The sequence below is a fragment of the Mauremys reevesii genome, linkage group 5 (genome assembly GCF_016161935.1).
Source record: "Mauremys reevesii isolate NIE-2019 linkage group 5, ASM1616193v1, whole genome shotgun sequence".
In the NCBI taxonomy this organism is placed as follows: Eukaryota; Metazoa; Chordata; order Testudines; family Geoemydidae; genus Mauremys; species Mauremys reevesii.
The window spans coordinates 69,172,659-69,388,947 of NC_052627.1; the positions used below are offsets into that span (position 1 = coordinate 69,172,659).

At 43.5% G+C, this 216,289-nt stretch overlaps 1 protein-coding gene across 6 annotated transcripts; it reads right to left on the bottom strand.

Annotated features, from left to right (window-relative positions):
- Window positions 1-1,459: 1,459 nt before the first annotated feature.
- SH3RF1 (SH3 domain containing ring finger 1) lies at window positions 1,460-164,521 on the bottom strand. 6 transcript variants are annotated; one of them, XR_005599389.1, is made up of 15 exons: window positions 160,636-160,833; window positions 157,661-158,147; window positions 87,514-87,789; window positions 85,941-86,036; window positions 72,218-72,520; window positions 70,317-70,427; window positions 53,556-53,710; window positions 50,524-50,694; window positions 50,076-50,335; window positions 31,232-31,590; window positions 28,007-28,347; window positions 6,645-6,751; window positions 5,513-5,561; window positions 3,705-3,928; window positions 1,460-1,509 (listed from the first exon to the last, which is right to left on the bottom strand). XR_005599389.1 is itself a non-coding variant. In XM_039541564.1 (13 exons), exons 3-13 carry the CDS (start codon window positions 158,045-158,047, stop codon window positions 6,583-6,585), a joined length of 2,628 nt encoding a protein of 875 aa, XP_039397498.1. In that variant the 5' UTR covers window positions 158,048-158,147; window positions 159,625-159,764; window positions 160,636-160,832; the 3' UTR covers window positions 3,994-6,582. The 6 variants fall into 6 exon arrangements, 5 of the variants coding, with proteins under 5 accessions (XP_039397498.1, XP_039397499.1, XP_039397501.1 ...); XM_039541564.1 differs by lacking the exons at window positions 1,460-1,509; window positions 3,705-3,928 and adding an exon at window positions 159,625-159,764 and having other exon boundaries at window positions 3,994-6,751; window positions 160,636-160,832; XM_039541566.1 differs by lacking the exons at window positions 1,460-1,509; window positions 3,705-3,928 and having other exon boundaries at window positions 3,995-5,561.
- Window positions 164,522-216,289: the final 51,768 nt, after the last annotated feature.

Sequence of the window (216,289 nt, forward strand, 5' to 3'; positions counted from 1 at the left end):
CTTAGCGGTTCCTCTAGTTTAAAGATGACACACAGTAGTGGAATAGGGCAGGGAAACCTGAACTGTCCCTGTGTATGCTGCCATTGCTCTACCAGCTCATGCAGACCAGTCAAACCCAGTTTAAAGCATTTGAGGTGCATCCATGCTTAATCATAGTTCAACAGACTTTTCTTAGACTTTTTTTTTTTTTACAGTCTGACAGCGGTGGTGTAAAGGAAGAGGTGCAGGCTGGTCATCTCACTCTCAATCCCAGTGAACAGTCAAGTCTCAGAGTTAATATTATTGCAGTTTGTTAGCATAGTTTGATGATTTAATGATTTTGAAGGCTGGACCAAGACAAAACATTTTTACAAAGTATTTATACAGCTCAAGGTGGCTAATGAGATTTTTGTTAATGTTTACTAAGCTCCAGTCTCAGAAAGCATTTATGGGCTTCTGAGCCACTCACACTACTAAAGTCCATGGATGTTAATGCTGTAGCAAGAGGAATGATGCTGAAGGAAGATCTTATGTAAGTGGACTCCCAGACTTCTATGCCATCATCTGTGAATTCCCATATGCAATGAACCGGCTGGGAAGAACCTTTGATTCTACTTTTCAGAGGTTGTTTTTAGAAATATATCCAATAAATAAAAGTAATAAAGAAGAGATGTGAGCAGATGGAGAGGTAGATTTGAGACTCATCAACAGAGAGGTACTAATGAACTATAAGAACAGATGAGGTCACCTGGTGAGAAAAGAGTACTCTTATGTGACCTTGGAACACATTGGGTTTGGCAAAATTTGGAAATGTGGCTCCTAGGTGGCTATGGAATCCTGCAGCAGATAGAGAAGAAAAGTTCCTCTATGTACACCGCTACCCCAATATAACGCAGTCATGGGGAGCCAAAAATCCCTACCGAGTTATAAGTGAAACGCCGTTATATCGGGGTAGCGGTGGCAGGGCTGCAGCGGTGATTTAAAGAGCCCAGGGCTCCGGCCGCGGGGAGCCCCAGGCCCTTTAAATTGCAGGTGGAGCCCTGCTGCTGCAGCCCCCGGGTAGCTGCAACAGGGCTCCAGCGGTAATTTAAAGAGCCCTGGGCTCCAGCCGCTGCGGGGAGCCTGGGCCCTTTAAATCGCCAGCCCAGCTGGAGCCCCGCTGCTACCGCGCTATATGCAAACCCATGTTATATCGGGTCATGTTATAGCAGGGTAGCAGTGTATGAGGAACAGTTGTGAGTGTTATTTATGTAGGTTGAGTCCAAAGATAGAGAGTCCATCATCCATAGCCCATGACTATGCCATAAATAACCACTATAGTCACCTATTTTAAAATCCCCATGAAAGTTGACAGGAAATTAACCATAAAAAAAATCACATTCACAAGTAACATAAAAGGTTAAACTAACCACAAAAGCTGGAAAACCAGTGCTGAGATTTTCATCCTCAATCTGACATGTGTCGAAGTAGTACAGGAAGTTCTCCAAACAGCATGTGATCTTCTCTTAATCAAGTGCTGCATTACCATGACTATGAAAGAAAGTTAGAGCAGCTACCTTATTTCTGACTTTCCTGACTTTAGGGAGATCATTGAATATAAGAAAACTAAATTCATCTGTAAAACTTGGTCTGTTCTACTAGGATAGTTATGTTAAGTTTCACCCTCGCATGACATCCTTAAATGCCATGTATAAAAGAAATAATTTTAAGGCTTGAATTTTTATCTGCACAAAAAATGACGTTAGAAATTTATTAAGCACTAATGAGCCAGATGTGTTCCTAATGCAATATTTCACAGCAAGGGCTTGCTTTTGCTTCAGCTGCAAGAAAAGAAAAACTTAACATGTATTGTACATCCACTGTAAAGCCTAATTCCATATTCTTTTTGGTGATATAAATTAAGCAGGACTTTTTTCTTTATTAAAAAAATAGAGGCCGTGGGCTGGAGTTGATTACAACACACAAGTCAAACACAAACCCTAGTCTGTGCCCACTTATTGCATGCCCCAATTAGTTTGGTTTATTTATTGCTTGAACTAACGTGGTATAATGTGCCTCTCGTGTTCAAATTATGCAAATATGGTGGGGATCCACAGTAATTTATCAAATGCACCTGGGAGAAGGGGAAGAAAATAACTTGTTTTTTCTAAGACTAAGCAATTTATAAGGAAAAAAAAGACAATATCTCAATTTGGTTGCAATGCAAAAAAATCAAACAGGAAGACTGTGCTGTATGTATGATCCATCTGGATCATGGTACAGTACTTAAATGGGAAGCAATATCTAAATATCTCAGAACAGCACTCTGAAACCCTCAAAGGTAAAAAGGAGCACTCATCATGAGTGAAGTCAAAGTGAACTGTTTGATATTGGGCAAGGCAATTTGGCCAACCTGAGATTACTCTGCATAAAAGAGAAGGAAAACAAAAAATGCTTATACAAAGCATCAGACCATTGTAGATTATGATACAGTTATTGCTGCAGTCAAAGGTAGTGCAGGCATATTGTTTAACTGTGGCATTGAGAGTAGACATCTCATGGTAAAGCTTAGTGCTACACTACAGCCAGACAGGGGGTTTGTATTGCATTTTGTTCAAGGAAATGCATACCATAAAATGCATATCATATGCCCTTCCCTTTACCCTCTCATCCTTCAAGCCATCCCTAAAACTGGGGTCCCCATCTCATGTTCTCTTCTAGCTCCTTCTCATTTGTCTCAACACGATTCCATCTTGCCTCTCTTCCCTCTTCTCTACTCATTCCCTCTCTCCCTTTTCTCAACCAGTCTCTTGCCATAGACAGTCCCTTTTACATTAAAACATACTCCTTTCCCCTCTCCCCTGAATATAAAACAGTCCCTCCCCACTGGCCTAAAGCATATACTACATTTTAAGATCTGTATGGCTATTGTTCTCTTCTAGCTCCTTCTCATTTGTCTCAACACGATTCCATCTTGCCTCTCTTCCCTCTTCTCTACTCATTCCCTCTCTCCCTTTTCTCAACCAGTCTCTTGCCATAGACAGTCCCTTTTACATTAAAACATACTCCTTTCCCCTCTCCCCTGAATATAAAACAGTCCCTCCCCACTGGCCTAAAGCATATACTACATTTTAAGATCTGTATGGCTATTGAGTCATGTAAACAGAATTAGCAGTAACTATTAAATATGGGTTGAAATTCCATCCCATGTTTGTAATTATCTGTACATTTTCAATGTCCAAAGGGCAGAACAGCATGCAAGGTAAACATTTGTCATGTTGCATGGAGGGATATTTACAGACCAAATTAGAAAGTGCATGCATACAGTCAGATTAAGACACTCAGAGCTGAACAGACTACTGATGAAGAGTGTGCATTGATTTCATTGAGTTGCACCTACTTACACCAGTGATTAATATTGCCCTGACTGTAAACAACATTCACTTCTCTGTAATAACATTGTGGTGATAAATTCATAACAAAGCAGACAAATCACATTATTTTTCAGTATGATTTGGGTACATAATTTCTTCAAATGCTTCTAAAAATGGAGAGAGATGCGCTGGTCTGACCTCCCTCATTCACACATACACAAAACAATGTTAACTTCCTCTTTTCTTGTGGTTTTAGACACTGAATTTTGCAATAAAGTCCAAAAGAATTCCTGCTGTTGTAATCTGAAAATGACTATCCAAATATACCAGACACATATCCTTCCAGGGAAACACTTTACTATTCATATGTACCTGATGATACTCTGCCAGTCTTAAACTGATGTAATTAGACATGTTCAGCTTGGCATGGAAATCTTTTTGTGGTGAGATTATTCACAGAATCATCGATATGGAAAAGATCAATCAGGTCATCTAGTCCTCTCTGCTGCTACTACATTATATTTTTCTGAACTTCCCCTTGAAATGCATCTTATGGTATATGAATATTTTTTTTCTTTATAAACACACATATCCACCTGTGAATTATGAAATTAAGTTTTGTTAGTTTTATTTGTAAACTTGTTATACGTAATTTCTATTTAATTTTAGCATACACTTTCTGCTTAAGCTGTTTGCTAAGAAAATATTTATTAGGAATAGGAGCTTAACACAGTAAATCAATACTTAACATTTCCTGGGCCACAATGATAGACACAAAATATTTTACAAAAATTGTTTATGGAATTACACAAAACAAATGCACAGAGTTTGTCAGTTTTTACGCTGACTTAATCCCGAAAAACAAAAACCAACCCTACAAAGATCACAAGAAAGGCATGATAAACTGCATTTTTAATCATTGTTGCACTGCTGTGTAACAAGCCCTTGTTACAAAACATTAATTTAGTGTCTTTAAAAAGTCAATAGAAAATGTATTTAATCTAACACAACTATTAACAGCTGATATTTTAACTGACTTTACACCTTGAAACCTTATGAATAGAGGTACTTTAGTCACAAAGTATGGAGAGTAGAGCGCTTGAAAAAGAAAAGTTTTTTTTAACCTTTAGTAGTCTTTTTTTAATATAAAATGCACTAATTTCCCAAAATAAGAATATTTTGACACATTAGTGTCAATTTATACTGATGAAAGCTGATGATAGCTTCTTCCTAACTAAAGTTCATTTCACAAAACCTTAATATATTACATGAATATTCAAGTAAATTATTTAAAAATATTTAAAAAGCACAAGAATTGGATTGTACAGTGTTTCATACATATGGTTAGCTTACGAATGTTGTCATTTCCAGCTATATATATTTATAGATATTCATTTTTAAGACCATCATGACACTACCTGATATTACAGGAAATCCTTATGGTTAATGTTTATTATTCTTCCATTTGTAATTCATAAAATTAAAATTTCAGTTGCATTTTAATCCAAAGTTATGCCAATGATTTAATTCATCACCAGCTAGTATATTCCTCTTTCTGTGTGCTGCACAACATTACATCACACTGCTGGTCCCACTTTGTGAGATGCTGAACATCCTCAACTTCCATTGACTTTTATGGGAATTGATGGTGCTTAGTACCTTGCAAGTGAGAGCAATGAAACCATTATAATAAAGCAACAGTAAAAAAGACAAGCTCGGCTGGATGCTGTCCCAGCTATATGCTGTGGGTTCACCAGCATCAAACCTCTCACAAAACCCGCAAAGAGTAAAAGTAGGGTTCTCCTTGCAGGGTTTCTTCTTTATACCTATCACCCTGGAGTGATGTAAAAATGTTTTATTATTGACTCAAACACTGAACACCTACTGTGTTGAGAGTGAGCCACTCACTAGTCTTGGTCAGTGGATTTTGGACTACAACAGAATTCTGGTTTTCTTAATATCCCCTGCAATGGGCAAATTCCAGAGCAAAATAACCCACAACAGGAAATTGGAATTAAAAATACAAATCATGCACAGTTTACATTACTGTGAGACTTCAGTAATACATGCAAGACAATGAAAAAGTCAGAACGTATCAAAGTAGCAACAGTTAAAAATTTAGCAAAGTTTTCACAGTGTCTCTTTACAGCCTTTTACTTTAACACAAGTGCATCACTTACCATCACTATTGCTCAAACATTTTAAAATGTCTCCTGGCCATGCAGATCACTTTGGGGGGAAAAAACCAAAGCAAATTACATTTCTTAGGCATTTTTAGACATTGAATACAACTTGAATTTTACAACCCTAGGAAATAAGTCACTGTTATCAAACTACAAGTGTTTCCCAAATATAATTTGTTCTACTGTTGTGCTTTAACATTCGTTTTATCTCAGTTACAGCCTGAGAGTACTAAATGCCCAAAGAACTAGCCAAATATGCAAAGTTAAACTTTCTTCAGCTATCCAAATTCTTGAACAGACAGAAGCTACAGGGAATTTCTTATTGGCATCCTCTTAATTTCTTCCTTCCCATCCTTCAGACTGTTGAGGTTTATTCAGTTGCCCTGTTATGCCTTTGCCTTCCAGAAATGTTACACTGCTTGGGCAGTTATTACGGAATAGAATTAGACTCAAGAACAACTGATATATTCTGTCCTAAGTAAAAACTCACACAATTCCATTTTTTTCCCAGTTTGCAATTTCAGTTTGACACCACAACTCAACATTAACCCATAAAACAAAGACTAATTCCACTGTCATACACAGTGGGGAAAAAAGTCAGGAGGAAAAATGGGAGGCTCTATGTCAAAGATAATCACTCGCTCATAAGGAGAGAATCCAGCTTCCCCTTAGCTACCATTTCATAAATTAATAATTTGTTAAAATCATAATCACAAGAATTTAGTTATTACACAAAATTCAAGTTTTAAAGAAAGAATAAATTAGTTACAGCCTTGTAAACAATTGTTCATTTGTGTAACATTTTTTGAAGGAAAAAGAGTTCCCCTGTATAATAAATGAGACAGTACAAGGCACACATTACACTTAAGAATCCAAAGTGATAAAAATAGCAGATGCCTTCATCATCTTTGTTTGCTTGCAATTGTGCTACAGAACACTGGAGAAGTATATATAATTTTGTTTATATTACAGTCATTTGAAAGTCTTCCATGACTGCACTGTTTCTGCTAATATATTTGTGCTATTTTATTGTGTAGTGTGATTTGCATCTGTTGAAAAGGATCTTCTCAGATGTTTTCTACAAAGCTGCCAGGGAAAAGGCCAGTTTTTCCATTTCGTTGCAGTGTACCTTTGAACCAGCCATCCTCACGTTTTTTGTGTACAAAAACAATGTCCCCTTCCTTAAGTTCAAGTTCTGCTTCACTCTGAGGAGGATAGGAGACCACAACCCTGTATCTGTACAATAAAAAGGCATTTTAGTTTAGGATTTTTACAAAATGTTGTACTATTTACAAAAAAGTTCCTATACATGTTACAACTTATCAGAACAGGAAGCTTCCTGGAACTAGTTACAGAGCTCATAAGAACTGAAAAATAAATGTATCCTGGACAGAAAATAACAGAATGTTAAAATAAGGAATCCAAGTCAAATGTACATAAAATACCTCTTGTGGTCTTTCATTAGATCCCTGTAAAAATATATAAAAGGGTTATGACAGGCAATGGGAAACAAATGTAAACACATTTTTGGATATATATGTGCTGTCTTCTTCCAGCTACAGTTACTTAACAATAATCAGACTTAAGGATTGCACAGCAGTAACTGTACTTCATTTCCCAATTGCATGATTATGTGATGACATATTTTAAAAGAGTAACTAACAAGACGTATTTGCTTGCATGTTTATTATTTGTATAGTCTTTCTAGATTATAAGATCTTCAGAGTAAGAAGCATGCTACCTTATTTGTTTAGACAGTGCCTAGCATGTTTTGGGGCTACTGTAACACAAATAATAAATAATTACTGTACATAACGTGTAGATCAGCATTTTCCTCTGGCATCTGGACTGTTGAAGGTAAACGTTTTCTTCAAATACCATAAGAAAAAGCTCTAATTATCTCACTGTAATATAAAAATAATACTCTTACACTCACAAGTTACATACCAAATTAAAAACATTTCCTAAAACTCACTTTTCCCCAAATCTGTTTTAAGCACATATAGGACCATTCAGTCATCTTGGGCTATGTCTATACTACACATCACTGATAGCGGCATGTAACATATGTAAGGTGACCATATTTCCTACAATAAAAATGGGACACCCCCCCTCCCCTGGGGCTGAGCATCCGAGCTCTGTGTTGCCTGCAGCTGGGGCTGCCCGCCCCCAGGCTCCATGCCACCCGTGGCTAGGGCTAGACGTATGGCCACCCTAAGCATACTTGTAGCTACATGCTGCAGTGAAAGTCAGGGTGCATCCACACTGCGGAGTATAGCTACTTAAGTCAGTGAAAGACTCTGGCAGAGAGCAGACAGCAGGGGAGGGCTCCCGCAGGGTAGCGGGGAGGCAGCAGGACACTCCACTGCTAAAAACAGCAGTGTAGACAAGGGCAAGTGGCGAATCATGTAGGGTATGTTATCAGGTACTTACCCACACCCTTCTTACTCTACTTGCCTAAGCTGTGCCTTGTGGTCTACATTGTTATTTATACCTGTCTCAAAGGGGACTATGTGTGTATGTACACTACACACTGCTGAAAGAAGTATGCAGTGTAGACATACCCTTACAGTAGTTCAGGTTCAAAAAGGCCTACAATTTAGATCTGTTACAACTTTGCAGACAGCTGTGCTTCTAATCTCTGTCAGTTTCACAGGACAATTTTGTACCCCAACCCTATCTATACAATTCATGTCTTCATGTTAAAGTCAGATACAACTATAGCCCATCACTGAATGCAGAACTCTCAATCTTCCAGTTTAAAAATAGCTAAGTGCACTATTAGGCCATATGTTTGGCAAAAAGTAATCTGGAATTTCCAGCAAAAATAAATAGAATTTGCAACCACAAAGACTATTAAACAGAAATACAATAATATGTTAAAGGTCTGACAAACAGAAAATGCCAAAATATTCAGAGTAAAGATGAAATGCCTGCAACAACCCACCTTGTTATGTTTAACAGCCACAGCATAAGGACTAATTTGACAAGCAATACACTATATGCTACATCACTGAAAGAGAGAGACTCATGTTACCTCTATGCTATTTGTTTGAGTATATTTTATTCTTTTTTAAAAAAAGCTAAACTAAAAAGAAAGACTACTGAAGGAGCTTTATTATATATAAATGAAATATATGGATACAGTCAAAATATTTAGGGACATGTACCAGCACAGTAGAAATTTTTTAAAGTCTTTTGGCAAAGTTTTACTGCTTTAAATAAAAACTTATATGTGGTAAAGATCATATTAGAAATTAATCACTTGTCACATTTTATTTATATACTGATTTAATAAATCAAAGCTATCTTTGAGTTATAGTAACCCAAAATGGTTCCGTTAGAACAATGCAGATTTATTGGATTAGTACTTGGATTATATAAAATTTGCCAAACCAATTTTGTGGTTCAGTTTGGAAAAACAATTGCTTTGGATGCGACCATACATGCCATATTTGTAACTGGAGCACATTTTCGTTGTTAAGTTATAACCCGCTGGCAAAACAGGCTTAAAATAGAAACGCTAATGAAGTTTTAACCGGAGCAAGATTACCAGGTGCAGCTAAGAGAAAGTTTCAGGGTGGATAAAAATCAATACTTTAAAAATAAAAAAAATAGGATTTTTTAAAATTTAAATTGGATTTTTTTTGATAAAATGCTTTTTGAGGAAAAAGCCTATCTAAAGATAGTTTTAATTAAGATACATTATAGCTCAAAGATATCTCATCATGGAATAGGGATTATAAATTCTAATTCTATGGTATGAGACAATATATTCATATTATGTGTAGGAAAAGTTTTGTAAATGAGTTCCAATAGTTCATGGATTAGAGACCCAATCTTATCTGGTTCCAAGGGCTTATAATTGGAGATATACCAATCTCCTAGAACTGGAAGGGACCTTGAAAGGTCATTGAGTCCAGCCCCCTGCCTTCACTAGCAGGACCAATTTTTTTTGCCCCAGATCCCCAAGTGGCCCCCTCAAGGATTAAACTCACAACCCTGGGTTTAGCAGGTCAATGCTCAAACCACTGAGCTAACCCTCCCCCCCAATAATCTTCTGTATAGATTATTTAGGTTAATCTTTCTATCTACCCAATGAGTCTCAGTGCTCAGTCTAGAAGATACCATCAGAGATACTTAGTTTTGCAGTTCTCAAACTGTGGATTTGTGTCTCCAGAGATAACAGCAAAAATGTTTTTAAATAAATAAATGAGGTGAGAAATAACAGACCTCAATGCTATCGTCCCTCTGCAAATTTGTGTACACAGAGTCAATCCCTTACCTCTCTCTAAAAGTGCAAAGTTTCAAAAAGTTCAATGAATAGAAGATTGTTGGGGGCGGAATAGATCTGGACAAGGAGACGAAATCTGGAGATAAATGTGAGAAGGGAGGGACAGGCAGTAGAAACAAAAGTGAAACTGTTTGAACAGCATATTCCAGAAGTCTTGAGGTCTTGCTGAGTGTAGCCTTCAAGTTTTAAAGATCCAGACTAACACGGCTATCCCTCAGATACTTGTTTTGAGTACTATAGCAAGAACTGGCCTAATCTGATGACAGTTTCTGAACAAAATTGTGAAAAAAATAGATGGCACTGTCACAGCCAAAGTTATCAACATTGGGTTTAAGAGAAATGTTGAACACATGCTGAGTACGCTGAAGCCTATTTCTGTAGTCTTGAACAAAATGCAGGGAAATAGATGTTTTATTGCTGACGCTGTTGAAATTTGGAAGGAATGAGTGAAAAGAGAAATATGCAATGACAGAATTAAATTACAAGCTTTAAAAAAACCCCAAAAACGAATAGGATAAGCACCATCTCCAGCTCATTTTCTTGCAAATATTCTCAATATTCGGTACCAAGGTCAAACCTTAACTGCTGAAGAGGAATTGGCTACAGGGTCAGCTTTAGGCTGATTCCCCCAATTCCCCAGAATCGGGCCCCACGCCTAAGAGGGCCCTGCGCCTTAGGCGCCTTTTCAATTTTTATTTTACATACCTGGTGGCGGTCCGGTTCTCCGGCGGCACTGGGGCCAGAGTGAGTGAAGGACCCCGTCAGCGCTGAAGTGCTGCTGAAGACTCGGACCACTGCCGGGTATTCGAATTGGGCCCCGCAGTTCCTAAAGCCGGCCCTGGTTGGCTATGACATGGACATCCAGCAATCATCCCTCCATAATCCCAACTATAATAAACTTCATAGCTAAGGGCGAACCATTCAAGAAATATTTGCTGATGATGTTTTAAAGAAAGGCCTGGTCTACACTGTGGGGAGGGAGGGAATCATTGATCTGAAATATGCAACTTCAGCTACGAGAATAGCGTGGCTGAAGTCGACGTATCTTAGATTGACTTAGAATCACTTACTTCGCATCCTCGCGGTGCGGGATCGATGGCCGCCGCTCCCCCGTCGACTTTGCTTCCACCTCTCGCCGAGCTAAGGTTCAGCAGTCGACGGGAGAGCGACTGGGGATCGATTTATTGCGTCTACACTACACACGAGAAATCGATCCCTGATAGATCGATCGCTACCCAACGATCCGGCGGGTAGTGTAGACGTACCCAAAGTCACACCAGTTAACTGGTGGAAGTCCCTTAAGCACTTGGATTCAGAGACAGTTGAAGTGATAATCTCACTTTTAACAGCAGTAGCTTGTTCTGCCGGTGTAGAAAGAATATTTAATTCCTTTTGACTAATTCATTCCAAATTGAGAAATTGTTTGGGACCTGAAAAAGCAGGAAAGCTTGTTTCTCTTTTCCAGATTATGAACAAACAGGAAAATGAAGGTGAAGACAACTGAGTTAGCTGCAGAAGCCAATATTTTAAGTTTCTCATATTGACCTGCCTGATACAGTCGATTTTTTTAAAATATTTAACTATTTTAGTTAAAAACAATTTTAACAAAAACAAACCTGATTTTAAAAACTTGAATATTTAACTAAATTCATATGCTTGTTTTGTTAAAATATTAAATGTTTGCTGTTGAAGAAAAAAAATCCAGAATACATAACGTTGTTGTTTTAGTTAAATAAAACAATTTAAATGTCTGTCTTGTGATGTTCTCCTCCTGATACAGCATGGCAAGAAAATCCTCCAAATATTAATGATTAACCTATTGAATTGGACATAGTTCACCTTCCAATGACTTCATAAATATCTGCTTCAATTACCTTTGGTAAATGAAATAACCAAACAATCATTCATTTTCTGATATAGCTGTAAAACTAATCTGAAAAGTTTTCAAAATAAATCACTTTAAAAATGTTTAGTGTGTACCTTCTAAAAATGAAACCTACATCTATCTCTAAGTTGTGAAGAATATGTATTAAGGTTATAACAACCAACAAGAATGCCCTTTTATGTAGAAATCCATGATTAAATTGAGTTTTCCTGATTAGTGATTTAAATCCACCCTAGAAAGTTTCATAAAGAAAAGTATTCAGTCTGGCTAAAAAGTGCCACAGGTTTATGCATTACCTTTCACTTCTGTCAACTTGGGTTCAAATCCTGGCTTATGACACTGTGACCCAGGAATCTCTTGCGGCCGATTGACAGAGAATACAGGGATGCATAGAGTTTTACTGGGATCCTCTGGTTTGGACATATGCATAATAATTCACTAAAGGGTGGCATGTGAGGTCTTTACTGAGAGCTAGTAGCCCACTAGTCATGATAATAATTGCAAAATGTATGTAGAGATAATATTAACGAATTATGTCTATATTGAAAATTATGTTCTTAAGGCAGTAATCAGATTATCTCCCTGTCTGGCCATTGTGTATTGTGTCCCCCAGTGCATGGCCCTACTTGCATTCTGAGACAGATGCTGATTAAGAGATTGCAAAATCTACAAGAAAGGAATATACAGGAAAAAACAACCTACAGGGGGCGTCCTGCTTCTGAACAACAACAATGGATTGTTTGGAAATATATGTGGTGCAAACAGGAACCCTGGATTAGGACTGTTGATTAATCACAGTTAATTCACGCGATTAAATAAAAAAAAATTAATCGCGATTACTCACCATTTTAATCACACTGTTAAACAATAGAATACCAAATAAAATTTATTAAATATTTTGGATGTTTTTTCTACATTTTCATATATATTGTATTCTGTGTTGTAATTGAAATCAAAGTATATATTATTCTTGATTACATATATTTGCACTGTAAAAGATAAACAAAAGAAATAGTATTTTTCAAGTCACCGCATACAAGTACTGTAGTGCAATCTCTGTGTGGTGAAAGTGCAATTTACAAATGTAGATTTTTTTTGTTACATTTACCGGAGATAATGCTGCCCTCTTCTTATTTACAATGTCACCAGAAAGTGAGAACAGGTATTTGCATGGCACTTTTGTAGTCGGCATTGCAAGGTATTTACATGCCACATATGCTAAACATTCGTATGCCCCTTCATGCTCAGCCACCATTCCGGAGAACATGCTTCCATGCTGATGATGCTTATTAAAAAAATTATGCATTAATTAAATTTGTGATTGAACAACTTGGGGGAGAATTGTATGTGCCCTGCTCTGTTTTACTCACATTCTACCATATATTGCATGTTATAGCAGTCTTGGATGATGACCCCACCACATGTTGTTCATTTTAAGAACACATTCACTGCAGATCTCACAAAATGCAATGAAGGTACTAATCTGAGATAGCCACAGCACTCAACCCAAGGTTTAAGAATCTGAAGTGCCTTCCAAAAATCTCAGAGTGATGAGGTGTGGAGCATGGTTTCAAAAGTATTAAAAGAACAACACTGTGATGAGGAAACTTCTGAACCCGAACCACCAAAAAAGAAAATCAACGTGTGAAAATACTTGTAATCGAAAATAAAGTGAGCACTGTATTCTGTGTTGTAATTGAAATGAATATATTTGAAAACGTAAAAAACATCCAAAAATATTTAAATAAATGGTATTCTATTATTAACAGTGCGATTAATCGTGATTAATTTTTTTAAATCGCTTGACAGACCTACCCTGGATCTTTCACCAAGGAAGCAAGCTGAGAGTGTGACTTGTCCCATGAACAGAAGATCACAGCCAAGCCTGGCTGTAAAATGCTGGGAAGACTTTGGGTGTGCATTGCTCTATAAGACAAGAAAGTACCTAGGTAAGTAACTCTAGGTTCTAGAATGTGTGTTATGATTCTATTTTATGTGTAATCATTTTTTCCAATACATCTATGTGTCATCACTTTAATCTCTATAGCTTGTTAAATAAACTTGTATTTGTTTTCACCATAAATGTATCTAAGTTTTAAACAGACTGTGATGTGAGGTGTAACTGGTATGCTGGGGTGGATTGCTTCTTGGAAGCAGCAAATCTGTAACTACTTATAGTCTACACCCCTCAGCAACACAGTTATACCAACCTAACTCCTGGTGTAGACAATGCTATGTTGATGGGAGGGTTTTTCTCATTCACTACAATCATACAATATCAGGGTTGGAATGGATCTCAGGAGGTTATCTAGGCCAATCCCCAGACATATTTTTGCCCCTGACCCATAAATGGCCCCCTCAAGGATTGAACTCACAACCCTGGGTTTAGCAGGCCAATGCTCAAACCACTGAGCTATCCCTCCCCGCATAAAAAGGTTATGTCAGGAGTGGGCTTTGACATAGCTACCACCTCTTGGGGGACGTGGAATTATCTATGCCAATAGGAGGGCTTCTCTTGTTCTTTTATGTAGCATCTACAACCTTTTAAGTGTAGATAAGCCATGAGTGTCAACAGGGGCAGGACACTCCGAGGAGACACTCAGAGGGCTCAGGGGTTGGAATGTGCCTTTCACTAATCTGTAGAGAGATAGCGGGGCCTGCGTAGGCCTAGAGGGGTGGGCTTATGTTGCTAGTGGCCAGTGAAGCTGGGGAGCTGACCCTCACCAGGCAGTCAAGGATTCCTCACGCTAAGGGCAGGTGGTAGTGAGGTACTTCACAACCCTGGGTACTCCTAGGAAGCATCACAGACATAACAAGAAAACATTTGTTTATGGACACATTTCCACTAGGGGAAATGATAACCTGTAAGCTACTTGGCACGAATAGCAGGCTCTGTTCAAGTTAAATATTTAATCGCCTATGAAATACTTGTTAACTTTTAAGACTTCTTGATGTCTGGTTCACCCCATCAGTTCATTGTCAATTCCTTGAAGAAATTAATTACATTTGTTAAGCGTGATCTCCCCTTTGGAAAAGTATGTCTACTTTAATGTGTTTGAACCCTTCCAAGTGTTGTCTTAATGCCTGTCCCTGTTCAATAACTCTAAAATCTTTCCCAATCTGAAAGCAGAGTTACAGATCTGTGGTACCCTGGGTCTCCATTGGTCCCTTTTTAAATTATGGCTGTTATATTAGTTTGCTTCCAGCCTGTGAATATCTCTTCTGTTGTGAATGAAGGGTCTGATGGGTTTTAATTCATTATCTACTATCATTAGAATTTTGGAATATGAGCAATCTGGTCCTGGGACCTGACTTAATTTGCCCTTTAAACACTGTCCCCTGCTTCCCTTCCCAACCCATTTCTTTGTCACATTTCCTTTCCTTCTTTTTTTTTTCTAACCCCCTTAGGGAAATTTCTCTGTTTCTGGAATGTCTTCATCATTCTCTTAATCAGTCAATGATGAAAAATGTTTTAAACTTCCCAGAAATATGCAACCTGTCACACATTTCCCCTCAATGTCCCTAAAAGAGCTTGTTCCATTTCACAGTCTTCATGGCACTTCGTATTTGTGAAATATTTTTGTCTTCACAGTTTTTTCTGTCCTCTTTTCATTTGCAATATTGACATTCCTGATCTTTTCTAAATCTCTACGGTCAGCATCATAAGAAAAAAAGAGACATCTCTTGTATCTTTTCTCTCTACCGCCCAATTTATTACTGTGTTTCATTAGCCATAAAACATGGGTCTACCTCCAAGCTAACTGTACCAGATTTTTTGGCAATATTATCTGTACCCCCGTTTTCTGAATCTTATATCAAAATAGATAAATGTTCCACGTTCTCACATGCAGGTGTGGCAAACCCAGGCCAAATGGCTACAAAGGGAGGGGTAGGAATTAGTCCCAGGGGGGGTTAAAAGGCCTCTCCCCTATCCATTGAGGAGAGATATCCATGGAGAAATTAGGTTCAGCTGGAACAGGGGTTACCAGGGAACTAATTAGGTTCAGCTGGCCCCAATTGCTGGTGACCTTTTTAAACCCTCCCTGGCAGGGAAACAGGGGGGGAGTGAGAGAAGCTGCCAGTGAGTAGGTGCAGCAAGACTCTGCCCTCTTCCAGCAAGGAACACTGCACTCTGTCCCCAGAAGGGGAGAAAAACAGCAAGGGACTGACTGAGAGGAGGATCAGCCAGACCCTGCGTGACTGGGAGGGACTTTGCTTTGCCCAAGCCTGTGTCTCCAAGGCAAAAAGGGACTGAGCCAGCTGAGGAGAAGCAGGTACTTTGCCACACAGGAAAACAGGACAAAGATGATATTGCTATTATAAGTTAACGTCAGACAAATTTATTAAGCTTTATTTTCAATTCCCATGAACTGAGGCCAAAATCTTGGTTCCAGGGGCAGCTCTATGTATTTTGCTGCCCCAGTCAGGCTGCTTTCAGTGGTGCGCCTGCGGGAGGTCCGCCGGTCCTGCGCCTTCGGTGTACCCGTCACCGAATTCTGATAAAACCGCAGGACCAGTGGACCTCCCGCAGGCATGCCACCAAAAGCAGCCTGACTGCCGCCCTCACGGTGACCAGCAGGCCGCCCCCCCGCGGCTTGCTGCCCCAGGCACATGCTTGGTGCGCTGGTGCCTGGAGCCACGCCTGCTTGGTTCTGTTAATAATTTGACACCACTTCATGGCTCACCACTGCCCCACTGTCTCGAATAACTTCCTCCCAATCAGTCCTCAAATGGGGTTTTTGACTCCCTCTATGGATATTAACTCCCCTCAGGAGCTGACTAATTCCTCAACAGTTTTCTACATAGTCAGACCTGCTCATACATCCTTAGTGAAAACTGTTGCCAGCTAAGGTCGCTTTGTATGTTCAGGAAGTTGATGTCACACCAGTCATTTTGTGGTGAATAAAATGACTGGAGCCACTTTAATCACAGAACAAAATTACTGCTGTCCTGTACTGTGTCTGGATGAAAGAGTTTGCCTGTATTATAATTTGGGATATGCAGTGACGTGTATTTGAGTTCAAAATCAGGCCTTTTTCACCACTGCAGGATCTGTGAGTTTGTAATTATAGTACTCTAAATCTTACTTAACCCATCCATCCCATAAAAAAATTGGACAAAGGCTTCCACTGAAATTCCGCTTTAACTTTTATAGAAAATATTGGCAAGTAATTAAAATGAAATTCTGCTGATTAAAGTACATTCTCTTTGTATTTGTACAAGGGTACACCATGGCTTCCCTTAAAATAGCATGGTTCTCTGAAATGAGCCTTGCTAAAACAGCAGGAAAACTATTTTGGGGATTCTGTTTTGTGGTGTTTTTTTTAATAAGCAGGAAAATGATGCACCTGCATGAACTGCGTTAGTCTGAGAGAAACAGCAGTGTACAGCATTGGTGAGGTACTTGTGCCTCAGTCCCCGCCTTGAAGTGCAGCGGAGTGGAAAAAGGAGATTTATTACCACAGTAAAGCCTGTGGACAGGGACACAGCACGGTCTAAAGCACTTCATTAGGAGACAAACTCCTGAATATCATTCCAAACTCTGTCACAAACTTGCAGCAAGGCTTGGCAAAGTCACTTAACCTCTCTGTGTCCCAGGGTTGCTCTACACTACAAAGTTAGGTCAGCTGAACTACATCACTCAGGGCTGTGAAAAATTTCACACCCTGGACAATGCAATTAAACTGACCTAAGCTGCAGAGAAGACAGTGCTAGGTTGACAGAAGAATTCTTCCGTTTACCTAGCTACTGCCTTCTGAGGGAGGTAGATTTACTACAGTGACTGAAGAACCCCTTCTGTCACTGTAGTGTCTACACTGCAGCGGCGCAGCTTTGCCATGGAAGTGTTTCTAGTATAGACATACCTTCAATTCCTTCCAGATTTAAATTAAAGATACATGAAGGTGCATGTACCACTGACCTAATTAAGTGGGACCAATATGTCTACCAAAGTAGACCAATTTGTTATTTTAAGGATTCATATGCGGAGCGTCTGCGAAAGCGTTGGAGGGAAAAAACGTTTACTCACTTTCTCATAACTGTTGTTCTTGGAGATGTGTTGTTCGTGTCCATTCCAATCAGGGGTGGGTGGGTACGTGCACAGTACCCAGACAATTTTTCCCTGGCAGCAACCATAGGGTCTGTCTGGGCACCCTCTGGAGTCGTGCCTTCATGGCGCTCAATATTGGACCAGGTTGAGGTCCCAGGATGGGGCAGGCTGTCGGACATGAGGGTACAGTCTGTCAAGTCCTTTTAAAAATCGGTTGACCATAAGGTTAGCAAACACCGAGAGGCCCCCACACACCCGGATGGAAGGCTGATATGGTGGCTAAGTGCACCCTTACTGAAGACAACGAAAGCCACTGCTGCTTCAGATGGAGGAGGTAGCCCAGAATGAGCAGCACTGAGGCTAGCGTCGGGGACGAATGGCGCTGCACCGACCAGACTGAAAATCTCTTCCGCTTAGCAAGGTAGGTGGCTCTCGTAGAGGGTTTCCTACTGCCAAGGAGGACTTGTCTAACTTGGTCTGAACAGGAAAGCTCCATCGGGTTCAACCATGGAGCTTCCACGCCATGAGGTGAAGCGAGTTGAGGTTCGGATGTTGAAGACGACCATGATCTTGTGTCAGAAGGTCTGGGAAGAGTAGAAGGGTAACCGGTGTCTAGGAGAGATGTGTACCAGTGCTGATGGGGCCATGATGGAGCTATCAATATAACCTGAGTTCATTCCCTCTGGATCTTGAGGAGCATCATGTGAACGAGTGGTATGGGTGAAAGGCATGTAGGAGACAACCTCCCCAGTGGAGGAGGAATGCATGCGCCCTGGAGCCCGGGCTATGGTTCTGAAAGGAACAACTTTCTGTTGTGTGGTGAATAGATCTATCTGGGGAAAGCCTCACATCTGGAACATTGAAATCGTGACGTCTGGGTGAAGGGACCACTTGTGGTCACGAAATGACCTGCTGAGGTGGTCTGCCAGCTCATTCTGTACCCCTCGGAGGTACGACGCCTGCAGGTGTATTTAATGTTATACAGAGAAGTCCCACAGCACAAGGGCTTCCTGGCACAGGGGAGAGGAGTGTGCACCCCCCATTTATTGATATAGAACATTGCAATGGTGTTGTCCATCATGACTGATACACATTGTCCCATTAAGCATCCTCTCAGTTCTCTGACGTTGATGTGGAGAGCCAGATCTGCCTGAGATCAAAGACCTTGAGTCCTGCGGTCTCCTTGATGTGCTTCCCCAGCCCACATCTGATGCATCCGTCCCTAGAGACAGGGACAACTGCGGACTGGTGAAGGGGATCCCTGAGCATACCTCCTGAGGGTTGAGCCACCACAGGAGGGAGTTGAGGACCGAGCGAGGTAGGGTCACTATCCTGTCCAGGCTGTCTCTGGCCTGGTGGTACACTGATGCCAGCCATGACTGAAGAGGTTGAAGTCTGAGTGGCATGCTGCACCACGTAGGTACAAGCCACCATGTGGCCCAGAAGCTTCAGGGAGTTTCTTGCGGTGGTGGTGGGAAACTGTCTGAGGCCTTGAATGGTATCGGTCAGGGCCTGAAACCTGGCTTGCAGCAGGTATGCCCTGGCCTAGGTCGAGTCCAATACTGACCCTATAAACTCTATCCTCTGAATGGGGAACAGAGTGGACTTTGCTTTGTTTAAAAGGAGACCCAGGTTTACGAAGGTGGCTCTGATAAACTTGACCTGAGCCTCCACTTGGGTCTTGGAGTAGCCATTAATCAGCCATTCTTCAAGGTAAGGAAACACCTGAACCTGGTGCCTGTGCAGAAATGCAGCAACAACTGACATACAGTTGGTGAAAACCTGAGGTGCTGCTGACAGGCCGAATGGGAGGACTGTGAATTGGTAGTGGGTGTTGTTCACCACGAACCTGAGGTACTTCCTCTTGGGCTGAGTGATCGCAATACTAAAGTATGCATCTTACAAGTTGAGGGCGGCATACCAGTCTGCTGGATCCAATGAGGGATGATGGAGGCCAGAGAGACCATGTGGAACTTGTTTCTTTATAAACTTGTTGAGTTCCTGCAGGTCCAGGATGGGCCTGAGTTCGCCTTTGGCTTTCGGTATTAGGAAATACCGGGAGTAAAAACCATCGCCCCTGTGCTCCTGAGGAAACTCTCTCTACTGCGACTGCACCTCCTGGATAAGGAGTTGCTAGTAAGAAGAGTCCCTGAAGAGGGATGGGGAAGGGGGGGTGGAAGGTGGTAGGCCACAGAATTGGATGGAGTATCCCCTCTCTACCATGCGGAACACCCATCGGTCTGAGGTAATAAGGGACCATGCACGGTAGAAAGGGAATAGTCAGAACAAGAAGGTAAGACGAAGTGGATCCATTTCCAGGTGTGGTACACCGTCCTTGACCACGCCTTCAAAAGGCAGGCTTAGGTCCCGAAGATGGCTTCGGTTGTCCGAAGCTCTGGCCAGAAGGTTGATGCGGCCTTCTCCTGCTACTTCTGTTCCACCTTCTGGAGCCATCTTGGTAGTTCTGCTGACCGAACCTCTGAGTTGGCTGTGGCCGGAAGTGTCTCTGCTGAGTGGAAGGCATGTAGAGTCCCAGGGACCTCAGGGTGGCTCTGGAGTCCTTCAGGCTGTTTAGCTTTTTGTCTGTCTTTTCCGAAAACAAAGTCTCACCTTCAAAAGGCAGGTCCTATATAGTTTGTTGGACCTCAAAGGGGAGGCCTGAGTCCTGGAGCCACAAGCCCCTTCTCATGGCTACACTCTGGCCATGACTCTAGTGGCAGCATCTGCCCCATCAAGCGCTGCTTGCAGAGATGCCCTGGAGATCAATCTCCCCTTCTCAGCCAAAGCTGGGAGTTCAGCCTGGGAGTCCAAGGGAAGTAACTCCATAAACGTAGCCATTGCCAAGCAGGTATTGTAGGCATACCTGCTGATGATGGCCTGTTGGTTGGAAATGCAGAGTTGCAGTCCCTGCATGGTGTGTACCTTCTGCTCGAATAGGTCCAGTTTTTTTTGCGTCCCTATTCTTGGGGTAAGGACCCTGGAAACGCTGCCTCTCTCACTGGTTAGCAGCGTCCACCTCCAGAGAGTCAGGTTGTGGGTGAGTGTATACATGTTCATAGCCCTTGGAGGACACAAAGTACTGCCGTTCATTGTGCTTGGTGGTAGGCGGCAAAGAGGTTGGGGTCTGCCACAGGGTCTAGGTCATGCCCGTGATAGTTTTGATTAGTGGTAAACCGATACGGGAAGGGCCCAAAGTGGCCATGATGTCCACCATAGGGTCTGCATCATCTACAACTTCCTTCGCCTGAATGCCCAGACCCTGTGCGACCTGATGCAGCAACTGCTGTAACACCCTGGAGTCTTCTAGAGCTGGGGCAATAGCAGGGTCTGCAAGTGCCTCATCTGGGGTTGATGATGAGGCCACCAAGGGAGGTGGTTGCTCTCTTCCATCCCTGCCCGAGGGATCACTTGAGCTAGTGGGGACAGTGGTGGGATAGTCTGGTCTCAGCGCCGTGAAAGGCACAGGCACAGCCATTGACACCAGCCCCCACACCGGTACCAGTGGTGCTGTCTGATGGTGTGTCTGCGCCATGGTGGTAATCAACATCAGTGCAGGCAGCATCGATGATGGCGCCGGCGGTGTAGTTGGTGCCAAAGGCATGGTTGGTGCCATAACCTGAGCCGTTAACACCTCCGGAGTTGAGGACATTATCAAAGGCGGTGCCGCGGTTGGCACCGATGTCAGCAACTGTGCCATGGTTGCTGGCATTGACATTGGAGATAACTGCTCAGTCGCTGGACTTAGTGGGACAAAGGTTGCAGACATGACTGAAGCAGCACCCAAGCGAGATCCTTGGCTCCGACCCTGAGCTTGGTGGAAAGCCCATGGAGTGCAGAAGAGCCACTGTTTAGGTTCTAGTATCAGAGGGGTAGCCGTGTTAGTCTGGTTCTGTAGAAGCAGCAAAGAATCCTGTGGCACCTTATAGACTAACAGACGTTTTGCAGCATGAGCTTTCGTGGGTGAATACCCACTTCTTCGGATGCAAGCAGTGGAAATTTCCAGGGGCAGGTGTATATATAAGCAAGCAAGAAGCAAGCTAGAGATAACGAGGTTAGATCAATCAGGGAGGATGAGGCCCTGTTCCAGCAGCTGAGGTGTGAAAACCAAGGGAGGAGAAACTGGTTCTGTAATTGGCAAGCCATTCACAGTCTTTGTTTAGTCCTGAGCTGATGGTGTTAAATTTGCAGATGAACTGGAGCTCAGCAGTTTCTTTTTGAAGTCTGGTCCTAAAGTTTTTTTGCTGTAGGATGGCCACCTTAAAATCTGCTATTGTGTGGCCAGGGAGGTTCTGTGTACCCAGAAGCCTCCTACTGCAAGACAAACCCAAGAAAGAAACCAACAGGACTCCACTGGCCATCACATACAGTCCCCAGCTCAAACCCCTCCAACGCATCATCAGGGATCTACAACCCATCCTGGACAATGATCCCACACTTTCACAGGCCTTGGGTGGCAGGCCAGTCCTCGCCCACAGGTAACCTGCCAACCTGAATCATATTCTCACCAGCAACTGCACACCGCACCATAGTAACTCTAGCTCAGGAACCAACCCATGCAACAAACCTCGATGCCAACTCTGCCCACATATCTACACCAGCAACACCATCACAGGACCTAACCAGATCAGCCACACCATCACCGGTTCATTCACCCGCACATCCACCAATGTAATATATGCCATCATATGCCAGCAATGCCCCTCTGCTATGTACATCGGCCAAACTGTACAGTCTCTAAGGAAAAGGATAAATGGACACAAATCAGACATTAGGAATGGCAATATACAAAAACCTGTAGGAGAACACTTCAACCTCCCTGGCCACACAATAGCAGATTTTAAGGTGGCCATCCTACAGCAAAAAAACTTTAGGACCAGACTTCAAAGAGAAACTGCTGAGCTCCAGTTCATCTGCAAATTTAACACCATCAGCTCAGGACTAAACAAAGACTGTGAATGGCTTGCCAATTACAGAACCAGTTTCTCCTCCCTTGGTTTTCACACCTCAGCTGCTGGAACAGGGCCTCATCCTCCCTGATTGATCTAACCTCGTTATCTCTAGCTTGCTTCTTGCTTGCTTATATATACACCTGCCCCTGGAAATTTCCACTGCTTGCATCCGAAGAAGTGGGTATTCACCCACGAAAGCTCATGCTGCAAAACGTCTGTTAGTCTATAAGGTGCCACAGGATTCTTTGCTGCTTGTTTAGGTTCTGCCATTGAGGGGCCCACTGCATCGGCTGGGACCTCCTGCAGTGCCCTGAGCTTGATCTTCTGCTCCTGCTGTAGTTGGAAGTCTCTGAATTTGGAAGTCTCTGAATTTGAGGACCAGGGTGGTGCTGCACATCTCAATGCACTGGGAGCCTGGGGACTGACTGCACTCCTTGGATGGAGACGCTGGCATCTGTGGCTGCTGAGGCGATGGGGGGTGGCACGACATGATAGCCAGCTTTCCCTTCGCCTGCACAGTGTGGGATGGAGCCTGCAGTGACGACGCCTTCTCCTGCCTTGGGGGCGAGAGTGGTGCCAAGAGTATGAGCAGGTCCTGTGCTGCCTCAAATGCTTCAGGAGTGGACAAAAGTGGCAGGCTCTCTGAGGGGTTTGGCAATTGGGATGGGTCTGGACTCGACTGCCTCGCTTGGGCAGAAGTCGATGTGGCTGCCCCCTGAGTCTTGGAGCTGTGGCCTGACTGTGGTGACTGATGGCTGGTCTCTGGATATAGGCAAATGGGATCAGCCCCTTTCAATCCTCTTCTTCTGCACTGGTGATTGGGACCGGTGCTAAAGGCTGGAGTGTCCCCAAGATGCTCCATGATGTTGCCTAGAATCCTTGGCCGCATCTTTCTTCGGCATCTGGTCTCTTGAAGAGGGCACTGGCATGCCAAAGAAGACATGCTGATGGTGGGATCCCCGGCACCAGGGTCTGACTGTGGTTGAAGAGCTGCCTCCAGGAGAAGGATTTTAAACCGCTGCTCTCTTTTTCAGCATTCTTGGTTGGAATTCACAACAGATTTTACAGCCATCTTTTTGGTGACCCTCACCCAGACACCATAAACAGGAGGTGTGTGGGGGGGTCATTTTTTGGCATGCACTTTGCGCTGTCCTTGCAGGTCTTGAAGCCCAGGAACTGCGGCATGCCCTGGTTGCAACAAATAAGTGGAAGAAATGGGGGGAAACTCCCAAATGAAACTTACAACTGACTAAGTATACTAAACTACACTATCTGAATAAACAAGGTGAGTACAACAGGAATCGAACTGCTAAGTCCCTTGCCAGAGCAAGAGCAAGGGATGTTCCAGCAACTGTCACTGGCAGTAGGAAGGAACTGAGGGGGTAGCGGGTCGGCAGAACTCTATATTGGGCACCATGAAGGCGTGACTCCAGGGGGTGCCCAGGCCAACCCTATCATTGCTGCTAGGGAAAAATCTTCGGGCTATTGTGCACATGTGCGTTCACACACCTGACTGGAATCAATGTGAACAAGCACTCAAAGTAGTAGTCTCATTTCTGTCACTTCCTTCCCAGGGACAGCTAGGGATGCCAAAGCAAGAAGGGTTGTCTGCAAACCTTCACCATGTAGGTTTGATTTGGTTTGATGCCAAGTGTGCCGATCCACTTACTTTTTATGAATGCAATATTTAATTTCTCTAATTGTACAGTCGGTTGTTATTTTTTTAAGCTATTTCTTTCTGTAGGGTAGATGGGAAAAGTTTTCTGGTGTAATTAAAGTGTATAGTCTTAGTGTATGTGAAAGCTATGGATTTACGGTGGGAGTTTATTACTGTGCCTTTAAGGAAGGCATGTATATTGGGAAATCTGATTAAAACATAAATAGTAACATTTTCAAAAAGGAGTCTAAGTACCATTTATCAAAAGTGACTATGGCTATGTTTCAGAGTAGCAGCCGTGTTAGTCTGTATCCGCAAAAAAAACAGGAGTACTTGTGGCACCTTAGAGACTAACAAATTTATTTCAGCATGAGCTTTCGTGAGCTAAAGCTCACTTCTTCGGATGCATAGAATGGAACACACAGACAGGAGATATTTATACATACAGAGAACATGAAAAGGTGGAAGTATGCATACCAACAGGCAGAGTGTAATCAATTGAGATGAGCTATCGTTAGCAGGAGGAAAAAAAACTTTTTGAAGTGATAATTAAGATGGCCCATAGAAGGTGTGAGGAGAACTTAACATAGGGAAATAGATTCAATTGGTGTAATGACCCAACCATTCCCAGTCTTTGTTTAAACCACAGTTAATTGTATCTAGTTTGCATATTAATTCAAGTTCAGCAGTCTCTCTTTGGAGTCTGTTTTTGAAGTTTTTTTGTTGCAAAATTGCCACCTTCAAGTCTGTCACTGAGTGGTTAGAAAGGTTGAAGTGTTCTCCCACTGGTTTTTGAATGTTATGATTCCTGATGTCAGATTTGTGTCCATTTATTCTTTTGCGTAGAGACTGTCCGGTTTGGCCAATGTACATGGCAGAGGGGCATTGCTGGCACATGATGGCATATATCACGTTGGTAGATGTGCAGGTGTACGAGCCCCTGATGGTGTGTCTGATGTGATTAGGTCCTGTGATGGTGTCACTTGAATGGATATGTGGACAGAGCTGGCATCGGGCTTTATTGCAAGGATAGGTTCCTGGGTTAGTGTTTATGTTGTATGGTGTGCGGTTGCTGGTGAGTATTTGCTTCAGGTTGGGAGGCTGTCTATAAGCGAGGACTGGCCTGTCTCCCAAGATCTGTGAGAGTGAGGGATCATCTTTAAGGATAGGTTGTAAATCTTTGATGATGCGCTGGAGAGGTTTTAGTTGGGGGCTGTAGGTGATGGCTAGTGGTGTTCTGTTATTTTACACTAGACATGTTAACACAGCACAACTATGTCGCTGCAGCTACGTCACTATAGACACTTGCTATAACCACGGAAGGGGTTTGTCCAGCCTTGTAGTTAATCCATCCTCTCAAGAGGCAGTAGCTAAATTGACAGAAACATTCTTCCATTGACCTAGAAGGGTCTACATTAGACTTTGCAATGGCTTAACTAGGTTTCTCAAGGGAGTGAATTTTTCATACTGAGCTATGTCGATATGTTGACCTACGTTTTAGGCATAGACTTGGTCTGAGGCACTTAGGAGCATAACTTTGTAATGTAGACCAGGCCTAAGTCTCACTGAAAGTCTTGGGCACTTCTGATAATTTTATCCCAAAGCCTGGGTCTTTTTAAAACAGCTTGGCACCTGGGATTGGAATTGTAAACCAGAAGAAAGTACGATCTTGCTGGATATTTCACTGTGTATTACATTTTGGTTTTGTTTGTTTTATCTTCAAGAATACATTTTCTTCCTTTTTTGTTAAACATGTTATTGTAGCAACAATTTAGTTCTTTCCAGTCATCCAGTTCTCCTCTCAAGGTAACAATTTACCTACTTCACGGAGGGTTTAGGAAGTTTAATTAAAGCTTGTCAAATACTCTGAAGACTTCAAATGCAATGTAAGCGATGTATTCTTATGAAATAGCGAACAAGTACCCTGGCCTAGAGCAATGGAAACATGTGACTAGAGCAGCCACAGAGAGGGAGGAATTAACCCTTCAAAAGAAGGGACAACGAGAAACCAGTGTAAAGGTTGAAACTTCATTTAAGGTACATTTGATGAAAGATAATAAATGTATGATTGGGAGGGGCATGGTTTTGGGATAGCAGTTTAGTCTGGTACCAGTTATAGAATGAGAGTACATAAGATTAGATAGGATCTTTCTAAAATGTGTTATTTAACGTAAATATTAATTTTAAAAAATGTTCAGCATTGTTTTCCACGAGTTAGCTTTGAGAACAGAGGACAATCATGTTTTTGGAAAACCTGCTTTTTTGTAGAACCACTTAGGCCCATGAAAAATATCCACTTGAGACATGGAATGTGTTTGGTGTGATTTTCAGATTAAGATACGTAGATTTAGGAGAAATTAAAATTAAAGGATGTGATTTTAAAACCATTTAAAATGTATTTATATTCTAACAGAAAAATGTAAAGCTACCCTTGAATTATGTATAAAATAGACATTTTTATGGATTCAAGTTACACAGAATAAATAATTACCTCTTCACAAATTTAACTGTGTGATTAATACAGAAGCCAGACAACAGGAGAAATCGGAACTTGTAGACCACCAGGTAATGTGTATTGTTTTTAGTAGCCTACAATCAATGGGGCTCTGTGTAGATACAGTGGCATGCCGCATGTAGTGAATTACATGATTAGGTCAAAGCTTAAAACTATACACAGACAGTGAAGCATCTACTACCAAACATCAATTATTTCCCCCAACACTGGCTAACACCATTGGAGTTTGCATTAAGACAAGTGTTCATTCCTAGAACTATTAATCAAATAGTGCAACTATATTATATTTTTTCTAGATGTTACAGAAATAGGTAGATACGGGTGTCTCAAAGGAGAAGATACCCTATGTCACTAGTGCAATATTAGCACAAAGTGTGGGGGAAATAAAAACGGACAGTATTCTAGCACTGGAAAAACCTCTACTCACTTCATAGCCATTGGGTAATACTGAGACCCCAGAAGTGTGAAGCTATGGGGGTATATTGTGGTAAAGTGGAGGGTGTGAATTTAGAATGACAGGGATTCAAAGTAACTAGCGAGGATTTTCAGAATCTAGATAGTTTTGTGCATTTTTGGAGCTACAACCCAGAGGAAGAGATTCAGAGTCAGGAACACAGTAGTAGGACATTAGAGCAATGATAATACCTTGCAACAGCTTATTAACAAGTTTCCAGTTTAAGTCTATTCACAAGCAAGGACCTGATCCCGCAAAGACTTATACTGAACTTTACGCACTATTAATAATGGGACTATTCATAGTGATAAAGTTAATCATATACATAAAGTTATCTGTCAAGGTTTTTATACTTTGCCCTCCACTATAGTATCTGAGTGCTTATAGGTCCCAGAATCTTTAAATGATATAAAGAAAGTAAATACATATAAGTATTAGAGCCAGTTGATAAACTGAGAAAAAATATCAATTTATTTTAAAACATCATTGGAATTTAAAAAAAAATCAAAACATTATGAATGGCTTTATAGTTTGTTAAAAATCCAGAAAAAAACCCCATGAAAACTGTCAAATTTTTTTGTTAAAATTTTCAAAATGTAATCAAAATTTTGAATAATTTCTGCCAGCTCTAATAAATATTGTTGAATGCTGCTGGTTTGTCTCAGTTTAGCCATATGCGATGATTTACCTTTCACAAACAACAGGCCTGGATTCATTCTGGACTGAGCCCAATGAGGAACATGGCTGCCGGGGGGGAGGTGCTATAGGAATATTGGAATCCAAAGAACTTGTTTTCCGATGCAGAGTCTCCTGTGATAGTGCTGGTGCAGAGATTTCATTGTCCACAGGACAGGATCCAGCTCTGCCATGGCTGACAGCTGATGGAACCTCAGGCCCTACTGCACCCTGTAGGGCCATCTCTACAGCTGCTTGCTCAACCTCCAGAGTTGGTGATGACGGAGGGGACACTCGGGGCTTGCGTTTGGTAGATGCTCCAGAAAGCAACTTCAGTAAACCTTTTTTTTCTTTCTGTTAAGCAAAAATAAAGAGTATAAATTAAAGTCATTTTAAAATACGAGATATTTGGCAGACAATGTCGAGCTGAAATACAGTTTTTTTAAAAGCAGCAAAGAGTCCTGTGGCACCTTAAGGTACTTGACAGTTTTTAAAAAATAAATTATTTCCTTTAAATAAATGCCTTTGGCTGCAAAAATTACTAGAGAAAGAAATGTCTTTTTCTAATTTCTGCTGTAAGAATACAGTAGTGGTTTTTTAGTAACCAAAAAGGAAAAACACTTCTGCTGCAAAGGAATGTATGCACCTTCACTCAAGCAAGACCACAAATGGGCTAAACTCCTTCACTTAGCTGAGAAAAAGAACCCAGTCAAGTGATTGCCTTAAGCACCAACCATTATGCCTTAAAAGGGAGTTTACAGAGTGGAGAAGTCAGCTGAGGGCTCTTTAAGAGAGAACCATTAGAGGCTGAGAGTTTTGGTTAGAGGGGAGGATCCTGGGAAAGAGGAGAGATTCCTCTGAAACTGAGCAGGGAGGATAATCTGCACCACAGCCTGTGGTTTGAATGAGTGCCTCCAATTTTTCCTCCCTTATTCCCCTCACAGGAGATCTTAAATAGTTAGCAAAATTTTACCAGGCGGGGAATTGTTTGCATTTTGTGTCCTTGTTTCAAGGAAGAATTGTAAACATTCTTTTTACTTGCTCAGACAGAAACCCCTGAAGACTACAGAATCATAGAAACGTAGAGACAGAAAGGACCTCAAGAAGTCATCAAGAGCAGCTTCTTGCTCTGAGGCAGGACCAAGTAAACCTAGACCATCCCTGACAGGTACTTGTCCAATTTGTTCTTATAGAATCTCCAGTTATGGGGATTCCACAATCTCCCTTGGCAGCCTATTCCAGATCTTAACTACCCTTATAGTTAGAAAGTTTTTCCTAAAATCTAACCTAAATCTCTCTTGCTGTAGATTAAGACCATTACTTCATGTCCTATGTTCAACAGACATGGAAAACAATTGATTACTATCCTATTTATAACAGCCCTCAATATATCTGAAGACTAACAGGTCTCCCCTCAGTCTTTTCTACAAAAATAAATATGCACTTTTTTTTTTAACCTTTCTTGATTAGTCAGGTTTTCTAAACCTTTTCTCATATTGTTGCTCTCCTCTGGACTCTCCAATTTGTGACATCTTTCCTAAGTGTGCCACTCAGAACTGGACACAGTACTCCAGCTGAGACTCCCCAGAGCCAAGGAACGCGAGACAATTACCTCCCATGTCTTAAATACGACACTCCCGTTACTGGACCAACTTCTGTTGGTGAGAGAGAGACAAGCTTTTGAGCTTACACAGCTTTTCTTCAGGTCTGGGAAACTAAGCCAAAACATCATTGCTAAATGCAAGGTCTGAACAGATTGTTTAGCATAAGAAATTAACACAACATAGCTACAACAACACTTTATAAGGCACTCTTGTTAATACACCCCAGAACAAAGTTAGCCTTTTTTGCATGGCATTGTAGACTTGTTCCATTTGTGATCCACTATAACCCCCAGAGCCTTTTCAGCACTGATTTGTTCAAAACACTTTTGTATTTCTTCCCTTTTTAAAGAGTCTGGCAGTGATCTTCTTACATAAACCCTTTGACCGAATAAGCTTAGATATGTATGAGAGAACCCCCAAAACAGTATATGCTCAATAAAACTTCAGCCTAAGACATTTCAGTCTAATCTCAGTTGGCTGCAAATGAAGTAATTACATGAATGCAGAGTACTGGGTATCTCAATTTAAAGGTGAACAACAAAAATGATTAAGGGCAGCAGAGATTAGCCTGTGGGGAAATATTAAAACTACTACTTATGTGTATTAGCTTGACAAAGCAGTGACTGTGAGGGAAAGTTACAAGAAAAATGTCTACAAGTGTTTAACCTAGGAGTTAAAGGAAGTGGTCAAAAGGGGTATAAACTACAAATAATATACTACAGTTAAAAGGAAAATTTAGTATATTTTGCCTCAAATGCAGCCTAATAGCAAGATCAATTAGGCAGGAATAACCACTCCCATGGAAAAAGGTGAAAGCTTGACTTTAAAATTGAAAGTGATACTGGAGAACACTGCAGGGAGTAATTCTGCATGGGGAAGAAAATGGATTAATTGAGAATCTACTAAACACAAAATCTGGAAGAGAGCTGTGTGCCCATGACTGACATTTTAGTTCACTTCCTTTTTCTTGTTCAACAGTAATGGCCTGAAATTAAAATTTTCATAAACGTCAGTTTTCTAATTTAAGGTATTAACATAATGAGGGAAATGACTAATATTTTACAGCAAAAAAAATTCTTTCTGACTTATTTTTGAAGGAAATTTCCCCCCCAAATACATATTGATTTTTATTAAATATTAACTTTATTTTATTAGACTGAATAATTTATGTTCCCATAAATTCGTGTTTACAGGCTCACCTATCAACTTACAGAGGCCCACTGATTAGAGTTGCTGACCATGCAAGAGTCCCCTGAAGCATCCAGGAATCAGATTACCGCTCCAGAAAGAAACACATGAAATATAAAGAATTCCAACAACAGAGCAATTGATCCCTCTGACCTGCAGCAATTCACTTTCCTAATCCTGCTGGACTCTGGACTCTACTCTTTATCCCATCGCACCTCTGCTCCAATATGCACCCACCATCCTAAATTATTTTCACATTCTCACAAGTATGGACTTGCTCTAACATACAGCCATTCAAACGAATGCCCAACTTGCTCAATTTTCCATAAAAACCCAGTGTATGTTACTCCTAAATCATATAAAGACATGAATATAAGTCTATTTTAAAAAGTTCATGTGATAGAAATGAGACACTGCTTGGGATGCAAATATAATGCCACGCCCACCTTGCTATCCTTGTCTGGTTTACTGACTGCAGTATTCCCACCAGCTGCTAAAGCATTTTCAGGAGAAGCAGGAGCCCCAGGGTGAACACTCACAGCTCTCCCACTCATGTCCCCATCCAAAGATGCAGAGGTGATGCTGGAAGAGTTTAAAGAAGCTGCTGCACAAGCCAGTGGAACATTGGATCGGTTGATATTCACAGCAGTGACGTAAGCAGCAGCATTCGAAAGCTGAGGCTGGAGCTGCTGGGAAGCAACAGAATGGTGGGGAATGATCACAGCTGCAGGGATAAGGCATGCTGAACTTTGAGCCTGTATCGGCATCACTGCTGCTGTAGGTCTTTCTTGGCTGTGTACTGCAACTAAGATAAGGGGAGGAAATATCATTATCAAAGACATATACACATTGAAACATTAGTCACTGTGATATAACAACTTATTAAAAAAAAGCTTCCCTCCCACCATCACCCCTCCAGCCATGAAAACTGTAATAGTATATGTGGGTGTTATGACACAGCATCTCAACATTAGATTTACCAAACCAGAACAGAGAAAAAAAAATTACCTGTACTGAGACTGTTGTTCTAAAAGACGTGGGAGCAGATATATATTCCACTCATATGTGCATGTGCCCAGCATATCAAAGCCTGAGAGCTTTGCCTAGAAGTAACCGTCGGGGCAGCACACATGCTTTCTGGTGCCTCGTAGTGCCTCCCATGGCTATTTAAGGGCAGCGCCACCCTGACCCCCTCAGTTCCTTTGCACCGACACAGAAGGGACAGAGGGTGGGTCATGGAATACGTTTGCACCCACATCTCAAAGAACAACAGTTATAGTACACGTAAGTAACTGCTTTTTCTTCTTCAAGTGGTCGCCGATGTATATTCCACTCAGATGACTCTCAAGTAGAAACACCAGCAGGTGGGGTTTGGAGTATACTTAAAAATTACTGCAGAACTGCCTTTCCAAACCTTGAACCTGATCTAGACGCAGTTATAATAGCACAGTGTGTGATGAAAGTATGCAGTGAACACCAGGTGGCAGCCCTGCAAATGTCCAATATAGATGTGTCATTGAGAAATGCAACTGAAGTTGCTTTGGCCCTGCTCAAATGAGCCACCGGTCTCTGTGGAGGTGTGGCCTGAGCTACCCCATATGCCACTGTAAATGCAAGAAGGAATTCATTGTGGATTGGATGGATCCATCTGTGCCGAAATCACCTAGCCCCCCGTCCAATCCACACAGGATACAAAAAGTTGAGGTGATGCACCGAATGGTTTAGTCCTCTACAGAAAGAACTCCAATGATCATCTCACATCCAGTGAATGAAGGTGCTGTTCATCTGCATTTGAATGAGGCTTAGGAAAAATATAGACAAGTATATTGTTTGCTTAAGGTAAAACAGTGAAACCACTTTAGACAAAATTTTGGGGTGTGGTCTTAAGGCCAACTTGTCTTTGAAAAACTGTGTATAGGGCAGCCCTGCCATTAGGGTCTGCAGTTCACTTACTCTCCTTGTGGATGTTATGGCAATAAGAAAGGCTGCCTTGACAGAGGAAGGAGAGAGAACAAGTTGCTAAAGGCTCCGATGGAGGTCCCTTGTAGCAAATAGGTCAACAGACAGAATGCCCCATTCTCTGAAGATGCAGCTCCAAATGCTGCTCTTCAGAGACTACTTATGATTCTGGGAGAAACTCCTGCTGAGGTGATCAGCCAACTGATTTTGGGCCCCCAGTAAGTGTGTGGCTGGATAAGTGATGCCTTCTTTGATGCAAAAGAGTCAAAACTATATTGCTTTCTGACAGTGCTAGCTGAAGCAGGCTCCTCCCTGCTTGTTCACATAATACATTGTGGTGGTATTGTCAAAAAGCAGGTGAACCACTGTGCCCTTGATCTGAGCTCAAAAGGTCCAGCATGCATTGTAAATTGCTTAAACTCCAGGATGTTTATATGAAGGGAGCTTCCTATTTTGTCCACAAACCCTAACCTTTCAAAGTCTCTAGATGTGCTCCCCAAACTATTGTGGAGTAGGGTGACCAGATGAGAGGAAGAAAATATCGGGACACATGGGGGGAGGTGTCACCAGCGGAGCAAAAAAAAACAAAAAAAAAACCAAAACAGAATGCCGCTGGTGGAGTAAAAAAAAAATTGGGACATCTAGTCACCCTATTGTTGAACCATCAGTAACTATAGTCCCTGGTCAGTGCAGGATGGGCAAATGAAACCCTTCACATGCATTGATATGATGTGCTCACCACTCTAGGGACTCAACGATCACCAGTGGTACTCAGTCAAGCTTGTCTAATGACTGACAACTTGGGAAACAGTCTAACTTCAGCAAGTATTGAAGAGAATGAAGACACAATCTCACATGCTGGACTACTGTGGCCATATGATCTAGTAACAACAGACAAACACAAACCGTAGTTCAAGCGTGAGACTGGAGGGACAGACATAGGTGACGAATTGTCTGAAAACAATAGTGTGGTAGAAAAGTCATCGAACTCAGAGTCCAGTAGGGCCCCAGTGAACTCAATTGTTTCTGCTGGAATTAATATTGACGTCCTTTTGTTCAAAATTAGCTCCAGTAAATCAAAGAGATGAAGTGTTAACTTGGCAGGAATGAGGAATAATGCAGTGTCTCAGGTCTCAGCTAGGCTACGCCTACTGTGAGGAGAGGCAGAGGCAAACCTTAAATTTTTAAACGTAACGAATTTCTAGGTTTTCCTTTGTAATGAACATAAATAATATGAAGTAACATCAAATACTTACTTACGAGAATAATAAACTGTAAATTACCATCACAATAAAATAAATTTGTCAACACCACACTGTGTCCCCCAAGAGGGAATCGGCTACTTCTCTCCCTGGCTGCAAAGTTTGAATTCACCTCTGGTGTCCTGACTTCACCTCTCTCCAGCCTGGCAATGTTTCTTCATTTGACACTACAAAGAGCCGGACCTCTTTCCAACAGGTTCACCTGTGAAAGAGAGCTCTTCAGCTGGAGAGCCACACCCACTGACCTACCGCACCCAAACTGCATTCCCTCTGTTAGAGTCCCAGTGGTCGATCTCACTGTTCATACACTCTAGGCCCCTTGTTGCCTGGCTCCTTGTTCTTGGCCCTTCTAGGTCCTGCTTCCTCTGACACAGCTTCCTCTGGCAAATCCCCTTTTTACCCAGCTCTGCTCTCTTTTAACCTCCTTCTTCAACTGCCTTTCAGCTGCCTCTATGGCACTTTCTGAACCTTCTCCCCATCTCGGGCTGCCATTTCATTGGCTATCTCACTTGCCAGGATAGCATTCTATGCTGCTGCATCATAGCTGCAGGCCCTAATAGTACCCATCTTGGTTGAAACTGGAGCAGGTGCTACTGCTAGGGCCAGGGTTACAACAGTTGTGCTTCAGACCTGTGCCTCAGTAACCAATCATCCAGGTAAGAAAATACATGAATTCCTATCCTTCTTACATAGGCTGCCACTACTATCATGCATTCAGTGAACACACGTGGGGCTGATGATAGTCCAAAGAGAAGAACTGTGTATTGATAATAAATATTGACATGCTACTACAAATCTCAGAAACTTCCTGTTGATTGGGAAAATTGCCACATGAAAGTAGGCATCCTAAAGATTGATGGCAGCAAACCAGTCATGTGCTAATGTGTGGACAATTATAGCTACGATTACCACATGGAATCTGATATTTGATGTATGGGTTGAGACCTTGAAGATCCAGAATGGGTCTCACCTCTCCCTTTGACTTGGGGATCAGGAAGTAATGAGAGTAGAAGGCCTGTCCCTGATTCTGAAGGGGATCTTCCTCTATAACTTGTGAAACCAGACCAAGAGACTGGATCAGCAGAAGGAGCAGTGATTTGTGAGCGTGGTCTCTGAAAAAAAGATGAGTCTGGATGGTGAGAAGCGGGGATAGGCAGAAATTGGATGGCATAACCCAATCCAAAGTGTTTAAGACCCACTTGTCCATGGTTATTGCTTCCCACGCACTGTAGAAGTGGGCGAGCCTGTCCCCAAATGAAGGAAATATCATGGGGATAATTACAACTGGAATACTGTCCTCAAGAGGAGAGTCAAGTTGATTGCATGCCCAAAGCTGATGAAGAATGGGCCAGTTGGTTGACATTTGAATCAGAAGACCTTCTTTGTGAGTTCTCTCTCTTCCTAGAGAAGTCCTGCTGTCTAGCCAGATAAGCTGACTGCCAGAAATACTGCTGCTATTGTTGCTGATCTCCATATTGGCATCTCTGAAACTGGGTATAAACTCCCACTGAACGTAAAGTAGCCTGAGAGTCTTTAAAATAATGTAATGTATGCAGGTTACTTACCTGTAACTGGAAGTTCTTCGAGATGTGTGGTCCTTATCTGTATTCCACATGTGGGTATGCATGTGGCACCATGTACCCAACTCCAGAAATTCTAACAAGCAGTGTCTGCTGGCCTGCAAATGCACAGTAGATTTTGTGTTCCCAGCCAAGGGCACAAGAGATAGTGTGAGCCAATGTCTCTCCAGTTCTTCTTCTGACCACAAATCCAATAGGATCCAAAACAGAGGGGATGGAGGGAGGGTAATGGAATACAGACAGGGACGATAAAGCTCAAAGTTCCAGCTACAGGTAAATAACCCCCATTTCTTCTTCGAGTGCTGGTGCCTATGTATATTCCACATATGGGTGATTGACAAGCACTGCTCAGACTGAAGGGCTATGTGAGGAAGTTTGCAGTACTGCAGTTCCCACTGGTGCATCCTCAATATGCACATAATTTCTAGTGAATGTGTGGCTGGCACTCCAAGCGGCTGCTGTGCATGTACCTCCTATGGGTACATCCTGCAGGGAAGCTATAGAGATGGCATGTGTCCTCCTGTGTTAGAAGAAGGTGTATGTCCTAATCTATATCACTTTATGATGCACCCACTTAGAGATTCTCTGAGAGGACATTGTTTGACTTTGCGGCCTTTCTGCTACAGTGAGAAAAAAATCTTGATTTTCTAATAGGTTTGGCCCATGGCAGATAGAACACCAGGGCATATCTGAGGTTGAGGGAGGGAAGTATTTTCTCTTCAGCAGAAATGTGGGGTTTTGGAAAAAGGACAGATTAGTGGATACTTTGGTTAGCATGGAATTCAGAAATAACTTTGGGGAAGAATTGAGGACAGAGATGAAGGGATACCTTTTCCTTGTGGAAAAAGTGTACCAGGAGGGTCTACCATGTGAGCTCCCAAATTACTCACTCTCCTGGACGAAGTGATAGCAACTAAAAATGCAACTTTCATGGACAGCTTGGAGATGGAGTATGTCACCTATTGTTCACATGGTGTTCTGGTGAGTGTTGACAGGATGAAATTGAGGTCCCATTGAGATGTAGGTTTGACCACTGGTGGAAAGGTCCCGATCCCTTCATGAATCTTACTGGTGTGTGTGTGTGTGAGTGTGTGAGAGAGAGAGAAGACCGAACATCCATCCACTGGAGGGAGGAAGGCACTAATCACTGTGAGATGGACCCACAGGGAGCTAATGGAAAAGCATGAGTTTTTAAGAGACAGGAGATCATCGAAAATGACCAGAATATTTTCAATGCCTGGAGAAGGCTCATTACGCAGCATCTAGATAGAGAAACATCTCCATTAAGTTAGATAGCAGGTCCACATTGAACCTTTCCTATTTTGGGAAAGGATAGCTTGAATGGGTGTCAAACAAGAGCATTCTACTTCCGATGCCCAACCAAACACCAGACCATGAGATACAGTGAGTCCGGATTGAGGTGTCTGATTTTAATCCCCGCCTCCCTGAGATCTGGAAAGGGGAGGTGGTGACATTTTCAGGAGCTCTGGGAAGCAAAATTGCCTAGGCCATTTGGGTTCTAGGAAAATGATAATGGCCCCGTCAAGAGAGATCTTTCTCAGGACCTGTGGTAGAAGGGGAATGGAAGGAAAGGCATATCTGAGATCATTTGTCCATGACAACAAGAGAGCGCCGTCTTGGGAGCCATTGCCCTTAGGGGAAGTTTTTGTTCATTTGGGACACAAAGAAATCCCATTGAGGTGTACCCCACTGAGTGAATATTTCACTTGGTGAATCTCCCACTTCTGGTCCGCAGCGACGTGCCTGCTCAGATGGTCTATTAAAGGGTTCTGAACACCTGGGAGGTATGTGGCTTAGGGCTTGTCTACACTGGCAAGTTTCTGTGCAGTAAAGCAGCTTTTTGTGCTCAAACCGCAGATATGTGCACACTGCCAAGCCACTTTGTGCGCAGAAACTCCTCGGTTGCAGCACTGCAAAAACCCCACCTCGACGAGAGTCATAAGGCTATTTGCACAGAGGCTCCAGTGCTCTATTGCCAGTGTAGCCACTTGATTGCTTTCTGCGCTGTAATTGGGTTCCAGAGCTGTCCCATAATGCCTCAAGTTACTGCTCTGCTCATTGTTTTGAACTCGGCTGCCCTGGAGACATGCGCCCCTCCCCTTTCAAAGCACCGTTTCTGACAACCATTGTGTGCTGTGCTGATCTGCTCAGGGACACAAAGCAAACCATTAATGTTGAACACAGAGGCAGAGGTGTGTGTGTGTGTGTGTGGAGAGTCCAGGGAGGGAGGCTGGGGCTGATGTCGGGGGTTCCCCCCTCCCCCTGCCTCAGGATTGGTTGCTTCCTCCTGCTGTCTGAACTTGCTGACACGCTCTCTGTTGCCCAGAACACACTGTCTCTCTCCCCCCTCCATACACACAAATACTCCCTGTCTCACACATTTCCTCCCCCCACACTTCAGTTGAAAAGCAGCTGGCAATGTAGTAGGATGCCCATGGAACAATGGGATTGGGAAACCTACATCATGTGATGCTGTGCCTGCCCCATGAGGCATTGCAAACTCTTCCCAAAGCACCCTGCGGCCAGTTGCACAGTGGGATAGCTACCACAATGCACTGCTGTCTTTGCTGTTCAAGAGCTGCTAATGTGAATGTGCTCCAGCACCACAAGCAGCACAGTATGGACATGCAACAGTGGTTTAATTCCAGCGTTTTAATAGAAGTGGTATAAATTGTGGCGTGGAAACTTGCCAGTGTAGACATACTTAGTGATATGGTTTCTCATGCCTAACTGCTTTCAGGCAAAGGGGAAGAGATCTTGCTCTACCCTGTTTGCTTATGGAGAAGACCATGTGGATGTTGTCAAACATCACTTGGCTATGATGTAAATGTATAAGTGGAAGAAAGGTTCTGCAAGGAAGGTGGACTGCTCTCAGTTATAGTATAATGATGTGCACTTTGGCCTCATCGAGGGTCCTTGTACCTTATGCAATGTGGTCGTTCAGAAGGGAAGTGTCTGTTATGATGGAGACACTGGGCTAGGAGTGTTTAAGGGAACATCCATTCTCACTCTCTCTGGGTTTGATTAACAGGTGAGGGAGGTGATGAATTTGGTGGGAATGGTCACTCTGGTGTTGATATGATCTTTGGTGATAGAGTGACCAGAGCCAGGGGTGTAGACATCATAGATGAAGGCTGGCGAACAGTGTCACATGAGCGCACAAGACCATATGGCTTAGAAGTGAGAGGCACATTCTGATCATAGTTTTTGGTCTGTGAGTAATCTGTGCTTGCTTTGTTTATGCAGGTGCCCAGGACTGCTAGAAGATGGAGCAGAAACTCTGTCGCCGACTTGACCTCTTGGCAGGAGAGACTTACCAAGAGCCAATCATCCAGATATGGGAAATTGTGACTCTGGTGTCTCATTTGGGTTACCACCACAGACAAAACTTTTGTGAACATTCTGGGTGCTGTTACTAACCCAAAGGGAAGGACTCTGAACTGGAAATGTTCTTGGCCCACCATAAATCATAGGAATTCTGGGGGAATGATGAATGTTTACATGAAAGTATGCATCCTTCATGTCAAGAGCCACAAAACACATCCCCTCCTGTAGTGAAGAGATTATTGATACTAACGTACCCATCTTGAATTTCAACTTTCTAATCAAGATGTTTAGTTGACAAAGGTCCAGTATGGGTCTCCTTGTGGGACTAGAAAATTTGGGGAATAGAATCCTCTTCCTTCATTCTAAGGAAAGATCCACTCTATTGCCCCTCGCTGTAGGAGGGTGTCTGCCTCTTGATGACCAATCATCTCATGAGAGTGGTCCCTGAAGGAGGATCAGGAAGAGGGGTTGTGAGGAGCGAGGGAGAGGAACTCGATGGAGTTTCCTTGATGGATAGTTTCCAAGACCCAAGTCTGTCATGATCAAGCCCCCATTGTGGGTGACGAATGTGAGATGGCCTCCTAAATAATGGGGGAAGAGGTGGCTAGCATCAGTGGTGGTTGGATGTCTCGGTTGAGACCCACCTAAGTAGCCCTTTGTAGGAGGCTTGGAATGGGTAGAGGTTGTGGTAGTCGAGGGAGCCAAAAAGCAAGGCCTCTGAACCTCTAATGTTTCACTGCAGGCTTGTCTTGAGGAGAGCGTGGCCTTGACCTATATGTTGGTCTCTAATGTTTTGTCTTCGAGGCCAGAGAATAAATCCCCAAGGAGCACAGAGTCTTTGAGAGGTGTAGGGACTCATCCGTTTTCTCATTGAAGAGATCTGAGTCGTCGAAGGGAAGATTCTGTATGGTATTCTGAAACTTTCTAGGGAAACCTGAAGACTGTAGCCAAGAATCCTTCCTTATGACTATACCAGAGGTCAGTCCTGTGGATGCCATATCTTACTACTAACTTACCCTCCTCTATGAAAGACTGAAATTGGGATTTGTCCTCAGTAGGAAGCTTGACCTTAAAGTCCACCAGCCTTGAATAGTTGTTAAAATCATATTTAGCTAACAGTCTGATAGCAAAATAGAATTGTAGGCCCATAGAGGAAAGACCTTTCTCTCCAGGAGATCCAACCTCTATGAGCCCTTGTCTGTCAGGGTAGTCCTTAGATGTTATGACCTAGCCCTCTCCGTTGCTGCCTGTACCACCAGAAAGTTGGGTGCAGGGTGGGAGAAAATAAATTCAGCTCCCTTTGTGGAAATGAAATAGCACTTCTCAGCTCTTTCAGGTGTGGGGGGTACAGGATGCTGGAGTGTGTCAGACCAATCTAGCTCACTCCAGGATGGCCTCGATAACTGGAAGATTACAAAATATCCAGGAGCCAGTGTTGTGGGCCCTGGACCACCTCCTGCTGTATTGGTAGGTCATTGGCAATCCTCTGCATTAGCTCTTGATACTGGTTATGATGTCCAGTAGAAATGAAGAGTAACGAGTGACCACTTTATTCAGAGACAAGGATGAGATTCCTGTTGATACCTGTGGATCCAGGTGAATATCCTCCTCCTCATACTCTGACAGATCCAGTCAGCGTGCCGAGAAGGAGAAGTGTGGTCAGATTCCTGGGTGGGTCCCTGTCAGCTGAGAGAGTCCCATGAGCCCCAATAAGGTCATAAAAAGAGATCAGCCATTTGTGGGGGAACCCAAGGCAACAGGTACCGGGGTCCCTAGGGAAGTCGCATCTGGAGGGGTAGCATCCAGATCTCATTGACTTCCTGTTAGAGCTCGGCTCTCTCCAAGGAGATGGAGGAGTGGCCAGAAATTCTGACTCATCCAAGCCTGAAAACTGCTCCCCTTCCAATGGTGGGGCCATCGGCACCAGGGCGTGCATGCCCAATAGTTACAGATGAGAGAGTTCCTGAGACATCGAAGTAGTAGTATCTTCTGGTGTTGTAATGTCCCTCAGGAGGGCTGGGCTGGGCTGGGCTGGAAAGGATGAGAGACTGAGCTGCAGATAAGGAAGGAAGATATCCTTTGGTGTAGTATATGTCTCTGTATGGCCCAGTGTCTGGGGTGGGGCTGGGGGTTTCCGATGGGTCAGAAAAGACGGTTACTCACCGTTGTAACTGTTGTTCTTCGAGATGTGTTGCTCCTATCCATTCCAGTTAGGTGTGCGTGCCGCGCGTGCACGGCTCTTCGGAAGATTTTTACCCTAGCAACACCGGCGGGCCGGCTGGGCGCCCCCTGGAGTGGCGCCGCTATAGCGCTAGATATATACCCCGTCCGGCCCGTCCGCTCCTCAGTTCCTTCTTGCCGGCTACTCCGACAGTGGGGAAGAGGGCGGGTCCGGAATGGATAGGAGCAACACATCTCGAAGAACAACAGTTACAACGGTGAGTAACCGTCTTTTCTTCTTCGAGTGATTGCTCCTATGCATTCCAGTTAGGTGATTCCCAAGCCTTACCTAGGCGGTGGGGTCGGAGTGAGACGTGGCAGAGTGTAAGACTGCTGAGACGAAGGCTGCATCGTCTCTGGACTGTTGCACCAACGCGTAGTGGGAAGCGAAGGTGTGGACAGAAGACCAGGTGGCCGCTCTACAGATGTCCTGGATGGGGACATGGGCCAGGAAGGCGGCAGACGAGGCTTGCGCTCTCATAGAGTGAGCAGTGAGGCGGCTAGCTGGCACTCGAGCAAGCTTGTAACATGTCGGGATACAAGACGTTACCCAGGAGGAAATCCTCTGAGAGGAGACCGGCTTGCCTTTCATACGCTCCGCAACTGCTATGAATAGTTGGGGCGAACGCCGGAAGGATTTCGTTCGCTCTATGTAGAAAGCGAGGGCCCTGCGGATGTCCAGGGTGTGAAGCTGTTGTTCCTGACTCGAGGCGTGAGGCTTCGGGAAAAAAACCGGAAGAAAAATGTCCTGGTTCAAATGGAAGGCCATCACCTTAGGGAGAAAGGCCGGGTGTGGCCGAAGTTGAACTTTGTCTGCATGAAAGATGGTATACGGTGGACCAGCCGTCAGTGCATGAAGCTCGGAAACTCGCCTCGCTGAGGTTATGGCAACTAGGAAAGCCGTTTTCCACAACAGGTGGAGTAGGGAACACGTGGCCAAGGGCTCGAAAGGGGCTCCCATGAGCCTGGCCAAAACTAGATTCAGATCCCAGGACGGGGTAGGACGTCGTACTGGCGGGAACAAGCGATCTAGGCCTTTTAGGAAGCGGGAAACCGTCGGATTGGAGAAGATAGACCGGTGACCGACCAGCGGTCGAAAGGCGGATATGGCCGCTAGGTGTACTTTCAACGATGAGACCACGAGACCCTGCTCCTTAAGCGACCAGAGGTAGTCCAGGATCGTTGGAATAGGGACGACGAACGGACTAAGGTCTCTCTGATCGCACCAGAGTGCGAAACACTTCCATTTCGCAAGGTAAGTCGAGTGAGTGGAAGGCTTCCTGCTCTCTAGCAGGACTCGCTGGACCGCCGCCGAACAGTCACGCTCCGCGTGAGTCAACCACTCAGGTACCAAGCTGTAAGATGGAGGGACTGCAGGTCCGGGTGGCGGAGCCTGCCGAAGTCCTGCGTTATCAGATCCGGCCACAACGGGAGGGGAATGGGATCCCGTACTGAGAGCTCGAGCAGTAGAGTGTACCAGTGCTGTCTCGGCCAGGCCGGAGCGACGAGTATGAGGCGGGCCCTGTCCCTCCGAAGTTTGAGCAGCACTCGATGTACGAGTGGGAACGGAGGGAAGGCGTAGAGGAGGTGATCCGTCCAGGAGCAGAGGAATGCGTCCGACAGGGAGCCTTGGGAGCGACCCTGGTAAGAACAGAACTGGTGGCATTTCCTGTTCTCTCTGGAGGCAAACAGGTCTATTTGGGGAAACCCCCACCTTCGGAAAATTGTGTGTGCCACATCTGGACGCAGGACCCACTCGTGAGAAAGGAACGACCTGCTGAGACGGTCGGCCAGCGTATTCTGCACCCCCAGAAGATAGGACGCTACCAGGTGAATCGAGTGGGTTATGCAGAAGTCCCACAGGAGCATCGCTTCCATGCAAAGCAGGGAGGATCGGGCCCCGCCCTGCTTGTTGACATAAAACATCGCCGTCGTGTTGTCCGTACACACCGCCACACAGCGCCCTTGGAGATGGGAGCGGAAGGCTTGACACGCAAGGCGAATCGCCCACAGTTCCCTGACATTGATATGTAGGGAGAGCTCTCGGGGCGACCAGAGACCTTGGGTGTGCAGGTCGGCCAGGTGCACCCCCCACCCCAGCTCCGAAGCATCCATGGTCAGGGTGACGGATGGGTGAGGAGGACGGAATGGGACTCCGGCACACACGACTTCCGAGTCCAGCCACCAGCTGAGTGAAGCAAGGGTCGGCTTCGTGGGCGTGACCACCATATCTATGGAGTCACGGTGTGGCCGGTACACCGATGCAAGCCAAGTTTGAAACGGGCGAAGGCGCAACCTCGCGTATGAAGATGCCATGTGCACGTGCACGATGCCATGTGGCCGAGGAGGCGGAGGCAGGATCGCACCGTTGTTGTGGGAAAGGATTGCAGGTCCCGAACTAAGGAGACCAGAGACTGATGCTGAGGTTGAGGGAGGCGGGCCCTGGCCAAATTGGAATCCAGGACCGCTCCGATGAACTCCACCCTCTGCGATGGAGTCAACGTGGACTTCTCGGCATTTACCATAAGTCCTAGGCGCTGAAATAGGGCCAGGGTCGTGGTCATGTGACTTGCTACCAGTTGGCAGGATGGTCCGCGGATCAGCCAATCGTTGAGATACGGGTATACGTGTATACGACGACGGCGGAGGGCTGCGGCAACCACTGCCATGCACTTGGTGAAGACCTTCGGCGCGGTGGAGAGGCCGAAGGGAAGCACCGTAAACTGGTAGCGTGTGCTGTTGACGACAAACCGCAGGTAGCGTCGATGAGGAGGGTAAATCGCGACGTGGAAATACGCGTCCTTCATGTCGAGGGCGGCAAACCAGTCTCCCGGATCCAGGGAGGGAATGATAGTCCCCAGGGTTACCATGCGAAACTTGAGCTTGAGCAGGTATCTGTTGAGCTCCCGGAGGTCTAGTATAGGTCTTAGACCTCCTTTCACTTTGGGGATCAGGAAATATCGGGAATAAAATCCCCTGCCTCGCATTTCGCTCGGCACCTCCTCTATGGCACCCAAACTCAGCAGAGTCTCGACCTCTTGGGAGAGGACTTGCTCGTGAGAGGGGTCCCTGAAGAGGGACGGGGTGGGTGGGAAGGAGGGAGGGGGCGAAACAAACTGAAGACGGTAACCGGACTCTATCGTGCGTAGCACCCAGGTGTCCGTTGTAATCTGGGCCCACGCCGGGAGGAAATGGGAAAGCCGGTTGAAAAATAACGGGGAAGGATCCGGTAACGAGACTGATGGGCCGTCCTCAGGCGTCCCATCAAAACCCCTGCTTCGGCCCTTGAGGAGCCTTGGGGGGCGCCTGGGACTGGGTGCGGCGGTTGCCGGATGGCCTACGCCGGTTCAGCCTGCCTCTACGCCCATTATCAGGCCGTGGCCTGGCCTGATTGAATGGCCGATACGGCTGCTGCCTGAAGGACCTCCGCTGGGTAGCTGGCGTGTGCATGCCCAGGGTGTGGATGGCGATACGGCCATCTTTCAGGGTCTGGATTCTGGAGTCTGTTTTCTCAGAGAATAGGCCCTTGGTATCGAAGGGCAGGTCCTGTAAGGTGTACTGGACTTCTGGCGGCAAGGTGGAAGACTGCAGCCAGGAGATCCTCCTCATGGTCACTCCTGATGCCAAAGTTCTGGCTCCGGAATCTGCCGAGTCCAGCGAGGCCTGGAGGGAGGACCTGGAGGCTTTCTTGCCCTCCTCAAGCAGGGCTGAGAATTCTTGCCTGGAGGATGATGGAATCAACTCCGTAAACTTAGAGAGGGCCGCGAAGTTGTCGTATGTGTAGCAGCCAAGGAGAGCCAGCTGGTTGGCTATCCGTAGCTGAAGGCCGCCCGCCGAATAGACCTTCCGGCCCAACAGGTCCATCCGCCGTGCGTCCTTGGACTTTGGCACCGGCGCGGGTTGCCCATTTCTCTCCCGGTCATTCACAGACTGCACAACAAGGGAGTCTGGGGTCGGGTGCGTATACAGGTACTCATACCCGATCGGGGGAACGGAGTACTTTCGCTCCACGACTCGAGCAGTGGGAGGGATGGATGCAGGCAACTGCCAGATTGTAGTGGCATTCTTCTGGATGGTGCGAATGAAGGGCAGGGCCACTCGCATCGGGGCCTCAGCTCCAAGCACCGTAGTAACTGGATCCTCATCTTCAGTGACCTCTGCGACCGGGAGGTCAATGGCTTGTGCCACCCGACGAAGGAGGTCCTGGTGGGCACGCAAGTCAATCGGAGGGGGATCCAATGATGAAGACCCCGCCACCGCCTCATCCGGTGAGGAAGACGAGGACAGGCCCTGGCCCATGGCTTGAAGCTGAGGCTCGTCCATGGGGTGCGAAGCCTCCGCCTCTACGGGATGCTCCGCCGGTACCGGCGGCGGTGGAGCCTCAGCCGGAGGTGATGGAGGGGGCCTGCTGACAGTGGCGTCCGGCACCCTGTGTTCGGAGGCCCTGGGTCGCTGCAGGGAGGGGACGCCTTGAGCCTCGTGATAGGCCCAGGGGGTCCAGAAGCCCCATTGCTGTGGACCGTGGTCCTGCCCTTGGGGGTCTGCCCGGTGCTCTCCAGCACTGCCCTCGTGCAAGGCGACCGACGGTTGGCGGGAAGGCCATGGGGGGGCAGAGGCGCTCAGAGACTGCGCCGTCGATGCCGCTAGTCTGCCCGTGGACGGTGCCGGGGACCGGTGCCGGTCAACGCGGTGCCGGGAGCAAGAGGGGGACCATCGACCGCGTGAGTATCGGGAGGTCGACCGCAATCTTGACCGTCGTCGACGGGAGCGGCTCTGTGAACGGTGACGGGAGCGGTGTCGGGATCCGGACCTTCTTCGGTGCCGACGGTCCGGAGACCGGGACCAGGATCGTCTCCGGGAGTGCGACCGGTACCGCGATGAGGAGCGGTACCGGGACTGCGACCGGTGCCGAGAAGGAGAGCAGTACCGGGATGGTGACCGGTGCCGGGACCTAGATCGGCGTGCAGGTGACCGTCTCCGGGATCGGGATCGGGTGCGGGACCTGGATCGCCTTCTATCCCGTCTGTCAGGGGAAGGAGGCCTCGTCATGGCCGGTTTACCCACTGACTGTACAGCCCGCACCGGCGGTGCCAGGGCCGGAGGCTCGGTGCCTCTGTGAGCTCTATGAGCTCCTTCGCCATCGAGAAAGTCTCGGGCGTGGACGGGAGAGGCAGCTCGACCACGGTTCGCACCGGGGAGCACGGAGGTACCGGACTCAACGGCCCTGACAGTGCCGGAGTCGACGGTACCGCGCATGGTCTATGCGCTGTCGAGGTAGGTGCCGAAGGGGCCGACACTGGCTGCTGGACAAGCGGTCCCGATGCCGACGTCTTCATAGACTTTTGCTGCGGCTTTCGTTTCCCCAATGGTGAGAGGGAATGGTGCCGGGGCTTCGGTGCCGGCTGCTTTTTCTTAAGAGTCTCGGTACTGGACCGGTCGGGGACTGCTGGAGCGCTCCGTGCCGAGGACGACGGCGGAGCTGAAGGTGTCGGCACCGCAGGGGTAAGCGCCGACTCCATTAGGAGCTGTCTCAATCTAATGTCCCGCTCCTTTTTCGTTCTAGGCTTGAACGATCTGCAAATTGGGCACTTATCTGGTCAATGGGCCTCACCCAGACAACGCAGGCAGGAGTTGTGAGGGTCCCCAATCGGCATGTGCCGCTGGCAAGCCGCACAGGGCTTGAACCCCGGTGTCTTGGGCATAAGCCCGCACCAGACGGGAAAAGAGGGCTAAGGCCCCTAATCCCCTTAATCTACCTAATAACTAACTTAACTAACTATTTAACTAACTATATACACTAAATACCAAATGAGAAACAGAGGTGAGCTAGGGATGTGGAGGTCAAAGGAGCACTCCACTGTTCCAACGGCCGTCACGGGCGGGAAGAAGGAACTGAGGAGCGGATGGGCCAGCCGGGGTATATATCTAGCGCTACAGCGGCGCCACTCCAGGGGGCGCCCAGCCGGCCCACCGGTGTTGCTAGGGTAAAAATCTTCCGAAGAGCCGTGCACGCGCAGCACGCACACCTAACTGGAATGCATAGGAGCAATCACTCGAAGAAGAACCAATGGTTCCAGCATGTCTTGAGAGCTAGTGTGTTCCTTAGATGAGCGAGCCAGTACCAACAATCCAGACCTGCACTCTTAAAATGAAATGGCAGATGATGGTCCTTGTATTATGGAGCTGGCGTCACCAACAGAATCAGAGGAGTTTTCTTTTTGCATGCTGTACCGTCCAACTTAGGTGTTTTCAGCATGCTGGTCCCTTAGGATCCACACACAAAGGCTCACCTGACTTTGACAGGCTCATGAAGTGATCGTGTTTCTTGTGGACAGTACAGGACGGGGTTCTGTCCTTGCGACCATGAGAGTGCACTGTACTCTTATGGGAAGCCTTGGAGAGAGTGTCCTTGGGCTTAGGAGATGCAGCACGTCTGTGGGGTCCTATGTACAGGTGTTTCCTTAGACAAAACTCACAAGCTTTGTGCGTTCTTGGTGGAAACAAGACACAAATACTGCACTTAGTAGAAACATGCATCTCATCCAAGCCACAGAAGCAATCCTGGTGATGGTTGCTTTCAGAGAAGAAGTGAGGGCAAGAGATACAATTCTTCAATCCCAGGACTCTGGGCATAGTCCCTGATTATGGGGAGGGAGTCCCCAGAATGGGGAAAAACAAGCCATACTAACGATAATACAGAGTTATATAGTAATTTAAATGCTATGAAGTATAAAACTGTTTACAAATCTATTTGCAGATTCTATCAAGAGAAAAAGCAGCAGAAATCTGTGGATACAGGGACTCTGACTCAGGCCATGTGGCAGTAAGAAGGAACCGGCAAGGCATAGGACTGCATTGCCTCTGATGTCCTTGGTCGGGAGCACGAGGAGATCTACTGCGCACGTGTGGGCCAATGGACACTGCTTGTTAGCATTTCTGGACTTGGGTGCACGGCACAGATGTGTATCCATGTGTGGAATACACACAGGGACCAGGACTCGGAGAACTCATCTGTTTTCTCATAGAACAAAAACCGATCTTCAAAAAGTAAGTCCTCTATGCTTTGTTAGACCTCAGGAACTTTGCCAGAGCTAGCTGAGGCCATAATCCTAGAAGTGGTGTACACCACATCCAGTGTTGACTGTAGTGACATCTTTGCCACTAGATGGCCTTCTGCAATGAAAGCTTAAAACAATTCCCTGGAGGATTTCTAGCAGCTTATCCATAAATTTGGATATAGCCTCCTAATTCACAAAATTATATTTTGATAAATAACACTTGCTGATTAGAAATGTGCATTTGTAAAGACACGGTTGAATGAATTTTCCATTCCATTAAATCTAACCTGTCTTTAGGCATGGACTTATACCTCACCTGTCACAGCCTCTCGCTTGATGCTGTAAAGACAAGAGAGTTAGGGGCTGGATGTGAGTGAAAGCACTTGAAACTCTGCAGAGGGACATAATACCTCTCATCAGTACACTTCACTGTGGGCAGCAAGGGAATTAGAGTATGCCACAAAGTCTTCATAGGTTCCAAAAGCACTTCATTTACAGAGAGCAAGAGCTACCCTTCCTGAAATTGACAGCTGGAGAAGGACCACCAACGTATGGATGTTCTCCTGAACAAACTCAGCCTGAATGCCCTAGGCTGTAACCACTGGCCTCAGGATATCTTGATACGACTTAAAATCTTCTGGTACAGGAGAAGATACTTGTGGAATCATTCAGTGAGGGGAAAAAGGAAGGAAGAGAAGATAATCAGATCTCCTGCAGCAACACCCGCCCCTGTAAAATTGGTTCAGGCTGAACTAGTTCAGAGGGAGCAGCCTCAGTCTGTCTGCAGTGTAGGTGGCTCAAGAGGGGAGAATACCAAAGGGACTGGTGACCTTGCCCTGGACTGAGCAGATGATCAGGACTTTGCAGATTGAGGAACGTCCCAAAGGTTCCAAAGAGGCTACTGAGGATAAGGATATGGCATTTAATGGGCAGTGTTTCAAATCTGCTAAGGGCATCAAACCAGGTTAAATCCTACTTAACTAAATTACTACTAACTAGCTAAATACTAACAGTACATTAAAACTAGCTAAATACACAAGCTCACAGCAAAGCACCATGACAGTAAAGCAGGCTACGAATGGCTAGAAGGCATGCATGCTGCCCTAAGTGTACCGCTAGCCAAAGTTCTCTGGCCCTGGCATGCTAGAGATTAGCACACCTGAGTGGAATACACATCTGCAACCACTTGAAGAAGAATTAATCCAAGCCTGATACTCTACCACTTGCATTGGCCAACATCTGCTCTAGTATTTCTGCTACTAGTGACATTTTCAGGCTGCTTATTGGGACCCCTTTGCAACACTATGTAACCACAGCATCTAGTACTTGATTCCCCTGTTCCCCGCTTCTTTCAATTTGGGCAAACTGAGTCAACACTGTAGCAATTCACTCTTATCTGGCTAAGACAGACATGATTCACAAATCTGATACAGCTCTCCAAACACAGAAGAGCACCTAGGGTAGGAGCCAGATGTCTTTTCTCTCACTTAGGAAAGGAACAGTCACTAAATGATATGTATACTTTAATAGCTCTACTTTAACAGACTGTCTTCGCCTCCCCACCCACCAACGTCTCCTGTAGTACTATGAAAGCTTCAACAGGGAAGTTTAGGAGAGACGGGGCCTGGCCTGGACTCTGCAGCACCAAAATTTTGTATTACGTTGGATTAGTTTTTCTGCCTTGCATTCATGAGCACAATGAATGACTTAGCAATTCCAGAAAAGTGTCATAGAATTTCAGAAATTATCTGCCTCTTAAAAAAAAATTAAAAAAAAAATCAATCCACATTATCTGACTGACCTCTTGCATCAGTGAATTTCACAGGCTGACTATGTTCGGTGTGAAGCACAAGTTCTTTTTACCTGTTCTAACAGCACTGCGAGCCTGGTTGACTGTCATTTGCCCCGACATATGCATAAGAACCTTGGTTTGTGGACTAGTTTGGATATGTGCCGCCGAAACCACAGCAGTTGGGACCACATTGGAATAGACTGTCATGCCGTTCCCCTGAAGTTTCTGTGATGTTCCACCAGCAGTGGAAGGACTGACCATGGTCATCACTCGTGCTGTCTGGCCAGCAGTAGACATGGGGACTTTTGCTTGCGAAGCACTTGTCACCGTCCTGCCAAAATTAAAAAGCCCTTTGATTCAATTATTTAAAAAAAAAAACCCAAACATAAGTAGTTACTAAAAGGCGATGCCCTTCATATCATTAGATGGTTTCAGATTTAAGTATAACATACAAATCAATGTGAACAACTAGAAACAAAGTAAACTATCCAGACACTTGCTTAAAAAAAAAAATCATACCTTGTGATTGGTGCCACATAATTGCCAGGGAAAACACCAATCTTGCTTGTATGCATGGAGGTTCCTTTGAACCAGCCATCTTGACAACGTTCAAACACTAAAAACATCTCCCCCTTTCGCAGTTCCAGTTCATCCTCTTTTCGAGGACTGTATGGATATATGGCAATATACCTAGAAGAAAAGAAAGCACATGAATCTCTCTTTATCTCATGTTTAAACTAAGGCTGTCAATCGCAGTTAACTCAAGCAATTAGCTCAAAAGAAATTAACTCAATTAAAAAAATTAATCGCGATTAATCGCAGTTTTAATCACACTGTTAAGCAATAATAGAATATCCATTGAAATTTATTATTAATATTTTGAATGTTTTTCTACATTTTCAAATTTATTGATTTCAGTTACAACAAACAATACAAAGTGTAGAGTGCTCACTTTTTTAAAATAAATATTTGCACTGTAAAAAACAAAAGAAATAATAGTTTTCAGTTCACCTCATAAAAGTACTGTAGTGCAATCTCTATCGTGAAAGTGCAACTTACAAATGTAGATTTTTTGTTGTTACATAACTGCACTCAAAAACAAAACAATGTAAAACTTTAGAGCCTACAAGTCCACTCAGTCCTACTTGTTCAGCCAATAGCTAAGACAAACAAGTTTGTTTACCTTTATAGGAGATAATTCTGCCCGCTTCTTATTTACTATATTATATATATATATATATATATATATATGTATCATATACATTATATATTATATTTATATATTATATACTATATCTTATCTTTTTTACAGTGCTAATATTTGTAATAAAAATAATAATATAAAGTGAGCACTGTACACTTTGTATTCTGTGTTGTACTTGAAATCAATATATTGGAAATTGTAGAAAATATTCATAAATATTTAAATACATGCTACTGTATTAACAACAGTGTGATTAAAACTGTGATTTCCAATTTTTTTTTAATCATGATTAATTGCAATTAATTTTTTTTAATTGTTTCACACCCCTAGCTTAAACATAAAAAGGTACAAAATCACTTTCTTCCACTTTCCTGACTGGGTAAGAGTTCAAAGTGAAGGGCAACAATTAAAGACTATAGCATGACAGGTGCTGGGATATCATAATCCCAAGAAATGCCAATGCCATCTAATGACACACCACCAATCATCTTGTGGCAACTATAAAAAGAACTGCTATTAAGGGAAAAGTATTATGTTAAATTTTTAATCAGTTGTTGTGTGTTCCTTGCTAGTGTATGTTATTAAAATTAATGTACATTAGAAATTAACTGAAAATATGAATTGTAAATTTTGTTATTTACTGTAGTTTCTTTTTCTGGGTTTCCTAGCCATTAGATTCTTCTCCATGCCTTCCCCCACCACTTCTTTTCCTTTCTGTGAGTATTTATACTTGGGAATGAAAGACTAGATTCAGAAATAAACAAAATACTTCTGAATCAACTTTTTCTTTTTAAATCAGAGAACTGGGTCCCTACAGTGCAATTGAAGTGCTGGAGGGAGATGTGCTATGTTGCTGGAAGCTTACGCCTACAGAGTGGCTGCTGTTTCACTTTTAAAACCCACTTGTTTTCTTCTGAAAAGCTACAGCTTAATGTAACAACTCTGGAATCATGACTTGGGGAGGAATGGGGGGAGAAGTGTCAGTTATGCCCTCTCTTTTTCTGCCCTTTTTTTTTTTAAGATGCATTTTACAACTTCCAAACTTAGCTTTTTGAAAATAAAAATAAAACAGATACTTCTACAATTCTGTGCTGGATATAATTAGGGACATTTCCCAGTACTGTAGGATTTCTTATTGCAATTTTAGAATGGGAGAAACTGTCCACTCGCCATCTTTCTTCTATGCTCTGCACCAGGGTAAAATGAAGAGCAAGCTTTTTTGTTTTTGTTTTTTACTTTAAAATATATGTGTTTATATCAGACCCATGGGAAATAATATCTACAAATAGGTTATAACATTTTTCAAAAATACAAAGGCCCTCTTTTGAAAAAGGGCCCATCACTGCATACACTGGCTGGGAAGTGAACAAATCTTTCCACTCTCATTCTCAGGGATAGACAAAAGAAGGGAAGGAGAAAAGGAGGCTTTACAAAATGTTCTCAGTGTGGGCAAAATTGGTCCTATGTGCCTGACTAAATGAAGCGGGTATTTTTGTCCCCTTCCTTCCTATATCAAACCTTTACTGCTTCCACCGGTCCAGCAATTTGTGCAGTCCCCCACCTGCATAATCTACTTTTCCAGATTGCTCATACAATGAAATTTTCAGGAAGAGAGATGTTGTCAGGACCACATGTTATATATAAAATATTTTTCACCTGGCAATATTACTCCTATTTTCTTGTATTACAAGAGTGAGGACATAACACCAGCTAGCAGCTTTCTGTCTTCGTTCCAATCTGCCACCCACTAATTAACTTAACTGTAGAATCTTCAGTCAAACTGCACTTGCAACCTGCACAGGCAGCCTGACAATGAGATGATAATATAACATGCAAAACAAGATACAACGCTTTCTGTGTTCTAGCATAAATTATTCTACATGGGGATGGTCTTTTGATTCCTTTTATAGTAGATGAGATTGAAGAAACACACTCAGGACATTGCCACTTGTGAACTAGGTAGTCCTCATCCCTAACTCAAGGAAAAGAAAAGTACATTCACTCTCTACATGATGAATATTCCATATATTTGTACTTTATCCACATAATACAATGCAGCAGCATGCTATTATATTTACCTATGCTATAAATAGCCTTCAGCACGAAGACTGTTAGAGGAGATCATGTATCAACTCCATTGTGTTGCTTTTGTTTCCTAATTATACACACCGCTTTCTGGGAATTTTAGCAGGAGTCAGGCCAGCTGGTGAGTCATGAACATGTTCCAATTTAGATCTGAAATGACTTGTCTTACTGTATTTTCTTCTCCTCTTTCCCCTTCCCTTCACACCTCCCTTCTGCCCACTCCCCAAACTCACAACTGGTAACACATTTCAATTTCACTTACACACTTGGTCGAGACTGTGGCCGTAAATGGGCTGTTTGGTCAGTTGATCCTGATGAAGGCCTTTGTACTACTCCCGAAGAAGGCAGACCTGAAGATGTTGAAGCAATGATTGTGGCAGACAAAAGAGGTGGTGGCGGAAGGGGGGGATTCATATTCTAGTATTAAAAGAATAAAAAGAGCAAGAGAAAATAGAGTGTGTTAAGATATTGAAAAAAGATCTTTAACAGTAAACTAGCTGAGCACAGCATTCTACCATCGGTTAGCAAGCCATAACTGGATAACTAGGTTTGTTTCTCTTTTTCCAGTTTAAGACCTTGAATTCACCATAGCCAGTTAAGGAAACAGGCAAGCAATTTCATAGGGGAAGCTGAATGTTATAATTAGAAACAATACTAACAACATTTTCATGAGAATTCTTAACAAGAATCCAGAAGCCTTCCAAGAGGTAGGTTTTATATCCTACTGCTGAATAGACTTCAATTCCTGGTTGTTTTTGTAGCCTGAAGCTGAAACACAATACACAATTCAGCTGCAGTTCACCCATAACCGCTCCTTCTAGTGGAAAATTCCCTTTGATGTGTGGGCTACAAAAAGCAAGACAATAGTAGACCACAGTCACTGTGCTATTGTTGCCACTTTCATTTATTCTTCCATTTAGAAGTGCCAGCTTTTGAAATTCAGTATTATCAAGACTGGTAATCTTTAACAAGCACACCAATGAAAAGCTGCAGTTCCTTTACAGGCAGATCCTAACGGGGGTTCTGCCTACAGGATTCCATTCCTTCTGAAAATCAATAGAGTAATTGTTACCTTCTGATTTATAAAACCTCAGATAATTCTTTAGGAGTCTGTGTATTGTCACTCTTGGGAAAACAGGCTCACAAAGAGGCACTGCCCCCCGAAACCCTCTTTGAACCATACCACGTGAGAACTCAATACAACCCTGCCTCCCTCCTCCCAGTATATGATACAGAAAGCAAACTATTTTCACCTATCAACTCTACTGTAAAACAATCCCTTAATTTCTAAACAAATTTCTGAACCATTCCATTGTTCATTCAGTTTTGAAGACCTCAAATTAAAAATATACATTGACAAAATGTATTGTATGCCTGTCTGCTCCAATGCATCAGCACATAAATATAAATTGCTACTATGACATTCAGAACTAAAATTACATTCGATCAGATTTTTTGGCTGAACACTGATTTGTTAAGTTTCTTCTTTCACATTTTTCTAAGAAAATATTCATACAAGATGCCATAGCACCACACACAGTGAGATTATCACCATACTGCATTCAATGTATTAATAAAAGACAGCTTCATAAAATGCAATCTTGCACTTTCAGTATTCAATAATGAACTATGTGTTCATAGTTTTCAAAACCAAGCAGAAATGGTCACATATCATCCAGCCTTATAAGCACAATATAATTAAAATGTATTCCTCAAAATGTTTAATAATGGTGTGATCCGTAAGGTAAGCTGTGAAACAGTTATATCTTATTTTCATTTAAATCTTCTTCTGATTATATATACAGCCTTGTGATTTCCAAATAAACCAACTGTACCCATGACAGAACATGCATGACCTCCCAGAAGAATGTAATATGTGCTATGCTAGCAACAGCTATTTACATTGGCCAGATAACATCCATTTAGGATTCTAGACCAGTGAAACAAAAAAAACCCCAAGGTTTTAAAAAATGTTTGGTACTGGATAACAGAACTACTTTATATTATTTTTGTTGACAAAGTTATTTATAGTCTAGTTATATAAAGGACAAGAGATCATTTGGAATGTACAAATTCAGTTACTTTCTTAACACTTGAACTGTAACATCCACAGATGTTACAATACCACTGGCATGGAAGTGTTATGGTGAGATATCTGTTGTACATTTTTTTGTTCTGCTAATACACTTAATTGTACACCAGTACCATAGTACAGAATCTCTGCTTTGTTTGTTTGTTTTTAAATAAAAACAGACCATGGAAAGTACTTTGCTGAAGAACGTTAATGAAATGAAACTAATGGAGTTCAACACCTTAAGTAACTATAATTATGTTTGCCTACCAAACATTTGACAACAGTTAGACTGCTGGCATATTGACACAACTGCATATCACGCTGACCAATATTGTCTCAGGCCTGGTCTATACTACAAAGTTACGCTGACATAGATACATGACAAGGATTGCAGGGGTGGCGGGCACATGCTACACTAAAAAAGTCCAGGTGTAGACACAACTATGCTGAAAGAAGAGTGCTTCTGTCAGCATAGCTAATGTTATTTGGGGAGATGGTATTACCATACTGATAGAAAAACATCTGTCAGCAAACACAGTATCTACAATAGAGGGCTACGCCAGCATAGGCTCTGGAGTGTGGACATGGCCTCATTGTTTCCTTGTATCCCCTTTGTCTCCATCTGTTGTTTCTTGCCTTAAACTGAAGGTAAATCTAGACTTCTGGTGGAGTGTAGAGTACAGATATTGCATGCCCAGCTTGCATGGGTGTAAATAACAGTGTTGATGCTGAGGCATGGCTCAGAATAGATAAGTAGAGTGCCCTATATGCTTGAACCTTAGGCAATATACCCTACATAGGTCTCTATGAGCCTAAGGAGTACATCAAACATCTACACATATTTTTAGCAATGTAATATCCCACCACCTTCCCACTGCTGGAGCCTTTCCCTGCCACACTGAAAGGCTCTGGCAGCAAGGAAAGGCTCTGGTAGTGGGGTGGCAGCGGAGAAAGGCTCCAGCAGCAGGGAAAGGTTCTGGCAATCCTGTACTCTCTACATGCTGCTGTAAGCGTAGACAGCCTATGGAGCTATGCTCACATTAGCTCTGGAGTGTATACCTGGCCTCTTTGTTTCCTTGTACTCCCCTTTCTGCCTCCATTTGTTGTTTCTTGTCTTATACTTAAGATGGCAAGCCCTGTGGTTTATGCAGTGCCTAGCCAATGGAGTCCTGGTCCAGGATTGGGGCCCCTAAGCACTATGGTAATACAAACATAATAATAATAGTAATAGTAACAATACTAATAATGTAAACTAGTATTCAAAACAGCCAACAAAAACAAAGGACCCTCTTATGTCTATCCTATATGAGAGAGGTCAACTATAAGTCCTTGGAAATTAATCCTGAAAATATGCAGCACATATTTACACATAATATGCAGGCACCACCAGTTTACACTTTAATTATCTTCTAAAACGTGTATCCTTCTTGGAGATGTACTTTACTTTTATGAATACACGTCATAAAGAGAGTTCTTATTTTTTTAAAGTACAATCCCCCACAACATTTTATTCTGTTCAATTCAGGTTCTTATGCTGTCCTTGCCATTGTCTAGTCCTATGGGGATAAAACCTGCAGAGGGCTGCAACCCAATTAAACTTCATAAGACTTGGCAAGTACTTGGAAATCTAAACAGAATACCTGATTGACTGTAGACAAAAAATGCTCCACAAATTGCTCTGCTCCAACTTAATAAACTAGATCCAAATGCTTTAGCCAAATTTTCAGAAATTTTGGCGTTCAGACATCTCTTGGAGATAGTAAGAGACAATCTGCCTCTAGTTCAAGCCAAGTCTGACAGTTCCTACATTCAATATTTCACACAAAAAAGCACAAAAATAAGTGAAGTAGTAAAACCTTTTATTCTGGTTAAAAAGTAATTTTTTGCCTAATGAAATTCAAAAAGGAAAAAAATAGAGCTCTCGGTGACTGCATTATCACTTTCCAGCCACGGAATGCACTTCTGACTGTAGAAAACAGCATTTTAAAATAGCCTTTACCATAAATTGAAGGGTTTTGAATTTTAAAAAGTACCCCCCACCTCATTCTGTTGCAAAATAGCTAAAATTATGTGCTATTTTATTTACTTCCGGTTAAAAATTCCATATAGGCATCTCTCCTATGTTCTAGGCTCTCATAAATAATGTTAAAATTCAGATGCAAGAAACCTGCTTCTCTACCTCTATCAACTAAAAAGATCAATAATCAGCTTAAACATACAAAAATTACAAAAGACGTAATAGGAAAGTAACAATAATATGTACAATTATCCCTCTGATCATCACCTGCCACAATGTCTGGAAAAACATGTGCTTTGCATCATGCCCATAAGGTTAATTAATTCAGGTTCAGGTCTAAGAGAATTCCTAAACTATGACCTGAACTACTAACAAAAGCCACACTGATATAATCCCTCATCACTTCTCATTGTTTTCCCCAGCCTACCGAAATTATCTTCTTTTTATAAAGACTAAACGTCAGACAGCTAGCATCTTATTTATGCCCCCTCCTGTAGAGTTATTTGTACCATTGAATTGGCAGGTTCGACATGAAGGAGATACAGAGCTAAATGTCATTAGCACACTAAAGCATGACAGTCCTTGCTTCCTTAACAGACAGCTTCATATTCAATCATACAAGCTGTGTGAGACTGGGATAGAATCCTGCAGTTCCCCCTTTGGGCTAACAAATATCCCTGATTTCCCTCAGAGTCCTCCAAAGTAAAACAATGTGCTACTATTTACTGCACACTTGTTAACACCACTTCATGTTCAGCAGTATCAAAAGGCAGCAGCATTGACACTGCTGGATAGGAAACACTGCTCTACAGCCAAAATGCTTCTGAAATAAATGTAGTCAAACTTTACTAATTCTGGGTCACTGAGAACGAAAATGATGCTTAAAATTGTTGACTGGCTCTAGTTTTCAAGTTATGCTATTGGGTCAGTATATACGACCCTTGACTTGGGAATAGCGGACGATAAGTGAGTTATAAAGGGAAGGGATCTCAATTTAAACCAGAAATGACTAAAATACATCTTTGACTGGATCTATGAATAAATCTATGACTGGGTTTGGACAGTACTTGCTTTTTAGGCAAAACAATGAATGATGCAATCTGAAGCTGGTATTGCCTCATACATGATATGAATTGCATCATGTTATTCCTAGAAGTCATGGATGATGCAATCATAACGAAGCTTACATCACTCTGCTGAACAAATTGCCCTATATCAGCTCTAGAAATCATACAGTGTCGTGCTCTCTTATTTGTCAGTGTTTGATTTTGCAAAGGGACACATTTCTGTTTAGCCAAAGTGAGCAGAGATGCCTCGTACTTGTGTGAACAGTGCAGATAACTTCTGCTATGTTTGTGGTGAAGTGACTTTTGCATCACAAAAGCGCAGTATCACCACTATGGTTAAGAAAGCCTATCACCTTTATTTTGGCTGCAAAATTGGAGATCAGGACAAGAGGTGGGCCCCAGACATATGCTGCAACACTTGTGCAACAAATCTTCGCCAGTGGTTGAACAGGAAAAGGAAATCTATGCCTTTTGCAGTGCCAATGATTTGGAAAGAGCCAACAGATCATACCAGCAATTGTTACTTCTGCATGGTGCCTCCAGTTGGGAAAGGTGTGTCAAAGAAGAAAAAGTGGACTGTGCATTACCCAAACATTCCATCAGCTATACGCCCAGTACCCCACGGAGAAGGACTGCCGGTTCCTGATGCACCAGAATCATTCTCACTTGAGTCAGATGAGGAAGAGGATGAAACTTCTGGTCCTGAACCATCAATGTCACAGGACCCACATTTTCTCCCATCCTCCTCCTCTGAACCACACCTCATAACACAAGGTGAACTAAATGACCTTGTCAGGGATTTGGAACTACCCAAGAGTAAGGCAGAGCTGTTGGGCTCCAGACTACAGCAGTGGAATCTCCTGGCAGGTGATGTTAGGGTTTCCATGTTCCATGACCGTCAAAAGGATCTTGTCCCATTCTTCTTCATGGAAAGTGATCTTGTAGCCTGCCAGAACGTCGATGGTGTGATGGCAGCCCTCAACATCGTTCACGATCCAGATGAGCGGAGACTGTTCATTGATTCATCGAAGACGAGTCTGAAAGCTGTTTTACTGCATAATGGCAATGTTTTGCCATCAATTCCAGTTGGTCATGCAGTCCATATGAAGGAAACCTATGACAACATGAAACAACTTTTGAGGTGCATAAGCTATGACCAACATCAGTGGCAGCTTTGTGGCGATTTGAAGGTTGTTGCTCTCTTGCTTGGTCTGCAGACTGGATACACAAAGTACTGCTGTTTTCTCTGCGAATGGGATAGTTGTGCAAGAGATTCCCACTACATCAAAAAAGATTGGCCACTCTGACAGTCATTGGAGCCTGGGAAGAAAAGTGTTCAGCATCCACCACTTGTTGAATCAAAGAAGATTTTGTTACCACCCTTACACATCAAGCTGGGTCTGATGAAGAACTTCGTCAAGGCCATTGACAAAACACAAGCAGCTTTCAAGTACCTCCGTGGAAAATGTCCAAGGTTAAGTGAAGCTAAGATAAAGGAAGGTGTCTTTGTTGGTCCTCAGATTCGTGAACTTCTTTGAGATGATGCATTTGACCATGCACTGTGTGGCAAGGAAAAGACGGCATGGAAAGCCTTCCAGTTAGTGGCAATCAATTTTCTCGGAAACAACAAGGCAGACAACTACAGGTTGTTGGTGGAAAACCTCCTCAAGGCATACAAAAGCCTTGGTTGCAACATGTCACTAAAGATACATTTTTTGCACTCTCATCTAGATTTTTTTCCACCGAACTGCGGAGCAGTGCGCGACGAGCACGGCAAGCGATTTCACCAGGACATTGCAACAATGGAGAAACGCTATCAGGGCAAATGGAGCCCATCAATGCTTGCAGACTATTGCTGGACAGTGACAAGAGATGCTCCATTTAATGAATACAAGAGACAAGCCAGGAAGCGCCGAGTAGACACTGAATAGGACTAAACTATGTACATAATAGTTTTTTGCCTTTTGTTTCATAATAAATTTTATTTATATAACCCTTTTGCTGATTTTTAAAGTGTTACATAAACAGGACAGGTGAAATATTATCATGTAAAGCAACCATAAACACATGAAAAGACCTAGGTTTACAATTTATGATTAAAACTCTACTATCTACACAATATACATAGACATAAAATGTAAAAACTTAAATATTTTAGAAACAGTAGCCAATCAGTTGTTTTAATTGTCATATTTGAATTCAGCACATCAAAATACATAATAAAAAGGACATTTTATCACTGAAGCAGACGACTTCTCAAAAATTGTAGACCAGTGAAATCATTGCCCAAACCCACCAATGTAGTTTCAGTCTTATACCAAAATCTAAATGCAGAATGATCATGAGGCAACCAATATGACGGTGTCACAGTACATTTCTCTTCCTCTGCTACTTCTGAATGGAATTCTCTCACTCTACTAGTGCAAATTAGCTCCTTCAAAACACCTGTTAACCATCTGCATTTTTCAGTGAAAACCATGGCAAGTATCTTTCTACTATTAGAAGTTATACCATACAAATTATACCTAAATTATTATTTTGTTGCTGTTAGTGTGGAAAGAGAGAACTCCTGTTGAATTCCAGGTACAACTTTTTAAAAACCATATTCTGAATTTCTTTCAGAAATAGTGAAATTATAGGTCTTGTAAATATAAAATTAAATTTTGCCCATGTAGTACAAGTAGTTTACAATGCATGTAGCTACTACTGCAATTTGAAAATGGTCTCATTCCTAATGCTTATCTCTAAGGATTTTAGCCCAAAGTCATAAATTTCACAATTCATTGAACTTTTGGCTTTGGTCAAAACAGCATCCACAACTGCAGTATTACAAAGGGAATAAGAATAGCAGCCTTGACATTCTTTGGACCATATGTGTGTATCACCTTCCAAGACAGGAGTGCAACCACTCAATCCTAGTAGGCCTTAAACATGAGCACAGCTACAAGATCCACAGGGTCCTTAGCTCCAGGACCTCTCTCAGATTTGTCCTGGAGCCATTGGCTCTCCAGTTCAACCAAGAGGGCTTGTCATACTCTCCCTAGAAAAAAACAGTGCCTCTTATCCTATAGGGGATGGAACAAGCCTATCTTTTTCTCCATTAGTCCCCAAAGATATATGATAGATACATTGTTTCAGAGATTCTTTAAAGACAGACACTCCTGTTACTTAGAGGAGTTGGTTGGGACTTCCTGTTCTGACTCTTCAGTTCCTCCTCCTTTGTCTTCTCAGCTCAGTTTGTTTTAACATAAAATGAGCTATATTAAGTGAACTAAACCTTGTGCCATCTTTGGGTTAGTCACAGCCAAACAATAGCCACCGCCTTTAAGTAACATATCAGAGGTAGAGAAACACAAGCCTGAAATTACTGGGCTGTTTCTGGTCATCACAGATGATAGCCAGAAACACCAATCAAAGTGTAGCAAAAGTTTTGGGATTAAAGACTCCCTGTTGCATTCAGATTCCCAAGCAATTTCCATAGTATTCAGAATCAAAGAGGAAAGTTAAAGGGAGAGCCTTAAAAATCAATAAATAAAAATCAGTGAGCTAGTTCCCACTTCTAAATACAAAAAAAGAAATTAAGCCAGCAATGGTTAACAGGCTATGAATGTCAAGAACCAACTGCACCTATCACTAATATTAATATTATCCAAGATAGCAGGGAGGGTACTTCCAGACTCATCAGTCCAGAGATACATAAACATCGTTTATAGATACAAAAATCTACCTTATGCAACTCCAAAACAGCCATCAGGAATTGTTAGGATTTGTCTAGCACACTATTACAAATAAGACAGGAGGTTAAGAAGCAGGAGAGAAAGGGGAATTTTAAAAGAACTACTGTGCACTCTGTGATCATAGGCTGCTTGATGTGAAGTGTCTATCATCATCTACAGTAAAAGAATACAAGGGCCACAAGACTGCAGCTTGTATACATAAAAAGAACAAAGCTGCCAGCTCACAGTTTCTTCTTACTGAAAATAAGGTAACAAGAAAAAGAACAGTAAGAGTCAACAGACTTCAGTACATAAAGCCCAGGACTTCGAAGCAGACAGCAGAGAATAAATTCAGATTCCCCATAGGAATTACATGCCTTGACTAATCAGGAACCTGGTACAAAAGAAAGCACCAGTAGAGGCTGTGAACCAGTAATGTCTCTCCCCATCTGGGCTACACTTACTGCTGTGGTTTAACTCTTATGGTATTGATGCCAAGGCCTTTGTCAGGCATTTTTGAAGAAACTCCAATATAACTAAAGAAACTGGGTAGTTTTAATGACTTTCACCAACAGCAAAATAAAGTGACTTGCATGTTTGGCAACAAACATGGAGCTACTGGATCTCATGGAATAAAGAAGAATACTGGTTATGAAAGAGGAAAAACCCTTAAGACAGAACTCTGACAAGTTTCTTGAAATCACAATGTTGAATCACACAGTTCTTTTTGAGATTGGGTACCTGAGCCAGAAACAAGACCTACCAGTGGACATCTGCAACGTCTCATCTTGTATGGTACAGATGATTATGGTACTGACTTTGTCTGTCAGTTCTTACAGGTACCCTTGTGAAAGAGAGACAGAGAAGAATAAAAAGCCCAAAAATTACAAAGGCATGTTCTGGAATAGCTCGCAGGGAGTGGCAGTAGGTGCAATAGTAGGGCAGCATGGAATTAAAAAAAGATACTGACAAATCTAAGAAGAGACACCTATATCTGGATCTGGATTTCTCTCCTGGAAGAACTGCTCTGCAGTAGTGACTGCACAGTTACTTAAATTCTCTGTGAAATGTTTTGTCTCAGAAGATAATTTTTTTTATGGTCGATAAGAGAAAGCTGGATCCAAACACAGAAAATGCACACTAAGTGCCCCTTATCTGAGCTAGACAACTACTGTTGTATTGTCTGTACTCACTAGCACTGTCTTCCATATCAAGATGTCTCTAACAGCTGAAAGAACCTTCCTCAGAGTACAGGGCATGGACTAGAGACAAAACTACTAATGTTAGACATATTTATATCAGCAGGACTAGATAACTTGCATCCAAGAGTTCTAAAAGAGCAGGCCAATAAGCTCTCTGGACTGTTATAGTTGCTTTTTAATAAGTCTTGGAACACTGGGGAAGTTCCAGAGGACTGGAACAAAGCTAATGTATCAATATTTTAAAAAGATAATCAGGATTATCCCACTTAATTATAGGCTTATCAGCCTGACTTCAATTCCAGGCAAACAATGCAACAGATGATATGGAACTTGGTTAATAAAGAATTAAAGGAGGGTAATATAACTCATGTCAACTAGTGTATGTTTAAGGAAAATAAATCTTGTCAAACTAAATTGGTATCATTTTAGATGAGACTATTTAATTGGTCGATAATAGTGTAGATGTAGTATACTAAAAACTTCGATCAGGCATTTAATTTGGTAAAAATATTTTTATTAAGAAACTGGAATGATACAAAATCAGCAAGGCACACATGAAATGGATTTAAAAACTGGCTGACAGCTCTCAAAATGTATTTCTAAATGGGGAGTCATTATTGAGTTGGTGTGTTTCTAGTAGGGTCCCACAGGGATCAGTAATGTTTTTATCAATGACCTGAGTCAACCTGTGCAAGACAGAGCTTATGCTTGTGGGCTGAGGGAAAAGTTCACAGCCATAGTGCAGTCTCCTTTGGTTGAGCCACAATCAAAAAATTCAGTCTGTAGTTTAGGAATGCTCTTGGATTAAAGTGAATTAATTCTAAGATCTCATCTAATAGCATTTCTACCATCTCCAGGTGCCTAGAAGACTCAATCCCATCCTTCCAAATGATGTGGCCTCAGTTATTTGCACCTTTGTTGCCTCTCAGCTGAACTGTGGGAATGGCGTCTTCACAACTCAGGAAACTCCAACTGCTACAGAATGCTGCAGTCTCTTCTCAGCAACACTAGCTACTGTGAACACATCAAATTTGTCTCCCACTCCGCACACTGGTTTCCCATAGAATAATTAAGCAAGTTCAAGACCACAGTCCCTATCTTCAAGACACTTTATGGAGTGGACAAAAGGTGCCTAAAAGATCGACTAAAGCTCTGGGATGAAGATTATGGTTGACAACTACACTCCCTCTGGCAAAACTGAACTCTCAACTATAAGGGTAAAGATTATCTGTGAAGGAGATTGAGCTATTTTGGAGGCTGGCCCAAGACTATGGAAAAAAGGGCCACCACAAACTTCATCACTGTCCGCGTGTCTTTGACCTCACCTTCTAAATTAATTTGATTTTAAAAGATAATCACAGTTTTAATTGCACTGTTAAACAACAGTGTACAGTGCTCACTTTATATTATTTTTATTACAAATATTTGCCCTGTAAAAAAGATTAACAAAAAATAGTATTTTTCAACTCACCTCATACATGTACGGTAGTACAATAATGAAAATGCAACTTACAAATGTAGAATTATTATTATTTTTACATAACCTCTTCTGAAATGGTGGCCAAAACATGAAGGGGCATATGAATGTTTAGCATATTTGGCACCTTGCAATGCCAGCTACAAAAATGCCATTCAAACACTTGTTCTCACTTTTAGGTGACACTGTAAATAAGAAGCGGGCAGCATTGTTTCCAGTAAATGTAAACAAACTTGTTTGTCTTAGCAACTGGCTTAACAAGAAGTAGGACTGAGTGGATTTGTAGGCACTAAAGTTTTACATTGTTTTGTTTTTGAGTGAAGTTATGTAACAAAAAAAATCTACATTTGTAAGGTGCATTTCCACGATAAAGAGATTACACTACAGAACTTGTTTCAGAGTAGCAGCCATGTTAGTCTGTATCTGCAAAAAGAACAGGAGTACTTGTGGCACCTTAGAGACTAACAAATTTATTTCAGCATGAGCTTTCGTGAGCTACAGCTCACTTCTTCGGATGCATAGAATGGAACACACAGACAGGAGATATTTATACATACAGAGAACATGAAAAGGTGGAAGTATGCATACCAACAGGAAGAGTCTAATCAATTGAGATGAGCTATCATCAGCAGGAGAAAAAAAACTTTTGAAGTGATAATAGTACTTGTATGAGATTAACTGAAAAAATACTATTTCTTTACATTCAAAATGGGAAATGACTGCCTATGAAGGAGTACTGCGGAAAGAGATATGGAGGTCATAGTGGACAACAAGCTAAATATGAGTCAACAGTGTAACGCTGTTGCAAAAAAACCCGATTATTCTGGGATGTATTAGCAGATGTTTTGTAAGCAAGGCACAAGACATAATTCTTCCACTCTACTCTGTGCTGATTAGGCCTCAACTGGAGTACTGTGTCCAGTTCTGGGTGCCACATTTCAGGAAAGATGTGGACAACTTGGAGAGAGTCCAGAGAAGAGCAACAAAAATGCTTAAAGGTCTAGAAAACATGACCTATGAGGGAAGATTGAAAAAATTGGGTTTGTTTAGTCTGGAAAAGAGAAGGCCAGATGTTTTGTAAGCAAGGCACAAGACATAATTCTTCCACTCTACTCTGTGCTGATTAGGCCTCAACTGGAGTACTGTGTCCAGTTCTGGGTGCCACATTTCAGGAAAGATGTGGACAACTTGGAGAGAGTCCAGAGAAGAGCAACAAAAATGCTTAAAGGTCTAGAAAACATGACCTATGAGGGAAGATTGAAAAAATTGGGTTTGTTTAGTCTGGAAAAGAGAAGACTGAGAGGGAACATAAAAGTTTTCAAGTACATAAAAGGTTGTTACAAGGAGGAGGGAGAAAAATTGTTCTTAACCTCTGAGGATAGGACAAGAAGCAACGGGCTTAAATTGCAGCAAGGGAGGTTTAGGTTGGACGTTAGGAAAAACTTCCTAACTGTCAGGTTAAGCACTGGAATAAATTGCCTAGGAAGGTTATAGAATATTTATCATTGGAGATTTTTAAGAGCAGGTTAGACAAACACCTGTCAGGGATGGTCTAGATCAGTGGTCCCCAACCTTTTTGTCTGGTGGGCGCCAGACGAAGGACCATGGTGGCGGTCGAGCATCCGCCGAAATGCCACTGAAATTCGCTTGTCGGCGGCAAGCAGCAGCATCCAGAGGCGTCGCTGCCGAAATGCTGCCGAAATTCGGCGGCATTTTGGCGGATGCGCGACCACTGGCCAGGACACGGGCGCATTTAGATGTCCCCGCAGGCGCCATGGCACCCACGGGCACCGCGTTGGGGACCTCTGGTCTAGATAATACTTAGTCCTGCCATGAGCGCAGGGGACTGGACTAGATGACCTCTTGAGGTCTCTTCCAGTCCTATGATTCTATTATTGATCTTTTGTACAGTGCAAATATTTGTAATAAAAATAATATAAAGTGAGCTCTGTACACATTGTATTCTGTGTTGTAACTGAAATCAATATATTTGAAAATGTAGAAAACATCAAAAATATTTAAATAAATGGTATTCTATTATTGTTTAACAGTGCGACAAACTGACTAATCGGGATTAATTTTTTTAATTGAGTTAATTTGTTTTGGGTTCACTGTGAGTTAACTGTGATTGACAGCCCATATATCTATATCTATCTACATATTATAATCTTATAATATGATAGAATATAAAAATATTCCCAAAACAAAAACCCTCCACTGAATACACATCTCCCTCCGGGAGAACAGATGAGAGAACAAAAGCATGACATATATTAATCGTGTAACTTTATGCACTACTGGAAAGTGCTCAGATACTACAGTGATGAGAGTGGGGTAAGAATCTTCATAGAATAGAACAGAAGTAGTTAAAAGAATATTATTACTGGTAAAATTTGCAAATGATACAAATATTGGGGACTGGTAAATAATGAAGAGGACAGACACTGGTTCGACACGATCTGGATCTCAACAATCAGCAATTTGTGTTTCAATATGGCCAAATATAAGATCTTACCTTTAGGAACAAAGAATGAAGACCATACTTACAGAATGGGGGGTGGGGCGCTATCATGGGAAGCAGTGACTTAAAAAGACTCGAGGATCATGTTGGATAATAAACTGAACATGAGCTCTCAGTGCAACGCTATGGCCAAAAGAACTAATGAGGTCCTTGGATGTACAAACAAAGAAATATCAGATAAGAGTAGGGAGGTTATATTACCTCTGTATTTGGAACAGGTGCACCTACCATTGGAATACTGTGTCCAGTTCTGATGTCCACAATTCAAGGATGTTGAAAAACTGGAGAGGATTCAGAGAAGAGCCATGAGAATAAGTAAAGGATTGGAAAACATGCCTTACAATGAGAGATGCAAGGAGTTGAATTTATTTAGCTTGTATGGTGGAATATACCCTGTATTCACATCCTATATGCTACTATAAATCTTTGTACAAGGTATGCCTGTAGGTATCATTTGAAAACTCATAATCTGCTAGTCTGTACTGTCCTGGTAAAATGTGTGTGGCAACACTGTACGTGAAGTTAAAAGATCCCCCTGTATGGTGTTATTAACACACATTCCAAACCCCACAGCCCTTCCCAAACAGAAGCTGGCAAACCAGTCTGTCCTAAACAAAGAAATGTGTGCTTGCCTTAATTTGCATTTAAGCAGTAAACAGAGACATGAAGCAGGAAGGGAAGACAAAGGAAGTTCAAACAGGTGAAAAAAATGGCAGGGAATGAGACCTGGATCTCAGCTGCAATTTTTTTCCAAAAGGGGGACTGAAACTATAAAAAGGAGGGACAAACATCCCAAGGCACCTCTTTTTCTTTCCTTGCCCATCACATTCACTGCACCTGAAGAGACAAAGAAAGCAGCCACTGGACTCCGTGGGAGAGGTCCTGAGCTCAAGACTTTGGTCAGTAAGACTGCTGAAAGCATGTCATTAGAAAACTTTGCTTTGAATCTATATAGTTTCTTAAGCTAGGCACCAGTAAGTGTTTTATCTTTACTTTTCTTGTAACTATTTCTCACTTTTATGCCTCATTACTTTTACTTAAAATCTCTCTCTTCGTAGTTAATAAACTTATTTTATTATCTAATCCAGTGTGCTCAAACTGAAGTGCTGGGTAATGTCATTTGGAGTAACAAATTGTGGGCATATTATTCCCTTAAAGGAATAATGGACTTAATATATTTGTACTGTCCAGGAGCGGGCTGGGCAGTACAGGACTACCATGGAGTGTATGTACCACATGCTAGCCCAGCAACCAAAGGGTTAATATAGGCACCGCTGGCCGCCGCTGATCAGCAGTCTGACAGCAGCTGGGAGAATAAAAGGGCTGGGAAGCAGAAGAGTGGGGAGGCTAACAGAGGAGGAGTGAGCAAACTGGAAAAAGGAACATCTGTGCTAGAGATATGCCCAAGGACAACACCCCCGAAAAGCGGCCAACAGATTGAAGAGCCCACAGAGGCCTGAGGGAAGGTAGAAAGGAGCTCAGGGCACTGTCAGAGTTGGTGAATGCTGACTCTCCTTGTCTAGGTTGAGGGCCCTGAACTGGAACCCAGAGGAGTGGGTGGGCCTAAATTCCATTACCAACTCTCTGATAGACCTGAGAACAGATAAGAGTTTCCAGATTCCAGGAAACCCAGAATGGACTGACATCCCTGCTGAACTGAGTGATCCAGAGCCATGCCCCTGTTTGTCCAAGGGGATATTATTGCACTGACCCTGCCTCATAAGGCCTTATGTTTTTGGGGGAAAATATGAGACTGAGAGTGTGTTGGGGTCACCCTGTGATAATTTTTAAGGCTGGTAAGAGCCAAGGTGTGGCTGGCTGGCTGCAGAATACTCACAGGCACAGCTGGGAGTGACATATATGCTGGAGGCTGTTTGTGAACAGTCATGGTTGGGGGCCACAGCGGCAAGACATTGTAAAGGGCACTGTAAGTTACAAGGCAGGGGTGATACAGCTACTCATTAGTCTGGATTTTACCCTGATATGTCACAACTTGTCAAAGAGACGGTTATGGGATAACTTAATCACAGTCTACAAGTGCCTAAATAGGGAACAGAAAATTTAAAATAGCGGCCTCTTCAATCTGTCAGACAAAGGTATAAAAAGACTCAATGGTTGAAAGTTGAAGATATACAAACTGAGACTAGAAATAATGTGCAAATTTTTAACAGAGAGGGTAATTAACCATTGAAACAACTTAAAGGGGCTGTTATGGATTCTCCATCACTGGAAATTTTAAAATCAAAATTGGATGTTTTTCTAACAGATATGCTCTAGTTCAACCACAGCTATTGGATTTGCAAAAGGAATTAAGCCAGGAAAAGTCTACCGCCTGTTTTATGCAGTGGTCAGACTAAATTATAAGAATGGTCCCTTTCGGCCTTAAAAACGGAATCTCTGAAAACAGGAGAGCTAACAGACTTTGCTGCAAATGCAACTATAGGATTTGATATTCAGAGAGGACAGACAGGATAATCAAAATAGACTCATCTGATTTAGAAATGGAAGACCCAGGTACAGCAGATAGTTCAGGGATTCTTCCATGATAGTTCTGAGTACTGACTGCAGGAGGGACAAAGTTCCAGAAGCTGAGGATTCAAGCAAGTTGCTCTTCACGAGACATTTCTTGCCCCTTTCTCTTAGTTTATCTGCTTTCTGACTCATATTGAGTAAAAATTTTCTTCTCTTGGGAAGGGGCAGGAGTATGCTTCTCATACTTACTCCACAGCAAGGCAGAGCAAGACTGGGGAATGAAAGGTATAGGATGCCGTTCAGGATCTTTAGTGCCAAACTTTTGCCATAGTTCAATGTGCGCTACTGCTGATCACAGATTTAATCACATCAAACAACCCAGAAGTTTCTAACTAGTTTACCAGAATTGCAGAAAGGAGAACAACAATGGAGACAAAAGATGCACAAGGACCCTCAGTTTTGTCAAATACTACTTACGCCAAGAGCAGCTTGGTAGGTGACCTCAGATGGGAAGGTAAATGAAGGCCCAGTTGTAACTGGGCTGCTAGGGGGCGGGGTCACAATAAGCCCTGTGGTACTAATATGAACCTGTCAAAAAAAAGAATGTCGTCAGTTTTAGGTAGTTCCTGAAACAATATATTGTCATGGTAGATTGGCGCACCTTTTGATTAATGTACTACCAGCACTCTTCTGTGAATACCATCATCAGCAACTTTAGCTTGTTACTTTGACTTTCTGATAGTAATTTACATAGAATATTTGTATTAGATGACGCTGCTCATTTTTCAGGCTCTATATAAGCCAGAAATAATCTTTCAGAAAAATTTGGAGCTATACATGCAACTAACTGGGTGAAAAACACTATATCTTTATTTTTCTCTAAATAGCAGAGAGCAAATGAGTTTAAATATAAAACATTGAATTAGTTTGCAAACTTCATGTTAAATCCTCTCAGCATTTTATAGCTTTCATTAATATATTCTCTCCACAACTGTCAACTTTACAAGTACTGTAATACAGAAGATTGTTCATCAAACACACTAGTGTGTAATCAAGACTTTAGAGCGGGGTGGGCAAACTTTTTGGCTTGAGGGCTTTCATAAATTGTATGGAGGGCCAGTTAGGGGAGGGGGTCATGGCCGAGCCTCCGACCTCCTATCTGTCATTCCCCTCCCCCCACGCGACTCCTGCCCCATCCAACCCCCTCTGTTCCCTGATGGCCCTTCTGGGACCTCTGCCCCATCCACACACCCCCCGCTCCCTGTCCCCTGACTGCCCCCGGCCCCCACCACCCCATCCAACCCCTCCTCTCATTCCTGATTGACCCCCAGGACGCCTGCCTCATCCAACAACCCCTTCTTCCTGTCCCCTGACTGCCCCCAGAACGCCTGCCTCTGACTGCCCCCTGCCGCCCCATCCAACCCCCCCTCCTTCCTGACTGCCCCCCTCCTGGGACTTCTGCCCCCATTCAACCCGTCTTCTCTCCCGACCACCATCCACACCCCCGCCCCCGACCACCACCCCAAAGTCCCCTGCCCTCTATCCAACCCCCCGTGCTCCCTACCCCCTTACCGCGCTGCCTGAAGCACCGGTGACTGGCAGCACTACAACCATGCCACCCGGCTGGAGGCGGGACATGCTGCCGCCACCGCCACCACACAGCACAGAGCAGCGAGTCAGGCTGGGCTCTGCAGCTGCGCTGCCCCAGGAGCTCACAGCCCTGCCGCCCAGAGCATTGCGCTGGCAGCGGAGTGAGCAAGCTGAGGCTGCGGGGAAGGGGGTACAGCAGGGGAGGGGCCGGGGGCGAGCCTCCCAGGCCAGGAGCTCGGGGGCTGGGCAGGACAGTCCTGCGGGCCATATCCGGTTTGCCCACCCCTGCTTTAGAGGAACACTCGAGGTTTTTTAAAAACAGAATCAGATATAATCTAAGACTCTCCCTTATCAGTATCAGAAATGACATCAGAGATTGTTCAAAGAACAAGAGTTTCTGTAGTCAAATTTATCCTTTACCACGTATGCTCTTTGTTAATTTTCAGTATTTTATTCAATTTGGACAATAAAAATTAAACTGACTAGTCTAGTTTCTGGTTTCCATATATTATAATAAATCTGCTGATGGTTTTCTTTTATTTACAGAACTTCAACAGAATGTTTAAACTGAAAAACCTTTCTATTCACAACACAGTAGGCTTTGCAAACAAAACAAAAATCCCCCCAACCCCTAAATTTGGAGCCTAACCTAGTGGAAAACATCCCTTTACATAATGCATTACATATGTTTAGTCTGAAAGGATCAGAAACCTTTATTATGACAAAAATGCTTTAGAATATTCATTAAAATGTATGAAATGTTTTGTATTTAATCTCAGGTAGCTTACCTGAGAAGGAGCACTGCAGGAGAGGCCTGTCAGTTCACTTATACGGGCAGCCGCTGTGGGGTTACTGGAGCTAATGAGGACAGGAGGACTAATTTCCACCGAGTGACGGTTTTGAGAAGACTGCGAGGTCTTGTTGGACATGGTAAGGGAGGTAAAGGAGTGCCGTTTTTTGGTGTTCTTCTTTGTATCAGTGTGCTTTTGGACTGAATTGTTGTGGGATGCCCCAGAGGTACCTTCTCCAGAGTCAACAGCAGAACCTGAGGGCTTATCCAACTCTATAAGCTGCTTGGCTGCTGTATTAAACTGCAAAACAACCAACACATTAAGAAATTATTTTAGAAATCTTTAATTTAAGAAAAATAATTAAGTAGTTGACTTGACAGAGGAAACACTTATAGACTTTACTTTTATTCATAAATAAGAATCAAACTGAAAACTATGGAATTCAGAACTCTTTATGATGTACCTACTCACTCTATAACTAGATGTCCTACAGATACAAGTCTTTCACTATAACCTACTTAAGTGAAGTTTGATATGGTCCTGGTGAATGTCCATTCCACAGTAAGACTTTTGAGCTTTTCCAAAGAGATGAGACACAAGCCTGAAGACCTAATGCTTTTGTGATCACTTCTGCTAATGGATTTCACAACTCTTGCATGTTTGATTAGCAGCAGCACTAATAAAAGCAACAGACTTTTTGTTTTAATTTATCCATAATTTATCCATTAATATCTTGTCCATTATGATCAATTACATTATATTATTTAGGCAACTAAATCCTGTCTCTGCAATAAAGCAATAAAGAACTTAGGCATTTTAATCTTCTGACAGTCAGCGGATTAACACTAGATAAAATAAAATAAAATAAAATAAAATTTAGAAGGGTAAGAGTTCATTCTTCACAAAACCACATTAACAACTGCCAGGAAATTCTATTTATAGCTTTAAACTGTTGTAAGAAACAGCGTAGGGAGCCACATTCATTCACGAACTAAAGTACATCAATACAAGTAGACGGCAAGTGCTTCTTTAAACATATTAATCCACATTAAAAATAATGCCCATTTTTAATGTGAATAACCTCTATTTGGAAAATTTGTTTGTATTTTGCGGGGGAGGAGGGATTTTTTTCCATGACGAACCAATTAAGAACAATCAAGAGGAAAATATAGGATTGCTTACTATGGAGTCACTTTTTTCCCTTGAGCATAGTCTTTTCTTTATTTACCTTAGCCATTTTCCTGGGAGTTATAAGACTCCTGCTACATTTAGCGGAAGTTTAAAAAATGCTTTATTTCACCAAAACCTCCCTATATAATTATTGTATTATTTATATTCTGGCACCCCTACACTGAGCTAGGTGCTGGCCACACAAAGGAAGCCAGCCCGTGCTGTGAACAGCAGGGGCGGCTCCAGGCCCTAGCACGCCAAGTGTGTGCTTGGGGCAGCAAGCTGCGGTGGGCGCTCTGCCGGCGCCGCGAGGGCGGCAGGCAGGCTGCCCTCGGCGGCTTGCCTGTGGAGGGTCCGCTGGTCCCGCGGCTTTGGAGGACCTCCCACAGGCACGCCACGGGTCCAGCGGACCATCCGCAGGCAAGCCGCAGAAGGCAGCCTGCCTGCCGTGCTTGGGGCGGCAAAATTCCTAGAGCCGCCCCTGCTGAACAGTTAATCTAAGAAGGTAAGTACTATACAAAAGGTGGGAGACAGGGATAAAACATACTGTCAAAATAGTGTGCATGTGTACATGTGTGTACACATATGCCCGTATTTGTATACATATACAGACTTCATTAAAAAAAATTAACTATACCCAACTGCCTTCTACTTAGCCAGTATTAGTTGGCAAATTTCATGGAGACTTCATAATACAAATGGGTCCTCAACTGGGATTTGAAGGATCCGTTCAGGGAGGAAACTCAATGCCAGTGGGAGTGTGTAGAAAACCCCCCCACAAGTGTGGGAGAAACAGACAAATGGGGGTAAAGGCTGGAATTACCAGGGTAGTGGAGGATCGACATAAAAACAGACAAAAGCAGATAAGCAGGAAAGGGCAGAGTTGTGCAATACCTGGCAGGCAAGGACAAAAGATTTGAACTTCATGCCATAGAAAGGGGAAGTCAGAGGAGGCATTCAAACAGTGGAATGACATGGCCAGTGCAATAATCCTGAAGATGATTTTAGTGTTTGGAATGGAGTAGAGAAGAGCAATATGAGTTTCACAGAAGGCACAGGATTAAACAACATGGTGGCAAACATTTCCAAGACTTGTGTATACTACGACTTCCCCTGTTGCTACCACTGGTGGTGACTTATATCTTTCGAAGACTGTTAGTGCAGGCAAGGCCAAAAATAACCTACTGCAGTTCCTGTTCCATTGTAGAAAGAGACTAACCATAATGGTTATACACACAGCTCTGCCAATGAATTTGCAAAACCGTGCTTCTTATTTAGTATTGAGATTCAACATTTTATAAAAAGACTAAAACCATGTTTTTAAGAAACTAAGGGAAACGTTTTATGCTAATTTATTATAGAGCTTTAAGTTGATTAAATTCCAGATATGTGGGCTGGAGGACACAAAGCAAGAAAAAAATGTTAACAAGAAGCTGAAGAAAATTGCTCTGCCACTTGAATTCTCATGGTCCTATCCTGCAGACTGGATAAGTAGCTAGGCACGGTGAGGATTAGACATACTGCAGATTTTGTACTCCTATCCATTTTATTCTTCCATCTCAGATTAAAATTCTTCCTATCATTCACAAGAATATGCACATCCTAGCTTCTAGCAAAACATGTTTTACATAATAGCAATGACGGTTTAAGTTCCCATCCATTTCTATTCCCTGTCTGCAATGTATTTAATAAAGATTTTGTTCCCAGATGACCCAGAATTACAGAAAGAAAACCAATACTTCATTTACAAAGCAAGAATCACCTACTGGGGAAGAACAATTAAATGAGTGAAAGGCTTACCCAAGGGTCTCAAAATCCACTGCTAAAAGCTCCCTCAGGTAACTGTTCCACTTAATTATCATAGAATCATAGAATTCAAGATCAGAAGGGACCATTATGATCATCTAGTCTGACCTCCTGCTAGATGCAGGCCACATAAGCCGATCCACCCACTCCTTTAGCAAGCGACCCCTGCCCCATGCTTCGGAGGAAGGCGAAAAACCTCCAGGGCCACTGCCAATCTTCCCTGGAGGAAAATTCCTTCCCGACCCCAAATATGGCGGTCAGCTGAACCCCGAGCATGCGGGCAAGACTCTCCAGCCATACCCTCTGGAAAAAGGTTATATCATATCATTGACCCATTGTACTATTTACCAGTGTGGCACTTAATTGACCTATTGACTAAGCCCATTATCCTATCATACCATCTCCTCCATAAACTTATCTAGCTTAATCTTAAAGTCGTGGAGGTCCTTCGCCCCCACTGTTTCCCTCGGTAGGCTGTTCCAGTATTGCACTCCCCTGATGGTTAGAAACCTTCGTCTAATTTCAAGCCTGAATTTCCTGACTGACAATTTATATCCGTTTGTCCTCGTGTCCACATTAGCACTGAGCTGAAATAATTCCTCTCCTTCCCTGGTATTTATCCCTCTGATATATTTAAAGAGTGCAATCATATCTCCTCTTATCCTTCTTTTGCTTAAGGAAAACAAACCGAGCTCCTCAAGTCTCCTTTCATACGACAGGCCTTCCATTCCTCGGATCATTCTAGTGGCCCTTCTTTGTACCCGTTCCAGTTTGAATTCATCCTTCTTAAACATGGGAGACCAAAACTGCACACAATACTCCAAATGAGGTCTCACCAACGCCTTATATAACGGGACTAGCACCTCCTTATCCCTACTAGAAATACCTCGCCTAATGCATCCCAAGACCGCATTAGCTTTTTTAACAGCCACATCACATTGCCTACTCATAGTCATCCTACGATCAACCAGGACTCCTAGGTCCTTCTCCTCCTCCGTTACTTCCAACTGGTGCGTCCCCAGCTTATAACTAAAATTCTTGTTAGTCATCCCTAAATGCATAACCTTACACTTCTCACTATTAAATTTCATCCTGTTACTAATACTCCAGTTTACCAGGTCATCCAAATCTCTCTGGAGGATATCCCGATCCTTTTCCGAATTGGCAATACCTCCCAACTTGGTGTCATCCGCAAACTTTATCAGCCCACTCCTACTCTTGGTTCCCAGGTCAGCAATAAATAGATTAAATAAAATCGGACCCAAAACCGAACCTTGAGGAACTCCACTGGTAACCCCCCTCCAACCTGACAGTTCCCCCTTCAATACTACCCTCTGAAGTCTCCCCTTTAACCAGCTCCTTATCCACCTCTGGATTTTCATTTCAATCCCCATCTTTTCCAATTTAACCAGTAATTCTTCATGCGGTACCGTATCAAACGCCTTACTGAAATCCAGATATATTAGATCCACCGCATTTCCCTTGTCTAAAAAATCTGTTACTTTCTCAAAGAAGGAGATCAGGTTGGTTTGGCACGATCTACCTTTCGTAAATCCATGCTGTAATCTATCCCAGTTGCCATCGGCCTCATGCTCCGGAACCACTCTCTCTTTATGTTTGTTTACTTTCTGAAACTAATAATGCCTGCTTCCTCTATACAGAGGGAACCCCAAATTAGAGAAAGATTTTGGCATATTTATGGGATTAATCCAAGATTAGTTAAGCATAGGAATCTGCTGAACTCTCTTAGGCAGGAAAACAAACACGAAAGAGTGGCATATAAGTTGAACAGTGGAATGCACTGCTTATTGGCCTTTGCTTAAAAAGGATCTGGAGACAGTAACAGTTGCAGAGTATAGCTGCTCATTTCTTCCTTGGGATAGGAAAGGGAGAGCTCATCAGATCTCCTCTCTTCTGTGCATGAGCTTCAGACACATCAGAGGATCAGTGAAGCATACATCCTCACCCCTAACTACAAAGCACAAGGAAATAAGCTGTAACACATTTATGTTCCATTTATTAGTTCCCTCTTCTCAACCTCAACTATCTGTCATCTACCACCCACAGCCCACCTTCAACCTGAATACCAATGGCACACTTGAACTCTGACTCAGGATTAGGCTGGGACTAAGTCTCTCTCAGTCAAGGATCCTTGATTGTGAAATTCCCATACAAGCTACTTTTAGGGCACACTTCAAGACCCATTTATTTCACTTGGCTTATCTATTTGGAGGCCTCTCTTTTCAATGTGAATGTAAAGAAGGTTATTTAAAATGAATACTTCTCTTTAAATAAATTTGACATGTACCAGAGTATGATTTTTCCATTAAGAACCTGAAGTGCTCTTTTTGAAAGCAATGAAAAACATTGACTTTACATAATTTTTCCTTTGTACATTCCAGGCTGACAAGACAAGTGAAGGCAAGTTTATATAAAACGTTTCATTCAACTGTTCTTGATTTAATATTACTAGAAGAGACTCTAATTTTCCAACCAACACTATAATTAAGATTACTTTGTCTAATGGTGATCGACAGCAAGTCTAGCCTAATAAATGCAAGATTTTAAAAAGTACTGAGTCAGGAATTCAACCTCCCTAAAGGAATGGAGATAATTAAACATGTTTTCAACTATTTTTTTGATGGTTTGGGGCTAGGGCGGGAAGAAGAGGGTTACTAAGGAACATGACTGATTTGGTAGCTAAATCTTGAGTTCTCACTGACTAAACTTGCAAACTGAAGGATGGATGCAATGCTACAAAATTATGCTATCTTCTTAACATTCTATCAAAATGAACATTTCACTTGTATTGTTAATACTTGTATGTTTTGTGCATTTGGCAGAGATTCCCTTTTTAAAAGACTACTGGTGGATTATTGTAAGAGTGCTTGCCGTTCATTCCACTGCAGTTTCAACAGGGTACTGCACATTACAGAAATCTGAAAATAATATTTTCCTCTCTATATGCCCTGTAACTGAAAAGTGTTTCCCAAAAAGCTCTTTACTCCATTATATGCATCCACTTTACTTTCCATCTGTTACTGGAGACTTAACAAATCTTTAGATTTGGAGGAAAACGTTTGTGGATTTCATTAAATTGTTGAAGAAAGAAGGATCCAATTTGGAGTTTATTTAGGAAAGTACATTGTACTCAGCACTATAGTCTATGCATACTGATTGGTCTTGAGAGGATAACTTTGGTGTTCTGATTAATCCTCTGAATTGAAAGGGTTTTTTTTTATAAGAAGACATAAAATCAAAAAAGTTATGAAACTAAACACACAATTCTAGGCTCAAAAATAACTTTTCACCTTCAATGTGCAAGAAAGTAGTTTAGCTGTTTTTAATGTGGACGGTGCCATATGCTGGCTGGGATCCAGTGCCCTCGAGTCCCGCTGGGTCAGGGGCAACTGAGAATACGCAGAGGCCGAGCTCGACCGGGATCGACACCAGGAGCGATGCCGGGGTGGTGACCTTGATCGGCGCACCATTGCCGGCTTGCGTCTTGATGGCACTCTATAAGACAGTGCCGGAGGTTTCTTTTTGGCAGGGAGGGGGCTTGCTGCCGACAACTGGACGAGGTCCTTTGCCGCCTCAAATGTGTCTGGTGTGGAGGGCTGTTCTAGGAGCTCTTCCAGCCCTTCCTCTGCACTCAAGGTGCTTAGCCCGGGGCTCAATGGGCTCTTTGGCACTGGAACCACCAGAGCTGGAGCATGTCCTGGGGCAGCGCTTCCCTTTTGAGCGCTCATTTGCTTGGGTGGTACCAGCTCCTTATGCGGGGGGTGCTCTCGGCTTGTAGGCTGGCCCTTCAACCGTGCCGGTGAGGTCGAATGGTGCCAGGGTTTTTCTTGTTGCCTCGGTGCGGCATGTTTGCAGTGCCCCATTGGTGCCGGATCACGAATTGACGCCGGGGCACTCTGCACCGAGGATGCCGACACCGGGGCACTCTGCATCGAGATGGCCCGAGGCCAAAGGTTGCAGAACAGCCTCCATGAGTAGCTGCTTGAGGTGGAAGTCTCTTTCTTTCTTAGTCCTTGGCTGCCTTACAGATCTTGCAGCGTTCTGTCTGATGAGATTCCCCTAGGCAATGAAGACACGAGTCGTGGGGGTCACTAATCGGCATAGGCTTGCGGCACATGGCGCAAGCCTTAAAGCCTTGGGCCTGCGGCATGCCCCGCAGCTCAGGGCTGGTGCTGGAGACAACTTCCAACACCTAAACAAAGAAAGCTTAACTATTATTAAGAAGTGCTAACTACTGATAACCATACTAAGGGACACTCACAAGCAAGAGATAGAGAGCTGTTCCAATGCCGCCATGGATGGTAAGAAGGAAGTGAAGGGGGATCGGGTCGGCAGGGGTATATATGCACCAGCATGAGGTGCCACTCTGGCAGGGCGCCCCTGCCGCCCCAACGGGAGCCGCTAAGGGAAAAAAAGTTTCCAACGTCCATGCACGTGGCGCGCACACACCTAATGTGTAATGGACGTGAACAATCACTCGAAGAACTGGACCGATTTGCTGAATGGTTTTGTTACCTCAATGTAAAAGGCAAGTGCCCTGCAGACATCCAGAGAGTAGAGTCTCTGTTCCCTGCCACTAGTATGAACCTGAGGGTAGAACACGGGGAGAAAAATGTCCTGGTTAATGTGAAACTGTGACACAACCTTCGGGAGGAAAGCAGGATGAGGTCTGAGTTGAACCTTATAGAACACGATGTAGGGAGGCTCTGACATTAGGGCCCTGAGCTCAGACACCCTCCTGGCTGAGGTTATCGCTACCAGGAACCCCATCTTGTAAGAGAGGTACAGCAGGGACTGCCACCAACGGTTCAAAGGGTGGCCCCATGAGTCTAGAGAGGACCAGGTTGAGGAAGTCCCAGGTGGGGACAGGCTGACTGACGTGAAGGTACAGTCTGTCAAGTCCTTTTAAAAATCAGCTGACCATAGGGTTAGTAAACACTGAGCGGCCCTTGCACCCAGATGGAAGGCCAATATGGCGGCTAAGTGTACCTTATTGAAGGCAACGAAAGCCCCTGCTGCTTCAGATGGAGGAAGTAGCCCAGAATGAGCAGCACTGAGGCTAGCGTCAGGGACGAATGGCGCTGCGCCGACCAGATTGAAAATTTTTCTACTTGGCAGGGTAGGTGGCTCTCGTAGAGGATTTCCTGCTGCCAAAGAGGACTGGTCTGACCTGGTCTGAACAGGAAAGCTCCATCGGGTTCAACCATGGAGCTTCCACGCCATGAGGTGAAGCAAGTCGATGTTTGGATGTTGAAGAAAACCATGATCTTGCGTCAGAAGGTCTGGGAAGAGTAGAAGGGCTTCCATGGACATGTCTAGGAGAGATGTGTACCAGTGCTGTCGGGGCCAATCTATTGCTATCAATATGACCCAAGCTCCTTCCCTCCAGATCTTGAGGAGTACCTTCTGAACAAGCAGTGTGGATGGAAAGGTGTAAAAGAGATGGCCTCCCCATGAAAGGAGGAACGTGTCCACTCTGGAGCCCAGGCTGTGATTCTGGAAGGAGCAGAACTGCTGGCACTTCCTGTTGTGTCGCATGGCAAATAGGTCTATCTGGGGAAAGCCCCACGTCTGGAAGATTGAGACCATGATGTCCGGGCGAAGGGACCACTCATAGGCATGAAACAACCTGCTGAGGTAGTCCGAAAGCTCTTTCTGTACCCTGGGGAGGTACGACGCTTCCAGGCATATTGAATGTTTCACACAGAAGTCCCACAGCATGAGGGCTTCCTGGCACAGGGGAGAGGAGCATGCACCCCCAGTTTGTTGATATAGAACATTGTGTTTCAGTTATGATGGACAATACAACAGCAATGTCCCATTAAGTGTTCAAAGAAGGTCTGGCATGCCAGGCGCATCGCTCTCAGCTCTCTGACATTGATGTGGAAAGCCAGGTCTGCGTGAGACCAGAGGCCTTGGGTCCTGCGGTCTCCCAGATGAGCTCCCTGAGCCAAGTCTGATGTGTCCGTCACTAGCAACGGAGAAGGCTGCGGAGTGGCGAAGGGATCCTCTGAGCACACCTCCTGAGTGTCGAGCCACCACAGGAGGGAGTCGATGACTGGGCAAGGCAGGGTCATGATCCTGTCCAAGCTGTCCCAGCCTGGGCGATACACTGGCGCGAGCCACGACTGAAGAGGTCGAAGCCTGAGTCTGGCATGCTGCACCACATAGGTACAGCCAGCCATGCGTCCGAGAAGCTTCAGGCAGTTTCTTGCTGTGGTGGTGGGAAACTGTGTGGTGCCTTGAATGATATGTCAGGGCCTGAAACCTTGCTTGCGGCAGGTATGCCTTGGCTTGGATCAAGTACAGTACTGCTCCTATAAACTCTATCCTCTGGACGGGGGACAGAGTTGATTTTGCTTTGTTCAGAAGGTGACCCAGGTTGTCGAAGGTGGCTCTGATGAATCTGACCTGATCCTCCACTTGGGTCTTGTAGAGGTCCTTGATCAGCCAGTTGTCGAGGTACAGAAACACCTGTATCTGGTACATGTGCAAGAACGCGGTGATGACTGCCATGCACTTTGTGAAACTCGAGGTGCTGCTGACAGACCAAACGGAAGGACTACAAACTGGTAGTGTGTACCATTCACCACAAACCTTAGGTACTTCCTGTGGGGCTGAGTGATTGTGATATGGAAATACGCATCCTTCAAGTCGAGGGCGGCATACCAGGCTGCTGGTTCCAGTGATGGGATGATTGAGGCCAAAGAGACCATGCAGAACTTGAGTTTCTTCACAAACTTGTTGAGTTCTCGCAGGTCCAAGATGGGCCTGAGGCCGCCTTTGGCTTTCAGTATAAGGAAATACAAGAAATAAAAACCCGTGCTCCTGAGGAATCTCCTCTATTGCACCTCCTGGATACAAAGCTGCTTGTGAGAAGGGTCCCTGAAGAGGGACAGGGAAGGCAGATGGAAGGGCAGGAGGGCACAGAATTAGATGGAGTATTCAGTCTCTACTGTGCAGAGCACTCAACAGTCTGAGGTGATACGGGACCATGCACGATAGAAAGGGGATAGTCAGGATGAGAAGGTAAGGCAGGATGGATCCAGGTGGGGATCTGGTGCACCATCCTTGACGGCACCTTCAAAAGGCCTGTTTCGTCCCAGAGGGTGGTTTAGATTAGTCAGAGCTCTGGCCTAAGGATGGGTGCAGTTGCCTTCTGCCATTCCTGTTCCTCCTCCATGAGCTGTCCTGATGGTTTTGCAGCTGGTCAAACCATGGAGGAAGTTGTGGCCTAAAATGTTTATGCTGTGTAGCCAGAGTATGGAGGCCCAGCAACTTGAGAATGGCTCTTGAATCCTTCAGGTTCTGCAGCCTTTTATCGGTCTTTTCAGAAAATAGAACTGAAGGGGAGGTCCTGAATCATTTGTTGAAGCCTGAGACTTGGAGCCAGGAGCCCCACCTCATAGCTATGCCTGTGGCCATCACACGAGTAGCTGCATCCATTGCGGCTTGTAGAAAAGCCCTGGAAATGAGTTTCCCCTCCTCCACGAGAGTTGAAAACTTGGTGCAGGAGTCCTACGGCAACAGCTCTGCAAAATTAGCCATTGCCCTGCATGTGTTGAAGCAGTACCTGCTGACAATGGCCTGCTGACTTGAAATGCGCAGTTGTAAGCCTCCAGTGGAGTAGGCCTTTCTCTCAAAGGTCAAGCCTTTTCTCCTCCTGATTCATCGGGGAGGGTCCCTGGAAGCCCTGACGCTCACGTTGGTTGGCAGCACTGACCACAAGAGAGTCAGGTGTGGGATGCGTGTATAAATGCTCATAACCCTTGGATGGCACAAAGTAGCATCTTTCATTGCTCTTAGCCATAGGGGCAACAAGGCTGGGGTCTGCCACAGAGTTTTGATGGTATCAGAGATTATCTTTATGAGGGGCAGGGCAATACGAGCAGGTCTGGAGGGGGCGAGGATGTCCACCATTGGATTTGCATCCTCCACTACCTCCTGTGCCTGAATGCCCATTCGCAACAATTGCTGCAGAACCCTGTTGTCCTCCTGGGCTGGGGCTGTCACCATGTCATCAGCACTGATGTCATCCTCAACGCCGGAATGGCCGTCGATGCCAGAGTCTACGCCAGTGCCAGAGTCGACGTTGCCGCCAGTGCCAGGGCTACCAGGATCCCCGAGCCCGGTTGCACCGGAGGCATTGAGATGATAGCACAGGGTGGTAATGAGCCTAACCCCGACCCTGCCAGTGCCAGTGGTACTGGTGGGGGTACAAACAAGGCCAAGGCCACTGACGTCACCTTGGAATGAGACCCTTGGCTGAGACCTTTGTTTTGATGAAAAGCCCAGGGAGTCCAAAAGGGCCATTGTGCTGGGGGCTGCCACTGGGCCACGGTGCCAGGAGGTGGACCATCTGCTCCTACTCCTCCGGGACTGATAGGAGCCCGACTCTGAAGTGTCTGAAAACGATGACTTCGGGGGAGCGGCACTTCTAGGCACTGAGCTTTTGCACCAAGGGCTCGAGGATCGGTGTGGCTAGCGAATGTGCTCCAGTGCCAGGAAGTGGCGTGCAGAGGGTCAGAGATCGGCAGGCCATCATAGCAGGCTTTCCTCTTGAAGGAGCCTGGGGAATGACTGGTGCCAACAACCTGCCCCATCTGGAAGGATAGAATGGTGCCGAGAGGTTAAGCAGTTCTTGGGCCGCCTCAAATGCCTTGGGTGTCGAAGGGAGGTGCAGCTCATGGCTCGGGCTTGGCGAGCGAGGAGGATCCGGACTCAAGCGCCCTTCCATGAGGGCAGGAGTCGGCGCAACCGTCACCAGTGGAGCAGCACTAGTGTGGCCCGACACGGTTCTCACAGCAGCAGACTCCTTAGGCCTAGCAGGGGGAGAGCGACCCCTCTCCGGCCTCTTCTTCTTTTGCGGCACCAGCAATTGCAAACGGTGCCTGCGTGCGGCATGTGAGCTGTGAGTGGAGCCGGGACAGTGCCATAAGTCCTTATCCTTACCCAGCACCAGTGCTCATGCTGATGGTGCGGAGAGCTCCACACAGAGGAGGAGGTACTCAGCGGACCCAGGGTCAGACGGGGGAGGAGTGCTGCCTCCATCAACAGGACCTTTAGGTGCTGCTCTCTATCTTTTATAGTCCTGGGCTGAAAGGTCTTACAAATGGCACAACGATCCTTCTGATGGCCCTCTCCTAAACACTTTAGACACGAGGTGAGGATTGCTTCTGGGCATACCTGCCGCAGGCTTTGAAGCCTGGAGCTTCACCAGCATGCGCCACTGTCAGGAGAGCGTAGGAGGGGATTCCCCCCAACCAAAGGAAACTTATCTAACACTAACGAACTACTAACTATTAATGAACAATGGAAAACTAACGGAGAACAATGTAAGAAACTGCTAAATGCGCCTGTCGAGACAAGAGCACAGGGAAGTTCCAGCTAACCATCACTGGCGGTAAGAAGGAACTGATTGGGTGGCAGATCGACAGGGCTCTATATTGAGCACCATGAAGGTATGACTCCAGGGGGCGCCCAGGCCAACCTGACAGATGCTTGTAGGGGAAAAATTTTCGGCTACCGTGCACATGTGCATACACATGCTTGATTGGAATTCACATGAACAAGCAGTCGAACAAGAACTAGGAGTTATATGGTGCTGCCACATTCTGTGTAACTTTATGCAAATTACTTAACCTATGCCTCAGTTTCCCTGTCTGTAAAATGGAGATAATACTCACAGAGTATTGAGAAGCTAAGTTCTTGAATGAATGTGAACTGCTCAAATACTACAGTGGTGAGTACCATAGAAAAGCTAATGTATAAATAAATGAAATTAAGCAGTGACGTGGGCCCAATTCCCAGCTGAGTCACAGACTTCCTCTGTGTACTTGGGCACATCACTTAACCTCTCTCATTTCCATATCTGTAATACGGAAATAACATTTATTTTCTCCACCCTTTGTCTTGTCTGTGTAGACTCTAAAGTCTTCACAGCAAGGAGTATGTTTTACCATGTATATATACTGGCTTAGCACAATGGGACCTTAATGTCAGTTGAGATCTCCGGGCACTTCTGCAATACAAACAATGATTATTACACCAGTGCTCCATAGGCTGTACTGGTTGCATTATGATTTTTGGATGGAATTTCAGGTGTTGGCTTTGTCCTTTGAAGTCTTAACTGGTTTGGGCCTAAATACCCAAGAAACCACTTCTCTCCCTGTTTAAACTTACCACATTTGCAACCAGCGACACTCTCAGCTCCCAGGTCTGAAAGAGATTTCAGGCTGTTTTACATAAAGGGTTCTCAACTTTGAAATTCACTCCCTTGTTTGGTCCACAATAGCCTAAATGTGCTGACCTTCAATGATGCTCATCTACTTTGTTGTGGTGGGGCATTAGGGAGAAAGGGAAGCTTATTTTATACCTGATTCTTTCATTTTTTCTATTTTGTGAGCAAGTGTTGGTTGCGAAGGACCAGGCGCCTCGCAGGACACACAAGAAGGCAAAGTCCCTGCCTCAAAGGGTTTACAATGTAATATTAAATGTGATATAATGAACAAAGGCAACAAACAATAGGGCGAGAAAATGGTGAGGATGCACATTCATTACATCAGCAAGTTTATGAGGTTACTCAGTTAACTCTTGTACATATATTGGATTAATATTATATGTTTTAGAATTATCGTCAGCATTTACAGTTTTAGAAAGACATATTTCTATTTAAAGTACTTTTCTTAAAAGGCTTATTATAGGATGGCACAAATTTACTCACCTCAACATACGAAATGGGAAATATCCCTATCTTGTCAGCCAGCATTCCTTCAGCCCAATTTTCATCTACTCGGCGAATCACAGTCAGCACATCGTCCTGTACACACATGAAGTAATTATGTCTCAGCTCAAATTAAGCTATTCATTTAATTTCTCTCCACAACACAAGCATCATCAGACAAAGAGGTACATGAAGAAGAATTCTATAGCAGGAGCTTCATTTTCACAATGTGCACCTGCAGTTTTTGGAATTAAAATAATTTCCAGTAGAGCTTCCTCATCTTGGTTAAGTCCTGCACAGCAGCCCAAGAACTAATCTCAGTCAGTTATTTTGGCTTCTCGTGAACAACAAACTGCCTGCTGTGCCAACTCTAGTGTATTCCATCAATCCCTGAATTGAATCTCAAACTCTTCTTACTTATAAGCTAGCTTGTTGCCCTCTGTTCCCAGCTGTTGCTTTTCTATTCATGTAAGAACATTAGCAAACTCAGAAAGCATAACTGACATCTCCATTGTAATACAGAGTTTTAGTTTTAAGCATGGTTGCAAAGAAGGTGTTATTTGCTCATTAAACTTATTTTGCCCTAGAAACATCATTAACTTACGTTTCACTGAAAGACTCAGAAATGCAAGGAAACACTTGCACTGATATAAAATTGAAGATTACAAACAATGCACACACTACTTAAAAATCAAAGCTGCAATGCAATATAATAACTAGGCTGATTATCCTTAGGAACACTAACATTTTGTTCAGTAAAAGCTATTTTCTGTTCACATGTAGTTGCACTGGTCTCGTAAGAAGGAGAGCTGAATATTTAAGGCCTCCTGCTTCTATAGTTTCAGGTGCTCTTTGCATTTTTAATAGTTGAGGGCTGTAAAGACATCTAACTAGTTCACATGTCTGATCTTGTAACGTTTTTTGTGCTGCCTGGCAAAATTAATGTACTATAAATTTGTAGGCAACTGAAAAAAACAGTCCCAAGCTATGGTTAAGTGTCTTAAGAGTACTCTTCATAATCCTGGTGTTCCTATTAAAACTTCACATCATTTCATACCTTCTAAGACAGAAAAACAACTCAAATAGGAACAAACAAAAAAAAGAAATTGACTCTTTTCCAAAAGGCAATTTTTATTCTTATGTAGTGACACAAAGCTCGCTGTTAGTATTAAAAATGTCCTGGATTAAATGAAAACTTGACAATTAGTATGAACTCTGACAACTAAAAATAAGTGACAGTTTCCTCTGGACTGGGAATGCTTTAAATTCACAATTCAGACTCTCTCAAATTCAGAATGCATATTAAAGCAGTTAAAAAAGATGCGCTCTCAATTTCAACTGTGAAATCCTGAGAAGGGAAACAGTGTCTGTGGTTTAAATGAGGAAAAGAAGTGCTATATATTGAAGAAATGCCCTGTGAACTTACATATCCTTGGCTTCTTAACATATCAGAGCTATTGAAGAATGTATAGGCAAGACTTTTAGAACAGAAACAATATAAGATATTCTAAGTCAATGAATAATTATTCAAACAACATCCTTTCTTTTTTAAGTCATTTCTACATGTTTTTACCTTTGAAAATGGCAAACAGTCTTTGTCTGCTTCCTTGTCTTTCACTTCAAAGTCATAAAGTGCTTTGCACTGAGGCGGAGGTTGAGGTAAAGGTTTAATAATCTGAACGAAGTTGGTAGGAAAAAAGCCATGGACCCCATTGACTTCTCCGTGGTACCAATTTTCATCCACTTGCCGACGTAAAATGATGATGTCACCCTTATTGAATTTAAGATCTCCAGGTTCTTTTCCCTCATAGGTATACAATGCTTTGGCACATGGTAACTGAGGTATACCCTAATGAAGAAAAAAAATAAAATTATTATTTTATCTGTAAATAGGTGTGATAATGCTGTCCAAACATTTGAAAAGTGTTTTGAGATTGATAGATGAAAAGAAATAAATTGTGCTTTATTATATAATATCTACAATAAAACCATGGCCAATTTTCACACTACTGATTCTAACAGAACTTCAATATGCTAAGTTAAAGAGTTAAATGTTCTAGCATAATGAGTTTGAGGGAAAAATGTAACTTATCCCTCACCAAAAAGTATGGTTAATATACAAATTTTTTTTTGCAAGAATTCAGCACTAAAGCAGCTTGCAGTGAATCAGAGTCATTAACAGCCAGTACTCTGAAGATTAGAAATAATAATGAGTTTTCAAAGACTCACAGAAACATAATTTGGCCAAAATTTTACAAAATTAATAAAGCAAGTATTTTTGTTTGCAGGCAACTAATGTGAATCTGTCCAGCACTAAAGCAGAACATTTAACATTATATTTGTTACCCTGCAGCTGGATTTTCTTCTTCTTCTCTTGGTTGAATTCACACAGCAATTATGAGTTTGATATGTGTTCATTCTATACATTAAGAGTTTTTAAAAGCATGATTTTGTAACAAGACACTTTTTTCAGGGCAAAATCCATTTGAACAGACAAAATCACAAATTCACTGGCATGCATAGTATAATAAAGGATATTTCAGACTTAATTGTATTTCAGCATTATTGAGTTAATGCAAAAAAAATGTGGAAAGCCTGCATGCACTTATCTGAAAAAACTGTCACTAACCTGAAGCCACTCCAAAATCTTTTTGAATTTCATAGACTTATAGAACTGAAGGGCTGCAAGGGGCCTTGAGAGGTCATCTAATCCTTTCCACTGTGCTGAGGGAGGACCCTGCAGACCTAGACCTGACAGGTGTTTGTTAACCTGTTCTTAAAAACCTCCAATGATGGCAAATGGCAAATATTCCTCTCCTCCCCATCTCTCCCCCCTCTGCCCTCCCACTCAACAGTGGTTGTGCTGAAATCATGTCTTCGTAATTGTAACTGACTAATTAATTTAACATTATTTAATTGATTGCTCAGGATATTGGAGCTATGAATCATATACTATAAAGGCTAATGCAAATTAATCTGCAATCAAACATCTGGCTATGTTTTTTGTATGATGTGCCTTTTCAATGAAACTCAAAGACTTAGTGGGCCAGTTTGTAAGTCAAGTTTCTCAAAAGGTGGTTTCCCACATTGGATAAAATGGATTCTACTCTATACTTTCAAAAAGAACAAAGTTCAGTGAACTAAGTTCTTGTTCTCACTCAACAGCCAGCGATTAAGGATAAATGGTTAAACGACTCGGAGGAGTAATAAAGCAAATGCCTTTTCCTTCTGTAACATCTGAAGGATAAAGTCAGAACAATTGATTTTGATTGCACAGCACTATTCCTTTGAGTATAAGATATCAACGGCCCTCCAGGACACTATATCGAGATTCCTCTCATTTGGATGATCTGAGATCCAAGTCACGGCTGAGGCCTTTTTGGCCTTTGCCTTTAACAACCTTTACCAACTGCTGCCTTCCCTCTAAACTCTCAGAGGTTGTTCATCAGACTACAGAGCTCTGAAGATCTGCTGAGACAGAGTTTGCATTTCACTGAGTCTTTCACTTGGCTAAACATGAAAGGAGGGCTTAAGAAGAAAACTCTCTGCAGTCTACCCATACATTTGCAGCTGACATTTACCCCTATCAGCAACAATGAAAACAAGTCTTAAATGCATTTTAATTTTTTTTTAAGATACTGTACCTAATACAGGTTTCTTACGTTTATTGCCTCAGGTTTTTTTTAAAATAACAATATCTGAATTTCTATGCTATTGTTTATATTATACAAACTATTTTAATTATTTTTAACCAAGAGAGTAAAATGGACATTACATGTACCCAAGCCTTTAAAGCAAAGGAAAAAAAAAGCAATCTAAGACAATACATAAATACAAACAGCAACTTTACGACATCATAAAAAGACTCTTATCATATGCTATTTGCATTTGTTATGTATTGTCTGAGAGAGAGAGAGAGAGATTGATTAAGTATAAAATCTTGAATAGTAAAACCTCCCTGGCAGAGGCTACCTCTCCAACCTCATATGTTTTGTCTATAGAACCTACAGGTTCACAGATTTTCCAGTTTCTATTTACCGCATCATTCTTAAGTCACCTTATCTTTACCTTTAACTCTTCGCTACCATTTTAAAATTGATAATTGGCAATTGTATGTTCCTTTCATAACCTTAAAGCAAGCTATACTCAAAACTTTGTCAGTATAATAATTAGAGGTGTGATTTTTATGGCATTTCTATATGGGCAAAATCCCCAGTGTAGGTGCAGTTATAACAATATAAAACCGATTTTGCCAGTATAGATTTTCACTTGGGGAAGCAAAATAAGCCATACTGGCAAAAGCAGTATATTACTGGTATAAACTGTGTCTACAGTAGGAGGTTTTACCAGTATTGCTATACCAGTACAGCTATGCCAGCAAACCTTTTCTAGCATAGACCCGGCCTTAGTGACTCCTTCCTATCCACACTATCTTGCTCAGATAAACCTGAAACTTTGTCTCTAGCTCAGGGGTAGGAAAAATTTTTGACCCGGGGGCCACATCTGGGTGGGGAAATTGCATGCAGGGCCATGAATGTAGGGCTGGGGCAGGGGTGCAGGAGTGAGGGGTGTGGGACAGGGTGCGGGACGGAGTGCGGTGTGCAGGAAGGGGCTCAGGGCACAGGAAGGGTGCTGGGTGTAAGAGGGGGCTCAAGGCAAAGGGTTGGGGCGCAAGAGGGTGCTGGGTGCGGCGGGGGCTCAGGGCAGGAGGTTGAGGTGCAGGAGAGGGTTGGGGTGGGGGAGGGGCTCAGGGCAGGGGGTTGGGGTACAGGAGGGGTTCAGGGTGCGGGCTCCAGCCCAGCGTCGCTTACCTGGAGTGGCTCCAAGGTGGCAGCAGCGTGCAGTGGGGCTAAGGCTGGCTCCCTGCCTGCCCTGGCCTCACGCTGCTCCCAGAAGCGGCTGCCACCATGTCCCTGCAGCCCCTACAGGGAGGGGAAGGGGCGCAAAGGGCTCTGCGTGCTGCCCTTGCATGCAGGTACCTCCCCCGAAGCTCCCATTGGCCGCAGTTCCCCATTCCTGGCCAATGATCACCAAACAAAAATTGGCAAAGAGTGGGGAAAAGTCATGAAAGGTTTGTGAATATTTTCCCCATGTTTTTAACCAGTTCTACAGAAATGTGTAGGAGTCTTAAGGAGTGCAAATTTCTTTGGACACAACTTTTGATTACAGTAACCGTGTTTAACAGAAGAAACTCTATTAGCAAGTACAGAAAAAAATGACTAGAAAATGGAGACTACGTGTCTTCATGAAAAATAACTGTAAATCAGGTGAGACCTGGTTTGAAGCTCTAGGTTAATTTAATCAAAATTCGTATCTGTATGGCTATTGAAATTCTCAAATGGTACACAACAGTCAGTCATTTGTGGGAAGCCTAGTTTAGAAAAAAGAAGGAGGCAGCATAAGAAATAAACAAATAAAAACCAACCCCATTGGCCAGTTTTTTAAAGGAGCTGAGCTCCTGCAGCTCCAATCAAGGAAAACTGTAGCTGACCGCTATCTTTGAAAATCAGGCAATGTTTATTATTATTCAGTTCAGAAAAAGAAAAGTCTCAATGATTGCTGGTTAAAATTTCTGTGTAAGGCTGATGGGATTCTAGTTCCACCTAACCTGATTCTTCAAGGTAAATTATAAAATTTCTCTCTGTTTGTGTTCCTGTATACCACTGCATTTGACAACTTATATCACTAAATTTAAATGTAATGCTATTTCTTGGCCGCCATCACCTGACATGGTACAGGGTTACAAAAGTTAAATTCTCTCATCACATGACAGGCATCAGCATCGATGGATTCCTGCGGCTAGATGACATTACAGATCTGATTGCCACACACACTATCAGTTAACTTGGCTCTTGATAGCATCAGAGGAACTCCATGACATAGGATATCTAGGGGTTCCCTGAGCATAACACAAGGATAGATTTTCTCCCTGCAGATAAAAGGAACTGATTTCAGAGTCAAGGATGCATTTGAATGGGGGAAATCATGGTCTGAAGTTGTGAGGTCAATTCTCCCTGCCCTGACTTACAGATGTGATATCCGCAGTTTAGCTAGAATATCAGTTTGCCAAAACCCTGTGTTGTTCTGTTTGCCTCTGCTGCATCTGGTATGCATGGAAAAGTCTTGCTACTATTTCTCCCTGGCTGAACTCAGACAGGGAATGTCAGTCTAGGGGGTGTGAAGAGGTATGATCCCATGCCAACATAGCTGTGTTAGCAGAAGCCCCTAACATAGATGCAGTTTTACCAACATTACTGAGTTTTTACTGTTTTGCTCATGGGAGGTGGTTTAATATACTGGTACAAAGCATAGCTTTGCCAGAATAACTGTGCCACACTAGGAGTGCTTTGCTGATATAGCACACTGGTAAAGTGTGCCTAGTGTAGACATAGTCAAAGTTTGCCAAATGCAATTATGAAAAAACCTGTGACCCAAGGGTGTTTTGGAAGTAAAAGTTAGCCATTAAGGATATGAAGGCATCTGAAGGCACTTCAGAATTTGCTACATGAAGGCTTAAGAATCAAACCTCCTATTTCACTAGGAGGGTGGTGAAGCACTGGAATGGGTTACCTAAAGAGGTGGTGGAATCTCCATCCACAGAGGTTTTTAAGGCCCAGCTCGACAAAACCCTGGCTGGGATGATTTAGTTGGGGTTGGTCCTGCTTTGAGCAGGGGGGTTGGACTAGATGGCCTCCTGAGGTCCCTTCCAACCCTGATATTCTATGATTCTAGGTCCATCTATGCAGATGGTAACTACTGATGGCACTGTTCAGTTCATAGGGCAGATGGGCTGATAATATCCATAAACAAAGCAGATTTATTTAATTCTATTTATACTGGGAGGGTGACTGGGATAGAGTGGTGTCTTGCCTATTTTACCAAGTTACTCACGGGACCATGGGGTCTGTAGCTTAAAGAAGGATGGCTGATAGGAGAGAAGATGGTGTTTCTGCGCATAGATTTCTTTGGCAGATTACCACTGATAAACTTCATAAAAATGCATTTTGTAAGAAGTGATTTGAAAGAGCTAGAGTTTACTCCATGCATGAAAGGAGACAGAGTAAGTTCCAGGTGTAAGAAAATGTACGGAAAAAGGGCAAAGATCAGAGTGGCAGAAGAAATCAAAGGTGTGGGTAGGGTGGAAGCTTAGGTAGATTCAAGTGAGAAACAGGTGGAGAAGGAAGACATGAGAGGAGATACAACCATGAGCAAACTCTCACAGAGCTTTAAAAAAAATGTAAAGTTTGAACATGATGCAAAAAGTAAGAGGAAGCCACTGGAAGTCTTTGAACAAGGGAGTGAATTGGTCTGAGTCTTGTGAAAAAAAGGTCTCTTTAGTCTCTCTAACTTGCTGCTGCTGAGAGTGGGGCAAGAGAGGAGGCAGGGAGTAGGGTGGCCAACTTTGCTTGGATGAATTCCTGAAGATTTAATCACATGACATAATCTTTAATTAAAGATTAATCTTTAATTCCTGGAGACTCCAGGACAATCCTGGAGGATTGGCAACCCTAGCAGAGAGGCCTACAGAAGAGGAGGTGGCAGTATTCCAAAGGAACACTATCAAGGATGACAGGACAAAATTTTATCTACAGTAGCTTAAGCATTATATATTTTATTTTCCATTGTCTTTGAAAGTTAATTTATTCCCCTCAAAAGCCTGCAACAACCAAAATTAAAGGGATATTGTCAACTTGCAAAAAAAATTGTTCTTGTCTGAGTTTGCTTTTTAAAACCAAACTGTGTTATAAAAGAACTGCTGAGATTTCAATAACTTGAAGAAAAGTCTCCTCCATTTCTTTACTGTGGGCAGAGTCATTTTTGCTATTTTATTAATGACCAGTTCCTGCCCCTTACACTAGTATAACAATATTGTGACAGACTGACCATATCCCAAAATATACTGAACAAACTTCACGGAATTAAGATCAGTTATTGATAGGGTCCTACCAAAATCACAGCCATGAAAAACATGTCACGGACGATGAAATCAGACCTCCTCCTGTGAAATCTAGCTATTGGAGGAGATGGGAGGGCCAGAAATAGGGGTGCCCCAGCCTGGGGTTCCTACTGTGCACCCAGCTCCAGCTGCTAGTCCCCTCCAGCCTAGGAGGGCCAGGACTTAGTCTTCCTCTGCACAACTGCTTTCGGGGAGATAGTGGGGGAAATCAGACCCACCTTCAAGTACCTAGCCCAGCTGCAGGAAGCTCCGGGGCTGCTGCCCAGTCATGGAGCTTCCTGCAACCCCAGCGTGTTGCCAGAGGTGGAGGTGGGTCTGATCTCCTCCCCCTTCCAGTCCCCATCTCTGCTGCTGGGAGCACCCTGCTGCCAGAGTAGTTACCTAGAAGTGGGTCTGATGTCTCTGAGTGTGGCCATGCAGGGGAAGCATCTCTGGGAACCTCCTGCAGCTGCAGGAAGCTCCGGGGCTGCTGCCTTCAGAGCCCGGCTCTGAAGGCAGCACAGAAATGAGGGTGACACTCCCTCGGCCCCCACAATAGCTTTGGACCCCCCCCCCCGCCAAAAAAAAACGCTTTTAGGTCAGGACCCTCATGGTTACAACCCCATGAAATTTCACATGTAAAGATCTAAAAATGTGAAATTGACTAATTTTCAAATCCTATAGCTGTGAAATTAACCAGAATGAACCCTGAATGTGATAGGGCCTTAGCTATTGAGTCAAGTTCAACCTTACTGCATTAGGGTTTATACTTTTGGAGTAGAGTCTATTACAAATACAATTGTATGTGTGTTGTTATGGAATTGCATGTTTCTAGTAGGGAAGGGGGAATGCAGGGTCAGTTATCAGCCACTGAAGCCCCCTGGGGGAGATATGCGTATACTAGTTCAAACTGGATTGTTCAGAGACCCACAAAGACAAGATTTTCGGATACAAAGCCTGAGTTTAGACTGATTCGTGGTCTTCTTCCTGATCCAGCAAATGGACAAGTCCATGGACAGCCACAATCCTTCGGGGAGGATTGCAAGGACATGGCTACTGGGGCCTCTTAAGACTGTGTGCTTGCTCTGAGCTGAAGCTCTGATGAACTGGTAACCATAAAGAAACCCCTAGTGTGGGGTGATGACTGGTAAGCTTATTAGAATACGTGCAGGTTCTTTTATTGTTTTTAATGTTTTCTCTGTCATGCTTTTTACCTTAAGAATAAAGGAGACGTGCATAGGAAGTGTTGCATGGTAACATATCTGTAGCAATCACTCTGTTATCAGTCTCTGAAGAGAAGAGAAGCACATCTGTTTAGGCAGACTGTCTTTGCTGGGAAATACACAGTAAAAGCAGGAAACTGTTCAGCTGGGAGATACCCTAGTCAGAAAGAAGAGAGATTTGTGTCTCCACCCAGGAGAAGCAACAGTTGGGGAGCTGGAAGCGTGAGAGTGGGTCCCCTTGCTGGATCACTAAGGGAAAATACAGGTGCAGCTGCCCTTAGCTGTGACAAACATTGCTCACAAAATCACTGATCTTGGGGGCAAGAGGGAATATGTAAGTTCTTTGCCAGGCCGCCAGGTTAAGAGGGGGTTAACTAGAAAACTAGAAGGAAAGCTCTTGCTAATTCAAGTTTGGGATCCAGGAACATGCCTTTTTCTGGGACCCATGCCTGACACTGGGAGTTACAGGAGCTTGGTAGTGATACTCAGGGAAGTCCCAGTCTTTCCTCACGAGACATCTGCCTGGAGACATGGCTGTGGGGTGGGATTGTCTTCATTCCCTTGGAGTCCTCTTGGAACAAAGTTAACATTACAGTGATGTACAGAGCTAGAAAAACCCACTTGCCTATTGTGGAGAGGAAAAGTTGCAAATTTTAGCTCTCCTTACTTTATACATAAATTTACATACTCTATGCACACAGAATAAATGACACGCTCCATTTGATATTTACTATTTCTTGTTCTTTGAACTCCCTATGCTTCAAAGTGAGAGACTGCTTGAAATAACATTTTGTTTGAACACATTTTATGGTATTCTACTTCAAGCAGCTGGTTGGCCTTTTGAAAAGGCAACTAATTCTGACTGAATTACGTATTTCCCCTCAAATATACATTCCTGTGCAGTCATTATAACAAAAGAATAGATGAACACAGAAGAGTGTTATACTGATGTTTTTTCCTTGTGCAGAAAGTTCAAATTTGCACCTTACATGAAGGTCAGCCAGGCTGTAAAACCATTACTTCATTTCCAGGCTAAGATAATCCGTCTGTGGGAAGCTGCTAAAGCAGACTCAGATCTGGTACTGTATATTGAAACAGTATACTACATTGCAGTCATTCTAATAAATCTTTCTTGCACTACTCAAAAGGGCATAATTGAGCCTGGGGATATTAGTGTGTGAGAACACAACTTAACTGTATAGGGCTCAGAGCATGCCATGGGCTCCTCATGTCTGATATGTCATATGAGATGATGACAACTCAGCCATCACTATCCTGTAACACTTTCAAAGTGTAGCCTTTTTAATAATCAGTTTTTAAGAGGAAAAGGTTTGTTAATTTTATGTAAGAAGGCAAAAACACTACTTTAAAAAAATCAGAAGTTTGGATTAACAAAATGAATGATCAGCAAAAAAATGCTTTCTTGACCTCCATGAAGGATTGTCAAAATACTTCCAAGTAAAAAACCTGATTGATAGCCCATTAATTTATTAAAATCCAAATAGTAATCTTGATTAAATACATTAATATTACAATACTCCACTACCTCAACTTGTAGTAACTTGCATCTGTTCACCATTCTCTCAGTAAAGTAATACTTCCTTTGAACCAGATTCTGTTCATCTTATGTTGATTAGTACCTTACTCCATGAACAATTCCAGTGATTTCAACGTACCACTCAACCCCATTAAGGCTGGCAGAATCTAGCTTTTATATTTTTCTTAAATATGTTGCCTATTTCTGGTCTGTCCAATAGTATCAACTGGATCATGATGTTTATGTTTTACCATAACAGTTAGTTCAAAATACTTCAGTCATGTCACTTAATTTTTCTCATCTTTGTAATGCTGTAGCACAGGTCTTAGCAGGGGAGATGTGCAGAGTGGGTAGATAAAGCAGAGGTAGGTACTGCAGAACACATCTGAACAGAAGTGTTATAAAACTTTTCTTACTTCCTTTCAAATTTTACTTGTTTCCAAATAAGATTTTCAGTGTCACATCTGAACAAGGGTAAAAAGTGATGTGAAAAAGGAAGCTTACATTCAAGAGAAGGGCTTGTTGTCTGTTCCTGTTATAGAAAAATCACAAAAGCTTAGTTCCTGAGACAGCCTACTCAGTTTGCACTGCTTACATAAATACTGATCCTACAGTTCATTTCAATTGCTGACATTTTTTGTAACTGGCTAATTATGTAAACAGAACAGATCCACACTGCCACCAAAACTAGAAGCTATTTTAACTACAGTTAAACAGTTTTTCACCAGCTATGTTTGTAGTACTCCTGAAAGAAGATGAATTTTTAAAAAGAACAAACAATTAGTATGCAGTTCTAACACAGATTAAACTTCTCTGTTTACAGATACTTTCATCTGGGATTTTCTTCTTTGATTAGACAGACAGCCTCATACTGCACTTAAATAGCCACAAAATAGTAGACATTAATTATAATATGGTATTTCAGTCTTTCAACATCATCTGGACAAGTACTTCCTCCTTTACACAAACAAGTTCTCTCACTGCAGAAAGCAGTTCTTGTCATTTTTAGCATTTTGTCAGACAAGTTCTCCTAAAGGTTTTCCTTTCCCCCGCCACCTTGTGCCAGCAAAGAGTTCAATGTTCTCTTCATAAAATAAATTACATCTGAAATATAGGTCACTGTTGCATTCAGAAGCTCCAAAATTATATTTACCAATCTGTACACTCTGTTCAAGAAATATTTAATACATTTTTATTCTCAAACTGTACACAGAAATAAGGATGAAGGGGGGCAACTCTCTTCTTCTTGGCTGTGACCAAGGCACAAATGAGACACTGAACTGGAGAATCAACTAAAAGCATCATTTTTCCTTTTGCAATAGGCAGTTAAAATATGATCCATCACACTTAATCTGTATTAACTTGTTCACAAAGCCAGATGTACTTATATTTTCTTGTACTTGTTCATACAACAGAAAAAAGTTTGTAACCCTAACGAATGACACTTGAGTGCTGTAGGTTCTGGTCAAGCGCAGCATAATGAAATGGTTTAATCAACAGTCTGTTTTTTCTTGGAAAAGGTTATTACAGCTTGTGCGTAACTATGAAACAAAGAGAGAAACAGGTTACTCACCCTAATGGAGGCTTTTTACCCTTTCAAAGGTGTTCCCTTAGCACTGAATGTCCTCTTAAGATGAAACATGATTGAACATACTTTGGGTACACACTCCTGTAGCCAGGGTGGTTTGGTCAAACAAAAACTTGTAGTGCGATTTAGAAGGGACCCTCCTCAGCACTGGAGACTGATAGATCTAGGAGAGGTGTTGACTGAGGAGTCTGGACGTACACTGTCAATTACAAGGGGGACATTCTGGAGCATCCAAATATTACTTATGATTGCCCAAATTTGTTCCTTTTGAATGGTGTGCATTTACCTATACTGGTTACAGTATTTAACTTACTCATATTATTTGGTTTCAGTAATAGCAGAAGGCTGGGTGTGTGGTGGGATGCCAATCAAACAGCTCCTGGTGAATGCTGATTTTGAAGAATGGAAATTTAATTGCTGTTTGAGTTTGGACAGAAGGTAGGGAGAGGTACTTCTCTCTCAGAATTGTTGGATTCGGTGTAGAGTGGGGATTGAAAGACTCACTAGCAGAGATGGCCTGGAGCGTATCTCCATGGTGGCTCTATCTTGATGCTGATAGAACAGGGCTTTTGGTTCAAACTGCATGTCGTTTCCTGGGTGGCCAGATAGCATCGCTATCTAGATAGCTCTTTTGACATGGGTGTCTGCCAATCAGAACAGACTGTGGCTCATGATAAGGTGGAGCAGCTACAGTCACAATTTTCTGCAAAAACTCTTTCCCACCTTCATTTGTTTACATTGTTTTTTATTTATTAAAGTTATGACCTTTGTGCCATAAACTTTTTTTTTTTTTTGGGGGGGAGAATTCCCTGGACCATATAAACAGATATCACCCCTTACCCCCAGTTTGCTTGCTGGAAGGATGTATAGTGAGTTCATTAGCTTTCCTAAAAGGTATGGTCCTAAAAATGTTAATATTTCAGGATGCACAGAGCATACTCAATAATGCTTGTGTTTATATGGCCCATTAGTAAGTCTTTACCCATTCAGGGTTTTAGATTAATCTCGAAATGTAGTGATAATCTGACAATTTTAAGAAAAAATGGAACTGTGAAGTTTAAATATTACAAAGAACTTGTAACATCTAAGAAAGCTTTTCCATCCACATGACTAATTAAAATATTTTGTATTTAGATATTTAATTTTACAGAAGGCTGAAAAATAGAACATCCCAGTGCTCTCAACACTTTCTGTGAAGCAATAAAATGTTTCTCACTAGAAGTAAGTGAACTCTGAAACTTTAAGAAAAGGTACCACCACTGTATTCAGACCTGTTCTAAAACCTGTTCTTGTCAGATAATGAAATGGCTTGAATAAAATGACTTATGACTAGAATGAACTAAGGACTAGAAAATTTTCTGAAGGAAACATTCTGACCCTGCATTGGAAGGAAGATGCCCAAACAGATTTTGTGCACCTTTAATTTTTCTGACTACTCTTCATAAATGTCTATAAATTCTCATTGACAAATTCTAGCATTTGCACCTCTCTTGCCTTTGAATTTTCTAGGAAGCAGAGGATTAATTATCGTTCTGACATTAATAGTGAGTGGACAGAACAGAATTTGTTTGAGAAAAACCACTTGTTTGAAGTACTGATTTCTAATTTGGAAAAAAAGTATTTAATTCTACTACCCACCTGTGATGCATGACAATGAGAGACTGAAGCTAATACAGGTTAAGGACTAAAAGTTGAAGGCTGTTTATCCTCCTCTCTGAGCTACTGATTCTACCAAAGTTTTTGGGATCTCCCTCAAAAACAGAACTGAGCATTGCTACCTTAAACTCCTCTAAGTTTAAGATTTACCCATGAGTTGTGCCAATACCATCATAGACATGAACTCTACCTCATGAGAAAGTACCCCTTGGTCCATGCCTGTGACCAGGACTCCTAAATGGGCTTAAGCTCCACATCCTATTTTAGTACCTCTCTTCAGAGCAAGAAAGCTTGTTTATTTCTGAATTGGCTGTGTGAATTTCCTCAAAATAGTAAAAGATCAAATGGATTTTAATTAAAAACAAGATTTATTAGAAAAAAGATATTAAAATAAAAATAGATAAGGTAAATTGGGTAACAGCTTTATCTAAATAAAACACAAATTTATAAATCAGTACTTTAATCAAGTATGCACTTAGATCTAAGAATGCAGATAGTAATCTAAGTCCCTAAGAAGCGACAAAGAGTCCTGTGGCACCTTATAGACTAACAGACGTATTGGAGCATAAGCTTTCGTGGATGAATACCCACTTCAAATGCATGCTTTTTACAGATCCAGACTAACACGGCTACCCCTCTGATACTTAAGTCCCTTAGGTGCTTTTGCCATCTCTCCTGAACACTGCAGCCTCTCAGAAGCCCAGCTCTACTGTCAATGGCTCACTTTTCCCTCTTGCAGTTTCTCCCCTCCTTGTTTTACTTTGAGTATCTTTCAAGTCACAGGTGTGACTTTGCCCATTAGCATTCCAGAGGTAAAAAAAATATCCTTTGTAATTAGCATACTAACAAAGGTATTTACACTATTTTGGGAGGGGATATAATCCACTTATCCATAACTATGGACTGTTCTAACATTATTCAGTATTATATAAAAATTTCTTGAGTGTTGTCAATCTCCTGTATACTTTACAGAGTTTAAGGCAAGGAAGGACCATTAGATCATCTAATCTGTATATGACAAGCCATTAAATCTCACCCAGTTTACCGCCCCCCTTCCTGAATCCAGTGACTTGCATTTGGCTAAAGAATCTCTTCCAGAAAGACATCCAGTCTTGATATGAAGACTGCACCACTTCCCTTTGCAGTTTGAGCCAATGGTTAAACAGCCTCACTGTTAAAAATGTCCTTTATTTCTGAACTGAATGTGTCTGGCTTCACTTTCTAGCCACTGGTTCTTGTCATGCATTTCTCTGCTAAAGTGGAGAGCCTGTTATAACTCAGTATTTACATTCTATGAAGGTATTAATTCATTGTAAGTGAGTCACTCCTCAATCTTCTTTTTGATATGATTAATGAGTTCTTTATATCTCTCACTGTAAGGCATTTTCTCCAGCCCTTAAATAATTTTGGGGGCTCTTCTGTGTACCCTCTCCAGTTTTTCAATGTCCTTTTTAAAATGTGAACACCAGAACTAGATGCAGTATTCCAGCCTAAGTCTTACCAGTGCCATGCACAGAGATAATGGCTAGTGAAGGACAAATAGAGCTCAGGAACAGGTTTGCGGAGTTGGAAAATGAAGAAGGGGCATGGCAGGTGGTCACTGAAGGTGAGAGGGCAAGGAAGAAGAGAAGAGCAGCTAGTCCTATAGGAAGAGGGGAAGAGTCAATGGAGATAACACCACCAACTATGAGCCCCAGGAGGATACGGGATGGGTTGCGGAGGATTGTAAGGGAGAATAGGAATTGAGAGGATTTGCAGCCAGACAGAACAGGGGATAGACTGGAGAATCACACCATCACCAGGAAAAGGCAGGTCTACGTGATTGGGGACTCCTTACTGAGAAGAACAGACAGGCCTGTAACCAGAACTGATCCAGAGAAGAGAAGGGTGTGCTGTCTGCCAGATGCTAAGATACAGGATGTGGACCTGAGGCTGAAGAGGATCCTAACGGGAGCAGGAAAGAATCCAGATTGTCCTTCCTGTGGGAACAAATGATACAGCTACATTCTCACTGGAACGTAACAAGGGAGACTATGCCAGGCTGGGGAAGATTCTTAAGGAGATCGAGGCTCAAGTGATCTTGAGTGGGATTCTGCCTGTTCCTAGAGAAGGGCAACAGAGGTGTGACAAGATTATGATGATCAACAGATGGCTCAGGCAGTTTAACCATTGGCTGAGAACGGCGAACCGTGGCCACAGGGAGCTGAGGGGCTCCATGCCTGCAGACATTCCAAGTAAACAAAACGTCCCGACCTGCCAGTGGCATACCCTGACGGGCCAGGAGCCAAAGTCTGACAACTCCTGAAATATAGTGTCGCCTTATGAAAGGGTCATACAGTTTTTGCTATTTTTACCTAACCATCTTGGGGGATCAGATTATAAATGAACGGGCTAATGAACGAGTATATATGGTAGTTAAGGACATTGAGGTCAATGGTAATTGGGATAAAATACAACATGATTTTACAAAAGGTAGATCATGCCAAACCAACCTGATCGCCTTCTTTGAGAAGGTAACAGATTTTTTTAGACAAAGGAAACGCAGTGGATCTAATTTACCTCAATTCCAGTAAGGCATTTGATATGGTTCCACATATGGGGAATTATTAGCTTAATTGGAAAAGATGGGGATCAATATGAAAATCTAAAGGTGGATAAGGAACTGGTTAAAGGGGAGACTACAACGGGTCATACTGAAAGGCGAACTGTCAGGCTGGAGGGAGGTCACTAGTGGAGTTCCTCATGGATCGGTTTTGGGACCAATCTTATTTAATCTTTTTATTACTGACCTCAGCACAAAAAGTGGGAATGTGCTAATAAAGTTTGCGGATGACACAAAGCTGGGAGGTATTGCCAATACAGAGAAGGATCAGGATATCATACAGGAAGATCTGGATGACCTTGTAAACTGGAGTAATACTAGTAGGATGAAATTTAATAGTGAAAAGTGTAGTGTCATGCACTGAGGGATTAATAACAAGAACTTTTGTTATAAGCTGGGGACGCATCAGTTGGAAGTAACAGAGAAGGAGAAGGATCTCAGAGTATTGGTTGATCACAGGATGATTATGAGCCGCCAATGTGATATGGCCGTGAAAAAAGTTAATGCAGTCTTGGGATGCATCAGGCGAGGTATTTCCAGTAGAGATAAGGAGGTGTTAGTACCATTATACAAGGCACTGGTGAGACCTCATCTGGAATACTGTGTGCAGTTCTGGTCTTCCATGTTTAAGAAGGATGGATTCTAACTGGAACAGGTACAGAGAAGGGCTACTAGGATGATCCGTGGAATGGAAAACCTGTCTTATGAAAGGAGACTCAAAGAGCTTGGCTTGTTTAGCCTAACCCAAAGAAGGTTGAGGGGAGATATGATTGCTCTCTATAAATATATCAGAGGAATAAATACCAGGGAGGGAGAGGAATTATTTAAGCTTAGTACCAATATGGACACAAGAACAAATGGATATAAACTGGCCATCAGGAAGTTTAGACTTGAAATTAGACAAAGGTTTCTAACCATCAGAGGAGTGAAGTTCTGGAACAGCCTTCCAAGGGGAGCAGTGGGGGCAAAAGACATATCTGGCTTCAAGAATAAGCTTGATAAATTTATGGAGGGGATGGTTTGATGGGATAGCCTAATTTTGGCAATTAATTGGTTTTTAACTATTAGCGGTAAATATGCCCAATGGCCTCTGATGGGATGTTAGATGGGGTAGGATCTGAGTTACTACAGAGAATTCTTTCCTGGGTGTCTGGCTGGTGAGTCTTGCCCACATGCTCGGGGTTTAGCTGATCACCATATTTGGCGTCGGGAAAGAATTTTCCTCCAGGGCAGATTAGCAGAGGCCCTGGGGGTTTTTCACCTTCCTCTGCAGTGTGGGGCACGGGTCACTTGCTGGTGGATTCTCTGCACCTTGAAGTCTTTACACCACGATTTGAGGACTGCAATAGCTCAGACAAAGTTTAGGGATTTGATACAGGAGTGGGTGGGTGAGATTCTGTGGCCTGCTTTGTGCAGGAGGTCAGACTAGACAATCATAATGGCCGTTTCTGACCTTAAAGTCTATGATTCTACTTATCTTGCCTTTTTACTATAAATACAAATCTAAACTACAAAAATGCAGAGTATTACAACATTCTTCCTTCTCAAACCACCCATGCATACAATTCCATACTTCTCATTAATCATCTACAAATTACAGCTTTAATTGTTCAAATACATCAGATTACCTGAAAGAAATCAAACATTTTGTCCGAAACTTAAAGTCTTAGACATTAATTTAACCAAATTAAACTTAAATTTCCACATATGATTATTAAATGACTAGCTCTGTGTAGAAGAGGCCAGACTTGGCAAGATGATTTCTTCAATGCTTCTTGCATCTATATTTTGTATGTGCTTCAAGCTTTCATCTGGGATTATTAAACACATGCTCTTTTCTTGCCTAATTTTTTGGTGCCTACGTCACTAAGGAAATAGTTTATTAACATATCACTTGTAGCTGACTTTTTCAATGGAATTATTTGGGCACACTGACATTTTAACTGCTGAGATACTGTAGTACAACACACCTCTCCCCTCAAAATGGAGAGAGAACATTGTGAAGACGCAATTAAACTGTCTTGTGCTAGTAAAAATAACGTAGGTTTAAATTGCTTTTGTGAACAGAGCATTAACCAGTTAAAATAAAAGCTTTTCCAGATGTGTAGGATGAAGCATATTTTGGTTTTTCATAATTCTGTCTACAGCCAATGCAAGCTTCAAGTGCCTCTGTATAAATGTTACTTGAACACAACTCCAGATATTCTTCCAGATAATTCAATCACCTTTTATAACAGTTATCTGCGATTAGTCAAATATGTGTACTAAAACCATCACTAGCTAATGCTGACAGACTACTAATGTACCCAATCACATAAAACTCTTCCATTTTGTAATGGAAAGACAGACATGAATCTTAACTAATACTACTGTACAGAAGAAAAACATCCATCATAATAAAATACACTTATCAACCTAAATGCTCTACATTAGCTCAGAATTTCCTTGCTTTTGTCTTTTTAAATCAGAATATTCATGTTAACATATTAAAGTTATAATAGTAATAAATTTAAAAAGAAACCTTTTGTCATAAACAGATAGTTAAGGGTCAATGTCTCTTTTACCTGTAAAGGGTTAAGAAGCTCAGTAAACCTGGCTGACACCTGACCAGAGGACCAATAAGGGGACAAGATACTTTCAAATCTTGGTGGAGGGAAGTCTTTTGTTTGTGCTCTTTGTTTGGGGGTTGTTCACTCTTGGGACTAAGAGGGACCAGACATCAATCCAGGCTCTCCAAATGTTTCTGAATCAGTCTCTCATGTTTCAAACTTGTAAGTAACAGACAGGCAAGGCGTGTTAGTCTTATTTTTGTTTTCTCAACTTGTAAATGTTCCTTTTTACTGAGAGGATTTTACCTCTGTTTGCTGTAACTTTGAACCTAAGACTAGAGGGGGTTCCTCTGGGCTATAGGAATCTGATTACCCTGTAAAGTATTTTCCATCCTGATTTTACAGAGATAATTTTTACCTTTCTTTCTTTAATTAAAAGCTTTCTTTTTAAGAACCTGATTGATTTTTTCCTTGTGTTAAGATCCAAGGGGATTGGATCTGGACTCACCAGGAATTGGTGGGGGAAGGGACGGGGAATGGTTAAATTCTCCTTGTGTTAAGATCCAAGGGGTTGGATTGGTGTTCACCAGGAACTTGGTGAAAAAGCCTCTCAAGGCTGCCCAGGGAGGGGAAGGTTTTGCGGGGACAGAAAGTGATGCAGACACTGAAATTTCTGGATGGTGGCAGTGTTACCAGATCTAAGCTAGTAATTAAACTTAGAAGTGTCCATGCAGGTCCCCACATCTGTACCCTAAAGTTCAGAGTGGGGGAGGAACCTTGACACCTTTAGAAGGTGTTTCAAAAGTATCCAATTCTTTTAGTTTATAAGTATCATTATTAGTGTTGAAGCACACACTAATAGTTAAAATTTCTGAACAGTTTGGATGATAACCCCCTCCTCTTTGATCATGACTATCAGAAAAAAAATCCCATTTTGGATGAAAGCTTCCAATCCTTGGTATCTGGCCAAAAGGAAAATTTTTTCTTTGCTGTCTGAATTCTGCAAAAGAAAGAAGAGAACATTTTCCCCATTTAAAAAAAAGTATGAATGTTTTCCACTACGCGTTTAAACCGGTTTTAGGAGCATTAAACCGATTTAACGCCACACCCGTCCACACTAAGAGGTCCTTTATATCGGTATAAAGGGCTCTTTAAACCGGTTTCTGTACTCCTCCCTAACGAGAGGAGTAGCGCTAATATCGGTATTACCATATCGGATTAGGGTTAGTGTGGCCGCAGATCGACGGTATTGGCCTCCGGGCGGTATCCCACAGTGCACCACTGACCGCTCTGGACAGCAATCTGAACTCGGATGCAGTGGCCAGGTAGACAGGAAAAGCCCCGCGAACTTTTGAATATTTCCTGTTTGCCCAGCGTGGAGTTCCGATCAGCACGTGTGGCGATGCAGTTAAAAATCAAAATAAAGAAAGAGCTCCCGCATGGACCATGCAGACGTGATCGCTGTAAAGGCAGGCAAATCTGTTCTATCAGCGCTCCGTTACAGAAGACGAATTAAAAACATTTTTAAAAAATCTCCAGACAGACGCCATAGCAGGGACTCAGCGCACTGCTGCGTGACAAGCGTAACGGAAAGCCAAGGAATCAAATGGACGCTCATGGACTGGAGGACTCAAGCTATCCCACAGTTCCTGCAGTCTCTCTGAAAAGCATTTGCATTCTTGGCTGAGCTCCAAATGCTTCTAGGGTCAAACACAGTGTCCGCGGTGGGTCAGGGCATAGCTCGGCAATTTACGCACCCCCTCACCCACCCCCAGAAGTGAAAGGGAAAACAATCCTCTCTTGACTCTTTTACATGTCACCTTATCTTTACTGAATGCTGCAGATAGACACGATGCTGCAGCACTGAACACCAACATCCTTCCCCTCCCCCCCGCCATGGGTGGCTGATGGTGCAAAACGACTGGTACCCGTCCTCATTATCAGCCTATTGGCACATGGGGCAGTGCAAAAGGGCTGGTAACCATGCTGACTAGCATCCGTCAGGTCAATCCAGGGCGCCTGGCCCTAATTTTTCCTGGTAGATGGTGCAGTATGGCTGGTAACCATCGTCATCATAGCAACAGGGGGCTGAGCTCTGTTAGCCCCCACCCTTCATGTGTAAAAAAAAGATTCAATTGCCCCTGGACTAGCAGAGGGATGCTGGGCTCCTCTCCTCCACACTCCTTACTGTCCTGTCTGGATATCATAGCAGCTGGAGGCTGCCTTCCACTCATTTCTCACTAACAAGTCAGTGTGTCTTATTCCTGCATTCTTTATTACTTCATCACACAAGTGGGGGGACAATGCTACAGTAGCCCAGGAAGGCTGGGGGAAGAACGGAATCAACAGGTGGGGTTGTTGCAGGAGCACCCCCTGTGAATAGCATACAGCTCATAATTTCTGCAGGATCTGACACAGAGCAGCTGTGCTCTCTGATACAGTGGTTCTCTAGTACACTTGCCCATATTCTAGGCAGGACTGATTCTATTTTTAGATACCAAAAAGTAGGGATTGACTCTGGGAGTCATTCCCAATTTTGGCTTTTGCGCCCCTGGCTAAGAGCAGCCAGGGGCACTTATGACAGCAGCAAATGGTGCAAAACGACTGGTAGCCATGATCATCTTTTTACCAATTTATGGATTGGTAGATGGTGCAGTATGGCTGGTAACCATCTCTGCTGTCATGCAAAAGCAAAAGCATGCTGCTGTGTAGTGCTGCTGAATCGCCTCTGTCAGCGGCATCTAGTACACATATGGTGACAGTCACAAAAGGCAAAACAGGCTCCATGATTGCCATGCTATGGCATCTGCCAGGGCAATCCAGGGAAAAAAGGCGCAAAATGCTTGTCTGCCGTTGCTTTCCCAGAGGAAGGAGTGACTGACAACATTTACCCAGAACCACCCGCGACAATGATTTTTGCCCCATCAGGCACTGGGATCTCAACCCAGAAATTCCCAGGGGCGGGGGAGGCTGCGGGAACTATGGGATAGCTACGGAATAGCTACCCACAGTGCAACGCTCCAGAAGTCGATGCTAGCCTCGGACCGTGGACGCACACCACTGATTTAATGTGTTTAGTGTGGCCGCGCGCACTCGATTTTATACAATCTGTTTTACAAAACCGGTTTATGCAAATTCGGAATAGTCCCGTAGTGTAGACGTACCCACAGATACTTAAATAAACATCTCAGCTTTGAAACCAGATCTGTAACTACTCCTCATTGAACAGTACAGTTGATCTGAGAGCCTCCACAGGTTGGAAGGCAGATCTAGACAGATCTTAGACCTGCAAGGTGCTGAGGGTCCATCAATACTCACTGAATTCAACAGGAGTTGAGGCATTCAGCATTTCACAGGATTAGGTCCTTAAAGAGGAGGAGGATTCTTGATGCATGAGAATATAATGAGTCCACCAGATCATTTGTGGTACAAAATACACTATAACCACTCTACTCTATCTTTTCTACAAATGTATCAAGAGGCTTTTAGATTTGTGGCTCATTTACCTGAGACTGTTCTTCTGAGATGTTATGTTCTATTAGGTCAGAGTGGTGACAGAGTCCATGCAGCAAGTCCACATGCTAAAAACACCAGACATACTATGATGGCCTTTTCTAAACTGTTACATTCTATTATGTCAGTGACGGTAGAGACTATGAGTAGAAAATCCACATACTTAACAATTCTTCTGAAAAATGACTACTTCCTTGCTTTCAAACTCCTTCTTTAAAAATAGCACACACTCACCACTGCCCCCAAAAAACCCACACGGGACCCAATCCTGCTTCTTCCACTGAAGTCAGTTGCCAAACACCCACTGACTTCAGTGGGAAAAGGATGGGGTCTATGGCTAACATTATGATCAAGCTTCCATTTTCATTTTTTTTAAAGTTGTTGAGTTACAGAGAAGGGTGTACTAAACTATTTGCTTTATTTTAGCCTAGAGTTTTTGCACTTCTCAGTGTTTTTATTTTTTAATTTCATATTGTGCAAACAAAGTGATTTCAAGAATGAAATCTTGAATGATACATTTTGGCCTCAACCAACATTTGTATTGCCCGCTAAACCTGTAAATAAAAATAATAATTAAAAAATGAGAGACGCTTAACTATAGTGGCAGAAATTATTGCAGTAATTAATGGGTAACAATACATTTTCTAATCTCTAATCCTTTGAAATCACACTAATAAAATGCACTTTAAAGAAAAAATAAGATTAAATATAACATTTTGACATAGGACTCTATTTGTGAAAAAAAGAAAGCAGAACTATTAAGTTTTATCCTCCCACAGCCTAAGTAAATCAACATGTTGCCTTTAATCTAATTTTCTATTTCTTATAATTTATTCATATGTATGTGGTCATACAGCTAGATCTACTTGCAAACCTCAATGAGGCAATTTAAAAACTGAACTTTGTCCTTTGAAGTGAAGGATAAAAACATTTCTTATCTGTGTGTCTTTTTAAAAAAAAATAAAAAGGTCTATAATGACATTATTTCAATAATAAGGATTTTACCTTCTGCAGATATTGGATATATGTTGAACTACAAGAAAATTTAATTACACTATCCCACAGTGCACCATTGTGACCGCTCTGGAAAGCCATCTGAACTCAGATGCACTGGCCAGGTAGACAGGAAAAGCCCCGCGAACTTTTGAATTTCATTTCCTGTTTGGCCAGCGTGGAGAGCTCATCAGCCCAGATGACCATGCAGAGCTCATCAGCACAGGTAACAATGCAGTCTCCTGAGAATTGAAAAAGAGCTCCAGCATGGACCGCACGGGAGGTACTGGATCTGATCGCTGTATGGGGAGAGGATTCCATGATAACAGAACTCCGTTCCAAAAGACGAAATGAAAAAACATTTGAAAAAATTTCCAAGGCCATGATGCAGAGAGGCCACACCAGGGACTCAGTACAGTGCCGTGTGAAAGTTAAAGAGCTCAGACAAGCCTACCAGAAAACCAAAGAAGCAAACGGAAGGTCCGGGGCAGGGCTGAAAACATGCCGCTTCTACGCTGAGCTGCATGCAATTCTAGGGGGGTCTGCCAGCACTACCCCACCCCAGTCCGTGGATTCCGAGGTGGGGGTGGTAATCGCAGCCATGGCTGAGGATTCTGCGGACGGGGAAGATGAGGAGGAAGAGGAGGGCGAGCTTGTAAACAGCACACAGCACTCCGTTCTCCCCAACAGCCAGGAGCTTTTTCTCACCCTGATGGAATTACCCTCCCAGCTCTCCCAAGAAACTGTCCCAGACAATGAAGCCATGGAAGGGACCTCTGGTGAGTGTACCTTGTAAATATAAGACATGGTTTAAAAGCAAGCATTTTTTAATGATTAATTTGGCCTGAGGACTTGGGATGCATTCGCGGCCAGTACAGTTACTGGAAAAAGTCTGTTAACATGTCTGGGGATGGAGCAGAAATCCTCCAGGGACATCTCCATGAAGCTCTCCTGGAGGTACTCCAAAAGACTTTGCAGAACGTTTCGGGGCAGCGCTGCTTTATTCCGTCCTCCATGATAGGACACTTGACCACGCCATGCATGTAGCAAGTAATCTGGTATCATTGCATGACAAAGCCTAGCTGCGTATGGTCCCGGTGATTGCTGGCATTCAAGAGACATCCGTTCTTTATCTCGCTGTGTTATCCTCAGGAGAGTGATATCGTTCATGGTAACCTGGTTGAAATTCAGGAATTTAAGTAAGGGGACAGAGATGGCCATTCCTACTGGGCTGTTTGCCTGTTGCTTTAAAAGAAATCCTTCCCTACAGGTAGCCAAGCGGGGGGAAGGGGGGAACCGATTGGCGCTGAGCTTTTCCGCGTTTGGCTAGCAGGGATCTTTCCTGCTACCAGCCATGCGGTTGGGGGTGTGTGGAAAGGGGGGTGTTTAGCAGTGATCTTCCATGATACCAGCCATGGGGTGGTTTCTGCTGCTGCACGTTAACAGGAAAGAAGCAGCACTCAATGGGCTTTGCTTGCTATTTGGGAAAGGAGGGCGCTGGCTGCAGAAGTCGAAAGACAATGGCTTACTATGGCCGCATGCAAGCAGAATTCTGATGCCCAGACCTGCGTCTGTGATCTGTAACACCAAAGCCGCAGGCACTCAATATTAAGATGCAAAATGCGACCTTGTAGTGAAAACACATGTGCTATGTAAGGTGAATAGTGTTGTTCACCATGAAAGAGTATGACCATTGTTCTCTAAAACGTATCTTTTTAAATACTTCTCTCCCTTTTTTCCTTCCCTCATGCAGCTGCAAATTTTTCAAGCATCCCTACTCCGTCCGGAAGGCTATCTCAGACAAGGCGGAGGAAAAAAAAGACGCGAGAAGAAATGTTTCATGGAAATCATGGAAATCATGGAAGTGACCCGCAATGAAAGAACGCATCTGAATGAGTGGAAGGACATGGTAGCAAACTACAGGAAAGATGCCAGTGACCGTGAGGACAGGAGGGACCAACGTGAGGATAGGAGGGAGGAACGTGAGGACAGGAGAGACGCTCGAGATGAGAGGAGAGATGCTCGAGATGAGAGGTGGCGGCAGGAAGATCAGCGGTGGCGGGATGCAACTCTGGGGCTGCTGCGTGATCAAACTGACATGCTCCAGCGTATGGTGGAGCTTCAGGAATGGCAGCAGGATCACAGAGTGCTGCTGCAGCCCCTGTATAACCACCCTCCCCACTCACCATGTTCCTTAGCCTCCTCACCCGCCAGACGAGTAAGAACTCGTGGGGGTAGGCTCCGTGCACCCGCCCACTCCACCCCAGTGGACAGACCAACCAAAAGGCTCTCATTATTATGAAATTATGAAATTTTTATAGTGGCCTTTTACTTCCCTACTATTCTCCTCCGAAACCCCACCCAGGCTACCTTGTCAGTTCTCTCCCTCTTTTTATAATTAAGTAATAAACAATACATGATTTTTAAACGAGAGTGACTTTATTTCCTTAGAAAGCAAGCTGTGATCGAAGGGGGTGTGTGGCTTACAGTGAATGAGTCAATCAAGGGGGGGAGGGTTTCATCAAGGAGAAAGAAACACAACAGTCAGACTGTACCCTGGGCAGTGATGAAACTGGTTTTCAAAGCTTCTCTAATGCGCACCGCTTCCTGGTGTGATCTTCTAATCGCCCTGGTGTCTGGCTGTGCGTAATCAGTGGCCAGGAGATTTGCCTCAGCCTCCCACTCCGCCATAAAGGTCTCCCCCTTACTCTCACAGAGATTGTGGAGCACACAGCAAGCAGCAATAATAATGGGGACATTGGTTTGGCTGAGGTCTGAGCGAGTCAGTAATGTGCGCCAGCACACCTTTAAACGGCCAAATGCACCATTCTGCACTTGCTCAGCCTGTAGTTGAACAGCTCCTGACTACTGTCCAGGCTGCCTGTGTATGGCTTCATGAGCCATGGCATCAAGGGGTAGGCTGGGTCCCCCAGGATAACGACAGGCATTTCAACATCCCCAACTGTTATTTTCTGGTCTGGGAAGTAATTCCCTTGCTGCAGCCGTTTAAACAGAGTAGTGTTCCTGAAGACGTGAGCGTCGTGAACCCTTCCTGGCCATCCCACGTGGATGTTGGTGAAACGTCCCTTGTGATCCACCAGTGCTTGCAGCACCATTGAAAAGTACCCCTTGCGGTTTATGTAGTGGATGCCCTGGTGCTCCAGTGCCAAGATAGGGATATGGGTTCCATCTATCGCCCCACCACAGTTAGGGAATCCCATTGCAGCAAAGCCATCCACTATGACCTGCACATTTCCCAGAGTCATTTCCCTTTCGTAGCAGCAGCTTAGTGATTGCTTTGGCTACTTGCATCACAGCAGCCCCCACAGTAGATTTGCCCACTCCAAATTGATTCCCGACTGACCGGTAGCTGTCTGGCGTTGCAAGCTTCCAGAGGGCTATTGCCACTCGCTTCTCAACTGCTGCTCTCATCTTGGTATTCTGGCGCTTCAGGGCAGGGAAAGCAAGTTACAAAGTTCCATGAAAGTGCCCTTATGCATGCGAAAGTTTCGCAGCCATTGCGAATCGTCCCACACCTGCAAAACTATGCGGTCCCACCAGTCTGTGCTTGTTTCCTGGGCCCAAAATCGGCATTCAATGGCTAGAACCTGCCCCATTACCAGCAGGATCTCCAAAGCGCAGGGGTCCACAGTTTGACAGAATTCTGTGTCCATGTCCTCATCACTCTCGTTGCCGCGCTGCCGTAGCCGCCGCCACCTCCTCGCGTGGCTTTGCAGGTCCCGGTTCAGCATTGAGTGCACGAGAATGCGCGAGGTTTTTAAAACGTCCATGCTTGCTGTGCTATGGCGTCTGCACAGTTCACCCAGGAAAAAAGGTGCGAAACGGTTGGCTGCTGCTGCTGCTGCTTTCACAGAGGGAGGGGTGAGGCTGTACCCAGAAGCACCCGCGACAGTGTTTTTTGCCCCATCAGGCACTGGGATCTCAACCCAGAATTCCAATGGGAAGGGGAGATTGCGGGAACTATGGGATAGCTACCCACAATGCAACCCTCTGGAAATCGACGCTAGCCTCGGTACATGGACGCACACCGCCGAATTAATGTGCTTAGTGTGGCTGCGTGCACTCGACTTTATACAATCTGTTTTACAAAACCGGTTTATGTAAAATCGGAATAATCCTGTAGTGTAGATGTACCCTAAGGTTGCAAAGTCAAGTACTTAAAATTAGAAAACATCAGAATTAAGGTTGTCTATGCAACCTTAATTCAGCCCCCCTTGTCTATATGCTTTATGATACAGTTTTTAACTGCATAATCACATACTATTTTTTCCAAAAGGCCCCTAACTCATTCATTGTACAGAATGGACTATCTCATTTAACAAGCAGTTATTCAATTCAAAAGGGTTAATGAGATCCTTGAATGTATAAACAAGGCAATACTGAAGGAAGAGTAGTCAGATTATACCTCTGTATTTGGTACTAGTACGATCGCTACTGGAATATTGTGTCCAGTTTTGAAGTCTAAAATCAAGAATGTTGAAAAATTGGAGATGGTTCAGAGAAGCGCCACGAGAATAATTAAAGTACTGGAAAAAATGACCTATGGAAAAAGACGCAAGCAGCTCAATCTATTTAATTTAACAAAGAGAAGGTTGTGAGGTGACTTGACCACATTTTGTAAATACCTACATGGAGAACAAACCCCCCCCTCTGTAACAAAAAACACACAACACAACATAAAGTAAAATGATGACAATCTCTCTGCTCTCAGTTCCAGTGCCCAGATCTGGAGCAAACACAGTCCATAACAGTCCAGAGCTGCAATTGCAGGCAAAGTCCTGCTCAACTCTGGGCTAGAGCCCAGACAGAATCTTTGGGGAATGTAGCTGCTAAAATCTAAGAAGTCTCTATTGAGCATATCCGAATTGCGTTTTTTCAAAAATGTATAACTTGGCCAAATCTGGGTGGATTTTCATAGGGATGGCAAAGATACTTCCCTCATGGAAATGCTAACCCACTACAAAATTGCAAGTCCCTGCGACAAAGCATAGGGGGCCCAGAGCATTTCAAAGAAAACGTCACCAGATTTTTTTTTACATTGGCAAAACAACCTATTTTTTCCTGGCCCATTCTCAGGAATAGCTCAGTTGCTTTGGCTGAAGTTTATGGCTAAAGTGTGGTACAATTAAAGGCAAGTGGAGGTGGAAGGGGAGGCCCCGTGCCCCCTGCGCCCCCCAGGTAAGAACACCGAGCAAGGCAGAGACAGCAGCAGCCATGAGCCAAGCAGCAGAGGATACACCGAGGATGAGAGCATGCAGCAGCTGCGGTATGTACCTGGTCCTAGCAGGGGACCCAGAACAGTACTATATATGCATGAAGTGTCGCCTAATAGAGCTGCTGGAGGAAAAGATCCAGGGCCTAGAGTTGCAGGTAGAGACCCTGATAGAGAATAGAAGGGGGTTCGAGCAGCTGATGGAGCAATGGCAAGCAGTAACCAAAGGGGAACGCCCAGGGGCACAGGGGGGAGCAGAGGCTGAGGCCAGTGAGGGGGGACCACCAGAGGAGGAAGATGGGCGGTGGAAGCATGTGACTGTGAGAAGCAGGCCAAGGAAAAGGAGAGCCAGTGAGGGGGAAATTGAGCTAAGAAACAGGTTTGAAGGTCTGGAGAATGAGGAAGGGGTAAAGCAGATGGTAGCTGATGGTGGGAGGCCAAGGAAAAAGAGACGAGCGGCCAGTCCCATAGAAAAAGGGGAGGAGTCTATGGAGGTAGCACCAAGTTTGGGCCCAGGGAGGATACAGGATGGCTTAAGGGGAACCACAAGGGATGATAGGAATGGAAGGAACTTGCAACCAGGGGGAACGGGGGATAGGTTAGAGGACCGCACTGTCCCCAGGTGAAGGCAGGTCTACGTGATTGGGGATTCCATACTGAGAAGGTTGGACAGGCCTGTGACCAGGGCCGATCCGGAGAACAGAAGGGTGTGCTGTCTACCGGGTGCTAAAATACGGGATGTGGACCTGAGGTTGAAAAGGATCCTAAGAGGAGCAGGTAAGAACCCTTTGGTCATCCTTCATGTGGGAACGAATGACACGGCTAGATTCTCGCTAGAAAGGATCAAGGGAGACTATGCCAGGTTGGGTAAGACGCTCAAGGAAATTGAGGCTCAGGTGATCTTCAGCGGGATCCTACCTGTCCCTAGGGAAGGGCGCCAAAGGGGTGACAGGATCGTGACGATTAATAGTTGGCTGAGGGAGTGGTGTTACAAGGAGGGCTTTGGGATGTATGGGCACTGGGAGGCTTTTGGGGACAGACAACTGTTCTCAAGGGATGGGCTCCACCTGAGTAGGGAAGGAAGTAGAATTCTAGGCGGGAGGCTGGCCCATCTGATTAAAAGAGCTTTAAACTAGACACTGGGGGGAGACGGTTGGGAGAGCTCCTGGTGCTCTCCACGCCAAATTTATACATTGGGAGTGAGAACAACAGGATAACAACAGATATAGCCAGAGGGGGACAGTTAGGTGTAAGGAAGAGCGGGGGGACAGATACTAGATCTACAAGTCATACTGGAAGTACTGTGTCCCTACCGAGTTGGGTGAAAAGAGTGAGAGGAGCCCAACAGGAAAGATTAGGATGTTTGTTCACCAATGCAAGAAGCTTAGGTAACAAAATGGAGGAACTGGAGCTCCTGGTCCGAGAATTGAAACCGGATATCGTAGGAATAACCGAAACATGGTGGAACGGTAGCCATGACTGGAGTACAGGTATGGAAGGGTATGTGCTGTTTAGGAAAGACCGAGGCAAAGGTAAAGGTGGGGGAGTAGCATTGTATATCAATAATGAGGTGAAATGTAATGAAATAACTAGCAATGCAATGGATAATACGGAGTCTGTCTGGGCAATGGTCACATTGGGGAAGAAAACTACCAGAGCCTCACCCGGGATAGTGATTGGGGTGTGCTATAGACCACCGGGATCTAGCTTGGAGACGGATAGAGAGCTCTTTAATGTTTTTAAGGAGGTAAATACTAATAGGAACTGCTTGATCATGGGGGACTTTAACTTCCCGGATATAGACTGGGAAACAAATGCTAGTAATAATAATAGGGCTCAGCTTTTCCTAGACGTGATAGCTAATGAATTCCTTCATCAAGTGGTTGCTGAACCGAGGAGGGGGGATGCCATTTTAGATTTGATTTTGGTGAATAACGAGGACCTTGTTGAGGAAATTGTTGTAGGGGACAACCTTGGCTCGAGTGATCATGAGCTAATTCGTTTCAAAATAAATGGGAGGATAATCAATACTGCATCTGAGACTAGGGTTTACGATTTCAAAAGGGCTAACTTTACTAAATTAAGGCGACTAGTTAGGGAAGTGGACTGGACTAGCATATTTAGGGATCTAAAGGCAGATGACGCCTGGGGTTACTTCAGGTTGAAGTTGCAGGAGTTGTCAGAGGCATGTATCCCGAGAAGTGGAAAACGGCTTGTAGGTAGCAGTTTTAGACCGAGCTGGATGAGCAAGCGTCTTAGAGGGGTCATTAAGAAAAAACAGAAAGCGTACCAGGAGTGGAAAATGGGAGGGGTCAGCAAAGAAACCTACCTTATTGAGGTCAGAGGGTGTAGGGAAGCAGCGAGAAAGGCAAAGCGACGGGTGGAGATGGACCTAGCGAAGGGGATTAAAACCAATAGCAAACGGTTTTTTAGCCATATAAATAGGAAGAAAACCAAAAAGGAAGAAGTGGGACCGCTTAAAACTTTAAACGGAGTGGAGATTAGGGATAATCTTGGAATGGCACAATATCTGAATGAATATTTTGCCTCAGTCTTTAATGAGGCTAATGAAGGGCTAGGGAATAGTGATAGAGGGACCGATGGGAATGAAAATATGGGGGTAGACATTACGGTATCTGAGGTAGAAGCCAAACTTGAACAGCTTAACGGAAGTAAATCGGGGGGCCCGGATAATCTTCATCCTAGAATATTAAGGGAATTGGCGAGTGATATTGCTAGCCCGTTAGCGATAATTTTTAATAAATCTCTAAATTCGGGGATTGTACCGTTTGACTGGAGATTAGCTAATGTAGTTCCTATATTCAAGAAGGGGAAAAAAAGTGACCCGGGTAACTACAGGCCTGTTAGTTTAACATCTGTAGTATGCAAAGTCATGGAAAAAATCTTAAAAGAGAGAGTGGTTACAGACCTTGAGGCCGATGGCAACTGGGATAAATTACAGCATGGATTTACGAAAGGTAGATCGTGCCAAACCAACCTGATCTCCTTCTTTGAGAAAGTAACAGATTTTTTAGACAAGGGAAATGCGGTGGATCTAATATATCTGGATTTCAGTAAGGCGTTTGATACGGTACCGCATGAAGAATTACTGGCTAAATTGGAAAAGATGGGGATCGAAATGAAAATCCAGAGGTGGATAAGGAGCTGGTTAAAGGGGAGACTGCAGAGGGTAGTATTGAAGGGGGAACTGTCAGGTTGGAGGGGGGTTACCAGTGGAGTTCCTCAAGGTTCGGTTTTGGGTCCGATTTTATTCAATCTATTTATTGCTGACCTGGGAACCAAGAGTAGGAGTGGGCTGATAAAGTTTGCGGATGACACCAAGTTGGGAGGTATTGCCAATTCGGAAAAGGATCGGGATATCCTCCAGAGAGATTTGGATGACCTGGTAAACTGGAGTATTAGTAACAGGATGAAATTCAATAGTGAGAAGTGTAAGGTAATGCATTTAGGGATGACTAACAAGAATTTTAGTTATAAGCTAGGGACGCACCAGTTGGAAGTAACGGAGGAGGAGAAGGACCTAGGAGTCCTGGTTGATCGTAGGATGACTATGAGTAGGCAATGTGATGTGGCCGTTAAAAAAGCTAATGCGGTCTTGGGATGCATTAGGCGAGGTATTTCTAGTAGGGACAAGGAGGTGCTAGTCCCGTTATATAAGGCGTTGGTGAGACCTCATTTGGAGTATTGTGTGCAGTTTTGGTCTCCCATGTTTAAGAAGGATGAATTCAAACTGGAACGGGTACAAAGAAGGGCCACTAGAATGATCCGAGGAATGGAAGGTCTGTCGTATGAAAGGAGACTTGAGGAGCTCGGTTTGTTTTCCTGAACCAAAAGAAGGATAAGAGGAGATATGATTGCACTCTTTAAATATATCAGAGGGATAAATACCAGGGAAGGAGAGGAATTATTTCAGCTCAGTGCTAATGTGGACACGAGGACAAACGGATATAAGTTGTCAGTCAGGAAATTCAGGCTTGAAATTAGACGAAGGTTTCTAACCATCAGGGGAGTGCAATACTGGAACAGCCTACCGAGGGAAACAGTGGGGGCGAAGGACCTCCATGACTTTAAGATTAAGCTAGATAAGTTTATGGAGGAGATGGTATGATAGGATAACGGGCTTAGTCAATATTTCAATTAAGTGCCACACTGGTAAATTGTACAATGGGTCAATGATATGATATAACCTTTCTCCAGAGGGTATGGCTGGAGAGTCTTGCCCGCATGCTCGGGGTTCAGCTGACCGCCATATTTGGGGTCGGGAAGGAATTTTCCTCCAGGGAAGATTGGCAGTGGCCCTGGAGGTTTTTCGCCTTCCTCCGAAGCATGGGGCAGGGGTCGCTAGCTAAAGGAGTGGGTGGATCGGCTTATGTGGCCTGCATCTTGCAGGAGGTCAGACTAGATGATCATAATGGTCCCTTCTGATCTTGAATTCTAATTCTATGATATGATTCTATGAAGTGAAAGGGGTCTTGTAATAGAAACCATGAGGCAGCCTAAATACTACATAGTGCTACCAGTTCCAACTATTATAAAGGCTGACTGCTGCAAGATATTATCATTCCAGCTTGCTTTTTGTAAGCTGTTGCTTCTTTAATTTGTTTATTTTTCCAGAATGGCTGCTGAAATGTTTTAGTTCACTACTAATTAGATCTACTTCATTAAAGAAAAGGAAGGGGTATTTTGAAACAAACACAAAATATAAAAATATGTTCATCATTATATTAGATATAACTTTAACCCTGAATTAAATGAAGTCCATCACTTTGAAGAGCGAGATTCTAATTCCATATTTTCAGCACCTCAATAAAAGTGATGAAAGGAAGTGCAGATATAAACCCCTTTAAAAAAAAATCAGCCATTTTAATACAATTGCCTATATTAAAAGGTTACCTGAAATTAAAGGTAACAATTCCTAAGGAGGTTAAGTGATTTAGGAGCCAAAGCCCCATTTTTAAATGTCTTAAGTACTCAGAACCTAAGTCTCATTTAAAGACAACGGGACATAAAAGCTTAAGTCTCTTTTGAAAATGGGCCTTAAGTTCTTTTGGAAACTTTTGGGGGAGGAATGGGGGGGGCATATATTAACATGAAACAATACTTGGATCACAAGACACTGGCCTATAGGAAGGCCACATTCGGCACTGCTGTCAGCTTCACCCATACAGTTACGTTTGTAAATAGATAAAATTGAAAAATTCTGTTTTGCAAATTTATTTTCTTGTGTTGGAAGCCCAACAGTGATCATGATAAGTATTAAACTTTACAAAAGAACATGGTCACACTAAATGGACCATTCAGATCCATTAGATCCAATATCTTCAAATTCTGACAGACTGTTTTGAAGTCTATTACCAAGGATTACAGTATTTCTGAAGTTGGCAACTGTAAATGGGAAAGCTAATGCCTGTCAGCCTAGCTATTTTATGCATACTGTTTATATATTAGCATTTCAAAGGATTTATTAATTAGAAATCAAAATTACCACCAGATGTTTAACTCATAGAAGCAACTGTGCCCGTTATTTGAAAATGGTCAGATTTCTGCCTCCAAATCTAAGAAAAACTGATAAGTGCTTTGATAAAACACCTAATGTGATAGTAAATGCATAACTTACTATCACTATTTTAAATAGGGTTGACAACTTTGTACTCACACAAAACCGAACACCCTTGCCCCGTCCCTTCTCCAAAGCCCCACCGCCACTCACTCCATCCCTCTTCCCTCTGTCACTCGCTCTCCCCACCCTCACTCACTCATTTTCAGTCTGGCTCAGGGGACTGGACTGCAAGAAGCTGGGGGTGCGGACTCTGGGGTGGGGCCAGCAATGAGGAGTTCAGAGTGTAGGAGGGGGCTCCAGGTTGAGGTAGTGGATTGGGATGCGAGGGGGAGGCCAGGGCTCCAGCAGGGGGCGTGGGCTCTAGGATGGGGCTAGGGATGAGGGGTTGGGGTACAGGAGGGGGCTCCAGGCTGGGGCTGAGGGGTTCAGAGTGTGGGAGGGGGTTCTGGATTGGGTCAGAGGGTTGGGGTGCAGGGGGGTGAGGGCTCTGGCTGGAGGCGCAGAGTCTGGGGTGGGGCTGGGGTGAGGGGTTTGGGGTGCAAGAGGGTGCTCCAGGCTGGGACTGAGGGGTTCAGAGAGTGGGAGGGGGATTAGGGCTGGGGAAGCAGGTTGGGGTGGGAGGAGGAGTGAGGGCTCCTGCTGGGGTGCAGAAGGGTGCTCTGGGCTGGGATCAAGGGGTTCGGAGGGTGGGAGTGGAATCAGGGCTGGGGCCCAGAAAGGGGTCAGGGGTGCAGGCTCCAGGCAGCACGTACCTCAAGCAGCATGTCCCCACGCCTGCTCCTATACGGAGGTGCAGCCCTGTGGCTAAGCGCGGCCATGTGGCTGCCCTGTCTGCAGGTGCTGCCCCTGCAACTGCCATTGGCTGCAGTTTCCGGCCAATAGGAGCTCCGGGGGTGGCACTTGGGGCAGGGGCAGTGTGTGGAGCCCCCTGTCTGCCCCTACGCCTGGGAGCTAGAGGGGGGACGTGCCGGCTGCTTCCCGGGAGCCACGCAGCGCAGAGGCTAGCAGGGAGCCTGCCATCCCCTCTGCGTGGTGCTGCCAACCTGACAGTCAACAGCCCGGTCAGCAGTGCTGACCGGAGCCGCCAGGATCCCTTTTAGACCGTGTGTTCCAGTCAAAAACCGGACACCTGGTCACCCTAATTTTAAATCACAGTGTATGCTTTAAAAATACTCAAACAACATACATATAAACGTTTCCAATTTTATGTCACAGGCAATGCTATATGAAGTAGTTTAGGGGAATATCAAGTACTAGTTTAAATAAAAGCTATAGTTCAACGGTTTTTGTCCATTTAATTCATGAGGATGCTTATATATGCTTTTTTAAAAAATTCAACAAAAAATAGTATCCTCATGCCATTAGTTAAAATAACTCTAATTACATATTACCCCAAACCAATTGTAATTCATGCCTTCATGTCATTTGTTTTTAAAAGGGCAGCAGGGGACAAGGAAACAGATACCATATGTTGTTTTAAAAAAAAAAAAAAGCTTCTGAACATTTTTCTTGTATAACAGACCATGAAAGCTCCACAAATAGCAGTAAGGTTCATTGAGTAGATATAAATTCTAAAGACTGTATTGAACTCTCCAGCTTCTCACCCACTCTATATTTTTGAGCAAACAAAAATCATCAAAATAAAGTTAAGCTTTAAGACTTGTCCCATAATATCAGAATATAAACAGAACATTCACTGCTACAGGAACAAATAGCAGTACTTACTAAAATCCTGACATGCAACATACTATTAGCAATTTGACTAGAAAATGAATGACCTAGAAAGGGCCACTTTGCAAGGTACTGGGTGTCTTGTGGAACCAAGAAGACGACTGCATGCTTCGGTGTTTCACCTGATGATGATATGTAGTTCTTCATTATTAGCTCTTAGAACAGTGTGTAATTAATATACTATGCAAATCGCAATATGTAGGTCCAATATGAATAGCTTACCCTCATGTAAACATTTCTAAGGTTCTGTAGATTTAACAGATGTGTTAACAGCTGAGTGCCTATTAATAAAGAAGCTCATTTAGCATTTTAATGGGGTTGGTTTTTGTTTTGTTTCATTTCGATTTATTTGTTACAGGAATGTAGGCTCTTTAGAAGAACATATGCTCTTTTGTTGGCCTTCATTTTTCTCCAAGACAATAGCTGCTACTGTCCAGAGTTCAAATGACCTTTGCCCTGTCTCCTATTTTGTTTCCCTCAGGAATGTCATTCGTCCTTTTGTAACACATTTCAACTCATTATTGCCTTGTCTTCTACCACTTTTGTTCTATTCTTTAAAAAAAGAAAATACTCTCTCTTAAAAGGCAAAGGAAATAGTTACTGTCTGACAGAATAGTCAATGCCAAATATTCATCGACTTTAAATGCCTTACTTTGTTGATTTTTTACTCCAACTCAACCTGAAACAATTTGACCACAAACCAACCACAAATATACAAAGTTATTTCAACTAGTGGTTTAACATGCCCAGTTGAAAAATAATAGAATATATCGCATTAAAATATATAAAAAAACATTTAACAGAAAAATATTTCCATTTTTTCCTATCTCCATTAACATTCAATTATGTTTTTTCTAAGGAGGGGAAGAATATGTGAAATGACCCAAACACCCATTTTACTTAGTAACTATCAGTTTGTTTAATCACAAAGAAGTGTTCACAAAATATTTCCATCATTGCTGACTGGTTCTTCAGCTGCACTGAGCTTGCAGAACAAGCAAGTTTAATCAGTACAGTACTGAAAAAAGCTTCCACAATCCGAGAACTCCTGCATCAGGAATCCCAGTGTTCCTAATACTAATGTACATGAGCCATGTTAGCAATGGTAGGTATTCTTTAATAATTCCCTAGAGTAGCCAGGCATATGACAGGCACTTAATATCCAGTTGCTTTGAAAAATTTACTTTAAAAGTACTTAAGCCCCATTGACTTTCAACTTTCATAAGTACTGTACACCTTAGACCACACACAGTAACCTTAATTCTATCCCCAGTGGATGCCAGCCTTCAGTGACCCACTTGAGCTACACTTAGTGCACAACTCTTTACATAGTCTTTTTTCAAACTACCCTTTCCCAACACAATCAACTACTACACACTGCACGTCCACTACTAATGCTGGGAGGTAGGGTGGACAAAATAATCTGTTAAAGCCACGTGAGCAGAATGGCAAAAAATGGGGTTAAGGTTGTGGCATATGGTACCTCTTTCCTTGGCCACGATCACCAGTACAAGAGTAGTTAAGAGGTTAAGCAGAACATTTGCAAATATCAAGATTCGTATAGTATCTCAAACTGCAATATTCATAATTTAAAAGTTTTAAAGTCCCTGGAACCTTATGTATAAAAAGCATAACATGGAAACATACTGACTCTGAACTCTTTTAAGTGCATGTGCACTGAAGTATTTAAAAATGAACATTCAGCATCCCCCTACCTACCAAAAAAATAAATAGAAATTCTTATGACAAAAGCATCAAAGCTGCACAAAATATACTGCTAGCTAGACAATGCTGTCCAGATTGCTAGATTTTATGTGCTGTCAAGAGAATATAAGCACAAGATCGGTTAACCAAACAAGATGGAATTTTAAAATCACTACAGGAAAAACATGTTTCTAGAGGATATGGATCAGGAAGCATTGAAGGGACAGTCAAGACTACATTTTTGTGAAGTAGTGTCCCTTGAAGCAATAATATTTCTTCCCACCTTTAGTTCATCAGATACTTCCCCTAGTATTTCATAGTAGCAAGTAAATTCTTCGTATTCCTTTTCCTCCTGTTTCCCTGTCTACAAAGGCCTGTTATTTCATGTTTCACTGCTGAAAATTGTCAGCAAAAACATTAAACATTACTATTATCTTGTATGGGTTTTCTCACACACACTTATCTTATTTAGTGAAGTTATTTCCATACTGTTCAAAGCTCCATGTTGCAGAAAACTGGTGTCCTTCCTTTCGGACTCTTCAAAAATATTTTTAAGAGCATATGGTAGGTTAACAGTTGTGTTTGTTTCTTCTTTAGCCTTTTTCTTTTCTGCTTCCTTCAATCTTGTGTAATAGGCAAAGTACCAGTCACCACAGGCTTTGACTACTCAACTAGTTCAGTCTCAAATAACCTTGCTAGCGGGTTCCTGCTGTTAAGAAACTAAGATAGTTTTCACCAGTGGATTTTCTGATCAGATCATAATATTTTTGTTTTTAAAAATAATAAGGACAAAGATGAACTCAGGTAATCATTTAACAGTTCGCAGAATGGTATTTATCCTACATTTTCTAACACTGCATTTTTTCTTCCAATTTCAAAACAATCAGTGTTCTCTTTTGCCTTCCTGTTGATTATTCAGGTAGGTAATCTCATCTACTTTCTCACATTTTCTCCTATCCATCAGACTGGAAGGAAAACAAAAAAAGGGAGCAAGCTAAAAAAGGGAAGTGGTTCCATTCACACACAAACATTCTAACTACTGTGTTTGGGGGATGGGGGACTACACAAGACCTTGAGATTATTTTAGATCTAACTTTTTAGCTAAAATAATTTAAAGCCAAAGCCACTTCAGAATAGAAGCAGTAAATGGCCTAACAAACATCATATGCATCTCCTCTGCGGCTGAAGTGTCAGCAAGAGAAACTGCTGTTCTAAAAGTCTTCCTTCTGGAAAACTGTTGCTGCATTTTAGTACTATGATATTAAATGTAATCCACTCTCTTTGAAGCTATTATTCAGTTTCTGTGACTAACAGGCACATTAAAATATCCTTAAATTATAGCAATAGATTTTACATTTTACATTATAAACTTTATATTCAAGTTTACCATAGACATATCTGTGAGCTAATCAAGCATAAATTGTGTGTGGGTTGCAACTAACGGTAAAGTCTTACTGGCTAGCCAGAATAAAGCTTAAATCCTTCAGGCATGAAGATCAAGAAAAAGTGCACTCCTTTTAAATAATATTACATTTCACAAACTCTGTTACCGATTATATGCTATGGCTGTCTTCTGCCAGAAATGAATTATGTTTCACCTCCTCCTCCAGAAAATAATTTCTTTCCTCTGGTATTTATTTTTCAAAAAATTAACGGTGGAGAGGGACTGCACAATCCCAAGCAGCAACCCACTTGTCATTCTAAAATTCACACCAAACAAATAATTAGACATTACCGCTAGTATTTGCCCTCACTCAGGGCCGGCTCCAGACCCCAGCGCGGCAAGTGACTCACAAGCAGTACCCATTGGAGGTGGGGGTCGGAATCTATTTAAACAAGCACGTGGGGCGGCCCTTTCCGGGGGGGGCAGCAGGCTGGGCCGTTGGACCTGCGAACCGTCCGCAGTCGCGGGAGGTCCAGCCGAGTCCAGCCGAGCCGCGCGACCAGCGGACTCTCCGCAGTCATGCCCGCAGGAGGTCCGCTGCTCCCGCGGCTCCGGGGCGCCTCCCGCGTATGACTGCTTGGGGCAGCCAAAAAGGTAGAGCCGCCCCTGCCCTCACTGCCTTCCCACTTAATTTATTAGATTGCAAAATCTGCAAGTAATTAACATGTGTTTTATTATAAATAAGCTATTCAAGGCAAGGACCATGCCTACCATAATGATGTCTAACAATAGAGGGCGTTTGGGTACTACTGAAATACAAATGAACAAACAATACAACTAAACCACAGCATTTCTACTTATGAAGAAATTTGACTATAGAACTGACTTCAGTTAGGCTCATTCACATACTGAAGTTGGTTTCTTTTTTGGAGAAAGACACTGTTCTGCTGGGCAGATGAATAAATATGACGTATTGTGTCATTCCAAACAATTCTACTATCGTTAAATGTTTAAAATTTGAATCTGGAAAAAAATAACTAACTTCAGTCCTGTCTACTAATTGTTCCAGATAAGTGAACAAATAGAACAAGACAAGCAAGTAGGCAGGCTACAAGAAAGTATTAGGAGGGCTATAAATTGCAAAATGTATATTTTATTATTTTTACGTTTTAAATCCTACCCTTCACTCTTGATTTACTTTATGATTTTAACTGAGAGGGAGTTTTTAATTTTCAGATTGCTTAAGTTCACTAAATTAAAGAAAACCCGCTGATTTCAGATAGGATACAGTTTTTATATTTTGGGGAGGAGGTTTGTTTTTTGTACCTCAGTTTACAGGAAAGTTTAAATACAATTTGATTTTAAACAAAAACAGAGTTGCTAATTAGATGTTGATGCTCATGGTTTACATTTTCTGTAGCAAATTTTTCCTATAACAACAACTCAGAGCATTGCTCTTTTCCCTGTATATTCATAATTCCTAATAAGACTAATATGAGAAGCTAACAATTAGACCTCGTCAGATTACCCAAAGCTTTACAAATTTTAGCACTATCATATGATTAACAGCAGAGAAAGAGGAGTACATTTCCTGTGTTTGGCTTTTTCTGACAGCCTTTGTGGACAGAACTCGGAAGAGCATCTCAAAGCACCACATCTGAATAGCAAAATGAGTGTTTAAGACAAAACATGGTAGACAATCAACCTGCTGTTCTTTCATAATGCTGTCACGGATTTGGAACCACTTTCAAGATCTGGTTTCCACAGCAACGAAATCAGAAAATTCTCACAACTACTGCTTTCTATCTTTAATCATAAAAATGCAGCATTAAACTCTACATTAAACAGACTGTTAACCAAAATTTTGTTCAAAGTATAATGAGAAAATTCAAGAGGCATCCAAATTGAGAAATGATGCATACATGTGCTTTAAAAAGTGGAATTTTTATAACTGAAGATGACAGTACACTTGATGCACTGTCCTGACTGCTATAATTCAATTGTATAAGCATTTCCACATTTAACTCCATATTCTCTGTTGCTTTCACCTTTTGCCTGGATTTCTTCTAGTCATGCTCTTAGCATAAAGGCTCAATTTTGTTAATTTGCTTTGTTTTTTGTTTGTGGGGTGTGGTGGTTTTGCTTTGTTTTTTGTCAGAGCAAACACACTTTGGCTGGCATCAAGTATGGAAAAGAAATACTTTCACTATTATAAAAATAAATCTTGGTTGATTATGTTGTAAAACACTGTTAGTATCTAAACAACTGGGGCCAAACATTGCAATAATCCTCACTGAAGAGAAGTGCCTTTGAGTATTCTGGGGAATAGGGTTTGATTTAACTGAGTCATGAGCCATTTAAACAAATCGCACTAGGCACACACAGTATCTTTTGCAAGGAATTCTCACTAAGCTCATAAAATGCTCAGCTGAGGAAGGTCACTCAATGTACACACAGCTAATTTTAATAAATACTAACAAAACGCATACAGTCAATAAGGGAAGGGGATTGCCAGCTCTTCTTGCAAAGTAAAAATGCTGAGCTCTTAAGGTCTGCAAGCAAATTATTCTCTCCTGAAGACCTGGTGAAGTATATATGGGGCTTCATCCTGCATATCTTGAAAGTGCATGAGATGGTTTTAAAGTGGTGCTCACCAAATATTTCCACATTTGGATTTTTCCTATTTTTTTTCTTTATCTTAAAAATACTGCTTAATTTAGGAAATGCCATCCCAAATTAAATGAAGAAAACGTTAAGATTGTATAGCTAAAGACTTTTCAAAAGTCCGAAAATGAAATTATGGCTGCGTACACTAACTTGCCTCTGTCCCATAATTTAATAGTATGTGATCACATTATTTTTCAAACAATAGTAGAAATAGTTACTTACTGTAACTGCGGTTCTTTGAAATGTGATGAAGACATGAATTCTACTTAGGTGCATGCATGCTCAGCGCATCAGAGCTGAGCTCAAGAATTTTGTCTAGCAGTACTCAGAGGGGCAGGGCCATAGCCCCACCCTTGGTTAAATGAGGAAGCGCAGCCCTGACCTCCCACTCGGTTCGTGCTCACCAAATGCCCACCAAATGCCCATTCAAGGGGACAGAGGGTGGGTCGTGGAATACACATCTTGAAGAACAGTAGTTACAGTAAGTAACCATTTCTTCTTCTTTGAGTAGATGCAGCCGTTTATTCCACTTAAGTGACTCACAAGCAGTACCCATTGGAGGTGGGGGTCGGAATCTATTTAAACAAGCACTGCAGGACTGCCTTCCTAAAGTCTGTGTCAGAGCTGGATGCTGCAGTAACAGTAAAGTGGTTTGTAAAAGTATGTATCGACAACCATGTGACAACTCTAGAAATATCCAATATCGAGATGTCACTTAAGAACGCTATTGACATAGCTTGTGCTATCATAGAATGAGCTCACACCCAGAGGGTGCAGCCACAGCTATTATGCATGCAGTCTGGATGCAGAAAGTTATTCACTTAGAGATCGTCTGTAAGAAGACTTCCAGTCCTTTCACATGGTCTGCATTAGACACAAACAGATGAAGCGAAGCCTAAAGGGTTTAGTCCTGTCCAGATAAAAGGCCAGATATCGTCTGACTTCTAATGTGTGAAGACACTGCTCCTCTGGTGATGAATGCGGCTTAGGGAAAAAACACAGGCAAATATACCGCCTGGTTTAAATGAAATTGAGAGATTACTTTAGACACAGATTTCGGGTGCAGACACGTCACTTTGTCTTTGGACAACTGCATGTATGAAGGCTCTGTTATTAAAACCTGCAACTCTCACAGTCTCCTCACAGATGTTATCACCACAGGAAATGCAATTTTTTGATACGAGAGAAGAAAGGGACAGGATGCCAGAGGCTCAAACGGAGTTCTCATCAGCGCCACTAATCATGTTAAGGTTCCACAAGGGAACCAGTTTTCACACCAGTGGATGGAGATGAAGGATTCCCTTTAAAAATCTCGCCTCCATGGTACTCAAAAATACCAATCTTCCATGAATGAGTGGATAAAAAGCACAAGGCCTGACAACGGAAGATGCAGCAACTACTCCAAGATATCTTGAATACTGGCGAGCTTAAGAGTGTGACCTCTGTGACCAAGGAGCATCCCAAAGATTCCATGGAGATCACTAGGCATAAGGATAGGGCACTGGTGGCCAGTAGGCACCAGGCCAGGGGACCCTGTCCCAACTGCGAAACGAGTGCCAATCCTGGTGCTCAGGGTACTCCATAAATGGCCCCTGATGTGGGTCAGGTGATGGAGAGCACGAGGAGGAAGAATCTGACCTCGACACCATGGAGCCTTGGTATCCAGGGATAAAGGTGGAGCCAATCCTTAGGGGGCGAGTAACCAGTTTGACTCATCTGTCACCCAAAATAAAGAAGGGACTGGTAGCGATGGTGGAAATGATACCACTGGCACCAACTACACCTACATTGACCCCAAAAGTCAGCAAAAGTACCAAAGTAGCTGACGGTGCTGAAGTGGAGGGTGGTGAGAGACACCATGGTAACATCAGTGGTGCTGAATGCAACAGTGCTGAGGAGTTTCCCTCAGTGTGGAGCTTCCGTGTTTCCCTCAGTGCGGAGTTTCCCTCAGTGCGGAGGTGGTCCCTTTCTCTGATCCCAGCAACAGCCCTGCTTCCACACACTGCAGAAGGGAAACACTGGGGTGCAGTCCCAATGGACCCAAAGGTTCAGCAGCCCATCCAGCCGACAGTACAATGATGTAGCCCTGGCAGTCATGGATCAAGGGAGAGGTCGGGACGAAAAGGCAGAGACATAGCCGGCTGCTAAGTCGCTGGTGTGGAAACAGTCAGTTCCAGCATCATCCTCATCGGAACCAGACTCAACGGATGCCCCGGGGCTAGAACCAGAGTTGCTGGTACTTCTGTTATTCACTCCCTTCCTTATAATTAGTCACTTAAGTTTTATGTTTTATAGCGAAACCCAATTTACTGATCTGTTGTTATACATATTTTAACAGTATAATTACCTGCTTCATATACACGTGGACTACTTTTAAGACGTGTTTCCAGTACTTTATTCACTTTATTGATTTCCTGGTTAAACTTTCACCCTGTGAAGCACATTTTACAGTTAATAAGTGAAACATAAGTGAATTTAGTAAGCCTTTTCTAGAATATTATATCCTTCATGGAATCTATTTTTCTCTACCTAAATCTAAATTCATCATTTATATCGTAGTGGCACTAGAGATGCCATCACAGAATCATATAAGTATGGGACTGAAAGGACCTCAATAGGTTATCTAGTCCAGACCCTTGCACTCAATGCAGAACTACGTAATAACTGGAGCATTCCTGACAGTTGTTTGCCTAACCTGTTCTTAAAAACCTCCAATGATGGAGATTGGACAACCTCTCTAGTCAATTTATTCCAAAGCTTAACTACCCTGACAGTTAGAAAGTTTTTCCTAATGTCCAACGTAAACCTCCCTTGCTGCAATTTTAGCCCATTGCTTCTTGTACTATCCTCAGAAGTTAAGGTAGCTGCCCTGCAAATCACTTGGATTCGTGGCACCTGTGCCAGGAAGGCCACTGGTGATACCATGCCCTAGTCGAGTGTGCCATTGTGCTCACCAGTCGATGCACCTCCACCAGCTCATAGCAGTATCGGATGCAGGCCATAATCCATGACGAAATCCTCTGAGTAGACACTGGACGACCTTTCACCCTTTCTGCCAGCACAACGAACAATTATGCTGATTGCTGACTTACGGAACGGCTTTGTTCTCTCCAAATAGAAGGCCAGCGCCCTCCTGAAGTCCAAGGTGTATAGTCTGCAATCCTCATCCGATGCATGAGGCTTTGGAAAGAAGACAGGTAAGTATATGTCCTGACCAGTATAAAAATGGGCAACAACCTTGGGCAGAAACGCCGGGTGCAGATGCAGCTGGACCTTGTCTTTTTAGAAGACTGTATAGGGTGGCTCCGAAGTAAGTGCCCTGATCTCGGACATCCTGCAGGCCGACATTATCACAACCAGTAACGAAACCTTCCAGGAGAGAGCATGAAGCCAGAGGCTCAAAGGGAGAACCCATGAGCCTCAACAGCAGGAGATTCAGCAACCGGGGGGGAGGGGAGGACCAGATACCAGAAGTGTGAATAGTGACACTCCAGACCTTTTAAAACCATGCCATCATGGTGTGGGTGAAGATCAACCAGTCTTGGAACGGAGGCTGGAAAGCCAAAATGGCAGCCAGGTGGACCTTGATCAATGAGAAGGACAAATCCTGGAGTTTAAGGTGCAACCACAGAATGTCCTGCAGCAGGGCCTGCTCAGCCTGAATATGCCGTTCTAAGGCCCAGCGTGAAACTTTTCCATTTGGTCAGGTAGCTTGCCCTAGTGGAGGATATAAGACTTGCTGAACACAGGCTGAGATGCCCATTTGTCCACGCTTAGTGATACAGTAGCCAAGCCATTGTTGTATCAAGCAGGCAAGGTACTAACAAGCTTCAACAGGACTTTATTTTTACAGTGGAAATCTCTTTATCAAGCTGCTGCTGCACACTCTTTAACTCTCACTCAGCCGCCTCAACTCCTCCCCCCTCCTTCCTGTTTCCTGTCCTTTCAGACTCCCAACAGCCAGTGTTCCCAGTTCTAATAATTACAAGCACATCTAAACACCATTCCCTCCTCTCTTAAGAAACTCTCTCAATTAAAATAAACATTGTTGTTCTAACCAAAGGAACAAATAGGAAACAAGACACTATACTATTGGTAGAAATATTACACTGTAAACACTGTAGATACTACATAACATAGTCTTTAGTCCAAACAGGTGGCCGTCTGGCTCTGACAGGCCGTCTCTCAAGCCCTGGTTCCAGTGCAATGCCTTGTTGTGTTGGTCCTACAGTGAAGTCATCCAATGCAGAGTGGGTGTTGGTATAATCTCCTCTTGGTGCATAGGCAGGTGCAAGATAAGAAGCATTCTATACCCGACCATCAGAAAGTCGATAGGTATAAGGTCCCTTCTTCTCTATGATTTTAAGAGGAGCTGTGAATTTATGGTCCCCTTTGTGTAAAATTCCAGGTTTTCGTATTCTAATGAAGGAACCACACTTAAACTTTGGTTCCTTAGCACCCCGCTGCTTGTCTGTGAAAGCCTTATACTTTGCTTGGTTCTGTTCAACTGTTTTTCTCACATCATCCTCTTGCAATTGTTTGTCTGCAGTGATAGTAAACTTTTCTGCAAAGGAGTCACAGCGTGGACTGTGCCTCCTGTATCTTTGCTCATTAATTTTGGCTACAGCTGTAGCTGACTCAGTCTGAGTAGCAATGATTATTGCTTTTTCTAGTGTAAGTTGTGGTTCTAGAAGTAAGCATTCTCTTACATGAAGCATGGTTGTTTTTTCAATGAGCTGGTCTCCAATCATCTCATCTCAAACTTAGATAGCTTCTTGACAAAGAGTCGAGGACCTGGCACCACCCTGCCTGTTGATGTAATACATTGCAAGGGTATTGTCCATCAGGACCTGCACAACCTTGCCCTTTAGGTGGGGCAAGAAAGGCCAAGCGAACTGCTCTGAGCTCCCTGACATTGATATGGCGGGCCAGATTGTCCCGCAGCCAGTGGCCCTAGGTGCTCAGCTTGCCCAGGTTGGCTCCCCAGCCCAGGTCTGAGGCATCAGAGACCAGGGACAGGGACAGGGTCGTGAAGGGGACTCCCTTCAACACCGACCTTGAGTTCAACCACCAACCCAGGGGTGACATAACATGGTCCGGCATCCTGACTACCCAGTCCAAGTTGTGCCTGTTCAGGATGTAGACCAAAACCAGTCACGCTTGCAGAGGCTGGAGATGGAGCCGAGCATGGCTGACAGGTGTGGGCTGTGGTGAGCGGGTCATTCCTTATATGGGAGATAAGGTCTGACATGACCTGAAAACGCGCTTCCTGAAGGAAGGTCCTAGCTTGCATGGAGTCAAGGACTGCCCCAATGAACTCTATGTACTGGATGGGCGTTAAGATGGATTTTTTGTTTATTAACAGGCCCATATCACGGCAGGTGGAACATATCAGATCGAGGCTGCCTTGCACTAGCTCCCCAAACTTGCCCTTGATAAGCCAGACGTCGAAATACGGGAACACTTGGACCCCTGAGCGTCTCAGGTAAGCCGCCACTGGCACCATACATTTTGTGAACACCCTCAGGGCAGATGAGAGGCCAAAGGGCAGCGTCATGAATTGAAAATGGCATTTTCCCCCTGTGAAACGGAGGAAGCGCCTGTGACCCGGGAATATGGAAACAAGCGTCTTTTAAGTCAAGGGCAGCATAACAGTCTCCCAGATTAGTTCTCACCCCCTCATCAAAAATTCCTACACAAATCACAGGTAGGTGTTCAGTTTTTAAATTAACCAGTTTATTATTACACATGCTCTCAAATGTACTACTGTTTATTCATTAACAGTTTCTTGATCTAATCTCAGCAACATTTTAGATTACCTGACAGAGTAAGATTACCACATTCTTTAGAAACAATACAACCTGATGATATTTACAAGCAGTATGGACTTCTGCTTTTGAATTAGTCTTATGTTATTTCATTTAGAAAAAGAGCCTAGTAAACTTTGGATACAATTCTGAATTCAAAATGAAAGGATCCTGGCATTATTACAAAAAGTCCTTGCAATTACTCTGTGTTTTCCTGAGCCCCATTCTGTGACGTATTGTTAGCTACATTTTATATATAAAACGCAGTAGGAAAGGCAATCCAATATTTTACATGTACCAACCCAAATAAAGCAAAACTACAGAATTTTATTCTAAATAGTCAATTACAATGGATTTTTAACCTTTTTTAACCCCCCATTATTGTCGTCTTTGTTTCAGATTTTTTAAGAGACATCCTCTGAAATGCCTCTTAATTATTATGTCTTTCCTTTTGGTTGAATAAACCGCTATTCTGCCCAAGAAACATAATGACAACCATTCTTTACAGACACTATGGAACTGGAATTGTATTATGATGCATCTTAAAGGAAAAGGACAGTTCATTACAAAAAAATATTTTTTTTTGTATTTTCACTGGACATCATGTGTGTGTACGTACACATACACGTACAGAATGAGCTCAACAGCAACTTAGTGTTAATTACAGTTCTTTGTAGTCTTTATACAGTTTCTGGATTTTTCATCATAATGACCAATTTTGTTTCTACATTTCCAATCCCCATCTCATTCTTGAGACATATCATTGTGCAGACAACACAGTTAGGAAAACATCTTGATAGGTATATGGCCTGTCCTCTTACCACTACCTAGCTAATGTTTGCTTTTGATCAACACTATGGAAAAGGCAAAAGAAGCACCATGACTGAAAGCCACATTCTGTGTTTCATGGAACCACACACAGCAAGTTGATGCAGGACTGAAAACTTGCTGCAGTTGTCTTATTATAAGGTGAAGTCCTGACAGGGAATCTAAGCTGTTAGCTGTGAGGACAGGGGAAAGCATCCAAATGAGCAACTACACTAGAAAAAAATTAAATCCAAATAAATACATAAAGGCACCTACTCCAAGGTCTAGGTGCACGAGTACTACATTAATACAATTAAAACTCTGCAACATTAAATGATTAGGTCAACAAGAACTCAACCTGCCAGACACCTACAGACCCTTTCCGCCCCTTCATCATCTGGAGCTACACCCTCAGCCTTCTCCAAAAACCCAGTCAAACAGATGTCTTTTGCAGTGTGCCTGGAAGGATACAAAGGGCTAGTCTACACTGGCAACATGGCTTGTGTGGTCACGGCAGAGCGCTGGGAAAGAGCTCTCACGGCACTCTAAAAAAACCCACCTCCACAAGGGGTGTGGCTCCCAGCGCTCGTGCACTGTCTACACTGGCGCTTTACAGTGCTGAAACTTGCTGTGCTCAGGGGGGTGTTTTTTCACATCCCGGAGCAAGAAAGTTGCAGTGCTGTAAACTGCCAGTGTAGACAAGCCCAAAACGTTGGCTATTTCAGACTTGTATTGAAACTTCACCAGTACTAGCAATGGAGGGAGTATTACTATAGATCAGATGCCAATATGTTTTATCACTGTGTCATCTAGACTTGCTCTGATCAGTGTTAGGTAACATGGTGGTAAAAATGCCAGTGGCTAGCCTACAACAGTGCTCTGCTTCCACCATTGTTAGCCTGGTTATGACAATGGTGGGAGAATTATCAGAGTAAATACAGCCTTGCTGGAAATTGCTGCAATAACCATACTAATTATTCTAGAGTAGATAACATCCTAGGGAGTTCAAGCCAACCCATCAGTCTTTTTTGTATGTGCTCTACTTATCATTTACAATTCAAAAATGCAAACCACTTAAATACGGCAATAAAATAGCTGCCACCTGCAAAGCAAATTGCAACAAAACCATGAGTTTAGAAACCACTGTGGCTAAGAATACACAAAATGTCACCCCAGCTTTTTAGAAAACAGAAGATGTTATAAAAACAAGCAACACACAAGGAGTCATTTGTAGAAAAAACGGTTACTCGCCTTTTGTAAATGTTGTTCTTCGAGATGTGTTTTTCTTGTCCATTCCAATCAGGTATGTGCGCGCACATGTGCACATTGGCCAGAAGATTTTTCCCTTAGTAGCATCCATCGAGTCGACCTGGGCGCCCCCTGGAGTTGCGCCCTCATGGTGTCTAATATGTAGCCCTGCCGACCTACCACCCCTTCAGTTCCTTCTTGCAGGCTACTCCAACAGAGGGGTAGAAGGGTGGGTATTGGAATGGACATAAACAACACATCTCGAAGAACAACAGTTACAAAAGGTGAGTAACCGTTTTTTCTTCTTCAAGTGCTTGTTCATGTTGATTCCAATCAGGTGATTCCCAAGCAAATTTAGGAGGTGGGGTCAGAGCTGTCCATCTATTGGAGTATTGCTCTACCAAAAGGCCGCATCATCTCTGGCCTGCCTAGTAATCGCATAGGATGTTTAAGAAAAGTAACTCATTTTAAAACCTGTACTAAATTGTCAAGATATACAGAAGAGGCAAAGTTTATTGCTTGAATCAAGTTGTACCAAATACAAAGACACAGATGGCCAACAGGTATTTCAAATAAGATATGGAACCTCAAACATCTCGCTCACTCTTTATGAGCATCACTCTAACATCTTTTGAAAGCACTTTATTCAAAGAAAAGAAAAAAAATACATAGGTCTTAGTACAACCCAGAGTACTGCTGTCCCTTGGTGTGAGGAGTCACCCAATATTCAGGGTCTTGCCAGGTTGTTTCCATTACAAGGAGGAATTATTTATATGAGTCAAGTATATTCTTTGGTGCAAACTTATTTACAGGGGATGTATACAAAGTCCTGTCTCCCTGAACACAAAAGGAACAACAAGAGGAGGCAGTTTCCTTGCTCACAATTTCCAAGTCTGCCTTGCCAGCAAATCTTTGCCCTAAGAAACTCTGTTTCTGCTCCCTCTCAGGGCTATGTTCACAACTTCTTCTCCCACTGCCCACAGTGCCTTCTCTCTCTCTTTCTCCTGCTGATATATGGACAGAGGTGCAACTAATCAATGCCCTGCATTTTCAATGAGCCACCAAGGGACAACCCTCAGTTCACACAGCTTGGCTTAGCTTCTGCTCAAGTTCCTGCCATGTTTGCCTGTGGCTTGGGCAGTGGCTCCTATTGTTCCAACTATCGCTACAAAAAGAGATATTTAACTGTCCTTCCTTTACCCTAAATGAAGGGTGCTTAGTACACCCACAGACTTTAACAAGGTCAGTGATTCCTGGAAGTCATCGACACATCCAGCTTAACAGTATCATAACTTCCACAGTATACTTTGACAATGAATTGCAAAACTGCATTTCTACTTCTATTTCTATAAGACCTATATGAAGAAATATAAATGCAATGGGTAGTTATACAAGACCCTCTTGGATGGCTTGCTTCCAGTAAAATCTAACATGCTGAATAGAAAAATTAGTCAAATTATGTTTTAAACAAAATTCAGTATACTTCAAATGCCAAGTTCATTCATTTAGTACTGCTACTCAAATATCCATATTCATTTACCTGTATAAAACTCAACTGTCGTAGCTGGAAAAAAAAATAAAAAATGACTTCAGCAGCAGCTGAACACACAACTTAAACAGCAGTGGTTGAGAATGCACCCAAAACTACTGTATCACAATGCTATTGATGACACTTCCACTTGAACTCCCTGAACTCTGCAATTGCAGTTTGATGGTCTGTCATTCTTATAATACAATGGGTTTTTACTAAAGGACAAATATATATTTTACCAATAGTTTCATAACCTTGACTAGCATTTATCAATCTACACCTTTTTCACAAAATTAAAAATGGGGAAAGAACACTGAGCTAGTATTTTTAAGCAATCCCATTTATGCTCAAAATGTTGGAAAATTAGCAGAGCCAGTTTGCTTTGAGCTTACCTTAAATAATAACTCTTACAAACATCTACTAACATTCCAGCTTTGTGGACAGTAGGAATCCAATAGTAGGATCCAAATTTTCAGCAAATGGAGCACAATATTTTTTTGTTCCTAACTGCACCCAGTAACATTTGAAGCAAATGATGTTTAAAGGGAAAGAATCCATAGCATTTCTAACTGAGATTGCAGCAAATATGCAGGCCCAGGGGGCATAGTCATCTGTTTAAGCATGAAGCTGCTTTTTCAACACGATTAGCTATCTAACTGCTTCCCCAAACAGAATCAATCAAAACAATTCATTAGGATTTGTTTTAAAAGCATGGTTTGTACTATTTGGTTCTCCTTTTCCTATGGCTCAAATTGCCAAAGGCAGACTTATTAGCAAATGTTCTTTTTTAGCAAATGTTTTTCAAAGTTAAAGAGGGCCACAAAATACTGCTATGTTGAAATATTTTAATAGTGTAAGGTATGCCTAACGGTTATAATATATAATATCCGTATTAGTATTACTAGGGCCATACCAAATTCGTGGCCATGAAAAACGTGTCATAGACCGTGAAATCTGGTCTTTTGTGTGCTTTTACCCTATACTATACAGATTTCACAGGGGAGACCAGCGTTTCTCAAACTGGGGGTCCTGACCCAAAAGGATGTTGCAGGAGGGCACAAGGTTATTGTAGGGGGGTTGCGGTATTGCCACCTTTACCTCTGCACTGCCTTCAGAGCTGGGCGGCTGGAGACCAGCAGCTGTTGGCCAAGAGTTCAGCTTTGAAGGCAGCACAGTGCCAGCAGCCGTGTAGAACTACGGGTGGCAATACCATACCATGACACCCTTACTTCTACACTGCTGTTGGCAGCGGCTCTACCTTTAGAGCTGGGCTCCCACCTAGCAACTGTAACTCTCCAGCTGTCCAGCTCTGAAGGCCGCACTGCCACCAGCAGCAGTGCAGAAGTAAGGGTAACAGAGCCGCAACCCCCTCTACAATAATCTTGCAACCCCTCACCCCACAAACACATACAATTCCTTTGAGTCAGGACCCTTACCATTACACCACCATGAAATTTCAGATTTAAATAGCTAATATCATGAAATTTATTATTTTAAAAATCCTCTGACAGTGAAATTGACCAAAATGGACTGTGAATTTGGTAGGGCCCTAATTATTAGCCCTGTTTGAGCCACTAATATTTATTAATATAACCAAATTTAGGGTCCAATCCTCCAAGTTGACCCTACTGCACCTATGTGCAGTCACGCTGAAATCAGCAGTGTTCCATACAGATGCAAGGGTCAGGTCTTCCTGTGTGTATTAATTCACAGAATTGAGCCTTCGAGTGCCACAAATTCAAATTCTCTCTCCTAATGCAAGTGTAAAAATGGTGTTAAAATTTTTATTATTATTATTTAGAGTTGCCTATCCCAGCTCTGCCAGTTAGCAACAGTAGTAGTCCCAAGCCTGGATAAAAAAGGAAAGTTCTGCAGTTGGGTTTGCAACCCACTCAGATAAAACCCTACTGCAACAGACAGTTCAGTTAAACCAAAACTTGAAGACAGTTGGTGCAAATGGGGCTCAAAACCATGTATGACAGTGAAATCCAAAAGGAAGCTGAGGTCTCTAGACATTGAATCCTGATGATCAAACCTGTAACAAGAATAGGCATGTGGAATGTACATATCTTGTATAGTACAGGAAAGTTGGCACAAACCACATAAGAAATTAAAAAATACTATTTAAACATACTTGGCATCAGTGAGACAGGTGAACAGGGAGTGGCAAGATGATGCTACAATCTTATAAATAGGAGGAAGAATGCACAAAACAAGTATAGGAATTATGCTGGATAATATCACACAGCGAAGACTCTGTTGGCTTGTGAGCCAAAGAACAACAGAACACTATCACCCAGGGTACAAACAAGATATGTCAAATGCTATAATAATCCAAGCATATGCACCAACAAATGCAATATGCAACAATGAAAAGCATACATTCTACAAGCAAGTATTGGATTATGTGCCCAACCACAATATCAAGCTGATGTTAGGTGAGTTCAATGCCATGTTACAATTTAAACTCAAAAATATGATATCACACAAAACGAGTGTTATAGCAATAGAGAAGTTCAAGGACAAAGAAAAGACATGGAAATCAGATTCCAGATTACATTTAGCAATCGTTCCAGTGTTTTATAGGACCAAGCTGAGGAAAGTCTGGAAGAAAGATGGTCAATGATAGTCAAGACAGCAGAGGAAAAAGTGGACCACTGAAGAGGGTGAAAGAAAGATTAATGGATCATCTGAAACATAGACAGCAACTGATGAGTGGAAAGACAAAAAAGGAATAGTGCAAGATAGGCAGTTAGAGGCAGATGCAAGATACAGAGAAAAGGACAAAAATAAAAAAAAGATGCAGGCAAGATAGAAATGTCTGGTTCAGGTGAAGGCTGCAAAGTCAGAAGCAGCAGCATAGAGGAGAAATTTGAAGCAGTTATAGTGAAAGACCTCACAGAAAGAATGAGACACAGCTGATGACCATCAGGAACTCTCATGGACAGATGCTGAAAATGCATGAAAAGCCAGATGATGGAAAGAACATTTCTATTCCATATTAAATTGTCTAGAGACAATGATCATGTGCAGGTTCTAGAGAAATGCCAATACTAAGTTAAAAATATGAGAGGGACCAGTAACATCCAACAAAATTAAAGAAGACATCAAAATCCTCAAACAGGGGAAATCCCCTGGGGTTGACAGAATTCAAGCAGACATACCAAAAGCTGGAGGTGAAATTCTGATTGAGCAGCTAACAAATGTCTGTAATAAAATATGGGTGAAAGAACAAATGCCATAGGACTGGAAAGGTGGCACTGCCAAGAAAGTGTGATCTTAGGCTTTGTCTTCATTACTGGGGTAAGTCTGTCCAAGTTACTCTACTCCAGCTACGTGAATAATGTAGCTGGAGTCGACATAGTTTAGGTCAACTTACCCCAGTGTCTTCACTGCGCTGATGGGAGATGCTGTCCGGTTGACTTACTTTACTCTTCTCGGAGAGGTGGAGTACTGGGGTCAACCGAAGAGCGCTCTGCCATCAATTTATCAGGTCTTCACTCAAGCTGTTAAATCGACACCCACTGCATCGATTGCAGCAGCCTCGTTCTCCCCGGTAGTGAAGACAAGTCCTTAAGTGCCCTAACTGAAGAGGTATTGTACTGCTAACAATCCTGGACAAAGTATTGGCTACCATTATGCTGAACAGAATAAAGAAGGTAGTGGATGAAAAATTACCAGAACAAACTGGGTTGTTGTTTCCTATTCAAATACACAGGACAAATTATTAAAACATTAAATAATTATAAATAAAAAATACTGAATATATAAGAAAAAATGTGTATGGTAACTGTTAAAACATTAACCAGCTAAAATTAACTTTGGTCTAGTTTCCCCCCTTCCCTCTCTTTTTTTTTTTTTTTGTTAGCTAGGGGTGTGCACCATGATGCAATCACTGAGCTGTGATTTTTTTCATTTTTGCCTTAAAAAAACCCAGCTTTAATCATACGTTATGCATAAAAGTGAGAGAGAAGGTTTATTTACCTCACTAAATAAAAGGATATATACCATGAGCCATAATTAAAAATAAGTTTGCAACTAGGCTCTTTCTGGGTGCAGACAGCAGTATGAAAAAAGAAAACCATTGCTTAAAAACAGGTATGTAAAGGACAGTAAAGGACAGACAGCAGGAGCACGTGTGTTTCAGAACATAAAATGTTGATCAATGTGCAGTTTGTGTAACAGACCTCCCTGAACCTTTTGAAAGCTTTAAGTTTCATGTAAAAATTTAAGCTATTTTGAGACCCATATCCAATCCTATGTTCAGTGAGATGTACAATTCTGTGTACAAATGCCAAAGACTCTCTCTTCCAATTGTACTAGTCACTCAAGTGGTTCTTATGAAAATATTTCCAATTATTTGTAAAAGTGTATTAGGGATGTAAAACATTAACCGGTAAAACATTAGGCCCCCAGCCCTGCCGACCCATCCCAACCCCTCTCCCTTTAATCGGTTAACCGTTTAAACTATTACAATTCTATTGTTTAAACGGTTAACTTTTAAAACGATATTTACAATCCTAAAGTGTATGGAGTTGTACAAAGCACAGTCTTAAGAAATTTAATCCTCGAAAGACAGTTCTCCCATACAGTGTTTCATAGAAAGTTGAGCTGCAGTGAGCTAAACTGGAAACACAGTGAAAATACTCCTGCAAGTATGCTTAGAGAACATAGGCCACAACCTCCATTTTATTTTTATGTAGGACTAGATTCAAATGTACATTCTCTAAAGTTGTGACTCTCTCCAGTAAGCCACAAGGAATGTTTCCATCCTTGTATGGCCACTGCAGAGTGCAAAGTGACCTGGGAGAAAGACAGACTGATTCAAGATAATGTGGAAGCAGGATACTAGAAAATGTTACAAAGCCAGGGTCATCATTTAATGCATGTTTTCCTCACTTCTTTGGATATCCTTTTCATAATAATAAAATCCAAGTTAATGCAAGCAACTTCAAGGTGCCTAGAACTACATTGTATTGTCTCTTCATTCTATGCATTACACAAAGTACGTCTGAGCTGCTTTTTAGAGGAAATCTAACTAGAACATACCCTATGGCTGTTATACTATTGGAAATCATTTATATAACTCTTACCTTACATTTTTGTAACACCTTTCAGCAAAGAATTTCAAAGCACTGTAAGGATTAATTCATTTAATTCTCTATATACCTTCATAGAGAACTCTTCACCTTCCTCACAAGGGAAATGCAGAGGTTTAAAAGTACATAGAATATTATACAATATTTTAAAACAGGAAGAATACTGCACATAATTAAATATACTGGGGGAATCTAGCTAGTCATTTGAGTATAAGTTAACTAGAGTTAACTTGTAATCTACTATCCACCTAACTCTGCCCCTTCAGCCTTCCTATAAGATTTCGATTCCTGGCTCTCTTCTTCTCCTACACTAATCCTCCGTGACCTCACCTCCATGTTGATGATACATCTGGCCCCTTAGCTGCCAGATTCCTTGCCCTCACCTCTTCACTTGATCTACACTGCCCTGGTTCAATACCCAATCACCACAAGGGCCATTCATTTGACTTGGTCTTCACCAAGCATTTCTCTCTTTCTCTCCGATTTCTCTGCTGCTGAGTTCTCACTCTCCAACTGTAACTGGATCATTTTCAGCATTGCTCATCAGCCCCTCCACCTTCCCTGCAGTAACTAACTTTCCAAGACAGTCCATCAACATTGATAACTTTGTTTGCTCTCAGCCCTCTCCTCCATTTCTTCCATCAAAATGGTTGTTGATTCTCTTCATGCTTCACTCTTCTGAGACTTTAACTCTTTTCTCTCCCATCACAAGGTCCACCCTACCAACATTTAGCCTTGGCTCACTCCCAACATAGGCTTTCTCCACTCCTGCTTTCACCCTGCAAGAGCATCTCTGGTAGAAGTCCCCTGACCAGACTGACTTCCTCCACTACAAATTAATTCTCTCATACTTCAGTTCTGCAGTATACCTAGCTAAATAACTAACTCAACTGAATCCCATCCCCACATTCCCAGCTACTTTTTCACCATCTCTTAACTCACTCCTCCAATGCTCCTTTGTCCTGTCTGATGATCCCATCAGTTTCTGCCAAGAGAAAATTGTCAAAATATACTGTGACCTTCCCCCTTTACCTCTTACAACTCTCTCCTCCTTCCCCCTTGTCATAGATGCAGAAGTTTCTTGATTGCTCTCCTCTTCTAACCCCGCCAATTGCCCCAGTGATCCCATCCTATCCCCTGATCTCTCTCATGTCCACACTTATCCCTTTCCTTACTCTTCTTCTTGACGTCTTACTTTCCGCTGGTACTAAACAAACATGTTTTCATCTCTTCCATATTAAAAATACCCATCCTTCAGCTCACTTGCCTCTTCAACTGCCACCCATCTCCTGTCTCCCTTTCATCTTGAAAATGTAATGTGTTGTCTACAGTTGCTCTCTGGAGTTCTTCTCCAATTGCATCCAAGATCTTCTCCAATCCAGCTTCTGCTCCTTGCACTGCCTTGAAACCATTTTCGCCAAAGTCTCTAATGACCTATTCTAGCCAAATCATTTTCCTTCTTCACCAGTCGACCACCTTCAACACTGTCAAAGATTCTCTTCTCTTCTTGAAATCTTGTCCTTCCTTGTCTTCCATGACACTGTCTTCTGATTCTCCTCTTCTCTCTCTGTAACTGCTCCTTTAGCATGCCATTTGGAGGACCCTCTTCAGACCCTGCCCCCAACTTTCTGTGGAGGTTTTACAGGGTTCTGTCCTTGGTCCTCTTCTCTCCCCCAACTACACATTATCTCTGGGTAATCTAATCCATAAATACAAATTCAACCATGTTTGGCTGAAGATACACACCCACAATTGGTCAATTCAGTCCATAGTCCAGGAGTACCCTTAGATTTCTTGCTGATGCTGAGCTCCCACATAGCAACATGGACAAGTAACTCTTTTGTACCAGCTCTGGTTGGCTAGGAGACTCCATTCCTTATTATTTCGAACAATGTTTTCATTATTAGATTTTGAAAAATTTTATTTCTAAAAAACCTACATTTTGGACAAAATCTGATCCGAGTGTGCCCCTTTAGTGAGCACAATATACATGTATATATATACAAGGCTACAGATCTGACCAATTATGATCACTAAAGGGATCATTAGATTAGATTAGATGGAATAAGAAAAGTGATGTAAGTGACAAATAGCAGGCCAAAATCAAGTACGATAGGTTGCTTAGCATAACTAAGTCCTAGTTTGACATGAGTAGCTTGATATAAAGAACTAACTGGCGAGTGACAGCAAGTCACAAGATTAAGACCAATCATAGGAAAGTTGATTGGTATGAAGGGTGAAACCGCAAATAAAGGTTACTGGTATTTTAGGATAATCTTAGGGAATAAGTATAACCAAAATTATAGATATTAACCACAAATACCACGGCAATTATTTGATGTAAATGATAATAAATTGGATGTAAATAATTAACCTACAGAAATTGGGGGAGCTCAACAAAAGCGAAGTGTGGAAGTTCAGATAAGGAGAAATGGTCTGAAAACCTCATGAATATGTAGAAGATACAGGGGGTGTCAGTGTAACACATTATAAAAGATGTTACCCAGCCTGTGTGCTGTAAGACACACCACAATAATGACTATCTACTAATATTTGAAACTTTATCGCCCTCCTGCTTCGGAGTTTCCCCAAGGGATGATCTGAGTAATCCAAGTACTGGACATTTTATATTCACTCTCTCTGATTTGCTATATTGCAGTGTGCAAGATTGTGTCTCTCTTGTTAACAAAATGCTAAATTATAGTTAACTTTAATTCGTTGGTCTTGTAAATGAAAATGCTAAAAAAACACTGAATTGTTTCTTGTGTGCTCCTCAAGGTCCACATTCTAATGACAATCTCATATTGTAGCCGATCTGGGGCTGAACATTCTCAGACCACTGCAAACTAAATAAAAGTTCGCCTTAAAACTACAGATTAGGCTACAGATCCTAGGTTTCATGTCTTTCATCTTTCTGTAGCACAATAATCCTTAACAACATGCTGAGTCATTGGTCAGGTACTAACCTTAACCCCTTATCTACACTAACCTTTTCATTCACATTTTCCCCTATTCCAGCACCATGAGAAATAGCTCTGGTGGGAGCTCTAGTGTGGAATAGGTGCCAGTGACTGCCAGCATTTTTACCCATTGTGTCATCTAGACTTCCTCTAAACAGAGTTAAATACTACAGTGATACAAAACCACTGACACCTGTTCTATACCACAACTTCCACCATTGCTATCACTGGTAAAATGATAAATTTTAAGAAAAATATCACCATAGGGACTCCAGAAAGCAGCCTACACAGTCAACATCTTTTCCTGTAGCACAACATTGTAGCATGGCTAAAGGCTTGTTAATTTACAAAGGTTATGCATTTAGAACTTGCTTTAAGTTAAAAGGGTTTTTTTTTAAATGGCTTAACTGTGCTGGTATGGATAGGGATTCACAGACTCCTCTAAAGACCTATCACCACTCCAGTAACATTAGATCCACAGGAGGCACCCAATTGTTTGTATGTGGAAAGAAAAGAAAAAGAAGGCATGCAATAGTATGGAGTTTTTATTTAAATATTGAGAGAGAGAGAGAGAGAGAGAGAGAGAGATGCCCGCCAGATGAAGCTGATTTTATTTTATTATTCGCAATCTCAAAGATCCAGTGTAAAAGCTACATCTACTTCAAAATCATATTACCATATCCTAGTACCTTTGTCTTTTCTGTGTTTATTTAAAATAAGCTTCTAGAACAGCTATGCCCTACTTATGCCAAGTTAGATATTCATCTGATATTCTTTGAATACCTTTTATCCTTAGACTTCCTTGTTTAAAAAACCCCTAAAATTGTCTCAACTTTTCAGTTTTTCTACACCAGATATAAATAGGAAAATGCATCTTAAAATGTGTGTACTTAAACAATCAAGTTAGTATATTGGTGAGGAGTAACTGGGAGCTGTTGTTTCAAATTATTCAATATTGATGTTCTTACATCTATGCTTAAACAAGAGGACCAGTCTCCTTTCCTTTATATAAAAAATTTGAAACTCTTGTAGTGAATAGGTCTTTTTGTCCAAAACAGAGAATTTCTGTGAATTTATGGTTCACAGAACCCGCACAAAATGGCTTTAATTATTGAAAAAGCTTTTAATATACATTTTAAAACATACATTCTTTTGGGGAATGTGACAAATGGAATGTGAAGGGTGCAGCATCCATTTCTCTCTTATAAAAAGGAACAACATACCCAGAGCAAAGTGACCTCACCTGTAAGAAATGAGTCAGTGACATAGAACAAAGGTGGTTTCTCTTACAAAAGAACACCATCTGTACAGAAAACTGCTCCATTGCTCTTGAATGCTTCAGGTATATGCAGTCCAGTGGAAATTTTTACTGTTGGCTTGGTTTGTTTTTATTTTTAGCAGCAGATTAAAAATGTAGGTGACTACAAAGAGAGAAAGGCACATCTATTTATTTCTAAATATTCTTCAAATTACGACCTTTTATCAAAATGCATAACTTATGCATAACAAAAATGTCTGTATTGGAGATTATTAAACTTCACTTCACACGTCTGCATGAGTAATGAATGTGGTATGTTGTATGTGAACTCTCAACTTTAGAGTCCAAAGAATCACACATTTATAAAGTGCAAAGGGCAAACACATGCCAACTAAGAGCTCATATATCAAAATAAACCCATTTTCATATTTTAAAGTCATATTCAACCTTTCAGCTGATTAGATATATTCAGAGCACCTTTTCAAACATTATCAATGCATCATGTGAAAAAAGTCTTATGGCCATTTTGGAAGCACTTGCAAGAGGTATACTGTTTCAATTTTCAGACTACACAAATGTGTATTTTTTGCAGATATAAATAAGTTGATCTAAATCTGAAAACCCATGACTTAAACAAGAATTGGTTTTCTTTAGTACTGCTAAAAGTATGTACATAGATTTCCACAATAATTTAACGTCTGATAATAGTGCTGCAGTCATGAGTCATGCCATGAGTGCTGCAGTCACAAGTTGCCTGAGGAAGATGGGTGAATGGCCATTTTATTTTCTACACTCTACAATATCAGACATTCACCCTCTAGAGTTTAGTATATTCTGATAATTGGACTGGATAATTCCAAAGCTCCTAGAAAACCAATTTCTATTTAGCCAATAGTTAACCAATAACTATTTTGAGAGATTCACATCATGTCAAACAGGATAGGTGTTCCCTTAAAGAAAAAGTCAGGCATAACAAAAAAAAAGAATTGTTTCTTCATCCTGTTCAAAACCAAATATGCAATACAGACAAAAATATTAAACGTTAAATCTATACAGCGCTTTTCATCCATACAACAGTTGACACCACCCTATAAATTTTACTGGGAGGCTCTCATATCCGTCTACTGAAACACCAAGAAACAAAAACATACTCTGCTTATTTTATCAATTATTAATAATGTTTATTGTGTTAGAGCATAAGGACCAACCATACATGGGTCCCCATTGTACTAGGATCTGTGAAAACACAGAATAGCAAACAGTATCTTTCCAAAGAGTTTAAAGGCTGAATAGACAAGAAACACAAGGTAGAAAAAAAGAAAACATATAACAGATTGAAAAACGTGATGGCAGCAACCTTCACGTTATTTCTATGATTTTTAAACGTATTTATTTTGGTGGGTTTAGTTAGGAGGGGATAAAACTAAATGAAAAGTGAAGAGAGAGGGGACACAAAGGAAGGGGATGAACAGGGCAGGGAAGAAAAGTATAAGAGGGGGCAAGTTAAGAGTAAAGCTAAAGTTAAGAGAGAGTTGATACAGTCAATCAGACCAGGGCAGAGAAAGTTCAGTCAAAACTGTAGAAAGTTTTCTGAATGTCTGAAGATCTCTGCTTTGGCTGCGTCTGCAGCTCCTCTTAAAAAGGTGGGAGTTTCTGGATAGTTCCTCTTTGCAGTTTTTTTCCATGGTCACATGGGGGTAAGGGTTGAGGTACCACCCAGGACCCAGAACGTTTGTGTTGGGGGGGGGGAGATCCCCCTTGCACAATTCTGGATGCAGTGGCATAGATTGCATTGGGTAAGCGCCATTTTTCTCCCTCACCCCCAGTGCAGCAGTCTCTGCTTTGGCTGCTTCTGCCACTGCTCCTACAGCTATACACATTTAGAAATAAGAGGTACCAAACAAAAGCTACACACTACACATAAAATAACTCACTCAATTACATGACTAACCGGCATTTTTACCAGTCTCTTGTCAATCCAGGTATTTTAATAGTGCCTAAATTCCATGATAATAAGCAAAAGCACAGAAAGGTTATTTTTACAAAATGTCCCTTTCATGGATATGTTTAAACTATACCTTTCAAATCTCCTTTTTGATAGTGACACTTTTTTTCTGAATGATCAAAACTTTTTGTGCAGAGCAGTAACCACACTTGCCAATTTATTGCACCTGCTTTTACCAAAAATACTATTTCATGTCAGTCTAAACTATTTCCTGTTTCACAGAAGCTCTTGATATAGTCTCAAGAGATAGAAAAATACTAAGATAATGAATAAGACATACAGTGAGATGTGCTTGTTCAGGCAACAGAGTCTGTCCAGTGATATCCAGAAAAACAATTTATCAACAAAAGAGATGTAATGTTTTTGAATATCACGTACACAGTATGTTATTTTCAAATAAAATAACCTGCATTTACGCTAAAGAATTACTTCAAAACTTAACTGTCTTCTAAATGATTGGGTAACACTAATTAGTCATCTGTTTCAACAAGAAAGTACTAATTAAGACTAGCAGACGGTTAAAGTTTGCTATCAAGAGTCAAAATATATGAATAAAACCTTTCTGTATTAGCAGTAGCATTAATAGTATATATTTTTTCTTTATTCATTTTCAAAAAACAATGATCTATCACACTAGTATTGCAGACACAAATTTCTCAAGACAAAAAATGTAGCAGTTTCTAAAGATTTTAAAAAAAAAAAAAGGCTGCCTCTCCTTTGCTGAGCTATTTATCTAATTTACTATTCATTGTCTGAAATCAATGTGAAATCCCTCCAATGATTTAACACAAGCCATAGGACAATCCTTGGCACAGAAAATGTACTGTGAACATCTCTCTGAAGCAATCTGTAAATTACCCTGAAATTTTATCAGAACACTGAATGTGTGAACTGTGTTTACTAACGTAGTGCCTAGTGGCCCCAATTTGGAAAGTAAGATGCAATCCCTGCCCCACATAGCATACCAAGCTAAACAATGAATCAGACAATAGAAGTATTATTCCTATTTATAGATGAGAAACAGAGGTACAAAGAAACCTGAGTACTTGTGCAAGGTTATAAAGGAAGTATGTGTCAGACCAAGGAATTGAATCTAGAAGTTCCGAATGCCAGTCTACTGGCATACCATAAAGATGATTTTCCCCTCCTCCTCCTTTGCGTAGTTATTTAGAAAAAACACAGTGACAACACAAGAGACAGTTCATTAATCTGCCGCAGATACCACTGTCACTAAAGTATAATCAAATACAACATGACTAAGAATTGTTATACAGAAACAGTTAAAATATTATCTTACTCAATTTCAGAATTCATAAATACCTAACAAGCAACCTTAAGAGAAATATACTGTTTTTACTCTTTTTAAGAGCATGTAAGAAAGAAAAGAAAGCATATATTGGTAAACAGAATCTTGTCAAATGTTCTGTAATTTTCATTTCTGAATGTTTATGTGCATCTGTCACAGCCTCCTTTAAACTATAACTTGGGACACACTGCAGCTTTGCCCCTACCCCATCATACAACCCGCACACTCTAAAACACACACACACACACACACTATTTAGGCTGCAAAGTCACACACTCAAAAGTTAGGAAATACCAAATTTATGGTTGCTTGTGTAACCTAAACTCAGTCCCGCTGCGGGACCAAAATCTGCACTGAATGAGGCAAGTGTCCTGTGAGAAAACATTGTATATAATCTTGCAATTGAAGACTATCTTAATGCATGTGTGCTTGGGAGGGGGGGGGATTAATGTTGCATGAACAACCAGAAATCAGGCATTGCCTAAATTGCAAGCACTTTGCCACCTAAATAACATTATTTTAATGTAGTTTTTGAATGTGATTTCCTAGGATATTCTTTTTAAAAGAAAAAGGCAAAAAGAATTATATTATGTACAATATAACCTCCCCTCCCCCCTGCAAACTTGTGTCAATATCAGGGTTTGATGCCTGGACAGTCAGAATAGACATCTACCACAGGACCAAGGTGGACAAAAATCAATGATTTTTAAAAATAAAATAAAATAAAATCCGATTTTTTTTGATAAAATGCTTTTTGAGGAAAAAACCTATCTAAAGATAGTTTTAATTAAGATACATTATAGCTCAAAGAAATCTCATCATGGAATAGGGATTATAAATTCAGACATGCTGAGTTTTGCAGTTCTCAGACTGTGGATTTGTGTCTCCAGAGATAACATGCTTGTTAACAGCAAAAATGTTTTTAAATAAATAAATACATATATAGAGAGGTAAGAAATAACAGACCTCAACCCTATTGTCCCTCTGCAAATTTGTGTGCACAGAGTCAGTCCCTTACCTCTCTCAAAGTGCAAAGTTTCAAAAAGTTCAATGAAGAGAAGATTGTTGGGGGCTGAATAGATCTGGACAAGGAGAAGTCGTCTGGAGATAAATGTGAGAAGGGAGGGACAGGCAGTAGAAACAAAAGTGAAACTGTTTAAGCAGCATATTCCAGAAGTCTTGAGGTCTTTCTGAGTATAGCCTTCACTGATTTGAGATCTACCATACCATTTTCTCATTAGAAGGGAAAATCTATAATGGCAACAGGCCGTAAAAAAGACCCAGTTTGGGAATAAGAACCATTCAAGAAATATATGTTTGCTGATGATGTTTTAAACGAAGTCACGCCAGTGAACTGGTGGAAGTCCCTTAAGCACTTGGATTCAGAGACAGTTGAAGTGATAATCTCACTTTTAACAGCAGTAGCTTCTTCTGCCAGTGTAGAAAAAGAGTATTTTCTTCCTTTGGACTAATTCACTCCAAATTGAGAAATCGTTTGGGACCTGAAAAAGCAGGAAATCTTGTTTTTCTTTTCCAGATTATGAACAAACAAAAATGAAGGTGAAGACGACGGAGTTAGCTGCAGAAGCCAATATTTTAAGTTTCTCATGTTGACCTGGCTGACACAGTTGATTTAATTTTTGTGGTTTTTTTAAACAAAATTTCATTTAACTATCTTAGTTAAAAACAATTTTAACAAAAATAAACCTGATTTTAAAAAATCTTGAATGTTTAACTAAATTCATATGCTGTTTTGTTAAAATGTTATATGTTTGCTGTTGAAGAAAAAAATCCAGAATACATAACTTTGGTGTTTTAGTTAAATAAAACAATTTAAATATCTGCCTCATTATGTTCTCGTCCTAATACAGCATGGCAAGAAAATCCTCAATATTAATGATTAACCTGTTGAACTGGAGATAGCTCACCTCCCAATGACTTCATAAATATCTGCTTCAATTATCTTTGGTAAATTAAATAACCAAACAATCATTCATTTTCTGATATAGCTGTAAAACTAATCTGAAAAGTTTTCAAAATAAGCCATTTAAAAATGTATAGTGTGTACCTTCTAAAAATGAAACCTACATCTATCTCTGAGTTGTGAGAATATGTATTAAGGTTATAACAACCAACAAGAATGCACTTTTATGTAGAAATCCATGATTAAATCAAGTCTTCCTGAGTAGTGATTTAAATCATGATTTAAATGAAATCCACCCTTCACAGGACTAAATTATATTAGCTGACAGAAAAAGAAAGCGGTTATCCAGGAAGGAGGGGTGCGTGGTTTGCTGTAGTCATCTACTGAGTGCAACTAGCTGTCAGGGAAGCCCAGCCTGGCCCGCTCACCCTGAGTCTTTCCTCCTGACCTCCCAAAAAGGGAAGGGCTCCCTCACTATGTGGTGCCCCAGAGGGAGAAATGGGGATGCTGGCCCGTGTGCCATTCCCAGAGAGTGTGATTTGGAGGGAGATCCTCGCCTCACTCTCCTCCCTCCCTTGCAGCTCCAGCAGCTCCCAGGCATTCTCAGTGTAGCACAGGGGTTGGCAACCTTTCAGAAGTGGTGTGCCGAGTCTTCATTTATTCACTCTAACTTAAGGTTTCGCGTGCCAGTCATACATGTTAACGTTTTTAGAAAGTCTCTTTCTATAAGTCTATAATATGTAACTAAACTATTGTTGTACGTAAAGTAAATAAGGTTTTTAAAATGTTTAAGAAGCTTCATTTAAAATTAAATTAAAATGTAGAGGGCCCCCCCGGACTGGTGGCCAGGACCCGGGCAGTGTGAGTGCCACTGAAAACCAGCTCGTGTGCCGCCTTCGGCACCCGTGCCATAGGTTGCCTACTCCTGGTGTAGCATGTGTTGCTGATGCTTTGGCAATGGTGTGGGCCCAGCTCTTCAGAATGTTTGTATTCATTATTATTTTAGCATGCTGCCAAAATTTTCCTGAAGAACACAAGAGAGAACGGAAATGATAGGGTTTAATTTAATACTTTATAGCTCAGCTAAATCTGAATGAAACTTAATGGGACAAACAAAAGGTACTTCTGCACAGGACCGGTGCAAGGATGTTTCGCGCCCTAGGCAAAACTTCCACCTTGCGCCCTCCCCTACAGCGCTCCCACCCTGAGGCACCCCCCTTGCCGCAGCTCCCCACCCTCCATCCTGAGGCGTCCCCCCCCCGCTCATCCCTGCCCTGCCTCCTCCCCGAGCACGCTGTCGCTGCTTCACTTCTCCCGCCTCCCAGGCTTGCGGCGCCTAAGCTGATTGGTGCCGCAAGCCTGGGAGGCGGGAGAAGTGAAGCAGCTCACCCCTGCCCCACCTCCTACCCGAGCACGCTGTGGCTGCTTCACTTCTCCCGCCTCCCAGGCTTGCGGCAGCAATCAGATTAGGCTCCGCAAACCTGGGAGGCTGGAGAAGTGAAGCAGCTATGGCGTGCTCAGGGAGGAGGCGGGGCAAGGGTGAGCTGGGGCGGGGAGTTCCCGTGTGCCACCCTCCCCCTTACTTGCTGCAGGTGGCCCTCCCCGCGCTCCTCTGCCCCAGCTCCCTCTGCCTAAATGCCGGCGGTGACCGGGGCGGCCGAAGATCCGGCTGCCGCGGTCTCTGCCGAAGAAAATGGCGCCCCCCAAATCCTAGTGCCCTAGGCGACCGCCTAGGTCACCTAAATGGTTGCACCGGCCCTGCTTCTGCATCTAAGAGCTTTATTTTTGGTGAAATTCAAAGAGCTGCTGCAAATAACTGACGTCAGAACGTGTCAAAAAAAAATCCCAAAGAACAGAAATCTACAGGCAACTAAATACAGGAGATCACTACCAGACATCCCAATAAGAACAGCATTTTCATTCTGAAAACTAGCAGGCAATGTTCCTTGTCCCACAATATGGAGAATACAAAGACCAGTGCTCCCAGACTGCCATGCAGATACCCCTCCATTTTCAAATAAAACAGCACCTTTTTCTGTTGGTTACAGGGTAAATGTTACTCACAGGCATGTGGTATGATATAGTGCAGTGGTCCCCAACCTTTTGGACCGTGGTGGTGGTCGAGCATCCGCTGAAATGCCGCCGAATTTCGGCGGCATTTCAGCGGATGCTCGACCACCGGCCAGGACGCGGGCACATTTAGATGCCCCTGCGGGTGCCATGGCACCCGTGGGCACCACATTGGGGACCCCTGATATAGTGGAAATATAGCAACAAACTTTAGATAAGTCTATAGTCTCCACCAGGAAAATGGTTAAAATAGAAATATCTTGGAAAATGAAGAAAGGAGTGTGTGTACATATGTACTATGCATACAAAAATTCAATAATTTTTTTTTAAATTATACAAAGTGAATAAATGTTTTTAAAGGGTTTATATTCCCTGAAACATCTCCAGTCCTTCCCAACTGCTGCTATAAAGGCCAGTTTCAGATTCTTGCAACTGAAAACTAACTTAAAAACTGTTGATAGACTTCTTAACAATCTGCAACTGTTCTCAAAATTATGTTAGTATCATGAATCTTGTAGAAGCTCAGTACATTTTTTCTGCTTATTGCACAATGTGTTCATATACACAAAAAACGCAGTACACAGCACTGTGTAATAAAAGGGCTAGCAATTCCACAGCCACTGACACAGTTCAGGAATTCATGCAACGGTGCATGACGTATTAACCTTTTCTGAAAAATAAAACATCTTCTCAAAGGGCATGTATTGGTTTAATATTTCCTTAAGGTACAAGCGGAATGTTCATGACTTGGCAATCCTCACCTACATTCACTTCATTTAATTTAAGAGCAACATGCATTTATTAGTTTCCCCTTTAACAAAATTTCATAGCTCAACAAATCTACTGATTCTGCCACTCATCTTGAAAGACTCTTCTACACCCAATGTCTGGTAAAGGAACCATCTGATACATTTGTAGTGCAGCCACTCCTATTTAAAGTTCTTAACACAACTGCTGCATTCAGCTTAAAATTGTAGCAACATAAATTGTCAGTTCCTATTTTTTGTTGATAAATTCTCGGTGCTTTCTCACTCGACTTTTGTTCTTTATTCTTTTGATAAAGAAATTAGGTAGCTGCTCCCTTCACAAAACAAGCACCTGATTTTCATGTTCCTCCCCTCCACCAAAAGAGTCTTGACAGGCCGGAATGGGTGAGTGGTTGTGGGTGACCTTTCCCCACCCCCCACCAAAGATAAAACAGGAATGTCTATATTATGGCCTTAGATCTCTGGAAAAAGATGTGCACAGCATATTGTAAATGTTCAAGTCTGCTGTTAATGTTCATTCAATGTCAGTTAACTACATGAGGGAACCACATGGCCACAATTCTACTAGCACATGGTATAACATAACTAATAAACTGATGCAACATGCCATATGTTATCAGTTTCTGCTCTGCACAACATGGAAACACAAATGTTGCACATCATCAGAATATTGTAGTACATTTAAACCTAGAGAAGAATTCAAAAGGGAATACAATATTAATTTTCCCATAAACCTGAGAAGTTATGAAGAGTACTTGAATAAATTCACAGCACACTGATGAAATATAAATCTTACATTATAAAAATTATATTTAAAAAAATGTATGTGTTTAGAACAGTCTAAAGGATAACACATACTGAAATTATACTGGTATTTTGTATTTTTGCAGTTGATGATTTTTGCTAGCTGCTGGAGGTAATGTTAAATTGCTTTGGGGTTCTGGGAGAGGTTGAGGACCTTTTTGTAATTGCTATTGTTTCTTCAAAAAATTGCTGTACCCTTTTGGATATTTTTACCTCATCAATAACTGCATATATTACTGACATACTCAATACAAGTCATTAGACCAGGGGTTCTCAAACTGAGGGTCGAGACCCCTCAGGGGGTCGCAAGGTTATTATATGGGAGTCGCAAGCTGTCAGCCTCCAACCCAAACCCCGCTTTACATCCAGCATTTATAATGTTTTTTATATATTTAACAAGTGTTTTTAATTTATAAGGGGGGGCGCATTGAGACACTTGCTATGTGAAAGGGGTCACCAGTACAAAAGTTTGAGAACCACTGCATTAGACACTTTACAGAGAATAACATGACAAATTACTTTTTTAAATTTCTAAAGAAAATCGTAGTGTGAATATTAGAATATAAAGGCTAAAATATAAAACCTGGTGGAAGAATCCATACATTTTATATTCTCAACACAGTTTGACGTAAGTGATGTACATCTGAGAAATACCAATTTTCAGGTAAGCAGTAATTATTTAAGTTATCCAGAGCAAGTCATTGATTTCTTAGCCACAAAGAAAACTAAATATATAGATGATTTATCTGAGGTAAAGAATAGCTCTCTAAAATTAATGCTTGTATCCCTTTCTTTGACTTCATCAGGCCATTTCTCAAAATACAATGCATTCTTCAAATAGGTACAGCACTTAAATCATTAAGCCAATTTCAATTCATACCCATAAGCTCTGCATGTACAAGTTTCATTAAATGTGCAACATAACCTTTTAAAAAGGAGCCAATCTGGTCTGTCATTAGATAAAACAAAGGTGGGTCAAGTCAGCCCATAAAATGATCTCAATTTCTGGTTCTAGAAAAAATCATAATAAATTAAGCTACTGAAGTTTTGAGTATAAGGCATGAAAGAGTCTACAAGTTGAATGAATACCAAGAAGAAACAGAAGCAAAGGTACGAGCCAATAAGCTCAATTCTCAGTGCATGGATTTCATACATACAAAACAAGTTAAAATATCATCATACAGATATAATAATTACAACAATCAAGAGAATTTTCCATGTATTCACCGATAATACACTTCGTAATAATTGAACTTTAGGTAATCTATATACTTTACTGAAAACTAAACAGAAAACTTGCATGAATATGATCCTTATGGTACTAATCAAAAGTAAAATAATGAAAAAAATCAAAAGGAAGTAGCCGACCCATTAAGTGATCAAACAATTTATGAAAAACAGTTAGAAAATCTGCCCTTTTAAAAATAAAGTGAAAAAGTAGAGAGAAGTTATCAAACACCACCAATTCTGAGATAGAGGTGAAATCCTAGCTCCACTAAAGTCAATGGCAAAATCCCCATTGACTTCAAAGAGGCAAGAATTTCCCCCTAAGAGCTAAACAAATTTATAGAAAATGTATGAAAATCTGATTACAATACTTGTTCTTACAGAAAAATCAATAGAACACAGAACAACCTAGAATAAAATCAATTTCTAGTGTTAGAGTTCACAAGTAGCAAACAATTTTAAATATTCTTAGCAAGACTGAATAATTGTTCATTATGCAACCAATCAATTCATACAAACGATCTTGTTCAAGTTATTTAGCTTCCTCTTTAGTGTCAATAGGAATATTAGGGGCCTGTGCTGGTTTTCTTCCCCTGAACTATTTTAAATTCAACAATGAAGAGTTTTAAACAGAAAAATACATCCTATCTTTTGGCTATAAACATTTTCCCCAGCAGTCAGTAACTAGCAATATAAATATATGAAGACTAAAGCCAAGAGTATATAATATAAGAATGTAATAAATACTGACCTTTTCCCTGGAAATGTGCTAGCAACTGTCACTCAAGGCTTTTGTTACATAGAAAAATTGGTTTAAATCATAACTGCCAATGAACAGATACTATTTTGCTTTTGCAGATGACACATTTGATTGCCCTTGTTTAACCCCTGAAGCAACAAATGTTGTGATTCATCTGTTCTGAAAGAGTCTAGAAAGAGATATAATTGCAACAACAACAAAACAAACTGCTACCTATAGGTATGGCTTATCATTTATAATGGATACTTACCCTAACAGGGGGACTCCGTGCTTGTACTCTTTGCTGCTGTCCACCTTGCAAGCTCTGTGGGTCTTTTGAACCACAACTAGCAACAGTGCTGCTCTGGGCTCTTAATGCATTTGTGCAACTAGTCCCACCACCAGTGCCAGGTTTCCAGGGCCTTTGCTTGATGCCATCCAGTAGTCTAACCAGTAGAATATTACTGGGAAGTTCATCAACACTGCAATCAACTAAAGTCCTACATTCTGGACAACGAAGCTCATTTCGAGAACTCACGATGCCCAGCAAACAACGTTTGCAAAATGTGTGTTGGCAAGGCAAGACTTTTGCAGAAGCATCAAGACGTTCTAAGCAAACAGGACACTCCAACAGATCCAACAAAGCCGATTCGTCCATTTTTATCTAATTTACCAAAAAATAAACTTTTGCAAAATTCATATCTATACTGAGTACTTAAAGGGACTCATGTTACATCCATGCCTCTTCAGACCTTGCTCTGAAATTGTTTAGAAAACAAAGAAAAAGAACAAAGCATTAATAATCTGGAAAAATAATTAGCTTTCTTAAAGTGAGTCCACAAAAATATTTCCTCTAGCAAGATTCCTGCACTAAGCAACATCAAAAATTAAAAGATCTCCAGTCTAATTCAAGACAAAACCCTACAGATATTCAGTTTGTGGATAAATGTTTAATAATTTAAAACATACATCTAAAAGTTTTCTGTAACTATGAACAATTTATGAAAGGCAATAACAGAGAATTATCTCTGGTCATCATAATGGCTATCTTATCTGCATTAGTGAGCTACTTAGGTCAAGCATGGTGATCAAGAGTAACAATTAAGGTTTTAAACTGCAGTTCTGTCTGCTTTTAACTGCTAATTATCTTCAATATTCTTAAACCATTTTAGAGTTTAATAAGTTGGTCCTTGTAGGATAAATTAATAAATGACTGTGGAAAACGCACTTAATAGACAAATTTATATTTCTTACAATTTGTTTAATATTAGACAGGTCTGCCCTTTCCATAATTAAAACAAACGAAAGAGAATAAAAATAAGACACTGATTCTGCAAGTTGTTCTACAGGACTAAAGAGTCCACCATCAGAGTGTAGCTAGCAGGGTCAGGTGTAAGTCTAGAATGAGTTAAAAAAATATATCTAATTTGTCAAGTTTTTGAGAAGCAAAAGAGGAAGGGTTTGGGGGTTTTTTGTTTTGTTTGTTTGTTTTAGCATTTCAGTCTTGAAAAGAGACACTAATTCACAAGCTTTTAAGTTTACTGAAGAAGTTGACAAAATGATAGATTGCAGTCTGGTATTACCGTATATCCTAAAGTGACACAAGACTATTACCAAAATCATTTTATGGTGCATTGAGTGCTGGAATACTGGTAGTAGAACATGAATGCAATGTATCCAGTAACAGGAGCAAAGGCAACATGCCACCAGGAAGCTCACCAAGGACATTCAACAAGAAAATCACTTATTTCATAACCCTTCACCGCTATATACAAATATAATATATATACATAGATTTACACTCTCTCTCTCTCTCCCCCTCCCCTCCCCTCCTCCCAGGCATTTTGAGTGGCTAGCTAGTCACAGAAAGCTTCCAGTAACTGATGCTAAGAAACACAGCTGTTTGGTGTAATACTACTAGACACATAATATAGGTATTTATTATGTGCATGGGGCTTCTCTAGAGTTCACTTTGAGGGTAGCGGGAGAAAGAGACACAAAACGGACACACACAATCTGTCTCAGAAACAGAGTTAAAAATTACTTTCAAAATTTATTTCAGGCCTGAAGATTATTCACTTTTCATACAAGGCATATGAGTGTAGGATATATTACATACATCTGCACATACAACATTAATAACCTTATTCTCTGGATTTTGCTATTAAAGTTATAGTTACTTAGGTATTTCCAGAGATAAAATATATTTTATTACACACACACACACACACACACCTGGCAGGAGCACTATATATTTGGCACATATGTGTGCATGTGTACCTCTGTTCCATGTATGGGAGAGGGCACACAGTGGGGAGGAGAGGTGACACACCCGGGGGAGGGGGAGGAAACCCTCTTGGCAACTGACATTCTTTCTGTGGAGGAAGGACACATTTTGGGGAAGCAATATATCACTGCCTGTGGATGGGAGTTTCACTGCCTCCTGTCTCTGAGAGTGTGTGGCAATGTATCCCAGTCAGGGGGAGGGGGGCTGATACAATATCACCTTCCTGAAAGAAGGTATTCATGTATGGGAGGGTGCATGAGTGGCACCATATCCCTGTCTGGGGTATATGGGTGTGACAGGAGGATGGGGGGACATCGTATCCCTATGGGAGGAAAAGGACACTGTAGGGGGAGGCAGCTTATCCAGGTCTAGGAAAGAGGTGACAGTCCGGGTGGTGTGGACCTGGACTCACATCTGGAAGGAGGCATCACAGGATGCCTGGGAGACAGTACTCCAACAGCATCTGGGGAGGGCCTGACACGGACTCGGGGGGGGGGGGGCGATACGGAATCGGGGGGGGGGGGTGGGACCGCACCCCGTCGGGGGAGGGGGGACACGGAATCGGGAGGTACCGCACCCCGTCTGGGGAGGGGTGACACGGACTCGGGAGGTACCGCACCCCGTCTGGGGAGGGGGTGACACGGACTCGGGAGGTACCGCACCCCGTCTGGGGAGGGGGTGACACGGACTCGGGGGGGGGAGGTACCGCACCCCGTCTGGGGGAGGGGGTGACACGGACTCGGGGGGGAGGTACCGCACCCCGTCTGGGGGAGGGGTGACAGTCCCTAGGGCCGCTGACCCAGGGGAGAGGCTGTCACACCACCTGGGGGCTCCGCAGGGCCCTCTCCGCCCCCTCTCGGGGGCCCTGCAGGGAGCTGGGCTCGGCTGCACCGCCAGCCGGGCCCCTCCGATCAGGACCCTCCCGCCGCGGCGAGCGGGGCAGGGGCGCCGTCACTCACCATTTCGCGGCCGCGCTCCCCTCTTTGTTCCCGCCTTTGGAGCCGCCGCCGCCGCCGCGCTCTCCCCGCTTGTCTCTCTCCCGACGCGGCACCGAGGAGCCTCCTCCTCACCCCCTCCCCGAGCGGGGCTGACGCGGGGGGCGGCACCGCAACGCCCCGCAGAGAGCCGGGCTCGGGGCTGGAGGTGGAGCCCGCCCCGCCCGGCGAGCTGGCGGAGCCGACTCCGCCTGGCACCCCGGGTGGGGGCGGGGGTCAGGGCAACGAGCGGGGAAGCCGCCTGGGGAAACCAACCGCGGGTACAGTCAGTGCAGAGCCCGGAACTAGGGGACGGGGGGAGAGGCTCGGTACAACGCTACACCCGCGCTCAGGGGCCGAGCCGCTCCGTGCCGGAAGAGAGGCACTTCCCACTCCCGTAACCAAGCGGGAGGTAGACACGGCCTCAGGGAACGAGCACGGAAAAGCCTTTTCCCGCTAACGCAGTGAAGCGAGCTGCCTAATCTTAGTAAAGGGGAGCAAAACTGAGAGCCAGTGTTGTGGCGGGTACTAACCTGCCACTCAGTCAGAAAATGACAATAGCAAAGGAACTCACGGAACAAAACCCGTGAAACAGGCAGCATGTGGCAGCCTGCGAGTGCGACAGGTTGGACGCACTACCTAACCTAAGAGCACTATGAAAGCTGGCTTGGGCAGTTCCCTTCAATGCCCGGCTGCCTTCAGCCTTTTACCTGGGATGAAGTTACTACACGTGGAACTGGGACTTCAGCCTGAACTGCTGATAGGAATGGGAGGATACCTGGGAAACTAGGATGAGGTTAGGGAGTCAGTAGGAGGAGTGCCAGCCAGAGGGAAGGTTTATGGCACCAGCCTCTGAAACAAGATAGTCTCCTCTTTATTATCCAGATTGATGCAGAAAGGTAAAGACAAGTGTATCACAAAGAGATAAACCCCAGTGTGTGTGCACGTCTGTCAGTAAGGAAAAATAAAATGGATTTTTTTAAATTAATGTTACTAGGTTAAATAACCTGAGAACCCCCCTCCATATTGTGTATTTTCTCCAACACACAACTCACAATCTAAACACATTGAGGATTCAGGATGCTAAGTGGTTCTCTCACAAGAAGCTTGCCTGTAAAATATTTCTAAACAATTAACTATAACCAAAATAAAAAAGGAAACAAAGTTTGAGGCTGCCAAAAAATCAGATATCACATGAAAACAGAAAAGCGCTGCTATTTTTTAAACCAAAACAAGAACATGAAGATTGTGATATACAAGGAGGAGATTCCGAGTTTTAAATTACTTTGTCTTGGTGCTTTTCTGTTTTCATGTTGCTCCAATCACATTCTAAGTAAAGCATCTAAAATATTAACACATCTTGATATATTAGCTAAAGTTATAAAGAGCCTCACACGGAAGAGCTGTCATACATAAAGATAATACAATAATTCATGAACAGAAGTTATGCAAGAGATAATTTTCAAACAAATGTAGGGAATCAACTAGCTAGTGTATGTACCACTGCCCTCTATTGGACAAATTGCACAATTTAGACCTGCTGGTGTCAATAGAAGCACTCCAGATTGATAACCAAGTATAGATGACAGTGGTATTTGGATCATTGTATTTATGTATTATACAGTCTATATATGTCCCACCTTCTGTCCAAGGCAGTCAGCCACTCTCCTTTCTTTCTGTCCTTTCTACTCTGATGGATGAAGACGCTGCTTATTGTGTAAGAACTTTGTTTTGGGAGCACTTGGGCATGTGAATGTGAGAGGTATTGCAGTGATTGTAAGGGGACATTGTAAGTTATTAGTATGATGCCTTTTTGAGTGGTAGCAGATTTTGGAGCATGGCAAGTCAATTTTACATTTAGAACAGAAATCAGTGATGAAGCATCAAGAATATTAATGTAATTTGTGTATTGACAAAATGTACGCAAGTCTTGTTTCCTTAAACAGAGATGGTAATAACCTACACCCAGACAACTCCCATTCACAGAAACCTCACATAAGGCACCACTTCCGTGTTCCATGGAGAGCAGCCTCTGTCTCTCCCCAGAGCTCTGAAACAAATAAAGACAAATCCAACTGCTTAAGCACATTCTTTGTCCCTTTTCTTCCTTCAGCTGAGACAAGAGATTCTTTCCCTCTGCCTCCAAGCTGTGGAAATAGTTCCCACTGAGTACTGTTGTAATAATTGGGCCTACAAATTTACCATAATTGTGAGCTCAACAGTAAAAAGTAAGTGAAACTTTATAAGACCTATAACAACAAATATTGATGGTAAAGGGTATGAAAGGGAGACGGACTTAATTAGTCCAAACAAAAAGGCCTACTGATATAACTCATGGACTGTGTTAATGCCATGCATGGTAAACAAGAAAAGGGGAACCAGACATCAGTGAACCATATTTCATGTATCAGAAACCAGGCCTAATTGGACGACAAAATAATGAGGGGATGGGGCTATTCTGCCTCATGTTTAATGGTGTTTGCGCCAGGATACTAAGCAGGCTGAGGTCTCTCAATTCCAAACCCCAAACCTTATTTAACACTATTTAATCTTGGACAGTGATTGGGTTACATTAACACATTTGACCCATATATTCCATTTAAGTCAATACATCAGTGCAGAAGAAGCAGATTTTACTCCAAGTACACTTTCTGGTTGCCAAAAAGAAGGGTGGGTGAAGGCCAATTCTTGATCTCAGAATGCTGATTGTCTTCATCATAGTGCAGAAATTCAAGATGGCGACATTCACAGATACTATTCTATTCCTGAATCTGGGAGACTATTTTGAGACCTGTGACCTTCAAGAAGCATACTTACATATCATGCTACATCTCTCTCACAAGAGATTCCTATATTTTTGTCATTGGTCAGGAGTCGAACCACTATCAGTATCAAGTCCTCCTTTTTGACTCTCTACCACCCCTACAATGTTTACAAAAGTTATCACGGTAGTTGCTATACAGCTTTAGCAATGGGGAGTAAATCATTTTCTCCTATCTCAGCAATTGGTGTTCCTACATCAAAGTTCAAACAGAGTAAAGAACACTATGTCTCTCTCACATGCTCAGCCTTCAACTCAATACTGCAACGTCCTCCCTCTTACCTCTGCAATGGATAAGATTTTATAGGGGCCACTCTCTATACCACAACATCTAGAGCCTATCTATGAGAGGACAGATTTCTTATTCGAACACAGTTAGTCACACAAATTCAAGTGAGCCCACAGGTCACTGCCAGATGCCTGCAGCTGCTCGTGCATCTAACAGCATTTACCTTCACATTACATGCCCACTTTTACCTGCAGTGCTTCCAAGCCTGGCTCAGGACAGTTTATACTCCCAACAAAGACAGCCTGAAAAAAATAACTCTCTGCTCCCAGCCTTGTGCTAGGTCTCTCTTGACTGGTGGAAGAATCTGTACAAGGTGTGCTCAGGAATTCCCTTCAACTATCCCATTTCAGATTCATTTCTCCTAGGATGGGGAGCACATTGACAGTATAATGCTATCCAGGACAGATGGTCCACGAGGAGCCTGCCCTACATACATACCCTTGCCACCAAATCCGATCCTGTGATAGAAAGTCAACTCACCTACATAATGAGAGACAACAGGGCCAGTATGTACTGCATAAATCGACAAGGCTAAGCGAGATCCCCTTCCTCTGTTCAAATGCAATCAAGTGCATATCCTTATTATTTGCTTGGCCTCTAAAATACTATAGCTGATGACCTCAGCAGTCACTTCACTCAAGATCACAAGTGGATATCTGACAGATCCATTCTCAGGCAAATATTGCTTACCTGGTGTTTTCCAAACATACACCACCTCACCAGCACTATCAACCAGAAATGTGGAAAATTCTTGTCAAGGGGATGTCTTGATCACCATTCCTGGGGGGTGGGGGTTGACTTTCTCCTATCTTGATTAAGAAGTCTCCTAGATGCCTTCCCTCCAACGCTGCTAATCCTCATGGTTCTAAACAAAATTAGACAGGACAAAACCTTGGGCATCTTAATCACACCAATATGGCTAAAACAAATGTAGTTTGCTTACCTACTTTACCTCTTCTCCCAGCCAGCCATCAATCTCCTACTGATGCCCAGTCTCTTCACTCAGGATTCGGGGAATGTTTGTGACCCCACCTAACCTGAACACACTATGACTCAGAGCTTGGATGGCTGTCAGGGTTAGGACTCTCCTGTTCCAAAGAATTCAAGAAGTCCTGTTGAACAAGAAGCGAATCCACCAAGAAAACTTACCTTCAGAAATAGAAAAGATTTTACCACTGGTGTAGTCACCATTGCCTATTTCCTTTCAACTCTCCTCCTTGGAGGTTCTAGAACAGTGGTTCTCAACCTTTCCAGACTCCTGTACCACTTTGAGGAGTCTGATTTGTCTTGTGTACCAACTTTCACCTCACTTAAAAACTACTTGCTTACAAAATCAGAGAATACAAAAGTGTCACAGCATGCTGTTAGTGAAAAATTGCTTACTTTCTCATTTTACCATATAATTATAAAATAAATCAATTGGAATATAAATATTGTTCTTACATTTTAGCGAATAGTATATAAAGCAATATAAACACCATTGCCTGTATGAAATTTTAGTTTGTACAGACTTCACTAGTGCTTTTTCTGTAGTCTGTTGTAAAACTAGGCAAATATCTAGATGAGTTGATAAACCCCTTGGAAGACCTCTGCATACCCCTAGGGGTACATGTACCCCTGATTGAGAATCACTGTTCTAGAATATCTTTTCATTTTGAAGCAAGGAGTCTCTCTTTGACCTCCACTAAAGTTCACCCAATAGCCTTCACAGCATTTCATTCTCCTTTAGAAAGTTTCTTGCTATTTGCTCACCCCACAACTTCCAGATTCAAATGGTCATTGAACCTCTTCCTTAATGTAAGAGAACCCACTGCAACTTGGGACGTGAACTTCGTCCTTAATTTTCTGATGAAACCTCCCTTTGAGCACTAGATGCTTGTACCCTTTTAAACCTTTTAATGAAAATTGCATCTTTAGTGGCAATTACCTCTGCTTAAAGAGTTGAGGGATGGCTCTCCCTTTCCATGGTCTTCTTTCAGGATAAGGTCTCTCTTGAATCACACCTGTGGTTCTTACCCAGAGTTGTCTTGGACTTGCACATCCATCAGACAATTCATCTGATAGTTTTCCACCCTAAACTTTATCAGACTAGGGTGGATGCTGCCTCTCAAACCCTAAATGTTAGTAGAGTGCTAAAATATTATTGGGACAGAACTAAATCTTTTGAGTTTCTTCAAGGATATTTGTGTTCATCACACGCAGAGTTAAAGGGACATCAGTATCCACCCAGGGACTTTCTAAGTGGGTGTTTGGCTGCATCCTCTCCTGCTATGCAGCTGGTAAACTGCCATGCCCTTCTAGGGTCATAGCCCATACTACCAGAGCTCAGTCCACATCTGTTGCCCTTTTGAAATCTGCAAGGCTGCCACATGGGCTTCAGTGGACACCTTCTTGAGGTACTAGGCCTTACTGCACACCTCTAGAGTGGACGTTACCTTTAGTTCTGCAAACAGTTCTAGATCCATCTCCTTCAGAGCATACTGCTCAGGGGTCACCACAAGCGAGTACCCATAGGGAAACTACTCAAAGAAGAAGGGATTATTCACCTTGGGCAGTAACTGGAGTTCTTCAAGATGCATCGCCCTGTGGGTGCTTCGCTATCCACCCTCCTTCGGAGTCTCATCTCCATCAGACTGTGCCATAGAGAAGGAACTGCGTCCATTGCAGCCCTATATGCCCTCATTGCAGGGCATGAGGATAGCTAGAGTGCATGCATGGGCCAAATGTACTCTGCTGCCAAAAACCTCCGATCAAAGGTGCAGGCACACCTCAAGTGGAGAACCTATAGGAACAAACATCTCAAAGATTTCCAGCTACTCTACAAGGTGAGTAAGCCCTCTTTCCTAGTTATGATAGTTTACTTGTGTGTTATGCAATGAGCTATTTGGATGTATAGGGTGACAGTCTGTGCCCTGAAGACAGCGGGTAGCAGAAAGGGATACAGAATACAAGTAAGTGGATAGGGTGGTGACTGACATATTGGGCTAATTCTGCTTTTTTTAAAAAAAAAAATTATATATATTTATCCCCAGCTGCCATTAATTCCTTTTCTGTTCTGTTAACTGCCATTATTGTTAGTTTTAAAATAACAGACTGTTGCCTTTACCTTTTGTTATTTAAAAAACAAAACACCTTTCCCTGTTTATTAAGGAAATAATGAGTGACTTAAGCTTAAAGAAGCTAGGAAATGCAGTGTCAAAATTTCAAAGGAACTCTTCAGTTAGGGAAAAAATGCATGTAGCTTATATCATTATGCCTCCTGTGGAGGGAGTATTATTTTATTTTATTATTATGTCTGTTGGGACATATTTGTATATTTAATTTACTGTTGGACCAGATTGAGGAATTTATTAAGATAGTTATTGTAATAATTAAATTAGATAAGGGTCCCCAGAGTATGGAAAGGGCATGTACATTTCACAAAAAAAAAGAGAGAATACCACAATACTGGATGCTGCTCCAAACCAGTAGGAAAACAGAGTTAGAAACCGTGGCAGGGGCTAGAAAATAAAACTAATATTGTATTAACCTAAACACTCACTCAGTAATGAGCCATCACAGCAATCAGGTGACAAAACAAGAGTAAACTTCCAGGCTATAATTTCCTTTTAGTACCTTAATTTCTTATTTTCACAGGAGATTTGAACAGGCAGACACCTGTTTTGACCATAAATAGAGTTACATAGCATTGAACAAGGTACTTGTAGCCAGAACACCAGGTCTTCTGGGACACTAAAAAAGAGACAGGCCATAACTTACTTTTGGTACTTTTATTTTTCGTTTCCAAAAGGTTTTTGCTAGGCTATGAAGTGTTCTGAAAACATGTATTAGAAATCCTTTGATACAGATCCATTTGTGCTGCTGCAATGACTGTCCAGAAGGGGCTTAGCATGTTATGGGTGCTGTGGGAGTCTTAACTCAGACTTTCCATGACTTGTGTGTTCAAGACAGAAACAATGCTATTTTAATATAGTTTTCTGTATTTATCTGGCAAATGCTCATGTCAATTTAATAATATTTAAAAGCACAAAATGTGCTTCCCATGGGACATGTCAAGAGGTGATGTTTTCCTGAGCAAGGAAGGGAGAGGGGTTGAAACCCTGGCCTCCTTGCATGCTGCTTTTAATGTTTTTCTTCATCTGACTACTGCTGAGCCAGTCCCTGTTTCCCTAGCTTGCATTAGAAAGGGAGAGCAAGAGAATATGAAAGTGATACATTAAGGGATGGGAGCCAGAGACAGAGAGTTGGCCTCCCTGCTGTTCCAGTTAATATTCCTTTTTTCCTGGTTGACTAATTCTATGCCCAATAAATAGTAAAACTTGAGTTACAGAAAATGTGTTCATTAGAAAATCTATTCTCCAACTAAAAAACTAAGGATCAAACATTTTCCTAATACACCTGAAATCCCACATTCTTATTATAAAAAAATAATTTTCACTTCTGCAATGTTTTCTGTCCAAAGATCAGAAAGCATGTTACAAACATTAGTGTGCATAGCTTTCCAACAACACACTGAGCATTTCTCCCATTTTATAAATGGGGAGGAGAGGCAACCAGAGTTTAATAGCCTAATATTCAAAGGTGCTGAGCACCTGAACCTTCCATTGATATCAGTGGGATTTATTTAATAAATAAAATAAATAAATAAATAAATAAATAAATCACACAGTAAGTGTCAGGGCTGATTCCCCACTCTGGCACTTTGAGTGCAGAAGGTGGAGGCCCGCAAGGATTCTAAAAATTAATACTGGCCACTTCAGGCTTGTATTAAACTCCCAAGGTTACAGCTTCTCTCTGACCTTGAATGGGTAAATGCTGCCACCACCATAGTGCAAAAACCCCATTATGGAACCCAGGAAGGCGCACTTGGGAATTCCTTCCTGTGGGGTACCCTCAAGCCCTTTCACCCCCCCCCCCGGGGAAGAGCTGAGAAAGAAAACAAAGGAAATTAGCAGTAGCCACCAGCTAATTAAATAACATGTGCACAAACCTCTTAGGACACAAAAATCCAACCCTGTTCTTAAAAAAGGTAAATTTTATTAAAAACAAAAAATAAAGAAAATACATTTGGAATTTAGGCTTTTTGCTAGATTGAAAATAAAAAACAATTACAAGGATTAAGCATCAAGATAGCTCTCTTGAGGTCCATCTTAAAGGTTACAAGCAAAACAAAAGCACCTAGGGTTAGCACAGAGTAGTCCAGAAGACATAAAGAAATAAAAGAGATAAATCTAATTGCGTCTTCTGACATCACATTTCCTGATCTACTTACATATCTGGGGTTTCAGATGAGTAGTTTCTAAGTATGATCTGGGATTTTCATACCTGGCCCACAGCTTTTTACAGCATAGCTCCAGCCCTGTCTCTGCTCTGTCCTCACTCTCTGGAGAACAGACAGACAGACAAGGGGAAAGTTTTATCCCCAATTTTAAAAAGTTCTAGCCTTCCCATTGGCTCTTTGGGTCAGGTGCCCACTCCCTTCCTTTTACCTATGGACTTTTTAACCCTTTACAGGTAAAGCAAGTAGAGAACAGCTACTAACAGTGATTTCATAGCTAACTGGCTGGGTGGGTGTCCATAAAAGGACCTGCCCCACCCCCTTCATTTATCACACCCCTCCTCCCCACCCAAATCACAGATGGTGCTGGCCAGCCTGGTTCAGGTCAGGTCCACACTGGCTGAGATTTCTTCCTGGAGGTTTAGGAAACAGAGTTAATAAGATACATGCACTTTTAATTTTACTACTAATTACATGAAGAACTAAACAGTATTTTTCACATTTTTAAGGACTACAATGACTTAGAATACAAGGACATTTTTACCTGGATGATTCTGGGAAACCTTCCTGGGAGAGTGCATCAGCCCCTTAGAGGCTTCTGAAATGTTTTTGTATTTCAAAATCAAAATGTTGAAGAGCTAAACTCCACCAAAGAAATTTTTTGTTAGTCTTTTTGACTGTGAAGCCACTTCAGTGCAGCATGGTCAGTCTGCCAGTGGAACCGCCATCCCCAAATGTATGGGCTTAGCTTCTCCACAGCATACACAATGGAGTAACATTCTTTTTCTGAGACTGACCAGTGGCTTTCCCTCTCAGAAAGTTTTTTTTTCTGAGAAACACGACAGGATGGAATTGATGATCTGGTCCTTCCAGCATTAAAACCACGCTCAGATGTACCTGTGGTTACAGTGAAAGGTTGGTTGAAGTCCAGGGCCCTTAGTACAGGGTCAGATGTAAGGGCCGCCTTAAACTGGTTAAAGGCTTTCTGACACTTCTCAGTCCACTGAACTGCATTTGGTTGTTACAGGTAAAGCAAGTAGAGAACAGCTACTACCGGGAATTTTATAGCTAACTGGCTGGCTGGGTGTCCATAAAAGGGAGCTACCCCCACTTTCGTTTATCACTGATGGTGATTTGGCAGCAAACCACACAGGAAGTCTATAGAAATGAGATCTCCTTCATCCCAGTACTCTGTCCTAAACACATGACCAGCCTTCTGAACTTTATCTGAAAATGCCAGGGTTGGTCAGAATATCGAAGACAACACTCTTCATTAAAATGAGTGACTGTAGAAAGATTTTTTAATTTTTTTCATATTCCAGGTAGCAGTGTGAAAAATCACAACTTGTACAACACAAACGTACTGATGTAATTACTGATGTAATTTTTACTGGGATTTTTTTCCCAGTGTTTAACTGCCTCTAAGCCAGAATACATTTGCCAACTGCTGAAATTTAGAATAAACTGCCATAGTGATTTTTAAAGAAAATACGTTAAGGCCTTTTCTGTGCTAGAGGACTTTACCACACTAACTGCTGTTTGACCTATAAACACACAAACATTTCCCTAATGGTGCACAGACGGTCACACTTTATCTGAATTATACTTCCTTTGAGTAAAGCCATTGACTGTGTAGTTCTCCACTGTGCTAATTCTCCACCAGTGCACTGCCAATGTGAATAAGTATCAGTGTCAATTGTAGAAATAATCCTTCCCCTACCTTTCCACAGTGCACTGGTTAGCTGCTTGACAGAGGTCAAAATTTGCCAGAAGCCACTTATCTGTACAAATAGGACTGCACACATTGTAGATCTGTTTTGTGTCATTTTGCCATCATCGTCATCATCTCAAGCACCTTGACCATGAAGCCAGCTGGACAGAAATGTGCAGGCCCTTGTGACCATCAGGGATGATGATGAAAACTAGCCACCGTAGAAACTAGCTCTTTCAAAACACTTGTCCATGACTGGGTGACAAGCAGGACATCACTAAGCTTGACAAAAGATTTAATTGGCAAAAAAATAAACAAGCAAAACCAACAACAAATCTTGTGACAGGCTAGGAATAAGACCACTGATGTGGAAACATTTTGTAAATTGAAATATGTGGTTACTAACACCTTGTGGGTGTCTAAGTGTACGTGCTCTACTAATGTGCAGGCATTTGGAAGCCACTAATTACAAAGTTTCTTCCAAATCAGAAGGCAGAAAAGAATTTCTGTTCAGTGTAAAGCTAAAGAACATTTTATTGAGAAGCTCTAATTTCAAGACAATCTCTTTTCACCTGTTGATTTTATAGATTTATAAATTTTAAGGCCAGAAGGGACCACTGGGATCATCTCATCTGATCTCCTGTATAACACAGGCCATAGTAGTTCCCCCAACATAATTCCTAGAGCATTGCTTTTAGAGAAAAAAATCCAGTCTTGATTAAAAACTGGTCAGTATGGAGAATCCACCGTGCCCCTTAGTAAATTGTTCCAATGGTTAATTACTTTCACTATTCAAAAGTATGCCTTATTTCCGACCTGAATTTGTCTAGCAAAAGTTTCCTCTCTAGATAGCATGGTCAGGTGGGCAAGACTGTAAAACCATTCAGACTAATGGTCAGCCATTTTGGATAAGTTAGGGTGACCAGGTGTCCAGTTTTCGACCAGAACCCCTAGTTGAAAAGGGACCCTGGCAGTTCCAGTCGGCGGTGCTGCGGCGCTAAAGCAGGCTAGTCTCTACCCATCCTGGGGCACTGCGCTGCGCCCCGGAAGTAGCCAGCAGGTCTGGCTCCTAGGCAGGGGGCCATGGGGCTCCACGCGCTGCCCTGCCCCGAGCACTGGCTCTGCATGGGAGCTAGGGGTGTGTGTGCAATGCCTGCAGGTGAGAGTAGCATGTGCAGAGCCTCCTGCGCCCCCGCCCCTCGCCTACTAGTGCCAGACCTGCTGTCTGCTACCAGTGCGTGCACAGCGCCAACACAGACAGGCAGCCTGCCTTAGCCTTCCCGCTGTGCCACTGACTGGGAGCCATCCAAGGTAAGCCTGCGCCCCAACCTCCAGCCCCCCCAAACCTGAAGCCCCCTCCTGAACCCCAAATCCATCCCCGGCCCCAGCCTAGAGCCAGCACCCCCAGCCCAGAGCCCTCACCCCTCCCACACTCCAACTCTCTGCCTCAACCCGCAGCCCCCTCGTACATTCTGAATCCCTTGGCCCTGCCCCCCAGCCTGGCGCCCCACTCCTACACCCCAAACGCTTCATCCCCAGACCCACCCCAGAGCCTGCATCCCCAGCCGGAGCCCTCACCCCCTCCCACACTCCAAGTCCCCGCCGCAGCCCAGTGAAAGTGAGTGAGGTGGGGGAATGCGAGCCACCGAGGGAGGGGGAATGTAGTGAGTGGGGGGCAGGGCTTAGGGAAGGGTGAGGCGGGGCTAGGGCTTTCGGTTTTGTGCTATTGGAAAGTTGGCAACCCTATTGCGAGCAGAGTCCTTTCCCCTACTCCTTTCTTTTTAAGAAGTTAATAGCTTCAGTATCATCAATTGAATGTTTACAAAACACAAAGTGTTAAAAAGGAACTACACTAATTAAGCAAGCATGCTACAATAATGTAATACAGCAAACAGACCACATCAGCTCTTACTGTCTTTGGCATCTTCATCAGTAGTTGCTATGGCCCAAATATACATACAAAACAGAGTTTATAGATATAACAAGCAGCCATGAGCTACTCTGATTTACTCAAATTAAGAATCTGGCTGTTTAGCAGAAGGCAAATTAATATGGATTCACATTAAAGAGGATCCAGCTGGTTATTATGAGAGTCTACAAATTTCCTCAACCTTCTTTGCTCTCCCATTTCAATCATTGCCTTTTCCATATAACTAGTTTCCAAGGCTGCTATTTACCATAATATCGACTCCATATACTGTTAACACTTCCACTTAAATAAAACAGTACTAGCTATAATGAATGAAACTACAATGTAACTTCTTGCTTACTGATGGGAGATGTGGGGAAGGAATGCCCATCCTTAAACAAAGCCAGCATGAGATTTCACATTACATTAAGATGGAGATAGAGTTGAAGACATTTTGTTTGAAATTTCAAACCAGAGATCAACTTCCATTATATACTCAAATACGCCTCCTCTGCCCCTCTTCCCCTCCCCCCGAGAAAAGATTACGGCCTGGAATTTCTGCTGGATGCTGCAGAGATGGGGGCCTGTATGGGATCAGCTTACTGCACTCTTATTCTCAGAGCACATTTGCACCAGCCTGAGCCCCAGTGCAATTTAGAGCAGCATGGGAACCACTTTAATTTCCCCAAGATGGCTATAATTCCTAAGGGAGCATATGTTATCTGAGCATAGCTGGAGCACATCACGTTCCAGCTGCACATCTGACACACTGCCTACTTTGGAGCTGAGTGGAGAATAGCTACCCCTGTTCTGTGCCAGCTGATTGTTCCTCCACACTGGTAGAACCCTCCACTGGGCAATCCGGTAATGCAAGAAGGCCAGAATGCAACCAGGCATCTGGCCTATGAGTTTTAAACTGTCAAGTTGGCTAGGTATTTGATGTAGTTAATGAATTAACCTAAAGTAACTGTTCCTCATTTTTCTTAAAAAGACCTTGGGAATAAAGTCTATAAAAATTAACAAATTCAGCATCCACATTGTTGGCCTCAAGCACCTCTGAAAAAAATGGTTACCTACTGTCAGAGTTCCCTCCCCACTCTGAACTCTGGGGTACAGATGCGGGGACCCACATGAAAGACCCCCTAAACTTATATTCCACCAGTTTAGGTTAAAACTTTCCCAAGGCACAAATTCCTTTCCTTGTCCTTGGACAGTATTGCTGCCACCACCAAGTGATTTAAACAAACATTCAGGGAGGGGCCACTTAGCACCCTATCCCCCCAAGCTCCTTCACCCCCTTTCCTGGGGAGGCTTGAAAATAATATAATCCCAAACAAGGTGAACACAGACCAGACCCTTGGGTTTTCAGGACACTAAAAACCAATCAGGTTCTTAAAATAACTTTATTATAAAGAAAAAAGTAAAAGAAGCACCTCTGTAAAATGAGAACAGAAGGTCATTTTACAGGATAATAAAAAGATTTAAAAACACAGAGGATTCCCCTCTAAGCTCAACTTCAAAGTTACAAAACAGGAATAAACCTCCCTCTTAGCATGAGGAAAATTCACAAGCTAAAACAAAAGATAATCTAATGCATTTCCTTGCTATTACTTGCAGTTTCTGTAATTTTAGATGTATCATTTCAGTAGGAACTGGGTTACCTGCTTGGTCTCTCTCTTTGTCCCAAGAGGGAACAAAAACAAAGAGCACAAACAAAACCTCATCCCCCCCACCCCCAATTTGAAAGCATCTTCTTTCTCCATTGCTCCTTCTGGTCAGGTGCCAACTAGGTTAATTGAACTGATTAACCCCTTACAGGTAAGTGATTCTGTACCTCTGGCCGGGAGGGATTTGACATTACTGCATACATAATTTTTGTTCTCCTGATGTCCAGAGAGTGCAATCTACGCTCCTCTTCAGATTTATGAGGCTTTGGGAAGAAGACTGGCAAGAATATGTCCTGGCTCACGTGAAACTGTGAAACAACCTTGGGTAGGAAAGCTTGGTGCAGCTGCAGGTGGACTTTGTCCTTGAAAAAACACCATATAGGGTGGCTCCGAGGTAAGCGCCCTAATCTCAGAGACCCTATGGGCAGGCGTTATTGCTACCAGAAATGACATCGTCAAGGAGAGAAGAAGAGAACAGGAAGCCAATGGCTCGAATAGGGCACCCATGAGCTGTGCCAGCACTAGATTCAGGTCCCAAGGACGGATGGGGTCTGAGACATGAGGATAGAGTCACTCAGACCCTTCAAGAACCGGACTGTCAAGTCATGAACGAAGACTGAGCTGCCCTGGACTGGAGGGTGAAAGGCCGATATAGTGGCCAAGTGGACCTTAACTGATGAAAGGGATAAGCTCTGGAGCTTAATATGTAGAAGGTAGTCCAGGACTGGTTGCAGCGAGACCTGCTCAGGCCTAATATCCTAGTCCAGCACATGAACCGGTTCCATTTAGCCAGGTAGGTTGTCTTGGTAGAGGGCTTCCTGCTGCCCAACAGTACATGGGATATGGGCCGAGCACTCTTGCTCTTCTGCATTTAACCATGCGGCAGCCAAGTCATCGGGTGCAGCGCTGACAGGTTCGGGTGCAGAAGACTCCCATGGTTCTGGGACAGCAAATCCAGCCAGAGAAGCAGCTGCAGCAGGGCCACCACCAAGAGGTCCAGCAGTGTGCCAAACAAGTCCTGGTGAGGCCAAGCTGGGACTATTAGGATTACTTTTGTCCTGTCCTGTTTGATCTTCATGAGCACTCTGTGGATTAACGGCACCGGCGGGAAGATGTACCTCTGACCACAGGAATAAAGAAGGCGTCTGACAGGGTGCCTCTGTTGATCCCCCAAATCAAGCAAAATGTGGGATTTCCTGTTCTGACAAGTCGCAAACAAGTCCACCTGGGGAGTTTCCCACCTTTGGAAGATCACACTGACTACATTGGGATAGCGTGACCATTCACAGCAAGACGAGAAGGTCCTGCTGAGGTGATCTGCTAGTATGTTCCTGGTCCCTGGGAGGCCACGAGATGAATGGCATGCTGCACGCAGAAGTTCCAGAGCCGGAGAGCTTCCTGGCAAAGGGCTGTCAATCTGGCTCTGCACTGCTTGTTGATATAAAACATTGCAGTGTTGAACATCAGGACTTGTACCACCTTGCCCTTCACGTGGGACCAGAAAGCGCAGCAGGCCACACAAACTGCTCTGAGCTCCCTGACATTTATGTGGAGGGAGCGATTGTCCCATGACCAGCGACCTTGCATGCTGAGCTCAACCTCAAGCCCAGGCCTGAGGCATTGGAAACCAGGGTCAGCAACAAGGCCAGGGCCATGAAGGGAACCCCCTCCAACATCAATTTGTGGTCCAACTACCATTCCAGTGACAACCGCATGTGGTCCGGCATCCTGACTATCAGGTCTAGATCATGCCTGTTGCAGGTGTAGACCTGACGTCAGCTACGCTTGCGGCAGCCGGAGATGGAGCCGGGCATGACAGACCACGTAAGTACAAGCTGCCATATGGCCTAACAACCTCAGGCAGGAGTGGGCGGTAGTGAGCGGGTGGCCCCTCATATGGGAGATCTAGTCCGACATGGCTTGGAAATGGGCCTCCAGAAGGAAGGCTCTTGCCCGTGTGGGGTTGAGGACCGCCCCTATGAACTCTATCCCTTGCACCAGTTTCTTTTTGTTTACTAATAGGCCCAGGTTGTGACAGGTAGAATGCACCAGATCAAGACTTCTCTGCACTTGATCCTGTGATCTGCCCTTGATGAGCCAATCATCAAGATAAGGATAGACTTGGACCCCTCGACATCTCAGGTAAGCAGTTACCAGGGCCATGTATTTTGGGGCCAACGAGAGACCAAAGGGCAGCACCATAAATTGGAAATGATGCTTGCCCACCATAAAACAGAGAAACATCTGTGTCCTTGCAAGAGGGAAATACGAAAACAAGTGTCTTTCAAGTCGAGAGCAGTGTACCAGTCTCCTGGATCCAGGGAGGGAATGACGGAGACCAGGGAGACCATGCGTAACTTCAACTTTTTGAGATGTTTGTTGAGTTGCCACAGGTCCAGACTGGGTCTTAGGCCCTCTTTTGCTTTTGGGATTAGAAAATAGCAGGAGTGGAGCCTTTTCCCCTCTTTTCACAAGGGTCCTCCTCTTCTCCCCTAACTGCAGGAGGTTATTGACCTCTCGAATGAGGAGTTACTCGTGAGAATGGTCCCTGAAGAGGGACAGGGAAGGGGGACGGGGTGGGGTGAGGTGTGGCCAAGAATTGTAGAGTGTAGCCCAGAAATACAATTTCTAGCACCCAATGGTCTGAGGTGACCCATGACCAGGCCGAACGGCAGGGACGAAGACGGCTGAGAAAAGAATGAGGCGCTTCTGGACCCCGTGATGTTTTGCCAGGCAGAGTTGTGTGGATGAGTGGGAGGAGGAAGGGCGGCGACAACTAAAACGTGTGTCCCTATCCCTTCTCCTTGCAGACCCCTGTTAAGATTGCCAAGGCCTGGGCGATGGAAGTGGCCAGAACTGCTTCCTCACTGACTGAGGCGTATGGAGACCCAGCAAGCAGAAGGTGGCCAAAGTGTCCTTTAGCCCATACAGCCTCACATCTTTCCAACCCCACCAAACAGGAGGTATCATAGAATCTCAGGGTTGGAAGGGACCTCAGGAGGTCATCTAGTCCAACCCCCTGCTCAAAGCAGGACCAAACCCAACTAAATCATCCCAGCCAGGGCTTTGTCAAGCCTGACCTTAAAAACCTCTAAGGAAGGAGATTCCACTACCTCCCTAGGTAACCCATTCCAGTTCTTCACCACCCTACTAGTGAAAAAGGTTTTCCTAATGTCCAACCTAAACCTCCCCCTCTGCAACTTGAGACCATTACTCCTTGTTCTGTCATCTTCTACCACTGAGAACAGTCTAGATCCATCCTCTTTGGAACCCCCTTTCAGGTAGTTGAAAGCAGCTATCAAATCCCCCCTCATTCTTCTCTTCTGCAGACTAAACAATCCCAGTTCCCTCAGCCTCTCCTCATAAGTCATGTGCTCCAGCCCCCTCATCATTTTTGTTGCCCTCCGCTGTACTCTTTCCAATTTTTCCACATCCTTCTTGTAGTGTGGGGCCCAAAACTGGACACAGTACTCCAAATGAGGCCTCACCAGTGCTGAGTAGAGGGGAATGATCACATCCCTCGATCTGCTGGAAATGCCCCTACTTATACAACCCAAAATGCCATTAGCCTTCTTGGCAACAAGGGCACACTGTTGACTCATATTCAGCTTTTCGTCCACCGTAACCCCTAGGTCCTTTTCTGCAGAACTGCTGCCCAGCCATTCGGTCCCTAGTCTGTAACAGTGCATGGGATTCTTCCGTCCTAAGTGCAGGACTCTGCACTTGTCCTTGTTGAACCTCATCATATTTCTTTTGGCCCAATCCTCTAATTTGTCTAGGTCCCTCTGTATCCTATCCCTACCCTCCAGCGTATCAACCACTCCTCCCAGTTTAGTGTCATCTGCAAACTTGCTAAGGGTGCAGTCCACACCATCCTCCAGATCGTTAATGAAGATATTGAATAAAACTGGCCCCAGCACCGACCCTTGGGGTACTAGATTGAGGACTGCATCTCCTGGGACAAGCCCCCAGTCTCAAGCCAAGAACTGCACCTCATGACCACAGCTGAAGCGACCAGCCTGGCCGTCGAATCAGCTACATCCCACACCATTTGGAGGGAGCACTGTGCCACTGTAATACCCTCCTAAATAAGGGCCCCAAACTCTTGGGCTGAGTCCTGGGGTAGGGAGTCCCATAAGTTAACCTTATATCTCCCCAAAAGAGCCTAGTGGTTTGCGACCGTGAACTGAAGGCTGGCCATGGAATAAATTTTCCTTCAAAAAATCCTCTTGGCCTCTTTGTTTTTGAGGGTAGAACTGGATTGCCCATCTGTCTTTCTTGTTGGCTGCAGAAATGACCAATGACCCCCAAGGGAGGGTAGGTGTACAAGTATTCGAACCCATTGGCTGGGACAAAATACTTCTTTTCAGCCCTCTTGGAGGTGGGAGAGATTGAGGACGGGGTTTTCCAGAGGGCTTTGGCAATCTTTAGGACCCCATCGTACACTGGAAGTGCAATGTGTGCAAGGGTTGATGCAGAAAGCACATTAAACAAGGTGTCTGATTGCTCCGCCATCTCCTCCAGCTCTAGGCCTACGTTCATGGCTACCTTCGGATCAGGGCTTGGTACTCCTTAAAATCATCCAGTGGGCTAGCATTAGAGGGCCCCACAACAACCTCATCTAGAGAGGATGAGGACTCCCGGACCACTAGGGGCTGGCCTGGGGCTTCATCCCCCATGGGGGATGGAGGTTTTGGAGTGGGCACTCACTTCTCCACCCCGGCATCCAATTGCACTTCACACACCAATCCCACTGTTGTCAGTTGCTTTTCTGAAGCAGCTACTGACGATTGGTGCGAAGGAGTCATTGGCATAATCAGCATGCCCCAGGTCATCCAGTAGGGCCATTGTGCTGACCACTGGCTCTGCTGCCAGGACTACATCGTGCTGGTGCTGAACTTCCTCTCCGGGCCAGAGGAATCCTCTTCCAGTGACCATGGTGGGGCCATTGACACCTGAGTCTGGTGGCTAACTGTCACCATGGGTGAACAGTGACTTGAATAAATGGATCAGTGCCAGGAGTGGGGGGGATCGGTACCATGTTAGGGAACGTTCCCGTAGTCCAAGTGTCGGTGACCTACATCAGGGAGATGGTTGGCAGGAGGATGACCTAAAACCAACCATACAGTGACTGGCGTCTCTCTCTGGGCGAACCTCGTTAACAGGGTGGAGACTGGGAGCGCTGTGCCAGCGATCTAAAGCGGTGAACTGGTGACCTGGCTTGACATGGAGATCTAGGGCATCGTGATTGAGAGCACTCCCTTGGCTCTGGGGACCAGCTATGTTCACTCGCCCTCTGGGAGGATACTATGGCTGGCCTGCCCTCATAGGGAGCCTTAGCCAGGGCCATCGCAACATGCAATGCCGGCTGCACTAGGAGAGTCCTCTGCTCTCTGGGTGCCAGGAAGACCTGGGAAGGCAGCAGCTCTGCCAAGAGTGTGGGACCCCTACCACTCCCTGGAGATCGTGGCAGATCCTTCGAGGGGCTATAAGCCCCCAAGCAGCGGACACTCCCATGTGGCTCTGGGGTGGTTGGGAGGCCTGAACAGGGTCCTTTACCCGATGCCCCTTGCTTTTTCTTGCTCAATGTTGGGTCATGTTTCTTCGATTTCTTCTCGGGCACTGGCAAAGGGGAGCAGTGTCGGGGTGCACTACGCAGCAAGGCCGAAGTACTGGGAGTGAAGTCTGGCTGGGACGGCTCCGAGGCCGGGTGGAGAGCAGCCTCCATGAGGAGGGCCCTCAAATGGATGTCGCGCTCTTTCTGTGTTCTGTGACAAAACTTCTTACAGAAGCGACACTTCTTTTAGATACGATTCCCCCAAGCACTTCAGGCAGCTGCTATGGGGGTCGCTAACAGGCATAGGCCTGTTACAGTTAGCGCAGGGCTTAAAACCCGGCAACCGGGGCAAGGAACCAAGAGGGCGTAGGGCCGGTGGCATCTAATATACCAATGCATGAGTGCAACACTCCAGAGGGCGCCACAGCCAACCCTACAGATACTGCTAAGGTGTGTGCACACCAAGAATGGAATCCACATGAGCAAGCACGTGAAGAATGTATGTTATGAATAGACTAGATGACACTTGCAGTCCCTTCTGACAATACAGTTCTATGATCCTATGATCATAAACAACTTAATATTATGTTTACTTAATGATAGATTCAAGTGTTTCTAATGCTTAAAGATCCCCTTTCATAAGCCAGCTGTTTAAAGCAGGGGTCTCAAACACGTGGCCTGCATGCGGCCCACGGGGCCCTTTTGTGCGGCCCGCCAAGCTCCCTGCGCCCCACCACCCCTCTCCCTACCTCCAGGCCAGGGGTGGGCAAACTACAGCCCGCAGGCTAAATCCGGCCCGCAGGATTGCCCCCTGTGGCGCTGTGAGCCCCGCGTCGCTCCCTTAAGCGGCTGGTAGCACGTCCCTTTGGGCCGGAGGCGGCAGAGGGCTCCTGCATTGCCTCGCTTCAAAGTACCGCCCGCCCCCCCCCCCGCAGCTCCCATTGGCTGGGAACAGGGAATCGTGGCCAATGGGAGCTTTGTGGGAGGTACATGGAGGAGCAGCAGTGGAGCCCTATGCCCACCCCCGCTCCCCCAGGGGCTTTGGTTCCGGCTGCTTCCTGGAGTGGCGTGGGGCCAGGAGCCTGCCTTGGCCCCGATGCGTGCCGCTGCCACCCCGGAGCCACTCTAGGTAAGCAGCGCAGGGCTGGAGCTAGCACCCCAACCCCACACCCCTCCTGCACCACAACTCCCTGCCCTGATTGCCTTGCTGCACCCAACTCCCTGCCCTGAGCCCTCTGCCGCACCCCACACCTCTCCTGCATGCCAGCTCCCTGCCACACCTCACATCTCTCCTGCACCTCAACTCCCTGCCCTGAGTCACCTGCTGCAGCCTGCACCCCGACCCCCTGCCACACCCCTCATGCACCACACACCAACCCCCTGCCCTGAGTCCCCTGCTGCACCCTGCATACCTTCTGCACCTCAACTCCCTGCCCTGAGCCCCTGCCACACCCTGCACCCCTTCTGCACCCCCGGTGACAGGGAGGGGCAGCGTTGGGGTGGGGACTTTGGGAAGGGGGTGGAAAGGGGCAGGGAAGGGGTAAGAAGAGGCCGGGCAGGGCCTCATGGATGCAGTGGAGTGGGGGCAGGGCCGGAGGCAGTGAGGGTGGGGGTGTCAGTGATGTGGCCCTCAGGTCAATGCACTAGACCTCATGTGGCTCTTGTGGTCATTTGAGTTTGAGACCCCTAGTTTAAAGGGATGCTATTTGAATTGAGAATCAGCTCCTCGATTGAACTGCAAAACATATGTTTACTTAGAGATGTGTTTGTAAAATGTGGCATTAGAAACAAATTTTAAATTATAGGAAGAATTTCTTTATAGCTTTTAAGAGTAATATTTACAATTCTGTAAGCTGCTCCATCTCAAAATACATGGAACGTTTGAAAACCAAGCACACAGTATGAATGATAGCTAACTTTATTACACTTTATGCTAAGCTTTTACCTATATAGCATATTTACTGTACAACACATTATACAATACTTTTGAAAGTCAATCATTATATGAAAAAACTTTTTGTTCTGCAAAACAGATATAAGAATTCAAACATCAATAAAAGTTAGACAAATAAGGTGAGTTTTAAGCTGAGACTGAAAGAGTGGAAGGCACTTTGAGCAGGTTGAAGCAGGAGAGATTTTAAGACATGATGGGGTAGCATTCAGTGTAAATCAAAGTCTTAGTCTCATTGTATCTTACTAGCTAAGGGGAAATCTTGCTTGGTTAAGACCTCGATGAGAGGCAGTTAAAAGGTATGTCTATACAGCCAAAAAAAACCATAGCCGCAAATATCAGAGACCTGGTCAACTGACTCAGGCTCGCAAGGTTTACACTACAGGGCTAAAATAGCTGGAACCTGGGCTTTGAGACCCTTCCCTCTTGCTGAGAGTTTCAGAGTCCTGGCTCCAGCCTGAGCCGGAATGTCTACAGTGGTATTTTCAGCCCTGCAGTGTGAACCCAAATAGCTGACCCCGGCTCAAAGGTTCACCACCACACGTCTTTTGTTGTTGTATTTTGGCTGTGTCAACATGCCCTAAATACTGGAGAAAGTCAAACTAGTGATTCAGTTCATGGCATGTATCTTTTTCTGAGTCATTTGTTGAACTTAACAACTCACCATGATGTTGGGGAGGACCGTTCTGGTAAAAGATGCCATTTTTTCCATGATACATATTGATGCCCTAGCTATTTGGGACATTACACTTTTTCAAGGATATGGGTGGTTAGACATAATGCCCCATGTAAATTTAAAATTTGAGGAATTACATTCAATCTGACTAAATACTCTTGATGTACAGTTGAATAACGTATTCTTTCCTTGTCTTAAAATAGTCATGCCATATTATTGGTGCAGTTATGGTTGCAGGATTGTTCTCAGATAGTGACTGCATTTTGTTGGTGGATGAAGTGAGAGTTTTGCATACATGTAGTGTCTTTAGACTATGGTATCATGATAAAAATATATGTGTAAAATTATAGGAACACAAGTATTGCCATACTGGATCAGATCCAAGGGGCATCTAGTCCAGTATCTTGTCTCCAATGGTGGCCAGCACCAGGCACTTCATAAAAATGTGCAAGAAACCCTTCAGTAGGCAGATGTGGGATAATTAGTCCTCCAGTTAGTAGTCAGAGATTAGCATAAACCCTGAAACATGGGGGTTTATATCCCTTTCCAAAATTATAACAACTATGTATATAAAATTAACATCACAGCAGCATAACATAACTGTAGCATGTTAGTATTTAACATTGATACTGAGTGTAATGGGGATGGATGGCACTGCTCATAGATAAACTAAATACCTCTGTGGGATCCCTGCCCCAAGAAGTTTACAATCGAAGATTAATGTATTCTTGATATTTCTTGTTGTTGTGTTCCTCCAGTAGTTTCCAAGTTTATGTTGCCACCCTGTGGCTGGCTAAAGAAATTAACACTATTGTTAGTGAACTACTGAAGCTGATATTACAAAGTTCCAAGCACAGCAGTAGGAGCAATAGCTGCTCTACTTTCTTCACTCACCAACTTCAGACACCACAATATATGCACGGTAGTTTGTGATTCTGATGCTTCCAAAACAATCTGCAAGCCAAGTAATTGCTGGAGAGTTGCAGGGAGGAAATACAGATGTAGCCAAGTCTGAGGGGAGTATAAAAACGGCCATACTTAGGGCCCTACCAAATTCACAACCATGAAAAACACGTTACGGACCGTGAAATCTGGTCTCGTGTGCTTTTACCCTACACTATACAAGTTTCACAGGGGAGACCAGCATTTCTCAAATTGGGGGTCCTGACTCAAAAAGGAGTTGCCAGGTGGTCACAAGGTTATTTTAGGAGGGGGTGGGGGGTCACGGTATTGCCACCTTTACTTCTACGCTGCCTTCAGAACTGGATGGCCGGAGAGTGGCGGCTGTTGGCCTGGCGCCCAACTCTGCAGGCAGCAGCACAGAAGTAAGGGTGGCAATACCATACCATGCCATCCTTACGTCTGCATTGCTGCTGGCAGTAACTCTGCCTTCAGAGCTAGGCCAGCAGCCACGACTCTCAAGCTGCCCAGTTCTGAAGGCAGGGCTGCCGCCAGCAGCAGTGCAGAAATAAGGGCAGCAGTACTGCAACCTCCCCTGCAATAACCTTGTGACCATCCCACAACTCCTTTTTGGGGCAGGATCCCTACAATTATAACACCATGACATTTCAGATTTAAATAGGTGAAATCATGGAATTTACCATTTTTAAAATTCTATGACCATGAAATTAACCAAGCTGAAGAGTCTTTTTAATCCCTGTTCAATACCCCTAATCATTTTTGTTTTCCTTCTCTGCACCTTTTCCAATTCCAATATACCTTTTTAGAGATGGGGCAACCAGATATGCATGCAGTATTCAAGATGTGGGCGTACCAAGGATTTATATAGAGGCATTATGATATTTTCTGTCTTATCTATCCCTTTCAGCAGCTGAATGTAAACCAAAAAGATAGGATGCAGCATACCCAGAGACTTCAGAAGTAGGAGGGCAATTTTGAAACTCAGAAAAGATGATTGTAGGATGTGTGTGTCATTTGAAATGGTTTACATTAGGAACATGCTTACAGCATCTTATTCCTTAGAGTAAAAATAAACGTTTATAGGTTATCTTAAGGTATTTATATCATCATCATATCTAAGTGCATCACAGTTGTCAGTATATAGAAATACATTCCATGTGTAGTACAGAATATTATCTCCATTTACAGATGGGGAACTGAGACACAACGTTTAAGACTCAGATTTTAAAGCTATTTAGGTGTTGCTGTGCATAGCATCACAAATCCAACTGATTTAGAAGCCTAAATCTCATTTTCAAAAGGGATTTTGGTACTTAGAATTCTAAATTCCATCATCAAAACAGTTATTATACCATTATAGAAATGGGTAAACATTATGGCAAAGAGGTTAACTGAGCAGTGCAAGCTAACATAACTGAGCAAGTGATAGAGCAAGAAATGGACCCATTACCCACAAATTGAACTATTTTCAGGTTTGGTGTACAGGAGAAGGTTGTATGTGCTTGCAATGCTGTCTAAACAGGTTACCAGCTCTGTGACGCAGACAGACCAGCTCAGATCAGAACAACAGGACAATTCACTTACGTATATATATCAAACAAATGCTAAAAGGTCATAATATGTTCAAGCCAATTCACTTGTTAGAACAGAACAAAGGGAGATGTTATCACATTACAATTTACTTGACAGGTGCCCGGTAATTACATTTGCTTAAATGCATGAAAGCTAGTCAAATGGTAATATTGTCTTCACCAATCTGTTTCCTGTGATTGCTATCCTGTACTTAGATTTAAATTGAAATATGTGTGAGCGTTTAGATGTAAATGTACTCGATGTGTAACACTGCAATGAAAACTAATGAAGAATTGTTTCTGGCTATCACACTGTGTTTACATTATGTTTACCCATGCAAGATTGGAGCATTGGAAATGCAAATGAAGAAAGTTGCTGACTTCAAAGCAAGAGCCATTGTTTCATTCAATGGGGTTCACAGTCCCAGTCTGAATTTCCTAATCTTCATCAGCAAAGGAAGCACCTACATGGGTCAAGAGGCTTGCCGGCTTGCCAGTGAGCCTGATCTATAAATACTGATTCAATGGAATGATTCTGCATCTCTAGATTGATGAATTCTGACAGGGTGGAATTCTGAGTGGTTGGACCGAGATCCCTAGAGCCATTAGAGGTAACCCTAAGAGACTATTGAAAACCCCACAAATTACTACCCCTCTGCCATCATATTGGACCTACAAAGTTTGATTCACCTGTAATATATTTTAGCTGCTTTAACCTTTTGTCATAAACAGTTAGTTAAGGGTTAAGGTTTTTGTCTACCTGTAAAGGGTTAACAAGCAGTACCTGTGGACACCTGACCAGAGGACCAATGAGGGACAAGATTATTTTCAAATCCGTGTGGAGGGAAGTTTTTTTTTCTGTTCTTTGTTTTCTTAGAGAGTCTCTCTTGGGAATTAAGAGAGTCCAGACATCTTAATCAAGTCCTCCCAGGTTTCTGCAACAACTTCTTCTATTCAAGCTAGTGAGTATTAGCAAGGAACTAGTATTCTTATACTTTTATTTCTGTATTTGCAATTCTGTGTTTTGCTATAGAATTTCTTTAAGTCTGTACTGTGATTGCTTTTACTGAGAAAGAAAGGAGGGGGAATTCTCTCCAGAGATTGATACGTTTAGACCCTGTATATTGTTCCAATTTGGTTACAGAGACCGTGACTTTTCTTTTTATTCTTTAATAAATTCTTTTCTATTAAGGACTTGGTTGATCTTTCTTTGGGTGGATTCTCAGGGAAAGGGGAGGGGGAGGTATCCCTCTGTAGTTAAATCCCGGTGTCTCTCCTAGGAAAAGGGAGGGGGAAGGAAGCAGGGGGGAATGGTTTATTTCTCCTGGGTGTAAGAACTCCATGGATTTGGGGCTCTTGGAATCCCCTAGGATTTTGGGGAAGGACTGTGTCTCAATCCACATACCTGATTGAGTGGTGGCAGCTTTTACTAGATCTAAACTAGGATTTTAGTTTAGAGGGAAACCAGTGCAGGTCCCCACATTGGAACCCAACAGCTCTAAGTGGGGGTGAGACCTATGACATGGTTGGCAGCGGTGACGAACCTGGCAAGGCATTTCTACCAAAAGGCAGTTTTGAAGCAGTTTTCAGGGTTAGAAGGAGTTTCAGCTACTTGGCTGAAGGGAATACAGTTTTTCTAACCAGGCTTTTGTTACAAGGAACTCCCTGCTGAGAGGGTACTTAGCAATTGCGAGAGAGAGTTGCAAGGCAGTTTTCCACCTTCTTGGGAGCAAGGAGGGGGAGAGTGGTTTTGGAGCAGTTTTCAGCTACCTTTAGCTGGAGGGAATTAAGTTTCCAGCGGGCTTTGTTGGAAGCAGTTTTTCTTTCTGGTGGCTTAGAAAAGCATCTTGGAGGAAAAGGAGGGGTAAGGTTTTCTGACAAGTCTTTGTTGAAGAGACCCCATACTGAGAGCTACTTAGCGAGGGTGAGAGACACTGGTTAAACCGGTTTGTCTTGCTCTTGGGAGGAGGAGGAGAGAAATTTTTTTCTCTTTCTCGGTCAAAAGCACAGTCATTCCACAGAACACAATTTGCAAAACAAAAGATTTGATTTTTCTTTGTATAGTCGATGATAGACAGGGTTAGGATCTGAAGCAAGCAACACAGAAGTTCACTGACTGCAGAGGGGTGTGGCCAGCACCAGAAGACACACAATCATGAGTGGCAGTGAAACAGTTGACAAACTGGAACTTGCTAGGTTGCAATTAGAACTAATTAAGGCAGAAATGGCCAGGGAAGAAGCTATCCAAAAGGGGGAGGAACTAAAAGAAAAAGCCAAACAGGCTGACCACAAGAGAGACATGGAAGCCAAAGAGGCTAAGCACATGAGACAAATGCAGTTAAAAGACAGAGAAATGGAGAGCCAGAGGGAGGCCCACCGGCAGGCTCTGGAATTACAAAAGGCTAAACAGCATGATCCAACCAATCCACCCCCTCTTCCAACTACTGATCAACCTTCTCGGAAAAAATTTCCCGCCTACAGAACAGGTGATGACGTTGAGGCCTTCTTAGAAAACTTTGAAAGGGTCTGCATTGGGTACAGGATCCCTGAAGACCAATTCATGGTAGAGCTGAGGTCACAGCTCTGCGGAGAATTATTACTGGTGGCAACTGAAATGCCTAGGGACAAAATGAACGACTATAGACTGTTTCTAACCAAGGCCAGATACAGAATGGGCATAACCCCTGATCACGCCCGTCAGCGTTTCAGAGCCCAGAAATGGAAACCAGAGGTGTCATTTCCAAAACACGCCTCCTACCTTGAAAAGCATTATTTTTCCTGGTTATCAGGAGCCAATGTTACATCCATAGAGGACCTAAACCTCCTGATAATGATGGAGCAGTTCTTGGATGGTGTTCCTGAGGACATTACATGCTACATACAAGATGGAAAACCAAAAAATCTCACTGAGGCAGGGGAGATTGGAGCCAAATGGATGGCAGTTGCAGAGAACAAGAAAGCTACTGTCAAGGGGAGCGAATCCCACAGGGTACACACCGACACTAAACCCTACCATCGAGGACCAATCAAGCCCACACCTACAACCCAAGGACAGCCACAACCTACTTCTTCTTCTACCTCACCAGTCTCCAGTAATCCTCATCGGCCCAGTGACCCGTCAACTGGGCGATGTTTTAAATGTAATGAACTGGGGCATATCAAAGCCAAATGCCCAAAGAACCTAACCCGAGTGTAACTCCTTGCACCTTCACACCAGAGAAACCCAGACCTAGACGTCTCTCAAATACCCTTCCACCGTAGGGAAACTTTGAGAGTGGACGGAAAGGAGGTTATCGCATGGAGAGACACTGGAGCACGTGTCAGCTATCCACCGAGCCTTCGTGGACCCAAAATTCATCAACCCAGAGGTCAAAATAAAAATTTCTCCATTCCTGTCAAAATCGGTAAGCTTACCTACAGCTGAATTGCCTGTCCAGTACAAGGGCTGGTCAGGAAAGTGGACTTTTGCTGTCTATGACAATTATTCTATTCCCATGCTACTAGGGGAAGACTTGGCCACCCACGTTGAACACCCCAACACAGTGGGAGTGGTTACATGCAGCCAAGCCAGACGAGCTGCCGAACCCATCCCTGTTCCTGAGCCATCCACCAAGACCCCGTCTGTGTTACCAGAGACCCAGACAGAGGTGGTGCAACCAGATCCCATGCCAACAACTACAGCAGCCATAGTACATCCAGTTCCAGGACCGGAACTGGAAGAGTAACCAGCGGCAGAATCAGCGCCAGCACTGACGCCAGCGCTTGCAACTCCACCGCCAGGGGGCACCAACGGGCCTGAACTGGCAGAAGCAGCAAACAACTCTACCCAAGAGGCTCAGCCAGAGCCTGAAATATCACCTTGTGCACCAGCGGAGAGCGGTCCACAGTCAACAGAAACAACCTCTTCACCTACATCGCTTCCAGAGGGATCAAGCCCAAGTCCACAGTGTATGGAGGAACTGGTGTCTCTAGCCTCAAGGGAACAGTTCCAGACTGAGCAGGAAGCCGATGACAGCCTTAAGAAAGCTTGGGCAGCAGCACGGAGCAACCCACCGCCTCTCAGCTCTTCTAACCGATCCCGGTTTGTTGTAGAACAAGGACTTTTATATAAAGAGCTTCTTTCTGGTGGACACCAGGAAGGCTGGCATCCTCAAAAACGGTTGGTGGTTCCAACTAAGTACCAGGAAAAGCTCTTAAGCTTAGCCCATGATCATCCCAGTGGCCATTCTGGGGTGAACCGAAGCAAAGACAGATTGGGAAGGTCCTTCGACTGGGAGGGGATGGGCAAGGACGTTGCCAAGTATGTCCGATCTTGTGAGGTATGCCAAAAGGTAGGAAAGCCTCAAGACCAGTCAAGGCCCCTCTCCAGCCACTTCCCATAATTGAGGTCCCATTTCAGCGAGTAGCTGTGGATATTATGGGTCCTTTCCCAAAGAAGACCCCCAGAGGAAAGCAGTACATACTGACTTTTGTGGACTTTGCTATCAGATGGCCGGAAGCAGTAGCTCTAGGCAACACCAGGGCTAAAACTGTGTGCCAGGCCTTAACTGACATTTTTGCCAGGGTAGGTTGGCCCTCCGACATTCTTACAGATTCGGGAACACATTTCCTGTCAGGGACCATGAAAGACCTGTGGGAAGCTCATGGGGTGCATCACTTGGTTGCCACCCCGTACTACCACCAAACCAATGGCCTGGTGGAGAGATTTAATGGAACTTTGGGGCCATGATCCGTAAATTCGTAAATGAACATTCCAATAATTGGGATCTAGTGTTGCAGCAGTTGCTGTTTGCCTACAGGGCTGTACCACATCCCAGTTTAGGATTCTCACCATTCGAGCTTGTGTATGGCCATGAGGTTAAGGGGCCATTACAGTTGGTGAAGCAACAATGGGAGGGGTTTACGCCTTCTCCAGGAACTAACATTCTAGACTTTGTAAGCAACCTACAAAACACCCTCCGACACGCTTTGGCCCTTGCTAAAGAAAACCTAAAGGATGCTCAAGCAGAGCAAAAGGTCTGGTATGATAGACATACCAGAGAGCGTTCCTTCAGGATAGGAGATCAGGTCATGGTCTTGAAGGCGCTACAGGCCCATAAGATGGAAGCGTCATGGGAAGGACCATTCACGGTCCAGGAGCACCTGGGAGCTGTTAACTACCTCATTGCATTTCCTAATTCCTCCTTAAAACCTAAAGTGTACCATGTTAACTCTTTAAAGCCCTTTTACCCCAGGGAATTCCAGGTCTGTCAGTTTACAGCCCAGAGAGGATATGACGCTGAGTGGCCTGAAGGTGTCTACTACAAAGGAAAACGAAATGGTGATGTGGAAGAGGTGACCCTCTCCACAACCCTGGAACGTATACAGCGGCAACAGATCAAGGAGCTGTGCACTCTCTTCGGCCCTTTGTTCTCAGCCAACCCAGGATGGACTGAGCAAATGTACCACACCATTGACACAGGTAATGCTCACCCGATTAGAACCCCGCCCGACCGGGTGTCACCTCATGCCCAAGTTGCTATAAAACGGGAGATTGAAAACATGCTGGAGATGGGTATCATCCGCCCCTCTACCAGTGCATGGGCATCTCCAGTGGTTCTAGTTCCCAAACCAGATGGGGAAATACGCTTTTGCGTGGACTACCGAAAGCTTAATGCGGTAACCCGCCCTGACAACTACCCAATGCCGCGCACCGATGAGCTCTTGGAGAAATTGGGACGTGCCCAGTTCATCTCCACAATAGATTTAACCAAAGGGGTACTGGCAAGTACCACTAGATGAACCCGCCAAAGAAAAATCTGTGTTCATCACCCATGCAGGGGTGTATGAATTTAATGTGCTTCCGTGCGGACTGCGGAATGCACCCGCCACCTTCCAAAGGCTGGTAGATGGTCTACTAGCAGGGTTGGGAGAATGTGCAGTTGCCTACCTCGATGATGTGGCCATTTTTTCTGCCTCATGGCCCGAACACCTAGAAATGGTCTTTAAGCGCATCAGGCAGGCAGAACTAACTGTTAAGGCCAAAAAGTGTCAAATAGGCCAAAACAGAGTGACTTACCTAGGGCACCAGGTGGGTCGAGGAACCATTAACCCCCTACAGGCCAAGGTGGAGGCTATCCAAAACTGGCCTGTCCCACGGTCAAAGAAACAGATCCAATCCTTCTTAGGCTTGGCCGGATATTACAGGCAATTTGTACCACACTACAGCCAAATCGCTGCCCCACTAACTGATCTAACCAGAAAAATGCAGCCAAATGCTGTTAAGTGGACTGATGAGTGTCAGAAAGCCTTTACCCAGCTTAAGGCGACACTCATGTCTGACCCTGTGTTAAGGGCCCCGGACTTTGACAAACCCTTCCTAGTAACCACCGATGCATCTGAACGTGGGGTAGGAGCAGTTCTAATGCAGGAAGGACCGGATCACAACTTCCATCCTGTCGTGTTTCTCAGCAAGAAACTGTCTGAGAGGGAAAGCCACTGGTCCATCAGTGAGAAAGAATGTTACGCCATTGTGTATGCCCTGGAAAAGCTACGACCATACGTTTGGGGACAGCGGTTCCAGCTACAAACTGACCATGCTGCGCTACAGTGGCTTCATACTAACAAGGGAAACAACAAGAAACTTCTCCGCTGGAGCTTAGCTCTCCAAGACTTTGATTTTGAAATTCAACACATTTCAGGAGCTTCCAACAAAGTTGCTGATGCACTCTCTCGTGAAAGTTTCCCAGAATCAAGTGGTTAAAAAGTGTTCTCCACATGTTTACATGCTTAGTAGTATATGTAATACTGCATGTGTTTTAGTAATCTGTTTATTTTACAGTTCTAGGAGGAAATCACCGCCAGTGGTTCCCACTGTTGGCGATTTGGGGGGCGTGTCATAAACAGTTAGTTAAGGGTTAAGGTTTTTGTCTACCTGTAAAGGGTTAACAAGCAGTACCTGTGGACACCTGACCAGAGGACCAATGAGGGACAAGATTATTTTCAAATCCGTGTGGAGGGAAGTTTTTTTTCTGTTCTTTGTTTTCTTAGAGAGTCTCTCTTGGGAATTAAGAGAGTCCAGACATCTTAATCAAGTCCTCCCAGGTTTCTGCAACAATTTCTTCTATTCAAGCTAGTGAGTATTAGCAAGGAACTAGTATTCTTATACTTTTATTTCTGTATTTGCAATTCTGTGTTTTGCTATAGAATTTCTTTAAGTCTGTACTATGATTGCTTTTACTGAGAAAGAAAGAAGGGGGAATTCTCTCCAGAGATTGATAAGTTTAGATCCTGTATATTGTTCCAATTTGGTTACAGAGACAGTGACTTTTCTTTTTATTCTTTAATAAATTCTTTTCTATTAAGGACTTGATTGATCTTTCTTTGGGTGGATTCTCAGGGAAAGGGGAGGGGGAGGTATCCCTCTGTAGTTAAATCCCAGTGTCTCTCCTAGGAAAAGGGAGGGGGGAGGAAGTAGGGGGGAATGGTTTATTTCTCCTGGGTGTAAGAACTCCATGGATTTGGGGCTCTTGGAATCCCCTAGGATTTTGGGGAAGGACTGTGTCTCAATCCACATACCTGATTGAGTGGTGGCAGCTTTTACTAGATCTAAACTAGGATTTTAGTTTAGAGGGAAACCAGTGCAGGTCCCCACATTGGAACCCAACAGCTCTAAGTGGGGGTGAGACCTATGACACCTTTCGATAACTCTAATTTCTTTTTCTTAACTAATAAATCTGTAGTTTAGTTTATTAAAAGGAATTGACTTCAGCATTGTCTTTGGGGAGATCTGAAGTATACCTTGACCTGGAGTAAGTGACTGGCTCTCTTGGGCTGGGAGTAACCAAATGTGTGATGGTTTCTGGTTTTAATAACCTTTCATAATTAAGTCCAGTTTGCCTGAATGGTAATATAGGCTGAAGTGTCAGGGGATTGACTGTGGATCCATGGTAAGCTAGTATAATGATCCAGGAGCATACAGTTATTGCTGGTTTGATTAAATCTAATTATAGAATATACCTCCAGTTTGGGGATGTCTACCCTGTTTTCTGAGAGTCTGACCTGAAATTGTCTCAGCTGCAACCCATTCTGGACACCATCACAGTGTTAAATAAGTTTTAAGTTGCATGGTATTTTTCACACCTGGGTGGTGGGTAAGGTGCATATTTTTCTTATGCAAAATGCATCTTTGCTTTCCTTTCAGTGCTCAGCCCATGTCCCATCTTTGTGTTGCTTAAACACATGGTAGCAGTAAAGGTGAAGACTGGCACTTTTCAATACAATACCAGGGATGTAAGATGACAAACAGGATTACTAGTAAGCGACTGCTTCCCCCTCCTCCCTCCGACCACTATGGTGTGGTTCAGAATTATATAAGGTTGTACCTGATCACACAGCAAGGGTCTGTATCCACTGATTCCATGGCTACTGTTCCATGGGAACTACGGCTACTGCTGTTTAGTGGCACAGATGAACACTGGAGTGTTGAATACCGTGACACAGTTCATGGGCAATACTTTAACTTCCTTTTCTGTAACCCAGCTGTTTAACAGAGACAAGCAAGTTTTAGTTTTTGTTAGCATTTTATTCCCATGAATGATCAACTATGCTGCTTCTAAGAAAGTACTGGAAATGAACAACTGGCCTTTGAGTTGGACCCCAGCCATAAGGGCATAGCTAGTTTAGCAGGAAATTACATCAGTTTAATAGTTGGATTCATTTTAAATGCCTTGGAGGTACATTATTTAGTATGCGAGATGAGGGTGTGTAAAAATATCTGAGGAACAGCTAAGTAGGATGCTTTGTGTCCTCTCTAATCACTAAATACTTTAGACACTTCTGCTCTGGGATTATAACTCCCTCAAATGCCGAACATTCCTCTGCATTAGTCTTGACCTCTGACACTAACTGTCTGCTAACCATAGAGCTTTTATGAAGGAAGCCTGAAGCAACTATCTATACTAGTCCCAGTGTTTCAATATCATCCATAAAAAGACAAGAACATGCATTTCTAACATGACAGTGGGGAAGGATCTAAAAGCAAGAATGGCTATCTTGTTTAACATTTTCATGAAACATGATTTAAGCTAATGTTTTAAGCCACAAATCACCTACAATTAAATCTAGTTTACCAAAATTATAGTAATTTTATTAAGGCTATTTAATTTACTAGATGTGTTTTTTGATTTTTGGAAATCATGACAAGTTCAATTCAGCAATTATGATTAAGTGGTCTTACCCCCATCCCTGTATGAACATTTTAGGTTCTGCTTCAATGATTTCAACAGTTCAGAGTAGTAGTATTTTCCCCTTACTTTCCTCTTCCCTTGTTCATACATATTTGAATGATCTCCATGCAGCATCCCATAGTTCCATGATATATAGGGGCAGGACAGTATTCTGCTTATATATGCTGTCCCTATCTCAGAGTTGCCCAATTTGGGAGAACTGCATCAAATATAGGATTGTGTTTATTGGCACCCATATGGTGTAAGAGACGTTAAAATGCGTACCAGTAAGCTAAGCACTGCATGTTTGTAGAAGCATGTTGTTTAATAGCCACTACATTATTCAGTTTGAATTATAACAGGTTTCTTTGACCACTGCAAAATGAGTTTTCTCTTCTGTGTTACAACCTTAATAGACTATATTTTAAAAAATTACAATGAAGTGTACCAAAGTACAGTATATTGCATGCTTAATTTAAAGCAAGTATTAGGAATACTTTAATTACAAAACTAACCAAGGGCAAAGAATATCATCTGAGCACGGTGACAGGAGCTGTAGCAGTTCAATTCCAGTTAAAGTTCCTCTAGAAGCTTTTTAATATAGTGGATCATTTCTCTTGCAAACAAACATGGAAAACATCCCTGCCAGAAGTTTGATTATGAGAAAAAAATTTTCCATTGCCAATGTCCAAGGTTTGTTTGTAAATTTTAGAAGGAAGTAAGTTGAGAAAATGCATATAGAGCAAACATACAATATTCAGGCAGAGTAGGGAGAGAGCCAGCCTAAAGGGGCATGAGAAGCTAGAACATGAATTATTGACAGACGGTGTTATACACTACAGGAATACAAAACCTTGTCAGGGCCACTGTAAACTTAATGGGTGGATTTTGTTTTTGTTAACTGACTTCTAATCATAAAAGCTCTGAAACTTTGGTTGGCTACTTTGAGTCTGACTGGATTATCTGGCAACATGTATCACTAGTATTTGTGTGTGTGTGTATTATATATAAACTTGCCTTTCAAAGTATATTTTAAATTTTAATTCTAAATTATTAGAATACCACCTAGAGGCTCCAACCAAGATCAGGGATCCCAGTCCCTACAAACTGAGCAGGAATGGAAAGTTTCTTACCTGATAATTTTCTTTCTGCTGGCAACATCTCCTACAATTCTGATACATATGGGCTATTCCTTTCCTGTCTGCAGTTTCTGAAGGTGATTCAAAGTTGCAGCACAGCCTATGCTAGCTATGACCCCTTCCACTGCTTGCTACCAGATGATTAATTCCAAAGTAGTGAAAAAACTCTTAGAAAATGATTAGCAGCAATAATACTAACTACATACAGTAGGCCACTGCCTATGTGATAAAAATAAAATGCTGCCCCATGGCTGTGAAGCCATTCAGGCCGGGTACAACTGTGGGAGATGCTGCTAGCAAAAAGGAAATTAGCTGGTAAGAAATTTTCCATTCTGCAGCCCAGGGTCTTTCCCACAATTGTAGTATATATGAGAAGTAGCAAGCAGTGAACAGGTGTAGGGATGGATAAAAAATGAACATAAGATCTGGAAAAAATGAACAGTAAGGTGACAAATGCTGTAGACAACACAAAATTACTCAAGATAGTTAAGTCTAAAACTGACTGCAAAGAGTAACAAAGGGATCTCACTAAATAGGAAGAGACTGTCTAGGAAGGAATACAGCAGAAAGGGATCTAGGGATTATAGTGGACCACACGGTAAATCTGAGTCAACAGTGTGATGCTGTTGCAAAAAAAAGCAAACAATTCTGGGATGCATTAACAGGTGTGTTGTGAGCAAGACAAGACATCATTCTTCCGCTCTACTCTGCGCTGGTTAGGCCTCAACAAGAGTATTGTGTCCAGTTCTGGGCACCGCATTTCAAGAAACGTGGAGAAATTGGAGAGGGTCCAGAGAAGAGCAACAAGAATGATTAAAGATCTAGAGAACATGACCTACGAAGGAAGGCTGAAAGAATTGGTTTTGTTTAGTTTGGAAAAGAGAAGACTGAGAGGGGACATGATAGCAGTTTTCAAGTATCTAAAAGAGTGTCATAAGGAGGAGGGAGAAAACTAAGGATAGAAGCAAGAAGATAGGGCTTAAACTGCAGCAAGGGAGGTTTAGGCTGGACATTAGGAAAAGGTTCCTAACTGTCAAGGTGGTTAAACACTGGAATAAATTGCCTAGGGAGGTTGTGGAATCTCCATCTCTGGAGATATTTAAAGGATAGGTTAGATAAATGTCTATCAGGGATCGTCTAGACAGTATTTGGTCCTGCCATGAGGGCAGGGGACTGGACTCGATGACCTCTCGAGGTCCCTTCCAGCCCTAGAATCTATGAATGAATCTATGAAGCTGCTCAATGTGTAATGGCAGTCAAAAAAAGCTAACAATGTTAGGAACCATTAGGAAAGGGATAGATAATAAGACAGAAAATACCTTAATACCACTATATAAATCACCCACATTTTGAATACTATGTGCAGTTCTGGTCACCCTATCTCAAAAATATTTATTAGAATTGGAAAAGGTACAGACAATGGCAACAAAAATTGGGGGCACGGAAGATTAAAAAGACTGGGACTATTCATTTCTGAAGAAAGTCAGCTAAGTGGGGGTATGATAGAGGTCTATAAAATCATGAATGGTGTGGAAAAAGTGAATAGGGAAATGTTATTTACCTCTTCACATAACTTAATCAAGTAGCCCCTAGTTCTTGTGTTAACAGGCAGCAGATTTAAAACAAACATAAGGAAGTACTTCTTCACACAATGCAGAATCAACTTGTAGAACTCACTGCCAGAGGATTCAGGGGGTCTTTGCCGCCGAAGACCTGGCACTTCGGCGGTGGGTCCCAGGGCGGAAGGACCCCCCACCGCGGGTCTTCGGGGCACTTTGGTGGCAGGTCTCGGGGCGGAAGGACCCCTCGCCGCCGAAGACCCAGAGCGGAAGAAACTCCAGGGGCCCAGGCCCCATGAGAGTTTTCTGGGGCCCCCGGAGCAAGTGAAGGACCCCGCTCCAAGAGCCCTGAAAAACTCTGGCCCTGGTTGTGAAGGCCAAAAGTATAACTGGGGTTAAAAAAAATGACATAAGTTTATGGAGGATAGGTCCACCAGCGGTTCTTAGCCAAGATGGTCAGGGATGCAACCCCTTGTTCTAGATGTTCCTAAACCTCCAGTTTCCAGAAGCTGGGAATGGACAACAAAGGATGGATCACTTGAAATAGCCCTGTTTTGTTCATTTCCTCTGACAAATATGGCACTGGCCACTGTCAGAAGATAGGATACTGGATTAGATGGTCCACTGTTATGACCCAGTATGGCCATTATTTTCTTAAGGTATCAGGAAAGCACACACACCCCTTTTTGAACTGCTGAAATGGCAAAGTTATGTTACCACCTACAGCACCTTCCTAGCAATGAGGCCTTCGTGGAAACAGGAAGTCCGTCTTATAGTGTATGACAACAGTGTTAGCCAAATGACCATGTGACTGCTCTGCAGATTTCTGCAGTGGAAGCACACACTCTTTTGACCCATGAGGTTGCCAGGGATCATGCACCTTGATTCCTTCTTGAATAGGTGCACTGGATAGCTTGCATGCCTCACCAGTGCATAGTCTGTTTCATCTAGTAAGGGATAGCTTCGATACTGTAAGCCCTTAGCACCTCAAGATGAAAGGAAATGAACAGGGAGCCCTTTTGGATTCTGTATGCTTGTTATAAGTTTTCAGTGCTCTTCCGACATCGAGTGTGCCATTGCTTCTTGGTTGGGGCTCTGGTGCTAGACAGAATGAAGGCGCTCAGAAGCTCAAGGGGATGGGTGGTTAAGACTTACAACATTAGTGATAGGTCCCACTTAGGGAAGATCTGCCTGACTGCTGGTCTGGCCAGTCTGATTGCTCTGAGAAATCTGGATACCTGAGCATTCTGACAAGGAGTCAGAGGATCCTGAAAATAGTACACTTCTGATGGCAGACATTTGGCATGCTATAGTGCTGGGCTGAAGGCCCTTATCTGCATCTTCCTGAAGGAAGTCTGGAGTGGTCAGAATTGCAGGAGCCTTTGGATCTGTGATGCATGCTTTGCACAACAAACTGAATTTGGTCCACATGGAGGAGTAGGTTTTTTGCATGGAGATTCTCCTGAAGGAGAGCAGAGTCCTGATCACATTGAAAGATAGGCCAAGTGTAGCTAGTGCTTCCCTTTCAGTAGCCAGGGAACTACTTGAGGATTATCTGCATCTGACTGAGGAATGGGACTTGGGAAAATGATGTCTGGTCTTGTCAGAAGCTAAAATTGTGGTTCCAGATTCAATTTTATCAGATCAGAAAACCACTCTCTCCTTGGTCTGTATGGAATTAGCACTGTCACCCTTGCTGCTTCTCACGTTATCTTTTGGACCATCTTCCCTAGGGAAGGGAGGGATGCATACAGAGGGACTTTGGGTTATCTGTGCAATTGAGCATCTGTCCTTATGGACTTGGTGTCTGCTTCCCAGATGAAGAATTTTGACTGTTTTTCATTCTTGTGATTGGCAAAGAGGTCAGCTGAGGGGAGACTGAATGTCTGAAAGACCAGAATGAAGACTTCCTGGATCAGGAATAAGTATGAATAGTTAACTTTGCATCTGCAGAGCCAGCCTGCCATTTGGTTCATCTCTCTTTTCACATGTATTGTGTTTAGGAAGTGAGAATCTTGTCTGCTCATTCCATTGTCTCCATCGCTTCTGCATGTAGAGCTACCTTCCTTATACTCCCTTTTTGGTTGTTTATGTATGCAACCAAGGGGCCATGTTGCATGGCTGGACCAAGATGTAGTTGCCTTCTAAGGAGCTCTGGAATCTCAGTAGAGATAGTTTGATAATTGTGAGCTCCAAGAGCTTGATGTTATGGTTCTTGCCCTGGAGCTCCAGCTACCTTACATTATTCTGGGTCCCAAGAAGGGCTCACTCTCCCTTTAGACAGGTGTCTGTTCTGAGAACCTGCAGGACTAGAAGGCATATGGGAAGACCCCTGTTGACATTCTCTGGGACTGTGCATCATCTTAGGGGATTCAGCACATGGTTGGGAACCAGTACCTGGCCTTGCATTTGCTCCAGGGAATGGTCCCATACTCCCAGAATAGAGGCCTGGAGACACCTGATATGTGACCTCTCCCATGTGTGAAACCAGCCATTCCAGTTTTTAGAGATACTGAGCTATGGTTGGCCTCATGGATTTGTCCAGCATGGATATCAGATCCTGGATTTTCTGGAATCTGTCTAGTGATGGTTAGATATGTCACTGAAGTATCTACCTCCACTACCAGGTGAATGAAGTTTAACAAGGGTAATCAAGGAGCTTTTCCTTGAGTTATTGCAAAGCCACGTGCTTGGAGGCAATCCAGAGTCTGGTTGTGGCACTGTATATTGTGGCCTGTGCCCTGCTGTGACTACCACCAGCTAGTTAAGGCTCGGGGTATGATAGGGGGATCAGAAAGAAGAGTCTTTGTTATGCTTAAGATTTTGTTGGTTTGGAGGAAAATTCATCTTGGTTTTCTTGGAAGCTTCTGCTCCAGATTTTTCTGCCCTTGTGTTGGTAGCAACCAATGGATTGCTGTGCTGGATTTAACAGAGGATTGAGGCCTCTCTGCAGTCTCAGCTATTGATTTCTCTAATGCTTCCCTCAATAGCTCCTCACCCATAAGTCTGGATGCACTAGATATCCACTGAGGCTGAATGACTATTCATAGGTGTAACATGACATCATTGTAGCCACCAAGTTAGAATCCATTACTTGTCACAAATCACATCAATGGTTTCACCAAGACAAGGCCCAAGACATCTCAATTCAAGCAAGGGTCATATTCCTAGATATGTTTACCCCAAAGTAAGCTTTCCCACTAAATATATGAAAAAAATTTGGTCTGAACAGATATTGCTGTGCAGTGAATCGTCACTCTTATGGTCTATAGGGTCTTGGAAAGAAGTCCCCTTCTGAAGGTATGACTTTGTCTTTCAGCAGTTAGAGCTACTGTTGCACTAACCTTAGGCTCCCAAAAATTTATGGAATTTCTTTGTTTATATAACATTTTAGTTTAATATTTGGTTTAATCAGGTATCCCCATTTGGATCTTATGATGCCCTCAAAGGAGACAACAGGAAAACAGCTCATGATGCAGGAGGAAAAATATTTTATTATTAATATTAATACATTCCTTGCAGGCCACTGACTGACATTTTGTCCTGGAAAAGTTCTGTAGGTGGTGATGGTGGTTGTTGTATGTGTGATACTTCTTTCCCTGGCTGCATACAGGAAGAGATAGTATACAATTCAGCCTCGTCTGGAGACCAAGTAACAGGACTCAACTGCGAAAGTAGCTTGTTAATGCTCCCCAGGAGCCTGAAAGGCTACCTGCTTGCTTTCCCAAGCTGGCTAAAACCCACTGTAGGAGAAACCTATTACTTGGAGCTTTACTCAGGAAATCAGGATAATTTTGAACATGGAAAGGGATTTCTCATTCACCCCTCTGTAATCTCATGAATGTGCAGCTCCATGGGGAGTGAATCCTCACGAGCCTCCGTTCTGACCACAGGCTGCTTGAAGTGCACAAGGAGTCAGCAGGTGGAGGAGCGGGGAGGGTGGTAACAGAGCTCCTTTCCCTGGCAGATCAAGAGTTTATGATTGATTATCAAGAGGCACCAATTCCCATTCTTCTGCTGCCTCAAATCTTACCCCCTTTCCCTGGCAGAGCAACAGTCTTTGCACTGCTAGACAAACTCAATTTTCATTAGGCTGCAGTGTCACAGGCTTTTCTGCATGCCCAGACATGCTACAGGGTAAGGGTGGGGCAGTGAGCGCTGAGAAAGACACTCTGTAGGAAATAAACCCTTGCAACTCAGGGCCAGAAGGCAAAGGTGAAGGGGTTTAACTCCTGATTTTCACCCCACTTGCTCATTAACAATAGTAATAATGGCCTCAAAAAGGATGCACTTGCTTTTGCCTTTTTGGGACCCGGACTCTCCAGGTTTTCATAGAATTCAAGATCAGAAGGGACCATTATGATCATCTAGTCTGACCTCCTGCAAGATGCAGGCCACATAAGCTGATCCACCCACTCCTGAACTAATTCTCTCCCTTGACTCTGCTGTTGAATGCTCCAAATCATGATTTAAAGACTTCAAGTAGCAGATAATCCACCAGCAAGCAACCCCTGCCCCAGGCTTCAGAGGAAGGCGAAAAACCTCCAGGGCCACTGCCAATCTACCCTGGAGGAAAATTCCTTCCCGACCCCAAATAGGCGATTAGCTGAACCCCGAGCATGTGGGCAAGACTCTCCAGCCAGACCCTCTGGGAAAGGCTAACAATATCCCAACATTGACCCTTTGTACTAATTACCAGTGTGGCACGTTATTGACCTATTGACTAAACCCGTTATCCTATCATACCATCCCCTCCATAAACTTATCCAGCTTAATCTTAAAGTCATGGAGGTCCTTCGCCCCCACCGTTTCCCTCGGTAGGCTGTTCCAGAATTGCACTCCTCTGATGGTTAGAAACCTTCGTCTAATTTCAAGCCTAAATTTCCTGACTGACCATTTATATCCGTTTGTCCTTGTGTCCACATTAGCACTGAGCTGAAATAATTCCTCTCCTTCCCTGGTATTTATCCCTCTGATATATTTAAAGAGTGCAATCATATCTCCTCTTATCCTTCTTTTGGTTAAGGAAAACAAACCAAGCTCCTCAAGTCTCCTTTCATACGACAGGCTTTCTGTTCCTCGGATCATTCTAGTGGCCCTTCTTTGTACCCGTTCCAGTTTGAATTCATCCTTCTTAAACATGGGAGACCAAAACTGCACACAATACTCCAAATGAGGTCTCACCAACGCCTTATATAACGGGACTAGCACCTCCTTATCTCTACTAGAAATACCTCGCCTAATGCATCCCAAGACCGCATTAGCTTTTTTAACGGCCACATCACATTGCCTACTCATAGTCATCCTATGATCAACCAGGACTCCTAGGTCCTTCTCCTCCTCCGTTACTTCCAACTGGTGCGTCCCCAGCTTATAACTAAAATTCTTGTTAGTCATCCCTAAATGCATAACCTTACACTTCTCGTTATTGAATTTCATCCTGTTACTAATATTCCAGTTTACAAGGTCATCCAAATCTCCCTGGAGGATATCCCGATCCTTTTCCGAATTGGCAATACCTCCCAACTTGGTGTCATCCGCAAACTTTATCAGCCCACTCCTACTTTTGGTTCCGAGGTCAGCGATAAATAGATTAAATAAAATCGGACCCAAAACCGAACCTTGAGGAACTCCACTGGTAACCCCCCTCCAACCCGACAGTTCCCCCTTCAATACGGCCCTCTGCAGTCTCCCCTTTAACCAGCTCCTTATCCACCTCTGGATTTTCATTTCGATCCCCATCTTTTCCAATTTTTTGAAGGAAGCCCTGTGCCCTAGCAGAGATAGGGGTGGCTGGGTGAAGATTGGACTTTTTTTTTTTTTTAATCTTCTGCTGAGCTTGAGTAAGCCGCTCCAGACACAGAGCTCCTTTTGAATTTTTTTCCCAGTGATTGCAGAAACAGGGCAGGGGAGCTTGCCAGGGAGGTACTGCACCAGAGGCTTAAGGTGTCTGAAACCACCATGCTGATCTGATCCCTGACCAGGAGGAGGCAAAGAGGTTTGAAACACAAGCAAAACACTAACTGCCCCCAAAATGGTTAAAAATAACATCTAAAAGAGAAGGATGGGAGCAAAGTGAACCACCACTGGACTACTGTGGTGGACAAAGAAGATCTGGCAGCTAGCAGGAGAAGGCATGGCTAACACATGCTGAGCTGCATCTTTGAACTATTACAGGAAACTGCATGCAGGAGGGGAATAGCCGACATCAAAGTAATGGGAGATGCTAGAGAGACTGGTGATCAGCAATTATTTAATTTCTCTGGTAACAGAAGTTAGTTGGCATTATACTTCTAAGATCAGATGTGCAATAATTAACCAAGATTTTATTGTTTAACAAATGCTGCTGAGGAGCCTCAATCCCACACACTTTAATTACAAGCAGAACAAGAAAGGCACTAGAAAGAGTGAAACTATGTAGTTGATCTCACTACAGCATTTGGTGTAATTTCAAAAACTCAGAAATTGTATAATCTATCCACCTAAATTAATCCATGTTGATTTTAAGAGTGGCTCTGGAAGATTCATTAACGGTAAGACCTCAGCACAGGAAATTGTAAAGTGAGGAAACGCAAACTTCATGGCTAGGACAACATTTGTTCTCTATTAATCTAAAGGGAGATGCAAAGTTAAGCCATTAATACATTTTTCCAGCAACACTAGAATCTGAGGGTCAGCAAATACAGAATACAACCAAACTGCAAAATAAGAGTAAGAATAGTGGGCTGCATGCAACAATAGTAATTTCAAAACAAATGGATGTAGCATGACACAAAGGATTTAAGTTTAGCAAATTATGACAGAATAGTGGCTTTCCAAACTAGTTTGGTGAGTGTGTTCCCACACATAACAGGCAGCATGGGAGAAAGTGCAAGGGTACTTGTAGGAGAAGTAAAAAACATGCTATCAAGTAATGGCATAGAAGAGAAGGCAGAATAACCTAAGGCATAACAATGGGTAAGTAGGGAGAAGAGATGTGAAGAGCTTGAATTGTAATATCAAGAAACTTGAACTTGAGATGGTGAAAGGGGGACCCAGTGGAGGTGCCTGGAAGATATTTTAGCAGCAATGTTTTAAAAGGACCTGAGTTGGGAGCAAAATCCATGTTAGGAAAGCCTGAGATGAGGTGACTGTAGAAGTCAAGGTGAAGATGAGAACCCGGACAAGGTTTTAGGTGTGGATAAAGCAAAAAGGCAGGATCGTGAAGACACTGCAGAAAGAAGCCTGGATGTCTGAGGCTTAAGAGAGTGTGGAATTGAAGATATCACCCAGTTTTGTTTAGGAAAAGTACAACGCTTGGTGTGGACAGAAAAGCATAGCTATTTGAATGCATTTCAGACAACCTGGCATAAGATCCATCAACATCTTAGTTCCAATAGTAGCTAAAGTGCAAGCCACTGCAAAAGCAGTGAACTTGCATTTTCTACTGGAAAGTGTGTCTTCAACAGCAAAATGTATTTACAAGGAAGTATATTACAGATTTCATAGTGGAGAGAAACAACTGAGTCAACTATCCAAAGCCACTTCCCCCCCCCACCCCAACCAAATTGTCATAGTAATTGTTTTCTGTTGAGTCACAGAAGGCAGGCAGTGGGTATGTTTGTATTATCTGAAAAATCGTTTAACTCACATTATTTCAAAAATTAAGAAAGAGGATAGCATAATGATCTCAACCTCTGGTCTGAAATACCTAGGCTTTTTGGAAACTCTGGTTGAAATCCTAACAGGAGAGAATCAGCCCTTTCATTCTTTATTGGTAGATAAAGGAGTTTCCTGCAGTTCACTATATGTCAAAGTTTTTTAGATAAGGTCTTATGAGATAGGTCCTGACTCCTCTGCATAGGCAATGAAGATCTCAATACCTTTTTGGGGGGGTGGAGGGAGGGACATGAAAAAGTAAGGATTTCTCAAAGTTGTTGGCCCAAGTTTTTACCCCCCAGACTGTCGACCAATGTAAAGTACAGCACTTGGAGGCTGCTGTTAGATATAGTGGCATTTCAGTGGTATTGCCAATGTATAGTTTGTAAAGAGGTTATAAAGTAAAGTTCTTTACAATGGTAGACATTAAAAAACTGTGAAACATTTTGCACAAAATAATATTCTCCAGAATTTCACATGGTGCTTTACATTTTGTCCAGTCTCATACAGAAGTATGAAAGCATCCCTTTTTGGCTTATAGCATCAATTCTTAATGTAACAATTCTTTATGCACAATGTAAACAGAAAATGAGGATTTAGGGGGTTTTGTTTTTAAAACCCTTTACTGTAGTATTTTCTTTAAAAGTAGAAATGGAGGATTTGTAACTTGATGATTTCCTTTCTAGAGCTGACCTTTTCACTCTTCTGTGAGTCTAGAGCTGTGCCTATAAATACTGAAGTCAGTTTAAAGTTGTCCATGGGGCTATGGAAAAGACAGTTACCTTTTTCCGTAACTGGTGTATTTCAGGATGTGTTGCTCATGTCCATTCAACATATGCACCAGTGCCGGAAGTTTTTCCCTCAGCAGTATCCGTAGGAGGACTGGATCTGGCTCCCCCTGGAGTGGTGCACATATGCCGCAGCATATAGGGCACCGCCAGCCCCCTCCACCCTCAGTTCCGTCTTGCCAGAAACTCTGACAGTGGGAAAGGAGGGTGGGATGTGGAATGGATATGAACACCACATCTCGAAGAACACCAGTTACAGAAAAAAGTAACTGTCTTTTCTTGGACAAGTGATTACTCATGTCCATTCAACTTAGGTGACTCCAAGCAGTACCCATGGAGGTGGGTAAGGAGTTTACGGACATGAAGAGTGCAACACAGCTCTGCTGAACCCAGCATTGTCCTTGGCCTGCTGAGTGATGGCATAGTGGGCCGTGAACGTGGGCACAGAGGACCACGTTGCAGCTTTACAGATGTCCGGGATCAGAATGTGTGCCAAGAAGGCCACCAAGGATGCCTGCGTTCTAGTCAAGTGGGCTCTGATGATCAGCAGTGGCAGTGTCCCTGCCAGTTTGTAAAAAGCCCTTATGCAAGAGGTGATCTAGTTAGGTGTCCACACAGAGGATTTCTATCAGCTTTAGAGATGAAAAGCTGATTTGACCTATGGAAAGGCTTTGTCCGATCTTGGTGAAAGCCAGGGTCCTTCTTATGTCTAAAGCATGGAGGCGCCTCTCTTCACTAGCCTCATGGGACTTAGGGCAGAAGACTGGAAGGAAGATGTCCTGGCATGTGTAGAAAGCGGACACCACCTTGGGAAGGAAGACCAGGTGGGGCTGGATCTGGATCTTGTCCTTATAGAAGACTGAGTACAGCGGTTCTGAGGTCAGGGCACGCAGCACGGAAACTCACCTTGCCAATGTCAACACCACCAGGAAAGCTATCTTCCATGATAGGTGAGACAGGGAGCACGAGGCCAACAACTCAAAGGGAGGGCCTGTGAGCCTAGACAGAACCAAATTAAGATCCCACTGAGGGACCAAACTTGAGGAAAAAGTCTCTCAAGACCTCTGAGGAACCTGACCATCATGTCATGGGAGAACACCGGCTGCCCCTGGATGGGCAGATGAAAGGCAGAGTTGGCCGCTAGATGCACCTTGATAGAGGAGTGTGCGAGGCCCTGGTTCCTCAAATGAAGCAGGCAGTCTAAGATCAACTGCACCAAAGAATGCGAAGGGGACATTCCCCATTCGGCTGCCCAGTGGGAATACCTCGTCCACTTTGCCATGTAGGTCTGTCTAGTTGAGGGTTTTCTACTTCCCAGGAGGACCTGCTGAACCCCCTCCAAACAGGTCCATTCCTCAGGGTTCAGCCACGCAGCATTCACACCACATACACACCACGAGGTGCAAAGACGCAAGGATGGGGTGCAAGAGGTGACCGTGGTCCTGTGACAACTGGTTTTGTCTGTCTGGCAGGGGCCACTGTGGGACCGCTGCCAAGCTCAACAGCATGCCAAACCAATGTTGGCGCGGCCACGCTGGAGCAATCATGATAATCCGCATCTTGTCCCTCTTGATTTTTGCTTGGATCTTGCTGATGAGCAGAATAGAAGGGAACACGTAAATCAGGCTTCCTGCCCACCGCAGGAGGAAGGCATCGGAGAGGGAGCCCTTGCCCAGACCCTGTCTGGAGCAGAAATTGTGGCACTCCCCAAGATAATTTGTTTGCCACCAGGCAGAACAGGGAGTTCTCCACCTCTGGAAGACTGTGCTGGCTAACTGCGAGTGGCGCACCCACTCGTGGTGAGAGGAGAAGTCCCTGCTTCGGTGATCTGCTAGCGTGTTCCTGGCACTCAGAAGGTGACACTTCTAGATGGATTCCATGGCTGATGCAGAAGTCCCAGAGACAGACTGCATCTTGGCAGAGGGCCGAGGATAGTGCTCTGCCTTGCCTGTTGATGTAGACCATTGAGGCTGTGTTGTCTGTGAGGACTCTGAGCACTTTGCCCAACAGGTGAGGTAGGAAAACTGCGTGTGCACCGCCCTGAGCTCTTTGACATTTATGTGTAGCGTCGACTCCTCAGGGGGCCACATACCTTGGGTTTGGAGGGTGCCGAGGTGCACCCCCCAGCTGAGGTCTGAGGCATCCAAAACCAACTCAACTGAGTGAGGAGTGCTGACGGAGGGAATGCCTTCCAGGATTTTTCTGGGGTCAGCCCACCATTGCAGCGAGGTAAGTACCATCGCAGGGATGGTAACCACTTTCTCAAGGTGGTCCCTGGACTGAGAGTAGACCGTTGCCAGCCATTGCTGCAGGCATCGCATCCGAATCCTGGTCTGGCGCACCACATATGTACACGCTGCCATGTGACCTAGTATGTGCAGGCAAACCCTGGCCATAGTCAAGGGAAACACAGAGATTTCTGTGATAAGGTCAGTCAGTCTCCTGAATCTCTCCAGTGGCAGGAATGCTCTGGCAGAGGTTGAGTCGAGCACTGCTCTGATGAAGTCTATCGTCTGTACCAGAACCAATGTGGATTTTCTGTCGTTCACTAACAGGCTGAGGCGAAGGCACGTGGCCAGCAGCACCACAACATCCCCTTGGACCTGGAGTTTCCCTTCACAAGACAGTCATTGAGGTACAGGTAGATCTGGATACTCCGACATCGGAGGTAAGCCACCATCATCGACATGCACTTGGTAAATACCCACAGTGCTGTCAGTAGGCCAAACAGAAGGACTGCGAACTGATAGTGGTCAGGACCTACTGTGAACTGGAGGAAGCATCCGTGTCCCTCGAAGATGGCAGTGTGAAAGTACACATCTTTCAGATCAAGGGCAGCGTACCAATCTCCCAGATCCAGGGAGGAGATGCTGGTGGCTAGGGAGACCATGCGGAACTTCAGTTTCACTAAGGAGCAGTTCAAGCCCCACAGGTCTAGTATGGGCCCCAGACCACCCTTGGCTTTGGGGATTAAGAAGTATTGGGAATACAATCCCTTGTTCCTGTACTCCACAGGAACTAGCTCCACCGCACCCAGCTGCAGTAGACCCTCTACCTCCTGCGTGAAAAGATTCTCATTAGAAGGGTCCCTGAAGAGGGATGGGGAGGTGGGTTGGGAAGGGGGGGTAGAAAGTAACTGAAGAGTGTAACCCTGTGCCACCATATTGAGGACCCATCAGTTCGATGTTATAGTCACCCACACAGGGAGGAAGGAAGAAAGGCAGTTGGCAAATAGAGGGGAGGAAGGATCTGGGGAACAGTCTGGTAGGTCGCCCTCAGGTTTAACCTCAAAACAGGCGCTTGCCTGTCTGCTTACTGTGGTTCGAGCCCGACTAGGATGTAGACAGGGGTTGGTGGCCAGGGTGCCTCTTGTAGCCCCTGGATTTTTGGTGGGGAGGCTCCTGGCAAGGGCAGCTCCCCTGGCTCTGTGGCTGCTACAGCTTAAACCGCTTGCGGGAAGGGCTGGAGACATACAGGCACAGTGTTTTAAGGATGGTGCGGGAATCTTTCAGGCCACGGAGTTTATTGTCCGTCTGTGAGCAGGGTGGGCCAGTCAAAAGGGAGGTGTTGCATTGGCTGCTGAGCCTCTGAGAAAAGACCAGAGAGGAGCAGCCAACGAGATGGCTGATGCCATGGTATGGGCAGTGGTGTCCACTGTGTTTGACACTGTCTAGAGAGCTGCTCTGGCTACATTCGAGCCATCATCCAGGATCACCCGGAACTCCTTCCTAGAAGCCTCAGGAAGTGCGCTCTCCAACTTGGTCACGGCCTGCCACATATTAAAATCATAGCAGCCTAGCAGGGCCTATTGTTGGCCACCAGCAACTGTTGACTGGAGGACGAATAAACATTATGCCCACACAAGTCTAGTCTCCTTGAGTCTTCACTCTTAGGGGTAGGTTGACCCTGTCTCTCCCTGTAGTTGACTGGCTCTACCACTAAGGAACTGGGAGCAGGGTAGGTATAAACGTAATCATGACCCCTGAATGGCATGAAGTACTTGCGCTCTGCCCTCTTGGAGATTGGAGGCAAGGAGGAGAGGGTTTGCCAGAGGGCATTTGTAATCTTTGCAACCCCCTCATGTAGGGGCAAAGCTACCCTGGCTGGGGCTACGGGGCAGAGAACATCAAAGAGGGAGTCTGCGGGCTCCTCTAACTCCTCCACCTGAAGGCCCAGCTTGGCGGCGACCCTCTAACAGCTCCTGATGTGCCTTAGCATCATCCTGGGGAACCAGTGGAGGGGTCCCCACTATACCCTTGTCTGGAGACGACAAGGAGGAAGCCAGTACCAAGGGGTCCTCCACAAGCAGAGACAGTACGGTGGCTTGCTTGCCCACTTCCTCCTGTGCCTGTGAGGTGCCTGCAGCTGAAGCCTCTTGAACTGGAGGGGAGGTAGCCAATCTCTCCAAAGCTCTAGATACCGAGCAGGAGGCCTGAGTGAATCCCCATTGGTTCCCTGGGTACCACTGTGCCAGCCATGGAGCCTGAGGCCATGGGGCCGGCTGCGGTGCCATCAACGTAGGTATTGGAGCTTGTCCTGCAGCTAGGGAACCTCACTCTGAATCTGAGCTAGATCCCAAGCGGTAGCTCCCCTGTGACCAAGACTGGGCTGAGTGATGGCTCTGTCCTGATCAGTACCGGACACTCCTCCCGGAGTTGGGTCTGTCTGAACTCGACGAGCGCCTGGACCGGCAGATCCGCGATGGCCCCAGGCTGGCGATCTACGCCTCACATTTAACGAGCAGTACTGGGATGTGGAGTGGGACTGGGAACCAGAATGGGCTTGGTGTCATGAAGATGCAGCTGCATGCAGTGATGCCGTCCTGGGGCGTGGGATCAGCGATGGTCTGGGGACGGTACTGTCAGTCCCTTGACCTGTGCCTGGAATGGTACCGGTGCTGCAGAAATTCTGGGCGCCAACTCCGAAACTCCTGCTGCAGGGCATGTGCCTCCAGATGTCTACACCCGGTTACTGGTGAGCCACACCTCAAGCCTATCATTGTCAGACACGTGTCAGCTGCAAGAGGGCAATCGCTGACCAGACCTCCTCTGCAAAAGGAAGCGTTGCCATAGAGGTAGAGACTGTGGTGGTCCAACCGCAGGTTTACACTGTGACCGGGGCCCCGCAGGGGCCAGAGTGGGCAGCACCAACAGGGATAATCTCTCGTGCCACTTGGAGGGACTCCGGCGTGGATGGTACCCGGGACCAGAGACTCTGACAATATGTTCTGAATCAGAATGCCTTTGCCTGGCAGATTGATGGTCCCCATACCAGAAGCAGTCGTGGAGAACGATCTTTCTGAGGCTCCTAAAAGTTTCTTTGCATACGGAGCACCTCTTGGCTTTCAGCTTGCTCAGTTTGGCCTATTGTGTTCTGATGGGTGGGGGGAAGGAGTGAAGAAATTGAGGGAAGAAGCTCAAAACTCAATTTGCAGTAAACAGGAATTCTGAATGCACAGGGCTTAAGAATCAGACCCACAGTGGACTAATTTTTTATTTTATTTTTTTTCTATAATAGAAAGTCATTGCAAAATTAGATCCTCAACAAGTGATCTTTTCCCTTAAATAATTGTAAGGCCCAGTAAGTGCTGAGCCTAAAGAGCGTTTCTTTAAATAAATTGCCATAACTTACATTCAAAATATTACACGTGCTATGGACAACCTCCTCCTATAATTGGCTGGGGTTTTATGTTAATTGCCAACCAAGTATTTAAACAATTGACATAAAAATGTAATTATTCTACACAGACTGAAATCTGCAAACATTGGTATTGATCCTCTTCTAGGGTACAAATAGATTAATATTTTTTTTAATGTGGAGAGAGTGATTTTTCCACACTTGAATAATATTATTTGCTATTTCATGCACCTTAAATTAGCCCTTGAGGGATTTAGGAGAACTCAGAATTGGTTGGAAGGCCTTAAGATTATTCTCTTTTTTAAATGTGAAAAAATATGCATATATTCTGCACAAAGATAACTGGCAAAAGTACTATCATCATCTTAAAAGCTTGTATTCCACTCAGTATGGCCAAAACTTCCTACTCGTATAGGAAGCAAGCCATGCTTAGTGTAGGTTGTGTGTTAGAGTAACACACATTTACGTGAAATTCTGGTTCCACCGAAGTCAATAGCAAAATTTCCATTGACGTCACTGGGCTAGGATTTCATCTCAGGAATTTTGTGGAAGTTTAAGATTCTAGAACAAAAGCATCCAACAGCCAATTTGATGTATATTTGTGGTCTAAATGGCATATTTAGATCCTGAAGAATCTGGGATTTTTTTTTAAGTCTTGTTTCTAAATAATTACAAAGATAACGTTGAAAATATGAACTAGAACCAGTGTGAAAGGGTGCATCTGAGTCTGCAGACAGCTTGAAACAATGAATTTAAAAGCTGCGAGTTCTCCCATTCCCAATTAATCTTTTTGTACAGTTATCTCTATAGACATTTGAAATGTCAAGCTTAACTACTTCACTGTTGATCATTTTAGTTGACTAAATGGGGAAGAGGAAGAGAATAAAGCCTGGAGGGAAGAACAGAGTTGTTGAAGAAAATGAAATGCAGAAGGAATAAGGAATAAAAAAGAAAAAAAAAAGATGTAGTAAAGACAGAGAAACAGAGCAAACATGGGGAAACACAAGAAAGGAAGAGCATAGGTCATAAAGGTGAAGTTAGTATTGTCTGAATCAGTAGAAACATTAAGGTACTGAATAAATAATAAAAGACGGTTACTCACCGTTGTAACAGTTGTTCTTCAAGATGTGTTGCTCATATCCATTCCATGTAGGGGTGCGCGCGCCGCATGCACGTTCGTCGGAAGAATTTTACTCTAGCAACACTCAATGGGTCAGCTGGGCGCCCTCTGGAGTGGCGCCACCATGGCCCCGGATATATACCCCAGCCAACCCACCCACCCCTCAGTTCCTTCTTGCCGGCTACTCCGACAGTGGGGAAGGAGGGTGGGTTTGGAATGGATATGAGCAACACATCTCGAAGAACAACAGTTACAACGGTGAGTAACCGTCTTTTCTTCTTCAAGTGATTGCTCATATCCATTCCATGTAGGTGATTCCCAAGCCTTACCTAGGCGGTGGGGTCGGAGTGAGTCGTGGCGGAATGTAAAACCGCCGAGCCGAAGGCCGCATCGTCTCTAGATTGCTGGACCAGGGCGTAGTGTGAGGCAAACGTGTGGACCGATGACCAGGTCGCTGCACGGCATATCTCCTGGACCGGTACGTGTGCCAGGAAGGCGGCTGAAGAAGCCTGAGCCCTGGTAGAATGGGCAGTAAGGTGGCCTGCTGGGACATGGGCCAAGTCATAGCATGTGCGTATGCACGCTGTTAGCCAAGAGGAGATCCTCTGTGCTGAGACGGGAGGGCCTTTCATACGGTCCGCCACTGCCACGAAAAGCTGGGGGGACTTACGGAAGGGCCTTGTGCGGTCAATATAAAATGCAAGCGCCCTGCGAACATCTAAGGAGTGTAGCCGCTGCTCCCGTGGAGATGAATGAGGTTTAGGGAAGAAAACGGGAAGGAAGATGTCCTGATTGGTATGGAAGGCCGAAACCACCTTAGGGAGAAAAGCGGGGTGTGGCCACAATTGAACTTTGTCCTTATGAAAGACAGTGTAAGGGGGGTCTACGGTGAGTGCTCAGAGCTCGGAGACCCTCCTGGCCGAAGTAATGGCCACCAGAAAAACTGTCTTCCATTAAAGATATAGGAGAGAGCAAGTGGCCAGCGGCTCAAAGGGCGGACCCATAAGCTTGTTTAGTACTAGGTTAAGGTCCCAGGCGGGGGCAGGACGACGAACCTGAGGGTAGAGGCGGTCCAGCCCCTTGCGGAACCTAGCGACCACGGGGTGAGAAAACACCGAGAACCCACCTTCACTGGGATGGAAGGCGGATATGGCTGCCAAGTGGACCTTCAGGGAAGATAAGGCAAGGCCATGCTGTTTGAGGTGCCAGAGATAGTCTAGAATGACTGGAACGGGGACCCTCGAGGGCGTAAGATCCTGTGACGCACACCAGGCTAAGAAACGCTTCCACTTGGCCAAGTATGTGGACCGAGTGGAAGGTTTCCTACTACTGAGCAGAACATGCTGCACAGGGGCGGAACAGCACAGCTCCGAAGTGTCTAGCCATGCAGGAGCCACACCGTGAGGTGGAGAGACGGAAGGTCCGGATGACGGAGCCTGCCGTGCTCCTGGGTTATAAGGTCCGGGCAGAGGGGGAGCGTGATCGGTGAGGATACGGACAGGCTGAGCAGCGTGGTGTACCAGGGCTGCCTGGGCCACACTGGAGCAATCAGGATTATATGCGCCCTGTCCTGCCGGAGCTTCAACAGCACTTTGTGAACTAGTGGAAACGGGGGGAACGCGTAGAGCAGCTGGTGTTTCCACTGAACGAGGAATGCGTCCAATATCAATCCCGTCAAGTATCAGAGGGGTAGCCGTGTTAGTCTGGTTCTGTAGAAGCAGCAAAGAATCCTGTGGCACCTTATAGACTAACAGATGTTTTGTAGCATGAGCTTTCGTGGGTGAACACCCACTTCTTCGGATGCAAGCAGTGGAAATTTCCAGGGGCAGGTGTGTATATATAAGCAAGCAAGAAGCAAGCTAGAGATAACGAGGTTAGATCAATCAGGGAGGATGGGGCCCTGTTCCAGCAGCTGAGGTGTGAAAACCAAGGGAGGAGAAACTGGTTCTGTATATGCAGGCCCCATCCTCCCTGATTGATCATGGCCGGACAGAAGCCTGTGAAATGCGTGGCATGCCAGGCGAACTGCTCTGAGCTCTCGCACGTTTATATGGAGGGAGAGTTCCTCCGCTGACCACAGGCCTTGGGTGCGCAGGCGACCGAGGTGGGCTCCCCAGCCGAGGGATGACGCATCTGTTGTCAGAGACAGGGTGGGCTGCGGTGGGTGGAACGGTAACCCCGCACACACCACGGAGGGATTCAGCCACCAGTCGAGGGAGCGCAGAGTACTCGGCGGGATGGTGACTAACCTGTCCATCACGTCCCTGCCCGGACGGTACACCGAATGGAGCCAAGTTTGAAGCGGGCGAAGGCGGAGTCTGGCGAATTTGGTGACGTATGTACATGCCGCCATGTGGCCTAGGAGACTGAGGCAAGTGCGGACCGAGGTCGTGGGAAAGGCCTGCAGACTGCGGATGATCGTGGACATTGCGAGGAACCTCGGCTGAGGCAGACAGGCTTTGGCCAGAGTGGAATCCAAGGTAGCTCCTATAAAGTCCAGCCTTTGAGTGGGGACCAGGGTGGACTTGTCCACATTGATCAGTAGGCTGAGACGTGCAAACAGGTCCTTTGCCACTCGAATATGTGCCCTCACTTTCTCCTGGGAGGCCGCTTTGATGAGCCAGTCATCCAGGTATGGGTACATGTGGAGCCCTTGGCGACGGAGGTGGGCGGCGATCACCGCCATACATTTTGTAAATACTCGAGGCACCGTGGAGAGGCCGAAGGGAAGGACCGCAAATTGGAAATGCCGATGGCCGGCTACAAAGCAGAGGTATCTCCTGTGTGGAGGAAAAATGGCTATGTGAAAATAAGCGCCCTTCATGTCGAGGGCAGCATACCAGTCTCCGGGATCCAAGGACGGGATAATGGTCCCTAGGGAGACCATCCAGAACTTTAACTTTATCTGGAATTTGTTGAGGCTGCGTATGTCTAGGATAGGCCTGAGACCTCCTTTTGACTTGGGGATCAGGAAGTAACAGGAGTAAAACCCTTTGCCCCATTCCTCCCTTGGCACCTCCTCTATCGCTCCGATGGTGAGAAGCGTCTGGACCTCTTGCAAGAGGAATTGCTCGTGAGAGGGGTCCCTGAAGAGGGACTGGTAGGGGGGGGTGGTAAGGCGGGGTTGAAGCAAACTGGAGATGGTATCCTTGCTTCACGGTGCGCAGAACCCAGATGTCCGAGGTCAGGTGGGACCACGCAGGGAAAAAATAAGAGAGGCGGTTGGAGAAGGGAGGGAAAGGATCCTGAACTGGAAGAGGTATGCTGTCCCCGGGCGCGCCTTCAAAAGGACGACTTCGGGTCCAGTTGCTCTTTGGAGAAGCCACGGTTTTGGTTGGATTGAGGGCCTGAATAGGGCCTGAATAGCGCCTGCAGCCTCCGCGCCCTCGGCGTCTGCCGAAATCTTGTCTCTGCCTAGGGACAGAGTAGGGACGGAAAGGCTGAGGGCGGTAAGTGCGCCTCTGGGTCACGGGGGTATGCATGCCCAGGTTACGCATAGTGACCCTATTGTCCTTCAAATTTTGGAGTCTGGTGTCCGTTTTCTCAGAGAATAAACTCTTGCCCTCGAAGGGCAAGTCCTGAATGGTATACTGAAGTTCGGGCGGAAGGTTGGAAGCCTGCAGCCAGGAGATGCGCCTCATGGTAACACCGGCCGCCAAGGTTCTGGCTGCGGAGTCCGCCGCGTCTAGGGAAGCCTGCAAGAAGGTCCTGGCCACCTTTTTCCCTTCCTCAAGGAAGGCCTTGAACTCCTGGTGGGAATCTGGGGGAAGCAACTCCCGGAATTTAGCCATCTCTGCCCAGGTGTTATAATCATAGCGACTCAGCAGAGTGTGCTGATTCGCTACGCGCAGCTGCAAGGCGCCTGCCGAATACACCTTGCGGCCCAGAAGGTCCATCCATCTGGCTTCCTTGGATTTCGGAGCGGGGGCCTGCTGTCCATGACGCTCCTTATCATTGACTGACTGGACCACCAGGGAGGAGGATGCATATACAGGTACTCGTACCCTCGGGATGGCACCATATATTCATGCTCGACTCTCTTTGCTGTCGGCGGAATAGAGGCCGGCGATTGCCACAATGTGTCTGCCTTGGCTTGAATTGTTTTAATAAATGGTGGAGCCACTCTGGTGGGCGTGTCAGCCGCAAGGATGCTGACGACAGGATCCTCGACCTCTGGGACCTCCTCCACCTGTAGATTTAT

What these genes read in the sequence shown, in the direction of transcription:
- SH3RF1 (XM_039541565.1), bottom strand. Translation starts at nt 158,047, where the DNA reads ATGGACGAATCGGCTTTGTTGGATCTGTTGGAGTGTCCTGTTTGCTTA. An exon ending in TTCCCATTTCGTATGTTGAG is followed by an intron (nt 72,521 to 85,940) that starts GTGAGTAAATTT and finishes GTTGTTTTGCAG; the next exon opens with TTTAATACAGCAGCCAAGCA. An exon ending in AACCAGACAAGGATAGCAAG is followed by an intron (nt 28,348 to 31,231) that starts GTGGGCGTGGCA and finishes TTTGCTTAACAG; the next exon opens with AAAGAAAAAAAAGGTTTACT.